Here is a 288358-nt window from a genome sequence, read left to right as displayed (position 1 = left end):
TGATGAAGGAGAAAAACCTGCAATCAAGATTATTCTACCCAACAAGGATCTCATTCAGATTTGATGGAAAAATTAAAACCTTTACAGAGAAGCAAAAGTTGAGAGAGTTCAGCACCACCAAACCAGCTTTACAACAAATGCTAAAGGAACTGCTCTAGGCAAAAAACACAAGAGAAGGAAAAGACCTACAATAAAATACCCAAAACAATTAAGAAAATGGGAATAGGAACATACATATCAATAATTACCTTAAATGTAAATGGACTAAGTACTCTCACCAAAAGACGCAGATTGGCTGAATGGATAAAAAAATCAAGACCCATATACATGCTTTCTACAAGACACCCACTTTAGACCTAGAGAAACATACATTCTGACAGTAAGGGGATGGAAAAATATATCCCATGCAAATGGAAATGAAAAGAAACTTGTAGTAGCAACTCTCATGTCAGACACAATAGTCTTTAAAATAAAGACTATTAGAAGAGAAAAAGAAGGACACTACATAATGATCAAGGGATCAATCCAAGAAGAATATATAACAACTGTAAATTTTTATGCACCCAACATAGGAGCACCTCAATACATATGGAAAATACTAACAGCCGTAAAAGGGGAAATCAACAGTAACACATTCATAGTAGGGGACTTTAACACCCCACTTTCACCAATGGACCGATCATCCAAAATGAAAATAAATAAGGAAACACAAGCTTTAAATGATACATTAAACAAGATGGACTTAATTGATATTTATAGGACATTCCATCCAAAAACAACAGAATACACATTTTTCTCAAGTGCTCATGGAACATTCTCCAGGATAGATCATATCTTGGGTCACAAATCAAGTTTGGTAAATTTAAGAAAATTGAAATTGTATCAAGTAACTTTTCCGACCACAACGCTATGAGCATAGACATCAATTGCAGGAAAAGATCTGTAAAAATTGCAAACACATGGAGGCTAAAAAATACACTACTTAATAACGAAGTAATCACTGAAGAAATCAAAGAGGAAATAAAAAATACCTAGAAACAAATGACAATGGAGGCACGATGACCCAAAACCTATGGGATGCAGTAAAAGCAGTTCTAAGAGGGATGTTTATAGCAGTACAATCCTACCTTAAGAAACAGCATACATCTTGAAAAAACAACCTAACCTTGAACCTAAAGCAATTATAGAAAGAAGAACAAAATACCCCAAAGTTAGCAGAAGGAAAGAAATCATAAAGATCAGATCAGAAATAAATGAAAAAGAAATGAAGGAAACCATAGCAAAGATCAATAAAACTAAAAGCTGGTTCTTTGAGAAGATAAAAAAAATTGATAAACCATTAGCTAGACTCATTAAGAAAAAACGGGAGAAGACTCAAATCAATAGAATTAGAAATGCAAAAGGAGAAGTAACAACTGACACTGCAGAAATACAAAAGATCATGAGAGATTACTACAAGCAACTCTAGGCCAATAAAATGGAAAACATGGAAGAAAAGGACAAATTCTTAGAAATGCACAATGTGCCGAGACTGAATCAGGAAGAAATAGCAATTATGAACAGACCAGTCACAAGCACTGAAATTGAAACTGTGATTAAAAATCTTCAAACAAACAAAAGCCCAGGACTAGACGGCTTCACAGGTGAAGTCTATCAAACATTTAGGGAAGGGCTAACACCTATCCTTCTCAAAATTTTCCAAAATACAGCAGAGGGAGGAACACTCCCAAACTCATTCTACAAGGCCACCATCACCTTGATACCGAACCCAGACAAGAATGTCACAAAGAAAGATAACTACAGGCCAATATCACTGATGAACATAGATGCAAAAATCCTCAACAAAATAATAGCAAACAGAAATCAATAGCACATTAAAAGGATCATACACTATGATCAAGTGGGATTTATTCCAGGAATGCAAGGATTCTTCAATATACACAAATCAATCAATGCAATACTCCATATTAACAAATTGAAGGAGAAAAAACATATGATCATCTCAATAGATGCAGAGAAAGCTTTCGACAAAATTCACCACACATTTCTGATAAAAACCCTGCAAAAAGAGACATAAAGCGAATGTTCCTCAACATAATAAAGACCATATATGACAAACCCACAGCCAACATCGTCCTCAATGGTGAAAAACTGAAAGCATTTCCACTAAGATCAGGAACAAGACAAGGTTGCCCACTCTCACCACTCTTATTCAACACAGTTTTGGAAGTTTGAGCCACAGCAATCAGAGAATAAAAGGAAATAAAAGGAATCCAAATCGGATAAGAAGAAGTAATTCTGTCACTGTTTGCAGATGACATGATACTATACATAGAGAATCCTAAAGATGCTACCAGAAAACTACTAGAGCTCATCAATGAATTTGGTAAAGTAGCAGGATACAAAATTAATGCACAGAACTCTCTGGCATTCCTATACACTAATGATGAAAAGTCTGAAAGTGAAATCAAGAAAACATTCCAATTTACAATTGCAACAAAAAGAATAATATCTAGGAATAAACCTACCTAAGGAGACAAAAGATCTGTATGCAGCAAATATAAGACACTGATGAAAGAAATTAAAGATGATACAAAGAGATGGACAGATATACCATGTTCTTGGATTGGAAGAATCAACATTGTGAAATGACTCTATTATCCAAAGCAATGTACAGATTCAATGTAATCTCTATCAAACTACCACTGGCACTTTTCACAGAAACAGAACAAAATATTTCACATTTTGTATGGAAACACAAAAGACCCCGAATAGCCAAAGCAATCTTTAGAACGAAATACGGAGCTGGAGAAATCAGGCTCCCTGACTTCAGACTATACTACAAAGCTACAGTAATCAAGAGAGTATGGTACTGGTACAGAAACAGAAAGATAGATCAATGGAACAGGATGGAAGGCACAGAGATAAACCCACACACATATGGTCACCATATCTTTGATAAAGGAGGCAGGAATATACAGTGTAGAAAGGATAGCCTCCTCAATAAGTGGTGCTGGGAAAATTGAACAGGTACATGTAAAAGTATGAGATTAGATCACTCCCTAACACCATATACAAAAATAAACTCAAAATGGATTAAAGACCTAAATGTAAGGCCAGAAACTATCAAACTCTTAGAGGAAAACATAGGCAGAACACTCTATGACATAAATCACAGCAAGATCCTTTTTGACCCACCTCCTAGAGAAATGGAAATAAAAAGAAAAATAAACTAATGGGACCTAATGAAACTTCAAAGCTTTTGCACAGCAAAGGAAACCATAAAAAAGACCAAAAGAGAACCCTCAGAATGTGAGAAAATAATTACAAATGAAGCAACTGACAAAGGATTAATCTCCAAAATTTATAAGCAGCTCATGCAGCTCAATAACAAAAAAACAAACAACCTAATCCAAAAATGGGCAGAAGACCTAAATAGACATTTCTCCAAATAAGATATACAGACTGCCAACAAATACATGAAAGAATGTTCATCATCATTTATCATTAGAGAAATGCAAATCAAAACTACATAGAAACAATAAATGCTGGAGAGGTTGTGGAGAAAAGGGAACACTCTTGCACTGCTGGTGGGAATGTGAATTGGTACAGCCACTATGGAGAACAGTATGGAGGTTCCTTAAAAAAACTACAAATAGAGCTATTGTATGACCCAGCAATCCCACTACTGTGTATATACCCTGAGAAAACCATAATTCAAAAAGAGTCATGTACCAAAATGTTCATTGCAGCTCTATTTACAATAGCACAGAAATGGAAACAACCTAAGTGTCCATCATCAGATGAATGGATAAAGAAGATGTGGCACATATATACAATGGAATATTACTCAGCCATTAAAAGAAAGGAAATTGAGCTATTTGTAATGAGGTGGAGGGACTTATATTCTGTCATACAGAGTGAAGTAAGTCAGAAAGATCAAGACAAATACCATATGCTAGCACATATATATGGAATTTAAGAAAAAAAAAAGGTCATGAAGAACCTAGGAGTAAGAGAGGAATAAAGACACAGACCTACTAGAGAATGGACTTGAGGATATGGGGAGGGGGAAGGGTAAGCTGTGACAAAGTGAGAGAGTAGCATGGACATATATACACTACCAAACGTGAAATAGATAGCTAGTGGGAAGCAGCCGCATAGCACAGGGAGATCAGCTCGGTGCTTTGTGACCACTTAGAGGGGTGGGATAGGTAGGGTTGGAGGGAGGGAGATGCAAGAGGGAAGAGATATGGGAACATATGTATATGTATAACTGATTCACTTTGTTATAAAGCAGAAACTATCACACCATTGTAAAGCAATTATACTCCAATAAAGATGTAATTTTAAAAAAAGAAAAAAATCAGTTACATGTTTATACACAATTAATTTTTGAAAAGGAAATTAAGCAACAAAAAATAAAGTAAAATTCATAGGAATAAACTTAACCAATTTTACTTATGCACTGAAAATTTTAAAACATTGATATAGGAAATTAAGAAAAATAAGCAAAAAGACATCCTATGTTCATGGATCAGGAGCTTAATATTGCAAAAAATGTCCATATTACCCAATGTGATCTATAGATTCAATACAATCCTTATCAAAATTCCAATGGCACTCTTTATAGAAATAGAAAACTCAATTTTAAACTTTATCTGGAACCACAAAAGGCTCTGAATAGCCAAAACAGTCTTGAGCAAGAAGCACAAAGCTGGAGGCATCATACTTCCTGATTGCAAAATATATTTCACAGTTACAGTAATCAAAGCTGTATGTTACTGGCATAACAACAGGCATATAGGCTAATAGAACAAAATAAAAACCCAGAAAATAATCCAAATATCTTTGTCTAACTGATTTTCAACAAGGGTGTCAAGAAAACCCAATGGTAAAAACATAATCTCTTCAGTAAATGGTTTTTGAAAAACTAGATATCCACATGCCTCCTTATATGTAAGACTGGAAACTGTAAAACTACTAGAAGAATACAGAGAGAAAAAATTTCTTGACATTGGTTTTGGCAATAATTTCATGGCTATGACACCAAAAGCACAGGCAAAAAATGCAGAAATAAACTTCTGACTGCAACAAACTAAAAAGCTCTGAACAATAAAGGAAACAGTCAACAGAATAGAAAAAGCCACCTATGGAATAAGAAAAATGTTTGTAAACCGTATATCTGATAAGAGGTTACTATCCAAAATATATAAGGAATTCCTACAACTCAATAGAAAAATAACAACCTTATTACAAAAATAAAAATTGGGCAGGTGTTTGGAAGATGGCGGAAGAGTAAGACGCGGAGATCACCTTCCTCCCCACAGATACACCAGAAATACATCTACACGTGGAACAACTCCTACAGAACACCTACTGAAGGCTGGCAGAAGACCTCAGACTTCCCAAAAGGCAAGAAACTCCCCACGTACGTGGGTAGGGCAAAAGAAAAAACAGAGACAAAAGAATAGGGACGGCACCTGCACCAGTGGGAGGGAGCTGTGAAGGAGGAAAAGTTTCCACGCACTAGGAAGCCCCTTCGCGGGCGGAGACTGCGGGAGGCGGAGGGGGGAGCTTCGAAGCTGCGGAGGAGTGCACAGCAACGGGTGCGGAGGGCAAAGCGGGGAGATTTCCGCACAGAGGATCGGTGCCGACCGGCACTCACCAGCCCGAGAGGCTTGTCTGCTCACCCACCGGGGCGGGCGGGGCTGCGAGCTGAGGCTCTGAGGCTCGGGTTTCGGTTTCGGACGGAGCGCAGGGAGAGGACTGGGGTTGGCGGCTAGAACATAGCCTGAAGGGGTTAGTGCACCACAGCTAGCCGGGAGGGAGTCCGGGGAAAAGTCTGCACCTCCCGAAGAGGCAGGAGACTTTTCCTTCCCTCTTTGTTTCCTGGGGCGTGAGGAGAGGGGTTTAAGAACGCTGCTTAAAGGAACTCCAGAGACGGGCGCGAGCCGCGGCTGAAAGCGCGGACCCCAGAGACGGGCGCGAGCCGCGGCTGAAAGCGCGGAATCCAGAGACGGGCGCAAACCGCGGCTAAAAGCGCGGACCCCAGAGGCGGGCGGGAGATGTTAAGGCTGCTGCTGCCGCCACCAAGGGGCCTGTGTGCGAGCACAGGTCACTCTCCACACCCCTCTTCCGCGGAGCCTGTGCAGCCCGCCACTGCCAGGTTCCCGGGATCCAGGGACAACTTCCCCGGGAGAACGCACAGCGCGCCTCAGGCTGGTGCAAAGTCACGCCGGTCTTTGCCACCGCAGGCCCGCCCAGCACTCCGTGCCCCTCCCTCCCCGCCGGCCTGAGTGCGCCAGAGCCCCCGAATCAGCGGCTCTTTTAACCCCATCCTGTCTGAGCAAAAAACAGACGCCCTCCAGCGACCTACACGCAGTGGCAGGGACAAATCCAAAGCTGAGCCCTGGGAGCTGTGAGAACAAAGAAGAGAAAGGGAAATCTCTCCCAGCAGCCTCAGAAGCAGCGGATTAAAGCTCCACAATCAACTTGATATACCCTGCATCTGTGGAATACCTGAATAGACAACCAATCATCCCAAATTAAGGAAGTGGACTTTAGGAGCAAGATCTATGATTTTTTCCCTTTTCCTCTATTTGTGAATGTGTATGTGTATGCTTCTGTGTGAGATCTTGTCTGTATAGTCTTGCTTCCACCATTTGTCCTAGGGTTCTATCCGTCCATGGTTTTTTTTTTTTTTAATTTCTTTTTCTTAATAATTAATTTTAATAACGTTATTATACTTTACCTTCTTTCTTTCTTTCTTTCTTTCTTTCTTTCTTTCTTTCTTTCTTTCTTTCTTTCTTTCTTTCTTTCTTTCTTTCTTTCTTTCTTTCTTTCTTTCCTTCCTTCCTTCCCTCCTTTAGACAACGAATCATCCCAAATTGAGGAGGTGGTCTCTGACAGCAAGATTTATGATTTTTCCCCCTTTACCTCTTTTAGTGAGGGTGTATGTGTATGCTTCTGTGTAAGATTTTGTCAGTATAGCTTTGCTTCCAACATTTGTCCTAAGGTTCTATCCGTCCCTTTTTTTTTTCTAAATAAGAATTTTTTAATTCAATAACTTTATTATACTTTATTTTATTTTTACTGTATCTTCTTTCTTTCTGTCTTTTTTCCTTCTTTCCCTCCTTCCTTCCTCCCTCACGCCCTCCCTCCCTCCTTTCTTTCCTTCTTGCCTTCTTTCCTTCTTTGCTTCTTTCTTTCTTTCTTTCTTCCTTCCTACCCTCCCTTCCTTCTTTCTTTCCTCATACTTCTACTAATTCCCTCTACTTTTTCTCCCTTTTATCCTGAGCCGTGTGGATGAAAAGCTCTTGGTGCTCCAGCCAGGAGGCAAGGCTCTGCCTCTGAGGTAGGAGAGCCAACTTCAGGACACTGGTCAACAAGAGACCTCCCAGCTCCACATAATATCAAACGGCGAAAATCTCCCAGAGACCTCCATCTTAACACCAGCACCCAGCTTCACTCAACGACCAGCAAGCCACAGTGCTGGAAAACCTATGCCAAACAACTAGCAAAACAGGAACACAACCCCACCCATTAGCAGAGAGGCTGCCTAAAATCATAATAAGGCCACAGACACCCCAAAACACACCACCAGACGTGAACCTGCCCACTAGAGAGACAAGATCCAGCCTCATCTACCACAACACAGGCACTAGTCCCCTCCACCAGGAAGCCTACACAACCCACTGAACCAACCTTAGCCACTGGAGACAGACATCAAAAACAGGAGGAACTACGAACCTGCAGCCTGCAAAAAGGAGACCCCAAACACAGTAAGATAAGCAAAATGAGAAGACAGAAAAACACACAGCAGATAAAGGAGCAAGATAAAAATGCACCAGACCTAACAAATGAAGAGGAAATAGGCAGTCTACCTGAAAAAGAATTCAGAATAATGATAGTAAGGTTGATCCGAAATCTTGGAGATAGACTGGACAATAGAATGGACAAAATGCAAGAATCAGTTAACAAGGACCTAGAAGAACTAAAGATGAAACAAGCAACGACGAACAACACAATAAATGAAATTAAAAGTACTCTAGATGGGATCAATAGCAGAATAACTGAGGCAGAAGAACGGATAAGTGACCTGGAAGATAAAATAGTGGAAATAACTACTGCAGAGCAGAATAAAGAAAAAAGAATGAAAAGAACTGAGGACAGTCTCAGAGACCTCTGGGACAACATTAAATGCACCAACATTCGAATTATAGGGGTTCCAGAAGAAGAAGAGAAAAAGAAAGGGACTGAAAAGATATTTGAAGAGATTATAGTTGAAAACTTCCCTAATATGGGAAAGGAAATAGTTAATCAAGTCCAGGAAGCACAGAGAGTCCCATACAGGATAAATACAAGGAGAAACATGCCAAGACACATATTAATCAAACTGTCAAAAATTAAATACAAAGAAAGCATATTAAAAGCAGCAAGGGAAAAACAACAAATAACACATAAGGGAATCCCCATAAGGTTAACAGCTGATCTCTCAGCAGAAACCCTACTAGCCAGAAGGGAGTGGCAGGACATACTGAAAGTGATGAAGGAGAAAAACCTGCAGCCAAGACTACTCTAGCCAGCAAGGATCTCATTCAGATTTGATGGAGAAATTAAAACCTTTACAGACAAGCAAAAGCTCAGAGAGTTCAGCACCACCAAACCAGCTTTACAACAAATGCTAAAGGATCTTCTCTAGGCAAGAAACACAAGAGAAGGGAAAGACCTATAATAATGAACCCAAAACAATTTAGAAAATGGGAATAGGAACATACATATCAATAATTACCTTAAATGTAAATGGACTAAATGCTCCCACCAAAAGACACAGATTAGCTGAATGGATACAAAAACAAGACCCTTATATATGCTGTCTACAAGAGACCCACTTCAGACCTAGAGACACATACAGACTGAAAGTAAGGGGATGGAAAAATTTATTCCATGCAAATGGAAACCAAAAGAAAGCTGGAGTAGCAATTCTCATATCAGACAAAATAGACTTTAAAATAAGGACTATTAAAAGAGACAAAGAAGGACACTACATAATGATCAAGGGATCGATCCAAGAAGAAGATATAACAATTGTAAATATTTATGCACCCAACATAGGAGCACCTCAATACATAAGGCAAATACTAACAGCCATAAAAGGGGAAATCGACAGTAACACATTCATAGTAGGGGACTTAAACACCCCACTTTCACCCATGGACAGATCATCCAAGATGAAAATAAATAAGGAAACACAAGCTTTAAATGATACATTAAACAAGATGGACTTAATTGATATTTATAGGACACTCCATCCAAAACAACAGAATACACATTTTTCTCAAGTGCTCATGGAACATTCTCCAGGATAGATCATATCTTAGGTCACAAATCAAGCCTTGGTAAATTTAAGAAAATTGAAATTGTATCAAGTATCTTTTCTGACCACAATGCCATGAGACTAGATATCAATTACAGGAAAAGATCTGTAAAAAATACAAACACATGGAGGCTAAACAATACACTACTTAATAACGAAGTGATCACTGAAGAAATCAAAGAGGAAATCAAAAAATACCTAGAAACAAATGACAATGGAGACACAACGACCCAAAACCTGTGGGATGCAGCAAAAGCAGTTCTAAGGGGGAAGTTTATAGCAATACAAGCCCACCTTAAGAAGCAGGAAACATCTCGAATAAACAACCTAACCTTGCACCTCAAGCAATTAGAGAAAGAAAAACAAAAAATCCCCAAAGCTAGCAGAAGGAAAGAAATCATAAAAATCAGATCAGAAATAAATGAAAAAGAAATGAAGGAAACAATAGCAAGATCAATAAAACTAAAAGCTGGTTCTTTGAGAAGATAAACAAAATAGATAAACCACTAGCCAGACTCATCAAGAAAAAAAGAGAGAAGACTCAAATCAATAGAATTAGAAATGAAAAAGGAGAGGTAACAACTGACACTGCAGAAATAAAAGAGATCATGAGAGATTACTACAAGCAACTCTATGCCAATAAAATGGACAATCTGGAAGAAATGGACAAATTCTTAGAAATGCACAACCTGCCAAGACTGAATCAGGAAGAAATAGAAAATATGAACAGACCAATCACAAGTACTGAAATTGAAACTGTGATTAAAAATCTTCAAACAAACAAAAGCCCAGGACGAGATGGCTTCACAGACGAATTCTATCAAACATTTAGAGAAGAGCTAACACCTATCCTTCTCAAACTCTTCCAAAATATAGCAGAGGGAGGAACACTCCCAAACTCCTTCTACGAAGCCACCATCACCTTGATACCAAAACCAGACAAGGATGTCACAAAGAAAGAAAACTACAGGCCAATATCACTGATGAACATAGATGCAAAAATTCTCAACAAAATACTAGCAAACAGAATCCAACAGCACATTAAAAGGATCATACACCATGATCAAGTGGGGTTTATTCCAGGAATGCAAGGATTCTTCAATATATGCAAATCTATCAATGTGATAAACCATATTAACAAATTGAAGGAGAAAAACCATATGATCCTCTCAACAGATGCAGAGAAAGCTTTTGACAAAATTCAACACCCATTTATGATAAAAACCCTGCAGAAAGTAGGCATAGAGGGAACTTTCCTCAACATAATAAAGGCCATATATGACAAGCCCACAGCAAACATCATCCTCAATGGTGAAAAACTGAAAGCATTTCCACTAAGATCAGGAACAAGACAAGGTTGCCCACTCTCACCACTCTTATTCAACATAGTTTTGGAAGTTTTAGCCACAGCAATCAGAATAGAAAAGGAAATAAAAGGAATCCAAATCGGAAAAGAAGAAGTAAAGCTGTCACTGTTTGCAGATGACATGATCCTATACATAGAGAACCCTAAAGATGCTACCAGAAAACTACTAGAGCTAATCAATGAATTTGGTAAAGTGGCAGGATACAAAATTAATGCACAGAAATCTCTGGCATTCCTATATACTAATGATGAAAAATCTGAAAGTGAAATCAAGAAAACACTCCCATTTACCATTGCAACAAAAAGAATAAAATATCTAGGAATAAACCTACGTAAGGAGACAAAAGACCTGTATGCAGAAAATTATAAGACACTGATGAAAGAAATTAAAGATGATACAAATAGATGGACAGATATACCATGTTCTTGGATTGGAAGAATCAACATTGTGAAAATGACTCTACTACCCAAAGGAATGTACAGATTCAATGCAATCCCTATCAAACTACCACTGGCATTTTTCACAGAACTAGAACAAAAAATTTTGCAATTTGTATGGAAACACAAAAGACCCCGAATAGCCAAAGCAATCTTGAGAACGAAAGAAGGAACTGGAGAAATCAGGCTCCCTGACTTCAGACTATACTACAAAGCTACAGTAATCAAGATGGTATGGTACTGGCACAAAAACAGAAAGATAGATCAATGGAACAGGATAGAAAGCCCAGAGATAAACCCATGCACATATGGACACCTTATCTTTGATAAAGGTGGCAGTAATGTACAGTGGAGAAAGGACAGCCTCTTCAATAAGTGGTGCTGGGAAAACTGGACAGGTACATGTAAAAGTATGAGATAGATCACTCCCTAACACCATATACAAAAATAAGCTCAAAATGGATTAAAGACCTAAATGTAAGGCCAGAAACTATCAAACTCTTAGAGGAAAACATAGGCAGAACACTCTATGACATAAATCACAGCAAGATCCTTTCAGACCCACCTCCTAGAGTAATGGAAATAAAAAGAAAAATAAACTAATGAGACCTAATGAAACTTCAAAGCTTTTGCACGGCAAAGGAAACCATAAATAAGACCAAAAGACAACCCTCAGAATGGGAGAAAATATTTGCAAATGAAGCAACCGACAAAGGATTAATCTCCAAAATTTACAAGCAGCTCATGCAGCTCAATAACAAGAAAACAAACAACCCAATCCAAAAATGAGCAGAAGACCTAAATAGACATTTCTCCAAATAGATATACAGACTGCCAACAAACACATGAAAGAATGCTCAACATCATTAATCATTAGAGAAATGCAAATCAAAACTACAATGAGATATCATCTCACACCAGTCAGAATGGCCATCATCAAAAAATCTAGAAACAATAAATGCTGGAGAGGGTGTGGAGAAAAGGGAACACTCTTGCACTGCTGGTGGGAATGTGAATTGGTTCAGCCACTATGGAGAACAGTATGGAGGTTCCTTTAAAAACTACAAATAGAACTACCATATGACCCCGCAATCCCACTACTGGGCATATACCCTGAGAAAACCAAAATTCAAAAAGAGTCATGTACCAAAATGTTTATTGCAGCTCTATTTACAATAGCCCGGAGATGGAAACAACCTAAGTGCCCATCATCGGATGAATGGATAAAGAAGATGTGGCACATATATACAATGGAATATTACTCAGCCATAAAAAGAAACAAAATTGAGCTATTTGTAATGAATTGGATAGACCTAGAGTCTGTCATACAGAGTGAAGTAAGTCAGAAAGAAAAAGACAAATACCGTATGCTAACACATATATATGGAATTTAAGAAAAAAAATGTCATGAAGAACCTAGGGGTAAAGCAGGAATAAAGATGCAGACCTCCTAGAGAACGGACTTGAGGTTATGGGGAGGGGGAAGGGTGAGCTGTGACAGGGCGAGAGAGAGTCATGGGCATATACACACTAACAAACGTAGTAAGGTAGATAGCTAGTGGGAAGCAGCCACATGGCACAGGAATATTGGCTCGGTGCTTTGTGACAGCCTGGAGGGGTGGGATAGGGATGGTGGGATGGAGGGAGACGCAAGAGGGAAGACATATGGGAACATATGTTTATGTATGACTGATTCACTTTGTTATAAAGCAGAAACTAACACACCATTTAAAGAAATTATACCCCAATAAAGATGTTAAAAAAAAAAAAATTGGGCAAAGGACCTGTGTAGGTATTTTTCCAAGAGAACAAGCAAGTAGCCAATAGGTATATGAAAAGGTGCATAGTTTCACTTATCATCACCTAAGTACAAATCAAAACCATAAAGATATATCACCTCACACCTGTTAGAATGGCTATTATCAGAGAGACAGAGATAGTAAGTGTTTGTGAGGGTGTGCAGAAAAACCAACTCTTCTACACTATTGGTAGAAATGTCAATTGATATGGTCATTATGGAAAATAAAGTGGTATTTTCTCAAAAACTTTAAAATAGAATTACTTTATTTTCCAGGTATATATCCTGGGTCTATATCCAAAGGAAATGAAATCTGGATCCCAAAGAGATATCTGCAATCTATGTTCATTTCAGCATTATTCACAATAACCAATACATAGAAACAACACAAATGTCCATTGATAGATGACAGGATTAAGAAATGTAGTATATCTGTACAATGGAATATTATTTAACCACGATAAAGAAGGATTCCTATCATTTCTGACAATATGGATGGATCAGGAGGGCATTATGCTAAGTGAAATAAGCTAGACACAAAAGGACAAATACTACATTAATTCACATATGTGGAACCTAAAAGAGTTAAATCCTAAAAGCAGAGAGGAGAAGGGTGGTTTTCAGAGGCTGTGGAGAGAGGGAAATAGGGAGATGCTGATCAAGGCATACAAAGTGTCAGTTATGCAAAATGAATAAATTCTAGAGATCTAATGTGCAATGTGACTTTAATTATATTTAATAATACTTCATTGAATACTTGAAATTTGCTTAGAGAGTAAATAATAAGTGAAAGAAAAAATTAAGGAAAGAAAGGAAGAAGAAGAACAAAAGAAAGAAAGAAAGAAAGAGAGAAAGAAAGAAAGAAAGAAAGAGAAAGAAAGAAAGAAAGAAAGAAAGAAAGAAAGAAAGAAAGAAAGAAAGAAAGAAAGAAAGAGAAAGAAAGAGGGAGGGAGGAAGGAAGGAAGAAAGAAAAGAGAGAGAGGGAGGCAGGGAGAGAGGAAGGAAATCGTATTGATGTGTGGTGATGGATAGACAGATTTCCCCCACTATCCAAATGTACAGAGTTCCTATAAAACCTTTCTCAAGCTGAGATGGTATGAAGAGAAGAAGTGATTACCTTAGGGCACATCTTGCTAATGGCTGCACAAAGTAAATTGAGATCAAGCACAGATGCTCACAGACACAGTTCAAAGTTATGAAGCCTTGAGGCTGAGATGTTGAGTGTAGTTCCAGGGGAAGGAGCTTGGCAGTGCCACTTAACCATCTGGGTGTGTGCTGCCTCTATAGACTCACTGCAAAACAAACACTGAATGCTATTTTTAATTCTTGCCTTTCTTCATGAAAGCAAAAATCTTCTTTGAATTTCTTTGTTAGTGAAAATAGGCACTAATGTAGGTCTTTCATAAGAGCCAATAGGCTCAGAGCAAACTTTCAAAAAACGGGGTGTTCTTTTATTAATTAACTTAATCATCATGGTTATTTCACAATGTGAAGATACCCTCAAGTTTCACACCTTAAATATGTATAATTTTTAGTTGTCAATAATACCTCAAATAAATTATATTTATTATGTATTTAGTTATAAAGTTTTAATATAGTAGATATATGCATGTGTATATAATCTGAATTTAAATAATTTAATTTACTAAAAACTGGAACTTTATATTTAAAAAGCAGAAAAGTTAAACAGGTTTTGAGAACAAGTAAATTGGTGTAAAATTTCTCATGAGATATCATTACATAAAGACATGTACAGTTCAAAGGTAAAAAACAAAAAACTGTGCTTTGAGATTTAAGTTTAAGTGAATAAGAAAGTGTGGACGAGAATAAAGAAGATGTAGAATAGAATAAAATATTAGAAACTTTGTAAGAGTTTACTCAAAGATTTTCAGGAAAATCAAGACTCTAAGAAGAAATAATATCTTAATGAAGAAATAAAGTATCTTAATATCTAAATAAATAAATATTTTATTTTATTAAATAAAATATCTAATGAAGAAATAAAATATCTTAATGTCTTCCTTAAAGACTCTAGGAAGAAATAAAACATCTTAAATTGAAAAAAAAATCACTTTCAAAATATTGAGTTTCCAAATTGGCAGGATTTTTCAAGTTTTAAAGAATTTTGAGGAAAGGAGAAATGGCTAAATAATATCTTGTGTAAGTTAATGTAAATGATACAACCAGATCACAACTTTAAAAAAAAGAAGAAAGATAAACAGGTATCTTTGAGGTAGGATTTGCATTAGGACATGAAGCCATGAAAAAATTAAAGTTGTATAGAAAGACAAAATATGAAGAGCAATACATTTTACAATTCTAGAATATAGAGAATAATTTCATTTTTGCCTATTTTTTATTATCTTCCTATCTGGGGAGTCTTCCCTAATTCAAAAGGTTTATTCACAGAATAACTGAATGTGTTAAACATGTTCTCAACAATGACTAAACCAAATTCCAAGTTCATTTAGAATTACATTCATAGAATTTGTTCAGAATGCAATCATATACACCATTATTTAGAGGATATATTTATAATATATTACAGGAGATAAATACATCAGCAAAAGACTGTCTTTATAATACAGTATCTTGTGTGAATATATTTTATATAGATTATGATTTCCTATTCATAAATATGCACTATGAAAATAAATTACAAATCATAAATATAACAAAATAACCATGGCAAGAAAGAAAACAAATATAAATGCTTGATTTTTTGCGTACTACAGATTTTACACAATTTTATTATCATATAAATAGCTCACATATATAACCTTTCATGTGTTAATTCTGATAAATGCAACAGTAAAAATTAAGATTATTAATAGAGTCTGCTTTGAAAGGTTTGCTACAAGTTATATCTACAGCCCTCTTCAGCATGGTTGCATTGTGCTCAGAAAGTTTGTGCATTTTGTTAGTGATTTACGATATCTGCTAACTTGTGTTTTTATAAACTGTTAAACTATACTTTTTTCTTATTCTAAACTTTTGATGCCCAGATTTTTGCAAGTTACAAATCTTTACAAATATGCTGATCATAAAAGAATAAATTAAAAACTGTAACATTCAAATGTAGTAATTAAAGAAAACAACTATTCATAAGCACTACAATAAAGTCTGTAGTGAGCTAGTCATATTTTCTTTGTTATTATTAACATTACACATATCATTTTTATCTTATTAAATAAGTAATTTATTAATTTGGTGAACATTTATTATGTAAAAGCATCTTCCATGCACAGGTCATTGAACTACACAGGAAAATACAATAAAACAATAATGCATTCACCTAACTCAGGAGATTTACTCCCTGTTTAGAAAAATATGCATAAGGAAAGTATTATAATAAATTATTACAAAAGCTATGGAAAAAGCAAGTTGGTGGTAATATTGGAATACACTAACATAGCCTGGAAGTCAGGGAAGACCTCTAATAAAAGTAACCTTCAACATAACCTTGGATATGAGTTCAGGTCAGGTTGACTTGGGTGTGGATTAGGATTTTAAGAAAAAGGAATCTATATGTACAAATACACATGTTGCAAGAGAACATTTCTGGAACTTGAGATCACTGGGTATACTAATGTATTGAATGCTGGAGTTTGTATAACTAGAAATATAGCTTGGATGACCAATGAAGATAAGATTAGAGAGGTTTATAAATCAGGGTAAAAAAATGATACTACTGAAGGCAAAAGAGAGACGTTGAAATGTTTTAAACAGAGAATAAATATTTACTATACATGCAATTAGAAGATCAACCTGAGGAAATATATTGGCTATTATTTCTTCAAGTATTTTTTCTTCCCCATTCTCTTTCTCTTCCCCTCTGGGATTATATTAGGCCTCTTATATGTCTTATTCTCTCTATATATCTCCTGTCTTTCTTTGGATGTTTTACTTTCGGTAATTTCTATTAACACAACTATCTGACAATTTATAATTACTTCTGGCATCTCCATTTGACTATTTCAGTTTTCACCTCTTTGCTGAAATCTCCTGTGATGGTTAATTTTATGTGTCAAATTGCCTGGATCACAGGATGCCCAGGTATTTGGCTAAATATTTTGGGTGTGTCTGTGAGGATACTTCTGGATGACATTAACATTTTAAATTAACTGGAGAAAACAGAATGTCCTACGCAATGTGTGTGGGCCCAGCCCAATCTTTTAGAGGCCTGACTACAACAAAAAAGTCTGAGTAAGGGAGAATTTATTCTTCTCTGTCTGAATATATTGAAGCTGGGACATCTATCTTCTCTTGCTGTGAGACTGGAATTTACGCCATTGGTTCTCCTGGGTCTCCAGCTTGCCGACTGAAAAACTGGGAACTTCTCAGCCTCCATAATGATATGAGCTAATTCCTTATATTAGATCTCTCTATAACATATATTTTATATAAATATATTAAAATTTATTTTTATATAATACATAAGATATATTATAAGAAATATATCATATTGGTTCTGTTTCTATAGAAAACCTAGGCTAAGACATCCCCCTATATTCATGTATGTTGTACACCTTTCCCACTACATGCTTTAATATTTATATCAAAGGTGTTTAAAATCTCCTGTATGATAGTTTCAATATCTGAGTCATTTATGAACTGGTTATATTTTTTGCTTTGTCTCTTTATATTAGGTTGACTCCTCTTGTTTTTGTGTGTGTGTTCTTAAATTCTTAATAGAATGTTAGTTGTTTTGTGCAGTCAAGCTGTAGAGACAGATATACAACAGTCTCAGCTATTTCTGAATAAAAAGCTAGGTTGCTTGGTGCTCAGCAGTTCTTTATAATTTAGCTGATTACATTTTATTGAGGCCGTGCAGACATTCTTTTCCCCGTCCTCCACCACAGTTGAGATGATGCTCATGTTTAATCATTCTCCAGAAGTGACTTGTCCTTTTCTTGAATTTTAGGTTACATGGTTGTTTTGTGACCTCAGATTTCTGATGGGACTCAAAAGAAATATTTTAGTTTAATCAGTGTTTACTCATTTTTTGTGTGATAAACATATTAATTGCAGCTTTATACAACCTAAGGGAAATTGGAAGTTCTCACTTTTTAAAAAAATCTCCAATATCACAGATTTACTCCACAAGTTTTCTTCCTTTGTGTAAATTAACGTTCCCAATACAACTCTAAAGTTGACTGATCTCTTGGTCTCAATGTTCTACTTTTGCAGCAAATTTTTCTGTTGATAGAGACCTACTTACAAGATGGAATTGCTTTTAATCCAAAGAGATGCTTATCTGATTTTTGATATGATTTTAATTTAAAATGTGTTTTAAAATATTTTTGTCCAGAATGATATGCAGTTCTTGGGAGGGAAGGAAATGTTGCTTGTTTTCTTACACTCTCTTCTTGACATTTGCACAGTTTTTTAATAGCATTGCACTTGACCTTTAAGCAAAATTCACCACATTTTCCCACTCTAACTTCTAGAAAAATCTCCCTTGCTTTAGATTAACCTCTCTCTTTCTTGTTCTCCCTCTCTCTCTCTCTCTCCCTCTCTCTCTTCCCTTTATCCAATACATTCAAATACATATAAACTATGACCACCAACTAACATATCTGGAATTCAAAACTACCCTGAGTTCTAACTTTGTTTCGAGTTAACTACTAGATATTTCCACTCAGATGTTTTAATGGACTTTAGGCAAAATATATCCCAAATGTAATTATTGATATTTCCCATAAAGTTTCTTTTCCTTCAGACTTTCCAGTTTATAAATGATGATGCCATTCAGCTGTTGAAAATGGAAAGTGAGCCCCTGTGGCTCTTCTTTCTCCATCATCCACCTGTCAATTACCAAGTTATGTTGACTTAACTTCAAAATATATTTCAAATCTATCCAATTTTCTCTTTGGCAACTGCTATTTCTCTAAATCAACTTACAATTATTTCTTGACAGTGATTCCTCCTAATTGTCTCTTCACTTTCAACCCACCCTGCTCCTCTATTCCATTCTCCTGAAGTTAAATTTTCTTCTCAAAATGGAAATAAATGTGTATTGTTATCTTTCTTAAAATTCTTTGAGGGCCCCTCAGTAAGCATGGTATAAAATTCAAATTCCTAAATTTTACCAAGTCCCTTCATGATCTGGAAACTCTTTAGTCTCTTTTTGTATCAGTTTTACCCTCCTCACTAATTTCCAGCCATGCTGGCTTACTTTCAGATGATTGAATCCACTAAGCTCTTTTATCATATCTGGACATAGAAGCACATGATGCTTCCTCTAACTGCAGCGCTCTGAACTGACCCTTTGTTGATAGCATTTTGTTTTTCTTTCAGGTCTTCCCTTATATATAAATTCTTCTGACATGCCTTCCATGAGCCCCACTACAAATTTGGTAAACCTCATACTATTGTATATTTTCTATAGATAAATAATTACAGTTCGTAGTTTTGTGTGTATTTGATTATTGCTTCAATGTCTTTTTCTCCTATACTGTAAACTTTAGCAGATCAGGACTTGTGTCTATTTAATTATCACTGTATCCTCTGTACTTATAACAGTAAAGGAATACAATCGATTTATAATACATATTTTGACTGAATGAGTGAATGAATTTTTAAAGGTATAGTATTATGTTTTAGCTTAAATTAACAAACAAAAGCATTAAATTTGCTCCTTTAAAAATTTGATGTTTTATAAAATGCCCCAAAATAGGGAAACAGTTTACTAATTTATGATATATTATATGGCTGGCTTTAAGTGATGAAAATGTCTTTAAGTGTTAAATAATCATTTTTAGAAGAGTCTATAAAAGTAAACATTATATATTTGGCCAAATATTCCAAGCAATAACTTTATATTATTAGTATAATCTTCCATATAATGGGGAACAAGAATCTACCCTAATTATCTTTAGCCGCAAGAAAATCTAATAAATATACAGTGCGGTTTCAGAACAGGAAAAAAAAAAAAAAAAGCATGTCACTGTAACTTTTCCCTATTCTAAATGTTCCCTGTTGTCTTTCTCTTTTCCCAGGGTTTGTTGTTTCACTTAATATTCTCTCTTTATTTTGTTGTTATTGCTGTACCTATATATCAAATTTTATATTATGTTAAACTAGATCACAAATAACCCAGCCATTAATTTCCATTCTCTCTTTGTCTGAACAGTCAATAGGTAAATTCACTTATGCTTCAGTGAGTATAATGACATTAATTCAAATTTTTAAGGGTTAAATAACAAAATTGGATAATAAAAAATGTTTCTTTCCAAATAAAAGCAGCTGTGGTGCAAAAGTAAAGGCTGAGTCTATTTACACAATAGTACTTTAAGGGACATATCTCTGCCTTCCTTAACTTCTCTGTTGTTCTTTAGCATTTTAAAATGCATCTCACATATACATTCCTCTAAAGGGAAATGACAATAAATTTCTAGCCAAATTTCCAGTTGCAGTGACAATATTTTGCAACAAAAGTATCACTGATAAATTATATTCAAAATAAATAAACATAGTATTAAAAGGCTTGCTTCTTTTTCTAGAACATACTGTTTATATTTGAGTTTGTCAGGAATTAAATAGCCATGAATTTTTAATGAAGAATGGATGAATATGCCAATCACTTGAGAGTTATTGATACATCCATATCCATAGTATATTGTCTTATTAAATTATTCGTGTGCTTTCCTTAATAGGTTTTATACATTCAGTATTAATAATAGATGACCATTATAAATTTACTCCTATTGTTAAATCCTATTTATACTCTTGCAGGAACATTATTAAAACTGGTTTTATAAAACTTATTTCTTAAGGTGTAAATGTATGTGTTACTGTTCTTTAAAATAAAATTATATGTGACTAAAATTTCTAAAGCATTATAAATAAATTGTTCATTTGTTAACTGACAGAAATTACTGTTTATCTTGCACAGTTCTCCTTGAATGTGGCCTCAGGAATGATTTACTTATCATTATACAAGGAATACATATAATACTAATCTGTTAAAAAAGAGACATTACTCACCTTGCATGCTCATCTTTAGTGAAATGCTAATCGAATTTAACTTCCAGGTCTGAGGTAATCTTTATTTTGCATAAATGAGCTGGAAAATTTACAGTTTGCCAATAGATGTAAGCAATTTAAAACTTCAATATCTACTTGTGTGTTTTGATTCTCAGACGCAGAGACAGCAAAGGAGTAACCCTGGATCAGTTTGTCCATAAAGTTACAGTAAAAATACCATAAATTGTTGAGTGATAAATGTGTCTGTCGTACTGCAATTTTGAAAATAAGAAATAGACTTTCTCAAACAGTGTTCTGCTAGAGAAACAAAATGCAAATAGGAAAAGTTACTTCTTTGATGTAAATGTCCAATGAAATAGACCCCAAACTCTTTGCATTTATCCTGTCAATATCAAAATGCCTGAACACCCATTTCACGCTGTGCAGCCTTGACTAGGACAGTGGAGAGAAATGAACAAAATCACCCCTTTCCTGCCATTAATAACCTATAGTGAGAGAAACATACACAGCCAAATATTCAAAGGAATAATTATATATTACAAAACATGATCTGCACTTTGTTGGAAAATTACACCACATTTTGAGAGAGTATTACAGAAGGATACATTTTAGGTTCAGGATAGAGAGAAAGACTCTGAAGAAATACCATTTAAGTTGAAGACTTAAGGATAAGAAAGAGTTAGTCAAATATATAAGAAAGAAAGAATATTCCAGAAGAGGGAATATTATGTGCTCAGGGAGAAGATACATGTTATTAAAAATTTACTATTTAAAAATTTTCATTCTATTATTCAAAAACTTTATACTTGGTTTGGAGGTTCCAATGCAAACACAGCATACATAGTCCCTGCCTTTATGAAACTTGTCACCTAGTGAAGTAAAGATAATTAAAACCATTATTAAAGAGCATGGGTCAGTGATAGTCAGATTATGAGGTGCCAAACCCAATCTAATGTGTAGGTTGTGACATGGAAGGATCCTCATAAGAACTGACATATCCAAATGAATAACAGCTTTAGTCAGGATAAAGAGAGGCACATGTAGTACTTGTGATGTGGCTAGAGAAATAAATAGCACTTTTCCTCTTAAAGGGTCTCTCCAGACAAGTTTGTGCTTTAAAACTGTAAGGCCTCAGCAGGAGAATGACGTGAATTGATTTATATTTTTACATAAATAAAATTGGTTTTACATAAGGACTCTATCTATAGGTGGAGACTAAATACCTTGAAAAGAAAACTTAAATATAGGAAAACAGTTAAAATACTGTTGTAATTTTCTGAGTATTCAAGGACACTGGTCTGCTGAAAAGTATAACAGAAAATTTGAAAGAAATTTAGAAGATAGAAAGGAAGTTTAACAGGTAACATTGATAAGAATTAGCATTTATTCAGTAAAGTTAAATTAAATTGCCAATATGTCATTTAAATATTGTTCTGTATAATATATCAAATGTATTTATAACAAAATAACTACAGTGTGTATCTCTGACCTCTAAAATAATTATCCAATTTTTTGAGTTTCTCTGTTTTTAAAGGTATTTAAATGAGTGTGTTAATTCCTATAGTAAGAAAACATGAACTTTTATATAATATAGGAAAATTTGTTGAAAATGTCCGCTATTCAATTGATTGCATTTTCCCACTGAGTAACCCAAAAGAGTAATTTGCAGAACTTCTTTGATAATAACTATAGATAAAAATGTCCATTATTTTTCTTTAAAGGCAAAAATATATAAAATTCCAATTTCATTAATTTGTTCATTATTTGGGTTAAAGTGCCTGTCAAAAAATTTATAATAACATAAATTATATTCTTTTTACTTTATTTCTTCTTCACTTTTGAAGCATAATTTAACAGGCCACAAAATTCTAGACTGTGTTACTGTTTTTGTTTTTCTCTCAACACTTCAAATATTTCTCTCCAATCACTTCTTACTTGATTGGTGTCTGAAGAGATGTTGGATATAATTCTTATCTTTGTTCCTCCATAAGTAATGTGTTTTTGTTTTGTTTTGTTTTTCCTTCTGGCTTCTTTCAGGATTTTTTTCTTATCTTTGTCTGTATTTTTGAAAATGACATGCTGAAGTGTAGTTTTGCTGGCATTTATCCTCCTTGGTAATCTCTTTCTGGATCTGTGGTTTGGTGTCTGACAATTTAAGGAAATTCTCAGCCACTAATGTTTCAAATATTTCCTCCTTTCCTTCCTTCCCTTCCTTCCTTCCTTCCTTCCTTCCTTCCTTCCTTCCTTCCTTCCTTCCTTCTTTCCTTCTTTTCTTCCTCCCTTCCTCCCTCTCTCCTTTCCTCCCTCCCTCTCTCTTTCTTCTTTCTTTCTTTCTTTCTTTCTTTCTTTCTTTCTTTCTTTCTTTCTTTCTTTCTTTCTTTCTTTCTTTCTTCTCTGTTTCCTTTCTTTTTCTCTCTCTCTTTCTTTCTATTTTTCTTTTTCTTTCTTTTCCTTCTGGTATTCTTACTATAGGTATGTTACATATATATATAGGTATGGTTGCCCCACCATTCTTGGGTATTCTTGTCTGTTCTTTTCAGCCTTTGTTCTCTTTGCAGTTTGGTTTTTGAGGATTCTATTGATATATCCTCTAGCTCAGAGGCCCTTTCCTCAGCTGTATCCAGTCTACTAATAAGCTCATCAAAGTCACTTCATTTCTGCTACAGTGTTTTTTATCTTTAACATTTGTCTTTGGCTCTTAAGATTTCTATCTCTTTATTTACACTGCCCATGTGTTCTTGCATAATGTCTACTTTTCCATTAGAGCCCTTAGCATATCAATCAGAGTTCTATGATAATTCCAATATCTGTGTCATGTCTGGCTCTGATGCTTGCTTTCTCTCTTCAAATTGTGTTTTTTTGCCTTTTGGTATACCTTGTAATTTTTCCTGATAGCCAGACTTAATGTTCCAGGTAGAAGGAGGTGCTGTGAGTAGGCGTTAATAATGTGATGGTGAGCTCTGAGGAGAGAGGCAGAATTCTATAGTCCCATGATTAGGTCTCAGTCTTTAAGTGAGCTTATGCCTCTGGACTGTGAAATTCAGAAGTGTTTCTCAGGGTTTTTTGTGTCCCCTATTTAGGTGGGACAGAATGGCTAGAGTGAGCTGAGCTGGATATTTTCACTCTCTGAGTTAATTAGGCTCTGATAATACCCCAATAGGTTAGGTTCTATTTAACTAGAGAGCAGGCCTTGTTTAACAAAAAAAAAAAAAAACGTGCTCCAGTGTAGTTCAAAATGCTACATTTTCCCCTTCCACTGCTGGAAGAACAAAAGTATTTTTCTCTATGTTTACTACTGGGACTTTGACAAGCTCCTAGAGGTTTACCCCACAATATTGTGCCCCCCTACACCCCATGACTAGATCCATTTGGAGTTTTAAACTCTCAGAACTGTCCACACTGAGCCTCTAATAATTTGTCAATTAGAGTTCCTGTTTTCCTACCCTGACACTGGCTCTCAATGTGGTTTTCACTGCACTGGTTCCACTGCTCTGGCAAATTTCAGCTCTCTATTTGCCTGTCTGTGTTTCCAATCACAGTGGTTTGCCCCATGTCCTTCTCTTTGTATTTTTGTTTTGTTTTGTTTTGTTTTGTTTTGCGGTATATGGGCCTCTTACTGTTGTGGCCTCTCCTGTTGCAGAGCACAGGCTCCGTGCAGGCTCAGCGGCCATGGCTCACAGGTCCAGCCGCTCCACGGCACGTGGGTTCCTCCCAGACCAGGGCACGAACCCACGCCCCCTGCATCGGCAGGCAGACTCTCAACCACTGCGCCACCAGGGAAGCCCCTTCCCTTTCTTTTGGACCCAAGAAAAGTTGTTTATTTTTTGTTCTATTCAGCTTTTTACTTGCTATTAGAATGAAGTGGCAACTTCCAAACTTCTTATTTGTGGAATCAGAAACTATTATATCTGGTAAATATAGAAGGTATATTTTTACAGGACTCCTTGTCTTTACCATTATCTTCCCAATTTTGAAGTTAGATCTTTTGAATATTGATGCTATCCATAGTTAATCTTAAGTTCTTCATGTCTCTTGTCCTTTGTGAGAGCTAGTTTTATGAAAGAAATTAAGTTTGATCTAGGTAAAATATATGTCTAATTCCAAACTTTAAGAGCACTTGTTTAAACTCATGCATTATAGGTTTCATTCAGTTTCTGAATGAATATAATTTTATGTCTAACTTTTAGATTACATGCATCTGGAAATCAGAGTACACATAGCTATATCTTAAACTGAATTAGGTCAAGGATGTTTCTTTTGTTTTATTGGTAAATAATACACATAAAATAATTCCAAACTATAGCAACATTTTCTCAAGGATGTATTTTCTCATTTAGCAGGGAGTGGGGAAGAGATCATTATCATGCAGTTTGATATATTTTCTATAAAATATCTACCTAAAAAGAAAAAAAAAAGGTAAGAATGTTTTCTATCATTAGTTTTACTTTTGTGTTTCTGGAATGCCTAAAATAAATTCCTGTTATATTAATGTTTTAAAATATCTACTTGCATCATTTTCTTTTTTCAGTGCTTAAACATTTTCAACTATATTACATGGTACCCATTTTTTCTTTTTCCAGATGAAAGGAAAAGGTCTCATTAGTTCTCAACAAATCCAAGGTCACTATTTATTGTTTTAGGGCAACAGGTGTAGGATTTCTAATTTATGGTGCCCTTTGCAAGTTTTATGCAACATACTTGATTTCTGCAGGCTTCTCCCACATACTCACTTGCAGTTTCCTATCACTTCCTATTCTACACATGTCATTCAGAGAACTCCATTAACACCAGGGTAGTTCTTAATTACCTTTTTGTTATCATGGGTGATTTGCTTTACAGATTCTTTTTTATCTGATAAAATGTTCCCTTTTCCAATTTTTAAAGATTTAGTTTAATCAGATCTCTGAGCTTATGAATATCATGTTTAAAGCTATTTAAAGTCTGTTTAAATATTTGATGATACTATGGAATAAGTTGAAAATTTGCTGAATTTTTGTTTTTATTCAAAAATATTAATAGCTTTTAAAGTAATGAGTCTAAACACATTTACTTTGTAAACAAATTACTTTAGACTATACATTCAGAATCATTTTTTAAATAAAGTACTGCTTTCTTTAAATAAGAGAGTCTAGAGCAGATTGGTACTAAAGGAAGTGTTGCTGGTAATTGAAAATCAAAAGTCTAGAAGAAAAATTCCTTGTCAATGCCAAAATACATCTAAAGTGTATGTCTGGATATTTTCCTTCTTTTGCACTTCACTTTGTCTCAAGGGTAAAAATCCACTTGATTGTAAATGGAAAAAACAAATCTCTCATTGAATTTAAAAATTAAAAGTATTTATCCTTCTTATTATATTGTCTCTATATTTGTAGCAGAAACCTTCTATGTCTTACACTGTCATACTTATTCATGGGAAATAATTAATGTTTAACTTTCTCAAAACTGAATTCTACTAGTGCACTTCCAGGCCATAAGATAATAGGTTTCTGAAGCACTATAAGAAATGTCTCCAGTTAATCCAAAATCACAAATATCCTCGCTATATACATGGAATATAGAATGCGGAATAACCTCATAATAAAAAGAAGAGGAAGAAAAGAGTATAGTAATTGAAGACTGGTCTTTTCATTTTACTTTAGAGGCATTGTATTCAGTAATATATGTCCATTATACTTCTTCTTAACCATATTAAAACTCTATCCCTACATTAAAAGCGTCATCGATTCTATTCTCATGCATCTGCCACGTGTGTGGTGCCACCTGTTCTGTGACAGCATAGCTCCAACACCTGGCCTTCCTCCTTTCTGTATTATTCATCAAACACATGTGTAGAGGTTTTATGTTTGCAATCTGTTCCTCATGTGAATCCTCAATTTTTTGTGAAGTTGTGATGTATAGGGGGTTAAGAATAGAACTAGAGAGATCAGTTGGCTTTATGTATAGCCTGACTAGGTGTCTGCCTATATAGTGTGATCTGAAATCTGCCTGCAAGCTAGCACATCCTGAAATATGCCTCAGTCAATCCAAAATGATGCCTGGAATGTGCCAGTAGAGCAGAAATGCACTTCTTATTTCTATACATTTTACTTTCCCAAACAGTAAGTTGAGGAAAAATAATTATGTAATTCAATTAGAATTAGAAAGAGATATATAAGTCAACTATTATAGTGGGTATAAGGTAAATGGAGTTATTGTAATTTTGAGTATAATGACACAAAAATCTCAGAAAATAATAAATAAGAAGCAGTAGCATTTGTAAAGGAAAAAACTAATATGTAACCACAATTAACCTTTTGGTGTTCTTGATTCTTAACTCTGTGTGTACATATGTTTGAAATAAATATATGTACATATATTTATATATATGTCATATCTATTTAATTTAAAACAGATTTATCTTGAAATAACATGATAAAACATACATAATTATGGATTTATTATTTTCATAAAAAAGTGGTTTCTTATTTGACAAACTTTTGTTTGTCATTTTGTTCTCAGGGCTTGATTTAGTGTTTAGTACATAATGCAGTAAGTATCTATTTAATAAACTAAAAACTTGTTTGTATACATGATATATATTTGTTGAATTATTTTCTTTAAAAGTTGTTTTCTTTACTATATCAGAGAAGTCTAAATCTGTGGTCTTACTCACTGGTTAGCAATAACTTTAAAATTATGACTGTGGGTCTCCACAGGAAATACACTACTTCCTAAACTGTGTTTTTATAAATCAGTAGAGAAAAGCTATTTCCATTTTCAGAAAATGGGATGTGGAGGCATTCTAGGTTTTTAGTGGATTGAACCAGAGGTGCTTGGAATCCTGTTAGACATGGGACTACCCTGTATACCAAATAATTATTTTGCATTTTCTATGATGCTTGTATGTCCCAATGTCTATGAATATAAATGAAAAACTTATTTGTTGGTATCTGAGCATAGGAATCAACCTTGTTTTATACAAAAAATCCTTGTGCACATTTTATTATAAGTTTAATTCTAAAATCCAACTGTCTTGTGAATTGGGGGGAGTTTGTTCTTCATTTTATTCAGAACTTTATCATAGTGATTCATTATTTAAGTAAATCAACCTACTAATGGTTACTTTACTATTGTACTGGATCAACAATATTAAAATATGGTTTGTTTTCACATGGTGATTGCAGCTGCAAATGTGAGTAGTTCATTATTATTTAGTTTAATAGTACCTAAGCATATTAAAATGCATATTTACTATGAGGTATTTATATTTAGTTCTTTTTATTTTTAGAGTATTATATTTATTTGGAAAAGTATGTGCATAAATAGATTATATTATCCTTAAATTAACTTTTAAGAGAGTGTCATGGGTTGAATTTTGTCTCCAAAAATGATAGGTTGGAGTTCTAATCCCAGGTGATTGTCTGTGGGATGTCTGTGAATGATGTCTGTGAATGTCTACCTGGACATAGGTTCTTTGCAGGTGTAGTCAAGTTAAGAATGAGTCATATTGGATTAGGGTGAACTCCAAGGATTGATATTTTAAAAAGAGAAAGGAGAAGGAAATTCACATACAGAAGCAGAGAGATACACAGATATCTAGGGGAGAAGGCCCTGTGATGACAGAGGTAGAAATTGGAATTATGCTCCCACAAACCAAGGAATACTAAGGATTGCCAGATTGTCCCTCTAGAAGACAGGAAGAGGCAAGAAAGAATTGTTCCCTAGAGCTTTCAGAGGGATCATGGCCTGGCTAACATCTTGACTTTAGACTTATAGCCTCCAAAACTATAAGATAATACATATCTCCTGTTCTAAACCACTCATTTTGTGGTACTTTGTTGTGACAGTTCTAGGAAACTAATACAGAGAGTAAAAGGGGTGTTAAAAAGTGTTTTCAAGGAAAAGATGAAGATTGGGTTCACAGCAAGAAAAACCATGGAAATATTCATAAATTTTTATAGACTGTACTGTTGACTTTCATGACCCTTCAGGATGTGCTGGGAACTTACCTTTTCCAACTGATCATTTCACAACTACCATTGTTGCAATTTACCATTATGTGAACACACACAACATCTTTACGTGTGCTCAAAATTCTGCCGGAAATGATAATCCCCTTATCTCTTTATGGTTAAATAATAACTATTTCATACAGCACATCTCAAAGGCAAACAAACTCCCTCCTCTGTATCCTACCAACCAAGTGTGTTGCTAGTATGATACTTTGTGTTTTCTTTTTTTATAACAAGTAAACAAGTATATACTGACTTGTATTATGTTTTCATTATACAAATATATTCTTCCATAATTTTTTGAGAACAGAAACTACATCATATTGATCTTTGAATCCTCAACTTCACTGACCATAGTACTTTGAATACTATTTGTAATCAATTAAATAGTTAGATAGATAGATAGATAGATAACTGTGTGTTACAGAAAAAGTGTTTTTAAAAGAAGAGCTCTAGGAGATTAACTATTTTTCTGGGAGAGTGTCAAAAAATGGAATCATAAAAATTTAAACAATAAAAGAAGTTGAGGATGACCATTAAAGAATAAGACTAAGAAAGCATTTGATTTAAAAATATGACAAACAGTGAATAAAAGATGCATATGACTGGAGCAAAAGCATATTTTGTCCAAGGTAGGCAAGGCAGAAAGCAAAATTTACATTTCCTATCATTGCCTACCATGTTTATGCATAGATGGCCAAGGCCTGGGAATGACCTTCATGATGTCATTAGATGATGGACCTGAGTGACTTAACATTTTTTAACAAGTTATGTAATCCATGCCCCCCCCAAACACGTTTATGCATCTCCCTTCCTCTTCCTCCTCCTCCCTTCCACTTAGGATATGAAGACTAGTGTCATTGCTTCAGAATTAGACTATTTCAACAAATAAGGCAATTTTATTATAGATATCATCTGCAATACATATTTGGTAAATCTTAATAACATCCTCTTACACCTACACAATAAATTACTAGTAAAGACTGCTTTAGCTGTGACATTTTCACTATTTGCATTATCATAAACTCTTACATAGGCATACATTCCAATTTTGAAAAGAAAAACTTTTACAAACAGTATGACATTTGATTGAATTGAGTAACTTAAAAAGAATGCATTACTAAAATATTTTCTAACATCAGATTTCTCTTAAACAAGCAGCATTAGGAACGTTTATAATTGTAACTAGCACTCTTCCCTCAAGATAGCTAATATGTTATTTCTGTATACTGATTTTCTATGTGTCTTCCTCTCTCTTCCTCTCTGTCTTCCACAGTTAGTGACTTAAATTGTCAAGTTAAAACTTTAATTTCCTCACACTCATTGTTCCTCAGTGCACTATTCATAACCTATAAAGAGATGAACATGGCATTTTATAGTCAAATTTGAATATATTTTTATAAAACAATATTTTAAAATCACTCATTTATTCTTATTCACTAAGCTATTTGTATTTTGGAGAAGATTCCCTGATGTCTTTAAACCAAAGATATAAATAACTGGAATCCCTGGAATTTTAAACGGCATAGAAACTAACTGGGTAGATGACCCCATGAAAACTTCTCAATAACGCAGGCTGCCTGGGGCTCCACTCCATATATCTACTTGATCTGACTTCTATCTCAGGTGTTGTTGTTGCATTTTGTTTGTTTGTTCTTTTCATTTTGTCGGAGCTCATATATTTTCTTTCAGTGCTTAAGTGAGCATAAAACAGTTGAAAATCATAAATGATTATAAAAATAGCTAATATTGTATTAGTTGTACAGCAAATTTTAATAATTTCACTGAGCACTGGTTTAACACTTTTAAACCAGTGCTTCAGAACTGGAGGTCATTTTGCCTTCCAGGAGACATTTGGCAGTGTCTGGAGACATTTTTGTTTGTCACTACAGGAGTAGTGCTCCTGGAGTCTAATAGATAGAAGCCAGGGATGCTTCTAAACATCCTACAATGCACAGAAATTCTCCCTGCAACAAAAAATTTTCTGGTCCAAATGTCAATGGGACCAATACTGAGAAACTATTATTTAGTCTTTTCACAATTCATATGAGATAGGTAGAGGTTGCCTCTAGTTTAGTGACTGAAAAACATGAAGTGATTATAAGGCTAACAATTTGACAAGATCACAAAGGAAATAAATTATTGAGCTAGAACATAAACCTAGACAAACTCAAGCAGTTTGACAAAATGTACATGGTTGTAGCAACTACTATGCTGTCTCACTGACACTATGATAGACAACTTAAGGAATGACTTGCAATGACACTTAACTCCTGGTGTTCATACTATTGTATAATACCTTCTGGGTGTAATATGGACCTAATAACTTGTTTTTAGAATGGAATGCAGCAAAAATTTTGTAAGATCACTTCTAGCATTAGGTTATGAAAGACAGTGACTTCTCACTGTGGTTTTGATTTGCATTTCCTGGATGATTAGTGATATTGAACACTTTTCATGCACCTGTTGACCATTTTTATGTCTTCTTTGGAAAACTGTCTATTCAAGTCCATAGCCTACTTTTTAATCAGGTTATTGCATTTTTGCTATTGAATTACAGGAATTCTGTATATATTTTGAAGATTAACTCTTTATATTATACATGGTTTGCAAATATGGTCTCTCTTTCTGTAGGCTCCCTTTCCACTGTCAGTTTTTTCCTTTGGTGTGTGTAAACCTTTTTTTTTATGTAGTCTCACTTATTTATTTTTGTTTCTGTTGCCTGTGATTTGCTGTTGTATCATGGAATCATAACCAAATTAACTCAGAAAGAGAAAGACAACATATCACTTATATGTGGAATTAAAATATGACACAAATACACTTATCTATGAAACAGTAACAGACTCACAGACATAGAGAACAAACTTGTGGATGCCAAATTCGTGGGGGTTGGGGGAGGGATGGATTGGGAGTTTTGGATTAATATATGCAAACTATTATATATAGGATAGATAAACAATAAGGTCCTATTGTCTAGCACAGGGAACTATATTCAATATCCTGTAAAAACATAATGGAAAAGAATATGAATAAGAATATATATATATATATACACACATATATGTATATATATAGATAATTGAATCACTTTGCTGTACACAAGAAACTAACACATTTTAAAACAACAATACTTCAATAAAATAAAATTTTTAAAGTTATAAAACATGAAATCATAGCTGAAACCAATGTTATGAAGCTTCCCTTTATGTTCTCTTTTAGTAGTTTTATAGTTTCAGATCTTACATTAGAGTCTTAATTCTATTTTGAGTTAATTTTTGTATATGGTGGTGTAAGATAAAAGGCTAATTTTCTTCCTTTGATTGTGTATTTCCAGTTTTGCTAGTATCAATTTGTTGAAGAGGCTGTCCTTTCTGTGTAGTGTATTCCTTGCAAGATGTCAAAGATAATTGATCCTATATTAAAGAACTTAACTCTGGGCTCTCTATTCTGTCCCATTGAGCTATATGTTTCTCTTTATGCCAATGCCATACTGTTTTGTTTTGATTACTGTAGCTTTGTAATATAGTCTGAAATCAGGAAGTGTGAGGTCCCCAGATTTGTCTTTCTAAGGATTAAATTGGTTATTCATGGTCTTTTGTGGTCCATATGAATGGTAGATTTTTTTTCTTCTATTTCTGAAAAAAATGTCTTTAGGTTTTTGATAAGGATTTTATTGATCTGTAGATCATTTTGGATAGTATGGAGATTTTAACAACATTAAGTCTTTAAATCCATGAACATGGGAAGCCTTTCCATTTCTTTGTATCGTCTATAATTTATTTCATCAATCTTTCATAGTTTTTAGTACATAAGTCTTTCATCTCCTTAAAAATAGAACTTCCATATAACCCAGCAAACCCAGTTCTGGGTATTGATGCAAAAAAATTGAAAGCAGAATTTCAAAGAGATATTTGCACTCCCAGTTTCATTGCAGCGCTATCCATAATAGCCAAGTTGTAGAAACAACATAAAAATCTATCAACTGATAAATAGATAAAGAAAATGTGATATGTACATACCATGGAACATTATTCAGCCTTAAAAAGAAGGGAATTCTGCAATATGCAACAACAAGGATGAAACTTGAAAACATTAATGTAAGTGAAATAAGTCAATCACAGAAAGGCAAGATTTTTGTTTTAATTTAATTTTTATTTATTTATTTATTTTTGGCTGCATTGGGTCTTCATTGCTGCATGTGGGCTTTCTCTAGTTGTGGGGAGTGGGGGCTACTCTTCATTATGGAGTGCAGTTTCTCATTGCAGTGGCTTTTCTTGTTGTGGAGCATGGGCTCTAGGCACGTGTGCTTCAGTAGCTGTGGCACGTGTGCTTCAGTAGTTGTGGCATGTGGGCTCTAAATCACAGGCTCAGTAGTTGTGGCACATGGACTTAGTTACTCCACGGCATGTGGAGTCTTCCCGGACCAGGGCTCAAACCTGTGTCCCCTGCATTGGCAGGCGGATTCTTAACCACTGTGCCACAAGGGAAGTCAAAGACAAGTATTAATACTTCATGATTCAATGTATATGAGGTATCTAAAATGGTTAAATTCACAGAATCAGGTCATTACCAGGGACTGGTAGGAGGGGGAAGTGTACAGTTACTAATAAACTGGTATAAAGTTTCAGTTAAGCATGATGACAAAGCTTTAGATATCTGTTGTGCAATATGGCACTTACAGTCAATTTTAATGTATCATACACTTAAATTTTTTTTAAAATGTTAGATCTCATCTTAAGTGTCCTTATCACAGAAATATAAAATAATTTTTTAAATAAAACACTTTTTTTAAAATGACTGTCTTTTTTCATTTAAAAGTCATTTAAAAATGAATTTAAAAATGACTTTTTTCTTTTTTAAAAATTAAAACATAGTTTATTTACATCATTATATTAGTTTCAGGTGTACAGCACAGTGATTCAATATTGTTATACATTATACTCCACTTAAAATTATTATAAAATATTGGCTATGTTCCCTGGGTTGTACAATATATCCTTGTACCTTAATTATTTTATACATAATAGTTTGTGCCTCTTAATGCCCTATGCTCATCTTGCCTCACTCCCTTCTCTCCCCATCGGTACCCACTAGTTTGATCTCCATATCTGTGAGTCTTTTTTCTGTTATATTCATTTGTTTATTTATTATTTTTTTAGATAAGTTCACTTAAAATGCATCTTTGAAAAATGTTCACAGCGTTTTATCTTTTTTAGAGAAAGAAAGTACACTGTAAGCTATATATATAAAGTACCTTTAAACTGCTTTCTGCACATTATTGGTGTAAATAAATTAATGAAGTAAAATAATTTAGTGGATATTTAATATTATCACTGGCAATGTAACTGTCATAAGTACTACAGCATTAATCTATATACAAGTCATCTTTTAAATGTAACATGTCAATCACAATGATTAGAGATCAAAAGTTTTATTATTTTGTTATTGTCATAAGTGCTGATGTAAGTTAAATAATAGCTAATAAATATTATAATTGCTCAATCCCCAAAATATGTAACCTGGTTTTAAAGTCTAAAGAAAAGAACATTAATTAACAAAATTGGCAGAAGATAGTGAGTAACTTAACCACTCTTTTTGTAAAATTACATATCTTCTAACTGAATATTCTTGATCAAGATTGTAAATATACATAACCTACCAGTTTGATTTACTTCTCTCATCATATGAAACTTTAGGGACCTGCTCTGTCAATATTCTACAGAAATCAAGCATCAAGACAAGCTCTTCTTGTGTAATTTACAGCTATGATTTATTATTGTAGTTATTATTCTTAAATATTTATTAATTAAATATCAGTAAAATAGGAGCAGGAACATTGCTGTGTCTTGAGCTCTCCAAACAGTGTCTGGTACACAGTAACGCCCAGTCTATATCTGTTGTCATATTAAAACTGTAACTGTTTTAAAACTATATTAAACTGTATTTAAACTTTTTAATCACAATAAAAATACACAATAATATAAAAAATATCAACAATAAAAATGTAAAAAAGAAAAATTATGATTCAGTAATACAGCAATAATGTAAGGCTTTCTAGTTATGTTTCTATGTATATTAGTTAATTCAATTGTGAATTAATCAAAAATCTGTGTTAAATGCCTACTCTGTGTCAAGCACAATATTAGACTCTAAGGACACGCTATTGGAAAAGAAAGAAAACAGACATTTTTATACTAATGGACTCTTACAGAAGAGTTGAAAAGACAGAAATTAAACTAATTAAAATACAGTTATATACTAAATTAAGTGCTTTAAGAAAGCAGGGTTCTATGAGACAGGAAGACCATTTTTTTAGGAGGAAGCTGTCAAGGAAAACCTTGTAGAGGAAGAGACATTTCAAGTTATTACAGAATGGTGAATGGCTGTTACCAAAAAGACAGACAGAGAAGTGTTCCAAGCAGCAAGTACAAAAAGTACAGGCTCCAAAGTTTCAGGGGGAAGCCATAATCTTGCTAGAATCTTGGATCAATATCTACTAATTATTAAAGGGCTGATGGAACCATGTTAAGAACAAATGATCTCCAAGTACATTTGAGCAGTTAACCTACAAAATTGAAAGAATTTAAGGATGTCTTGTCCTAACACCACTTTATGCTCCACTTTTATCCTAATAAGTGATGCATTGCATTATTGTACTCTTTAATTTTTTTTTGTTAATTATGAAAATGTGTTCTTTACTAAGTCTTAAAGTGCTGCCAATTTATATGCTGTGAGGCTGCTCCTTGACTTCCATGTACCAGAACGTTCACAACAATTTGTCTCGAGGCAATGTGGTTATGATAATCAAAAAGCTGCTAGGCACAGAAGTCATTTAAAAAGTGCCACCCAAAGGCCTTCTATATGTCTTCTTTTAGAAAAAAATAAATGTAGTTTTACCATTATCCCTGGTGCCTGAAGACACAATAAAACTTTCCCCATAGCCTTCCCAGTTCCAATATCATATTCTTTTTTTCCTGTTTACAAAATTACTCTAACTGTACCTGAATCTTTCAAATAGCAAATCTGTTAGTACATTTGGGAGACTATTAGATTTTATTCCATGTTTTTAATACATATTACTTTGGTACTTATTTTTTGTAAAATCTTTGGAATTCAGCCACAACTAAAGATAGACACAGCCCTTCTCTAGTAGAATTTGAGGTGATATAAAGACAATTAAAATAGGTAATTATACTAAGGTGCAAAAAGTATTGTGATGGGGTAATATTGGATGAAATAAAAGTGAAAAAACAGGTAGAACTTAGTCTTAGGGCCAGAAAAGTGTTCTAGAGGAATATCTATTTAAAGGAAAGATTTGAAAGGTAAATATGAATTACTCAGAAAAAGTGGAGAAATGCAGAGAAGTATGGGTGGTGGGAGAATGAGTAATAAAAGACTCATTTTTGGACATAATATATGTGCAAAACTTAAAAGGAAGAGACAGCAGGTCACTTTGGTGGGCAAAGATAGTTCAGTATATCTGAGGTACAGAGTTTATGGGTATTGAATGTGTGATAGAGAAAAGGCAAGATATGAGGTTGGAGAGAAAGGAAAAGCTTTATGATATAAGACCCCATAAGGCAGGCAGCCTTATTCTTAAGACAATGGGAATCCAAAGAAGGAAATACAGCTGTGCAGAAATTATTTAAATTACGATCTTACTACAGTGTTCAAATTGCATAAACCCATTTAACAGTCTGTTGTACTAATTCAGGCAAAAGATGATCTGATCATTGTCCTTACTAGACAGATGAGTAGATATGAATTTGCTAGATGCTTAGGAAATGAAAATGTCAGTACTTGGTGTTTGAATAGTGTCAATAAGGACAAAAAAAGAAATAACTGATGATTTCCAGGGTTTTAGCTTTGAAAATAGGTTTAAAAATGGAGTCATTTATTGTGAGGAGAGAACCTCATGTTAGAACTAAATATAATATATTTAATTTTGATTGTATATGGTGATGTGTCAAGCAGAAATGACCAATGAGTAAGAAGCTATAATTTCTACCATTTTTCAGAGTAAAGTGGAATGTGTTAATCTTCTGAAAATATTAATGTACTTCCTTCAGTAATTTTTCTTCAATGTTGATCCATTTCATACAAAGGGATAGATTACTTATGCCTAAAGTTTGTTTCACAACTGCTCTTAAGACAGAAAATGAGATAATATTGAGGAGCCAAGGTAAGACATGAGATGCTAACTTATGAGGTGGGTGAGTTAGACAATGAGTTATCTGGAAGTACCTTGAATTATGGTACCCTATAAATGTTTCAATAGCAATTACATTCATCTGTATTTAGTGTGGCAATACTCAAAGCCACCCATATGTTCTTCTGGAAATCTCTTTACCAAGATTGGCATGATATAACTTTTTGATGTTTTTGATAACTTTCCAGGCACCTCTGTATTCTCTGGACAAGTCAAAGAGAAAGACTGTGGAAGAAAAATTTGGAGAGGGAGAGGGAATAAATAGAAGAACAGGAATGTTCTCTTTTGTGAGGACACATCTTCTTCAACTGCAATTTTCAATCCTGGATGTACAAGGGATAAGCCATGGAAGTTTTAAAACCTCCTTGTTCTAGGTCCACCTAATAAGCACAAAATCAGTAGCTGTGGATTCAGGTGCCAGGCATAGTTCTCTTTTAAAAAGCCCCATTATTTATCTTGAGAACTACCCTTTATTTGGAGCAGCCAGTTTATTATTTCTATTGAAAAGGGGAAAATTCAGGAAAGATTAAAATATTTTTGATACATATTTTTTTCTTTTTAGACATATTATAATTTATTTGGCCAAACCACATGGCTTGCAGGATCTTAGTTCCCCAACCAGGGATTGAACCCTGGACGTTGACAGTGAGAGCACCAAATCCTAACCACCGGAACGTGAGGGAATTCCAGAAATATTATAATATTTAAGTGTGAAATGTCATAAGGACAATTGGACTTAAACATATTGGCTTATTATTTTCCTAACAAATAAGGGTTTTCTTTTGGGAACACAATTCCTGAAAGCACAACAGTAAGGTTATCTACCTTGAATCTAATGCTGATTTCTTGAAAAAATTTTGTTTTTTAATCAAACCTATTAATGGTGATTTGTTTTCTTTCTTGGAGTGATACTATAGGCCATTTAATAATAAGTAATATGTAATAATACATAATATGTAGTTTGTCTCAGACTAAGGTTGGTTAAGTATCCTTAAAAATAATATTTTTTTCATAGAAATAAGACAAAGAACAAAAATAAATCCTAATTATAATATTTTGAGAAACACTATTTTATATCAGCTACTCCTTAGATAACCAACTGGAGTAAGAATTTATACTGTATTTAGAAAAGGGCCTGCCCCAGGCCCCACAATTTCTAGTTTACTTTTTCTTCTACTCAGGGAGAGCCAGGCAGTGATCATAACTCTTTGGTGCTCCAGACCGAAGCAGAACTACACCAAAGCAGAAAGAAGGGGTAAAATTAAAACAAGACTGACTGAGTTTTTCTGTATTTTTTGTGCTTGGGTTTTCTTACCTTAAAAATGATGAATCTCTTCAACCTGATTTTATTAAGCTAAGTTAGCTACAAGTTGCTTATAATAGATTAAATTTTCTCTCTGATTTTCTAATCAAAGATCCCTGACTTAAATAAATCTTATACTTCAGTATCTGAATGAGTACTATAATTTAATTAAAGTTAATAGGATTCCATAGAGTTTTTACCTATTACACTAAGATAAAAGCTGAACCCTGGAACTTCAGGAGGACCAGCTGAGCTCCATCCACCCAGAGCCACCCAAAGAAGTTATTTAAAAATACATTTGTTGGCAGACATAGAAGACATAGCATCTCTCCAGGTAAAAGTTAACAATATTTTGAAACACACATAACATTTTGAAGAATATCTATTATTGTGTTGATAACATAACAAACATTATTATATATTAATGTAAAACCAAATAGACATCTTTGTTAAGTAGGATTTTAATGTGTAGGTCATCTTTTCCAAATATTTATATTGCTTATTCTAACAAAAGTTATATCAGCAAAACATTGTTGCTATAAACTACCAAGTGAGAATGGAAATTGATTTGTTATATAAAAATCAACTCAAAAATATTTGTTTAAATTCTGTTTTTACATTAGAATAAGCTAAAATAAAATTAATTATATTGTATAGTTCTTACTCTAAGTGTGATATTCCAGCAACTTCATTTCTATGTAATTATTTTACCATGTGCTTAAACAAATAAAAATAAAATGTAATGAAAGAGCTTTGAATAGTTATTTTCAAGGTAGGTAACAAAAAACAGTACCATAACCTGAAGTAAAATAAATAGATTCATATGAGGATACACCTTTGAAAATGAAGTATGTAGATGACAGCAGCCTTAACTTGTTACCAACATTACATTTATTTATTATTTATTGTCTACTATAAACCTGGAAACAGAGATAGAATAGTGACAATATCAGGCAAAGCAGAGAGCGTACAGTCTAGTGAGAAAACTGTTAAAACCATATGCTTATTTTATTAGCCAAAAAAAAAAAAATTCTACTTCAACCTTCTTTAAAATGTGTAAAAATTTAACATTATTCATAATTTTATCTTAACTATGAAGCATATGTGGAAATATGCCACATAATTAATAATAAAAGTGTTTTAGATCCAAATATATATTTTCTCCATAGCCCCTTTCGAAAAGTAGTAAAATAAATTATCATTTAAAATGACAAATAATATTTACAGACTCTGGAAAATAAGGAAACTTGTAGTACTGACTTTACCAGAAAGAAATATGACTTAAGACTCTAATACAAACTTGTTTCCTATTTTTAGGCAATTATAACACCTTAAAAAATCAGCATATAGGAAAATGCTTTTATAGTTGCCTACTTACACCACAAGTATTAACACTGTGTTAAGTATCCTACCCATAGGTCCCTGAGCTCCCTCGAAGTCCTGTCATGATTTTGATCTGCTATACCAAAGTCTACTTTTGGTTAACTCACAGTCTGTGCATTTAGTGATTGTGACACAAAAGCATTCTGAATGACTTCATGGAATTTAAAATTCATATAGATTGTTTAAAAACCATGTTACGGGTTTTCATGTGGAGACTTATTAGCAAAGAAAGGAAAGTTTCCCCAGAAACATTCAAATTGATTAAAGAAATGTCAATCATGCCTAGCCACTAGAAAGGGAAGGTAACCCCAGAACCATTCTTAATTTAGACAAGATGGCATATTAGCATGGGGTTGATGATCTTCTGCCCACAACTCCACCAGGAAGAGTATTAAACCACACTTATCATAGAAAATTAAAAAATAGACTTGGGATTAGGCTGTGTGTGTGTGTGTGTGTGTGTGTGTGTGGTGGTTGGAAAGGTGGGATTTGCTGTAAAGAAATCTGGGAAGAAAGCAAGACAGTTGCCATGGGCTGAGTTTTCTAGCAGTGTCCTTCCTATTCCCAGGTTTGTCCCATTCATCATCAGTTCAGAATAAGAAAATACAAATGCTTAGATCAGGAGTGATAATCAAACAGTATGAACCCAGGAGAAGTGTGGAGAAGATAATGAAAGGGGAAATCTAACTAGTTAGGTCCTAAGCTAATGACACTCCCCAAACCAAAGGGTAACAAAATAACAATTGATTCACCTTTTCAGGAAAAAATAAAGTTCTCAAGATACAACTTCTGAAAGTTTTACTTGATTCATGGTCATTTCTTTAAGGAAAGAATATGGCAAATAGGGTGTGGTTGAGTCTGGGCTGAGAATGGAAGAATCCCCCTTCCCACAGGCACTTAATAATATTGCCAACCCACTCTCAGATATCTGGGAAGGCAGTATTAGGTGGGTTCTAGGCTTTCACCCCTCCTTCTACATACTCATTTTGTGTTTTGGTTTAAAATTGTCTCAACCTAAGAGGACCTTACAAAAAAATTAATAAATTGCAAGTGGTGCATGAACTGTAAAAGAAATATCTAAAGCTGATTAGTGTATGGCATAAGTTATTAATTAAATGGGGGCAAACTAATCCAGAATTATAAAAATCATAAGAAAACACCCTAATAACACATCTCTGAATTTCACCTCAGAGATGTTGTAAGCTGGAAAGAGGTTTGCTCTCATCCTTAAAATAAGGAGAAAGATGGAAAAATTACAAACTTATTTTTTTTTCTAACATACCAGGGAGGTTTCAGGCAAACCATATAAACTTAAAATATAAGGAGTGATAGACACCTGCAGGTAAAAACAGGACATAAATATTTGCTCACCTGGGGTACATACTGCTATGTGCCATATAAGCCAGTTAAAAAACACAGCTGAAAAAATTTAATCAATTTCTAAACCTAAGTGTGAATTATGTGAGAACTTGAAATCTGTGGAGTCTGCTCTTGTAGGAGGATTCACACCTATTTGCAGGCTTTTCCTCTTTTAACCCCATAAGGAATTGGCAGATAGAAGTGGAGATAATCCTAAGAATGCCTTTATGGTGATGCTGGCTGGGACAGGGAAATAGCAGGTATTGCTGAAGTTCTACACAGACCATCCCATCCCCTCATTCTTCAAACAAAATGTTTAATCTGTAGAGGGAAGAACAACAAAAATCTTTCCCTTGGAGCACTGGTGCAAATACATTGCACATTGGGGAAAGAGAACAGGGGTAAAAGTAACAAAAAGAGATAATAACTCTGAACAATAATATATGCTGGGTCCAGAACTATCATTTAGAAGAAAACTTGCTCAGGTAATAGTCCCCACACCCCCAAGACCGAGGGACAAAATGCCTGTCTGAAACTGAGGCTTAATCAGAACATTAGAGAATGCCCCACTTTTCTGCCCCCACCACCATATGAACAAACATCGAGTAAAAATGATAGTGTAACAGAGATGAGAGAGCTGCAAAAGGCAGAACTTCTCTGGGTTACAGTATGAAGGAAGGACTAAAAAGCCAAGAGGGTAACAGCCATTAAGGAAGAAAACCTCTGGTCCTGCAGGTATGTTCATCAAATGAATACTATCACAGGTGTGTTGTACCAGAGAATCCACATCTAAAATGACAATGCTGAAAATAATGAGCTAAATGTTTGTCACAGTTTGACATAGCTATCCAAGGATTCTATGGAATTATAGGCTGCTTTAGTGGCAGAAAGTTCCCTTTTATACCAAATGGATACATATTAAATCTATTCAACACTGGTTGTACCACATTTTGATTTCTGTTGCAAACCTGAAGGGCAACCTTTTAGAGAGGCCTACCGCAAGCAAACGTTCAATAGGTTGTAATTTAATGTGACAGTACTCAAAACAATTCAAAATGAATTTGTTTGAAAAATCAAGGCATGTTTAATCATGAGAAAGAAAAGCCTATGGAAGATATCCTATGTGTTCAAAACCACTGAAAGGATTTTCAGATGGAAAATTCCACATTTTGTGTATGATATTGAAGGATAGACATCATTAGAACCAATGTGAATAAATCATTGAGATATATGCTTTCATTCAGAAATAACTTAATTCATCATAGTAGCCTAAAGATAAATATACCACTTTGGAGTTGTACCATTAAAGATACTCAAGTATATGTTAGATAATCAATATTGGGAAATATTATTAAGTAATTTACCATTATTAGATGAAATTATATTTAATACCACTGATTGTATTACTGTATCAGAGGTGACACATATTCCAAGTTTTTCAATTCAAATTTTATATTGATGTCTTTTGAGAAAGAAAACTCATGATGATATTTAGGTTAAAAATTCTATGTAATATTAGATGCTAGAAATTTCCTAAGCTAAATTATTTGGCAGGAGTAGTGCTAACTTTTTAGTTCAATGGAAATACAAAATTCAGAAGAGAGCAATGTAAACAATTCAGAAAAAATCTTTTCAAAATGGACAAGAGATTTATTTTTATTTATTAAATATACTAAAAATAGTGAAGCTACTTTGTATTATGTATCGCTTATGTTTTAAGAATGCACTTTCTTCTAAAGGAAAGCGACCTCAATACATTCCATGAATCATCCTTTAGACAGGAAGCACTCCGATTTGCCAATATCAGTGAATGTGATTCTCTCATTAGTTTTCTTTTTGTCTCTGTCTTCCACAAGATTTAGATACATTTAAAAATACCATTTGACATTCAAAGAATATATCGTAGCTTATATTTAAATATGAAAAACTCTATAATTTAAAGGAAAATTTGACAATGTTTTGTAGCTTGTGTTTATAAGGAAGACTTCATGAAACAAGACGCAGAACTAAAAATGGTTTTTGGTTTTGCTTCTGCAAAAAAGGAATTTGCTGTCAGGAATAACAGAATGTGAAACAAGACTTGCAATTCATCAATACAATTTTTGTTTAAGCTGCAGCAGAGTTTGCTGAACAAATGTAGTGGGATTTGTGTGCAGGAAGGGAAAACTATTCTGGATTCACACAAAAGGGTTATTTGTTCACTGCAGAGTCCTGTGGGTTGTGTATGGTGACAAAGCAACACCTGTAACCCTGGCTTATTCTCCTGAGTTGAAAAAGCACAAGAACATTATCTGTCTATGTTTCCCAGTAAGAGATTGCCTGGAATTAAATTTAAAAATAAATATAAAAAAACATGTAGCAAGCACTATTTTTTAAATAAAATTATCTCAATTAATTATTAAAACTCTAGGTTAAAGTAAAATCCAATGAAAAGACAACTGAGTTTACTTAATAAACACAAATGAACTACTTGTTTTTACTATTTTAATAATTTTTCAATAATAATTATGTTAATTCATATATTATATTTCATTTAATTCACATAAATGTCAACACATCCAAACCTAACAGTTTTAAGCAACTTTGGGGAAAATGAACAGGCAAACTATATAATCAACTTTGTTTTCTGCAATGTTTCTGTTTTCTGTTACTTTTACATTTATCAGTAATTGATGCAAATGAAACCAAGCTATAACATGGAGAAGGTCCTTTCTTGATCAAGCACGTGCATCTTGTGTCCAAGAATGAAACCAAAACAAACAAACAAAGAAGCAAAAATCCCTGATCACTCAACATAATGTACTTGGAAATGACACATACTCCCAATAGCCAATGGCACACACATTCCAATTAACAAAGCAGGTTGCATTGTTAAGCCTTATATCAGTATAATTCTGCTGCAGGAAAGGGCCCAGGAGAAAAAGGAAAGAAATATTTTTAATCAATAATAGAATCCAGAACATATGTAGATAAAGATATAGTTGTATCTTAACACTCATGTAGAGATCTCAGTTCACATCCTCATCCTCAATTTCAGATAAGTGTGCTAGAACTTAGTATGGAATTTTAACAGACTCTGGTTGGATAAGCCAGGTATTTCTCCACAATTATTAACAGTTAGTATACACGAATGGCACACACTTAATTGAAAATGAAAAGCAAAGGAAACACTGTCCTAAAAATCATAATTAAAAATTGCACTGAATTGTAAGCAAATGTTTATTAACCTTCAACGTGGCTATGAGAAAATATAATTATGAGCACTGGAGGGGATGGACAAAAAATACTGAGGGTGATCTCAGTGAGATTTTTAAAATTCATCAGTATCTTGAGAAATTGATTACATTGGTGTATACCATCAATAATGTGACAGTACCTATGACCCAAATCTCATAATCAGTGCATCATTAATTTATCTTAAGCTTCTCTTAAATTAACAATGAGGATTGTGGTATATTTGTCTCTTAATTTAAACATTTGTTTAAAAAAAATGAAATAGAGAAAAAGGTCCAGAGAAAAGAAAGTAGGAAAAATATTACATGCAGAACACCCAAAGAACTAGAAAAAAAATTTAAAAACAAAAGAAGAAAGATGTATATATGAAAAATTATTTGGTAAATAGAACAATCTGATTTAAGAGCTGTCAATGATAGAACAAAAGGGGAGTAATAAGATAGGCAATTGATATCTTTGAGACAAATAAATACCATAGAAAACCTAGTGAGTATAGTTTATATATCTGCCAACACTTCCATCTTGGGTCAAGAAAAGCTGATTTGTTACATAAATTGTGAGTGATGAGGATTAGGAAAATGCAGGGCCTTTGTAGACTATAACAAAGAAAGGAAATTAAAAAATAAATAAATAAACTCTGTATTCTTATATACAACCTACATACAATTCCTTTGTACCTAAAAGGGGATGATATGTTTTAATTGAGCAGTAAAATAGAATTAAAAAAAATTATATTCACATTGCGACTTCCTGAAGAAGAATAAAAAGGCAAGGAGTTCTAAGTTACAGACAGTGAACTATCAAAGTATATGCAAGCAGGAAGTCTTCCAAGAAGTATCAAAAAAAAAAAAAGAAAGTATGATTTGAACAAATGGATTAGTGAATAATAAGAAAACCTATCGTTCTTATGATTTTTTTTTGTTTTAGTATTGAAAGACTTTAACATTGACTACCTATGTGAGCTACAAGCGTTCTATATTCCCAAATCAGAACATTTATTTTGACACTTATGTTCAAAATAAGTGAATGTATATGTGAACTTCAAAGAAATAATAAGTGGGTGAATTTAACATTTGTAAGTTTAAAGAAAATAACTTTTGAGATGGAAGGTATTTTTCACAGATTATGATGAGATCTAGTTAGATTTTTATATAGTTATTCTATTTTTTGTTTGTTTGTTTTACCTTTGTTTTGCCCCTTTCCTGAGTGTATGGACACTGTTTTTTAAGTATCATGCTAGAAGTTTAGCAGGGGAGCTGTGGGGGGGTGGTTTATAAGAAGATCACATGGTAAGTAGACCTAATTACAAAAGAATATTTAAAACTCTTCTTCCACCTTGTAACACACAGAAAATTTGAAGTTTGTGATGCACCTCTCAAGCAACCAGAGTAATGTTGTTGAAAACAGGATTTAACTGGAAATGGGAAGTAGTATTAAAAGATTTATATAGAGTTGAAGCTAGGCTTAATGTCAGTCCTTTCCCTCCCAAAAAATGTAAACACAACATTGAATTATAAGAAAGTAAAAAGTATTTATGTACTCAGCCATAAAAAGAAAAGAAATTGAGTTATTTGTAGTGAGGTGGATGGACATAGATTCTGTCATACAGAGTGAAGTAAGTCAGAAAGAGAAAAACAAATACCATATGCTAACACATATATATGGAATCTAAGGGGAAAACATTTTTAAAAAGGTCATGAAGAACCTAGGAGTAAGACGGGAATAAAGACACAGACCTACTAGAGAATGGACTTGAGGATATGGGGAGGGGGAAGGGTAAGCTGTGACAAAGCGAGAGAGTGGTATGGATATATATACACTACCAAATGTAAAATAGATAGCTAGTGGGAAGCAGCCACATAGTAGAGGGAGGTCAGCTCGGTGCTTTGTGACCACCTAGAGGGATGGGATAGGGAGGGTGGGAGGGAGGGAGACGCAAGAGGGAAGAGATATGGGAACATATGTATATGTATAACTGATTCACTTTGTTATAAAGCAGAAATTAACACACCATTGTAAAGCAATTACACTCCAATAAAGATGTTAAAAAAAGTATTTATGTTTATAAAGTGAGGATAATAATATCTTTGTCATATTGTTACATTTCTTCACAGCTTACTTCATTTTTATGCTAGTCTTATTCAATATTTGAAAAAATACAGAAACTTTTAGAATCGAAAGAATCCCTAGGTAGCATATATCCATATCTCTCACTTTGAAGAGAGTAGAAGAAAGTTTATAATATCTGGATGAGGTGTCTAATGTCATGTAAGGAATTAGTAGCAGATCTGGAATTTTACTATAGTTTTAAAACCATGGTAAATTGTGTTGTAACGCATAATCTAATTTATGTTTACTTATACACACTTGGAAGTGGTTTACAATTTATCTAGGTTGCACTGAATGAAAACCACATACTATGTCTGTTCAGCAAATTATTTATCCTTAGTTCTACATTTTCATGAAGTGCCAAGAGGCAAAGAATAAACTCCAATAATAGTGCTCTCTTTAGGTATATTGTACTCTATCCTTGCTGCACATTACCAACCTTATGAGTAGGTGTTAGGATAGATAATCCTCTGCTGTAAAGGTACACAGATGGACCCTTAAAGTAAAAGCATATTAACCTTACCTGCTTTTTATGGGCTGAATTGTGTTCCCTCCCAAATACATATGTTCATTGATATATTCTAAACCCCAGTGCCTCATAGTGTGGCCATATTTGGAGATGGGTGGTTGTCTTTGAAGAGATGATTAGGTTAAAATGAGGTCTTTGAGGTGGACCCTAGTCCAATAGGACTTGTGTCCTTGTAAAAACAGAAGATTTGGACACATAGATAGAAACATGAGTTACATGTGCATGCAAAGGGATGACCATGTGAAGACACATCTGCAAGCCAAGGAGGGAGGCCTCAGAAGAAACCAATCTTTCTGATACCTTCATCTCAGGCATCCAGCATGAACAACTGTGAGAAAAGAAATCTCTGTTGTTTAAGCAAGCCAGTCAGTGGTAATATTTTTTTTTTTGGCAGCCTTACCAAACTAATACGCTGCCTGTTTTAATTTGTGAATATGCATCATATGTAATTCACTGTTTTGGGCCTTTTGGTTTCTATTATTTATTTATTGCTACAAATACACTTGTCATTGTTTCACCTTCACTGGAATAACCAGTTCAGAAGCAGGAAAAAATAAGAAGTTATCTTTTGTGTACAAGCACCATGTGCAGCTTGAAGCTTCTATACATAGTATGCTGCTATAGCTAAGAAGATGTGTTCAGGAACATAGCAATAGGTCTCATTATCCTGTCTCATCTCAGACTATTAGAATCCATCTCGCCTCAGAGTTCTGCTGACCACAATTCCTGACAGAAGGTCGGTCCATCATTCCAATTCAACCTAAAATATCATTTATATATATTTCCTAACCTAATCCAATCCTCCTTCCCTTCCTGCTCTCTACATACCTCTTACTACTTAAAAACAACAACCTTGCCTATATTTGCACAATTTACTATTGTTCTGAAAAACCACCTATCAATTGCACAATAACTTCCCCTATAGCCTCATTGATCTGAAACTATTTTTGTTGTTTTGAATACCAGTACTTGGAGGGTAAACTGATACATCTTTGCTTGCAATTGTTGCTGCTGCTGGACCTTTTCTGTCCTAAAATATAGCAACAAAAACAACAACAAAAAAGTAACAACAAAATTTCTCTTTCATGTATATTACACAAGGTTCAAACATTCTCACCTCTCTTAAATACATTCACCTATTTACCTCTTAGTCAGTCTCTTTGCAATCACTGAAGAATTTAAATACTTTGTAATCTTTCTTCTCATCTCAAACTCTTATTTTCGACAATATCAAAATCCACATGTATAACATTTCATCAGTTAGAATGCTCATTTCTCTATTAGTCTTCTTTTAGTTTCCTGAAGTAGACAAGCTCTTTTCTACATCTGAGCCTTTATATCTATTTCCCAAAATTATCTTTTCATGCACAAAATTTTAACGCTAACTACAGCTTAGAAAATATAGATTCTATATCATGCCTTTTCTAGGTCAAAAAAGGTCATAAAGGAAGAAAAAGAAAGAAAGAAAATAGAGAGAGAGAAAAAGGAGAAAGAAAAGAGAAAGAAAGAACAAAGGAAAGAAAGAAAGATCAGAAGGAGGAAGGATAGGATGGGATTTGGGCATTAAGAGCAAAGGATGATTAATATAAAAGTGAAGCCCCTAAAACTTTTTGAAGTATAGAGCAGGAAGGAAAATATAATCTAAACCATATTTCCCATCCTACTTTTAATATACACAACTAGGCATGTTATTTTTAATCCACATGTCTTTAACTCTCTACGTTAAAAAAGTAAACCCCTTTGGCCATGCTCTAGATAAAATTCATTTTTAAAAGACTTTACCCAACTATGGCCTCAGGAAAAAAAAATATTAGCTACTGAAATACATAAATTTCAGAACTTGTGAAATGTGCATAATGGAATACAGAATGAAAGTGATGTCATCAAAATTTGGTGTCTGGCACTTTTTAGTCAGAAGACAAAGTTTAAGGGGAAGAGTATATCTAAAATTCATTGAAGTAACAGGACAAGGATAACATCATGAACCATTTCCAAAGAATTAAAAGACCAATTTTTATTTTTTGTTATGAAAATATTGGCATGTTATGCTTCATAATTACATCACATGTGAAGCCATACCAGGAGTCAAAGATAATTCAGGAAGTTGATTAAAAAATATACCTTTCAGCCATCTTGCTTTCAGCTTATCTGAACCTGACACTTGCAGCCGTTTGCCATTAATATTGAGGCAGTGAAATGATTTTTATTAAAACACAGTTAGTGTAGTCAATTTGTTTCTAAAACTTGGTCTTGGCTAAAAGGGACATTTCTTCCTGCATATTCGCCACCCAATTCCACAGTGTTTGTATTTGCTTGGTTTGAATATTCAATTTCCGGTTTTCAATTGAAAAATTCTTATGGAAGAGATTTTTTTTTTTTTTTTTTTACTACAGAAGGTAACAAAAACACCACACAAAGTAGATGAATAAAATCTGCAGAAATCCCATTTAAACAACAAGATTATTTTTCCTGAATAAAACAAAATATATTATTTAATACTCTTAGATAGATTTTTCAATCATAAATGCTCCTGTTTAGGATGGCACTTCCAAATCATGATTTTACTCCACATCTTTATTTTTCTGCAATTTCCCTTTTTATTTTCACTCTTTTTGCTCACTTGTATATAAATATGATATTTCCTGGTTTGCAAAACTTTTGAAGAATACTTTTTGCCCAAGTGTGTAACAATAACATATACTTAATAGAAAAGGAAATCTGGTTTCTGATATAATAATTTGCCAGTTTTCTTCTCACTATATTTTCACTGCCATCACCATTCATCTAACTTTAACTTCTAAGCCCCATCTGTTTAAAAATAAACTTTATAATTGTGTTACAGTGTTTGGGGAAAAACAAAAAGGAAAAGGGAGAAAGTATCTTCCTGAGTGGATACCTTTTATAAGATAATTTTAGAGGAATGTTTACTAATGGAATTTGTATTAAATTTCACACAGGAAATACAATAATCTTTAATATAGAAAGGACACACAAAGAAGACATAAAGATGTAAAAGGTCAAAAAACTTTAATTGCTTGGTACAAAATAAAAGTGAAAAGATGCCACGGATATACACATATACATTCACACACATTTATTGGTAAAAGCTTGATAGCAAGTGAAAATAAGTGAGAGCATAAAATAAAAGATACAAGCAAAAAATGTAGCAGAAAGGAATGAGACAGGAGGGATAATAGCTTGCTATAAATTAGGACTGAAATAAAATTAATGATGTTTTTAGTAGCCAAGCTACTGAATTAATATTTTAGACTTGTCTTGAAGGGAAAAAATGGGAGAAAGAAGTCTAGACATTTGGAGAGTAATGGAGATGAGACTAATTGCAGTTTTAAAAGTCTGATAAGAAAATAGAGTACACCTAGAATTAAATATGTAAAATGGTAGAGTTCAGGTATAATTTGTAATAAAGTAATAAAATAATTATAAGCTCCTAAGAATGTCTTAGAAAATCATATAGCACAGAGAGAAATATAGCCTTAGCTTCAGAGAAGCTAAAAAGCTAATACCCAGGAAATTATTTCTCATCTAAATCTAATCCCAATAAATACCTCAATAATATAAACATTTACTTAAAGGAAAGAATACAAACATTTTGCCTAGCTGGCAATAATACATTGGGAGATTTCTTTGTAGGAAAATACATAATTATTTTGTCTTTTGAAGTAAATATGCTGATAATGAAACCAAACAAGCAAATACACAAATATACAATGAAACATTTTCAACATAAAGCCATAGATATTGAAAATCTAAAAAGGAAAATGTTTTTCCATGTGAACATCAAACATAAAAAAAGCTGAAGTGACTCTACTAATGTCAGAAAAAGTAGATTTCAAACAAACACAATAGTACCGAACATGCATAAGGCCCATTCATGTTGACAAAACAGTTTAATATTATCAAAAATACTTACAGTGTGAAATATATATGTATGCAATCATATAGATCCCAGATAAAGGAAAAAAGACATAATTAAAGGAAGAACAAACACATCCACAGACAGTTGCAGACTTTAACAATGCCTTGTCAATAACTGAAAGAAAAAGTAGACAAACAAATCTGAAATGGTGTAGGTAATTTGAACAACACAAATGACCATGGTGATGTAATATATATGTATAGAAAACCCCATTCCACAAAAACAGAGTGGATTCCTCTCAAATGCATATGAAATATTCACTAAGAATGAAAAAAAACAATGTCTCTATAAATTTCATGATATTATGTGAAGCATGTTTCCTGAAACACAAAGGTGTACTAGTAGAAATAATTAACATCAAGATATTTACCAAATCTTCAAATACTTGAAAATGAGACACAACACATCTCTATAACAGTGTCAAAGAAAAAATTAAAAGAAAACTTAAAAAAATGCATTTTAATTGAATAATATTAAAAACACATCATTCTGATATTTGTAGGATATTGCCCTAGCAATCCTCAGAGGCAACTGTATGACTTTTAACATCTAAAATAGGAAAGAAAAGAGACTTAATTAAAAAAAGAATCTGACAATAACAAATGTTGATGAAGGTGTGGAACTACGTAAACTTTCTTACTGATTGGAGTAAACAGGTCCAAACATTTTTTTTTAAACACTTGGGCAATTCTCATAAACTTAAAGATTCACTTACCCTTTAATTCAGCAATTCCAATCTAGACATTATTATTTTTTATTATTTTTAAATTATTATTTTTTATTATTTAAAAAAATTATTTTATGGTAGCATATAGTTAATTAACAATGCTATGTTATTTTCAGGTATACAGCAAAGTGATTCAGTTATACATATACATATATCTATTTTATTACATATTCTTTTCCCATATAGGTTATTACAGAATATTGAGTAGAGTTCCCTGTGCTATACAGTAGGTCCTTGTTGATTATCTATTTTATCTATTTTATCTATTATATTTATATTTTTATATATATATACATTAATCCCAAACTCCTATGGATATTATTTTTTTAATGAAAATATGTTCACAGTAAGCCTTATCCAAGAATGTTCAAGGTAACTTTACTCATACTAGCAAAAATCGGATACATGCCACAATTCCATCAACAGGAAAACAAATACACAATCTATTCTATTTATACAATGGAATACTATGCAGAATTATGTGGATAATATCAAGAATATTAAACTGAGTAAAAGAAGTTAGATACATAATTATACATAACTACATAATTCCCTTTGTAAAGATCAAGAACAGACAAACACATGGAGACAGAAATCAGAAATGCTTATGTCAGCAAACGTGGGCATTAACTGATAATGAGCAAAAGGAAGACTTCTGGGATCAAGAAAATATATATTGATAGGGATGTGGGTGATACAGGGTTTTCCTTTGTCAAAACTAATCCTAGTGTAAACAGGGTCAGTGGGTTTCACTGATTTTCAATTATGTCAATAAAATAAACAAAATTAATGTCTTACAAAAATAAAAATCCATTTATAGGAGCAAAACACACAGGAAAAATAAATGGAATCCAAACGTGACACTAAATATCACAAGGGAATAAAACAAAAGAAGAACGGGGGTGGGGGGAAGCACTAGAAAAACAACACCAAAACAATTAACAAAGTGGCAATAAGTACATATTTGTCAATAATTACTTTAAATGCAAATGGACTAAATACTCCAATCTAAAAACTTAGAGTGACTGAATGGATAAAAAAAAAAAAAGATCCATATATACACTGGCTAAAAGAGACTCACTTCAGATCTAAAGACACACAGACTGAAAGTGAGGGGATGGAAAGATGTATTCCATGCAAATGGAAATAAAAAAATGTCTAGAAGAAAATGTAGGCAGTACTCTCTTCAATATCAGTCTTAGTCATATATTTTGGATATGTCTCCTCAGGCAAGGGAAACAAAAGTAAATTTTTTTAAAAAAATGGGACAACATCAAACTAAAAATCTTTTCACAATGAAGGAAACTATCAATAAAATTAAAAGGCCACCGACTGAGTGAGAAAGATATTTGCCAATGATATATCTGACAATGGGTTAATATAAAACATATACAAAGAACTCATACAAATCAACATAAATAAAGTGACCCAGTTAAAAATGAGTATAGGATATGAATGTATATTTTTCTAAGGAAACATATAAGTGGCCAACAGGCACATGAAAAGATTCTCAACATCACTAGCCAACAGAATAATGCAAGTCAAAACCACAATGAGATATAACTACATACTCGTCAGAATACCTATTATCAAAGATAACAAATAATAAGTTTTGGCAAGGATGTAGAGAAAAGAAACCTTCATACACTATTGTTGGGAATGTAAACTGGTGCAGCTACTATGAAAAACAAAATGGAGATTTCTTAAAAAATGAAAAATACAACTACCACATGATCCAGCAATTCCATTCCTGGGTATTTATCCAAGGAAAACAACACACTCAGATATATGCTCCTTTATGCTCATTAAAGCATTGTTTACAATAGGCAAGATATGGAAGCAACCTAAACGCCCATCAACAGAACAATGGATAAAGAAGGGTATCCAATGGAATACTACTTAGTCATCAAAAAGAATGAAATTTTTGGCATTTGCAGCAACATGCATGGAACTAGAGTGTATTATGCTAAGTGAAATAAGTCAGACAGAGGAAGACAAATCCTGTATGATTCCACTTATATGTGGAATCTAAAAAACAAAACAATGAACATACATATAAAAACAGAAATAGTTATAAATACAGAGAACAAATAAGTTGTTGCCAGAGGGGAGGATGGTAGAGGGAAGAAAGAAATAAGTGAGGGAGATTATGATGTACAAACTTCATTTGCAAAATAAATGTTATGGGTACAAAATGTACAGGGAAATATAATCAATATCTATGAAATATCTTTGTATGGTGATATAACTACACTTATTGTGATGATCATTTTGAAATGCACAGAAGCACCAAATCACTATGTAGTGGTAACAGGAACTAACATAAAGTTGCAGGTCAAGTATACTTCAAAAACAAACAAACAAACTCATAGAGAAATCAGATATGTGGTTACAACCAGAGGTTATGGGTGGGGGAGTATGATTTGGATGAAGGCAGTCAAAAGGTACACACTTCCAGTTATGAGACAAATAAGTACTAGGAGTGTAATATACAACATAATAAATTAACATTGCTGTATGTTATATATTAAAGTTGCTGTATGTTTACATGAAAGTTGTTAAGAGAGTAAATCCTGAGTTCACATCACACACAAAAAAAAATATTTCTTTTTTGTATTTTGTATCTATATGAGATGAGGGATGTTCACTATACTTTTTGTGATAATCATTTCATTTTGTATGTAAATCAGATCATTATTCTGTTCATCTTGAACTCATACAGGGCTATTTGTCAATTATATCTCAATAAAACTGGAATAAAAAAATAAAAACATGTTTGAAGTTACCATCACTCCATTAGGAAAACCTAGAATATGCCAAATTTATATCAGTTGTGTGAACTGAAGAATGGTGAACCACTGTAGTTGAGAATATAAAGGAACTTAAGCCATTCTATTTATAAATAGTTGTACTCAAAGTAGGTGTAGGTAAAAATCCTGCTTCTTAAATACGTCAACTTCAGCAATTCTCACATACATAGATGTTTGAGGAAATTCGTCACAGAGTTGTTTATGGTAGAGGGAAGTTGGAGGCTACTCAGAAATCCAGCACTGGGGGAATAAAACTGTGATGGATATACACCACTGTACACAATGCAGCAGTTAGATGCAACCAATATGAGACATGCATACTCACCCAGACATGGACATCCTCCAACATGGATATTCCCTAAAGATATTATTGAGAGAAAATTAGGGTCTATTGAAAAATACTACTTGCAAATATTACAAATAAATGTGCGGATACAAGTAGAATTGAAGACTTGGTGGCAGGAATTTGGAGTGGTTGCTTCTGACAGACTTTATTTTTTCTATGAAGTAGAAACAACATGTTATGAAGTTACCATCACTCAATTAGGAAAACTTGGAATATGCCAAATTTTGCATCAGTTGTGTGAATTGAAGAATGGTGAAGCAGTGCAGTTGAGTGAAATAGGAGGCAAAGTCATCTGCTGAGAGTCGTGCAGGTAGAAGAGTGGAGAACAGAAAATTTGCCCATAAAAACTAGACAAAACAAATGTAATAATAAAAATTTCAACAAGTATTGAGGTCCAGCTGAGGTCAGTGACTATGAATTTATATTGCTAACAATCTTCTCGGCGTGTGATTTTTCTCCGACTGTTTTGACCTGTGCAGTAGGAGGCTGGGACAAGGCTGATAGTGTATCAGTAATAAAAGGAAAGAAAGAAATGCATTCATTTATTCAGGTAAATAGACCGATTCTTCTTATTTTTTGTTAAAGTTATTTAGGTGATACTTATTTTAGATTTAGTTGATGCTCCGAGTGGAAAGCATAAAATGAGACAAGATTAAAAATGGCAGAGCTTGAAACAGATAAATTTAAAGAAGGCTAAGTTATGTTTGGAAAGCTAATCAAAAGTATGATTTCAGGTAGTTACCTTAAAAAAAAGCTTGCTTTGAAATGGAACAGATACTATGTAACTTATGAGGGATGTATACTAATCTTGCCACTATCTAGTGAGCTTTGTGAGTTGAGATCCCTTCCTAACCCTTTTGAACATTCTAACATCAACAAAATTAAATGATCAGATTATTGGTCTTTACATCGCTCCCAGATGCAGTCCAAGTAAGGCAAAAGATTCTAGCTGAAACCTCCCAAATTGCCACCCACCAAATTCTTTCTTTTTTTTTTTTTTACATCTTTATCGGAATATAATTGCTTTAAAATGATGTGTTAGTTTGTGCTTTATAACAAAGTGAATCAGTTATACATATGCATATGTTCCCATATCTCTTCCCTCTTGCGTCTCCCTCTCTTTCACCCTCCCTATCTCACCCTTCTAGGTGGTCACAAAGCACCGAGCTGATCTCCCATTTTACGTTTGGTAGTGTATATATGTCCATGCCACTCTCTCATTTTGTCACAGTTTACCCTTCCCCCCCTCATATCCTCAAGTCCCTTTTCTAGTAGGTTTGAGTCTTTATTCCTGTCTTACCACTAGGTTCTTCATGACATTTTTTTTTTGCTTAAATTCCATATATATGTATTAGCATACAGTATTTGTCTTTCTGTTTCTGACTTATTTTACTCTGCATGACAGACTCTAGGTCTATCCACCTCATTACAAATAGCTCAATTTTGTTTCTTTTTATGGCTGAGTAATATCCCATTGTATATATGTGCCACATCTTCTTTATCCATTCATCTGATGATGGACACTTAGGTTGTTTCCATCTCCTGACTATTGTAAATAGAGCTGCAATGAATATTTTGGTACATTACACTTTTTGAATTATGGTTTTCTCAGGGTATATGCACAGTAGTGTGATTCCTGGGTCATATGGTAGTTCTATGTGTAGTTTTGTAAGGAACCTCCATACTGTTCTCCATAGTGTCTGTACCAATTCACATTCCCACCAGCAGTGCAAGAGTGTTCCCTTTTCTCCACACCCTCTCCAGCATTTATTGTTTCTAGATTTTTTTTTGTTTGTTTTTTGTGATACACGGGCCTCTCACTGTTGTGGCCTCTCCCGTTGCGGAGCACAGGTTCCGGACGCTCAGGCCCAGCGGCCATGGTTCACGGGCCCAGTCGCTCCGCGGCAGGTGGGATCTTCCCAGACTGGAGCACGAACCCGTGTCCCCTGCATCGGCAGGCAGACTCTCAACCACTGCGCCACCAGGGAAGCCCATTTCTAGATTTTTTGATTATGGCCATTCTGACTGGTGTGAGATGATATCTCATTGTAATTTTGATTTGCATTCCTCTAATGATTAATGATGTTGAGTATTCTTTCATGTGTTTGTTGGCAGTCTGTATATCTTCTTTGGAGAAATGTCTATTTAGGTCTTCTGCCCATTTTTGGATTGGGCTGTTTGTTGTTTTGTTATTGAGCTGCATGAGGTGCTTGTAAATTTGGAGATGAATCCTTTGTCAGTTGCTTCATTTGAAAATAATTTCTCCCATTCTAAGGCTTATCCTTTGGTGTTCTTTATGGCTCCCTTTGCTGTGCAAAACTTTGAAGTTTCATTAGGTCCCATTTGTTTATTTTTGTTTTTATTTCCATTTCTCTAGGAGATGGGTCAAAAAGGATCTTGCTGTGATTTATGTCACAGAGTGTTCTGCCTATGTTTTCCTCTAAGAGTTTGGTAGTTTCTGGCCTTACATGTAGGTCTTTAATCCATTTTGAGCTTATTTTTGTGTATGGTGTTAGGGAGTGATCTAATCTCATACTTTTACATGTACCTGTCCAGTTTTCCCAGCACCAATTATTGAAGAGGTTTTCCTTTCTCTACTGTATATTCCTGCCTCCTTTATCAAAGGTAAGGTGACCATATGTGCGTAGGTTTATCTCTGGGCTTTCTACCCTATTCCACTGATATATATTTCTGGTTTTGTGCCAGTACCATACTGTCTTTTTTATTTTTCTTTTTGGGGGGAGGTACACGGACCTCTCACTGTTGTGGCCTCTCCAGTTGCTGAGCACAGTCTCCAGATGCACAGGTTCAGTGGCCATGGCTCACAGGCCCAGCCGCTCTGCAGCATGTGGGATCTTCCCGGGCCAGGGCATGAACCCGTATCCCCTGCATTGGCAGGCAGACTCTCAACCACTGTGCCACCAGGGAAGACCTACAATACTGTCTTGATTACTGTAGCTTTGTAGTATAGTCTGAAGTAAGGGAGCCTGATTCCTACAGCTCCATTTTTCATTCTCAAGATGGCTTTGGCTATTCAGGGTCTTTTGTGTTTCCATACAAATTGTGAAATTTTTTGTTTTATTTCTATGAAAAATGCCAGTGGTAGTTTGATAGGGGTTGCATTGAATCTGTAGATTGCTTTGGGTAGTAGTCATTTTTACAATGTTGATTCTTCCAATCCAAGAACATGGTATATCTCTCCATCTATTTGTAACATCTTTAATTTCTTTCATTAGTGTCTTATAATTTTCTGCATACAGGTCTTTTGTCTCCTTTGGTAGGCTTATTCCTAGATATTTTATTCTTTTTGTTGCAATGGTAAATGGGAGTGTTCTTGATGTCACTTTCAGATTTTTCATCATTAGTGTATAGGAATGCCAGAGATTTCTGTGCATTAATTTTGTATCCTGCTACTTTACCAAATTCATTGATTAGCTCTAGTAGTTTTCTGGTAGCATCTTTAGGATGCTCTATGTATCGTAACATGTCATCTTCAAACAGTGACAGCTTTACTCCTTCTTTTCCGATTTGGAATCCTTTTATTTCCTTTTCGTCTCTGATTGCCGTGCCTAAAACTTCCAAAACTATGCTGCATAAGAGACGTGAGAGTGGGCAACCTTGTCTTGTTCCTGATCTTAGTGGAAATGCTTTCTGTTTTTCACCATTGAGGATGATGTTGGCTGTGGGTTTGTCATATATGGCCTTTATTATATTGAGGAAAGTTCACTCTATGACTGGTTTCTGCAGGGTTTTTATCATAAATGGGTGTTGAATATTGTCAAAGCTTTCTCTGCATCTATTCAGATGACCATATGGTTTTTCTCCTTCAATTTGTTAATATGGTGTATCACATTGATTTATTTGCATATATTGAAGAATCCTTGCATTCCTGGAATAAACCCCACTTGATCATGGTGTATGATCCTTTTAATGTGCTGTTGGATTCTGTTTGCTAATATTTTGTTGAGGATTTTTGCATCTATGTTCATCAGTGATATTGGCCTGTAGTTTATTTTCTTTGTGATATCCTTGTCTGATTTTGGTACCAGGGTGATGGTGGCCTCGTAGAATGAGTTTGGAAGTTTTCCTCACTCTGCTATATTTTGGAAGATTTTGTGAAGGATAGGTGTTAGCTCTTCTCTAAATGTTTGATAGAATTAGCCTGTGAAGCAATCTGGTCCTGGGCTTTTGTTTGTTGGAAGATTTTTAATCACAGTTTCAATTTCAGTGCTTGTGATTGGTGTGATCATATTTTCTATTTCTTCCTGGTTCAGTCTTGGTAGGTTGTACATTTCTAAGGATTTGTCCATTTCTTCCAGGTTGTCCATTTTATTGGCATAGAGTTGTTTGTAGTAATCTCTCATGATCTTTTGTATTTCTGCAATGTCAGTTGTTACTTCTCCTTTTTCATTTCTAATTCTATTGTATTGAGTCTTCTACCTTCTTTTCTTGATGTGTCTGGCTAATGGTTTATCAATTTTGTTTACCTTCTCAAAGAACCACCTTTTAGTTTTATTGATCTTTTCTACCAATTCCTTCATTTCTGATCAGATTTTTATGATTTCTTTCCTTCTGCTAATTTTGGAGTTTTTTTGTTCTTCATTCTCTAATTGCTTTAGGTGCAAGGTTAGGTTGTTTATTCAAGATGTTTCTTGTTTCTTAAGGTAGGATGGTATTGCTATAAACTTCCCTCTTACAACCGCTTTTCCTGCATCCCATAGGTTTTTGGTTGTCGTGTCTCTATTGTCATTTGTTTCTAGGTATTTTTTGATTTCCTCTTTGATTTCTTCAGTGATAACTTCGTTATTAAGTAGTGTATTGTTTAGCCTCCATGTGTTTGTATTTTTTACAGATCTTTTCCTGTAATTGATATCTAATCTCATAGCATTGTGGTCGGAAAAGATACTTGATACAATTTCAATTTTCTTAAATTTATCAAGGCTTGATTTGTGACCCAAGATATGATCTATGCTGGAGAATGTTCCATGAGCACTTGAGAAAAAGGTGTATTCTGTTGTTTTTGGATGGAATGTCCTATAAATATCTATTAAGTCCATCTTGTTTAATATATCATTTAAAGCTTGTGTTTCCTTATTTATTTTCATTTTGGATGATCTGTCCATTGGTGAAAGTGGGGTGTTAAAGTCCCCTACTATGAATGTGTTACTGTCGATTTCCCCTTTTATGGATGTATTTGTCTTATGTATTGAGGTGCCCCTATGTTGGGTGCATAATTATTTACAATTGTTATATATTCTTCTTCGGTCGTTCCCTTGATCATTATGTAATGTCCTTCTTTGTCACTTCTAATAGTCTTTATTTTAAAGTCTATTTTTTCTGGTATGAGAATTGCTACTCCAGCTTTCTTTTGGTTTCCATTTGCTTGGAATATCTTTTTCCATCCCCTCACTTTCAGTCTGTATGTGTCTCTAGGTCTGAAGTGGGTTTCTTGTAGACAGCATATATATGGGTCTTGTTTTTGGATCCATTCAGCCAGTCTGTGTCTTTTGGTGGGAGCATTTAATCCATTTACATTTAAGGTAATTATCATTATGTAAGTTCCTATTCCCATTTTCTAAATTGTTTTGGGTTCGTTATTATAGGTCTTTTCTTTCCCTTGTGTTTCTTACCTAGAGAAGTTCCTTTAGCATTTGTTGTAAAGCTGGTTTGGTGGTGCTGAACTCTCTCAGTTTTTGCTTGTCTGTAAAGATTTTAATTTCTCCATCAAATCTAAATGAGATCCTTGTTGGGAAGAGTAATCTTGGTTGCAGGTTTTTCTCCTTCATCACTTTAAATATGTCCTGCCAGTCCCTTCTGGCTTGCAGAGTTTCTGCTGAAATATCAGCTGTTAACCTTATGGGGATTCCCTTGTGTGTTATTTGTTGTTTTTCCCTTGCTGCTTTTAGTATGTTTTCTTTGTATTCAATTTTTGACAGTTTGATTAATATGTGTCTTGGTGTATTTCTCCTTGTATTCATCATGTATGGGACTCTCTGTGCTTCCTGGACTTGATTAACTATTTCCTTTCCCATATTAGGGAAGTTTTCAACTATAATCTCTTCAAATATTTTCTCAGTCCCGTTCTTTTTCTCTTCTTCTTCTGGAACTCCTATAATTAGAATGTTAGTGTGTTTAATGTTGTCCCAGTGGTCTCTGAGACTGTTCTCAGTTCCTTTCATTCTTTATTCTGCTCTGCCATAGTTATTTCCACTACTTTATTTTCCAGGTCACTTATACTTTATTCTGCCTCAGTTATTCTGCTATCGATCCCTTCTAGAGTATTAATTTCATTTATTGTGTTGTTCATCATTGCTTGTTTCATGTTTAGTTCTTCTAGGTCCTTGTTAAATGTTTCTCGCACTTTGTCTACTCTATTTTCAAGATTTTGGATCATCTTTACTATTATTACTCTGAATTCTTTTTCAAGTAGACTGCCTATTTCCTCTTCGTTTGTTAGGTCTGGTGGGTTTTTATCTTCCTCTTCATCTGCTGTGTGTTTTTCTGTCTTCTCATTTTGTTTATCTTACTGTGTTTGGGGTCTCCTTTTTGCAGGCTGCTGGTTCGTAGTTCCCATTGTTTTTCATGTCTGTCCCCAGTGGCGAAAGTTTGTTCAGTGGGTTTTGTAGGTTTCCTGGTGGAAGGGACTAGTGCCTGTGTTCTGATGGATGAGGCTGGATCTTGTCTTTCTGATGGGCAGGTCCACATCTGGTGGTGTGTTTTGGGATGTCTGTGGCCTTATTATGATTTTACGCAGCCTCTCTACTAATGGATGGGGTTGTGTTCCTGTCTTGCTAGTTGTTTGGCATAGGCTGTCCAGCACTGTAGCTTGCTGGTCGTTGAGTGAAGCTGGGTGCTGGTGTTGAGATGGAGATCTCTGGGAGATTTTCACCATTTGATATTATGTGGAGCTGGGAGGTCTCTTGTGGACCAGTGTCCTGAAGTTGGCTCTCCCACCTCAGAGGCACAGCACTGACTCTTGTCTGCAGCACCAAGAGCCTTTCATCCACAAGGCTCAGAATAAAATGGAGAAAAAGTAGAAAGAAAGAGGATAAAAGAAAATAACATAAACTAAGGTAAAATAAAATAGTTATTAAAATAAAAAATAATTATTAAGAAAAACAATATATTTTAAAAATTAAAAAAACACAAGAAAACAAATAAAAGACAGATGGATAGAACCCTAGGACATATGGTGAAAGCAAAGCTCTACAGACAAAATGTCACACAGAAGCATACACATACACTCTCATAAAAAGAGGATAAGGGGAAAAAATAATAAATCTTACTCTCAAGAAGTCCACCTCCCCAATTTGGGATGATTCGTTGTCTATTCAGGTATTCCACAGATGCAGGGTACATCAAGTTGATTGTGCAGCTTTAATCCGCTGCTCCGGAGGCTACTGGGAGAGAATTCCCTTTCTCTTCTTTGTTCGCACAGCTCCCAGGTTTCATCTTTGAATTTAACCCTGCCTCTGCGTGTAGGTCGCCAGAGAGCGTCTCTTCTTTGCTTAGACAGGACGGGGTTAAAGGAGCCACTGATTTGGGGACTCTGGCTCACTCAGGTCAGGGGTAGGTAGTGGTACAGAGTGCGGGACAAGCCTGCGGCGGCAGAGGCAGGCATGAGGTTGCACCAGCCTGAGGCGCACCATGCATTTTCCCGGGGAATTTGTCCCTGATCCGGGACCCCAACAGTGACAGGCTGCACAGGCTCTCAGGAAGGGAAGTGTGGATAGTGATCTGTGCTTGCACACAGGCTTCTTGGTGGTGCCAGCAGCAGCCTTAGTGTCTCATGTCTGTCTCTAAGGTCCGCTGTTAGCCGCAGCTCATGCCTGTCTCTGGAGCTCCTTTAAGCAGCGCTCTTAATCCCCTCTACTTGTGCCCCAGGAAACACAGAGGGAAGAAAATGTCTCTTGCCTCTTTGGCAGGTCCAGACTTTTTCCTGGACTTCCTCCCGGCTAGCTGTGGTGCACTAAACCCCTGCAGGCTCTGTTCACGCCGCCAACCCCAGTCCTCTCCCTGAGCTCCACCGAAGCCTGAGCCTCAGCTCCCAGCCCCGCCTGCCCCAGCGGGTGAGCAGACAAGCCTCTAGGGCTGGTGAGTGCTTGTTGACACTGATCCTCTGTGTGGAAATCTCTCCATTTTGCCCTCTGCTCCCTTGTTGCTGTGCTTTCCTCCACGGCTCTGAAGCTTCCCCCCTCTGCCACCCACAGTCTCCGTTCACAAAGGGGCTTCTAGTGTGTGGAAACCTTTCCTCCTTCACAGTTCCCTCCCACTGGTGCAGGTCCTGTCCCTATTGTTTTGTCTCTGTTTATTCTTTTTTCTTTTGCCCTACTCAGGTACGTGGGGAGTTTCTTGCATTTTGGGAGGTCTGAGGTCTTCTGCCAGCGTTCAGTAGGTGTTCTGTAGGAGTTGTTCCATGTATAGATGTATTTCTGATGTATCTGTGGGGAGGAAGGTGATCTCCGCATCTTACTCTTCTGCCATCTTCCCCCTCTCCTCCACCAAATTCTTAAACAAAGATACACTCTGCTGAAGTTAGTTAGGTAAACATTTGTATGTGGGAACATAATAATTAGACAATGTTTACTTTTGAATAAGAATCTCAAGCCTGTTAAGCTAGAGAATTTAGACTGCATTCTCTTTATCTTCATTTCCTGCACTAAGAAGACTTTGAAATTAGATGCTGGTGGTCACCAAAACCTAGCTGGACCTATTCTTGTCCATAAAATCAAGGCTGTAGGGCTTCCCTGGTGGCACAGTGGTTGAGAGTCCACCTGCCGATGCAGGGGACACAGGTTCATGTCCCGGTTCAGGAAGATCCTACATGCCATGGAGCTGCGGTCCTGTGAGGCATGGCCGCTGAGCCTGTGCATCCAGAGCCTGTGCTCCCTAACGGGAGAGGCCACAACAGTGAGAGGCCCACGTACCACAAAAAAAAAAAAAAAAAAAAAAAAAAAAAAAATCAAGGGTGTAGAGGCAGTTAACATTTGCTTTCTGATTTATCTGAAATAGAACTACTATGGAAGTTATGCATTTATGAGTATACCTATTCATTATGTACTCTCTGAATCTTTTGGTTGCTTCTAGTCTTTTCTATGGATCCATTTTATCTCAAATACCTTGCCCAGAGTAATCTGAAAAACAAACAAACATATTATTTTGGGAGTTCATTTTTCTGAAAATAAAAGTAAAAGGTATATAAACCATGATTCTTCTTTGTGAAAAAAATGCAGAAGTAGATACAATGAAATAAATTAAAGTTTCAAGCCCAGAACTAAACCTCATGTATAAGACATGCACCAAGGAAGCCATAAATCTGATATCTCAACCAATAAAATTTAAAGTAATCCCATTTGTTTTTTGCAGACACCACAATTAAATTACCATAAGAGAAAAGAAATATGGGCAAAAATATTCTAATTATTTTTAAAAATGTGTACCCTAAACTATATTTTCCTGAAAGGTGAAAATAATAGTGTGAGGGAAAATGGTTTGATAAAAGTGAAATTAGGATTTGCTATTGTTTGATTTCTTTTTAAATTTTGACTCAAGAAAAATAGTAACAAAAGATGCAAGATGGCAAAATTAAAACATTTCTCAAGCTCATCTAACATCATCACACATGTTAATGTTTAATCTTCAAAATAAAGAATACTATATACATACATACATATTATATGCGTATATACATATATATTTATGTGCGTAGACAATCTACATCCACACATATACAAATGTATGTTTGCTCACATATATCTAGTTTTTTTTGTGTTTTTTTTTTTTCTTTCAGGTCCCAGGATTATATTTCCTACCCTTATCCTTTAGCTAGACAGTGCCATGCAACTAATTTTGGCCAATGGTTTGGCGCAGAGATGGCATGTGTCCTTCATGGCCAAAGCTTTCAATTGCTAGTGCAAGATTATTCTCTCTTGTGGTGATCATGGAAGCATGTGTTGAGATGTTTAAGCCACAAAATGGAAGTCAACTCCCTTGGCAATAACCCAGAAAAACCTGCAGCAGATTTTGTATGAGCAAGGGAAAAAGTACAAAAAATAAATAAATAAATGAACACAAACAAAACCTTAAAGTCCCTCAATTAAAAACAGAGAGATACTGGGCTCCCCTGGTGGCACAGCGGTTGAGAGTCCGCCTGCCATTGCAGGGGACACGGATTCGTGCCCCGGTCCAGGAAGAACCCACATGTTGTGGAGCAGCTGGACCCGTGAGCCATGACTGCTGAGCCTGCATGTCAGGAACCTGTGCTCCACAATGGGAGAGGCCACAACAGTGAGAGGCCCAAGTATTGCAAAATAAATAAATAAATAAATAAAATTTAAAAAAATAATAAAAATAAAAAAAGAGAGATACTTTGGCTGCATTAGCTACTAAGATTTTATGCTTATACAGAACACATAGCTTATATTGACTGAGATAATAATCATCATAAGGGTTTCCATTTTTTAAGTATATTGAGAGCCTCAATGATAATACACCTGAAATAGCTCAACAGCAGGCTACGGTGGTTTCAAGTAGCTCAAGAATGCCACATTTTATGATATAATATGTGCTCTTGTTTTTATAAATATGATTACCGTTGTTCTACTATTCTATGAAAAATTTAAAATATTCATGATTCTTATCACCTTGTAGGCAATTTTTAATCATCTAATTTATTATCATGTTGACAAACTGGTAGGTGTTATTTTCCTTTTGTTTCTCAATCAAAGCAAAATCAATTTTTTTCAAAGTTTTAGATTTATTTTTCTTGAAATTGTTTTCCCCATTCTCTTTAATGTAAAATAAATGACAGTACCAGTTTATAATCAGAAGTTGCTTTTTTTTTGTTTCTAATAGGTTATTACTTATAACTTTTGTTATAGATTTTTCAGAGATATTTGTTAAAACTCTGAATGTCAGATTAAACAGGTCCACTTATTTTGGTCTTCATTTATACTGAAGTTCAACTTTCTATGGAAGAATTTGGACTGTTTCAACTAGTGTGTCACTGACTGATTGATACACCTTAGAACATGGAGATTCTTCCGCTTTATTGTTATTCAGTGTAACATGGTATGAAAGTACAACAATATTGAAAAAAATATCTGTGCTCTTAATGTCTCATCAAAGGTTCTGATCAATTCTGAAGAGGTTATCCTTCCATAAACAGATGGTTGTATGTGAACTCAGCCAAGGCAGCCAAACAGATATTTGTACTGAGGTCATCCCACCACAGATTAGAAGATGCGTAAATGCTAATCCAGATCTGAGTTAGATAACATTTTTTTTCAGTAAAATTGGATCAATTAAATAACCTGATTTTTGAAAAGCAGTTTTCAGAAAATCACAGCTGTTTGAAAATCACAGGCTAGGCTCTTCACTACAACATCTCAGTGCTTCTAATGTTGATATTTTATAAAAGTAAAAAATAAGTTACAACTATTTTTTGCCACATTCTGAAATTCCTAACTTTGTAGAAAAGATGATTGTAAATGATCTTTTATTCAAATCTAAAAGACATAATTATCTTGTTAGGAAGGGCCACTTTAGAGTTATTAGTGGCTAACTGGAGTGATAGAAGATCTGTTAATTTATTGGTCACATTTGTAAAAAAAAATTTTTTTCTACAGAATATCAAGTAATTTCAATGTTTCAGTGATTAATTCTCTAAATTACATTTGGTTGTTGTCCATTAGGAAACAAATATCAGCCTTATGGTGTAAATCCAGTCATAATTAAATAATATATTTATTTATTTCATTCCACAAACATTTATGAATACTTAAATGTGCCAGTTACCCTTCTTTGTCACCCTTAACTACTATAGCTTAATTGAGGAAAATAATAAGGTTGTTGCTATATATTTCAAGGTCAGGTCATCAGATTGGTGATTTTCATAGTGAAGACAGCAAATACTGATGCATCTAGAAGACTGTTTTAGAAAGAGACTTTGACTTTTTCTGTCATATATAAAGTGCCCCAAATTTTATAAAGCAAATGCACATTTCATTATAATTCAGTCTCTAAACTTCCTTAATGTGGGAGATGAAAAGATGCCAGAGACTCCCTCTTTACTTCTATTGACTGTTTGTCACTTTCATAAGAAGTTTCCCTTGTTTAAATCCTCCTGATTGTCTTATTTTCACTTAAGATTATACTCCCCCAAACCAACTTACAAGTATATTCAAGTATGGCTTGTGGTTACTTCTATTTTTATTATGACTGACTGACCATTCCAGTTAACAAAATTGATACATATGTTCTCCTCCAATCCCATTTTACTTAATGTTTAATTTGACTCTTGTTAATTACATTTAGACAGAAAAAATCGTACTTTATTTTCAAAACAAACAGCTTTTTATTAAAGTACAGTTGATTAACAATGTCTTGTTTGTTTCAGATATAGAGCAAAGTGATTCAGTTACACATATGTATCTATTCTTTTTCAGATTCTTTCCCATTATATGTTATCACATATATTGGATAGAGTTTCCTGTGCCCTGCAGTAGGTTTTTATTGTTTACCTATTTATGTTGAGTAGTGTGTGTCTGTTAATCCTAAACTCCTAATTTATTCCTACCCACCCCTTTCCTCTTTGGTGACCATAAGTTTTTGTTTTTTTGATCTGTGAGTCTAAGAAATAATAATAACAGTAAGTAAAACTTTCTTTTATCTCAGTTTATTTCAGATGGATCCATTCACCTGGTAAATAAATGTTATGGGAAACATTCAAGATACATAATTTAGAACAAAGGCAAAATAAAGTTATATTCAAACAGCCACTGTATGTTATGCAGAACTATATGCAATTGTGACTAAGAAATAAGGGATTATAAAACCCTCATTTCCAATGAACTTGATATGGGTTAGTATATAAGAAATATAACTAAAATTTTACAAAAACACTAAGAGGAATTTTTATGTCCATAGCCACTAAATGTGTAGCTGTGTCAATGAATGCTATAGAAATTCTGATAAAGGCCACTTTCCCTGGTGGACTGTTGGCAATGGACACCCAAAATTTGGGCAGGAAGGTGGGATTTTAGTTAGCACAAGAATATCAAGGGCGTAGATATGCAATTTTTAAAAGTCATGTGATTCTTTGTGATGTGTGCATATAATTTTCTTGTCGGGAAAAGGCATGAAGATATATTAGGAAAAGTAAACCTGAGCAGGTTAAAAAGCATTCTGAATATCAGTCAGAAGATTTATATTTCTTACTTTAATACATGGAGAACCACTGAAGACATTTGAAGAAATACATGTAAATAATATCTTGCATTTGTGTAAAAATAATTTGTGTAAAAATAATTCAGTAAGAAGTGTAGATTAGAGAAACTGTCACGGTTTATGATTTGAGAAGAAAACTGCAAATTGTCTAGGCACAATTTTGTTGCTTTTGGGAGGTAGTTTTACAGACACTTGAAATTAAAGGAGACTCTTACTACATGGAATATATTAGTAGGAAAGAATGAGTAATGAGAACAAAAAACTATTCATAAATATTCTAATCACATTATTTATAATGATTAAGCATGTAAAAATTACTTTCTCAGGCACAAACTTGAATTATACATGTATGTATATTAATGAGTAAAATTAATATTTATACTCCTCTACTAAAGAAATGAGAATTAACTTCTGAAATTGAGTATGCCAAAATTATATTGTATCTTATAATGTGTTATTATAAAGTATTTAAATTATGATTTTGAAAAACATAAACTTGGAAAATACTTATGATATAATGCTAAATAAAGAACTAAAAACAATATGTAAAGTGCATAGATAAAAGATGTTATAAATGTACCAAAACACTAGCAGTGCAGTGAGACTATGATTTTCTTGACTTTTTTCTGTTTTTTTAAACTTCTATTAAGTGAGTATATGATATATGCATTATTAAGTAAGTATATATGTGTTATTGAAGCAAAATACAATAGTAAAACCAAAAACAGGAAATAAGAGAGAGTTCAATCTTCACTTAAGAACTAGGTACAATTTAATCAGTTACTTAGCATCTTTTTGACTCAGATTACTCATTTTTATTACAATAAATATTGCCTTAGTGATATTTAAGACCTTTTCACAAAATATTATTTTAATAATTTAATTTGATACTCCATGTTGATAAATTTGGTTTGGTGTAATTTTGTTTCCTGCTTATCATAGACAATGACACATGATAGTTGTTCAATAAATCTTAATTAAATAAAGACACCAAATAAAAGCAACAAAAGCAAATATAAACAAGTGGGACTACATCAAACTAAAAAGTTTCTGCACAGCAAATGAAACCATCAAAAGGTGAAAAAGCAACCTATTGATGGAAGAAAATATTTGTAGATCACATATCTCATAAGGGTTTAATATACAAAAAATATATAAAGAACTCATACAACTCAATAACAGAAAAGCAATCTGATTAGAAAATGGGCAGAATATCTGAATAGACTTCTTTTTTCAAAGAAGGCCTACAGATGGCAAACAAGTACAAGAAAAGATGTTCAGCATCATTAATCATCAGGGGAATGCAAATAAAACCACAATAAGACATCACCTCACACCTGTTGGAATAGCTATTATCAAAAAGACAAGAAATAACATGTTGACAAGGATGTGGAGAAAACGGAACCTTCATACACTATTGGTGTGAATGTAAATTAGTACGTCACTATGGAAAAGTGTGGAAATTCCTCAAAAATTGAAAATAGAATTATTTTATAATCCAGTAATTTTACTTCTAAGGGTTAATCCAAAGAAAAAGAAAACTAACTCAAAAAGACATATGCACCCCCACATTCATTGCAGTATTATTTACAGCAGTTAGGATATGGAAACAACCTAAGTGTCCATCAAGGGATGAATGGATGAAGACATTTTGATTGAAAATATATATATACATATATATATATATTTCAATTGAATATTTCTAGCCATTAAAAAGAACAAAATCTTGTCATTTACAACAACATAAATGGGCCTTGAGGGCATTATGCTAAGTGAAATGTCAGAGAAAGACAAATACCATATGATCTCTCTTATATATGGAATCTAAAAACAACAACAAAACCAAACAAAGAAACCAAGTTCACAGATAGGAAAACAGATGTGTGGTTGCCATAGGCAGGGGGTGGGGAGTAGGATAAATGGGTGAGGGGGGAAAAAAAGAAAGAATTTTAAACAAGGAATATCAAAGTGTCAAAATCGATACATGTGTTGTGCTTAGATAGTTAATCAAATCATAGAATTAGAGACTATATTAAGAGGCAATCAGAGAAGGCAAATATTTCAACAAGGCAATTTTAGACATGAGGGAAATCGTAGTCAAAAAAGTGAAATTACTTCCCAAAGATCACACAAAGATCGAGAAATTCCCTTCTAAATTTGAATGCTCAGAAAAAAATGCAGAAAGTTTTGTTAAACCTGTATTTTTAAAACTATGATTGTATTTGCTATTAAACAATGTTAAAGCTGCCATGTATTTCATGTGCTTAAAAGTACCTCAATTACCTTATTTTATAAATTTTGTAATATCCTAAGTATATTTTATATAAAATATATTTTATATTTAAATACATGTATTTAAATATAAAATATATTTTATATAAAATATACTTAGGATATTTTATATACTTAGGCTATCTATTCAGTCAAGTATAATTGTAAATAAACATAGAGTAACATCATGTATTTGTAAATTATGCCCATAAATTCTTTATTTCATTTAATATACCTGAGAATAAATACAAACATATATACACATATACATGTATCTATCTATATATATGCACACACTATATATAAACACACAAACTTACAATTGAAAATATACATATTTCATAGATATTCTATTTATTTAAAAAATTATTTTATAGTAACGATGCCTTGAATGGAAGTTTATGGATCAGAAGAAGGTAACATTCTCTCCTGCAGTATCTATCAGAGCTCTCCAGGAGTGACTTAGGCACTGGGATGAAGCTGGCTTATTATTTCTCTATGTCAGTGACAGGGAGAGAAACAACAAACCCCTGGCAAATACACCTGTTCTCAAGCAGAAAATGAACTGATTTTGTTCTCTCACCAGGGCTATTTGTGCTAGATGTGGCTAATGGTCACAGGTGGTCTGATCCAATCTTTTCCTATTTTAGTTGAGAAATAGCTTTTCACACTTAGGACAGTTCACTTCTATTTAGCTCTGAAAATAAGATGTCCTTGCATTCGTGACAAAACTGAATTCACCTTCCTTTTATCTTGATCATATTGCCTCAAAAATTGACCTTGGAAAAACTTTTCATATTCAGAGGGTAAAAAAATTGTCTATAATATACACAGCAAAAAGTAAGGTATAGATGTGGTAATTTGATCAAATTTTACTATTAATTTCACATTCAATATTTATTTTCACAACTTAATACTCAAAATGTTCTATACCAAGTATTCATTGAAATAGTTATTTTGATATGAGCTATGTGTCAAAAATGATTTTATTTTCATAATTCTCAATTAAACTATTAGTTCAAACATTATTGATATAAATTAAAATTGTGCATGGAAAACAATTAAGGATATTCCTAGCAAAGGTAATATACAGAGAATAAGGTCATGGATCTGGAAGTGGAGTAACTAGATGTATGGTCAGACATTTTCTATTTATTTGACAATATTTCTGAATTTTAAAAGTAAAGACTAAAGTAAAGTAATATTGAATTCATACTAACTTCTTTGTGTCTGAGTGGGGGGGAAAAAACAGTTATTCCCTAATATTCTAACAAAAATCACAGCCACATCAGGATTAGCTGTTTCTTTGAGTCAGTGACTCTGCTCTACTATGCTTGCAACCACAGATGTCCCTGAGTATCAGCAGGAGATTGGTTCCAGGACCCCCTCCCAAGGCCCCCTCCCCCCCGACATGAAGACACCAATATCCTCAAACACTCAAGTTCCTTCTGTGAAATGGCTAGTGCAGTACGCTCTCCATATCCGCAGATTTAGAATCCGCGATACGGAGGGCCGACTGTACTAATAAACCAAGTGTGGGAGAGATAATCTAAATGTCAGATTAAGAGATCAGCTATCTCTGAATCAGTAAGTTTTGAGGAATGGATCACACTGGGACAAAAGCTATGTATTTATTCTTTCTAATAAGAACACAATACAATGAATAAAATAGAAGAATTTAAGAAAGCCACATCTTTCAGGATTCTTAGCTCATTTGCATTTTCTCACTTTCAGGATTCTTTCAGTCTACCTTAATTGTTTTCAAGTCAATCAGTAAAAAAATGAATGTTTTAGGTACTTCAAAATTATGTTTAGTATTCAAGTAAGTTATAAATGAAAGACAATCTGCACGTATTTTATGATATTCTGGTAAAAATATTTAAATCAAATATTAAAATGTATACTATTTAAACACAATAATGTTACTGTGAAGATTTTGCTCAGGCAAAATTATTAATACTTTAAGATTTTATTGATATATCATTTTCCTCCAAGGTTCTGTGCTATGCTATTCTCTTAAAGCTGTTTAATGCTCTTTATATTTTATGTTCCTAAGGCTCGTATTTTTACAAATATGTGATTTAATTTTCAACGGGGGCACTTGAAAAGAAATAGAAATACATTCTATAATGACAAACTCTGAAAATTGTTGCACACATATCCTTACATTTTCTGATGCCACAGAACAATGTTCACTCATTTCTTTTGCCATTCAGCACCACCCTTCATAGACATTAATAAATTGTTTTTTTTTCTAAATAACCCATCCCACTGATAGCATGCCTGATTATTTTTCCTCATAAGCTTTAGTTTGTATATGTCCCACTTCAACTAATTATCCCTTTATCACTATAAAATGTAGCTCTTTGACTTCTTCACTTTGTAATATATTATGCAAACTTCCATTAAGTATCCCCATTTTATAAATTTTATGAAAATCTTATAAAAAATGTTTGCTCTTTCAGATCATTAATAACAAAGTTATCTGAGTCTTCCATCAGGAAGTTGGTGTTTATGTTGATGTTTACCATAAACATTCTCCTACGGTCTGTTATTTGACAATCCATTACTATAGTTCTGATATGGGTTTATATTGTATTCATGAATTCAAGCATATGAATTTATATTGTACAAAAGTTATATGACACATTATAAAACTCTTTGCTAAAATCAAAACTGTTATTCTTCTTAATACTTACAACTAGTTTAATTTACAAATAAGTTTTTTTCTTAAATATACTTCATTTATTATACATGATTTATTTGCCCTGTCAGGGATTAAATTAAATACATATTTATAAGCTACAACATATGTTGTTTCCTTTATCCAAGGCACTACATTTATTTAGTTCCTAAATGTGCACATGTTGTAGAGTACACTTAGTGTCACAGATAATTTGGTGTGGAATTTTGATATTATTCCAATAATTATTCTAATAGAGGAATATAGATCATGGGTACTAACCATTTTATTGAGTTTATATACCACTTCTTCCAAAAAGGATTTAAGATGTTGGTTAAATTATGATTTAGGATGAATGTGAGTAAATCTGGAAGAATATGTATTTTCATATGTTTGATTGAATAAGGCTACTAACTCTTGATTTTTTGCGTTTTTCTGAAAATTTTCCAGAGTCATTTTTGTGTCAAGAAATTTTAAGAGAAAAATGCATTGGTGGGACCTCATTTAAACAGTCAAAAGAAAGATAACATGGCACAGTATAATAACTATAAGACACAGTCTAGATAAACCTTGATTTCTGTGATGGATTATCATATCTGAACCATGATAATTCATCATTTAGGTATGACTTTGTGGTACAAACTATAACTCAGAATAAATGTTCGGTAATTGACAGTTATTTTTACTTTTCATGATTATGACAAAGCAATTTCCCAGAATAACTAATAATTTCCTATATTTTTCTATCTATATTTTTTGTTTTATTTGATTGTTTTGTTTTACATCTTTCTACTTAAGATTTCTATAATTCATAACAGAAGGGAAAGTAATAGAAAATAAATTAAATAAAAAACAATGAAATGAATTGCAATACTCTCAAAGCCAGATAACAAAATGTATTGATGTGAATCATGTTAAGTTTAGTGATGCTTGGTCTATGGTCTATGTTGGTGAATGTTCCATGTGAAGTTAATAAAAACATGCACTCTCCTGATGCTGGATGCTGTACGTTATGGCAATTTGGTCAAGTTGATTGATTTTTTGAGATCTATATCCTTACTAAATTTTTGTAGGTGTGTTCTCTATTTTATTAAAAGGAGAGTTAAAGTCTAGAGTTATAATTGTGGACTTATCTATTTCTTTAAATTTTAAAAACACTTTTACTAACTGTATATTTAAACTCTCTTTAAGTGCACATGTATTTAGAATTGTTACATCTTCTTGGAGAATTAACTCCTTTATTATGTAATGCCGGTTTTTATCCTAGTGATATTCATTTTCTGATAACTACTGTGACATCTACTCTGTCTTTTAGTTAGTGGTCCACCCTTTTACTCTTAACCTATGTTATTGTATTTAAAGTGACATTTCTGTAGTTAGAGCAGAATTAGGTCCTCTTTTTTTCCTCAATCTGACAATCTCTTTTAATTGGCTTGTTCAGAACATTTATATTTTATGATTGTTGCTATGTTTGGATTAAAATGTAACATCATGCCAGCTGTCTTCTATTTGTTGCATCTGTTCTTTTTTTTGTTTTGTTTTTCCCCCTCTTTATCTGCCTTCTTTTGGATTAATTGATCATATAGTATAATCCTGTTTACCTCCATGTTGACTTATTTACACATACCTCTTTTTAAAATATTGTTTTCTTTATTTTTTGCAGTTGCTTTAGGATTTACAATATAGTTTTAATTAACCAGAGTCTACCTTCAAACAGCAATACACTTCTTCATGTATAGGAAAAGGACTTTACAACAGTATGTTCCCAATTTCTCTCTCCCATAGCTTGGTTTAATGCTGTCATACATTTTTTTTCACATATGCTATTAAAATATATTGCTATTAATTTCCCGGGCTTATTGGACCAACTGTTTTGTGTTATTGCTTTTCTCAACACATATGATATTCTTTTTTACCCAGTGTATAGCTACCCAAACAATGGCTGTGCATCTCTTTAGAAAAGAATTAGGAGATTCATTACCAATAGAAATTTACATTGTTGTTTCAGAGCTTCTTTTTCCCTCAGTCAAAGTTTACTGGTCTGAGAACTGGCTCAATATGGAAACAGAGCAAGGGATCATGATATTTTATTGGTACCACCTCCCTTATCCTCTAGATCACCCATGTTAACCAGAGAATCAGACTCTTTAGGTAGAAGGATGTAGATCACCCCACTAGGTAAGCAGCCTAGACCTGCAAAGCTCTAGCTAAAAATAAGGGGAATTTAGAATGGTTGGTAGAAATGAGGAGAAAATAAGTGATGAACAACAGTTGCAGCCTCAAGACCAATGGTACATTTTTCTCACCAACTTTCCTACTGTATGATTCCCCAGGTGAAAAACAGATAAATAAACAACAAACAAACAAAAACAACCAGAATCTTAAGGAGCTGTTCCCAGATGGGATAAAATTACTGTACAAAGCAAGAGGACTTGAGCAATGCAAAGGATGGAAAATAGTGTATGCTGTGGTCTGACAGCCTACTCTGTTTAGGAATTTGACACATTTCCAGTCAGACTGTTAGTTGCTGATAGCTCTTAGTTGAGCACTTACGTGGGGAAGGTTACAACCCCTAACCAGCTAACCTTAAAACATTGACTGCTAGTGCAGGGTACAGTAGCCTAGCCCTCCAATTTCAATACTCACAAATTCTAAGGTACCATCAGCTCCAGAGCTCCTGCTAGGATTAGCCAGTGTGTCTGATGTTGAGTCACAGTTCAATGTCTCACCTTCTCCAAATTTGCCCCACTTACCCTCTTATATGTACTGTAGTAAGAGCACTCTGCATATCTGACCTGCTTGCAAATATCTTCCTTACAGTTTATTTCCCAGTGAAGTTGGCCTAAGATGCCGTACTAGTAGTAAAGTACATTTTTTCTTGACTATGTATGATTTCAGCGTTTTGAATAGATTTTCTGCTTCATTCACTTTTTAGACCTAATGACCTTGAACTGTCAGCCAGAAACTTCGTGTGATAAGACTTCAAGCATATGGCATTTGTGATTCCCTTTCTTCCAAGTTATCCAGCCTCTCTCATTTATTAATTCATGTATTTTGCATTTCTTCATCATTTATTCCCTGGTTTTATTGTTTTCATTGTTGTTTTGGAAGAGTTAATACTTAAGGCATTTACTAAACTTTACCTCAAATTCTCCAAGTATTGGATAAGCATAGTAGTACTTGAAGAAGTGTTGTGAGAAATAAATGAAATAATGTATATAAACCATTTTTAACAGAATCATTCATAATAGCTATAATTGTTATTTTATATCCTCTCTTTTCTGTACTTTAACATAAGGATGTCGAGGTCCTTGGCATATGGATCTTTTATAGGATATTCCCAGTCTATTCAGCCAAACACTCTTATTATACATTTGTTAGTCCTAGTCCATGACACTAGTTTCCATAAGGAATTAAGAAAGAAATAGGAAAAGAAATTCCCCTCATATGAAACAGGAAAATTTTCAGTTCCTAGTTACAATTAACAAAGCTGTTTATAGAGGGTAGACAATTTGAGTGAGAGAAGATGTGTCTTTTTTGCTTCCCAAAGCATAGAAATATATATGAATTTATGTGTATGTATGTATATGTATATAAATAAACACACAGAGATATATATATGACATATATATCCACAGGCACATACACACACACACTCACACACATAGTGGGTTTGGGTCTGCCTTTCTTATGGGAACTTGAAGATAGATAGGATAGGATCAGGAAAAATAAACTGGAAAAACATAAAAATAGGGGGTTCGGGGGAAGATGGAGGAAGAGTAAGACACGGAGATCACCTTCCTCTCCACAGATACACCAGAAATACATCTACACGTGGAGCAACTCCTACAGAACACCTACTGAACGCTGGCAGAAGACCTCAGACCTCCCAAAAGGCAAGAAACTCCCCACGTACCTGGGTAGGGTAAAATACAAAAAGAAAGAAACAGAGACAAAAGAATAGGGACGCGACCTGCACCAGTGGGAGGGAGCTGTGAAGGAGGAAAGGTTTCCACACACTAGGAAGCCCCTTCGTGGGTGGAGACTGTGGGAGGCAGAGCGGGGAGCTTCAGAGCCACAGAGGAGAGCACAGCAACAGGGGTGCGGAGGGCAAAGCGGAGAGATTTCCACACAGAAGATTGCTGCCCACCGGCACTCACCAGCCCAAGAGGCTTGTCTGCTCACGCGCTGGGGTGGGCGGGGCTGTGAGCTGAGGCTCGGGCTTTGGTCGGAGCACAGGGAGAGGACTGGGGTTGTCTGCGTGAACACAGCCTAAAGGGGTTAGTGCACCACGGCTAGCCAGGAGGGAGTCCGGGAAAAGGTATGGACCTGCCGAAGAGGCAAGAGACTTTTTCTTCCCTCTTTGTTTCCTGGTGCGCGAGAAGAGGGGTTTAAGAGCACTGCTTAAAAGAACTCCAGAGACGTGCGTGAGCCACGGCTAAAAACGCGGACCGCAGAGACGCGTGTGAGCCGCGGCTAAAAGCGCGATCCCAGAGACAGGCGCGAGCCGCGGCTAAAAGCGTGAACCCCAGGGACAAGCAGGAGACGCTAAGGCTGCTGCTGCCACCACCAAGGTGCCTGTGTGTGAGCACAGGTCACTATCCACATCCCTCTTCCGGGGAGCCTGTGCAGCCTGCCACTGCCAGGATCCTGGGATCCAGGGACAACTTCCCTGTGAGAACGCACGGCGGGCCTCAGGCTGGTGCAACGTCACGCTGGCCTCTGCCGCCGCAGGCTCGCCCTGCACTCTGCACCCCTCCCTTCCCCCGGCCTGAGTGAGCCAGAGCCCCTCAATCAGCGGCACCTTTAACCCTGTCCTGTCTGAGCAAAAAACAGACGCCCTCCAGCGACCTACATGCAGAGGTGGGGCCAAATCCAAAGCTGAGCCCCTGTGAGCTGTGAGAACAAAGAAGAGAAAGGGAAATCTCTCCCAGCAGCCTCAGAAACAGCGGATCAAAGCTCCACAATCAACTTGATGTACCCTGCATCTGTGGAATACATGAATAGACAACGAATCATCCCAAATTGAGGAGGTGGACTTTGAGAGCAAGATTTATGATTTCTTTTCCCCTTTTCCTCTTTTTGTGAATGTGTATGTGTATGCTTCTCTGTGAGATTTTGTCTGTATAGCTTTGCTTCCACCATTTGTCTTAGGGTTCTATCCATCCTTTTTTTATTTTTTTAATTTTTTCCTTAATAATTAATTTTAATAACTTTATTATACTTTACCTTCTTTCTTTCTTTCTTTCTTTTCTTCTTTCTTTCTTTCTTTCTTTCTTTCTTTCTTCCTTCCTCTTTCTTTCTTTCTTTCTTTCTTTCTTTCTTTCTTTCTTTCTTTCTTTCTTTCTTTCTTTCTTTCTTTCTTTCTTTCTTTCTTTCTTTCTTTCTTTCTTTCTTTCCTCCCTTCCCTCCTTTAGAAAACGAATCATCCCAAATTGAGGAGGTGGACTTTGAGAGAAAGATTTATGATTTTTTCCCCTTTACCTCTTTTTCTGAGGCTGTATGTGTATGCTTCTGTGTAAGAGTTTGTCTGTATAGCTTTGCTTCCACCATTTGTCCTCAGGTTCTATCAATGCCTTATTTTTTTTTCTAAATAATTATTTTTTAATTCAATAACTTTATTATACTTTATTTTATTTTACTGTATCTTCTTTCTTTTTTCCTTCCTTCCCTCCTTCCTACCTTCCTTCATCCCTCCCTCCCTCCCTCCTTTCTTTCCTTCTTTTCTTCTTTCTTTCTTCCTTCCTTCCTTCCTTCCTTCCCTCTTTTCTTTCTTTCTTTCTTTCTTCCTACTTCTACTAATTCATTCTCTCTACTTTTAATACTTTTTATTCTGAGCTATGTGGATGAAAGGCTCTTGGTGCTGCAGCCAGGAGTCAGTGCTGTGCCTCTGAGGTGGGAGAGCCAACTTCAGGACACTGGTCAAGAAGAGTCCTCCCAGCTCCACATAATATCAAATGGTGAAAATTTCCCGAGACCTCCATCTTAACACCAGCACCCAGCTTCACTCAACGATGAGCAAGCTACAGTGCTGGACAACCTATGCCAAACAACTAGCAAAACAGGAACACAACCCCACCCATTAGCAGAGAGACTGCCTAAAATCATAATAAGTCCACAGACACCCCAAAACACACCACCAGACGTGAACCTTCCCACTAGACAGACAAGATCCAGCCTCATCCACCAGAACACAGGAACTAGTCTCCTCCACCAGGAAGCCTACACAACCCACTGAACCAACCTTAGCCACTGGGAACACACATCAAAAACAACGGGAACTACGAACCTGCAACCTGCAAGAAGGAGACCCCAAACACAGTAGATAAGCAAAATGAGAAGACAGAAAAACACACAGCAGTTGAAGGAGCAAGATAAAAATGCACCAGACCTAACAAATGAAGAGGAAATAGGCAGTCTACCTGAAAAAGAATTCAGAATAATGAGAGTAAACATGATCCAAAATCTTGGAAATAGAATGGACAAAATGCAAGAAACATTTAACAAGGACCTAGAAGATCTAAAGATGAAACAAGCAATGATGAACAACACAATAAATGAAATGAAAAAGACTCTAGATGGAATCAATAGCAGAATAACTGGGGCAGAAGAACGGATAAGTGACCTGGAAGATAAAATAGTGGAAATAACTATGGCAGAGCAGAAAAAATAATGAAAAGAACTGAGGACAGCCTCAGAGACCTCGGGGACAACATTAAACACACTAACATTCTAATTATAGCAGTTCCAGAAGAAGAAGAGAAAAAGAAAGGGACTGAGAAAATATTTGAAGAGATTATAGTTGAAAACTTCCCTAATATGGGAAAGGAAATAGTTAATCAAGTCCAGGAAGCACAGAGAGTCCCATACAGGATGAATCCAAGGAGAAATACACGAAGACACATGTTAATCAAACTGTCAAAAATTAAATACAAAGAAAGCATATTAAAAGCAGCAAGGGAAAAACAACAAATAACACACAAGGGAACCCACATAAGGTTAGCAGCTGATCTCTAGGCAGAAACTGTGCAAGCCAGAAGGTAGTGGCAGGACATACTGAAAGTGATGAAGGAGAAAAACCTGCAACCAAGATTACTCTACCCAACAAGGATCTCACTTAGATTTGATGGAGAAATTAAAACCTTTATAGACAAGCAAAAGCTGAGAGAGTTCAGCACCACCAAACCAGCTTTACAACAAATGCTAAAGGAACTTCTCTAGGCAAGAAACACAAGGGAAGGAAAAGACCTATAATAACGAACCCAAAACAATTTGGAAAATGGGAATAGGAACTTACATATCAATAATTACCTTAAATGTAAATGGACTAAATGCTCTCACCAAAAGACACAGATTGGCTGAATGGATCCAAAAAAAATACCTGTATATATGCTGTCTACAAGAGACCCACTTCAGACCTAGAGACACATACAGACTGAAAGTAAGGGGATGAAAAAAGATATTCCAAGCAAATGGAAACCAAAAGAAAGCTGGAGTAACAATTCTCATACCAGAAAAAATAGAGTTTAAAATAAAGACTATTAGAAGAGACAAAGCAGGACACTACATAATGATCAAGGGATCAATCCAAGAAGAAGATATAACAATTGTAAATATTTATGCACCAAACACAGGAGCACCTTAATACATAAGGCAAATACTAACAGCCATAAAAGGGGAAATTGACAGTAACACATTCATATTAGAGGACTTTAACACCCCACTTTCACCAATGGACAGATCATCCAAAATGAAAATAAATAAGGAAACACAAGCTTTAAAGGATACATTAAAGAAGATGGGCTTAAGAGATATTTATAGGACACTCCATCCAAAAACAACATAATACACATTTTTCTCAAGTGCCCATAGAATATTCTCCAGTATTGGTCATATCTTAGATCACAAATCAAGCCTTGGTAAATTTAAGAAAATTGAAATTGTATCAAGTATCTTTTCCGACCACAACGCCATGAGTCTAGATATCAATTACAGGTAAAGATCTGTAAAAAAATACAAACACATGGAGGCTAAACATTACACTACTTAATAGCGAAGTGATCACTGAAGAAATCAAAGAGGAAATGAAAAAATACCTAGAAACAAATGACAACGGAGACAAAATGACCCAAAACCTATGGGATGCAGCAAAAGGAGTTCTAAGAGGGAAGTTTATAGCAATACAAGCCCATCTTAAGAAGCAGGAAACATTTCGAATAAACAACCTAACCTTGCACCTAAAGCAATTAGAGAAAGAAGAACAAAAAAACCCCAAAGTTAGCAGAAGAAAAGAAATCATAAAAATCAGATCAGAAATAAATGAAAAATAGAGGAAAGAAACAATAACAAAGATCAATAAAACTAACAGCTGGTTCTTTGAGAAGATAAACAAAATTGATAAACCATTAGCCAGACTCATCAAGACAAAAAGGGAGAAGACTCAAGTCAATAGAATTAGAAATGAAAAAGGAGAAGTGACAATTGGCACTGCCGAAATACAAAAGATCATGAGAGATTACTACAAGTAACTCTATGCCAATAAAATGGACAACCTGGAAGAAATGGACAAATTCTTAAAAATGCAGAAACTGCCAAGACTGAATCATGAAGAAATAGCAAATATGAACAGACCAGTCACAAGCACTGAAATTGAAACTGTGATTAAAAATCTTCCAACAAACAAAAGCCCAGGACCAGATGGCTTCACAGGAGAATTCTATCAAACATTTAGAGAAGAGGTAACACCTATCCTTCTCAAACTCTTCCAAAGTGTAGCAGAGGGAGGAACACTCCAAAATTCCTTCTACGAGGCCATCATCACCTTGGTACCAAAACCAGACAAGGATGTCACAAAGAAAGAAAACTACAGGTCAATATCACTGATGAACATAGATGCAAAAATCCTCAACAAAATACTAGCAAACAGAATCCAACAACACATTAAAAGGATCATACATCATGATCAAATGGGGTTTATTCCAGGAATGCAAGGATTCTTCAATATATGCAAATAAATCAATGTGATACACAATATTAACAAATTGAAGGAGAAAAACCATATGATCATCTCAATAGAGGCAGAAAAAGCTTTTGACAAAATTCAACACCTATTTATGATAAAAACCCTGCAGAAAGTAGGCATAGAGGGAACTTTCCTCAACATAATAAAGGCCGTATATGACAAACCCACAGCCAACATCATCCTCAATGGTGAAAAACAGAAAGCAGTTCCACTAAGATCAGGAACAAGACAAGGTTGCCCACTCTCACCACTCTTATTCAACATAGTTTTAGAAGTTTTAGCCACAACAATCAGAGAGGAAAAGGAAATAAAATGAATCCAAATCAGAAAAGAAAAAGTAACGCTGTCACTGTTTGCAGATGACATGAGAGTATACATAGAGCATCCTAAAGATGCTACCAGAAAACTACTAGAGCTAATCAATGAATTTGGTAAAGTAGCAGGATACAAAATTAATGCACAGAAATCTCTGGCGTTCCTATACATTAACGATGAAAGATCTGAAAGTGACATCAAGAACACACTCCCATTTACCATTGCAACAAAAAGAATAAAATAGTTAGGAATAAACCTACCTAAGGAGACAAAAGACCTGTATGCAGAAAATTATAAGACACTGATGAAATAAATTAAAGATGATACAAATAGATGGAGATATATACCATGTTCTTGGATTGGAAGAATCAACATTGTGAAAATGACTACTACCCAAAGCAATCTATAGATTCAAGGCAATCCCTATCAAACTACCACTGGCATTTTTCACAGAACTAAAATAAAAAATTTCACAATTAGTATGGAAACACAAAAGACCCTGAATAGCCAAAGCAATCTTGAGAACAAAGAGCGGAGCTGGAGGAATCAGGTTCCCTGACTTCAGACTATACTACAAAGCTACAGTAATCAAGAGAGTATGGTACTGGTACAAAAACAGAAAGATTGATCAATGGAACAGGATAGAAAACCCAGAGATAAACCCACGAACATATGGTCACCTTATCTTTGATAAAGGAGGCAGGGATGTATACTGGAGAAAGGACAGCCTCTTCAATAAGTGCTGCTGGGAAAACTGGACAAGTACATATAAAAATATGAGATTAGATCACTCCCTAAAACCATACACAAAAATAAGCTCAAAATGGATTAAAGACCTAAATGTAAGGCCAGAAACTATCAAACTCTTAGAGGAAAACATAGGCAGAATACTCTATGACAGCAAGATCCTTTTTGATCCAACACCTAGAGAAATGGAAATAAAAAGAAAAATAAACAAATGGGACCTAATGAAACTTCAAAGCTTTTGCACAGCAAAGGAAACCATAAACAAGACCAAAAGACAACCCTTAGCATGGGAGCAAATATTTGCAAATGAAGTAACTGACAAAGGATTAATTTCCAAAATTTACAAGCAGCTCATGCAGCTCAATAACAAAAAAACAAACAACCCAATCCAAAAATGAGCAGAAGACCTAAATAGACATTTCTCCAAAGAAGATATACAGACTGCCAACAAACACATGAAGGAATGCTCAACATCATTAATCATTAGAGAAATGCAAATCAAAACTACAATGAGATATCATCTCACACCAGTCAGAATGGCCATCATCAAAAAATCTAGAAACAATAAATGCTGCAGAGGGTGTGGAGAAAAGGGAACACTCTTGCACTGCTGGTGGGAATGTGAATTGGTACAGCCACTATGGAGAACAGTATGGAGGTTCCTTAAAAATCTACAAATAGAACTACCATATGACCCAGCAATCCCACTACTGGGCATATACCCTGAGAAAACCAAAATTCATAAAGAGTCATGTACCAAAATGTTCATTGCATCTCTATTTACAATAGCCCAGAGATGGAAACAACCTAAGTGTCCATCATCAGATGAATGGATAAAGAAGATATGGCACATATATACAATGGAATATTACTCAGCCATGAAAAGAAACGAAATTGAGCTATTTGTAATGAGGTGGATAAACCTAGATTCTGTCATACGGAGTGAAGTAAGTCAGAAAGAGAATGACAAATACCATATGCTAACACATATATATGGAATTTAAGAAAAAATATATGTCATGAAGAACCTAGGGGCAAGATAGGAATAAAGACACAGACCTACTGGAGAACAGACTTGAGGATATGGGGAGGGGGAAAGGTGAGCTGTGACAAAGCGAGAGAGAGGCATGGACATATATACACTAACAAACTTAAGGTAGATAGCTTGTGGGAAGCACCCGCATAGCACAGAGATATCAGCTCGGTGCTTTGTGACGACCTGGAGGTGTGCGATAGGGAGAGTGGGAGGGAGGGAGACACAAGAGAGAAGAGATATGAGAACATATGTGTATGTATAACTGGTTCACTTTGTTATAAAGCAGAAACTAACACACCATTGTAAAGAAATTATACCCCAATAAAGATGTTTAAAAAAAGAAAAAAAACACATAAAAATAAATATGCCTGCAGATTTTCCTCAGTCCTTTTTCAAGGAAAGAGATAGAAATGATTTTTGGCTTCATTCTTTATTTCCAAACCGATTAACAACAGTAGAAAAAATCGGGAGTAATTCAAAGTAAAATAGATTTGTAAGTGAATAATACACTATTATGGAAGCCAGCAAAGTTTTTCTCTACAGGGCTAGACTGTAAATATTTTAGGTTTCCAGGCTGGCCACCTAAGTTCTCTTGTGCATATTGTTCTTTGTGTTTGTTTTGTTTTCATTTATTTTTGCAGCTCTTTTAAAATGTAAAAAATATTTTTAGCTCATGAGCGATGCAAAACAGACCATGAGCTAGATTGTGCAGGGGTGGGGCGGGGTTGTGCTTAGTTTGCCAAGTTCTAATTTACAGCATTCTCTATACTGTATAGGTTATGAATGTAGTAAGTGCAGCCAGTGATGTCTGGATGGGATATGGATTCAGCAAAGGAAAGAACACTCTATGATAATAAACTTGACCTCTGTTAATTCAGTCGAGCACAGTATATAGGCTAGGAGTAGTAAACACATTTCTTGCTTGAACTTTCAACTATTGAGTCAGGATGGTTATAATTAGAACCAATATGCTCACCATTATTTAGCACCCTGATTTTACATACAGAGTGACACCTTGAGCAAAGAAAACCTATCAATATTTTTACCATTTCCCCTTAATAATGCAGTTTGGAGTTTCTTAGTAATTATTTTTTTTCTATGACATTCTTAAAATGTGACCTGTTGATGGAGAGTAATCATGGATGATGATGATACCTTAGATATTGATGCTGCCCCCCATGTTTCCAAAACTTAATTGAAATAAGGCTGACTCATTGTCAGAAATAATAAAATCTTGGCATTCTGTGCTGTGACTAATAAATGGCTATGGAGTAAAAAAAAAATCTATGAGATGGAACTGAGAGAATTAAAACTTTTCTAAAAACAGGAAGACCACAAGCAAGAATTTCCCCCAAATTATAATGAAAATAAATATAAATTTTACTTTTAGTCATTGGAAGCTTCAACAAGAAATGTATGTCCCTTCAACAGTTTATGATACAAGTCCAATACTTGCTGCCTTCTTTTAACTATTTCAAAAATGTTATTCAAGATAATGATATGATGATGATTAGAATAATAGTCTGAATCTCTATAAAATGTATCAATTTGATTGAATTGCAAGTAACTTGAATTCCATATCCCTTAGCACTTCCAAACACACTTTTAGACTTGAAGCACAAGTCAATCTAGAATTTGATGCATTTATTCTTTTATTGAACTGCATGAAAAGATAAATTAAGAATTTATTAATACCAAAGTTAAATTTGTAATGGTAGAGAGCTCAGGGCATTTGACTTAAAAATCGCTATTACAGCAATGAAAATAAGTGTCGAAGGTTTAGCCAGTAGCTTCAGGTATAAAAATGTGCATTATCCTGGCATAAGGGAAGTTTTAACTAACTGACCCTTAGATTTGCAAAAACATCCTGGAAAAATGTATGTAAGAAACAAAGTCCATCAATCTATTGTAAAGATTTTTCATTAAGTATGCTGTTTGGATGTCTTACCAAGTGTTAACTCAACATTCCCAAGAGTGTGTTGAAGGTAATTTTCATAGTTGGGAAAACTATTCTGGGTTGCTTAATTATTCTTTTTGATGGTTTGTTTGGGTTTTATATTTCTAAAATTTGGTATAACATTTTTTAAAACATCCTTACTTTAGAATTTTGTCTATAAACTACTAAGGAAGAACCAGAGACATGGAGATGTTAAGAGGCTTGCCCTTCGGGCGAGTCAGTTAAGAAGAAATGAAATTCTAAAGCACAGATCTCTTTTCTTTAAGTCGTCAGGGTTATTTATTGGAGGATATTGTATAATTTCTAACATTGTATTGAAATTCTATACATATAATATGAAAAAACATTTGTTACACTAAAATTAACATAAAAAACATTCTTTTTATTTAAATAATGTGTTAAGTGATGGGAAAGTTAAGTTGTTCTAGCATGAGACCATTTGCTTTTTGATCTGAAAAGTAATAAATTGAGTAATATAGGTACTGAGTAATATAGGTAGTGATTATTACTACTTAGTTTAAAAGATGATATGCATGTTATTTTTTTCTTCTGAGGGACAGATTTTGAGACTTAAAGTTGTAGTTGTTTGCATTAATAAGTTTTTAAATTTAGTTTACTATTGCAATTGAATTATTTTAAATGTATTTTGAGTACCAAAAAAAATTTAGGAGTCTTGACTATTGTATGATTTTATCACATTGCATATCCTTTGTTGTATACCCCAAACAAGCTCTTGCATATGCAACTCTTTTCATCAGCTGCTTCTTAAAATCATAAAGCCAATTGTTCATTTAAGCTAGAGAATGAACACCGGGCATGTTCATCCATCTAAACAAAGCACATTTCCAACAGAGTTATAAGGACAGATTATTCTTTAAACTGAGGTGATGGATGTGAATGTTTCAGAAATTATTAATTATTGAAAAGCACACAGTTTAATGTATTGCTCTCCATTCCTCTAATCTTATTTTTGAGATATATTATTGACTTTGGAGTATTTTTACTATTATTTTCAAAACAACATTAACATTAAAGTGTTCCCAGATTAACAGAAGGTAACTACAACCATGAAAAAATGCATTAAAAAGACAATTGAACATTAAAGAAATAAAAACTCCATATACAGGATCGTTTTAAAGATATCTATTTACCCATAGTGAATTAAAACAAACTTAAGGTACATTAATTAATTTTGTTTTAACTAAAATTTATGTGTCAAAAATAGAACAAGAAATTCTCAATAAAGTTTAGCCATGATATTAAAAAAAATAGAATAGCAAGATCACTGTTGTGCCTAACTCAATTAAATTTATTTAATCTTACAGTGATATTCTTACCTCTTGTATGAGCCCATGCTACTATGAAAAACCTACAGGATATGCATAGTAAATTTTAAAAGACAGTTTGTATTTACAAAAGTGCAAAATAACAGAAATGATCTTCTCTACAAGTAAGTTAGTCAGTTAAAGTGTTGTCCTTAATGGAAAGGAGCATCTCTTTTATATGTATGAGGTGAAAATTTAGCGCAAGTTGAGTTCATGCGAACTAAGAAAGAAAAATGTTCAAAGTGTAAGTTAAATAATTTGTCCTCAGCTTTGTGTGTGTGTGTATGTACGTGTGTGCTTTGAGGGGCGGGGGAGCTTTCCTCACTACTAATTTTCTTTTGAAATAAAAGGTCAGAATTTGAATGAAAAGGAAAAGGGAATTAGTAAAACTGTTTACAAGGTACAAATAAGAGTAGAAATTGGAGATAATAAGTATGCTAATGAGAAGACAGAAATTAGTCCAAGAAAAATTGTGGCACACAAAGTACTTTTCTTTTTTAATCTTTAGAAAGGTAGTTCATGCAATTAGAGGTAATCATTATGTTCATAGAGTAGTACACAAAGACTTGGAATGATCTCCAGTTGCAGCAAGCAATTTATCCACATTGCTGAACATTATCCTATATCTTTGCCTGTTCAATTTTGTGCACCCAAAGTCTTAATTTTGACCTAAAACCCTGTCTCTGAAAAAAAAAAACTTTCTATGTTTGAAAAATCACATCCTCTAAATATTATTTTTAAATATTCGTTCTTAATTGTTTTTCAAATTTATTTTGGGATATTAAAATTTAGAAATTCTATCAGAATAAAGATTTTCATGTTGGTAGGCCTGCTTTATAATTTTATAGAGGTTCAAATAATACAGTTTGTACCCTTGTGTTGGCTTCTCCTGTTCAATAGTTTAATTATGGGATTTATCTATATTGTTGACAATTATTTAAAGTATTAATTCTATACTTCATACATATTAAGTGTTGAAGAAATTTTAGCTACTGTTAGGAGTATTTTACTTCTTTTTTCTCTCTCTCTCTCTCTTTTCCTATCCTTTTCCGCCTCCTTCCCATTACTTTCTCATTCATGGAGCAGTAATCTTCCCCTATTTCTCAGTTTATACTTTTTTTGGTGAAAAATAAATCCAGTTGATTTGTAAAATGGACCCATGGAAAATATCTTTTTAAAGTTCTTGTTCATCATTAAGTTATTTAATCTATACCCTCACTTGATTAGAATAGAAATCTCCACTATAAATAGTTTTCACTAAGAAGTTTGAAATTATGGCTCCTTTTTTTAATTCTCTTTTCATACTGATATTAAGTTATTGTTTATTTCCAATCCTTGTGTACTTTTTTTTTCACTCCGGAAGGAGTTAGGATCTCTATTTTACTTCTGTTGTTCTGAAAATTCACACTGACTTATGCCTTGGGCTGCATCTTTCTTTTATTTCTTTCTTAGGGTCCTGTCTGGACCTTTTCACTCTTGAGATGATTACTTACTGTTGAAAAAATGTTTTCCTGGTTCATTATTTGAATATTTTCCCCTTCATTTTGTGTATTCTTTCTTTCAGAAAATGCTGTTAGTTGGAAGTCAAACTTCCCGAATTCATCTGTTTTCCTTTCTATGCCTCAAATTTCCTCCTACACTCAATGATTTTATCTATTTAATTTTCAAACTATCAAATTACTTATTTTGACTCTGGTATTCAATTTTTTGTGATCTTTTATAGGGGCAATAACTTTTCTGTTTGAGGCCATAAATTAGAGTTTACATTCCTGACAACTTATTTTATTGAATTTACTGTCTTCCTTTCCTCTCTCTACTATTATTTTTGATTTGTTTTGTTTGGCTTCTTTCCTGATGAATGTTTTCAACAAATTCTACTGATTCTTTTTTGGCTTTTCATATTTAAAAGTTAAATACTAAAAATGTGAATGAAAGTTCTGTTAAGAACAGGTTTGCTTATCTGGTGGAATTGATGGTGAGAGAGTGAGATTATTTAGTGGAGGCACACTAAAAGTCAGTATCCATATGTTTTCTCTCTAAAACTCTAATTTTTCCAGGAAAGAAGATCCTTGAAATCACTGAATAGGGGAAATCAATCTTGCAGAGTTCTCACCTTTCATTTAGCTACTTTTTATTTAATATCCTACCTTCTCTCTACTAGTTTAATTCTGCCGTACACTGTGCCTATGCCTACCAGTCCAGAGATTTTTACTTCAATTTCTCCAATTTATATTCTTCCTGATTCTTAGGATGAATAGATAGAGAAGACATTTGTGTTTCTGATTGGTTGTAACTTTCTGAGGATATGATTTTTCTTTCTCTATGTTCTTTAGATCAACCTCCCACCTTTTACTGCCTGTTCTCATGCCTATCTTCCACAGTACCTCATGTAACCACTTTCTGTACATTTCAGGAGTTCTTCAGGGAAAGCTGTCTTATTTCTAATTGAGACCACCCTCTGCAAGCAGCAAGGATTTCACTCAATCTGCTAAGGTGCTGACCACTCTGCCCACTTCCAAATTTATCTCTTCATCTATCTGACATTTCATGAGAAATTTATAATGAAACTCTTTACCAAAAAGTCAAAATTACCAGTAAGCATAGTGATAATGGATTATCTCGTAAGTTGCATACCATGTCCCATTGGCCTACAGAGTTATAAACATCTACTAGCTATTACAAATCAAAAGCACTTGGCTCAAACACCCATAAAGTGGACATAAGAATATTGGCTGATTGCATTCATGCAAATTTTTTATACCTGAATTGATCGCATTGAATTATATATTTAAAATCTTGGTTTGAAAAAAAGACCCAGAGGTAGAAATTTTAGGTAATTTTTGGAAATCTTTTATAAATCATATATATTGTATCCATCCATGTATTTTGTCCAGTTCTTTCTATTATGAGTATGATTGCATATTTCCTAAGTTCAGATGGTAGAAGCACCTCTTAAACTGACCTGTGTTTATGTAGATTATTCTGGTAAATATTACACAACTTTTTTATGTTGTTTTGTTGTTCTGTGTTTCATTAGTCTTCTCAATGAGCACAATCAATATACTTTATGTTTTCATGCATATCTGATCACAACTGGTGGCCTTACACAGGAGAGGGAAACCATACACACATTCTAAAAGGTACTGAATAATTCTACTCTCCTCTTGTGTTTCACCTTTTTCTAAAATTAACCACTCTTGAAGAAAAATGTAGCACTTTGGTTCAGCTGTTTCAAGAGTAGCAAGAATTTTATGTTAAACTAGCTTGTCATTTAAATGTATTCTTTGCTTTCTAACTGACTTAGTTAACTATTCTTCTAAAAGTTCCATCATTTTACTAAAATGCTCATACTGACAAACTAGATAAAAATATATCTTAATAAAAATTTAAATTATATAGTTAATTTTTATATATTTTGAATCATTTTATATCATTGTATAGGAAAACCAGGACACCAGAAACAATTTTTTTTGTATTTAACAATTTGGAACACTCAGTAACTTTCAGGTAAATATTTCACAGAACATTTCAGAAAACTCAAGTTTCTGAACTCTTGTTCAGGATGTAATGTAATAATTAAGTAACAAACTTAATTATTGTATTTTATATTTTTATTTGAAAACATTGCTATTACAATATTTTCCTATGTAATATATTTTAAGAAGAACCATGTAATCATAAGGGTATATATGCATTTTCCTCACTGAGATATAATTAAATTATAATCCTACATTTATGCAGTATTTGAAAGTCTAGTCTTCTTTAGGATCATATTCTCATTGGAGATGTAACCATTCAGGCAAAATAATTAAGAAAATCTGTCAATGTGAGCAATATCAATGTATAGTCAGAAAGACTATATATTTTTTGGTTAAGTAAACAATACTCCTGGGGAGGGGGCAAGAAAATAATTTAGCTAACCATCTTTTATATTTAGGGCTATACTAAAATTACTTTTATATCTGAAGGACAGCTTGGCAATTCACAGCATTTCAAAATTTGTACCCAAAGCAAATTTTTATAGAAAAATTATTGAGAAGGTAAAAAGGAGTTAGTAACAAAAAATGCTAACACATCCATAACTAGACTCATGCAACCAGGCTTTGCTATAATAAAGCACAGTTTTATTAAGCACTTAGTTAATTGCCACATTAAAATGATAGAGACCCAACTTATAAAAATGACATGAGAATGCAGGCTTCTTTTGCTGTGTTAACTGAAAATGCAAGCTGTACACACCATTTAATTAAGAAAAATGTAATCAAGCAATAGATAGTGTGGGTATTCAGTTTGGAACAAAACCTGCAGGTGTGTGGGGATAAGGAAATGTGATCATGACTTTGTTAGCTGACAGTACCATTTACTGGAAGTGGTTCAAGCTAAAGATTCATATATTTATCAAACCGAAATCAATAGAGGTGCTCGGAGGTTTTATGCTGTAGATATTACTTACTTTTAATTTTTAGTTTAGAGTTGCGTTTAAGACATGTATACAGGAATCCTACCTGAAGACCATATACCCAGTGTAATTTGAGGCTATTTGTTGAAAGCCAGCTTAATAATAATAAATATTTAAGTTACTCTATTGCAAATATTGAACTAAGGACTTTATATGGATTGTTATTTCTCTCAACAATACTTTCAAGTTCTTTCCAGTTTTACAAATGGAGGCTTGGGGACATTACATTACTTTTCTAAAGCCACACAACATGTAGTGGAGGAGACAGATTCCTAACAAAGCAAATATGCATGACTGTGTAGCTTGTGCATTTAAATTTTATGGCCTCTATCACTGTTTTAATTCAAATATCACCTGTGAAATAGTGGTCATTTTCAAGCTCTATGATATGAGATCTGGGGCAATAGATTCTTGTGTATAAGTTTACCCTAATTTCTTTAACTTTCTTTCCAGGAATAAAAAAGACAAGGGAGAAATGATAGTATATGTTCAGAGACTGTAAGGGTGACTGAAGACGATGGGAAATGTGGTTTTCCCTGGTGGTTAATCTGGAATACAAATACAATTATCCTTCACCAGAGCTGATTCAAAATTCAAAAACTTACTCTTGTCTCCTTTTAAAAATGGGAGATACTGCTTATTACAGACATTACATTAATGAAATGAAAGCTGTACTTTTTTAAAGAAATAAAAGTCTTTAGCTGGCCCTCCCAGAGAGTTATTCATCTCCATCACAGAATTATAGAGTAATGCCTCACCTAATCCTCATAAAATGTTACAAAAGAGTGAGCAGTAGACAGTCATTAGGATTAAACTCACAGCTAATTCACTGGGTTCTTAAAATCTTTTCTTAATAGAGACCACAAATTTTTAGAATATTTTACTCTCCTTCAGATTCTTTGTCAACTTTCCACCACCCTCCCCCATTTTTTAGAAAATTATACCTGAATTTTAGCTCTCACTTGGATCCAAACTATGATCAAGATAGTTTAGACACCATGGTAAGAAAATTTAAATATGCCTTACAGAATATACTATTTCTTAAACTCAACAATATTTTATACTAAAAAAGCAAGTAAAATAAAATTTAATATTATATTGAAATTTTGCTGATCAAGACATTTGCTCATAAAAAATTCTCCTTTAGTGATGACACAGCAAAATTTTAAAATTAAAATGACAATTGTCATTTTTCTTCAAATATTCAAATCCTTGACCACCAAAAAGTTATGATTTGTGTTCTTAAGGTATAGCTGGAAAACTGAAGCAGCACAATATTTAGATAATTTTTGCTACATTAAATAGCACTATGCTAGATAACTGAATGATAATATAGTTTACAGCAAAATTATTTTAAAACTTCTAATGTAACATTCTATAAATGTAGTAAGAAGAAAGTTAAGAAACATAAAGTGAGAATTTTAATGAACAACAAAAACTACAAAACAAAAATTAATATATTTCTCAAAAATAAGTTTTAATAAGTGCATTTGGAATTTATAAAATAACACTGCCAGAAAAAAATCAATTAGTTTACCTGATTCTCAATGAAGTGTTTGTCTGTTTTCAAGATGACATAAATGAGACACTGTGAAACAGTCATTTGGTTTTAAGTTCCTTATGAGTGTCCAAAAGAGCAGACAATAACTATATTATTTTTATTCACTATTTTTCTCTTTCCAAATAGTGGATCCATTTGCAAAGCTTCTACATTCAAAATTCTGCCAAGTTCCTAAGGGTTCTTTCTTTCTTCATGGCTCATTTTCACTGAAACTAAACTTTAATGCCTCAGGAAAGAATTTGGTTTAATGGATTGCAGATACATATTTTCCAAGTGGTATACACTTAACACACAAAAGACCAATGAATTGTATGTATATATGTTTTTGGTATGGGGGTATATTTATACTATTTTATTGGCATTATTCCAAAAAGTAGTCTTTTCATTCTATCTATTCTACTTATCTTGGTCACCTTCTTTCCTTACTTTGTCAATTAAGAATAAATAAGAAATGTCAAGAGATAGTCCCATAGGGAGAAATTCTATTTTAGTGGAAAGAGCTAAAGATATTTGATCAAATGACAAAGTTTGCCTCCTAACTTTGTGTCTCAGACATTATATAATATTGAACAAGTCACTTAACTCTTCAATATTCATTCTTCAACTAAAAAATGGAGATAGTTTGATGTGTCTCAGTGAGGCTTGTCCCTCTCACCTCCACTCATTCTCTAGTCATCTTTTATGACTCAGATATCTAAATTTACCCTAAATGTCATTCCATATCTTTCTTTTCAGAATAGATCATTGAGGTCTCTGTAGTCAGCAATTTTTTTTCTGTAAAGGGCCAGATAGTAAATCATTAAGGCTTTGAGGGCCATGTAATTTCTCTGTCACATTTCTTTTTTAAATTTCTTCCTTCCTTACTCTCTTCTTTCCTTCTCTCTGTCCTTCTTTCCATTCCTTATTTCATTACTGTCTTCCAGGGTTTTTCTTTTTATCTTTTACAATATTTAAAAATGTAAAAATTATTCTTAGCTCACGAGCCATGTAAAAAGGAAAAAAAACTACAAAAACTAGAACTAACAACATACTTAATGGAACAAAACAGGCAACATTTTTCCAAAAATTGGGAAGAAGACAAGAATGTCCTCTCTCACCACTCCTATTCAACATCATTGTGCAAGTTCTAAATAGTGCAATAAGACAAGAAAAGGGAATAAAACTATACTAAATGGAAAGAAATAAATATGTCTTTATTTGAAGATGAAATTATTGTCTGTATAGAAAACAACATAGAATAGAGCAACAACAAAACCCCTCCTTAACACAGAAGTGAGTTATACAAGATTGTAGCATAAAATGATAATATACAGATATAAATTGTTTTCTTATATAGAAACAAATAAACCCTTAAATTTGTAATAAAAATACCATACAGAACTTTATCAAAAATAAAATACTTAGTCATTAATCTAACAAAATATACTTAAAAATATGCATGTGGAAAATTACAAAACACCAAAAATGATTTTTTTAGTAATTAAATATATGGATATAGATTCCTCAATCATTGGTTGAAAGACTTAGAAGTGTTAAGATGTCAATTTTTTCCAACTTGATCTAAACAATCATTATCACCCTATTCAAAATCCCAGAAAACTACTAGTAGGTACCAACAAACTGATTTGAAATTTATATGGAAGGTCAATAGACTTGAAAAAATCAGCACATCATTGAAAGTAAAGAATAAAGTTACAAGACTCACACTAGCTGATTTCAAACTTTCTAAAGGCTATATTAACCAAGAAAATGTGATATTGGTGGAAGAATAACACAGAGATTAATGGAAAAGAATATAGATAACAGAAATAAACAACCCAAGTACCCATCGACAGACAAATGGATAAAGAAGATATGGTATGTATATATTCAATGGAACACTACTCAGCCACAAGAAAGAATGAAATTCTGTCATTTGTAACAATGTGGATGGACCTAGAGAATATTACGCTTAGTAAAATAAGTCAGACAGAGAAATACAAATACTGCATGACATCACTTATATGTGGAATCTAAAAAATAAAATAAACAAATGTATATAGCAAAATAGAAACAGACTCATAGATATAGAAAACAAACTAGTAGAGAGAAGGGGGAGAAACAAATTAGGGGTATGGAATTGAGATACAAACTATTACGTATAAAATAAATAAGCAACAATTGTATATTGGATAGCACATGGAATTTTATCCATTATCCTATAGTAAATTTTAATGGAGATAATCTGTAAAAATACTGAATCACTGTGCTGTACACATGAAATTAATATAATATTGTAAATCAACTATACTTGGTTAAAAAATAAAGAATATAGATCCCAGAAATAGATCCAAACAAATATAGTCAACTGTTTTTTTGACAAAGAATCAAATACAAATCAATAAACGTAATCTTTCCAATCCATGGCATGGGAACAATTGGTCATCCATATGCAAATAAAAATTAACCTAGACCTTACACATTATACAAAAAAAAAGACTTAAAATGGATTCTAGACCAAAATGAAAAACACAAAGCTATTAAACTTCTAGAAGATAACTTAGGAGAAAATCTACATGATCTTGGATTTGGAGATAAGTTTTTAATATGTAACACCAAAAGCAATATCCATGAAAGAAAAATATAGTTAGACTTTATTACAATTAAAAACTTGTTTATGAAAGACACTGTTAATAAACTAAGAAGACAAATCATAGACTGGGAGAAATACTTGCAAAATACATGTCTGATAAAGGACTTGTATCTAAAATATACCAAAAAAATCTTAAAATACAGCAATAAGAAAACAAAAAATGCAATTAAAATGGACAAATATCTGAACAGACATCTCACTAAAGGAGACATACAGATGGGAAATAAGCATATCTCAAGATGCTCACATCATTTATCTTTAGGAAATTAAAAATTTAAACAGCAATGATTTTTCCAAACTCACATTTTACAATGGCTAAAATTCAAACAAAACAAAGACTCTGACAATATATAATGATGTGGAGCATCAAGACTCTCATCAGTTTCTGGTGGGAATAAAAATTGATACATTTACTTTGACAGTCTGGCAGTCTCATAAAATTAAACATCATCTTAGCATATGATTCAGCAATTGCCTTCCTGGGAATTTACACACTAACTTGAAAACTTATGCCCACAAAAATATATGCACATGTTTGTAGCAGCTTTATTCATAACCACCAAAAATGGAAACAATGAAGATATTCTTTAATAGGGAATAAACAACTTCATTTTATCCATATGAATATGGATATTATCCAGTGATAGAATGAAATGAACTATCAGGCCATGAAAATACATAGATAAATCTTAAATACTTACTGATAAATGAAAGAAGCTAGGCTCAGAAAGCAGCATAATGTATGATTCCAATTATATTTTAATCTGTTAAAGACAAAACTATAGAGAAGGTAAATGGATCAGTGATTGACAGGGACCTGTGTGGAGAAAGTTCATAGGTGAAACATAAAAATATTTTAGGGCAATGAAACTATTCTGTGTAATATCACAATTATGAATATAAAATTTTAAGCATTTTTCAAAACTTATGGAACTTTACAGCACAAAAAGTAAATTTATTATATATACATATATTTTTTGAAAAAAGAAAGCATTCATGAGATCATGAATTTCCTATGCAGAGTGCAGAATGTGACAAAAATATAAATGTAGTACAAATGTATGAAACAACCTCACCAAAAGGAGTGGGGAATAAGGGGCTAACCTAAGTCACTTTGGGAATAAGCAGATTCTGTAAGACTAAAGGCAAAAGAATCTGTACACTCTTGCTGATAAAGTATCACATGGTATTATGGAGAGTATATTTGAATGTTGCTAAGGGAGTAGACTTTTAAAGTTCTCACCACACACACACACACACACACACACACACACACATTGTAACTATGTAAGGTGATAAATATCTTAACTAACTGTATTGTGGTAATCATTTTGTAATATATACATATAAAAATTACTCTATTAAGTATACCTTAAAGTTACATAATATTATATGCTGATTATATCTTAATATGGCTGGAAATACATATAAAATATATATTTTTAAAATTCTGAAACCATTTTACAAATAATTTGACTCTTCAACAGCAGGGGTTTGAACTGCAAGTCCACTTATATGTGGATTCTTTTCAATACTGCAGTTCTACACGATCTGCTGTTGTTTGAATCTGTGGATGTGGAGCCCCAGATACAGAGGCTCGAATATGAAGTTACACACAGATTATCAACTGAACAGAGGGTTGCACTTCTAACTCCTGGATTATTCTAGGGTCAACTGTATACTGTAATTAAATGACTGAGTAAATGAAAGGCAGAATCTTGGATCCAGATTTCTCATTGCTCGCATGGGAATTTATAGGGGAGGAAGATAAGATGATGTATGTTGTAATGGATTAGAGTTTGAGACATCAGTATGAACTCAGGTTTCATTTAATATAGATGCAGATGGTTATACATGGAAATATTTATAAATATGTGTACACATATCTATCTCCTTGCTCTGTCAGCTAAAAGAGCCTAGATGTGAAAACTTCCCCAAAGCAAAAAGCATATCTCATATCCAGCCCTCGGTTTCTTATATGATTTTCCAATTTAAACAAACAAAAGCAAGGGTCATGGATGAAATCACTAATTCTAGGACTGAGGCAGGGAATATAGAAAATGAGCACAGAGCATCACATATTGCCAGAGAGTATGAAAATGCTGAGGGAATAAAACAGAAAAAGAAAGAAAATCCACAGTGTGTGTGTGTGTGTGTGTAAAAGTGACATAGGTATAAAATGAAAGAGCCCTCATTTGACAAATTCGCAATTATTTAGCAACAAAGTTAATAAGGTAGTATGGAATCATAATATAAACTATAAAATAAATATCTATGAGTCTATATTGATATAGATTGAAAAATAAATGAATAAGTAAATAAATGAATAAATCTCTCATGCAAATGATCTCTAAATAACGTATGTAGATACTTTGCCTTTAATGAGGTGGCTCATAACTCCTATCCCTTGAGTGAGAGGTATACACAGTGATTTACTTTCTAAAGCAAAGGAGAAAGGGTAAACAAAACAGTAAGTTTATAGTGGAGGAACATGATAAACAATATTTCAAGCCAGGTGATTAGTATTAATAATTAGTCATACTGTTAGTATGTACTCCTGACTGATGTGATGAGAATCTTACTTCCTTTTGTAGTCTTCCTCCAAAAACACACTTCTTCACTGTAATAGTGAGAAAAACAACAAACAAATTCCAATGATTGACAATCTATAAAATATTCTACCAGAATTCAGTCATCAAAGTACAAACATACTTTGAAGATATTGCCGGTTTGGTTCCAGATTGCCACAGTAAAGTTAATATCATAATAAGGCAAATCACACAATATTTTTGTTTTCCTAGTGCATATAGAAGTTATGTTTACACTTTACTGTAGTCTATTATGTGTGCAATAGCATTAGACTAAAGAAACAATGTACATACCTTAATTTTTTAAATACTGTATAGCTAAAAAATGCAAACCATCATCTGAGACTTTAGTGAATCATAATTTTTTGCTGCTGGGATCATAATTTTTTGGTGCAGGAGGATCTTGTTTCGATGTTGATGGTTGATGACTGATCGGAGTGGTGGTTGCTGAAATTTGAGATGGTCATGGCAATTTCTTAAAATAAGACACAATGATGTTTTTTACATCAATTGACTCTTCCTTTCATGAATGATTTATCTATAGCATGCTGCGCTGTTTGACAGCATTTAACCCACAGTAGAACTTCTTTCAAAATTGGAGGCAAGCATCTCAAACCCTGCTGCTGCTCTATCAGATAATGTAATATTCTAAATAATTTGTTGCCATTTAAACAATCTTCACAGCATTTTCACCAGGAGTAGTTTCTATTTAGAAAAGTCACTTTCCTTGCTCATGCATAAGAAGCAACTCCTCATATGTTCAGTTTTATGAGACTGTAGCACTTGTGTCACATCTTCAGGCTTCACTTCTAATCCTAGTTCTCATTATTTCCACCACCTCTACAGTTACTTCCTCCACTTGTCTTAAACTTTTAAAGTCATTCATGAGGGTTGGAATCAACTTCTTCCAAACTCCTGTTCATGATGATATTTTGACCTTTACCCATGAATCACGAATGTTCTTAATGACATCTATAATGGTGAATCCTTTCCAGAAGGTTTCAATTTACTTTGCCCAGAATCTGTCAGAAGAACCCCTATCTATGGCAGCTATAACTGTACAAAATGGATTTCTTAAATAATAAGACTTGAAAGTCAAAATTACTCCTCCACCCATGGGCTGCAGAATGGATGTTGTGTTAACAGGCATGAAAACATTAATCTCATCCATCTCTATCAGAGCTCTTGGATAACCAAGTACATTGTCAATGAGAAGTAATATTTTGAAAGGAAACTTCTCTTCTGAGAAGTAGGCCTCAACAGTGTGCTAAAAATATTCAGTAAACCAGGTTGTAAACAGATGTGCTGTCATCCAGACTTTGTTGTTCCCATTTATAGAGCACAGTCAGAGTAGATTTAGCATAATTCTTAAGGGTGCTAGGATTTTCAGAATGGTAAATGAGCATTGGCTTCAACTTCAAGTCACCAGCTGCATTAGCCCCTAAAAAGAGAGTCAGCCTGTTCTTTGAAGCTTTGAAACCAGGCATTGACTTCTCTTTAGCTTTGAAAGCCTCAGATGGCATCTTCTTCTAATAGAAGGCTGTTTCTTCTACATTGATAGTGTAGAACATTTATTAATTATTCTAGCTCTATCTTCTGAAAAATTTGTTGCAGTTTCTACATTAGCTCTTGCTGCTTCACCTAGCACTTTTATGTTTGGAGATGGCTTTTTCCTTAAACCTCATGAACTGACCTCTGCTAACTTTCAGCTTTTCTTCTCCAGCTTCCTAACCTCTCTCAGCCTTCACAGAATTGAAGAGAGAACCTTGCTCTAGATTAGGCTATGGCTTAAGGGAATGTTGTATCTGGTTTGACCTTCTGTCTAGTTCACTAAAACTTTCTCCATATCAGCAATTAGGCCGTTTTGCTTTCTTATCATTCTTGAGTTCACTGGAATATAATTTTTAATTTATTTTAAGAACTTTTTCTTTGCATTCACAGCTTGGCTGTTTGTCCCAAGAGGTCTAGCTTTGGGCTTATCTCAGTATTTGACACGCCTTTCTCACTAACCTTAATCACTCTTTCACTTGAACACTTAGAGGCCATTGTAGTGTTATTAATTGGCTTAATTTCAATCTTATTGTGTCTCAGAGAATAGGGAGGCCCAAGGAGAGAGAGAGCAATGAGGGAACGACTGGTAGGGGAGCAGTCAGAACACATAACATTTATTAAATTTGCCATCTTATACATGCACAGTTTATGGCACCCCAGAACAATTACAATAGTAACATCAAAGGTCACTGATCACAGATCACCATAACAAGTACAATAATAATGAAAATGTTTGAAATATCTAGAGACATAATGTGACATAAGGTTAGTAAATACTGTTAGGAAAATGGTGTCAATAGATTTGCTTGATGCAGGGTTGCACAAACCTTCAATTTGTAAAAAAAAACACAATATCTGTGAAGTACAATAAAGTGAAGTGCAATAAAATGAGATATGCCTATAAAAGTCTAAAAAACTGTCACAATCAAGAGGAGCCTGAGAAGACATGGTTATTAAATGTATAATGGATGGGGTCTTGGGACAGAAAAGGGATATTCATTTAAAAAATTAAGTAAATTTGAATAAATATGCATACTCATTAATTATAATGTATGAATATGTGTTCACTAATTTTGACAAATGTATGATACAAGTGTAAGATGTTAATAAATGGTGAATATAACTGTAGTTTCCATACTATTTTACTTTTTAACAGCTTTATTGAGATATAATTCATATTCCATACAATTCACCAATTGAAAGCATAAAATTAATACTTATTAGTATTCCACAGACACATGTAACCATAGTTACAATTAATTTTAGAAAACTTACACCACCTCAAAAAGAAATCCTGTACTCTTAATCTCTCACCCACTATTCTTCCAGTTCACCTCCCCAACTATAAGCAAACACTAGTTTACTTTCTGTAAATATAGATTTATTATTCTAGATAATTTATTTGAATGAAATTATGCAATCTGTGATCTTTTGTGATGGGCTCCTTTCACTTATAATAATGGTCTCAAGGTTCTTCCTTGTTGTAGCTTGTATCAGTATTTCACTCCTTTCTGTAGTTGAAAAATATTCTATTGTATGTATATAGACATTTTTACCCATTCATCAGTTAATGGACATTTGGGTTGTTTCCAACTTTCCCCTATTATGAAAGCTGTTACTATAAACATTTGCATTTTTGTGTAGAAATAATTTTCAACAATTTTTTCTAATTTTTTTTCTCTCAGTCTTCTTATTGTTCCTCTTTTGATAACTAATTATTGCATAGCAATATATTTTTATTATGTAAACAAGATATATATTAATAGACCACTATGTCTTAGTCTTAAACATTTTTATACCTTGGTCAATATTTGGAAATATTAATTTGCATTATGGCATATGTAAATTTTGTGTTGTAACGAATGTATGAAATGTGACATGTAATCGCCTTACCTCTTTGTTAGCAAGAGCTGAGAAGCCCCAGAGATGTATGATTGACTAGATATCTGTATCCAAATGAGTTTCATAAATTTTAAAGCAGAGCTTTTAGATGTATCTGTCATATCTACTTCCTTCTACTTGTATTCTAAGTATTTAAAATGAAGATATTGTGTAGTATGATTCATAACCCTATCAGAAATGTTAATTTCCTTCTTTATGACTCTGTGACATATGTTCTATACAGCTTAGAACAATTCTGATAAAAATGTTAAAAATGTATAAGTTGCTCTCCTCCTCTTCTTCTTTTTTTTTTAAATAACATTACTGAAACATAATGCGTAGTAGCCAAAAGGATTCCATATAAGCCCATGGCAGTTCTCAGAGTCTTATAAGCAACAACATTCATTATAACTTCAACAAATATTCCAATTAACCTTGATGCCTAAACTCCAGCTAAAATGATGTCTAAACATCTATAACAAGTAGATGGTTTACTACCCTATAGACTACAATATTTCCAAATTCTTGGACATAAACTGAAAGGCATAATTTCTTATATTTCCTTACCTTTATTAGTCATTTCCTGTAATTTTCTTATAGTCAGAGAAATTAGTGCTCTTTATTATTGAATTCACATATTGTCCCAATCAGTGTAGTTGAATGATTGTATAATTACAAACATAACAACAAATTAAAAAAATTAGTTTTTCTTTTTCATTTTGTTAATTAAAAATCCACTTTTGTATAAATATCCATGTCAATACCTAAATAAACTTGAATTAAAGATGGCTATAATATAATTTAGACCAAAGAGGTTTGATTTAAAATGAGCTAAAATGTTTTTTAAGTTATAGCCACAATTGCTTATAGCTTACTGCTTCTTAACGGGCAACATACACCTGAGATAAGAATATTTTCTATTACTTTTTAACTGGATAAAAGTCTTATTAAATTCGTGTGGAAGGAAAAACAATGCTATAATGCTAGATGCCTTCCCCTTCTCAGTCTTGAGCTCTTCTTTCCCTTTTCTTACACTGGACATGAATTAGCAGCTAGCTACTTTAATTCACTAATCTATCCATTTAATTATTCACAGCACACATGAAACATCTGTTATATAGCAAATACTGAGTTTTATTAGCTAAACCACTTTTTTTTAATTATGGAAAATGAAGGCTCATAATACGGACTGATGTCCTTGATGCTCCCTATGAGTTTCTATTGATAACCCTTTATTTTACCATTTTAACAGGAAATAAAAGGAGGAAAATAGAGTACAAAATATTTTATGAAACATGTAAGAGATAGAGATAGCTATAAGATAAAATATGCAAATGAAGAAATACATATATAAATTTTTCACAAATAAAAATAGTAATGTTCACTTGCTATCAGACTCTCATCTAAATGACAGTTTTTTGAGGGTAAAGTTTAGCTCAGATGTAGTGCTAGCTCCTCTCCATCTCTTTCATTGTTTTAAATTATTTCTTTCACCATTGTCACTCATCTTCCTCAAACATTCTATTGCCTTTTTAACAGAATGCTTAATTAATCAAATGCCTATTTAATAAACACCTATTTTGTGATAGATACTGTAGAATTAGAAAAAAAAATTTCTCACAAATGATTGGAAGACAGGGACACATATACAGTTATGGTACGTTAATATAGTATTTATATACTTATGTTATAGTGGGTTGTATGGTGGCCACCAAGAATATATGTCCACATACCAATTCACAGAACTTGTGAGTACTATTTTATATGGTAAAGAGTGATTATTACTGTATTCAACAAAATATGTGATTCATCAAGAATTTTGAAAGGGTATGCTTATTTTGGATCATCAAAGTGAGCCCTAAATCTAATAACAAGCATCCTCGTAAGTGTAAGGAAGAAAGAGACCGATAGATAGGAGTAGGCGATAATGTGACCACAGAGGCAGAAGTTGGAGTGATGCAGCTATAAGTCAAGGAACACCTGGAATTATCAGAAGCTGAGACAAGAAATGAATTCTCCCACAGAATCCCCAGAGACAACAGGGCCCTGACAAATTTTGGGCTCCAGAACTGTAAGAGAATAACTTTCTGTTGTTCTCAGCCTCTAATTTTGTAGTAATTTGTAACAGCAGTTTCTGGGGTATGTATGTATGTGTATATACATATATACATATGTATATGTATATATACATATATATGTAAGAAAAAATAAAAACAGGTATTAGAGGTATGCACAAGACGACTGGCTCCCATTAAACTACTTAGATTTCAACCCAAACATCACCTCTCCTATCTGCTTTCATTCACTATGTTTTATATCTCCTGTTTAATATCTTTCATATCAGTTATCCTCTTTGAAAATCATTTTTTCACTAATTTATTTGTCTATCTTTTGTTTGTTTGTATATTTTCCATGTCTTGTCAATAGAACACAAGGCCCTTGAGGTCAAAGAACTTATCTTTCAAATAATAAGTGATAAATACATGTAATAAATGAAATAAATGAAGAGTCTTGCTGGGAAAGAGGGTAGACTAGAATCCACTTGTACTGTTTTTTCTGAAGAAACAAATATCAAGACACTAATCTTACTTATTAGATTAACTGAATACTCTATTTCAGTATAAAATACTGAAATGATAATTCAGGTGTTTGCCCCTTCCTAACAAAAAGTACTTCTTTCTCCTACTTCTTGTAAAGATCTATTATTTAGTTAACTATGGTGGAAGTTTCTGTTAACCTTTATTTCTTTACCTCTCTTAAATCATCATTAATCAAGTTAATTGCCAATTTCAAAAGAAGTCATCTAAAGCATCAATGCATATAGTATGATTCTCTTTTGTAAAAAATATACCTCAATATATGGAAACACATGCTTGTACATTTTTACTCAAGTAGAGATAACAAAGCATAAGGATACACATCAAGAGGTTAAAAATCGGTTACCTAAAGGACGTGAGAGAAAGTGTTTTTTGTGTGTATGTGTGTGTGTTTTGAAGGAGTAACAGAAGAGATTAACTTTGCATTTCTATATTTTGTATTGCATTTCAATTGTTACAATGTACATTATTTCTATAATTTGAAGATCAAAAAATTTTTGAAAGAATAATTCTTCTTTGTGTTCTTTTTTAAATTTTATTCTCATTCAAATTCCAACTATCTTAACTCAGCTTGAAGTTACCTTAGCTTTGAAATAGAGTTTTTTCTCATCCTTCTGCATCTTCTCATTTCAGTCCATCCTACACATTTCTTAGATGTAGCTTCATATAACTCAAAAACCTATTATCTCTCTTTAAAGGCTATAAAATTATTAACAAAAGCCTATATCACATTCATAATGTTCAAAATGAGGCTCTTTTAAACTTACTATTCTACTACTTTCCTATCCTTTATAGAAAAACCTCATGTTATTTCCAATGATAGAGACATCATGGATTTAGCCATTTGTAATTATCTAAGCAGACATAAGCCATCTGATATTGAAACAAAACTACATATTCATCTTAAAACCTCATGCTTTTTTTTTAATGCATTAAAGATTCTTGTGAACTTGGATTTTTAAAAGCAATAGTAAATTTTTCTAGTACTTTACAAGCTGTTTTTCCCTATATGAGCTCATTTGATACTGACTGTGCTGTGTTAGTCAGATATTAGTATATTTATTTTATAACTGAGGAACCTAAGGCTCACAAACATTAATTTGACCAAAATCATACAAAGCTGTCAATTGAACTTCAGTTTTCTGCCTCTAAAATGTGTATTCTTCCATTAAACAATAATTCATCTCATCATTCTCAGTTCTTTCAACTTGATTGAAAATTCTTTGATAAATAAAGGTCCTGGTTTTATTTATCTTTATATCTCCAAAAGTAAATGAGAAAATACTTTGAAAGACAATTTCAATAAATGTTTTTAATTAAATAATGTATTTGTCCTTCAGACAAACTGACTAAATTCTTTTTTTTTTTAGTGGCATACCCAACCTTCATTTTTTTTTTACTTACTTAATTAATTTATTTATTTTTTGGCTGTGTTGGGCTTTCTTTAGTTGAGGTGAGCGGGGACTACTACTCTTATTTGCAGTGCGCAGGCTTTTCATTGTGGTGGCTTCTTTTGTTATGGAGCATGGCTCTAGGCACACAGGCTTCAGCAGTTGTGGCACGTGGGCTCAGTAGTGTGGCTCACAGACTCTAGAGCGCAGGCTCAGTAGATGTGGCGCACGGGACTAGCTGCACCGTGGCTTGTGGGATCTTCTGAGACCAGGGCGCAAACCCATGTCCCCTGCATTGGCAGGCGGATTCTTAACCATTGCACCACCAGGAAAGTTGCCCTGACCATATTCTTAATGATATCACTTTAGACAGTACCAGAAAATATGGTTATATGCTTAGATAGTTTTAATCAGTTGAATAAAACAAAGATTCTGTACTAAAAATTTTCTGATAGACTGGAAGAATGGGCTAAAATTTAATGGGATAATGCAAAGGTTTTATACTTTGTTCCAAAACAGAGCTCTCTGAATAAAATAGAGAAAATGGCATGTGATAAATCTTTAAGATTATTTAACATATATATGCTTATACAGTCAATTCTTGTTATTTATGTTTGTCAATAGTCATGTTCTATAAAGATGCTAGAAACACTAATTTAGTGAATACTGAACTATGGTTCCTTGATAAAATACAGGTGAGTTAGGTTCCTGTGAGCTTCTGGTTACATTTCCATCCACTGATCAATATATTACCTTGTTTTATATGTGTTTCTGTTTAAAGACAGCTTATGTTATTATTGATTCTTTATTATTATACAATAGTGACTCTGTCATTAAAATCACATTAAAATCATTAAAATATTATTGACTCTTTAACATTAAAATAACAGTAGCATGGCTTCCCTTGTGGCACAGTTATTGAGAATCCACCTGCCAATGCAGGGGACACGGGTTCAAGCCCTTGTCCGGGAATATCTCACATGCTGCAGAGCAACAAATCCTGTGTGCCACAACTACTGAGCCTGCACTCTAGAGCCTGTGAGCCACAACTACTGAGCCCACACACCACAACTACTGAAGCCTGCACACCTAGAGCCCGTGCTGCACAACAAGAGAAGCCACTGTGATGAGAAGCCCACACACCACAGTGAAGAGTAGTCCACACTCTCTGCAACTAGACAAAGCCAATGCACAGCAACAAAGACCCAATACAACCAAAAATATAATTTAAAAAAATTTCTAAAAGAAATAAAAAATAACAGCAGCACTATTACTCATGACAATAAAGCTAATCTAACAAATATTTTATTCATAAGATCATCATAGCCTTCTTTTGATTAAGAACACTAGACAATACTTCAGCACTATGTTTGGGGGTTATTTTTAAAACAGAAATTGCCAACAACAACAACGCAAAAACTTGACAAGCCTGGTATTAAATAGATCATGAAAAGAACACTTGTTTACAGTATGAGAGCTTAAATAAGAAAGAAGAATGTCCCTTCTTCAGCCTCAGCTGGGAACTTGCGTACTGGGTGATGCCAATTTTCACTGCCGTGCTCAAGTGCATGAATGGCATGCAGTGAAAGTGCCACGAGTATTGATCTGAGGTTACAAATAAAGTTTAGCAAGCAGGTAAATGTGCAAATACAGAATCTGCCAAAAATGAGGATTGGCTATATTTATGCATATCATTTTAGACAGTTTAATTTTCTTAAAAAATGCATGTTTTGTGTTAATGTGAGATCCAAGAAAGTAAATAGGTTCACCCTGTCTGTTTTTATTTTTTGCTAATATATCTAAAAGGTTGTGATTACTATCTTATAAATTAGTAAAATTGAGGGGCTTCTGATGTTTTTGGAGTCAGGTGAAAATTATACACTTCATCTGTAGAAGAAATGTACATGGAAAAAGTAGTTTGCACATAGTTTCAGGTAGTTCATGAAGTTTAGGGACACATAGTCACACTATTGTAAGTTCCCTTGACTTAGAAAATTACATTCAGTTTTTTTTTGTGTGTTTTTTTTTAAAGTATGTCCTTGTTGGTTATCTATTTTAAGTATAGCAGTGTGTACATGTCAATGCCAAACTCCCAATCTATCCCTCCCCACTTAAATGTTCTATTAAGCACATTTCTAAAAGATTATAAAAATAAAAATGAAAATAAATATAAGACAAAATGAAAACTAGAAGCTATATAGCATGGCTCAAAAAAGCAAGACAGTTAAACCAGAGAGTTTTTTAATAGTCATCTGCATGTATATTAAAGGCTACCATATGGAAATTGCTTTATTCACATCTATGTAAGAATTCATAGCACAGAAGAATAATTAATGAGGGGAAGCTACAAAGGACTATAAAAAGTAATCTCTGGCCAACAAAATTATCCAAACATCAGTGAACTTCCCCAGAATGTAAGTAGGTACCTGTCCCTAAAGTCTTTAATAAAATTATAAATGATTATTTGTTGGATATATTGAAGGTATTCAAACATCATATGGGATTTACAAGGATACTTAATGTTGAATATTTAGAATCAGAGATTTCATAATTTATGAAGGTTAAATTTTATTTTTTCTTTAAGTAAAATATTAATAAGCAAGAAGAAATAGTTCACAAATAAAATAATGTCTTTCCCTTTCCCTGAAAATGAAACTTCAAAATAATGTATTAAAGTTTTAAACTTTTGATTTTTTTTAAAACTGTTATATCATATAACAATGTTTTGTTTGAGGAGAAATTTATTGGAGCTACAACACTCTTACATCCAATTCAAACAAAAACTCCCTTTTAGTATAAAGAGTATCATCCAAATGAGCTGCTCTTATTTATTTTTAATATAAATGATATTAAGCAACTTACATTTACTAATATAGAGACCCCAGCTTAACTTGGAGATATTCTCTATTGTATAAATGGGTAAGAATAATATCTTTATTTATGCTGGGTTTTATAAAAATTAATAAACAGAAAGCTCAAATAGAATTGGAAGACCAGAATTGGGAGCTCTCATGGCCTGCAATGATAGTTGAGCCCAACAGGAAAAAGAAAGACTCTTCTTTTCTGGCGAGGACTCAGCCAATGAAAAGCCATGGACTTTTTGTTTACTATAGCCCTCCCATCTTCCTATTTCCCTTCTATAAAACAGTACTTCTCTTGCTATGTGGGGACTTGCACATGACTCACCATGTTTGCAGACACTGAATTTCAATCTTCTGTTGATTCTGAATAAACCCATCTTTGCTGGAGAAATATCTAGCAGTCTATTTGTTTTAGGTCAACAAGTCATAACAATTATTTCATTTCTGAATTTCTCAACATCATTTTTTACATTAAAAAATTATTTTGTAGCTCATTTTCCAAAGTAAATTTCACTTTTATTTTTGTATTTCTTTTCAAGTTTTTCCATAAATCACAATATGAGAACAATCATAAAATACTAGTTTCATAATTCAATGGGCATTCAATAAATGTAAAGTGTCTTATTTTTATTGAAAACAACTCTGAAAAATCAGTCCAACTATTTGTGTTGATTTCTTCACTGATTAACATTGTTGAATTGAGACTGAGAAAAATTCTCTGAGAAATTATAACTTGGATTGTCAATCAATGGGTAAATAAATATGTCCCTTTGATAACTTTATCCTCAAAATTTTCTCAGCAAATAAAATCAGCTATCCTTAGAGGTATTCAAGAAGTGAAAAAAAATATCAGTGGATCTGAGACAGAAATAAAAATAGAATATACAATCATATGATTAAAATATATTTCAAAGTTATTTCCTGTTAATGTTAGGTTATTACAATCTGAAAGGAGAGTAAATCAAGATTATTATAAATGTGTTGATAACAATAGGGAAGTATTTTATATATTTTAAAATATTACTATCCCTCTTGTATATACATATACAAAAACCCTTCAACATCAGGGACAGTTGTAAGAGGATGTTTTATAATTTATACACTGTTTTTGTGAAATGTATCCTTTTTCACACAATAAAATCATATGAAACTTTGTGGATTTCTTTTCTATTTCACTGGGATGGAGGAGAGAGAGCGTGGAAGTTTTGCAGAAGTAATTCTAACAAGTAACTGAGCTCTGTTTTACAGTATGGTAGAATTTGTGTCTCTTGGGTAAAATTATCCAGAGAAAATATAATAAAAGGAATCCTTAAAGTTATTGGAAAATAACATATTTCATTCATTGAATTTTTCTTTCACTATGTTTTTTGAGGATTTGCTTCCAAGATTACTTACATGGTTTTTGCAGATGCAATTCCTTCTTGGGTTTCTGACCTGAAGCCTTAACTTGCCAGCTGTCTATTGGCTGGAGCCTACTCTAAGTTCTTTGCTGTATTGACGTTGAAGATCAGAATATACCACCCCCAAAATATGCCTCTTGGCATAAATGTTATTTTGAACTGGTTAATTCTAAGAAATGGCAAATATAGGGAGAACTCTGAAAACTGAGTGGAAGTTACCCTTTCATAAGGAAAGGGAAATCTTCATTTGTAAGGGTATCTCCCTCTCTGTACCAGGAAGAGGAGGATGACCAAATCTTTAGAAACTCTTATCAATGGAGAAGGTACAGACTTAAATCTGCATAACAAGCATAACATTGCTTACTGTGCTTTTCCTGGTAACATTCCATAACCTCTCCCTCCCCCATCCCCAAAATTTTCTTTTGTCTTTATAGCTGGAGATGGTATTTAAGGGGATGACTTGGGCAATTTCAGGGAGTTACACAGTTGCTTCATTGTCTACCATGTATACAGGAGGTGTACAAGTTATTAAACATCTGTTTTTCCCTTGTTAATCTCTCATTTTATTATGGGGATGGTGTCTCAGCCAAGAACCTAGAAAAGTAGAGAAAAAAATTACTTTTCTTCTGCAGAGACTCCTACAATATTGTGATTTATAAGAAATATACCTGGCCATTCAGATGACCAAACTATATTCCATATATATTTGGTCTTAATCCATGGTCCCTGGCTTACAGCTCCATAAGCCCTTGGGATTTTCTAAAGAATATGGACAATGGAGGCAACATTTGTCTTTTGTTATTATATTTGGTTTCTTATGCTCAGTTCCTAAAAAGCTTCAGAGCCATAAATGTGAAATACGTGTTTTGTTATTTATAACAAGCCCCTTTCAACTTCATCTGAGTTTATGTTAATAAGTGACTTAGGGGGAACCAACATTGAGTACAGGATTGGAATCTTCAGTCCCACCCCCTGATTTCCAGGGAGGACAGAGGGCCTGGAGTTTGAATCAATACCAACGGCCAATAATTTAATCAATGGTTTAATGTCTATGTAATAAAGTCTCCATAAAAACCCAAAAGAAGGGGGTTCAGAGAGTTTTCAGGTTGGTGAACGAGAACACTTCCACATGCCTCCATGCCAGGCCCCAAACTCCAAAACCGCAGAAACTTCTTTCTTCAGAACCTCACCCTATGTATCTCTTAAACTGGCTATTGAGTCATGTCCTTTGATATCCTTTATAATAAACCAGTAACCTAGTGAGTAAACTGGTTTCTTGAGTCCTGTGAACTCAGTCCTGTGAATTAATAGTCAAGGAGGAGTTCATGGGAACCTCTGATTTATAGCCAGTCAGTCAGAATACAGTTAACAACCTGGACTTGCCATTGGCATCTGAAGTGGGGGAAAGCAGTCCTATGGGACTGAGACTTTAACCTGTGGAATCTGGTAATATCTCCTGGTAGATAGTGTCAGAATTGAATTGAATTGTAGGATACCCAGCTGGTGTCCCAGAATTGCTTGACATTGTGAACCCCCCAACCCCCACCACTGACATGTTGGAACTGGTAACCAGAACACTTATCTCTTTAACATGGTAACTTGCTTCATCAAAGCCAGAAAGGAAGAGACTAGTAGCAAGATGGAAGTCAGTATTTCTCGTAATCTAATAAAGAAAAGACATCTACTCAAAGTTGAGATATTCTAAGAAGCAAGTTACTCAAAGGGATGTGATTATACAAGGCTGAGAATAACAGGAGTTGGGATTATGGGTTGAGGTAGAGCATTTCAGAAGCTACCCAGCAAACTATGCATCCAATAAATATGAATTTACTCTTTTGCCTTGGGCACTGTTTTAGCTACTGAGGATACACTGGTGAGCAAGACAGATCAAACATCTTGCTTCATAGTACTTAGTCTCCTTTAAGAATAATAGTCATACTGCTGTTAAAGTCAGCCATGTGGGCAGGACAAAAGAATGATTAAAGGAAGGTCTTGGAGAACAGTTGGATGGCTATAATAATCCAGAAGAGGAAAGATGAGTGTGACATACAGAATTTAGATTAGGGCAATATATAGCCTTGGGCAACTTGTGACACTACCAAAATAGGGTATGTCTAAAGTGATGGAAGGTATAGGGTAAAATGGATGAATCATTTGAATTTGTTGAATTTGAGAAGTGTGGATGCCAACATAGAAAGTGCCACTAGGCTACTAATTACAGAATTTCTGGAGTTCTAACCTAAATACACTCTGAAAATCACATCACATAATATCTACTTTCTAATACCTTCAAATAAATTTTATCAACCTACATCCATTCAGAACTCATCTTGTGTTCTTTCTTATTTTTTTTATTCTTTTTTGTTTTGTTTTGCTTCCATGACTGTCCTTCTCCATTTTCTTCATTCATCACTGTGCTCAAGACACTAGATTTAATATATCTTCCTAATATCCTTTCCACAGTTGATTTATATACTAAAAATCTACACAGGCATTAAAAAAAGACTTTCCAAACTACCTTCCATGCATGGATTTTCCATCTATCCTTAAAAATATGATTTTGGTTTCAGAGTACATATATTAAAATTTATGTTAATAGTATCATAATTTTCTCATTCTATTTTTTAACTTTTTTATTGAATAATATGCTATAGCATTTCTCCATATATGTACATCTGGTTTATTACTTCTGGCAGCTGCATAAATTTTCATCAAGTATACACAATTTATGTTTACATTCCTCTAATAATGAATGAACTAATATCTCTATCTGAGGCTTTCTCAACATAACACTTTAGTAAATACTTTAAATGTGGCTCCTTGATGATGTGTCCCAGAGGTTTACTGTGCTAAATACTTTGGAAAACTATTGCTAGTATGTAGTATGTACAAAAATTCATTTTCATAAGTAATTTCAAAGAGCTCTCCTGCAACTCTTTATGTTCTTATCAGCATTTAAAATTATTTGACTTTTTTTAATGTTCACAATCTGATAGATATACAGTTATCTATCTCATTGTATTTAAATTTGCATTTTTCAGATATAAAAAACTCATGTATCTGTTTATAAAATTATTAGCTATGTAAAAGGGTTTTCCTCTTTTATGCTACCAATTGAAGACTACCATATGTTGTATAAATATATATCTTCAATTTTAGTAAGTAGTGTCTGTTTTCTAAAGCAGTACCATCTATTTTCACTCTCATAACAATGTATGAGTAGTCCAGCTATTCCACATCTTACTAACATTTTCCCCCAGCCTATGCTTAATTAAATACACACACACATCCACACATCCACATGCAAATCAGATACAACCATTTCTAGAATTCCTGCAGATTTCTCACAGTGTGTGTGTGTGTGCATGTGTGTTTGTGTTTATGCATGTGCACACGCATATGTCTCTATATATGAGAGAGAGTGGAAAACATCAAATAGGCCATCTTCACTGTTCAGTGTTGGATTCAGAGAAAGGAACCAGAAACTCATCTATTTGAAAAATATTCCCAAAATTTAGAAAGTAATACTTTTTATCTTTTAATATTTTAATTCTATGAATATGAAAGACTTTCACTCCCTCATCAAGATGCTCCTAGTATATATGCTACAATTTAAAACTTTCTTCCTCCAGATACATTCTTTCTAAAAGCAAGTAGAATTGCTAACATAAGTTCAATGTACTTTTTTCTTTAGTACTAACTGATGCATATATATATACATGTGTAACAAACTTGATGTTTTGTTTCAATTTTTTGGTTTATATTTTCTGACATCCACAAAATATTTTTTAGAAATATACTTGGAAATTTTGTGGGTTAATGAGGTTTGCCTTCTGAAAAAAATAGTTCTTAGAGCTAAGTTGTAGATTAAAATATGTCAGAGAGGAATATCTTGGAGCGACTTGAGTCTTATAGTTTTGAACTGACACTTTCTTCTCCTGACCTAGGATGTGTATTTTGTTCTTCTTCATAGCTTCTCTGCATACATTTGCATCCACAGCCTTTATTCCAACAGTTGTTATCATCGTTACTTGTGATTCCTAAGAGTTTAGCCCCTCAATGGTTATTTACCAACAGGTCTAGATGCTTCTTTTGGTGGCACAAGGTAACACTCCAGGGTTGACAGTTCACAGAAAATGACCCTGCTGTCCTAACTCTAAATAAAGTAGCAAGACTAGTGGTTGTCATACTCTATTCCTTGATAGGAATCAGGTTTAAAAAAAAAAAGGATTTGCTTAAAATGACCTTACAATAATTTATTTAAATTATGTGTTATTGCAAAAGAAGCTAGTAAGCCATTTTTTGTCATATGTGCTTACTATGGAGATTTTTTTGGTGTGATTTAGAAAACATTTTTAGTACACCCTTCTATATAATATTTTGTAAGGTTGGCTGTCAGTAAGGAAATCACCTTAAACATATTTCTTCAAAAAAATATTGTTGCTACAAAAATTAAACATGCAATATACTATAAAATGTTATAATTAATTCAATTTTAAGAAATTAATTTAAAATATTTTGTTTTCACATATGCTAAAAATGTGTATGTTCTATGCATATGGTGTAAACAATTCCCTTTCATATTTTTCTCATAAAATTTAAGATAAGCAAAGTAATTTTTTTTTTTGCAAAGTAATTTTAGGAATACAAAAATATGAGTTTTGAATACTTTCTAATATTGAAAACATATATATAATGGGCTGGGAAAATTTTGAAAGTATTCATTTGTTTTATTTTTGCATATCTATTTGAATTAATATAATGAGAACTATCAGAGGTTGGCAATTTTAGTTAGAGTATGTGAAAATGCACAGAAATAGAAGGTAAAATTCACTAGGAAAGGGACTTTTAATTATGTGGAGTAAAAAAAAAAAATAGTGAAAATAATACGAGACCAAAAAAGTGCTATCTTTATTTGTTTTCATTTATTTAATATATTTTATTTCTTTCTTGTTTGGAATTTTAAAAAACTTTATCACAAATATATGCACAGGTCCAAATTCATCAAAATATAGACATTAAATATGTGAACCTTTTTGTATATTAATTATATTGATATTTTTGTATATAATTAATATACTTTTGTATATTAATTCCTCATTAAAGTTGGAAAAAAAATAACCTCTCTCTATCCTGAGAGAGGTTAAATGGATCATCATGTAAAAATTCAGATTATGAAAAAAAAAATCAGATTATGGTTCAGTTGGTCTTTTTTGGATCTTGGCAGTAGAATGACTGTATTAATTTCCCATGGATGCTGTAATATATTACCATATACTTTGTGGCTTAAAAGAACTAAAATTTATTCTGTCACAGTTCTGGATGCCCGAAGTCCAAAATCAGGGTGTCAGCATGGCCACATTTCCTCTGGGGTTCTAAGGGAGAAGACATTCTTTGCCACCTCCAGCTTTTGGTAATTGTTAGCATTCCTTGCCTTGTAGAAGCCTCGCTCTGTTCTCTGCCTCTGTGGTCACAATGCTGCCTCCTTTTATATCTATCAAATATTCCTTTTCCTCAGTCTTAGAAAGACACTCATCATTGGATTTAGAACCCACTCAGACAATCCAGGATAATCTTATCTCAAGTTCCTTAACTTAATTACATCTACAAAGACCCTTTTCCCAAATAAGGTAACATTAACAGGTTCTGAGAATTAGGATGTGAATACATCTTATTGAGGAACCACCATTCAACCCACTTCAATGACCTAAAGAGAAAGGCACTAAAATAAATAAATAAATAAATAATGTTTCATATGTAGTTTGGAAAAGAAAACAACTCTTTAGTAACATTTATACTATTTTATAATCATGTTCCTTCTAAAATTATCTTTGTTCCTATCTTTCATTCCTATCTGTGGTTTTCCTCCCAGTACCTTCTCCCAGTAATTTTTCTCTATTCCCCATATTTTCTTCTATGTTTTTTTAACTGATTAAGCTGAGGTTTGTGTAATGGAGGCACTTCAATGTATAGGAAAAATAGTACAAGAATTTCTGGAAAACATGCAGAATCAGGTAAAGCTACATGGAAATAAGCAGCAGACTTCTATTTTAGGAAAAATCACAGAGGAATTCTCACATGGACCTTCAACTCTGAGGGCAATCCTCATGGAAAAGAACACAGAAGATTTAAAGAACATTAGTCCATGTTTGAAAGGAGTTGAAATATGTGTTCAATCCAGCCAGTGATTGGTGGAGGGTTTCAAAATACATTGATGTAATCAATGAGTAATATATACATGAGAATTAAGGACAAGTAATGAGAAGACAGAGACCAGGAAGACAGAGAATACAGCTTTGAGGTACAACTCATGAAGCCACCTCTGTCAATGAGAATAAAAATTAGTCAAATAGGGCTTCCCTGGTGGCGCAGTGGTTGAGAGTCCACCTGCCAATGCAGGGGACATGGGTTCGTGCCCCGGTCTTGGAAGATCCCACATGCCGTGGAGCGGCTAGGCCCGTGAGCCATGGCTGCTGAGCCTGCGCATCCGGAGCCTGTGCTCCGCAACAGGAGAGGCCACAACAGTGAGAGGCCCACGTACCGCAAAGAAAAAAAAAATTAGTCAAATACATAGTGGACTGAAGTAACAGGAAGGACACAATAACTAGAGGCATAAGAAATAAATTGAATTACTAAAGAGCAGGAAAGAGATAAGACTCTAAACTGATTCTCATTAACTATGAAATAGGGAATAAGACAGAAGGTCCATACATAAGTGATCAAGAATAAAAAGCAACATCCATGAAATTTGACATGTGGCAATTTATTTTCCCACTTACAATGGCCAGACTTACTGGGTCTAGAAAGGACAGAGCTGAGAGTGTAGCCTTCATGTTAGAGAAAGCAATAAATGAAATTATTTTATAGTTCTGTATGCTTTCTTTTCAAGTTAAAGAAAAATAGTAAAATTCATCCAGTAAAGATAAAATAAAGCATATAAAACTTAAATTGTCTTCGCATATGGCTATCAATGAGGTTAGAACATAAAAAGAAAAAAATGAGTTCTTGAAATTTTAATCTAAGTTACTCTGAGAGAAAATAACTATTATAGGTATGAAAATGGATATATTTATCTCTCATGTAATTAAATATACACACACATTAACCAAATGTTATTTTTAATAAGCTGGGCATTTTACAAGTTTGAAAAAATTTGGTAAATAATGAAAATAGTGAAATTATTGAAATTATAATATGAAAGGGGGCTATAATAATGATATGTAGGCAGAAGCTTGAAGACTATGTTAGATTTCTTACTTCAGGAATAAATGAGTTAGTTATGTGGGTTGTTGCACCTATGAAGCTAAAAGCTCTTTGAGGTCATGGTGAATAATCTTGTATCACCCTTATCAATGGGCACAATATTTTGTGAATAATATTTAGTCAAAATATTGATTCAATGAATAAGTGGATAATTAATAGGATAATAATTAATAGGAACCTCTCCAAGACTATTTATGTTTCCCAAGCAATAGAAGCAAGAAATATGGGACAAAAATAGAGGAAAGAGAGAAATTAAGAGATGAAGGAAAATGGAAGTGAGTAAAAATGCATTTGAATCACAAAATGACTAAAATCTGAGAAATCTACAGCAATAACGTCTTGTTAGGTGAAACAAAGTTTTGAATTGGGTCCTTTCTTTCCAGATTTTGACAAAGTGAAACTAACTCGAAGAAGGTTAAATGTAGACATTGAAAAAGGGGTAAAAAGTCCATAAAACCACCCTTTCATGGCAAAGATATAAAAATATGGGAGTTAGACTATGTGTGAAGACCGTTCTTGAGAAGGATTTCTTTGGAGAGAGCTATTAGCGTCAACTGTGAATCCCAAACCGCAGTAGAGGCAGAAAGGAAATGCTTCCTCTTTTACCTTAAGACAAGGAAGAGAAGAATTGTGAAACCCGTATTGTGAGAGCTTAGCAAGTGTTTTCATACTAAACAAGGTATGAAAAGACACAGAAAAATAGTGTCTAAGTAAATGTCTGAGAAATCTAAAGAACAAGATTAACTATAGTTTGAGAGTTACCTGTACTCAGAGTGGATGAAGGATGCACAAGTTCTCTATATCTAACAGGGCCACCCAGTGAGTGAGAGCTAAATATAGACTTTCATATACTGGGGCTACAAAAGGAATGGCAAATAACTAGCCATAAAACTTAGTAATTCTTGTGGGAATTTAAGATACTTAGAGCAATAGACACTGCAGGAGTGAAGGTGGGGTGTTGGTGTCTTCAACAATGCATAGAAGTGCCCAGAAAAAAGAAAACTGAACATACCTTAAGTACAAGGAACAGAGATTATAGATAACCACAGTGTTATAAGTCTAGCACACATTCACTCCCAAATCTCTTATTTTGCCTCTCAATATTCCAACTTTGGAAGCTTCAGAAACTTAAGGTAACTAGCTGGATGACAAGGATTAGAAACAGGAAAGATGACAAGGTCAAAAAGTAGAAGCCAGGGGCTTCCCTGGTGGTACAGTGGTTGAGAGTCCGCCTGCCGATGAAGAGGACACGGGTTCGTGCCCCGGTCCGGGAAGATCCCACATGCCGTGAATCAGCTGGGCACGTGAGCCATGGCCGTTGAGCCTGCGCGTCCGGAGCCAGTAAATAAGTAAGTAGAAGCCATCTACACACTATTTATCCTGGAAAAGGCTAAAGAGGAGGAATAGGAGAAGGCTTCAACTACAAATCAATCTTAGAGTTTTGACTATTATAAAGAAATTGACATTCTACTTATTAAATTGAACCTGATTTTATCATCTGTATTAGTTTTCCCATTGTTATTGTAAACTTACCACAAATTTTGTGGCTTAAAACAGCATAAACTTTTTTTTTTATTTTACAATTCTGTAGGTCAAAAGTTCAATGTAGGTCTCACCGGGTTAAAATCAAGGTGTTGGCAGGGTTGTTTCCTTCTAGGCTCTAGGGGGAGTCCTTTTCCTTATGTTTTTCCAGTTTCTAGATGCCATACACACTCCTTGACTCATTGCCCACTTCTTTCATCTTCAGAGTCAGCAATATTGCATCTCTCTGACCATTTTTCCATAGTCATATCTCCCTCTAACCGTAGTCAGGAAAGGTTCCCCGGTTTTAAGAATCCATGTGATTACATCCTAGATACTCCAGGATAATCTCCCTGATTCATGGTCCTTAAATTAATGACATTTGCACAGTCTTATTTGCCATACAGGTAACTTAGGTTGATCTGACTAATGCATTTACTCAAGTACAGCAGAGAATTGCAATTTGTGGTCTGCAAATATGATGAGCAACTTGCAAGTCCCCAGAAAAAAAAAAAAAAAAAGGACAGAACTCTTTTATACAGGGGAAAAGAAAGTTAGGAGGGATACAGTAAACAAAGAGCCCATGGCTTTTCATTGGCTGAATTGTGACAGTTTCTCATTAGCTGAACTCTTGCCAGGAAAGAAGTCTTTCTACTTCCTTTTGGGCTCCACTACCTTCTCAGTGTATGAGAGCTCCCCATTCTGGTCTTCTGATTTTATTTAACTGAGTTTTCTGCTTATTAATTTTTTACATTTTCCATTTTTTATCAAAAATTTTATCTAGAAGTTCACTGATCAAGAATTAAGTTTTCTAGTTTCAGCTGCTTTTACTCCTTCATTGCCAGAACGGAGCTTTCCTGGATAAAGTGTTGTATGTTGGAAAGTGCACAGATTGCAAACATATTGAAGACAAACTTGAGTAACTCTCAGGCAGTTTTGAAATCTAAAATCTATATGTTATCAACATCATAAACACTGGATATCACTGAAGCTTTATGTCATCATTAAAGGTCTGGCACATAAACTTTCAACAAGGCCTGCTACAGATATCTCAGAAGAACTGTCTCATCAGATGTTGTCTGTTTCAATCCCAGAAAATCTTTACTGTTGGGTCTCTTAATTGATGTTTAGTGGCACAGGCTTAGTTAGCAGTACCTCATAGGGGTCTTTCCAATGAGGTTGAAATGTACCCTTCTGGAGATATCTTTTTAACAGAGGAAATTTTCAGGTCACAATGTGTGATCCTTAAGTTATTCATCTCCTAAGTACACATGTGAAGATTCCTCTGGCAAAACATGGTTACTTTTAATAGAAACAATTAGGCCTTTGCAATATTAGAGTATCTCTCCTTTTATCAGCAGTGAGTCAAAAGGGGAAGGAGTGAAGTGCATTGGGAATTCTGAGACCATCTTAGAGAGTGAGGGTTTATGAGTTCCAGTTGGGGTGGATCGAAGATTTAGAAGGACCAATGGAGATACTTTAGGTCAAAGTATTTGAAGGACCTCTACAAATTTTGCCAACTAGGTCTTAATAATGTCATTACTATGTTTGACTAAACCATAGAAGTGAGGGTGATAAGTGCAGTGAACATGTTGTAAAACTGGTTAAAGAGCAAAGACTTGTCAAAGTGCCTGGTTAGTAAAATGGTTTCCTTGATTTTGATGAAGTTCTAAGGGAGTTCCACAGGTAGGGATAATATTTCCAAATGAACATTAGCCTCAGAAGAGGCAGGAGCCTGTCTGCAAAGGAAGGCTTCAGTCCAGCATGAAGACATGCAGACAATGACTAAAACATATTTTTATATCCATTAGATGGAGGGAGTTATAAGAAACCCATTTTCCAGAACTTGAATGGTCCATTAGGCAGTTAAAAATATTGGAAAGAAGTATGAACAGGCTTCCCTGAGCTGTACTTTGAACAAGTAGGTCAAGTAGGGTAAGCACCTTTTTCAGCCTTATTAATTTTTCCACACATATATTGATTCATGAATGGTATCATTTTGTCAGTAGACTAAAGGTTTAATGTATGTACATAAAGAGGCATGGGGATTTTAGAGTCTGGGTTGTTATTTGGTCCAAACCAGAGCTTTCTCTCTTTATCAATCCAGAGCTTTCTCTCTTTAGCAACCAGAGTTTTCTCTCTTTGCTTTTCCTTTCCTGAGGCCAATTATTAGACTTCTCTAGTCAGTTCTTCTAAGTCATCATTTAGGGAAACATCCTTTTGGACCATGACAGAGGTTTGATTGCTGCTAGTCCCTAAAAAGCAGCATTCCTTTTAGAAATGTCAATAAGTTGATTTACCTTAGCTTCCAGAGAGTCAGTTTTAGCATGTCTCCAAATCTTAAGGCAGGTAAAACTATTTCATCCAATAATTCCTAAACATAACATCTATTTTAAATTTCATTTCTGCTGAAAGTCAGGAAGCCATATTGCTTCCACAACATTACAAGGTCTTGAGCTACTCTGAAACCATATCTACCATCAGTATAAATATTGGCAGTTTTGTCCTTGGCTACAGTACAGGCACATGTAAGAGTGTATAATTTGGCCTGTTGGGCTGACATAACCATAGGTAAAGATGCTGCTTCAACAACATCAAAAAGAGTTTCAATAGCATACCCAGAACAATATTTGCCATTGTCACCTTTTAAATAAGAACTGTCTGTGAACTATGAGAAGCCAGTATTACCCAAAGGAATTTCCTGCAGATTATCACAAGGAGTCAGGTGGTGATCTGTCAGTTAAGCAGTCAAGAGGGACTTCTTCAGGGATGGAGGGGAGAAAAGTGGGAGAGTCAAGGTTTTTGCAACATAAAAGAGGGAACAGGTAACAAAAGTATTTCATAGGAGGTAGGCAACTGACTGAGAAATGTTGAGTGTGATGAGAATTCAGGAGGACTTCTACTACATTAGGTACAAAAATGGATAAAGTAGATCTCAAAACAATTTCTTGGTGACCTTCACCAAAAGCGTAGTGGCAGTAATAGCTCTAAGGCAAGGGGTGTATTCCCACGCCACAAGGTCTAAATGCTGGCTATTATACCCTGTGGGTTGATGGTGGTTCCTCTGTTTTGGGGTGAGTATGCCAAGGGCATCCCCTTCTTTACTTATATGAAAAATAAAAAGGGAATCTGATAATTGGGATGCCCATGGACTGGTAAGCTAATTAAACTCTCCTGTAAAACCTTAAATGTTATGTTGTCAAGTTCTTCCCATAAAACTGGGTCAAGGTTTTTTTGTTTAGAAAAACATACAGAGGTTTGGCCATTAGAGAGAACTTTGAAATTCAACTTCAGCAATAACCAACTAGTCCAAGAAAACCTCACAGTTGGTACTTAATTTTGGATTTGGGGAAACTAAAGTCACTTCTATAAGTGACTTCTACCTGGATCTAGGTATAGCCCTTGTTCAGATGCCCTAAATATCAAACCTGGCTAGGAAAGATGTGACTTTTTGGTGACCTTATTTAAGGCTAAAGGCTATAGCTCCTGGATGCTATCTTACTGTGAAAAGGATTGAGAAGGAGAATGAAGAAGCAAGTCCTTCATATAGTGCAGCAAAGTCAAAACTCTGGCCTTCAGAATTTGTGAGAAATAAGGTCTCTGAGTAAAGCCACAAGGCATTAATGTCCAGGTGAATTGTTTTTCTTCCTAAGTGGAGACAAAAATGTATTGGCTAGCTTCATCAAATGGAATATGGAAAAATGCACTGAATAAACAATTACAGTAAAAATTTGCTTTCAAGGGAGTAGATGTTAGAAATGTATGAGTGTTAGTTACAATAGAGTGTCAAAAGGTAATTTTTTTGTTTTTGTTGCTCTGACGTCCTGGACAAATCTCCACCCTCAACCCTTAGGTTTTCTCACAGGTAAAATAGGAGTATTACAGAGTCTAGTACAATAGATAATTTGAGTCCTGTAATCTTCTACTATATGCTTTATATCTTGAAAGCCTACTTTACTTATAGAATATCAATTAATTCTGGGGAAAGGTTTTGAGGATTCTATTTGATTCTTGATGGGAGGTATGCTGTGAATTTTGCCAATATCATTTGGAGACTTTGCCCATAAGGATGGTAGTATCTGATTCAGTAAGGACAAATAATCAATATTTTTTGAATTTGCTCTAGTACTGTCAGAGATGAAGCAAATAAGAGATGTTAAAGGCTCATTTGATTCACCTGGTTGTCTGCTTTGATGACTACTGCCAAGTTCTATAATTATTTTCCTCTTTTGGAGGAAAGAAATGTTGGCATGATTCTTCTCTAAGAAGTCTCAGCCTAATAAATGGGTAGGGGTGGAAAAATTATGGATATAAGGATGTATATCCCTCAAAGGTCCTAAACAAAAGGAGGTTGGTTCAGAGATAGGAACCTCTTGGGGTACGTTAGAGATCCCCACAATTGAACTGCTTTAGTCCTCTAGAAAAAGGCTCCTCTTAATCAGAAGGAGGATAGGGAAGAGCCTCTGTAGTTTCTTGAGCCCTGTCATTAAGAATTGGGAGAACTTGTGAATGATGGTTAGAGGGCTGAAGATGCCTAAAACAATTTGTCACAATCTCCTTTCCAATATTCTGTTTCTTTGTAATAATAACAGAATCTAGGTGGGTTTTGGTTTTGCCTAGAGGTATTTATTTGCTGAAGTTGATGATGAAGAATTTTAGTGATCTTCATTTTAGGTGACTCATCTATAACGCAAGAGAGGTGGTTTGCCAGATTGACTAAGTCTGGAGTGGACATTATTTCCCATTCCATCTTGGTCCTTTTAGTAGAGGAGAAAGGTCCTGTTGCATCTTACTAATAAATATAAAGTTAAAGGCTACCTGGGTGGAATCAACATTAAAGGAGACTAGATTTTTTTTAATCCTTTGGAATTGCTCAATGAAGTTACCTAACAATTGCCAGAGCCTGATTATATAATAAGTTAGCAGGCTGACCTCCCTGTTGTAAATCTAGGACCTTTCAGTATTTTCCCAAATAGCAGTTTCCACCCAATGCTAGACCTAGCCTTCTCCAATAAGCATATGAGCTAGCTGATATAAGTCAGAGAAACCAGGTTGATCAGTTTTAATGACTATATGAAATTCCTCAACAAATCTGTGAGGATCTTTGGTTACTTTGGGGAAATTGTCAGTATGACTTTCAGTTCAGCTTTAGTCCAGGGAATATGTTAAGAAGGCTTAATTTTAAAAGAACAGTTATGACAAGTTCAGAGGAAAAGGAAGTGGAGACAGTTTCAGGGAAAAGGGGAAGTTTGGTGAGAGAATTAATATGGGGGTATTGAGGGTATAGTTGAGGTGCAGGTGGTGTAGGAGGGAAGGAGAAGGATGGAGCTGCCAACAGTCTGACCATGAGGAGTCAAGGGAGTAACAAGATAACGTCAGAAGTTGAACCTGAGACAGAGAAATCAAGGAAGAAAAACACTGGTCTTTGGAACTCATTTTTAACTTTCTTTAATTTTTTGTATGCCTGGGTTAATCTTAAAATCTTATTTTGCAGATAGGCAATTATAGGTTCTTGATAATTGTTTGGAAGCCTGCCAAAACCAATCAAAGTTGTTTTACCACTTAGTTTTGAAATTTCAGAGCCATGGTGGTCCAATTTGTTTTTACAGTAAGTAAATTTGGGGGTTTCTAAAGCTCCCCAAAATGGCCATTAATATTCTAAAATGCCTTTGGTTAGGTTGATCCAATTAGTTAGAAATGTGCATGAGAAAGGATAGTGGTTTGTAAACATGAAATTGGCCAGGGGCCATGTTGGGAGGTGAGGGGTTCCCTCTAAATATTTAGATAACTGGGATCCCATTTCTCAGGGACTTTTCTCTAGAGTAAAGAATAATTTTCAAACCACCTAAATACCTCCAACAGCTCAAACAGCCTACAGTCCTAATACCAGTCAGTTCTAAGGGATGAGATTGGTCCCAGAGGCCCAGGACAAAGGCTGCTCAGTACAGCTGTGATAGAACAGAACTTATTCCAAAGTAACAGACTGATAGCTAGTTGGCAGAGTTTCAGTGAAACAGCCCTTGTTCCTGAAGGAATGGGCTGAAGGCCAGCCAGTACCAGTTGGCACAGTCAGATTTCAAAATCTGACCAAAGTGCCAAAAAATACTCATATATAGAACAAAGCCTTAATCAGAAATGATGAAGTCTTAAAATAGATCCCAGATACAACTCTGAAGAGCTTCAAAACACTAAGAGGGCAGAAGCTTGGATCCAGAAGAAAGACTCACCCTCAAGCTGCAGGGTTAGAGAGAAAAGCAATGAGAAACAATGGGCTCAATATGTTACCACATCTGTTTGCTCACTAGATTTGGAGTCACTGGAAGTACACTAAGGAATAGAGCCTGAACCAAAGACAAAGAGAAAAATAAATCAAGGGCTGGAAGAAGGTATTTGAAGGAGGCAATGGATCAAGTTCCTGGGAGATGACATTTCAGGAAGAAACAAACCAGTCAGAGAAATAAACTGCACAAATTACCTAGGAAGAATTTGGGAACAAGACATTTTATTCCCAAATGACTTCTAAGGCTCTCTAAATGTCTCTGTAAATTCAATATGTAGCCACCCTAATGTTTGCCTTTGTACACACACGTGCTCAACCAACAGTAAATGAGGAAGGCTCAATGGAACTCCCATTTATTCTATGACATGGAGAATGTCTACTCTCATTGGGTGTCATCCAACCAACAAGCCAAATAGGTTACTAAGAATAATTAATTTTTTTAAAATATCTTAGATATCTATAGGCTAAGTACTTTAAATTTATCAAGTTCATATTATATGAGAAATTTGATAGTTTATTATGACATTTGTTTAGTATAATGTCAATCTTTGCTTTTAGAATAAAGAGGAGCTCTGAAACTGAATCAACATCTGAATGTATACAGGTTCCCTAACTTTTCACCTTATAATGTAATATCTCACTTACTTTCCTCAATTCCTAAAATAAGACCAGCAATAGTATCAAAAACTACTTACCTCCGTATTCACAGCTCCCTATTTTAGCACCATCGTATATGCCAGTATTCACTGACCCCTGACAGGAAGAATATCTTCCCCTTTTCTTTCAAAAGATGGGATCTCACTATTGTCTCTGACACTGGCTAATTATTAGCTCTATGGGAAAAATTAAATTTTAATGTCATTGTAAAACACCAGGGTCTTTCTCAGTATGATAAGGTATCATAAAAGTTTAAGTTGTTTTGGTAAGTTGGCCACCTGTTCAGATGTTTAAAAATTAACACAGTCTTTCCAACTTCACATGTGTTCATCTTTTATATTGATATATGTAGTCACTATATTAATATGGTTTGAAACAGTCCCTCTTTAAGACACCCGCTGAACACGTATTTTAAACTGCAAATGTTATTCAAATTTTTCAAAAATAATTTATATATTTCAAAATCTTCCACGTGATACCTTGTGAGAAGTGCCACTAAGAAATTAAAATTTCTCAGAAGGAAGTAACCTAAAATTGGAATAACCTAAATATAAAATCATATAGTAACCTCTGGGCTGTAATTAACATTCAACATTTAAAATAAAAGCAGACAGTGCACACTGTCAGTTAACCACATGCCTAATAATAAACTTTTGAAGATATTCTATGAATTTCCTTTACCTAAAGTTCACCATAAAGAAAAGATGACTAATTAAATAGTTTGGCTGGAGCTTTAACTAACTATTTTGATAAAAACAATCATATTCTATCATAAGTCAAATGTGTTGCCTTATCATTAAAGATTTCCTACGTTTAATTGAACCAGGAGAAAAAGGTTATAGCCACAAACCTCATTTCTATTAATGCATTTATTTAAATATAAGATGGAATTGCAAGTAAGTTTCTATTTCAAACACTAGTTATAGACACTTTTCTTGTGAGACACTACTGTAATATTTAACATGCCTAAAAACTTACTGTATGTAAACTATTCCAAGAGAACCATGGAACCACATAAAGAAAATAAGAGACAAATCCTTTGTTCTCAAGTAGCTTACAATTTATATGAGGTTTATCTTCATGGATATAAAAAATTATACAGCAACATTGTTTTGAAAATAGACCCACTTCAAAAAAAGTGTTACTTTACAGAAATTGAACCATGTTAAGAAAAGCTGAGTAGAGTTTGATGATGAGACTGAGGAGAATCTCCTAGGATTAAGAGAAAGATAATAGAAAGATAAAAGTTTTGTATTAGATTCAAACATTAATTAATTAATATTCAGCAAATATTATTGAAAGTCTCTCATGTATCCAACAACTTTCTTCACACTGGAGATGTAACCATGAACAAGTCAGACATGGAATATGCCCTTATTGAATTTAAGGTAATAAGCTGACATAAATGCAGTGATAGGAGGAATACAAGCTGCTATGAGATCACCTACCCAGGGTGAATTTCCAAAGCCAGACAAGGATGAAAACTTTTAAGGAATAATAATAATAATAATATAAAATTGTAATAATAGTAATAAAGATATAAAGAGCTAAAATTGCCCAAGAACATACACTATGAAGTGCATTTGTATGTACTTTTTAGGTATAATAGGAAAAAATATTCTGACACTTGTTAAGATGGAAAGGCAGGCTTTATTCTGAGGGACTACTACAGTGGAGATTTGTAGTAAGGGAGAGAGATTAAACTCAACTCTGAAAACAATAAGTTCAAATGGAGATTTATAGCCAAAAGCCAGGGTGGGGTCAGTGGATGAAAAATTACTAAAACATAATATTAAGGGTAAGAGGATTATGACTAAATCAATTTTACAAAATTTTTGCTAAAGGCAGGCCGAAGTGATAAGATATTGAAGATGGAGGATAAGACATTTGATCATATTTTCAAGGATGGGGGATTTTCACTAAATTGATGCAGTAAGATCTTACTAAAATTGGACTAAATTGGCTTAGGGCAGAGTCCAAGGGCAAGACCTAGACAAAAAGAGGTCTCAGAAGAGCTTTGTCAAAGTTTGGTCAAAAGAGAGAGGCTTTGTCATAAGTATTAGGCCACTTATCCTCATAACATGTAAGACAGGCATTAGTAATGGCATGGTTTTTTTTTTTTTTTTTTTTTTACTGATAAGATAACTGGGGAACATCTAGGTAAAGTCAATTGCTGATGATCACAAGACAAGTAAATGACATAGCTAGGTCTCAAGTCCAAGCTATCTCTCTGGAGCCTGGGCTCTTAGTCTTCTAACTCAATAGATATTTTCCCAATCAGAGAGATGTCATGCACAACTTATTGGAATTGCAGAGGAACATGTCAGTAACCACATTTTATAATTTAGGGTATATGTAAGATTCATTTCCACATTGTTTTTGTTCATTTTAGTTTGTGTGTGTTTGTGTGTGTGTGTGTGTATCTAAACCATTTTATTTATTTATATAGCATTTAAAAATTACCCATTATCTTTATGAAACTGAACTACAAAAAATTATTACAAAGTCTTCATTCTATAAATATACCTAGGTTTTCACAGTCTTTTTACTCTAACTTTTTACTATAATTTGGCCCTGAAAGTATTTCCAATTCTCCATTTCATATTATTTCAAATTTAATATTCACTTTTTAAAATGCTATTCCTGAATTTTATTTCCTATGACCAAGTTTAAATGGAAATTACCATGTCTTATCTGCCCTATTATTTTTTAAAGGAAATTTTATAACAATTTATGTTCTTTTTCATATTTATATGACAGGGCCCATTTATTTGAATATTTTATTTTTAACCATTATAATTTCCTTTAGATATTAAATTAAATAGGTGAAATATATATTTATTGCTGACTTTTATTGATTTTATTTTTGTGTGTTGGAATGTTTCTATGTTTCTATTTCCTATTTTATCAATCTGTATTCCATTTTGTGAACTGTCAGTATTCTTGCCCCATATTTTAAATCGAGATCTTGTTTTTTGTTCACATTTACTGAGTACATATTGTGTGCTAGGCACTGTGGATACAATAACATTGTCTATAACTGTGAAGGGGAAGTCAACAGGGAATTAAAAGGAATCACAGTAGAGTGGGATGAGTATTGGGTATGGTGAGAGCAAAGAGAGGCCTCTGTCTTGCCTCTCAGAGATCTCTGGATAGAATGATTTTTTAAACTGCCTGTGGAAAGAATGGGACTTAGTTATGAGTTGGGAATGTTTTTGCATTTAATTTAGATAGTAGCATGTTTAAAGTCTCAGAAGGGTAGGAATATGGTGATTCCAACTAATATGTGGCTGAATCGAAGTGTAAGTCTAGGAGTAGGGTGTGATGAAAGATGAGGATCCAGAGGTAAGCTGAGAGTACATGATGAAAAGCAGTGCAGTCTACCCCAAACTGCTTATACGCATGCTTATCTTATCAGCTTGCATTCTATTTCTATTTTAAATGTCATAAGTATTTAACATACTTTCCCAATGTGTTTGCTTCTGTTTATAATGTGTTGGGCATGCATATATTTTCTTCCTTGTAATCAAATCTGTCCCACTTTTCCTCTACCATTTCTTCCATTTTTCTACAGTAATTCAACATTGTTTTTAAAAATAAATGGATGAGGCCACCCTGTACTGCTTATATTTATTTATTTCTGAATTAACTCATCATATTTAATACACTTACAAAGGAAACTACATATTTGATGGAATAGAACAGCAACAATTGTATTTATTTTAGTAATTAAATGTGACCATATCTAGAATAATAATTTCAAGATCTCTCCAGCGTTCCCAGTAGTACCTCATGAATATTCCATAAGCTGTTGAAAATGGAATGTTCCAAGACTTCACAGGTGGTTTGGAAACCCCATATAAATGGAAAATTTTGAGTATTAGAATTATAGCTCAGTTGGTGTTACAAACAGCTTCTTCCCAAGTTAAACCAGCTGCATTCTGGAGAGTTTCCACAGCACAGGGCCATTTAAAGCTGTTTATGCTGCTAGCAATTCTCATTATAATAAATGTACCTGATGATACAGTAGTTTCATCTAGATCCAAGTTGTCTTTGATACAAAGCATGGAAAATAATTGGTAGGTCATTTCAGACACTTATTGCCTGATAATAGTATTTACTGTTGTTAAAAAAGGCCCCAAATGGATTCACTTGTGCTAAGCCTTATGTCAGCAAACCAAAACTTAATATCTAACTTATTTCAGCCTCTCCTAAGAATATAACCTTTAACCAGTTAATCTGGTATTACTTGGTCAGCACTAGTGAGGTAATCTGCACAAGAGACAGACTCCTTCCCTCCCACAAAGGAAGGTGACCTTGCCTGAAACAATATACTTTTTTTTTTGTCTTGCCCCCTTTCTAACTATAAAAGCCTTCCATTTTGTACAGCTATTCAAAGCTCCTTTCTAATTGCTAGATGGATGCTGCCTGATCCATGATTGTTGAATAAAGCCAATTAGATCTTTAAATTTACTCAGATTGAATTTTGATTTTTTAACACTGTTAAAGGTTATTATAATACTTACCAGGGAATTTCAGAAACATGTTGATATTCCTAAAACCAAATATTGAGAAACACAAAAATACAGATATTATATTTCAAGTGAAATTGTTTATTCTTAAAAAAAAACAAAAAATAAAAAAACAACTATACTTTCAATCATCTTGTTCAGGAGCATAGATTTATTTTAACACTTATTAGTGATATCTTGTGGCCCTAAAATAGAAAGGATGGAGGATGTACTGATTTCTGACCACCTGTGTCTTTAAAACTCTTATTTTCTAATACAAGGAGGAAGTAAAGAGAAACAGTTATTGATACCACCACTGATAAAATAATGCTTAATGTGTCCTTATTGATATCATGTTTTGGACTCTATTTTAAGCATTTTACTTATATATTAACTTATTTAATATGATAAAAACTTCAAGAAGCATATATTATTGTCCTCACTTTTATACATAAGAAAATTCAGACACAGCAATATTATATAACTGTTCCAATATTATGAAGATTCTGAGTCATAGCTATGGCTCAAACCCAGGCACCTGGCTCTTAACTATCCTAATACATGACAGAAACCACGTGTTAGGTATGTGTCATATATAAAGTTATTTAGTTCTTACAACATTTTGAAATAACTTGTTATCCATGTGTGACAAATGAAGCAACTAATATTTAGAACAATTTAATAACATGGTAAGTTGAACACAGATAGTTGATGGCAGAACAGGACCCAATCTAGCTTGAATATAATGGCCTATGCAACGCTGTGCCTAATTTTCCTAAAGCAAATTTCTCACTCCAAGAACTATAGTAACCATGATGCATGTAAATAATAAATTGAAAGGATCATTGAAGCCATTAAGTCCTAATTTTATCTAATTCTTTATTATTGACCTCATAAAACTTTACTAGAACAATACTCAAGTTTACCTTTGTGCCTTAATTCACTGTCATCTTTTTCTTTTTCTCTTTTTCTTTTTTTTTTTTATTTTTTTAACATCAGACAGATGTGATCATTATTAGCATATAGTCACAAAAGAGAAGCAGGAACAAAGGGTTTGAATAATTAGGAAATGAAAATTATATACAAAATGGTAAGAATTTGCCCTTGCATAAACTATGACCTGTTTGAAATCGGTATGCATTTCATACTGTTAAATATATAGTGAGAGAAAAGCACAAATTATTATATAAATACTCAAGTTCTATGGGCATTTTAATCTCTTTATAGTGTATTTATTATATGATTTTTGATTTCAGATACACATCCAAATCATGGGTAATTATTATTCCTCTTTTTTTGTTAACCTATCACCGACACATAATATTAAATTGATAACATGTTAATTTGTCCTTAACAGTTGTAGCTGCACTATATCACTGTCTGGAGTTTATTGGCTGGTAAAAGATGGTTACATTTTAACCAATACACCTCTAAAGATTTTACTGAGTGTTCAGAGCTAAAAGCCTTCACAGAGTTTGCTTCCCACTCTCCCCTCATTTAAGAAAAATACTGTCTAATTATTTCTTCAATTGAGAAAGAAATGGAGATTAGAATGTTCTATAAATTTTTGGTTTATCCAGAAATTTCATATCTAAATAGCTGTAACACACAAAATAAATTTAAAACTTTGGAATCAGAGATCTATAGAGACTTGATACTGTGGTTAATTTCTTGATGATATTAAGATTACCTACTAACCCTACTGAATATTTTGATTTGAAAAGATGTGCAACAATAAAAAAAAACCCTAAAACAAGTGAAATATTGAATATATGTAATTTTAAAAATGAGTAGTCTAGAAAATTATAACTCTAAATATTCGAGTTTGTATCCTCAAGAAAATATTCTTATTTTAAAACATAAAATCAAAATTAATTTATCAATCTTTAGAAATATAATGATAATTTCTTTTTTAATTATTTTGAAATTTTGAATTTTATTTATTTTTTTATACAGCAGGTTCTTATTAGTTATCCATTTTATATAAATTAGTGTATATATGTCAATCCCAATCTCCCAATTCATCACACCACCACCACCCCCTGCCATTTCCCCCCTTGGTGTCCATATGTTTGTTCTCTATATCTGTGTCTCTATTTCTGCCCTGCAAACCGGTTCATCTCTACCATTTTTCTAGTTTCCACATATATGCATTAATATACGATATTTGTTTTTCTCTTTCTGACTTACCTCACTCTATGACAGTCTCTAGATCCATACACGTCTCTACAAATGACCCAGTTTCATTCATTTTTATGGCTGAGTAATATTCCATTGTGTATATGTACCACAACTTCTTTATCCATTCATTTGTTGATGGGCATTTAGATTGCTTCCATGACCTGGCCATTGTAAATAGTGCTGCAATGAACATTGGGGTGCACGTGTCTTTTTGAATTATGGTTTTCTTTGGGTATATGCCCAGTAGTGGGATTGCTGGGTCATATGGTAATTCTACTTTTACTTTTTTAAGGAACCTCCATACTGTTCTCCATAGTGGCTTTATCAATTTACATTCCCACCAACAGTGCAAGAGGGTTCATTTTTAATATCAATAAATATGATTAGAATTCCAAGTTCATCATTTATTTCATAAATTCATCTTGACTCTTCATTTGTTGGAAATTATATCAAACAATGCCCATATATGTTAGTCTTTTAACTCTCCTTTTTCATTTATAAGTGCCCCAACTCTTTTTTGTTCTGGAACTATTTGTGATAAAGAATGCAGGATATCTGTTGTAAAGAATTCTCCACCTGCTGGATTCTGATAATTGATTCCCTGTGTTGTGGCTTAACTTGGCCCTCTGTCTGTTTTGTTTCTTTTAAAATTTTAAGGCAGAAGCCTTGCTCAGATCCATGTTGGAGTTGTGGCATGATTAACTAATAGAAAATGCTCTATACTTCCTATTACACATCAGAGTTGCACAGTATCTGGTGGTTTCTCTCTTGGTACTTTTAAGGTTGATCAGGGGTTTCAGGTGTTATCATCCCAATTTTTCCAATAGATATAGCCTTCACCTCACTTGGTCAGGTTGACAATAGACAGGTGCTGACAGACTCCAGATGTTTCTTGAATTGGTTGGTGCTGTACCAGGAGACTGCAACACTCACACATTGTACACTGGATGATGACAAATGAAGACAATGCTGTCTCAAGTCCCTTACAATCTCAGGAATCTGTAATTTTTTAATTCTATATATGTTTTCATCCTAAAAGTTATACATTCCATAGTTAATTTATTTCAGTCTGGGATAATTTTATTGTTGCTCCTCTTCTTTTTATATCAAAATATTCATTAGGTTTGGTAGACTATATATACATACAGATATATTAGACTTGGTAGACTTTATATATTATATTTATATAACATATCTAATATATATAACATATATAATATGATATATAATATATTTTATATTACACATACTATATATTATAATTATACATATATGTTATGTTATATATACAAATAAAATATATTATATATAGTACAAAAAGATAATTTTCATATTATATATCATATGTAACATAATATATTATAGTTTTTATATTATATATGCTATATATATATATAATATATAAATATATATAATATTCAGGGCTATCCAAGAACTAATCACATAGATACAAAAGATAGATACATCCAAAGAAATTTATTGTCAGATTGGCTCACTCAAACATGGAGGCTGAGAAGTTCCAAGATCTGCTCTCTGCAAGCTGGAGGCCCAGGAAAGCTGGTAGTGTAGTTCCAGTCCAAGTCTGAAGACTTGCGAACCAGGAACACAAATCCAAGTTCAGAAGTTGGATGTCCCAAGTCAAGTAGAAAACAAATATACCCTTTCTCCACCTTTTTGTTCTATTTGGGCCCTCAACAGACTGGATAATACTCACCCATTGGTGAAAATATCTTCTTTTCTCAGTCTATTGATTTAAATGCTAATCTCTGGAACGTCTACTCTCACAAACACCCTTAGAAATAATGTTTTCCCAGCTATCGAGGAATCTGTTAGTCCAGTCAAGCTGACACATAAAATTAACGGTCACAAGTATACACACATATATGGATTTTACTTAGTATTTCTTGTAGAGGGTATGCTCTTTGAAGTGAATTTAGTGTTCTTGTATATGATTTAATTATATTTTGAAATAATTATTTTTCTATTTGAGAATCTCACTGAAACTTTCATAGAAAATACCATTCAACATATAATTTGCATATTACCCATAAATTTTCAGTGTTACACCTTATGCTTAAAATTAGTGAAAAAGTGTTTATTAGTGCAAAATATTTATTGAATGCCTTCTAAATTCCAAGAATTATCAGCATGAAGATGTATAGTAAAAAGCAGTGAAAAACTCCTACCCTATATATTTTCATTAATTTGTGTGTTTTTCTATTTTGTAAAAATCTCATTTATTTTATTGGCATTTATATATTTTATATTTTCAAGTGACTAATATGTAAGAATATTGATATTGGAGAGTTCAAATTACCTTGGCAACCTCATTTGCTGAGGACTTTAAAGACAATGAAGACCAAGGAGAGTTTTCTCATTTTAATACCAAAGAATGCAGCATGTTAGCATATTTTCAGTTAAAAAGCATGGGAAATCTTTGTCCAACCACATCTAGAAAACACAGTAACTTTCTCCTTAAGAGATATATATTTGCCAAACTGTAATGTATAAAATAAGTGTTTGTTTTAAAATATTGAAATTCATTCTGAAACTAAAAGAAATTATTAATTTTTGGCTATGTTTTATTTTCTAATAAGGTAAGGATATATTTTATTTTTCTCTGAGAGTGCCAAAATAATTTGAATATAAGGGGAGTGGTAATTGCCTTTATTTTTATTATTTTCTTTGGAAAGAGACTAAAAACTTAAAATAACATATGTATGTTTCATTCCAAAATTAATAGGATAAACTCAACTAAGGAAAAAATAAAGTATAACTGTACAGCCTGCCCCAAACTGAACTGTGTGTAAAGACTGACACCACTCTGAGTATTATCATAATCATGCATTAAGATGAGAATCAGAATAAATTAAAACCATTGAATAATTGGCCTAAAAAAGAATATGTTGAGATTAGCTATGCCTGTTCATAGCTATAGGGACTGGTTAGTAAATAATATCAAACTGCTTCACAATATACTATTAAAATGTAAGATCTAATGCCCTTCTCTCAGGACAATGTAAAAAAAAAAAAAGAAAGCATTATTCTAACAAATATTGTACCTTCTGACCTTGACAGTACTCATGCTTTTTCCAAAACTGTATATGTAATTAACATTTATTTGAAGGATACATAAAATTGTACATGTATCATATCAAATATAACTAATGATTATAAAAGGCATTAAAAATTATTTTTGCTACTGCTGAGACACTCTTGGACTAAGGACCATGATGTGTCATTGTATTATTGACGTATTAATGCACCCAGACTTCAGTTTCAACTGCAGTACTTACTTCCATAGACTTGTCAGTAAGAAAAAGACATGAGTGGCTAAGACTGTGTGACTCATGTACCCCACATGATAATGATTATGACAGAATTAAACAGCCAAACCTTGAGCTGAGCCAGTGTAGAAGGCAGTGCCATGATATATACATACACACACAAAAAAAATATCTGTTTTCAGGTTAAGAAATTGAGACAAGAAACAAACAGAAGATCAACAAATTTTAACTTTACCTCCCATTATTTCAAAGCATAGGAAAGGACAATAAATCTGTGGGTCAGAGAACACAGAAGGCTCAGATTAAAGAGAGACAGTAGAACAAGCAAAACCAAAGAAAGAAACAGAAAAAGGAATAGGGTGGATGAAAGAAAAGGAGACAGAGAAGGGATGGAAGGAGAGAGAACGTTCTTTGGGAAAAAAATAGGATTGATTTCTAGCTGTACAAACTGTTAAAATATTACAGATCTTCCTTGACTTACTGTGGGGTTACATCCTGATAAATCCATTATAAATTGAAAATATTGTTAGGTTAAAAATGCATTAATACACTTAACCTACCAAACATCATAGCTTAGCCTGGCCTATCTTAAACACACTCCAAACATTTACATTAGTCTACAATTGGGTAAAATCATCTAACACAAAGTCTAATTTATAATAAAGTGTTGATTATGTCATGTAATTTATTAAATACTGTACTGAAAGTGAAAACCAGAATGGTTGTCTGTGTCCAGAAGGGTTGTACATCTATGGGTTGTTTACTCTCATAATTGCATAAGCTAACTGGGTGCTGCAGCTTACTGCCCAGCACCACGAGAGAGTAAGGAGTCCCTAACGCTAGCCTAAGAAAAGATTTGAAGTTAGGTTTCTATTGAACGGGCATCACTTTTACACCATCTTGAAAAATCTTAGGTTGAACCATCATAAATCAAAGACAATCTGAATATAAATGTTTCAATATTTCGTATCAGTTATTAAGTAGGTGCTACCATAATTCACTTAGTGAGACCACATTGACTCAGATAGCTTTGGCTCCTCTTCCTGGACTCCCTAGACTACACATGATCTAACAATCTTAAAGGGTAAGATTGTAAATGGTACCCATATTTTATCAATTGTCAAATAATTTTATATTCTGATAATAAAAAAATTATCAGCATGGATTTTGTAAAATATTCAGGAAGAATAAAATAGCTAAGTAGTTAATTAAATAGTTAAGTAGTTAATTAATGTATGAATAAGGAACTATGTAAGAAAATTAGTGGGTTTAGAAAATTAGTGAGTTTTTTCCAAAGACAGAAAAAGCATGACATCTACCTAAACTTGAGTTCAACTTGTTGGGAAAGTCAATCCTACCATGTGCTCAGGAGAGAGAACCACTTATTTATGAATAGTCTTAGTAGCTACCATAGGATTGCTTCTGATTCTTTAGTGATAAGTATCAAGGGAAGGAGCATTCTGTCTATCTATCTATCATCTATCTAACTATCTATCTATCTATCTATCTATCTATCTATCTATCTATCATCTATCATCTATCTATCCATCTGTCATATTTTCTAAATGCTGTAATAAAGTATACATAGCTTTCAGTGTTTTTTCAATCATTCTAAACAAATCTTACTTCAGTTATGCTTTGATAAGTTGGACACACATAGAAGGCAAAATAAGATAAAGAGCATCTTATTGAGTGTGGACCATATTATACTTGTGCATTACCTTTTTTGTTTATCTATGCTCAGCATTTCGAAAGAAGGAATGGTCTTAATAAAACATCAGATTCAATTAAACAGACCTATGTACCAGGCACCATACTAGTTGATAAAGACAGTGAAATAATTATGGCAGAGTCCCTATCCTCAAGGAATTCAAACATAAGAGGAGAATGGTATCAGCCTTGATGCTATCAGCCTTGATGATGATGAAGATAAATCATTGTTATGAAAGGTCACTTAACTAAAACTAGGAGGAGGGAAAAGGAAGAAAAATCAAGGATTTTCCAACAGCACATGAAACTTCAACTAAACAGACTTGTAGAGTGAGGCAGGTAGACCTAAGTCCCCCACCTTTAATTATACATTCTCTATCACATGACATTGCCCTTAGAGAAAACAGCCACCACAGCTCCTCAGATTTCTCTGTGGAGGGATTTCAGTTAGACTAATACTCCTGTCCCAACCCCTTCCCCTAGAGTCCTCATTTATTCCTCTCCAAGGAAGAAGTGAGTTATCCAGCTAATGAGTTTGAAAGAGCACTCCACTTTGGAGCAAGCCTGCATATGGACAGATGTGTCTGACCTGCTTTCTCAGCTTTGTGGTGAGCTTGGGGTGCTGGTGATGCTCTGTGGGAACAGCTTGAAATTCTCCTAGTAACTGGGTAAATAAGTTGGTTCAGTTCTAGAAGGTGTTCTCAAATCTGTTTGGCTATGTATCTAAGCCATGTCCTTAAGCCTTTGATCTATTTTTTATTACCAATAAAGCTGACTATTTGGTCTCCATGTGTAAAACTCCTGTGTCTGTTCCTCAATTTATTCTAAGCATAGGCAGTAAAGAGGGCTAGTATTTAGGGACTTATTCACATTTCAATCATCACTTCCAATTTATTCTCTGAGGTTGTTTCAGTACATACAGTTTCATTTTGGTGATTAGTTCAGGAGCCTAAGCCCTGGTTCAAATTCAGTTTGGGACCTAATAGTATCTCCTTTCCAAGTCATAGCCAAGAACTATGCATCTAACAGGGACTGTAATTTTTTAATTGAATTAGTTGCTTTGATAGTATTAAGTCCAAATATTTCACTAAAATATGTACTATTTGACTTATTTTTTCTTTGTTTTCTCCTTTTTTTCAAGCAAAAATGTTGCCCATGATAGAGGCGAGAAAGAACCCAGGGTTACAAAACTCTGCCAGGAAAAAGAAGCTAATGTTAGTGTACATAGATTATAAACAGTAAGTAGTCAACAAGTATCTGCAAAATGTTCAAGGATGATGATCTCACAGCACTGGGTATTTGGGTAAACAATAGTCTAAATAAATAATATTCACATAAGTCATAGCATATTAATAAATTTTATCTATGCAATATAGATGCTAGGATCTTAGAAAAAAATGTTTACTTTTTCAAGCTCTGGGGCATTAAAACATACTAAATCTGTGTGCTTGTTTGAACAAATTAATAAATTATTTTGTGTGCATTTTTTTTTTTTCTTGGTACACGGGCCTCTCACTGTTGTGGTCTCCCCCGTTGCAGAGCACAGGCTCCGGACACGCAGGCTCAACGGCCATGGCTCACGGGCCCAGCCGCTCCTCAGTATATGGGATCTTCCCGGACCGGGGCACGAACCCGTGTCCCCTGCAACGGCAGGCGGACTCTCAACCACTGCACCACAAGGGAAACCCTTGTTTGCATTTTTACTTACTTATTTTCGTTCTTATAACTGATACTTCAGGCACTGTAAGAGTAAATAAATCTTAAAAATTCCTAATTTATGTCCAGGGATTAAGTTATTCACTAAATATGTCCAATATGTCCTTGCTTTGAGGCTGTAACACATACAGATAAAGACAAAGCTGAATACTTCTGTTGTTTCTTATTAGCTTATCTTCATTTCCTTGTAATATTCCTATATTTGACTGATTATTTTTACATTCATTTACAAATCAATTAATTTTTATTAAGTAAAAGAAGATAATTCCTAGGTTGTTTTCTTTAAGGTTTTTAACAAACATCTATCTTACTAATGGAGATCTTTGCATGACGCAGTAAAAATAATATGCTACCAATTAGAATTAATATTATTCAAATAGATAGAGGCCACAGCAAAACAAAAAAAAATAGAGACTGGTAAATAATTTAAGCCAGTACTGATAAGAGGTAAGAAAAAAATAAAACAGATGTGCTTCATTGATTTTAGCTTTCTTGCCAATGTGAAGTAAATAACCACATAGAATATGCTATTTTGACAATACTCATAGATATATCTTTTTAAAAGATGGTTTCTGAGAAGGTAAGCTGGGAGATATTAAAATAAATTATTTTATTATTTTCTTCTTGGAAAAACAATATTATGGTCAAAATTGATATACTCTTTCCTTGAGTCTCTTCCTAGAATGCTTTCCCAAGTTGCCTTCAGTTTATCATCCAGCAATATGCTCCCTGCCCCACTCCCCTCTGTTTCTCTTTTAGGAAAGCACCACTTCTGTTCATAGATCTTCAACCAGAACAAAAGGTTAGCCTAAAATGGCTTGGATATAATTCAGACAGTAGAGGCAGAAAGTACTGTGAACTTTTAAAACATTTTCACAACACAAATGCACATTTCAAATTGGAAATTTCTGTAAGATAAGATAAGGCCCATAGTGTTCTTTTATTGATGCACTATGCAATGCAATTTTTATACTCTCATATCTCCTGTAATAGAAATATGACCTGGAGGTACACATAACATTGATATTTGGAACCATTACAGGCCTTTGTAAAGTGTATTATGCCTTGGTGATACATTCAGAAGAAATCCAAAAGCATATAAATCTAACTATTGCCCTTAAGCTACACCCTTGGGTGAGATTCAAGTTTTCAGAATCTGAATGTTTCTTAGCACGTTAGAATTTTAGAACCATTGGCTGTTCCTCAAATGAATATTTGACCTCTGCCCAGATGGGAACTGGAAAGGATAAGAGAAGAGCATAAAGATGGAAAAGCTACTTTTATAATAGAGTCACCACAGTAATATTAAGGAATAGATCATCTATACATATAAGCATGTGTGTGCCCCCCATACACATGCTCGTGAAAACACATATGTATAAAAATTCTTTATCAACATTTTTCACTTTGACCTGATTTACTTTTCTAAATATCAACTTTCACCATTTGATATATTGAATGTGTAATAATTTGTCTTTTGTCTTATTCACCTATGTATCTACAGTGACACATAGTAGTTGTTAAATAAATAACTATGATAATCAATAAGTGCATACAAAAGGAGACTATGTTATTTTCCCTTATTCCATTATACTCTCTCTCAAAACACAAGCTCAGTATGAATTTATTTGATTTTTAAGCATCTTGGCATTTGTGTACCTACTAGATGCCCAATACTTCCTTGGTACCTGTGAGGCTACAAATAAGAGTATGACAAGAAACTGTCAAACATATCAGTTTTGTGAAATCTCTCTTCTGTTTGAATGTCTCATTTTATCAGTTTTCAATGGAGAAATAATCACCATTACCACAATGTTATGTAACAGATAGAATTTTATTGCTTAGTAGGGAAAAAAAATATATATATAAACAAAACCAACAAAATTGGTTACTTTTATTTTAAGTACATAAATACATGTGGGTAAATTTATATAAATGTATAACTAATACAAATTTTGCTGGTAAAAAAAAATATATGTGGGGAATCAGAGAATTATTTGGACAGGAGATATGATGATAACTATAAAACACCATTTTAATGTTTTCATTCAGTGGAATTTCTAGATTAAGGGAACATTTTTAAAACCTTTACATTATGGATAGATGTTCACTTGTGACATGGATATTACAGGTATAAGTATAATTTGATTTGATCCATGTAAAATTTGAAAGATGATTATCTACCTTAGATGAAATATAGTTATGACTAGAGGCAGAATCTTCTTTTTTAAGAAAGACATTTTAAGGATTCTTCATACTATCATTCAATTATTTTTAGATTAAGAATTTCCTTTTAATTATCTACATATCATGTTATTCATCACCCAAATACATTTGTATCTTTCCTAATATAATGCCAGCACATAGCAGATTCATAATTTTAACACCAGAGTTTGACATACTTCTATGGTTTACATTGTAATTATGCTTAAATTGAAATGCATGCTGACATAATATACCATATGAATTGTAAATATTTAACTCCTTTTACAGAATTTTTTGAAAAACAGATATTATTTGATAAAATTGATTAATATACTAATAGAGCATATGATTGTAAAATAACCTAAACTTATTCAATTAAAATAAATGTTATATATTTGTATAATTCAGGATTAAACACATTGTAGAAAATATTTCCCTGATTTTTCTTTCACTTTGCTCTCAGATGTCATGCTTGTTTTGAGGCAAATATCTTAGCACTAAAATATTTTAATGCAGCCCTTACATTTGTTTTACAAATAAGGAAATATTCAAAAAACATTATTCTAAAATATTTTAAGTGATTAATAATAAAAACAGTCAATTTTCAAAAATATGAACTGATTTTAAAATTGATAAAGTAAAAAAAATGTTTCTTAAATTATATAATGACTCTGAGTCTAAAGATTGCATTTTAAAATAAACAAATCACACAAAAGTACATTTTTTAAGACATATTTATACTTGCCCCACCAGGGTTAATTATCTTGTAAGCATGTTACTAAAAAACATTGGGTTAGTAATTAATTTTTGTCATCAACTAAAAGAACACAGAGATCACAATGTGTGTGAATAAGAATTGCAAACATGCTATTATGAGTGTCAACATTTTACATTGCAGGTATAAACACCTATGAAGTGCTCCAAGTATACTATTCTTTTTTGTGTGATTTCTTTACTTTTCAGACTGGGTCAAGATAAAAATGGAGAAGTCAAAAAAAAAGTGCAAAATAAAAGATGTTCATAATACATTATGCTGCTGTCACACATATGCTAACAAAGTTTTCCACACACCACTTTGAATTCGTAGAGAAAATTTGTGTACAAGAAACTGTGGAAGATACAATTCAATTTGTATATTATTACAGCCAACTTCAAAATTGAGGTTGTTCAGTGTTTCTAACTCCACTTTTTCTTTGAAACTATAATTTGTTGGTGGAGTGTTACCTTCCATAAACATTTTGGAGATAATAAACTATTACTTTTCTGAGCCCAGTTATACTTCTTAAAATAAGTCAATTGTCAACCTAATTTCTCTTCCTCCTTCCCCTCTCCTCCTCCTCCCCTTCTTTCACTTTCTCTCTCTTTTTCTCTCTCCCCATCTTTCCTCTGAACCAATGTTTACATTCCCTTTGTTGTTTTCAATATCCTAATAGATTTTGTTTTTTAGTAGTGTCAAAAGGATGGAGCATGGGCCTAATCAGTATTTCCTTTGTGGGAAGTGAAGGAAATGAGAAACGATTTCTCATAATATGATATCTACTGAAAGAAAAAAAAATAGGCAAAATTGTATGCAAAATTAGTTTAATGTTCTAGAAAAGTAAAAATGTGAAGCAGTATAGGTAAAGCACTGCAGGAAAAATATGTAACAGACTATTTCAAGTGGAGAGATCATTGTGGATAATAAATACCTTCTAGATTTCTTGCTATTGTTTGAAAAAACTCAATGAGAAAGGATTTGTCTTTAATTTACAAAAATATTATTTTTTATAAAAAATAGTAACATAATACCCCACTGTGTTACTTGTTCAATGTATTGCAGAGTTAGAAAATTGTCTTTCTACCTTGTTCAAAAATCTTTCATTAAAAGAATATAATTATCCTCAATTATAAGAAGTTGAAAAGTGAAAATACAGACTTACAGATAAAGAGTTTTGTATCTGCATTACCAAATGATTTAAAAAATAATTAATGAAAGAGAAATTTAAGTGGAAAATGTATTTAAGGCATTTAAAACACCTTTACACTTTTTAAGAAATGATTTACCCATATCCTTAAAGGTACAGTTAGTTTTCAAGAGTGATACATGGTCTGCTTTCTGTCACAAGAATTGTGTGGATGAAAAAGAACTAGAGATGTTCAACAATAGCCCAAATAATGTGACACATAGGGCAGAAAAAAAAAAAAAAAAAGATTCCAAGCAAAAATAAATGTCTTATTTGTGTTTGTAAGGGAAGAAGAAAGTATATTAGGAAATTAACCAGAGAAAATTCACATATTGTTAAAAGAAAGTATGATTAAAAGTAAGAGGAAAAATCTAGCTAAAAAGTATACTAATATAGAAAGAAAATCCTACAATCTTCCTTTGTTAAATTAAAATAGATAAATAAATAAATAAAACTTTGTCTTATATAACTTAGATGTTAGCACTGTGAGTGATATTTCCTTGATTATTTAGTTGAAAATATTTTTAATGTGAAAGAAATACATAAGATAGTAATTCAAAGACTATAGGAAAAAATGAGAAAGAAAGTAACTATCATGCTAAATCTCACTACTCGCAGATTATCGTTAACATTTTAATGAGTGACACACATACACCAAATTAATTACACATCAAGATGGTAAACTGGGGCAAAGACCGCTGTTTAGAAAGACACAAAATATCTCTCCATTTTTTAAAACGAATTGTCACCATAGCTGTAAATTTTATTCATATAGTCAGTACTCTTTTCTTCATAATATTCTTATATCTTATATATATATTTTTTGCTTTTATGAATGGTTTTGTTCATTATATTACCTATTTTTTTAATGTAGAAGATATTTATTAATATATATTAAAATTCATTGAGGCAATTTTTGTAATTTAAATAGTCATATATAATGTTTTATTCAGTCAAGTACTAATTTAGTCAAGTGTTAATGTTAATTTTATCAAAAAAAATATTGGTACTCTATAACTGTTTTACATAGTATATATATTTATTTGTTTAGTTATTTTTTTTTTTGCTTAGGTATGTTGGTCAACTTTTTCTTCGTGCTTATTTACTATTTCTAATACATTAAGGTTTCTGTTCAAATGTTACCTGTGTTCATAATGTGGTTCAATTAACACTCAGATTTTTCTTTCCAACAAAATTTATTGGAGATTGGTGCTTCCCAAACTTTGCACCTAAGTACTGGTGAATTTCACCAGTGTTAATGCATTATCTCAACTTAAATGGTACTCTAGAAACTAATCCACTGGCGAAGAGAGTACAATAGTTAAATGATACCAGTTTTGTGCAGCTCTAAGATTGTCAGTGAACTAACGGCAAAGAATCTCTGAATGGCATTCTCTAGGCAGTTATGTTCATACAACAGTATTTCAATTTCCACTGCAGGTTTTTAGTCATTTATGAAAATAAAAATCTCAAGATAAAACTGAAATCATAGAGATTATATTTTGGTCTTTCTCTCTCTAGATACAAAGTCATTCTATTACAGATGCATATCAAATTGGGCTTATAATAAGTACTCTCTAAAATAATATAGTGCTTGCAAATTTTCTTATTCTAGGGAACTGTAAATTGATAATGTGATGGCTTGTCTCAGTATCCCTTCATGTATTAAATTTAAGCTGTCAAGTCTAGAATCATTAAGTTATTCCTATTTATCTTCTAATATTTAAAATATGCAAACATATTTATGGATATTAAAAAATTAAATGTAGAGATAGAAGATAAAAACAGTTAAGACTATAGATTTTTTTCACATACCAGATACTTTTTTAAGTCACATATTTAATGCACATATTATCTTATTTCTGGAAGAGGAAACTAAGGCACAGAGAGTTCACAGAGTATGACTGAATTCACAATGCTAGGAAATGTTGAAGCCAGAATTCTAGCCCAGCAATCTGGTTCCAGAGAAAGTACTCTTAGGCACCATATTATACTCCTCCCAATGCAGTCACACTTTGTAGTCATCAGTCTATTGTCACTCAAAAGCATACATTATTCATTTTATTGCTGATTTTAATAAATTAGAAAAATCAAGGAGTAGAAAAATCCACCAGAGCAAAAAACTCAAGAAACTGTTTGTAAAATGATGGTAATATTTGCCAAAGTATTTAATTATAAATATTAATTTATTATTGTTACTACAAAAAATACTGGATATCCCAGTTGGGCATACTTGGGACATGTTTACACTGAAACAATTTTGCTGTTTATCTGAAATTCAAATTTAATTGCACAACCTATATTTTTATTGGCTAATTATGGCAACCCTAATTTCATAAATTAACAAATATTACAAATCATAAAAAACCTTAATTTACATTAAAAAGTTAATGGATTATATTGCATAGCTTCAACTTTTATAAACTCAAATATTTTTCAATTATACATTTCAAAGGTTTTAATGATTATAAATCTAAAGACAAAAAAAATTCTAAATTAGTGTTCCACTCTCATTCATAGCAAAAGACACAGAAGGTAGTTTTGTCATGGTTTATACCCCTCAGAAAGAGATACAATTAAAAAACCCAGAAACATATACACATATGTATATATGAACATGAGTGTGTATAAATATGTGTATATGTACATTCAAAACACATAATTGAGCTAAAGAAACAAAACGAATGTCTCCACAGACCAGAAATGGAAAAGAAATTCTAAATTTCAATGGAAGAGAGATCAATATCATCTATGCCTCACATCTGGAATCTGGGTTTGGCCCTTGATATGTAAGCACTGAAAGTGCTGTATGTAAGAAAGGAAGAAGCATGAAACATAAGAAAACATGATGTTCTAACTCACTGGAAATCAGAAAAATGCAAATTAAAACATCAAGGACAACATAAATGTCCATCGACAGAGGAATGGATAGGAAGATGTGGTATATATATATACAATGGAATATTATTCAGCAATAAAAAACAATGAAATAATGCTATTTGTAACAACATGGATGGACCTAGAGATTATCATACTGAATGAAGTAAACAAGACAAAGACAAATATTATATTGATATTGCTTATTTGTGTAATCTAAAAAACAAAATAGTACAAATGAATGTATATATAAAACAGAAATAGACCCACAGACATAGAAAACAAATTTATGATTACCAAAGGGGAAAGGGTGGGGGGAGGAATAAATTAGAAGATTGGGATTAACACATACACACTACTGTATGTAAAATAGATATACAATGAGGACCTACTGTATAGTACAGGGAACTATCCTCAATATTTTCTAATAACCTATAGGGAAAAAGAATCTGAAAAATAATTGTTATATATATATGTGTGTGTGTGTGTGTGTGTGTGTGTGTGTGTGTGTGTATAACTGAATTAATTTGCTGAACTCTCGAAACTGACACAACATTGTAAATCAACTATACTTCAATTAAAGAAAAAAAGAAAGAAATTTCAGACCAGAGCTTATCTAAAGAAAGGAAGTGCCTTTAGCAGATTGTTTCATAATTTAAAAAAAAAATGCCATCCAGTTATAACTATATGCATTTTTTTAATCCACCCTTTCCTTATCGTTTTCTTTCACTGAATAAAAAGCTGCTTTCTGAAACAAACAAAACATAATGAAATGGTATTTCTTCCCCTTGTTATGGGCAAAATTTTTAAATGACAATATTAAGTGTTGGGAAGGATGTAGAACAAAAGCAACTCCCATCTGCTGCTGATCTATCTGAATTAGGAAGATGACTGAGAAGACAATTTAGCAATATCTAATGTTATTTGAAGCTATGCATAATCTTTGATCAATTTCCTTATGGTAAGATACCTGTAATAGTTTTGCTCAACAACTTTTGCTGGGAGGTAGGTAAATGGGTTTATGCTATAATATTTTTAAACTTTTTTTTTTTTTTTTTTTTTTTTGCGGTATGCGGGCCTCTCACTGTTGTGGCCTCTCCCATTGCGCAGAACAGGCTTCTCCGGATGTGCAGGCTCAGTGGCCATGGCTTATGGGCCCAGCCGCTCTGTGGCATGTGGGATCTTCCCGGACTGGGGCATGAATCTATGTCCCCTGCATCGGCAGGCAAACTCTCAACCACTGTGGCACCAGGGAAGCCCTAAAACTTTTTTGAATCCTTGAATTGTTTGATAATAATTATTGAAAGTAAGGTAAATTAAAAGAGGATATTTTTGAACAGCTATTGGAGGAAAATTCCTCTAAATCTAACTAAATTTATTTCCAGAACCAAGGGAAGTTAGAGACAATTGAGCAATTTTGCAGGAAAAGTATTTTCAATCTAGAATTCTAAGCAATGAAGGATACTTATGTAGGATGAGTACAAATACACATTATCATTTGTATGATATTATTTATAATATCATATATTAACAATTTTACCCAGAAAGACAATGAATGCTGTGCACTAGTAAAACAAGGATGTAAAAGTTGGGAAGAGTAGGACCTTCAAGATGGCAGAGGAGTAGGATGTGGAGATCACCTTCCTCCCCATAGATACATCAAAAATATATCTACATGTGGAATAACTCCTACAGAAAATCTACTGAACCCTGGCAGAAGACCTCAGACTTCCCCAAAGGCAAGAAAATCTCCAGGTACCTGGACATCCTCAGGTGACCTATACATAGAGGTGGAGCCATATACAAAGTTGAACCCCAGGAGCTGTGTGAACAAAGAAGAGAAAGGGAAATTTCTCCATGCACCCTCAGGAGCAGCAGATTAAATCTCCACAATAAACTTATGTACTCTGCATCTGTGGAATACCTGACTAGACAATGAATCATCCCAAAATTGAGGCCATGGACTTTGGGAGCAAGTATAGACTTGGGGTTTCCTGTATGCTACAGACTAGTTTCTGATTTTTATGCTTATCTTACTATAGTTTTTAGTGCATTTTATCATTGGTGGATTTGTATATTGGTTTGATTGCTCTAATCTTTTTTAAATTAATTTTTATTTTTTTATTTTAATAATTCTTTTATTTTAATAAATTTATTTTATTATTATTTTTTCTTTCATTTTTCTACCTTTTCTTCTGAGTTGTGTGGCTGACAGTATCTTGGCACTCTGGCCAGGTGTCAGGCCAGAGCAGCTGAGGTGGGTGAGCCGAATACAGGACATTAGACTACCAGACACCTCCCAGCCCCATGTAATATCAATTGGTGAGAGCTCTCCCAGAGATCTCTGTCTCAACACTTAGTCCCAGATACACTCAATGACAAGCAATGACAACCAATGGCATGGGGTGCTGCCCCCCCTCCTGCCAGAAAACTAGAAAGACAGGAACACAACCCCATCCATTAGCAGAGGCTGCTTAAAATCAAACCAAGGTCACAGACACCACAAAGCACACCACTGGACACAGTCCTGTCCACAAGAAAGACAAGATGCAACTTCATGCATCAGAACACAGGCACATGTTCCCTCCAACAGCAAACCTATGTAACACACTGAACCAACCTTACACACAGGGGACAGACACCAAAAACAACGGTAACTACAAACTTGCAGCCTGTGAAAAGGAGAACCCAAACACAGTAAGTTAAGCAAAATGAGAAGACAGAGAAATACGAAGCAGATGAAGGAGCAAAGTAACAACCCACCAGACCAAACAAATGAAGAGGAAATAGGCAGTCAACCTGATAAAGAACTCAGAGTAATGATAGTAAAGATGATCCAAAATCTTGTAAATAGAATGGAGAAAATACAAGAAACGTTTAACAAGAACCTAGAAGAACCAAAGAGCAAACAAACAATGATGACAAACAAATAAATGAAATTAAAAATTCTCTGGAAGGAATCAATAGCTAATAACTGAGGCAGAAGAAAGTGTAAGTGACCTGGAAGGTAAAAGAGTGGAAATAACTACCATGGAGCAGAATAAAGAAAAAAGATTGAAAAGAATTGAGGACAGTCTCAGAAACGTCTGGAAAAACATTAAATACAACATTTGAATCATAGGGATCCCAGAGGAAGAAAAAAAAAGAAAAGGTCTGAGAAAATATTTAAAGAGATTATAGTTGAAAACTTCCCTAATATGGGAAACAAAATAATCAGTCAAGTCCAGGAAGCACAGAGAGTCCCATATAGGAAAAATCCAAGAAGAAACACACCAAGACACATATTAATGAAACTATCAAAAATTAAATACGAAGAAAAAAATATTAAAAGCAGCAAGGGAAAAGCAAGAAATAATATCAAGGTAATCTCTATAAGGTTAACAGCTGATCTTTCAGCAGAAGCTCTGCAAGCCAGAAGAGAGTGGCAAGGCATATTTAAAATGATGAAAGGGAAAAACCTACAATCAAGATTACTCTACCCAGCAAGGATCTCATTCAGATTTGACAGAGAAATTAAAACATTTACAGACAAGAAAAAGCTAAGAGGATTCAGCACCACCAAACCAGCTTTACAACAAATACTAAAGAAACTTATCTAGGCAGGGAACACAGGAGAAGGAAAAGAACTACAATAACAAACACAAAACAATTAAGAAATGGTAATAGAAACATACATATCAATAATTACCTTAAATGTAAATGGATTAAATGCTCCAATCAAAAGACATAGACTGGCTGAATGGATACAGAAACAAGACCCATATATACACTGTCTGCGAGAGACCCACTTCAGACCTAGGAACACATACTGACTGAAAGTGAGGGGATGAAAAATGTTATTGCATGCAAATGGAAATCAAAAGAAAGCTGCAGTAGCACTTCTCATATCAGAAAAACTAGACTTTAAAAAAAAGACTATTACAAGAGACAAAGAAGGGCACTACATAATGATCAAGAGATCAATCCAAGAAGAAGATATAACAATTGTAAATATTTATGCATGCAAAATAAGAGCACCATATTACATAAGGCAAATGCTAGCAGTCATAAAAGGGGAACATGACAGTAACAGAACAATAGGAGGGGAGTTTAACACCTCATTTTCACCAATGGACAGATCATCCAAAATGAAAATCAATAAGGATACACAAGCTATAAATGATGCATTAACCAAGATGGACTTAATTGATATTTAAAGGGCATTCCACCCCAACAAATCACAATACACTTTCTTTTCAATTGCTCATGGAACATTCTCCAGGATAGATCATATGTTGGGTCACAAATCAAGCCTTGGTAAATTTAAGAACATTAAAATCATATCAAGTTTCTTTTCTGACCACAACGCTATGAGACTAGATATGAATTACAGGGAAAAAACTGAAAAAAATGCAAACACATGGAGGCTAAACAATACACTACTAAATAACCAAGAGATCACTGAAGAAATCAAAGAGGAAACTAAAAAATACCTAGAAACAATGACAGTGAAAACAAGGTGACCCAAAACCTATGGGATGCAGCAAAAGCAGTTCTAAGAGGGAAGTTTATAACAATACAAACCTACCTCAAGAAACAAGAAACACCTCAAACAAACAACCTAACCTTACACCTAAAGCAATTAGAGAAAGAAGAAGAAGAACAACAACAACAACAAAAAAAAAGTCAGCAGAACGAAAGAAATCATTAAGATGGGATCAGAAATAAATGAAAAAGAAATGACAGCAAATCAACAAAAATAAAAGCTGGTTCTTAGAGAAGATAAACAAAATTGATAAACCATTAGCCAAATTCATCAAGAAAAAAAAAGGGAGAAGACTCAAATAAACAGAATTAGAAATGAAAAAGGAGAAGTAACAACTTACACTGCAGGAATACAAAGGATCATAAGAGATTACTACAAGCAACACTATGCCAATAAAATGGAGAACCTGGAAGAAATAGACAAATTCGTAGAAAAGCACAACCTTCTGAGACTGAATCAGGAAAAAATAGAAAATATAAACATATTATTCACAAGCACTGAAATTGAAACTGTGATGAAATATCTTCCAAAAAATAAAAACCCAGGATCATATGGCTTCACAGGAGTATTCTATCAAACATTTAGAGAAGAGCTAACACGTATCCTTCTCAAACTCTTCCAAAATATAGCAAAGGGAGGAAAACTTCTAACCTCATTCTGTGAGGCCACCACCACCCAATACCAAAACCAGACAAAGATGTCATGAAGAAAGAAAACTACAGGCCAATATCACTGATAAACATAGATGCAAAAATCTCAACAAAATACTAACAAACAGAATCCAACAGCACATTAAAAGGAAGATACACCACAATCAAGTGGGGTTTAATCCCCAGAATCCAAGGGTTCTTCAATATACACAAATCAAACAATGTGATACACCATTTTAAAAAACTGAAGGATGAAAACCATATGATTATCTCAATAGATTCAGAGAAAGCTTTCAACAAAATTCAACACACAATATGATAAAAACCCTCCAGAAAGTAGGCATAGAGGAAACTTTCATCTACCTAATATAGGCCATATATGACAAACCCAAGCACCTTGTTCTCAATGGTGAAAAAGTGAAAACTTTTCCTCTAAGATCAGGAACAAGACAAGGTAGCCTACTCTCACCGCTATTATTCAACATAGTTTTGGAAATTTTAGCCACAGCAATCAGAGAAGAAAAAGAAATAAAAGGAATCCAAATCAGAAAAGAAGAAGTAAAACTATCACTGTTTTTGGATGGCATGATACTATACATAGAGAATGCTAAAGACATTACCAGAGCACTACTAGAGATAGTGAATGAATTTGGTGAAGTAGCAGGATACAAAATTAATGCACAGAAATCTCTTGCATTCCTATACACTAATGATGAAAAATCTGAAAGAGAAACTAAGGAAACTCTCCCATTTACTATTGCAACAAAACGAATAAAATACCTAGGAATAAACCTACCTAAGGAGACAAAAGACCTTTATGTAGAATACTATAAGACACTGATGAAAGAAATTAAAGATGATACAAAAAGACAAAGAGATATACCATGTTCTTCGATTAGAAGAATCAACATTGTGAAAATTACTATACTACTAAAAGCAATATACAGATTCAGTGCAATCCTTATCAAACTACCAATGACATTTTTCTCAGAACTAGAACAAAAATTTTCACAATTTGTATGGAAAAATAAAAGAGACCTCAAACAGCCGAAGCAATCTTGAGAATGAAAAATGGAGCTGGAGGAATCAGGCTAGCAGACAATACTACAAAGCTACAGTAATCAAGACAGTATGGTACTGGCAGAAAAACAGAAATATAGATCAATGGAACAGGTTAGAAAGCCCAGAGATAAACCCATGCATATATTGTCATCTTATGTTTGATAAAGGAGGCAAGAATATTCAGTGGAGAAAAACTTCCTCTTCAATAAATGGTGCTGAGAATACTGGACAGCCACAGGTAAAAGAATGAAATTAGAACACTCTCTAACACCATACACAAAAATAAACTCAAAATGGATTAAAGACCTAAATGTAAGGCCAGATACTATCAAACTCTTAGAGGAAAACATAGGCAGAACACTCTATGACATAAATCACAGCAAGATCCTTTTTGACACACCTCCTAGAGAAATTGAAAGAAAAACAAAAACTAAACATATGGAACCTAATGAAACTTAAAATATTTGCACAGCAAAGGAAACCATAAACAAGATGAAAAGACAACCCTCAAAATGGGAGAAAATATTTGCAAATGAAGCAACAGACAATGGATTAATCTCCAAAATATAAAAGCAACTCATGCAACTCAATATCAAAAAACAAACAACCCAATCCAAAAATGGGCAGAAAACCTAAATAGACATTTCTCCAAAGAAGATATACAGATTGTCAAGAGACATATGAAAGGTTGTTCAACATCATTAATCATTAAAGAAATGCAAATCAAAACTACAATGAGGTATAACCTCACATTGGTCAGAAAGGCCTTCATCAAAAAAATCTATGAACAATAAACACTGGAGAGGGTGTGGAGAAAAGGGAATCCTCCTGCACTGCTGGTGGGAATGTAAATTGATACAGCCACTGTGGAGAACAGTATGGAGGTTTCTTAAAAAAATAAAAATAGAACTACCATACAACTCAGCAACCCCACTACTGGGCATATACCCTTAGAAAACCATAATTCTAGAAGTGTAATGTACCACAGTGTTTATTGCAGTTTTATTTACAGGAGCCAGGACATGGAAGCTACCTAAGTGTCCATCAACAGATGACTGGATAAAAAGATGTGGCACATATATACAATGGGATATTACTCAGCCATAAAAAAGAAACAAAATTGAGTTATTTGTAGTGAGGTGGATAGACCTAGAGTCTGTCATACAGAGTGAAGTAAGTCAGAAAGATAAAAATAAAACAAAAACAAAAAAACACAAATACCATATGCTAACCCATATTTATGTAATCTAAAAAGAAGAAAAAGATTCTGAAGAACCTAGGGTCAGGAGAAGATAAAGACGCAGACATAGAGAATGGACTTGTGGGCACAGGGAGGGGTAAGGGTAAGTTGAGATGAAGTGAGAGAGTAACATTGACATATATACACTACCAAATGTAAGATAGATAGCTACTGTGAAGAAGCCACATAGCACAGGGAGATCAGCTTGGTGTTTTGTGACCACCTAGAGGGGTGGGATAGGGAGGGTGGGAAGGAGACGCAAGAGAGAGGGGATATGGTGATATATGTATACGTATAGCTGGATCACTTTAGTTATACAGTAGATACTTTAGTTATACAGCAGAAACTAACACAACATTGTTAAGAAATTATACTCCAATTAAGATGTTAAGAAATATAAATAAATAAAAGTCAGGAAGTAGCAAGACTTGGAAGTGCAGAAAGCAGGATATCCAACATAGGTGATAAGTGAAGTAAAATCTTAGGATGACAGTATCAGAAAAGTCCTAACATAAGATTTGTGTAGTGAGCATAGTGAACAGAGTCTAAAGTAGAAAAAGGAAGTCAGAGAGCTCTATCAGTGATGGTTCTAGAAAGAAGAAAATGTAATTAATAGATAACAAAATGCAGTTAATTGTTTTAAAATTTTGTAAGGACTTTAGAGCCAAATGATTAAGAGAGCAGAGAAACCCAAGGCCACATAATTTTAAAGAATTTAAAATTAATTATGAAAATTATACAATGAAGGTTTAGCTATATGCAATATTTATATATAATGATATTGACACTGAACATTGTTGTATCCAAAAAAATGTGATAAAATCTTAAGAGAATTTGGGAATGTGCTTCCATACTAGAAAAAACTGAAATGCAATAATTTATAATAGAAGAGGAAAGCACAATTTTTTAGAGTAAAAAAAAAAACCTCTTTCCTTAAGAAATATTGAGTGAATATTAGAAGAATGAATTTGAAATTTGAAAAGTAATTTCCTCAGGGGCACAGAATCATGCTTAGGAAAGGATAGGCAGGAAACTATCATAATTTGTCATATAGTTGTAATATTTAAACATAATGATGTGCTTGTATTACTTTGAGGAAAAGAGAACTAATTGAATCTAACAAACTGCACAACCTTCACAGAGAGTATTATAAAACAATTTTTAATATATATAAGGGAGACAAGAATTAATAGAGAAATAAGATTTTGATTAAATAGTGGTTTCTGCTAAGCAGTATATTCACAAAATGAATACAGTAAATCAAAATAAATGAACCAAAGTTACTATACCAATAGGAATAAGCTTAAAAGCATAAGGGTAGGTGTAAAATGCAAGGTGCAAACTTAATCTATGATATCTTTATTACAATTTGAAGAACTGTGAAAAGTACTAAATGTTTTTGAATACTGACATATATAATAGTAGACTCAAAATATGTTTGAGAATTGTAAAAACCTTGTACAACATACTGATTGGCTCGTGGTAAAATAGAAAGAAAATAAATTGAACAGAGAATCCATGGGGTTATATGGATAATAATAATAATAATAATAAATAAAAATTAATAATAAAGAACAAAATATTAGTATTTGACAGAATTGAGACCTATGGTTCAGGTTTTTTTAGTATATGATTATTATATTTTTTCTATAAGGTTAAAATATTTTAAAAAATTAAAAACAGTATTATATATGTATATACATTAAATGAAATATATTTAAATTTATATAAATGTATAAATATATATTGACTAGGTGCAAACAACACCCTAGGCAAGGTGTTACATGCTTACCATATACATCTCTTTTAAACCTCTTGGTAAGTTAATTTGAAGACAATGAAATCAAAAATTAAAAATAATAAAATTCTCCTGCCAATTAAATGGTAAATATGAAATTCAATTAGATTTCCTATGACATCAACACTTACATATTTCTACTCTGTTCTATTGCCTTATAGTCCAAAATAAGGCAAATTTACAGTATCCCCAATTCCTGGTCCAAGATTTCTCAATTTCTAAATAAAGAAAGAAGAGGACCAGTACACAACTATTAGAATGACCAAAGTCCAAAACACACACAAGATAAAATGCTAGAAGGGATGTGGAACAACAGGAACTCTCATTCATCTCTGATTGGAATGCCAAAAGTGCAGTTACTTTGGAAGACAGTTCGGTGGTTTACAAAACTAAATGTACTCTTAACATATGTTCCAGCAAAGGTAAGAAGAGGAAAATTGGACACACACATACAGATTTGTAAAGAAAGGGGACAATGTGAAGACATACAGGGAGAAGATGGCCATGTGGTAATTATGGCAGGGTGATACACTTACAAGGAACACCAAGAATTACCAGCCAACACCAGAAGCTCTAGAGACAAGGAAGGATTCTCCTCTGCACATTTCTGAGGGAGCATGGTCCTGCCAACACCTTGATATCAAATTTTGTAGCTTTCAGATCAGTGAGGCAATAAATTTCTATTGTTCTAAACCACCCAGTTGGTGGTACTTTGTAACAGGCGGACCTAGAAGTGTAAATTACACACAAAAAGATAAAAGACAGGATATGATGTGAATGGGGCAGTAATGTATAGTGGAGAATGGGACAGGGTAAATGGGCACAAATTAATGCAGCCTAAAATTTGTTCAGATGGGCATAGTTGCCTATGGGAGTTGGTGGATAGAAGGTGGTATTCATAGTGTATGACACACAAATTAAGAATTTTGGAGCAGGGACCATGATTAATCATGACAAAACTCAGGGCACTGAGAGTGAGTACTAGTTGGGAAGAAAGGAATATGTTAATGTTAATGAAATAGGTTATAATGATAAGAAGAGGAGAATAGAGCAAATGTCAGTGGTCCTTATGTTAAAGATTTTACTGATACATGTGGATGACTAGAAATTCTAAAGATTATTCATTTCAAAAGAATAAGGTTCAGTATATTTTGATACTACGTGCTTCACAAGAACCATAGTTTATGAAGTCAGAAATAAGATAAATTATATGGGGCCAACAGTAATGAGTATCTGAAGGCATTGCCTGACAGGGTATTGCAAAAAGGCAGTCATGAGTAAACTACAGGAGAACCTGTGTCTTCTGAAGATGGCAAGTCTTCAGTTAACTCAAGCAATTTAAGGGAATATTAGAGGACTTACTTGAGGAGAGGAATTTGGTAACTCTAGACCTTGGGTTTCAGGGGCCACAGTGGAATGATTTGGAAAATTCTGAAGAATTGGAGACTGGATATGAGCAAAACAGAATGTGGATATGACAATAGCTGGTAACATGGTGACATGGGAAGATTTCCCTTTTGTGTATGATTGAGTCTTCTATGTCTTGACAGTTTTACTTCAAGTCATTTCATACAAGAGATTGAATCAAAAGAATAATCATTAATCCAGAATATTTAGTTGAATGTAATGTCATGTAGGTGATTGTATCTTCTTCAATCAGAGATAATATTGATAATGAGAATGTATGCCTCAGGATACAATTTAGTCACTAGAATCATGAGTTACTTATACTAACCTCTCCTTCAGAGCATGGTTCGGAAGCCTGAGGGAGTAAGGAGTTATAAACCCTGCGGGTTTATTTATTGAAAGAGTCAGATTCCAAAGAGAAACAAGAGATGTTCATATAGAACCTCATGCTTAATGTGTGTTGACCATAAATCTCTTTGAGATGCCTTCCCAATACCTACTTAATATAAACACTCAAAATTTCATATACTCTTGTTCAAAGCAGATGATTACAAATGTTTGTAAGATCATTTATCAATATCTCAAGACAGCTTCCCTGCCCCCAACACACACACACACATACACACACACACACACACACACACACACACACACATGATTTAATTTCCAGGTCCTAAAGCAGCATCTAGTTTTTGCTGGGTAGATTTCTCTTAATAAATGAATAAAACATATCACGAAGAGATCATTCATGTACTTGAAAATATACTATATAGATTTGGAGGATTCAGATTCTTCATTTATTTTGGTAGATAGTTGGCATGAAGGTCATTATAAATGAAGATAAATAGAAAGGTGATATGATTTGGGGCAGAGGCTGTTTGTTAAATGTAAGAAAGTGGAGCTTAGAAGCTGAATATTTAAATATGTAATAGTAGAAAGAAAGGGAGAACAGATAGATATAGAGAACAATGGAAATACTGATAGATTTCATATTAGATAACTGAAAACTCTGACACTATAGGGCTAGAACTTTGACTTTTTGAGCTTTAGTTTTGGGAACACTGAAGTGCACATAATATTGATTTATTGGCTGGTTGCAATGAGAATTAGAGATTGCAGGAATCCTGAGACCTAGCTTATTATTGAGTGGTTTCCAAAAATATCACAAAGCATGCTAACTAAATCAAATAGACACAATTAGTAGAGATTAATCAATGGCTTATTTGACTCAAAGGTCATAATCAATAAGTATAACAAAATTTTTCTCAAGAATATTAGAAACTTTTTATCTAATAATATAGAAATATATAGTTGGTCTTAATTGATGAATATGAGAATAGATTAAAGAAGACAAACTAAAAGAGATAGACAAATATACATAATTGAAAGATACATACATACATAGAAATTTTTACTCATATATATTATCTATATATATATAAGTATATAAATATATTACCTTTATACATACTATGTATATTTACTCAACCACTTTTGACTTCAAACAATTTTTTTTCTCTGCTATGCCTCCCCTGGTTCATGTAAAATTCATAATTAAACTGTATGACTAAAGAAGTAAGATTTTTAAACTTTTTTAAAACAATGAGTATGCTATCCTTCTAGATTTCTGTGATTCTCTCCAATACATAAACATGATTCTTTCACATCAACTTAAATAGAAATTATTTTATGGAATATCTTTACTGAGTCTTTCCAAATAATTTGACCTATTTTTAATAGAAGTAACAACTCTGCTTTATTATCATATTCTGCTTTTTATACAAGATTTAACTAAATTATAACATTTCAATTACACATTAAAATGGCATAAACTAATTTGGAAACAAATAACTGACATCTGATGATCATGTAGATTAATTACAAGAAACAAAAGTGTATGGACAGAGAACCAGAGAGGAGCTTCAAATGGTGGAAGAGTAAGATGTGAAGATCACATTCCTCCCCACAAATACCTCAGAAATACAACTACATGTGGAACAACTCTTACTGAACACTGGAAGAAGGCCTCAGACCTCCCAAAAGGTAAGAAACTCCCCACCTGGGTAGGGCAAAAGAAAACAGAGACAAAAGAATAGGGATGGGACCTGCACCAGTGGAAGGGAGCTGTGAAGGAGGAAAGGTTTCCACACACTAGGAAGGCCCTTCATGGGCGGAGACTGTGGGTGACAGAGGGGAGAAGCTTCGGAGCCACAGAGGAGAGCACAGCAAGAGGGGTGCGGAGGGCAAAGCAGAGAGATTCCCGTAGAGATGACCGGTGCCGACCAGCACTCACCAGCCCGAGAGGCTTGTATGTTCACCCACCAGGACGGGTGGGGGCTGGGAGCTGAGGCTAGGGGCTTTGGAGGTCAGATCCCAGCAAGAAGACTGGGGTTGGCTGTGTGAACACAGCCTGAAGGGAATAGTGTGCCACAGCTAGCTGGGAGTGAGTCTGGAAAAGTCTGGAGCTGCCGAAGAGGCAAGAGACTTTTTCTTGCCTCTTTGTTTCCTGGTGCGTGAGGAGAGGGGATTAAAAGTGATGCTTAAAGGAGCTCCAGAGATGGGCGCGAGCTGTGGCTATCAGCACGGACCCCAGAGATGGGCATGAGATGCTAAGGCTGCTGCTGCAGCCACCAAGAAGCCTGTGTGCAAGCACAGGTCACTATCCACACCACCCCTCCAGGGAGCCTGTGCAGCCCACTACTGCCAGGGTCCTGTGATCCAGGGACAAGTTCTCCAGGAGAACACACTTCATGCCTCAGGCTGGTGCAATGTCATGCTGGCCTCTGCCACTGCAGGCTGGTCCCATATCCATACCCCTCCCTCCTCCCGGCCTGAGTGAGCCAGAGTGCCAGAATAAGTTGCTCTTTAACCACATCCTCTCTGAGCGAAGAACAGATGATCTCAGGCGATCTACATCTGAGGTTGGTCCAAATCCAAAGCTGAACACCTGGAGCTGTGCGAACAAAGAAGAGAAAGGGAAATTTCTCCCAGCAGTCTCAGGAGCAGTGGATTAAATCTCCACAATCAACTTGATATACCCTGCATTTGTGGAATACATGAATAGACAATGAATCATCCTAAATTGAGGAGGTGGACTTTGGGAGCAGCGATATATATATATATTTCCCTTTTTTTCCTTTTTAGGAGTGTGTATGTTTCTGTGTGTGATTTTGTCTGTATAGTTTTGCTTTTACCATTTGTCCTAGGGTTCTGTCTGTTATTTTTTGTTTGTCTGTTTGTTTTTGTACTTAAAAAAATGTTTTTTTCTTAATATTTTTTTATTTTAATAACTTTATTTTTTTTTACTTTATTTTACTAATTTTTATTTTATCTTCTTTCTTTCTTTCCTTTTTTTCCCACTTTTATTCTGAGCCGTATGGAGGACAGGCTCTTGGTGCTCCAACCCGGAATCAGGGCTGTGCCACTGAGGTGGGAGAGCCAAGCTCAGGACACTGGTCCACAAGAGACCTCCAACCTCCACGTAATATCAAATAGAGAAAATCTCCCAGAGAACTCCATCTCAACACCAAGACCCAGCTCCACTCAACGACCAGCAAGCTACAGTGTAGGACACCCTATGTCAAAAAACTAGCAAGACAGGAACACAACCCCATCCATTACCACAGAGGCTGCCAAAAATCATAAGCCCACAGACACCCCAAAACACACCACCAGACGTGGACCTGCCCAGAAGGCAGACAAGATAGAGCCTCATCCAGAAGAACACAGACACTAGTCCTCTACACCAGGAAGCCTACACAACCAATTGAACCAAACTTAGCCACTGGAGAGAGACAACAAAAACAACGGAAACTACAAACCTGCAGCCTGCAAAAAGGAGACCCCAAATACAGTAAGTTAAGCAAAGTGAGAAGATAGAGAAAACACAGCAGATGAAGGAGGAAGGCAAAAACCCATCACCTAACAAATGAAGAGGAAACAGGCTGTCTACCTGAAAAAGAATTTAAAATAATGATAGTAAAGATGATCCAAAATCTTGGAAATAGAATGGAGAAAATACAAGAAATGTTTAACTAGGACCGAGAATGAAAGAGCAAACAAGCAGTGATGAACAACACAATAAATGAAATTAAAAATTCTCTAGAAGGGATCAATAGCAGAATAATGGAGGCAGAAGAATGGACAAGTGACCTGGAAGATAAAATAGTGAAAATAACTACTGCAGAGCAGAATAAAGAAAAGAGAATGAAAAGAATTGAGGACAGTCTCGGAGACTTCTGGGACAATGTTAAATGCAACAACATTCGAATTAAAGATGTCCCAGAAGAAGAAGAGAAAAAGAAAGGGATTGAGAAAATATTTGAAGAGATTATAATTGAAAACTTCACTAATATAGGAAAGAAAATAGTTAGTCAAGTCCAGGAAGCACAGAGAGTGCCATACAGGATAAATCCAAGGAGAAACATGTCAAGACACATATTAATCAAACTATCAAAAATTAAATACAAAGAACAAATATTAAAAGCAACAAGGGAAAAATAACACATAAGGGATTCCCCATAAGTTTAACAGCTTATCGTTCAGCAGAAACTCTGCAAGCCAGAAGGTAGTGGCAGGACATATTTAAAGTGATGAAGGAGAAAAATCTACAACCAAGATTACTCTACCCAGCAAGGATCTCATTCAGATTTGACAGAGAAATTAAAATCTCTACAGGCAAGCAAAAGCTAAGACAATTCAGCACCACCAATCCAGCTTTACAACAAATGCTAAAGGAACTTCTCTAGGCAGGAAAAACACGAGAGGGAAAAGACATACAATAATAAACCAAAAACAATTAAAAAATGGTAATAGGAACATACATATCGGTAATTACCTTAAATGTAAATGGCTTAAATGCTCCAACCAAAAGACATAGACAGGCTGAATGGATACAAAAACAAGACCCATATATATGCTGTCTACAAAGGACCCACTTCAGCCCTAGGGACACATACAACTGAAAGGCAGGGGATGGAAAAAGATATTCCATGCAAATGGAAACCAAAAGAAAGCTGGACTAGCAATTCTCATATCAGACAAAATACACTTTAAAACAAGGACTATTACAAGAGACAAAGAAGGACACCACATAATGATCAAGGGATCAGTCTAAGAAGCAGATATAACAGTTGTAAATATTTATGCACCCAAAATAAGATCTCCTCAGTACATAAGGCAAATACTAACAGACATAAAAGGGGAAATCAACAGTAACACAATCATATTAGGGGACTTTAACACCCCACTTTCACCAGTGGACAGATCATCCAAAATGAAAATCAATAATGAAACACAAGTTTTAAATGATACATTAAAAAAGATGGACTTAATTGATATTTAGGAACATTCCATCCAAAAACAATGGAATGTACATTCTTCTCAAGTGCTCATTGAATATTCTCCAGAAGAGATCTTATCTTGGGTCACACAACAAGCCTTGGTAAACATAAAACAAATTGAAATCATATCAAGTATCTTTTCTGAGCAAAACGCTATGAGACCAGATATCCAATACAGGAAAAATTCTGTAGGAAATGCAAACACAGGGAGCCTATACAACACACTACTTAAGAGATCACTGAAGAAATCAAAGAGGAAATCAAAAAATACCTAAAATCAAATAAAAATGAAAACACGATGACCCAAAACCTATGGGATGCAACAAAAGCAGTTCTAAGAGGGAAGTTTATAGCTATACAAGCCTACCTTAAGAAATAAGAAACATCTCAAATAAACAATCTAAACTTACACCTAAGCAATTGAAGAGAGAAGAACAAAAAAATCCCACATTTATCAGAAGGAAAGAAATCATAAAGATCAGATCAGAAGTAAATGAAAAAGAAATGAAGGAAATGATAGCAAAGATCAATAAAACTAAGAGCTGGTACTTTGAGAAGATAAACAAAATTGATAAACCATTAGCCAGATTTATCAAGAAAAAAAGGGAGAACACTCAAATCAATAGAATTAGAAATGAAAAAGAAGTAACAACTGATAGTGCAGAAATACAGAGGATCATGAGAGATACTACAAGCAACCTTATGCCAATAAAATGGACAACCTGGAAGAAATTGACAAATTCTTAGAAATTCACAACCTTCCGAGACTGAACCAGGAAGAAATAGAAAATATGAACAGACCAATCACAAGCACTGAAATTGAAACTGTGATTAAAAATCTTCGAACAAACAAAAGCTCAGGACCAGATGGCTTAACAGGCGAATTCTATCAAATATTTAGAGAAGAGATAACACCTCTCCTTCTCAAACTCTTCCAAAATATAGCAGAGGAACACTCCCAAACTCATTTTATGAGGCCACTATCACTCTGATAACAAAATGAGACAAAGATGTCACAAAGAAAGAACACTACAGACCAATATCACTGATGAACATAGATGCAAAAATCCTCAACAAAATATTAGCAAACAGAATCCAACAGCACATTAAAAGGATCATACCCTATGATCAAATGAGGTTTATCCCAGTAATGGAAGGATGCTTCAATATACATAAATCAAACAACGTTATACACCATATTAACAAACAGAAGGAGAAAAACAATATGATCTTCTCAATAGATGCAGAGAAAGCTTTTGACAAAATTCAACAACATTTTTAATAAAATCCCTCCAGAAAGTAGGCATAGAGGGAACTTTCCTCAAATAATAAAGGCCATATATGACAAACTGACAGACAACATCGTCCTCAATAGTGAAAAACTGAAAGCATTTCCACTAAGATCAGGAACAAGACAAGGTTGCCCACTCTCACCACTCTTATTCAACAGAGTTTTGAAAGTTTTTGCCACAGCAATCAGAGAAGAAAAAGAAATAAAAGGAATCCAAATTGGAAAGGAAGAAGTAAAGCTATCAATGTTTGCAGATGAATGATACTATACACAGAGAATCCTAAAGATGCTACCAGAAAACTACTAGAGCTAATCAATGGATTTGGTAAAGTAACAGGATACAAAATTAATGCACAGAAATCTCTGGCATTCCTATACACTAATGATGAAAAATCTGAAAGTGAAGTCATGAAAACACTCCCATTTACCACTGCAACAGAAAGAATAAAATATTTAGGAATAAACCTACCTAAGGAGACAAAAGACCTGCATGCAGAAAATTATAAGACACTGATGAAAGAAATTATAACTGAAACAAATAAATGGAGAGATATACAATGCTCTTGGATTGGAAGTATCAACATTGTGAAAATGTCTCTACAAAAGCAATCTAAAGCAATCTACAGATTCAATGCAATCCCTATCAAAGTACTACTGGCATTTTTCACAGAGCTAGAACAAAAAATTTCACAATATGTATGGAAACAAAGAAGACCCCGAATAGCCAAAGCAATCTTGAGAACGATAAATGGAGCTGGAGGAATCAGGCTCCCTGACTTCAGACTATACTACAAAGCTACAGTAATCAAGACAGTATGGTACTGGCACAAAAACAGAAAGATAGATCAATGGAACAGGATAGAAAACCCAGAGATAAACCCACACACGTATGGTCACCTTACCTTTGATAAAGGAGGCAAGAATATACAGTGGAGAAAAGACAGACTCTTCAATAAGTGGTGCTGGGAAAACTGGACAGGTACATGTAAAAGTATGAAATTAGAATGCTCCTTAACACCATATACAAAATAAACTCAAAATGGATTAAAGACCTAAATGTAAGGCCAGGCACCATGAAACTCTTAGAGGAAAACATAGGCAGAATGCTCTACGACATAAATCACAGCATTAGAGAAATGCAAATCAAAACTACAATGAGATATCATTTCACACCGGTCAGAATGGCCATCGTCAAAAAATCTAGAAACAATAAATGCTGGAGAGGGTGTGGAGAAAATGGAATCCTCATGCACTGTTGGTGGGAATGTAAATTGATACAGCCACTATGGAGAACAGTATGGAGGATCCTTAAAAAACTACAAAAAAACTACCATATGACCCAGCAATCCCACTACTGGGCATATACCCTGAGAAAAACATAATTAAAAAAGAGTCATGTACCAAAATGTTCTTTGCACCTCTATTTACAATATCCAGGACATGGAAGCAACCTAAGTGTCCCTCAACAGAAATTTCAAAAGAAATTTGCCAAATTTGTAGCATTATTCTTTCACCTTGTGAAATTCTCCTTTAGAAGAATGAATTTTAAAGAACAGAGTTCAGTTAATAGAGCAAGCCATAGCCGTTATTTAAGGGCACAACTATTTTTTATCATTGACCACATGCTCATATGTCTCTTTTAAATTCTTTCCCTTTCTTTCTTTTTTTTAGCTTACTTACTTAATTTAAGAACCTGTTAATCATCCATCATAGAGACTTAAGACTCTAAGCTGTTTACAGGTAGAGGAATCTGGAAGGGTGAGAATTACAGTCCTTTTTTTTTTTTTTGCTGTATGCGGGCCTCTCACTGTGTGGCCTCTCCCGTTGCGGAGCACTGGTTCCGGACGTGCAGGCTCAGCGGCCATGACATGGCTTACAGGCCTAGGTGCTCAGCGGCATGTGGGATCTTCCCGGACCAGGGCACAAACCTGTGTCCCCTGCATCAACAAGCAGACTCTCAGCCACTGTGCCACCAGGGAAGCCCTACAGTTCATGTTATAGCAAGCAATTCCGCAGAAATGATAGAGACTTCTGAACTATTTTGTGTAACAGGCCATTTGAGAATCTGATAAAGACTATTAAATTTCTCTTTAAATAGTCACATTCGTATGCACTAAGTTTTTATTCAATTTAAGAAGTTTTGCAGATTCCTGAAATGCATATACAGTCTTCTCTGGAACTTATTACTCACTAATAAAAATAATTTAGGGAAGCTATTATAACACTGATATTCCTCCCAAGCAATGGCATTATTCAGAGTATCATGTGGCAAGTGGCAAACGTATTCAAAAACTTTTACTGAGCACTCAGACTAAACCAGGAACTATAGTTTATTCCTGAAAAAAGCCATAAATAAAGCATAAGTTACCCTCAAGGTGATATAAAGTATCAATTACAGGACAGGGTAGCAATTTCTTAAATTGATACTAATGAAATTATAACACAGAGAAAGGGAGGTAGATGCAAGTACAGTTTTCCCGTATACTCCAGCAGAGTGCTTGCCAGTTAAACACACAGTCTGACCCCAAACAGGGGCAGAGACTAAAGTTCCCATAAAGGTAAGGTCATGAGAGTTCTTTTGGCAGACCAGGAAATATGGACTTTATCCATCAGAGAATGAATTGCCTAAGGCAATACATCCTACTGTATAAAAAGCATTTGCCTGAAAAAAATATATTTAAAATTAAGATTGTAAAAATAAGACATATATCTAACATGTTATCAATTTATTTTAAATACTGACAATAATGTAATTAAATTAATAATTTAACTTATATTTTAATTTTTTATTTGAAAATTATCTTCTGTACTTTTTCACAGGTAGTTCCTCCCTCTTTTCTAAGAATAATTTTTATTCTTTTTAAAAATTAACTGCAAGGATCATTATTTCAGTTCTAAGTGGGATTAATTTCTATTATTAACATTTCCTTTAAAATTATGCATATAGATGCATAACTGATCTCAACTATAAAAGGGTATCTCCAATGAGATATCATGTGACACTATTCAGAATGGTCACCATCAAAAATCTACAAACAAGGGCTTCCCTGGTGGTGCAGTGGTTAAGAATCTGCTTGCCAATGCAGGGGACACGGGTTCGAGCTCTGTTCTGGGAATATCCCACATGCCGCAGAGCAACTAAGCCCTTGAGCCACAAGTACTGAGCCTGAATCTGGAGTCTGTGCTCCGCAATGGGAAAGGCCACAGCAGTGAGAGGCCCACACACTGTGATGAAGAGTGGCCCCCACTTGCCACAACTGGAGAAAGCCCTCGCACAGAAACTAAGACCGAGTACAGCCAAAATTAATTTAATTAATTAAAAAAATCTACAAACAATGAATGCTGCAGTGGGTGTAGAGAAAAGAGAATCCTCCTACACTGTTGGTGGGAGTGTAAACTGGTACATCCACTATGGAAAATAGTATGGAGGTTCCTTAAAAAACTAAAAATAGAGCTACCATACAATCCAGTAATTCCACTCCTGGACATATATCAGGAAAAAAACATGGTTCAAAAGGAAACATCCACCTGAATATTCATTGCAGTGTTGTTTACAGTAGCCAATAAATGGAAGAAACCTAAATGTCCATTGACACATAAAAGAATAAAGTAGATGTGGTACATATATACAATGGAATATTACTCAGACATCAAAAAGAATGAAATAGTGGCATTTGCAGCAACATGGATGGACATGGAGATTATCATATTAAGTGAAGTAAGTCAGATAGAGAAAGACAAATATAATATGATATCACTTATATGTGGAATCTAAAAATATGATATAAGTGGACCAATTTACAAAACAGAAACTGGTTCACAGACTTAGAGAACAAATTTATGGTTACCAGGGGTGAAAGGTAGGAGGAGGGATAGATTGGGAGTTTGAGATTGACATGAACACAGTGCCATATTTAAAATAGATAACCAAAATAGACCTACTGTATAACACAGGGAACTCTGTTCAATATTCTGTAATAACCTAAATGGGAAAAGAATTTGAAAAAGAATAAATACATGTATATGTATAATTGAATCACTTTGCCATACACTTGAAACTAACACAGCATTGTTAATCAACTACACTCCAATATAAAATAAAAAAAATTAAAAATGACAGCTCCTTTGATGTATTTTGTTTGATCTGGTTAACCACATTAAAATTAATTACTGTACCTCTGAGGTGTTTTTTAACAACTTTGAATCACTTTCCACTACTGTGCTATCTTTTGGTCTAGCTATTGTCTTTAGACATTTTAAGTTAGTTTATTACATTATCCAAAGATTATTTTACCTAAAATCGCACCTTTATACTGCTTTTAATCATATTATTCAAATTATAAACTTATTTTAGGTTTTATGTGTAGGGATTATAGTGTTCAGGTGTCTGGAAAAAATTAAGCCTTGACGGTCTTGCTACCACATATTGAAGATTGTTCCTAAAATGATGACTGCACTTCAAATAACTTTTTGGATTTTTCACATTAAGTACTTTCTTTATTTCAATATCATTTTGTCCTTTCTCACTGATACTGTGTAATCTTGTCACTAACAATCAGCTATAGCCTTTAGCTTTATCTAGAACATCACCTCACACATTGCAGTGAATTTTCTTTCAAGTTTTAATTCTACTTGCACAAAACAATCTTGAATATCTTCTACTTAGTGAAATAGATGTTTCATGAGCTCTAAATTCCTCAGAATCCTTTCATGTCACCTTGGGTGAATGACCTAACTTCAGTGTGTTTAAGCTTCCACCTTGTGTGATAACATGTAGATAATAAAGTTCACACAGAAGCTGTGAAGACAATTGTATAGCACTGTACAAATGTAAAGTGTTGTATAAACAAGACAAAAATGAATGATTAAGTTATTTAATTTCATTCTGGCTTTCTCATAAATGTATCTTGCCAATGTGTTGCTATAACCTCAAGTGGACACAATAATTTTGCTTTGCCAACAGACACTTTAAGCAACTCCCATGCACATGCAGACATGCTGTACTTGGCACAAGATTTTGTTGATGCACCTATTCAGTGTATCTTCTAATCATGCTCTTTTTTTTTCTTCTACCTTAAAAATAAATGGGTTTCTTACAGCCGAGTTCTAAAGCCTGAAAAACAAAAATGCAAGGCACTCTTTACCCTTGGAAAAATGAAAAGAGCTTAAGCAGATGTGCCTGCGATAAAAGCATATCTTCAAAATTCTAAATGTTCTTTACAACAGTTCTTATGGAGTAATACACTGCATTACAATGAGAAGTGAAATTCAGAAGAGTAGTTGCAGGCCATTTCTCTAGAGGGTGACTTCTCGTTCCTGAGAAGATTACCTGTGAGATATTAGAATGTAAGAGAGAAGAATGGCTTTCAAATACTGTCCTTCTTTCCAAAATAATTATATAGAATAAAAAGAAAAATGCTTAGCAGCTGTTTTAATTTAGGGTTCAGGGACATCCAACGTAGCATTCATGATTTTTTAGATATTTAATTTCTACAATGAGTGACATGTGCTTCCTTACTAATGCTATAAAAAGTTATAATACCTAACTTTGCCACCAAGGAGTTTATAATCCAGTTCAGTGTATTTCAAGATAAAATACAAGCTGTTAACAAGAAACTAGTAATATTATAGTCATAATATTTTAATGAAGAAATTTATAAGCACATATATATCACTTTTTACCTGGAATTGATCTAGGATTGGTTGGACATCAACATCAACTCCTTCCACAGGATCCCCTATACCAAAATGCAGTGATTCTTAGAAAAATCCAGGACTATTATCCATCCTTCTAATGCTTCTTCTGCATAGGTTTTAGTTCTTCCAATCCCTCATTTCCACCTGTTAACGTTATTGAATTTACTAATGTACAAATCATTTTTTTCAAGGCTATGTAGAGGATTTAGAACAAGGACTAATTAAACAGACAAAAGGACCCTTATAACAGCTTTCATCTCTCTTGAATGAGAGGAGTAATTTCAACAAATTACAACTGCTTTAAGAATAATAAACATAGGAATGCCCTACAAAAGTCTTTAATGATAAAAAAATTTCCTTAGAAAATTTGTACTGCTTGTTATTTAGATGTTTTTAAAAATCATTAAAATGATTTCCCATGATTTATTATACATATTTCCAAGTTCACTAGAGTAATTCAGAAGAAATGCTAATGTGTGTTATAGGCTACAGGTCAAGAACTGGTACCCATAAAATAAAAATATCTAACTATACGTTCTATTGTTTTTTCCACTGGAACATTATATATATATATTTATTTATTTATTTATTTATTTATTTATTTATTTATTTATTTTATTTTATTTTATTTTTTGCGGTACGCAGGCCTCTCACTGTTATGGCCTCTCCTGTTGTGGAGCACAGGCTCCGGGCGCACAGGCTCAGTGGCCATGGCTCACGGGCCTAGGTGCTCAGTGGCATGTGGGATCTTCCCGGACCGGGGCACAAACCCGTGTCCCCTGCATGGGCAGACGGACCCTCAACCACTGCACCCCTAGGGAAGCCCAGGAACATAATAATTTTGAGCAATGTTAGTTCTTCATTATGGATGTGAATGTCCAGTTAATTCATCCGAGCTCTGCCTCTTTGAAGCATTTTATTTATGTCATTTGCTGAAATGGCATGCTTCCTTCAATGCTGAGTTGAAGTCTCTCCTTGTTAAGTTTTTCTTAATTTCCTCAGCCTTCTATTCATGACACATTTTGGAACATATGTGTTACTAACTCTAAACTAGCACTAAATATACTACAGATTGTGTTGCAGTTTTTGCTTTTTCTTGCAAATACATATCCTATAAAGTAATGCATTTTGGATTTTAAGAAAATGTTCTATCATCAATAAATCAAAGTGACTATTGAAAGCCTATATATTCTGAACATTTTCTTTTACTCTCACCACCAAAACTACTCAAAAAAGTGGGAGTAAAGAGAACAACATGATTTAGGCTTTAAAAGTATAATCTATCTTTAAAATCTTAAGAGATTAAATATAAGTGAAGAATAAGATACAAGCCACTCTAAATATTTGAGCAATATGTATGATAAAGAAGTAATGAATATCTAGTCTATTATGAATTTGGAAAAAAGTAAAATATTAATGAAAAAAAAAATTTTGTTCTTTAGTAAAATAATATTTATTGAGCATGTACCAGACTTTATGTTGAATAAATCATTAATCCTACAGAATAGATTTACATTGTAAAGATCTTGCAGAAATTGATAAATAAGTAGTCTTCTCCTTGAATTAGTTACCTTAAACCTAGCTTTAAAAATGGGATAATGTGAATACTACCACTAAGGAGTTTATAATCTCTTCAACTAGGGGGAAAAAGAAGAAAAACTCTATACAGGTAAATAATTTTTAAAAAGTTTAAAACACGAAACAGGATCAGGTAATAATATAGAACAAGGAAAATAAAATAATATGATATTTAAGGTCAATTTATTTAGTCAATAAAGATTTATTAACCACATATTTTGTGCAGGGCACTGTTGTGCTGAGGAAATAGTAAGTGCAAAAAAGACCCAGCAACAAGGTCCTACTGTATAGCACAGGGAACTATATTCAATATCCTGTGATAAACTGTAATCAAAAATAATATGAAGAAGAATATATACACACACACATATATAAATAACTGAATCACTTTGATGTACAGCAGAAATTAACACAATATTTTAAATCGATGATACTTCAATAAAATAAATTATTTTTAAAAAAGACCCAAAGAAGAGGGACCTGCTTGTCTGTTTTAGGAATAGTGAGAAGGTCAGTGTGGCTTGAAATTAGAGTGAGGGGAGCATAATGTGAGTACAAAGAGTAATACGAGAAAATATTCAAAGAAACAAAAATTACCAAAGTTTTTAATCTAAGCACCTAAAGCAGTGAGATTACATACACTGAGATGTGGATTACTGTGAGGGAACAGGTTTGATGACAAGATTAGGAAATAATGAAAAGAATGACAGGATTCTGTTCCAAGATGGTGAAATAGGAGGCTTCTGAACTCACCTCCTACCATTGACTCAGCAAATCTACAGCTACACATGGAGCAATTCCCATAGAAGAAAACCCAGAAATTATTTGAGTAACTCCTATGCGACGATGAAAATATCCACATTGAACTGGGTAGAAAAGGCTGAAACACACTCCCACCTAAACCACATCCCCAGTGCAGAGTCATAAAATCATGAGGGAACTCACAACTCTCAGCTTCTCCCTGAGGAGCAAAGGCATTGGACCCAATATATAGCACCTCATCTTGTAAAGCTTCCACCAGGCCACTGAAACATCAAGATCTGAAAGCCAATGGGGCTTGCATCCATGAGACCTACAAGACAATAGCAAACAAAGAAATTTCTTAATTGGCTCCTGAGGACTCACTGTGCCTATTCAACAAAGATTCAGGCTCAGAAAAGAGGGAGCAGACAGAAACACACTGTTCCCAGTCTTTCCCTGAAGGAGGTCTATTTGCATACTTCAGAAGGTGCTGCGGTATGGTCAGGCTTCTAATTTAGCACACATCAAGGAGCTGACTGTGATTCTCCAGAGAAACCAAGGAGTTCCAGCAGGTGCCATCTCCAAGTTCTCCCTCTGGCCCACTCCAGGTTGCCAGTGTCTACTTAGAAGGAGTTGTGCACTTATCAGGTGCCCAGCGATCTCTGGTTCAACAAGCCTTTCATATTTTTCTTATGTATGATATATTTCAGAATCACTGTTCTAAATAATTGTTTCAAAAAGAAGCAACTTTAACACAGAAAAACTGAAATGAAAGAAAGTGTTTAATATGTAATGAATTTTACAAAACATGGACTATATAAAATAATGATAAATTAATAGGTAATTTGTAGGGCTATAAAACAAAGAAGGAAATAAAATGCCATAGAATTCTGTGTATGTTAAAAATTTAAAACTAACTAATCATTAAAATAATCTAAATAGAATGAATTTACTCCAAATCAATAGAGAAGAAATAAGGTAATTAAAACCCAATTTATTGACAACCCCAAGAAAGGAATAGGATATTCACAATACACATATTTGACAACTTTAAAACATATAAAGTGTTGCGGGAAATCCATAAGCAAAAAAGTCAGATAATGAAAAAAAGAGGATAAAAATATTTTAAAAAGACACTTCACCAAAAAATGATATTATCAAAATGCCTAATTAATATATGTAAAAATTTTGTTCAACTTCATTAGCCATCAATAAAATGACAATTAAAATCACAATGCCTTAAAGCTAAACCGCAGAATGTCTCAAATGAAAAAGGTGAAAAATATTAATTGTCAGTGTCAGTAAGCATGGGGAGCAACCAGAATTCTGTGTACCATTTGTCAGAGTATACATTTGTGCAACCAATTTGGAAAATTATTTGATGATTTCACTTGAAGGTATATCTTCAGATGAAATGTGGAATGGGTTTACCAAAAGATATGTACTAGTGTATATAACAGTACTATTCATAATGGTCCCAAACTGTTAATTATTCAAATGCCTTTCAGCCATAGAATGAACAAGTTAACTGTGGTGTATTCACAAATAAAATAGAGCCACGAGAGTACAGAATCTACAACTACATGGAAAATAAGGATGGTTCTTATAATCATAATATTGAATGAAAAATCATACAAAAAGGACACATACTTCATAAATCTATTCATCTAAAGTACAAAAAGAAAAACTCATCTATGTTGCTAAAATTTTGAATAGTGGTTCCTCATGACTAGCTAGAGACTGGTAGGGAACATGAACATCATGGAATAATGGTGATACCCTGTTTCTTAATCTGAGTGCTGGACATAGAGGTATGTTCAACTTGTGATATTCAATGATTTTTACATTTATGTGCATTTTGATTTGCATATTATATTTTGATGAAAAGTTTTAAAAAACTCTAAAAACATTTCCCTATCAATACTAAAGAATTCAGGAAAGAAGAAAATGAAAAAGATAAATAATCAGCATATATAAAAACTATTCCAAATATATCAAGCCTCATGGTGAATTCAAATAGATTAACCATTCAGTTAGAATATAAACATAGGCAATCTTTTAATGAAATATGTATTTAACTCATAAACTCACCAACGGGTTGAGAGTAAAATAAGGTAAAATGATACAAGAACATTCTAATCAAAATGAAGATGGAGGGGTTACATCAGGGTTTCCCAACAGTGACACTATTGATATTTGGGGCTGGATAATTATTTGTCAGGAAGGATTGTCCTTGTAGGTTCTTTAGCAACATCCCAGGCCTCTACACACTCAATGCCAGTAGCACTACCACACCCCTGTTGTGACGACCAAAAATGTCTCCAGATATTATAAAATTACCCCTAGATTACAAAATCTCCCTCAGTTGAGGACAGCTGAGCTACATTAATATGATAAAAAGTAGACTTTAAGGCAAAGCTATTAATAGACTTAAAGAAAGTTATTGTGTAGTTTTAAAATATTTAGTTCCTATTTTAATTCAATAAATATTTACTAACCTCCTACAATATGATAGACACCAGGGAAACAATAAAGAAGCAGATAAAATTCTAGTTGTCACAGAGCTCATACTCTAGTGGGGATCAACAAACAATAAAAAATAAATAACTCATTGATAAGAGCTAGAAATAAAAATACAACATAGTAAATGAATGGATTTTGATATAGTGAAGTGTTATTTTATATAAAGTTCCCAGAGAAGATTTATTTAATGAATTGGCATTTCAAAAGATACTTCAAGAAAATCATGTTTACTGAAGATTGTTTAGGAAGAAGGCAAAGCAAGTATTATACTTGCATACGGTCTGAAAAAGGAGCTAGACATATTTCAAGTAACAAGAGAGAGGAGAGTGTGGATTGTTTAGGAAGAAGGCAAAGCAAGTATTATACTTGCATATGGTCTGAGAAAGGAGCTAAGCATATTCCAAGTAACAAGGAAGGGAAGAGTGTGGTTCAAGCAGAGTAATAGAGAGTAACTGAAGTAGAAGATAAAAGTAGTGTGGTTGGCTGGTCAAAGAATTTTGAATTAATTGGATACAGTGATTCTAACTTCATATTAGCTAAAAACAAAGAATGAAAATACACAGAACTACTATTGTTAGAATTTCAAACAAATTTATGAAAATCTATAACCACCTTTGGAGACTTTAAAACACCTCTCTCAGCAGCTAAAAGGTCAATCTGACAGAATATTAGCAAAAATCCAGAAAGGTTGAACAACATAAATAAATGGCTAGCTTCATCTAATAAACATATCCATAAAATTGAGAGTAAACACTTTATCCTTTATTACCCTGTATTCCTAATCTTAGTGAATAGCATTATCTAAGTCACATCATCACCAAACTCAAAAACTGGGTTGTTACACGTTAACCTTTTATCCTGTCCCCTCCCATCTCCCATATTTACACAATTATTGTCTCAAGGCTATCTTCAGAACTGCACTCATAGGTTTTTCTTCCTCTCCAACTGTTTTGCAAAAGTCCATGAACCTCTCACTATAATTTGCCTACAACACAGTTTCTGGAAAGCACAAGCTGTTTTTAAAAATCTATTCTTCATGCTAACAATATAACCTTCTTAAAACAAAAATAATACCATGCAACTTCCATACTTAAATCTTTCAACCAAGTCAAGGATAAAGCCCAAATTTACAGCAAACTCCCTTTCTTATTAATTCTGTCCAAATTATTTTTCTTATGTGGGTCTTAGCTTAAATGTCACTTAATCAGAAAAGGCTTCCTTACCACATCTTAATTTAAATGAGTTTTCTTATTAATTCTTAATTCTAGCTTTCTGAATTTCCATTTCTTTTTATTTGGGGAATTTTTAATTATATATTTATTTGTAAAATTAATACTTTACTATCAATCTTTCAATCAGACTGAAAATGTCATCCCTTTAAAGGCATATTTTATTTTGTTTACTCCATAAACTTAGCACAGTGATTAAATGAATGACTGATACCCTAGGATATCCAATGTTGTATCATGCTAGTCCTATTGAAGTCACACTAATCACTCCTATCTACCTACTAAAACATTATCATATTCTCTAAATTTACTATTTCACAGTTCTGTGTTTTTTGCTCAGAAACCTCATTACCTTTTCCCTCAAATGCCCTTCATGTTTACATGGTTAATCTGCTAAACACCTATAAATTTTTCAGGAACCAATTAAGAATCATCTCTTTAATTAAGTCATTTGGCCTTTCTATCTCCATTGTACTGTCCGTGGAACAGTGAGCATAGAAATCACAGCAGTCACTTTAGAAAAGATAAGTTAATATAAATATTTGTTAACTAAGTATTGAAGAATTTAAAAGACAAATAAAGGTAAATGAACGTGTTTTCTTAGGTAGGCTGCTACAGGGAACAGCTACATCTCTAATGCTGGAGGAACAAAAGGGGTTGGAATTTTTAAATCTTAAGAAATTTAGAGGAAGAGTCTTTCAAACTTTAACTCTGATGTCTGAGGAGAAGGTTCCTCTGCATTGGGTTATATGGTTCTGGTTTCATAAGTGTTGTGGAGATTGCTACTAATGGAATGAAGTGCCATGTTTAGGATAACCATCACTGAGCTCTGCTAAGGTGATGGTGACAGAAACAGGAAACAGACCACAACAAAATGATACATTCCTTTCTTTCTCTTTCAGATTTCTAGCTTCTGTCACCATCTATTGCAGAGACTTAGAAGGGAGCTATCTTACCTAAGAAAATATGCTTTGCAGAGTCTGAGAGTATAGAAAGTGTGTTTAAAGAAAATAAGATAGTAACTTAATAATTGGCAAATAGCTCTATATTTTTATTGTACTTATTTTTGTAAACTTTTCTTCATTTACTTTTTTGACAAATGTTTATTCATAACACACTCTGTCAGGTTCTACAGCTAGAGTGATAAATAGTAATTACTGAGATCCTGCCCTTAAGGTGCTTATTGTCTGAGTTTTCTGTTCCACTAAACTCCATACACTTTTAACCAGAGAACACACCTTTAAAGCATATATTATTTTAAAATATAGAATATTTTAAATATAAAAAATATAATACTACAGGAGACCATGACTGCAGTGACCCAGGTCTCTTTAGAACTGTGGTTCTCAACTGAGGATGATTTTGTCCCCACACCAGTGTACATTTAATAATGTATGCCAATAGTCAGCAAACTATAAGCTGATGGCCAAATCCTGTGAACTACTTGTTATTATAAATAAAATCTTATCTGAACATGGTCATACCTGATCTTTAGGAAATGTTTACATCTGCTTTCATGTTCCACAAGCAGAGGTGTGATTGTGACAGAGACTGAATGATCCACAAAGTCTGAAATAGTTAGTATTTGAAGCATTAGAGAAAATATTTGCCATTCTCTAGAACACATAATTAAAGTTTAGTACCAACACTTAAAAGGATATTATATAGGTAGATTTTTTAATGTATGTATGTAAATATATGTCAACAAAATTAACCAGAGGAAAGTTATTAATTTACACTTCAAATTGGAATAAATTTTGTGTAAATAACCAACTTCCCCAGAGCACTAAAATATTCAATTTTCAATTTTCACTCTAATTTAAAACATTTTCTGAAAAGAAATGAGGGAAGTCTCAGAGACCTCTGGGACAACATTAAACACACCAACGTTCCAATTATAGGGGTCCCAGAAGAAGAAGAAAAAGAGAAAGTATCTGAAAAAATATTTGAAGAGATTATAGTTGAAAACTTCCCTAACATGAGAAAGGAAACAGCCATCCAATCCAGGAAGCACAGAGAGTCCCATACAGGATAACCCCAAGGAGAAACATGCTGAGACACATATTAATCAAACTAACAAATATTAAATAAACAAACAAAAAAATAAAAATCAGGAAGAGAAAAGCAACAAATAACATAAAAACGGAATCCCCATAAGGTTATCAGATTATTTTTCAGCAAACACTCTGCAGGCCAGAAGGAAGTGGCAGGATTTATTTAAAGTGATGAAATGAAAAAGCCTACAACCAAGATTATTCTAGCCAACAAGGAACACATTCAGATTTGATGGAGAAATCAAAAGACATACAGACAAGCAAAAGCTAAGAGAATTCAGCACCACTACCCAGATTTATAACAAATGTTAAAGGAGCTTCTCTAGGCAGGAAAAACAAGAGAAGAAAATGACCTACAAAACAAACCCAAAACAATTAAGAAAATGGTAATATGAACATACATATCAATAATTACCTTAAATGTAAATGGATTAAATACTCCAAACAAAAGACACAGACTTGCTAAATGGATAAAAAGGAAAACCTGTATATATGCTGTCTACAAGGGACCCACTTCAGACCTAGGGACACATACAGACTGAAAGTGAAGGGATGGAAGAAGATATTCCATGCAAATGGAAATCAAAATAAGACTGGAGTAGCACTACCAAAGTTAAACAAAATAAACTTTAAAGTACAGACTGTTTCAAGAGATAAAGGACACTACACAATGATCAAGGGATCAATCCAAAAGAAGATATGACAATTATAAATACCTATGAACCTAACATAAAAACACTTCAACATAAGGCAGATACTAACAGCCATAAAAGGGGAAATTGACTGTAACACAATAATAATGGGGAACTTTAACATTCCATTGACATCAATGGAAAAACCATCCAGAAAAATTCATAAGGAAACAAAAGCATTAAATAACACATTACACCAGATAGAGTTAATTGATATTTATAGGACATTCCATCCAAAAACAGCAGAGTACACTTTTTTCTCAAGTGCACATAGAACATTCTCCAGGATAGATCACATCTTGGGTCACAAATCAAGCTTCAGGAAATTTAAGAAAATTGAAATCGTAACAAGCATCTTTTCCAACCACAATGCTATGAGATTAGAAATCAATTACAGAAGAAAAAAAACTGTAAAAAACAAAAATACATGGAGGTTAAACAATATGATACAAAATAACCAAAACATCACTGAAGAAATCAAATAGGAAATCACAAAATACTTTGAAAAAAAATGACAACAGAAACACGACGACCCAAAACCTATGGGATGCAGCAAAAGCAGTTCTAAGAGGGAAGTTTATAACACTACAATCCTACCTCAAGAAACGAGAAAAATCTCAAAAAAACAACCTAACCTTACACCTAAATCAACTAGAGAAAGAATAATAATAATAAAGAAAGTTAATAGAAGGAAAGAAATTATAAAGATCAGAGCAGAAATAAATGAAATAGAAACAAAGAAAACAATAACAATGATAAATAAAATTAAAGGTGATTCTTTGAGAAGATAAATGAAATTGATAAGCCATTAGCCAGATTCATCAAAAAGAAAAAGGGAGAGAACTCAAATCAATGAAATTAGAAATGAAAAAAGGAGAAGTTACAACTGACACCACAGAAGTACAAAGGATCATAAGAGACTACTACAAGCAACTATATCCTAATAAATAGACAATCTAGAAAAAGTGGAAAAAATCTTAGAAAAGTACAACCTTCCAAGACTGAACTAGGAAGAAGTAGAAAATATGAACAGAACAGTCACAAGCAATGAAATTCAAACTGTGATTAAAAATCTTTCAACAAACAAAAGTCCAGGACCAGATGACTTCACAGGCAAATTCTATCAAACATTTCGAGAAGAGCTAACACTTATCCTTCTCAAACTCTTCCAAAACATTGCAGAAGGAACACTCCCAAACTCATTTTATGAGTCCACCCTCACCCAGATACCAAAACCAGAAAAATATATCACACACACACAAAAAAAACACAGGCCAATATCACTGATGAACATAGATGCAAAAATCCTCAATAAAATACAAGCAAACAAATCCAACAACACATTAAAAGCATCATACAACATGATGAAGTGTGATTTATCCTGGTGATTCAAGGATCCTTCATAGTAAATTAATCAATATGATAAACCATATTAACAAACTGAAGAATAAAACCTACATGCTTATCTCAATAGATGCAGAAAAAGCTTTCAACAAAATTCAATACCCATTTATGATAAAATCTCTCCAGAAAGTAGGCATAGAGGAACCTACCTCAACCTAATAAAGGCCATATATGACAAACCCACAGAAAACATTATTCTCTGTGGTGAAAAACTGAAAACATTTCCTCTCAGATCAGGAACAAGACAAGGATGTCCACTCTCACCAGTGTTATTCAACATAGTCTTGGAACTCCTAACCACAGCAATCAGAGAAGAAAAAGAAATAAAAGGAATCCAAATTGGAAAAGAAGTAAAACTATCACTGTTTGCTGATGGCATGATACTATACATAGAACATCCTAAAGATGTCACCAGAAAACTACTAGAACAAATCAATTAATTTAGTAAAGTGGCAGGATACAAAATTAATACACATAAAACTCTTGCATTCATTCCTATACACCCACAATGAAAGATCAGCAGATAATTTAGGGAAACAATCCCATTTACCATTGCAACAAAAAGAATAAAATACCTAGGAATAAAACTACCTAGGGAGGCAAAAGACCAGTACACAGAAAACTATAAGATACTGATGAAAGAAATCAAAGAGGACAAAAACAGATGGAGATATATACCATGTTCTTGGATTGAGAGAATCAATATTGTGCAAATGGCTATACTACTCAAAGTAATCTACAGATTCAGTGTAATCCCTAAAATGTTACCAATGGCATTTTTCACAAAACTAGAACAACAAATTTTACAGTTTTTATGAAAACAAAAAAGATCCTGAATATCCAAAGCAATACTGAGAAAGAAAAACAGAGCTGGAGGAACCAGGCTCCCAATTTCAAAACTACAATAATCTTCAAAGCTACTACAAAGCTACAATAATCAAAACAGTATGGTACTGGCACAAAAACAGAATATTGACAAATGGGACAGGATAGAAAGCCCAGAGATAAACACATGCACCTATGGTCAATAATCTATGAAAAAGGAGGACAGAATACACATTGGAGAAAAGACCGCCTCTTCAGTAAGTGGTTCTGGGAAAACTGGACAATTACATGTAAAAGAATGAAATTAGAACACTCTAACACTACAGAAAAGTAAGCTCAAAATGGATTAAAGACCTGAATGTAAGGCCAGACACTCTAAAACTCTTATAGGAAAACATAGGCAAAACACTCTTTTACATAAATTACAAATTCACATAAATTGAATCTTTTTTGACCCATCTCCTGACGTAAGGAAAATAAAAACCAAACTCAACAAATAGGACCTAATTAAACTTAAAAGCTTTTGCACAGAAAAGGAAACCATAAACAAGATAAAAAGACAGTCCTCAGAATGGGAGAAAATATTTGCCAACAAAGCAACTGACAAAGGATTAGTCTTCGAAATATATAAACAGCACATGGAGCTCAATATCAAAAAAACAAACAAACCAATAAAAAAATGGGCCGAAGACCTAAATAGACTTTTCTCCGAAGAAGACATACCAATGGTCAAGAGGCACATGAAAGATATTCAAAGTCACTAATTATTAGATAAATGCAAATGAAAACTACAATGAGGTATTACCTCACACTCATCAGAATGGCCATCATTGAAAAATCTACAAACAATAAATGCTGGAGAAGGTGTGGAGAAAAGGGAACCCTCTTGGAATGTAAATTAATATAGCCAGTATGAAGAACAGTATGGGGGTTCCTTAAAAACCTAAAAATAGAACTACCAATTGAAACTACCAACTTTCAATCTCACTACTGTTTCATATACCTTAAGAAAACCATAATTCTAAAAGACACATGCACCCCACTGTTCATTGCAGCACTATTTATAGTAGCCAGGACAGGGAAGCAACCTCAATGTCCATCAATAGAAGAATGGATAAAGATGTGGTACATATATACACTGGAATATTACTCAGCCATAAAAAGAAATGAAATTGGGTTATTTTTAGAGACATGGATGGACCTAGAGAATGTCATACAGAGTGAAGTAAGTCAGAAAGAGAAAAACAAATATCATATATTAATGTATGTATGTGGAATCTGGAAAAATGGTATAAATTATCTTATTTGCAAAGCAGAAATAGAAACATAGACAGAGAGAACAAAAGTATGGACACCAAGGGTGGGGTGGGGTGAATTGGGAGATTGGGATTGACATGTATACTTTATTGATACTATGTATAAAATAGATAATTAATGAGAACTTACTGTATAGCCCAGGGAACTATACTCAGTGCTCTGTGGTGACCTAAATGAGAAGGACATCCAAAGAAAGAGGGGATACATGTATATGCATAGCTGATTCACTTTGCTGTACAGTAGAAACTAACACAACATTGTAAAGCAACTATACTCTAAAAAAAATTTTTAAAAATATTTTCAAGCATTTTTTTCAAGGACATTTAATGGAGGTTTAACTGATACAAGTTTTGTTTGTTCATTTGTTTTTCAGTTCCCTATACTATTTGAACAAGTGTGTCTTCTTAAGCTCACTAGATAAGAGACATTTTCCCTAGGGGTAGTTGAATTTGGTAGTATTTGGCAGATCATTTTTCACTGGAGACTTAACATATAAGATTGTACTTTATTTCTCCTTATGTGCCTGGTACTTCTGGTACTTCTATCTTTTTTGTTTATTAACACATTGATAATTAATTCATCAAAACATACTGCTGTAAAGGATACATTTAGCAAACATTAAATAGAATCTCAATCCATATATGAGCAAAATTTCTGTGTGAACCTACTAATTTAAAATGTTTTTCATTTGACTTAATATGCTACTAGCCTATGTAAAAAAAAAAAAATAAATTGCAAAGTTAGTGCAAAAACATAAGTAAACTCAACTAAAAAGAAAAAACATCACACTCTACATTGCCTTTTAATGTTTATTATTTTCATATGTTCAGAGATAAAGTATTACTCACTGAAATATATCTCTCATTTGAACTATCATTGAAATTATAAAATTGTTTGGGGACATTGCATTAAATATTTAATTATTTTGACAAATTTTTTTCTCTTAGACTTCTTTTTACTCATGTCATTTCACAAAGTGACAATATATAGATTTATTTATTTTACTTCTTTTTAAATTTTTTTAGAAACCAGTCCCATGTTTCTCTGAAAGAAATATTTTCTCTTTCACAAGTTGTATGAAGTGTAAGTACATATCATCTCTGCCCTTTCACACAAGAAAAGGGCAAAATCCTTCAAAGTATTCTTTTCTAATTGTATTCATTTTTCTTTATTTTTCTTTACAAGATGAGAATATAATAAGCTGACCTTCCCTAAAGCTGAATTTCCTTTGTGACATTAAAAATTCGACTAGTTCAAACCCTTCAGTCATTATATAGTATATTGTCATTCATACAACAAATATTTAGTCAGCCTTTACTACCTGTTAGGTTTAGGTTGTTTGGGATCTACATAATTGAAAAGGGGAGATCTTTGTCTTCAAGGTGTTTTCAGCATGACAAAGAGTCGGGAAAACTGACAATACATGGTTAACTCTAGCACAATAGTACATGATTAGAAAAATTATAATGTAAAGGCTAATGAACTATTTTAATAGCCAGAGTAGATTTTATTGAAGAAACAATGTTTGTATAAATTTTTATAGAAATAAAGACTTTTTTCAATAAATATAGGTAAAGAGGAGGACAAGTCATACCTGGCTGTGAGAAGATTATGTGGAAATCTTTATCTTGAGAGTCCATTTAAAGAGTTTAATGTTTATCTGTGTATCTGGAATAACAGATGTCATGCTAGGAAATGAGTATTATGAAAAATGTCAAATATGACTGCATAAAATATGCTGAAGTGTGATTTTACTTTGAAGACAATGAGGAACTATAAAGTAATTCTGAGCAAAATATAAACACTTAAAATATTATTGGGATAAAAAAATGATGGAGAAAATCATACACATAAGATAGATAATTAAGAGCTTGTATCTATACATCTTATTTAGTGATCAGATAAGGTAGATGAGGAAGAAGGAGGAATAAAAATTATTGCCAGGTAACAGGTGTGCTTCTGGATTGTTTCTGACACAAGGATAGCAGTGCCATTATCAAGGGGTAAGTTTGGTAGAAAATCTAATACAATATATTTGATAATTACATGCAGAGTTTTAAGTGTCAGGTAAGTCTACTAACTAGAGATTGTTTATGAGCCTCTTAGCATTAGGTGAAGTCATTTATATATATGCAGTTACCCAGGAACAGTGTATGAAGAACATGTATATTTATAAGATGTTGGAGGAAAATCATTCCATAAAAGAGGAGACAGTTTGGGAGTTTCTTACAAAACTAAGGTGTAATACCCAGCAATCCCACTCATAAGTATTCACATAACTAACTTGAAAACTTATATCCACAGAAAAACCTGCACACAAATATTTATAGCAATTTTATTCATAATTTTTAAAACTTGAAGGCAACCAAGATGTCTTTTAATAGGTGAATGGGTAAATAAGGTGTGATGTATTCATACAATGCAGTATTATTCATCAACAAAAAGAAAAAATCTATAGAAATACAAAACAAAACAAAACAAAACAAAATGAAACATCGAGGACCTTAAAAACACATTAAGTGAAAGAAACCAATCTGAAAATGTTAAATAATGTATGAATTCAATAATGCAACAATTTGGAAAAGGCAAAACTATGGAGACTGTAAGAAGATCAGTGGTTGCCAGAGGTTTAGAGGGAGTGAGGGATGAACAGGTGGAACAAAGGGGATTTTTAGGGAAGTGAAGTTATACTATATGATACAGAAATAATGGACATGTGTAATTACACATTTGTGAAAACCCATAGAAGGTACAATACAAAAAGTGAACCCTAATGTAAAGTATTGACTTTAGTTAATATTTGTATCAATATTACTTCACTGATCATAACAAAAGTACAATGCTAATACAAAATTTAAATAATAGGAGAAACGGGGTCAGAGACAGAGCATGTGGGAATTCTCAGTAATTTCATATCAATATTTTGTCCTATAAAATATTTATTAATATAAAAATAAATAAATAAATATTATCATAAAAGTACTGAAAAGCATAAAGAAGGAAATAAAAGTGACCTGAAATTTCTTAAAAGAAGTGAAAAATCGTCTATTGGCCTTTATATTTGAAAAAGCAAAAATGACTAAGTATAATATCAAAAAAACTAATGATGGTTGCTCATTGTCAGATAATGAAATAATGTATACAGGTAGATTTCACCATCTGGTAGCTTGCCTTAAAATTTGTGATATAAATAAACAAGATTATAAAAGCTGAATATTGAGAGGAGCCATGACCCGTTCTTTATTTTGCTAGAGTATTTAAAACAATTTTTAAAAGACATTTACCAAGACATTCAAATATTTTCTTTCCTCCATGAACACCTGTTTAATACTTTGAACAACTAATAGTATTGTGTAATTATATATTACCTGCCAATGTTTATTTCTTGAAGTTTAGCTTTTTTGAACAGTGATTCTGTGAAAACTGAGGGCTTTCATTATCTATCAGATTCCTTTTCCTTCTCTTACTCTTTTTCCAGATTCATAATATATGCTAATAATGACACAATAGCAGCAGGATAATAACATACTCTCATTCATTCATTTAAAAACTTGTAATAGGGCCTTCCCTGGTGGCACAGTGGTTGAGAGTCTGCCTGCCGATGCAGTGGACATGGGTTCGTGCTCTGGTCCGGGAAGATCCCACATGCCGTGGAGTGGCTGGGCCCGTGAGCCATGGCCACTGAGCCTGTTTGTCTGGAGCCTGTGCTCCGCAATGGGAGAAGCCACATCAGTAAGAGGCCCGCGTACTGCAAAAAGAAAAAAAAAAACTTGTAATAAATTTCTACCATGTGCCAGAATTTACTATGATGAGTGAAAATAAAAGAAAATATTGTTTATAAATTTAGATATCACAAAGTCCTGTAAAATACTCTGTCTCAGTGAAATCTTCCAAAAACTATGGAAGTTATTGTTATTAATTTAAGAGAGGGAAAATAGGAGTACATAGTTAGCAGGTAGTAGCTGACATTTGAACAAATAACATTGTATTTTAAATATCACATAAGTTTCATAATGGTGCAGAGATTTTTAAATTAAATATTGAGAGTTAAATGCTTTTCTACTTGTCACTACACTTTATTACATTCTGTTCCTTTTCTACAAACTCAAAATTTGCACAAGCTATAGCATAGTTTATAACTTTTAACTGAAATATTTTAAGAACATTTATTTGTCCATTTGACTTTGGTTGGTATCAAAGATATCATTAAATATATGTACTCACTCTTTATACATGCTATCATTCTTTTTTTCCTTTTTTTTTAGTGCTTTTAAGTTTTTTTTCAGTTTTATTGAGATATAATAGACACATAACGTTGTGTTACTTTTTTAATTAATTAATTAATTTATTTATTTATTTATGGCTGCGTTGGGTCTTTGTTGCTGCGCGCGGGCTTTCTCTGGCTGTGGTGAGTGGGGTATACTCTTCTTTGTGGTGCACAATCTTCTCATTGTGGTGGCTTCTCTTGTTGCTGAGCACAGGCTCTAGACACGTGGGCTCCAGTAGTTGTGACTCATAGGATTAGTTGCTCCACAGCATGTGGGATCTTCCCGGACCAGGGCTTGAACTCTTGTCCCCTGAATTGGCAGGTGGATTCTTAACCACAGTGCCACCTGGGAAGTCCCCATGCTACCATTCTTAAAGAATAAAATATATATATATATATTAAAATTTCTGTTTAGGAACAGCATGGCTAAGTGATGAAAATGTAGTTATGACTGATGAAAAATAGAGTATGATAATATGATTATGCTCTGGTGGCTTTCACTTCTCCCCAAGATCTGAATTTGTTCCTTGTTTACAATAACTTTTCCTCTAATAAAATAAAAAATAAGTTTTCCTCTAAGTTAGTCCAAGTAAATAATTTCTTGATAAGTCACCAAACATAGGCAACAAGAACTAGAATAAGTAGGACTATCTTACATAAGAAGATCATTCACAGCAAAGGAAATAGTCAATAAGTTGAAAAGGAAACCTGCAGAATGAGAAAAATAATATTCACAAAATATACATCTGATAGGAATTAATTCCAAAATGTATAAATAATCCATACAACTCCAGAGCAAAAAAGCAAATAATCCAAATGAAAAGTGAGCAAAGGATCTGAATAGATATCTTTCCAAAGAAGACAAAAAACTGGCCAACATTGTATATGGAAAAAGTTGAACATCACTTATCATCAGGGAAATGCAAATTAAGACCACAATGAGATATCATCTCACACACATTAAGATGGCTTTTTATCAAAGAGACAAGAGATAACGAATCTTAGGAAGATTGTAGTGAAAACAGAACCCTTATACCCACTGTTGGTGGGAATGCAAATTAGTACTACCATTATGGAAAAAAGTATGGTGGTTCCTAAAAAAAATTAAAAGTTGATCATATGATCAAGCAATACCACTCCTGAGTATATATTCAAAGAAATCAAAATCAGTATCTGAAAGAGATAACTTCACACCCAAGTTTATTACAGCATTATTCACAATAGCCAAGATATGGAAATAAATTTGTCCAGCAACAGATGAAAGAAAAAAGATGTGGTATATATGTACAATGAAATATTAATCAGCCATGAGAAAGAAGGAACTCCTGCCTTTTGCAACAACACGGATTGACCTTGAGGACATTATGCTAAGTGAGATAAGCCAAACAGAGAGTGACAAAACTGTATGATAACACTTATATGTGAATATGAAAAATCTGAACTTGTGAAAACAGAGAGTAGAGAAGTGATTACCAAAATATGGGGGGTGGGGAAATTGAGGAGATATTGTTGAAGGGTATAAATTTACACCTGGCAGACAAATAACTTCTAAAGATCTAAGGCACAACATATTTATTATAGTCAACAATACTGTATTATAACTTCAAGATTGCTAAGTTGCTAAGAGACTAGATGTCAGTTATCCTCAACACAAAAAGAGATAATTATGTGACATGATAAAGGGGTTAGTTAATGCGTCTGCATCAGTCATGCTGCACTATACAAATGTATCAAACCAAGAAATGGTATGCCTCAAACTTACACAATGTTATATTGCAATTATATCTCAATTTTTTAAAAATAAAAAATCTAGTTATATACAAAATAATTTGTAAGAAACTGAGCACATGCATATCTAGATGCCCTTAACTAATGATTGATGTCTTCCAGTAAAATGTCCAGATTCTTTCAATATTAAAGGTTCAGTACTCCCTCTTGAATATTATAGGCACTATATTAACTATTTTAGACCAAGTAGATATACACACAAATGTACACAGACAGATTTCCTAAAGTAAATACTATTTTTTTTCAAATGATAAAACATCTATACTCTGACTTCTGATAACTACTTCTCCAGAAGTTCTGCCTGATTACCAACTACCTGCAGTCCCCAGAACAACTTATTCTCTTTCATATTTTTAAACAAATTTCCCCTCTTTTCTGGAAAGTATTAGCCATTTTGTCTACCTGGCACATATTCATTCATCCTATAAAATCCAGACTAATCATTATGTCCTCTATGAAGAGTTCCCTGACTTGCCTTAAAACTTAACTCAATCCTTTGTTAGTTCAGTGCTTTTCTGTATCATTTCTATTGGATAGTATGCTTGTGTGTGCATGTCTGTCTCTGTGAGTGAGTGTGTGTATAGAAATGAATTACTAGAGAACATGATTATGCCTTTATTTTTTTTCATTTCTAATATTGCTCTATTTTTTTAAATAGATCTTTATTGGAGTGTAATTGCTTCACAATACGGTGTAAGTTTCTGTTGTACACTAAAGTGAATCAGCCAAATGCATACATACATCCCCATATCCCCTCCTCTTGAGACTCCCTCACATCCTCCCTATCCCACCCTTCTAGGTCATCGCAATGCACAGAGCTGATTTCCCTGTGCTATGCTGCTGCTTCCCACTAGCTAACTATTTTACATTCCGTAGTGTATATATGTCGATGCTACTTTCACTCTACCACAGCTTCCCCCTCCCACCATGTGTCCTCAAGTCCATTCTGTATGTCTATGTCTTCATTCCTGCCCTGCAACTAGGTTCATCAGTACCATTTTTTTGTTTGATTTTAGATTCCATATATATGTATTAGCATACAGTATTTGTTTTTCTCTTTCTGACTTATTTCACTCTGTATGACAGACTCTAGGTCCATCCACCTCAGTACAAATAACTCAATTTCTTTCCTTTTTATGGCTGAGTAATATTCCATTGTATATATGTGCTACATCTTCTTTATCCATTCATCTATTGATGGACATTTAGGTTGCTTCCGTGTCTTGGCTATTGTAAATAGTGCTGCAATTAATATTTTGGTACATGTCTCTTTTTGAATTATGGTTTTCTCAGGGTATATGCCCAGTAGTGGGATTCTTCGGTCACATGGTAGTTCTATTTTTAGTTTTTTAATGAACCTATATACTGTTTTCCATAGTGGTTCTATCAATCTACATTCCCACCAACAGTGCAAGAGGGTTCCCTTTTCACCTCACACTTTCCACCATTAATTGTTTCTAGATTTTTTGATAATGGCCATTCTGACCAGCATGAGGTGATACCCCATTGTAGTTTTGATTGGCATTTCTCTAATAATTAGTGATGTTGAGCATCTTTCATTTGACTCTTGGCCATCTGTATGTCTTCCTTGGTGAAATATTTCTTTAGGTCTTCTGCCCATTTTTTAATTGGATTGTTTGTTTTTTTGATATTGAGCTCTATGAACTGTTTGCATATTTTGGAGATTAATCCTTTGTCCATTGTTTCATTTGCAAATAATTTCTCTCATTCTGAGTGTTGTCTTTTTGTCTTGTTTATGGCTTCCTTTGCTTTGCAAAAGCTTTTAAGTTTAATTAAATCCCATTTGTTTATTTTTGCTTTTATTTCCATTACTCTAGGAGGTGGGTCAAAAATGATCTTGCTGTGGTCTATGTCAAAGAATGTTTTTCCTGTTTTCTTCTTAGAGTTTTATAGTGTCTAGTTTTACATTTAGGTCTTTACTTCATTTTGAGTTTATTTTTGTGTATGGTGTTATGTAGTGTTCTAATTGAATTCTTTTACATGTAGCTGTCCAGTTCTGTCAGCACCACTTACTGAAGAGGCTGTCTTTTTTCCATTGTATGTTCTTGCCTCCTTTGTCATAAATTCGATGACAATATGTGCATGGGTTTGTCTCTGAGCATTCTATCCTGTAGCATTGATCTATATTTCTGTTTTTGTGCTAGTACCGTACTATCTTGATTACTGTAGCTTTGTGGTATAGTTTGACATTGGGGAGACTGATTCCTCCAGCTCAGTTTTTCTTTCTCAAGATTGCTTTGGCTATTTGGGATCTTTTGTGTTTCCATACGAATTGTAAAATTTTTGTTCTAATTCTGTGAAGAATGCCATTGGTAATTTGATAGGGATTGCATTCATCTATGTTTGAACTGAAGTATAATTGATTTGTAGTATTATAGTAGTTTCAGTTTACAACATAATGATTCAATATTTTTATAAATTATACTCCATTTAAAGTTACTATAAAATAATGGCTGTATTTTACTGTGCTGTACAATATATTTTTGTTGCTTATTTATTTTATATGTAGTAGTTTGTATCTCTTAATCCTTTACCCCTACTATGCCCCTCTCCCCTATTTTCTTCACAATGGTAACCACTAGTTGGCTCTCTGTGAGACTATTTCAATTTTCTTATATATATTCATTTGTTTTATTTTTTTAGACTCTAGGTATAAATGACACCATAAAGTTTTGTCTTTTCCTATCTGACTTATTTCACTATGCATAATATACTCCAAGTCCATCCATGTTGTTGGAAATGACACAATTTCATTCTTTTTATAGCAGAGTAATATTCCACTCTGTGTGTGTGTGTGTGTGTGTGTGTGTGTGTGTGTGTGTGACATCTTCTTTATCCATTCATATGTTGACGGACACTTAGGTTGCTTCCATATCTTGGTTTTTGGAAACAATGCTGCTATGAACATAGGAGTGCATGCATCTTTTCAAATTAGTAATTTAGTTTTCTTCAGTTATTTGTTTTAATAGCTTTTTGGTAGACTCTAGGATTTCCTATATATAGTATCATGACACCTACAAGTAAGGACAATTTTACTTCTCCCTTCCAATTTGGATGTCTTTATTTCTTCCTGTCTGATTGCTATGGCTAGGACTTACTTACAGTACAAAAACATTAAATAGGAGTGATGAAAATGAACATCTTTGTCTTGTTTCGGGTTTTAAAGGAAAGGCTTTCAACTTTTCACCATTCAGTATGATGTTAGCTGTGGGTTTGTTATAAATGGTCCTTATTATGTTGAGATATATGCTCACTCTGTACCAATTTTAATGAGTTTTTGTCATGAATGGATGTTGAATTTTGTCAAATGTTTTTTTTTCCATCTATTGAGATGATCCTGTGATTTTTGTCCTTTCTTTTGTTAATGTAGTATATCACATTGATTGACTTGCAAATATAAAACCATCCTTGGTTCTCTGCATAAATCCAATATGATCAGGGTATATGATGCTGATTATATACTGTTGAAATTGGTTTGCTTGTGTTGTGTTGAGAATTTTTGTATCTGTATTCGTCAGAGATATTGGTCTGTAATTTTAATTTTGGAGTTTCTTTGGTTTGGGTAACAGGGAAATGGTGGATTCATAGAATGAATTTGGGAGTGCACATTTCTCTTTAATGTCTTGGAAGAGTTTGAGAAATACAGTTATTAGATCTTTATATGTGTGGTAGAATTCCCCTGTGAAGCCATCCAGTACAGGGCTTTCATTTGCTGAGAGGTGTTTTTTGTTTGTTTGTTTGTTTGTTTGTTTTTATTACAAATGGGAATTCACAATTAGTGATTAGTCTTTTGGGATTGTCTATTTTTCCTGATTCAGTCTTGACAGGTTATATGCTTCTAGAGATGTGTTCACTTTGTAGATTGTCCAATTTGTTGGCACATAACTGTTTATAATGTTGTCTTATGAGTTTTTGTATCTCTGTGTTATTGGTTGTTATTTCTCCTCTGTCATCTCTTATTTTGTTTATTTGGGTCCCCTCACTTTACTTCTTGAGAAGCCTGGTTAAATGTATATATAGTTTGTCATTTAGGACTACTGTTTCCTTATTGATTCCATTTGGATAATCTGCCCATTGGTGTAAATGGGGTGTTAAAATCCCCTACTATTATTGTATTATTGTCACTGTCTCCCTTTATGTCTGTTAATATTGGCATTGTGTTTATGTGCTCCTGTATTAGGTGCACATATGATAATGAGTGCAATATCCTCTTCTTCTATTAATCCCTTTATCATTATATAATATCCTTCTTTTATTTATTACAGATTAAAAAAAAAGTCTATGATGTCTGATATGAGAATCCCTACCCCAGCTTTTTGTCATTTCCATTTGTATCACTTATTTCCATCTCTCAATTTTTCTTGAATTTTATTTCATTTCTTTATACAGCAGTTCTTATTATTTATCCATTTTATACATATTAGTATATATATGTCAACCCCAATCTCTCAGTTCATCACAACACCAGCAACCAGCCCCCCCACCCCCCGCTTTCCTACCTTGGTGTCCATATGTTTGTTCTCTACATCTGTGTATCAACTTCTGCCCTGCAAACCTGTTCATCTGTACAATATTTCTATGTTTCACATATATGCATTAATATATGATATTTGTTTGTCTCTTCCTGACTTACTTCACTCTGTAGGACAGTCTCTAGATTCATCCACATCTCTACAAATGACCCAATTTCATTCTTTTCTATGGCTGAGTAATATTCCACTGTATATATGGACAACATCTTCTTTATCAATTCGTCTGTTGATGGTTATTTAGGTTGCTTCCATGACCTGGCTATTGTAAATAGGGCTGCAATGAACATTGGGGTGCATGTGTCTTTTTGAACTATGGTTTTCTCATATACTGGTATATGCCCAGTAGTGGGATTGCTGGGTCATATAGTAATTCTATTTTTAGCTTTTTAAGGAACCTCTACACTGTTTTCCATAGTGGATGTATCAATTTACATTCCACCAACAGTGCAAGAGGGTTTCCATTTCTCCACACCATCTCCAGCATTTGTTTTTTATAGATTTTCTGATGATGCCTATTCTAACCAGTGTGAGGTGACACCTTACTGTAGTTTTGATTTGCATTTCTCTAATAATTAGTGATGTTGAACAGATTTTCGTGTGTTTCTTGGCCATCAGTATGTCTTCTTTGGAGAAAAGTCTATTTAGATCTTCTGCCCATTTTTGGATTGGGTTGATGGTTTTTATAATATTGAACTGCATGAGCTATTTATATATTTTGGAGATTAATCCTTTCCATGGATTGTGCTTTTGTTGTTTATCTAAACATCTATTTTAAAAACCCATGGTTACATAGATTTTCTCCTATATTATCTTCTAGATATGGGATTGCAAGGACGAAATTGGATGTTTTAGTTAGGAGAAATATGATAATGGTTTGCAATAAGTTTGTGATATTGAAAAAGAGAAAGGGGACACATTTGACATATACTAATTTGCTGACAAACTGTTACTGTATATCTGTTCATCACCCAAGATAATTAAGTGCTGATATAAGCAGGCATTTAATGACTTATGAACATAGAAGAGTGACTGAATATGAATATATGAAATTTATCAGAGCTTCCCAAATTACACTGTTAATGTTGCCTTTAATTGAATAAAATGCAGGCTCTTGATGGGGCAAAAGCAAAACAACCATTTCTTGGAAAGCAGGGAATTCATGCTCTCAGAACAGACAGAAGAATCCAGCTGATCATTCTTAATTACCTGTAGAGAACTTTTTATTTTAGTAGAAGAATTACTAGAACTGTAGTTATTTTATTTTTCCCATACTAAATCACTTTCTTGTTAATGCCCTTACTGCTAATAAGTATGCTAAGGTTGTGACTTTCATATTGTAAAATGTAATAAGGAAGGAAAAGAAACATAGCAGAAGAAAAATGAACAATAGGAAGAGTGTAAAAATTTAATATTACTGGTCTCTGGTTCATATTACAGTTTAATATTTTACAATCAAAGCATTTGAGGCAGTCAAATTTGACATTTTTATTCCTATTGGACAAATATTTATCATTTCTTCAATAAATTTTCCTTAGATATATGGTGCCCATTATTTTAACAAATGCATACTCAGAAATAACATTAAGCAGTCAATTATAAACACCGATATGAAAATAAGTACAAATATAATGATATCAAAATTACTCAGGAGGAAAATTAATAAGGCTAACTACTGAAGGAGATAAGTTATGGATAGGGAGATGGTTAAGCGTCAACTTGGATATTATAGATGATAATCCTCGAATTTTCTACAGCAAGAGGCCATCAAGAAATTTGCCTAAGTGAGGAACTTGTTTATTATTTATTGCTTGAGTTAATTCCCTCTCTGTCAATCAGTCTCAATCTTGCGTGCTCTCTCTCTCTCTCTCCACAGCCCCCCACACTGGCCTTCAACATACATGAGCATGTGTGAGCTCGCATACACACACACGCACATATTCTACTGCATATAGAACAGAGAAAATTGGTAATCTGGAAGTTGCCCTGAAAATGTCACTAGTAACCACATACTAGGTGTTTGAATCTCACCCCTCTCCAATACATATATGGCATTTGACAATGAAAATTGACTAAATGGGCTTTTTGAACATTTATTTTCTTCCTAAATGCTAATTTTATCCATTCCCTTTATGTCTCTGATTTCATAATAAATATAAAGTATTAATATTCATTATGTAGTTACAATATGCAGAAAAAATTACAAATAGGGAAAAATTACACCAATTTATTCACATAAAAGCAGAGAATTGGAGTATTTTTTCACCCCATACACATTGAGTGTGTCTATTTTCGACATTTTTCAATTAGACAGGAAAAAAAGTTGTCTCCTTGAGGTTTCATTCAAATATGTTCATTATCAAAGATTCGCTTTCAAATCTTGCTAGCCAAATATCTGTTTCTGTTTTTGTTTCAACAAAGTAGTAGTTAACAAGAAAATGAATATAAAAAGTTTAGGGCAATGCAACTTTAATTAAGCGTACAATACCTTTCATTATGGCAACTGGGAAAATTATTTTTTCTTGTAACACATCTTTATATATTCTTTGACTCTTTCCAGGGTCCTGAGCATAAAAGTAGGAATGGGTAAAGAGAAAATTATATTTTAAATATATTATATCTTGTTGTATCTTAAATCTTGTATATTTTAATTTTTATTTTGTAAAATTTATCATCACTCTCTTATTGGCTTTTCCATTGGTTCCATGTTTAAAAATTCCTTGCTTAACTATAAGTAAATGTTTACAGCTAGTTTCTTCTATTAGATTGCTGTTAATGTTAACACTTTATGTTTTATGTTGTGTAAGACTGAATTATTTTATATTATAATTAATTCTCTTAACATTAGCATATAATCCCTTCACCCTTCATTTGTAATCCTGCCTCCATTATTTATTAAATTATTAAATATTTCTTAGAATCAAGTTTTTAAGGGATTATTTTGTACTATTCAGTCTATCCCTGGCTTAGCACTATTGCCATTTATTTTTATATAATTTTTCCGCTAACTGAATAAGTTTTATCTTCCCTGGATTTTTGTTCTTTGCTTTGTCAGTTGATGATTCTCATTGATTCATTGATGTCCCTATCCATTTTTAAGCACCTACTCTATATCATAGCCTGTGTTGTGTACTAGGGAATAGAGGAAGGCTTCAGGCACTAGGGCCATGATGTGCAGAACTAGAGGAACAGTTCTCATAGCTAGCCTCCCGTAAGTTCATCTGTATAACTGATGCTTGAGTCAGTTTTTATAGTAATCTTTGCTTTCCCAAGCATATTTCTTAGTTATTAAAATCTCATTATATGTTTATTAACTGTTATTTTTTATAAGTACCATAATGTTAACATATTTTTAAAAACATGTAAAATGCATGGCATTATTGTCTCAAACTTAACTAAATACTTATTTCGCTGACCAGCTCCATCTTGAATAATAACATCATTACTCACTTGGTCAATCAAATGTGATATCTGAAGCATTAGTGAGCACTGTCTTTTGGCTCAATCCCTTCATTTAATCAATTCCAAGTCTCTTTTTATTAACTCCAAAGTTAATCATATTCCTTTCTTTTTCCCATTGACATCATGATTCATTTCAGTCTCTTGTTGCTGGACAATTGAATAATGTTCTACTGAAAACTCTGGAATTTGCCTCTCTCCAATAGAACCCAAATATAATAAAGTCATCATATTCAGTAAAACTTTAGAAACCCTGCATATACTATACCTCACAGATATTTGGAATTTTAAAATATCAACTTTGAATTTTTCTATACTCCTCATTACCTATGACAACAGTTCTCAAAGTGTTCTACAGATGCTGGACATCTCCAAGGCATTTTTCAGGGGATCTTCAGGGTCAAAAATATCTTCATAATAATATTAAAAGTGAATATACCTTTCCATTGTATTGATATTTTGCACTATTGTTGTAAAAGTAATGTTGGGTAAAACTGCAAGCACATTGGCATGAAATCAAGCCAATGGAGCCAGAGTACTCTAAGAACCATGTTCTTCACTGTTACACAGTCTGTCTTATTTTTTAAAGTAACTGTTGCATAGGTTCATTTAAGAATGTCCTTGGTAAATCAGTACAAAATGTTAATTGCATTAAATCTTTACCCTGGGTACATTTGATTTCATCACACTGTGTGGAAAATGGGAAGTAAACATAAATAATTTCAGTCTTATCATGTAACAGTTGTCTTGAGGGAAACACATGAGTGCTTGTTTGCAGTATGAGCTGAACTACCTGCATTTTCATTGAACTCCATTTTTATTTTTAAAAAATGAACAGGGAAACTATGTAGACTTGGGTATTTGGTAGACATTTTCTAAAAAAGGAGCAAAGATAGTCACTTCAATGAAAATAAATAGCAGTATCTGATATCAATATTAACATGCATGCTAATTTTTCTTTTTTTTTTTTTGCAGTACACGGGCATCTCACTGTTGTGGCCTCTCCCATTGTGGAGCACAGGCTCTGGACGCGCAGGCTCAGCGGCCATGGCTCATGGGCCCAGCTGCTCGGTGGCATGTGGGATCTTCCCGGACTGGGGCATGAACCCGTGTCCCCTGCATCGGCAGGCAGACTCTCAACCACTGCGTCTCCAGGGAAGCCCAACATGCATGCTTTTAAATGAAAATTAGAGCTTTGAAAAACTTGTTAACTGTCATAACATCTAAATACTTACAAATTTTACAGAAAAGATTAGTAATGATATTAATTTTTTGATCTAAATTGAAATGTTAGTATATTTAAGATCTGCATGATGCAGTTAAATAATATTAAACTATTATTTTAACGTTTTCTCAGTGTTAATTTCCACTACAGAGATGATGCACCTTAAATATCCAACTAGAGAGACTAAAGCTCCTTGGATTCAACAATTTTTTTTAAGAGTGTAAAGAATTCTTGAGGCCAAAATGTTGAGCATTGCTTGTCTACAGGATAAAATCTAAACTCTTTAGATAGTTATATATTAATGTCAGCACCAGCTTCCTTTCCCAGAAATTTCACGAGTGACTCCTTCACACACCATAGACACTAAATAATCTATTGAAATGCCATATCTCTGCATACTTCCATGAAATCTTTCAAATGATTCCTCCATCATGTAATGCTCCCCTTCCTCACCTGGCATATTTCCATTTATATTACAAAATATTTAAACATTATTTATTCATATTGTTTCCTCTACCCATCCAAATATGGAATCACTTACTGTCTTACATATGTTCCCTCAATACTGCATAATATACCAATTATTATATATTTTAAATTGCATCATAGTTTTCAGTGTCCTTTTTGTTGATAAATATTAATGGACTGTGAGACAATTGAAAACCAACTTTACTATATTTTACTCAGGTTTACTCTTTAAACTTATGCTAGGATAGCTAGCATGTAAAAACTAAACTACTGAGTTTTACTGGTAAACCCTGGAGTCTCAGATTCAGTATCAACATTTATTTGAAAAATAAAAAGTACATTATTTTAAAATTAGGATATATAGATATCATTGAAATTTGAGTAATAATAGTATATTTTAGGTTATAACATGGCTTAACATTAAAGAATGTCAGCACCTTTCTTCCAGCTTTTATCAGGTTCTAGTACCCATAACTTGGTTTTTTGATAGGTAATGTGTTGACTTCTTAAAAATATATACCTCTGTGTGTTCATGTGTAATATGCTGACTTTCTCATTGTTGCAATAGTAATTCTAAAATGGCTGCTAGTTAATCCATATTCCCATTTATTATAGAAATCAGAGTATTAAACAAATCTTCAAAATGTGCAGCCTCTATTGTACATGCATAATTGAGAGAATTCAAACTGCTGATTCCAGTTACACAAAATTCTTCTAAGATGGAAATATAGCTCATATTGAACATGGCATGCGTTTCTGTAGAAAGCATGTTGCTTATAAAACTTATTTTTCAATGTGTATGTGTACAAGTTAACTTATAATGTCATCAGTGTCTAGTGGCTAATGTACATGAACAGTTTTTCAGTTGCATAAAAATTATAACATTTATTATTAAATTATGTGTATGTGTACGTTTTTAGCCTAACATTTATCCACCCTTCTTCTGGTGAAGTTTCTATAATATTTCTCTGGTAAATGTTCCTTCCTCGCTCTCAGTATATGGCTACTCTTAGGGTTGGCTCACATCCAAATTCTTGGAGCACATAACACAGACCTGTTCCATCAGAGTACCAAGTCATTGGCTACAGTGATCAATTCAGAGATACGTACAAATCAACCAAGTCAAGGAGAACCTTATAGGAGCTATTTCTTGACATATTTGGAAAGAAGTTCACTTTTTCCACTGAAGTTGTCAAAATGTAGAGGTGGAATCCCTGTCTGGGAATCGTGCCAAAGGGAGGTAAGCAGAGTCATGAGAAGAAGAAAGATTGATTTCTAATAAAATTATCTCAATCCCTGGATCCAATTGTTACTGAAGCCAAAACCACCTCTGAAATTTCTGGTTGTACAATATAATAAATTATTTTATTTCTTAAAGGCAGGTTGATTTCGGTTTCTATTTAATTGAACAGTGATAACTTACACAGTAAAATTAACTCTGCTTTTAGGCCAGTCTTGCCAGAAATATGTCACAAAACAGAGAGATGAGTTCATAGTATGCATGATGACTCTGTTAAGGATATCACTGATTATGTCATAGAAAAATATGGTAACAGGAAATAGTATTTTTTCCTGAAACACAGAACATGCTAAATTTCTTAACATATTTTCCCCAATAACTTCATGTACAATTTAGGGAAAAAATTGTGTCAGTTAAGTTGAAACAGACATTACAGCTAAATTACAATGTAATCCTTAATTATTTTTAGTATGTCTTTTTATGATGAAAAGAGAAAAGCAATTTTAATGCAGTGTCATTAGTTATCATTAGTTTTTAAATCTTCTGAATAGTGAATTAAGAAAGACTCTTGTAAAAATGATACAATAGCCATATGTATATCTCTGCTACCTCTAGTTTGCTTAACTCTAAAGCACAACAACAGTAATATTTTCTAGAGGTTACTGTAATTTATATTAAACTATTCAGTAGGTAAACCCAACTCAAGTGGTTTTTTTTTTCTATTCTACATTCATTTTATTATGTATAAAAACTTCTGTCATTATTTTAATCACTATCTCTGCTAAGCCTGAGTAAGATGCATGTCATACAAAATATATTGAACCACTGTCTGAAATTTAGCAAGATGAAGCATAGTGCTTTACTTATAAGTAACACTATTTTAATATTTTACTTATGTTCTATAACCAGTTTAATGAAGTTTGCCCCCCTCTTTTTAGGTTAATAAAATAATATTTCCACAACTGAAAAGCTTAGCTAGGTACTTCAATTCTTTAAAAATATTATATTAATGGAAAATGGAAAATGGAAAAATATAAATATTACACTCTGGTTTGGAACACATATAATAAACTTAAAACTTATATTTCTTACTGACAAAGAAAGACTATGATAGTTGTGCATGATTCCTTAAACTAGATGTGAAATTCATTAATCATTTTAAAGTATACAATCCACTGGTATTTAGTGTACAGTTCATTGGTATTTAGTGTCTTCACAACGTTGTGCAATCACCAACTCTCTTGTTTCAAATTTTTTTAATCACCTCACAAAAACACCACATACTCTTTACATAATCATCCATATACCTACATACTATTCTCTGTTAACCCCTGACCTGCTTTCTATCTCTATGGGTTTGCCTATTTTAGACATATAATATAAAAAGAATAATCCAATATGCCAGATTTTGTGTTTGTCTCCTCTCACTCACATAACATGTTTTCAAGGTTCATCCAAGTTGTATCATGTATCAATATTTCGTTCCTTTTTAAGTTCCTTTTTGATGTTATACATAACAGTATATACAACAATTTGTTTATCCATTCATCTGTTGAAGGATATTTAGGTTGTTTCTACCTTTTGGATATTACAAATAATTCTGAAATAAGCATTTGTGTACAAGTTTCTGTGTGGACATAATGTTTTCATTTCTCTTGGATATATGCATAGGAGTAGAATTGCTGGGTTATATGGTAATTCCATGTTTAACTTTTTGATGAACAATCAAACTGTTTACTATAGTGGCTGCACCATTTTACACTCCTCCTAGCAGTGTACAAGGATGCCTATTTCTACACATATTTGCCAGAACTTGTTATTTTCCATTTTCTTGATTAAAGCCATTCTAATGGACATGAAGAGTTGGCTCACTGTGGTTTTTGACTTGAATTTTTCATGATCAATAATGTTGATCTTTTCCTGTGCTTATTGACCATCTGTATACCTTCTTTGAAGAAATGTCTGTTTAAGGCCTTTGCCCAATTTTAAATGTTTTTTTTGTCTTTTTTATTGTCAACTTGTAACAGTTCTTTGTTAGAACACTTACAAGTTCTGGGTGCTAAACACTTAACAGATATATGATTTGGAAATACTGTCTCCCATTCTGGAGTTTGTGTTTTCATATTCTTGATATATCCTTTGATGAAAAAAAATAATTTTATAGAGTCCAATTTTGTATTCATGCTTTTCATGTCAAATCATAAAATTCATTGCCAGATCTGATGTTATGAGCATTTATACCATGTTTTCTTCTGAATTTAATAGTTTTAGCATTTATATTTAGGTCATTAATCCATTTTGAGCTTTTTTGTTTGTTTGTTTTTGTTTTGTTTTGCATATGGATATAGGTAGGTGCCCCACATTTTTTCTTTTGCATACTGTTATCAAATTGTCTTAGAATATTTGTTGAAAGACTATTTTTTCCCTATTGGCTAGTTTGGAAACCATTGTTGAAAATCTTTTGGTCACAAATATTTGGGTTAATCTGGACCCTTTCTTCTATTCTATTTGTTCATATGTCTATGCCTTATGCCAGTACTTTATGTTAGTACCACACCATGTTGATTACTTAACCTTGTACCAAGTTTTGAAATCAGGAAGTATGGATGCTCTCACTTGGTTTTCCTTTTTAAATATAATTGTAGTTATCTGAGATCCCTTGGAGGTTCATATAAGTTTTAGGATCCTGTTTTGCCTTTCTAAAAAAAATAAAATTTTGATAGTGATTTCATTGCATCTGTAGACTGCTTCTCCGGGAGAACACACGGTGCACCTCAGGCTGGTGCAACGTCACACCGGCCTCTGCAATCTCAGTCTTGCCCTGCATTCAGTACCCCTCCATCCTCCCGGCCTGAGTGAGCCAGAGCCCCTGAATCAGTGGCTCCTTTAACCCCGTCCTTTCTGAGAGAAGAACAGAAGCCCTCTGGCAACCTACATGCAGAGGCGGGGTCAAATCCAAAGCTGAACGCTGGAGGCTGTGCAAACATAGAAGAAAAAGGGAAATCTCTCCCAGCAGCCTCAGGAGCAGCAGATTAAATCTCCACAATCAACTTGATGTATCCTGCATCTGTGGAATACCTGAATAGACAATGAATCATCCCAAATTGAGGAGATGGACTTTGAGAGAAGATTTATTATTTTTTTCCACTTTTCCTCTTTTTTTGTGTGAGTACGTGTATGCTTCTGTGTAAGATTTTCTCTGTATAGCTTTGCTTTCACCATTTGTCCTAGGGTTCTATCCGTCCATTTTTTTTTCTTTTTCTTTTTTTATACTTTAAAGAACATTATTTTTCTTAATAATTATTTTTTAATAACTTTATTTTATTTTCTTTTTTCCTCTTTCCTTCTTTCTTTCTACTTTTTCTCCTTTTTATTCTGAGCTGTGTGGAGGACAGGCTCTTGGTGCTCCAGCCAGGAGTCAGTGCTGTGCCTCTGAGGTGGCAGAGCCAACTTCAGGACACAGGTCCACAAAAGACCTTCCAGCTCCACATAATATCAAATGGCAAAAATCTCCCAGAGATCTCTATCTCAACAGCAACACCCAGCTTCACTCAACGACCAGCAAGCTACAGTGCTGGACACCTCATGCCAAACAACTAGCAAGACAGGAACAAAACCCCACCCATTAGCAGAGAGGTTGCCTAAAATCATAATAAGTCCATAGATACCCGAAAACACACCATCAGACGTGAACCTGCCCACCAGAAAGACAAGATCCAGCCTCATGAACCAGAACACAGACACTAGTTCCCTTCACCAGGAAACCTACACAAACCACTGAACCAACTTTATCTACTGGGGACAGACACCAAAAACAATGGGGACTACGAACTTGCAGCCTGCAAAAAGGAGACCCCAAACACAGTAAGATAAGCAAAAGTAGAAGCCAGAAAAACACACAGCAGATGAAGGAGCAAGATAAAAACCAACCAGACCTAACAAATTAAGAGGAAATAGGTAGTCTACCTGAAAAAGAATTCAGAATAATGATAGTAAAGATGATCCAAAATTTTGGAAATAGAATAGACAATATGCAAGAAACATTTAACAAGGACCTAGAAGAACTAAACATGAAACAAGCAATGATGAACAACACAATAAATGCAATTAAAAATACTCTAGAAGAGATTAATAGCAGAATAACTAAGGCAGAAGAAAAGATAAGTGACCTGGAAGATAAAGTAGTGGAAATAACTACTGCAGAGCAGAATAAAGAAAAAAGAATGGAAAGAACTGATGACAGTCTCAGAGACTACTGGGAAAACATAAAATGCACCAACATTCGAATTACAGGGGTTCCAGAAGAAGAAGAGAAAAAGAAAGGGACTGAGAAAATATTTGAAGAGATTATACTTGAAAATGTCCCTAATATGGGAAAGGAAATAGTTAATCAAGCCCAGGAAGCACAGAGAGTCCCATACAGGATAAATCCAAGGAGAAACACGCCAAGACACATATTAATCAAACTGTCAAATATGAAATACAAATAAAACATATTAAAAGCAGCAAGGGAAAAACAACAAATAACACACAAGGGAATCCCCATAAGGTTAACAGCTGATATTTCAGCAGAAACTCTGCAAGTCAGAAGGGACTGGCAGGACAAATTTAAAATGATGAATGAGAAAAAACTGCCACTATCCTCTACCCAGCAAGGATCTCATTCAGATTTGATGGAGAAATTAAAACCTTTACAGACAAGCAAAAGCTGAGAGAGTACAGCACCACCAAACCAGCTTTACAACAAATGCTAAAGGATCTTCTCTAAGCAAGAAACACAAGAGATGGAAAAGACCTACAATAACAAACCCAAAACAATTAAGAAAATGGGAATAGGAACATACATAATGATAATTACCTTAAATATAAATGGATTAAATGCTCCCACCAAAAGACACAGAGTGGTTGAATGGATACAAAAATAAGACCCATATATATGCTGTCTACAGGAGACCCACTTCAGACCTAGAGACACATACAGACTGAAAGTGAGGGGATGGAAAAAGATATTCCATGCAAATGGAAGCCAAAAGAAAGCTGGAGTAGCAATTTTCATATCAGACTAAATAGACTTTAAAATAAAGACTATTGGAAGATACAAAGAAGGACACTACCTAATGATCAAGGAATCAATCCAAGAAGAAGATAAAACAATTGTAAATATTTATGCACCCAACATAGGAGCACCACAATACATAAGGCTCATACTAAAACAACATAAGGGGAAATCGACAGTAACATATTCATAGTAGGAGACTTTAACACCCCACTTACACAAATGGACAGATCATCCAAAATGAAAATAAATAAGGAAACAGAAGCTTTAAATGATACATTAAAGAAGATGGACTTAATTGATATGTATAGGACATTCCATCTAAAAACAACAGAATACACATTTTTCTCAAGTGTTTATGGAACATTCTCAAGGATAGATCATAACTTGGCTCACAAATCAAGCCTTGGTAAATTTAAGAAAATTGAAATTGTATCAAGTATCATTTCTGACCACAATGCTATGAGACTAGATATCAATTCCAGGAAAAGATCTGTAAAAAAATACAAACACATGGAAGCTAAACAACACACTACTTAATAACGAAGTGATCACTGAAGAAATCAAACAGGAAATCAACAAATACCTAGAAACAAATGACAATGGAGACACGACAATGCAAAACCTATGGGATGCAGCAAAAGCGGTTCTACGAAGGAAGTTTATAGCAATACAATCCTACCTTAAGAAATAGGAAATATTTCAAATAAACAACCTAAACTTGCACCTCAAGCAATTAGAGAAAGAAGAATAAAAATGTCCCAAAGTTAGCAGAAGGAAAGAAATAATAAAGATCAGATTATTAATAAATGAAAAAGAAATGAAGGAAATGATAGCAAAGATCAATAAAACTAAAAGCTGGTTCTTTGAGAAGATAAACAAAATTGATAAACCATTAGCCAGACTCATCAAAAAAAAAAAAAAAAAAAGAAGGCTCAAATAAATAGAATTAGAAATGAAAAAGGAGAAGTAACAACTGACACTGCAGAAATACAAAAGATCATTAGAGATTACTACAAGCAACTCTATGCCAATAAAATGGAAAACCTGGACGAAATGGACAAATTCTTAGAAATGCACAACGTGGCAAGTATGAACGAGGAAGAAATAGAAAATATGAACAGACAAATCACAAGCACTGAAATTGAAACTACGATTAAATATCTTCCAACACACAAAAGCTCAGAACCAGATGGCTTCACAGGCGACTTCTTTCAAACATTTAGAGAAGAGGTAACACCTATCCTTCTCAAACTCTTCCAAAATATAGCAGAGGGAGGAGCACTCCCAAACTCATCCTACAAGGCCACAGTCACCATGATACCAAAACCAGACAAAGATGTCACAAAGAAAGAAAACTACGGGCCAATATCACTGATGAACATAGATGCAAAAATCCTCAACAAAATATTAACAAACAGAATCCAACAGCACACTAAAAGGATCATACACCATGAGCAAGTGGGGTTTATTCCAGGAATGCAAGGATTCTTCAATATATGCAAATCAATCAATGTGATACACAATATTAACAAATTGAAGGAGAAAAAACCATATGGTCATCTCAATAGATGCAGAGAAAGCTTTCGACAAAATTCAACACCCATTTACGATAAAAACCCTGCAGAAAGTAGGCATAGAGGGAACTTTCCTCAACATAATAAAGGCCATATATGACAAACCCACAGCAGACATCGTCCTCAATGGTGAAAAACTGAAAGCATTTCCACTAAGATCAGGAACAAGACAAGGTTGCCCAGTCTCACCATTCTTATTCAACATAGTTTTGGAAGTTTTACCAAAGCAATCAGAGAAGAAAATGAAATAAAAGGAATCCAAATCAGATAAGAAGTAAAGCTCTCACTGTTTACAGATGACATGACACTATATATAGAGAATCCTAAAGATGCCACCAGAAAACTACTAGAGCTAATCAATGAATTTGGTAAAGTAGCAGGATACAAATTTAATGCACAGAAATCTCTGGCATTCCTATACACTAATGATGAAAAATTTGAAATTGAAATCAAGAAAACACTCCCATTTATGATTGCAAGAAAAAGAATAAAATATCTAGGAATAAACCTACCTAAGGAGACAAAAGACCGGTATGCAGAAAATTATAAGACACTGATGAAAGAAATTAAAGATGATACAAATAGATGGAGATATATACCATGTTCTTGGATTGGAAGAATCAACATTGTGAAAATGACTCTCTTACCCAGAACAATCTACAGATTCAATGCAATCCCTATAAAACTACCACTGGCATTTTTCACAGAACTAGAAAAAAAATTTCACAATTTGTATGGAAACACAAAAACCCCGAATAGCAAATGCAATCTTGTGAACGATAAATGGAGCTGGAGGAATCAGGCTCCCTGACTTCAGACTGTACTACAAAGCTAGAGTAGTCAAGACAGTATGGTACTGGCACAAAAGCAGAATGATAGATCAATGGAACAGGATAGAAAGCTCAGAGGTAAATCCATGCACATATGGTCACCTTATCTTTGATAAAGGAGACAAGAATATAAAATGGAGAAAAGGCAGACTCTTCAATAAGTGGTGCTTGGAAAAGTGGACAGGTACATGTAAAGTATGAGATTAGATCACTCTGTAACACCATACACAAAAATAAGCTCAAAATGGATTAAAGAGCTAAATGTAAGGCCAGAAACTCTCAAACTCTTAGAGGAAAACATAGGCAGAACAGTCTATGACATAAATCACAGCAAGATCCTTTTTGACCCACCTCCTAGAGAAATGGAAATAAAAACAAAAATAAACAAATGTGATGTAATGAAACTTCAAACCTTTTGCACAGCCAAGGAAACCATAAATAAGATCAAAGGCAACCCTTAGAATGGGAGAAAATATTTGCAAATTAAGCAACTGACAAAGGATCAATCTCCAAAATTTATAAGCAGCTCATGCAGCTCAATAACAAAGAAACAAACAATCCAATCCAAAAATGGGCAGAAGACTTAAATAGATATTTCTCCAAAGAAGATATACAGACTTCCAACAAACATATGAATGAATGCTCAACATCATTAATCATTAGAGAAATGCAAATCAAAACTAAATGAGATATCATCTCACACCTGTCAGAATGGCCATCATCAAAATATCTAGAAACAATAAATTCTGGAGAGGGTGTGGAGAAAAGGGAAGACTCTTGCACTGCTGGTGGGAATGTGAATTGGTACAGCCACCATGGAGAACAGTATGGAGGTTCCTTAAAATATTACAAATAGAACTAAAAATATGACCCAGGAATCGCATTACTGGGCATATACCCTGAGAAAACCATAATTCTAAAAGAGTCATGTACAAAAATGTTCATTGCCGCTCTATTTACAATAGTCAGGAGATGGAAACAACCTACGTGTCCATCGTCAGATGAATGGATAAAGAAGATGTGGCACATATATACAATGCAATATTACTCAGCCATAAAAAGAAACAAAATTGAGCTATTTGTAGTGAGGTGGATGGACCTAGAATCTGTCATACAGAGTGAGGTAAGTCAGAAAGAGAAAGACAAATACCATATGCTAACACATATATATGGAATTTAAGAAAAAATAATTGTCATGAAGAACCTAGGGGTAAGATGGGAATAAAGGCACAGACCTACTAGAGAATGGACTTGAGGATATGGGGAGGGGGAACCGTAAGCTGTCACAAAGTGAGAGAGTTGCATGGACATATATATACTACCTAATGTAAAATAGATAGCTAGTGGGAAGCAGCCACATAGAACAAGGAGATCAGCTCGGTGCTTTGTGACCACCTAGAGGGGTGGGATAGGGAGGGTGGGAGGGAGAGAGATGCAAGAGGGAAGAGATATGGGAACATATGTATATGTATAACTGATTTAGTTTGTTATAAAGCAGAAACTAACACACCATTGTAAAGCAATTATACTCCAATAAAGATGTAAAAAAAAAATGACATTTCAGGTTTTAAAAAGACAACTATATGTAGAATATGAGTGTGAATGGGTTCTATATCTAAACTTACCTCGGCAAAAGACAATTGGAATGCAATAAAAGTCCTAAGGATTAGTGTTATAGCTTAATACCTAATGCATAGACATTTTATTTCTAATATCTGATATACTTTATATTTGCCTAGATGCAAGTTATTAACAAAACACTCATAACATCCATATTTTTCTTGTTTGAACAAGATAAACTATTTTTCTTTTATACTTACAGGCAGGAAGAAATTTAGAAATGGTGAATTTGTTTTACCCAAATTAAAAGCAGCTGAACTCATCTCAAAGAGCATTTCCAATTCAGCTTTCTTGGTTATTTATATCTATAATTATTAACTGATGTTCCAAAACAGATGATTTCATAAGATCAAATTATGCACACACACACACAGAAAATGCACATGTACTTTTACTGGAACACTTCTGAGTATTTAAAAAGTTAATATACATTGTACATCTCCAAGTGAGGTTAAGCATGCAATATTCCCCAAACTTATTTCATAAAAGTGTTTTTTTAGCTGAACCTGTATGAAATTAAATGTGAACATTTTATCTGAACAAATATTTGGGAAAACTGGCAGAATACATTATCTTTACTCCTTTAAGGAATTGAGAATACTTCATTTTAATTCTTCTCATGGTTCAGTATGGATATACAAAGAAAAGTATATATATATATATGAAATATAAATATAATATATATGTGTTATAAAATTAAGATAATTTTAAATTTCCATAAATTTTGCACTATCTTAATTGTATTCATTTTGGTGGTTTAGGCCAAATGTGCCAAACAAAATACATTGGCAAATTATTTGCACTATTTGCAAAATATACTAAAGTAAATAAAAATATTGAGCAGAAAATGAGCTAGCCATATTTAAACTAAAATTTTCAACATTTATATTATTTTTATAAAAAGGCCACTCAACAAATATCCTCTTAGTATTTCCACCTAATGATCTTTTCTTTCTCCTGTTTATGTTGTATTTAGACTTTTTTTCCATCTGGGCGTTTCAAAGGCCATTTTTATCAAGCTTTCAAGGAATAATCAGTATGATTTTTAACAACGACTCAATATAATTAAATTGGATTTTATGTTTTTACAGTTCAGGTGATACATTATTTAAGTTCAAAAGAAGAAATGTTGGGACATAAAAAATTAATTGCTTAAAAATATGAGTACACAGGTATTTTCAGTTATGTCTTAGTGTTTTAATAACTAACTAAACAAAACTAGAACAAGATTTTTTGACGTAATTTGGAAATTTTTTTCTTTGTAGAACTAACCAAAATAGCACATGTAATTATAGTGATCCTTTAGGAACAGAGAAAAACATTCACAAGTTCAGAAAATGGTTTTAGACACATGGGGTTCCATCTGCTACCTGCTCTACTTTTAAAGTGCGAAACCCATATCATGGTAGAGTCAGTAAACTGTATTCAGAATCTGAAAATCCATCATTACCAGCTCTGCAAAAGTAAATATATTCCTCTATAGAATGGGAATTTTCTTTCCTGACCATCATTTTCCCCCACTTTCACAATAAAATCTGTTTTAATAGCTTGCCCCAACTTACAAAAAAATCATACTTAAGTGTGTTACTTTGGGTTAAAGCATCAGTATTCCAGGAGGCTCTTGTAAAATACAAATTTACTATCAGAAATATTCAGCTAACATCCCACCTGTTTCAGACTGTCTAGCACATATGATTCTGAAAGTTTTTTCCTCAGGACCACTTTACATTCTTAAAACTTGTTAACGACCCCAGGGAAATTTTGCCTCTGTTTGGTTATAGCTACCTATATTTTGGATTCAAAAATTTTAAATAACACGTTTTATAAATATTCACTGATTAACTTGAAAATAGCAATAATAAACCAACCACTTATTAACATCAATCCCATATATATATATATATTTTGTGTGTGTGGTACACTTGCCTCTCACTGCTATGGCCTCTCCCATTGCGGAGCACAGGCGCTGGAAATGCAGGCTCAGCAGCCATGGCTCACGGGCCCAGCCACTCTGCGGCATGCGGGATCTTCCCGGACCAGGGCACGAACCCATGTCCCCTGCATCGGCAGGCGGACTCTCAACCACTGAGCCACCAGGGAAGCCCAATCCCATACTTTTAATGAAAAAAAAACACATCTTTTTATGCTGGTCTCAGCATTTTGATAGTGAAGCTATGGAGTAGGAATGCCTAGAGCACTTGTCTGAACTTGTACTACTTATGGGGGCCCCAACGGACAGTTCCTTAGCCAGAACTTATGTTGTGGTTGAACCAACATTTTACTCCTTATGATTGCAAGATGCAGCTCAGCAACAATCATTATAGAACTTTGAAAAAACAAGGTGTATAACTCATAAGTCCTGAAGCATGCACGGTACACCTGGGGCCACATATCAAGATTATGGGGAGAGTGAGAGAGAGTGAACCCGCAGTTCTGCTTTTATGCGTGTAAAGGGTGAGGTGCCAAGGGTTTTGCAGATTCATCCTTTACTGGCAAATTTAAAACATGAGAGTGAGAATTAAAGCACGGGTGGGGAAAAGTAGGGTCATTCAAGCAGTCACTTACCTAGGTTAACCAGGGTTTTATAAAAGGAGAACTTTACGGTTGGGGCAACCAGACTCTTTATCTAGTTGTGTAGTTGGTAATATATTTAGTTCAGATGGATATCTTTAGAATGGATTCCTTGGCAATAAAAAGCTTAATGCCAGCTTCAGTTTACAATCAAAAAACCAATTATCAGGTACTTACACTATAAGATGAAAGTGATTCTTGAACAACACGGGTTTGAACAGTGAGGGTGTGCTTTTTGGTGTTTTTTATGAATGCTAAATGTTACATTACTATACAATTAGTAGTTGGTTGAATCCTCAGATGAGGAACTGCAGATATAGAAAACCAACTGTAAAGTTACACAGAGATTTTTGACTGCTCAGATGGTGGGCACCCCAACCACTGTGTTGTTCAAGGGTCAACTATATCTTCCCAAACAAAAAGAATGGTGTGAAGAGTGTCATTGCTTTACAGTTTTGTAAATTTCTTTAATGCTGGATTAATAAAAGACAACTGGATTGTCATATTAGCTCTGCATTCAAATTATTCTAATAATAGGACATGTATTTTTTGGAAAACTTCACCAAAAAATCCTAGTCTTGTAAAAATAGTTTTGACTTGATATACACCCTGGAAGTATTTTCTGGTGACTCCTAACCTCCCCTAGACTCTTCCAGAGTCTTTATCAAGTCAAAACTATGGTCTAGCAGATAGCACTATCTCTAAAAATGCCTCTGGGGTAAATAGAATGCAGATGTAAATCCTGGGAGAATAAAACCTGGACAGAAGGGTCTCAAGATGTCAATGAACATCTGGGAAAATGTATTAGAATGGAGATTATGTGAAGTTTCCAAACCAACTTCACTCATTTTACAGATATTCTCTGAGGTAGCTCTATCAAATATATTGTTAATTATTGAGATAAGATGCTTTCCTTGGCTTTTTATATTTAGCTTCATTTCTTATGTTGAAGTTGAATTAACACACTGAAATTATTGGGATACACTTTTATTAGTCTTTCCTACATTATAATAATATTGTCATTAAAAAAAAAAAGAAAAGCAAAACACTGAGTGCAAAAGATTACCATGTCCTATGACATGTAATTATTTCCCTTTCAGTCAGTTATGTTCCCTTCTTGAACACTACAACTTAAAGGGTACTGCAAAGGTACTGAGCCCAATCATGTATAATTGTTTTCTTCTTAGTTGAAAATTATCCACTTTTAACTTCAAAATGTATAAAAGCTGAGATAAAATAACCCAGTCACCGAGATCCAGAAACCATATACTTCAATATTTTTATCAGTTTCCTTTATACTTACTTTACTTTCCAGTTCTCTATATGAAAATAAAACATAAATTTATTACATATTTTATCATGATATATGAAGAATATAATATGGACAAAATCTGAATCCTATACTTAAATAGAATATATCTATATATTCTACTGTCTCTGGTTCTACTGAAAGTAATTAGTACATACATTACTCCATATCTTTGAAAGACAAAATCTAAAAACTAGAATAATACTTTAATCATATGTAAAAATATAAAATAGTCACATAAGTTCACAAATGTAAACAAAATTATATAACATATTGTGGCTTTAACAAAGGGGTTAAAGGGGACTTCCTTGGTGGTCCAGTGGTTAACACTCTGTGTTTCCACTGCAGGGTGCATGGGTTTGATCCCTGGTCAGAGAACTAAAAAAAATTTAAAAAACAAAACAAAACAAAAAGGAGTTAAATATAATTTTGTGAAATAACTTTGAATCTTATGTTATACACAAGCCATAGAATTTTTCTTAGGAAAGAAAGATGTTCCTAAATGTGATATTACAGAGTGAAAGAACAAAGAAATAATACAAAGAAGCATATTTGAGTAGTTTTAGGGTAGGAATTTATATACAATTTAGATTGTCCTATTAGCATATAAAATGAAATTTCTGCGAAAAATATAAGATGACTTTCATTTAAAAATGCTAAAACATATATTAAAATGTATAAAATCAGGACAGGTTAGTCTGTCGAGATGATTAACTATTGAATTTAGAATTTCTTGAATGAAAATAATGACAGAAATTGAAGGAATTGTTAAAGTCATATATACCTTCGGGTATTCACATTATACAATGGAAACAGGATGTAGGAGAGCATGTAGAGGTTGTTCCTGTGTTTCCAAGAGATGATAGAGTCGAACACATTGTGTGTGGGCATTGATTGCCCTTTTGTGATAAACGCAACAGGTGTGCTGCTGAGAAAGTTCTAGCGTCTACTCAAATGTGGTCGAGCTATAAAGTCTCTGTAGTTATTAAGGACTGAAAGAGAGACATTTTTCCAATCTATCATATGTCATTTGTAAAGAAATAAGACTCCGGAGAAAGATGTGTACCTTTGGAAAAGAAAATACAGTTTTACAGGTCTCTCCATTGCCACGTGAAGGTATTTAGTGAAGGTTGGGTGGGCTATTACAAATTTCTGCAGAATCTGAGGCTGTCACTGGATGACTAACAATCAGCCCTTCTGCTCTGCAGCCTTACTGAACCCTGAGTAGTAGACCAGGTACATGTCACTTAAACTTTACAATGTCAGAGAACATTTAATAAAGACATAAAATTTTGGATTTTGATTCAGAATATGAGGAACTCCTTTACTTTTTGATAAACACCCACTTCAAACTTATTAGAAGTTACTAAACTAAAGGTAAAGCAATGTTTTTAAAAAAAATTTGTATGAAAATAGAAAATATTTAAGAAATTGATTTTATTGGTGTCTGACTTTAAATACCAATTTTCACTGGTGTAAGTATAATTCAGAAGTGTAATCATTCCCATTGCCCCTACATTTAAGACTACAATTTGGAGATACACCATGTTTTGGTATGTGTTAGCAAAATTAAATGTCCTTCTTTTCCCTCCTAAGCTGGGAAACTTAGAAGAAATGCAGAAATAATACCATCCTTCTAGCGTTCCCATTTGTTCTCCAGTCTTTTATACTTTCCCGTATATTTCACATACGGTGTTCTATATATTTAGCAGCAACAGTGCAGGTAACATATATTTACAACAGGTATTGATGAATAAAAACAAATTAAAATGTATCAGCTCCTACATTTTGTGGTAGAATGGTTCCACTGTTGAGTTTTCCAAGCAGCTATGACAGTTTGCTTTCTACAGTTATTCAACAGCACCAACACTAGGAATCCAAACAACTGTGGGAAGTGTTGCTGCCCCTCAGGCTCTGAAGATGAGGACCATCTCTTCATGTTCTCAGCAATGTATTTATAAACATACATTTAATAACAATGCATATTATTTAATTCTCATATTTACACTACTGAGTTATTATCCCCATTTCCATACAAAATGAAACTGCCAAAAGTTAAAAAGCTGATAAAAATAGAACTGACATATATACTGAGGTCTTTTCACCTGGTTTAAATAAAAAGTTTATTAACCTAATTTTCTTTTTCTTTTTTTTATTGGATTTATCCCTTGATCATTATGTAATGTCTTTCTTTGTCTCTTGTTACAGTTTTTTTTGAATTTTATCTTATTTATTTTTTTATACAGCAGGGTCTGATTAGTCATCAATTTTATACACATCAGTGTATACATGTCAATCCCAACCTCCCAATTCATCACACCACCACCACCACCCCCACACCACATTTCCCCCTTGGTGTCCATACGTTTGTTCTCTACATCTGTATCTCAATTTCTTCTCTGCAAAACCAGTTCACCTGTACCATTTTTCGAGTTCCACATATATGCATTAATATACTATATTTGTTTTTCTCTTTCTGACTTACTTCACTCTGTATGACAGTCTCTAGATCCATCCATGTCTCAAAAATGACCCACTTTCGTTCCTTTTTAAGGCTGAGTAATATTGCATTGTATATATGTACCACATCTTCTTTATCCATTCATCTGTCGATGGGCATTTAGGTTGCTTCCATGACCTGGCTATTGTGAATAATGCTGCAATGAATATTGGGGTACGTGTGTCTTTTTGAATTATGGTTTTCTCTGGATATATGCCCAGAAGTGGGATTGCTTGGTCATATGGTAATTTTATTTTTAGTTTTTTTAAGGAACCTCCATACTGTTCTCCATAGTGGCTGTATCAATTTACATTCCCACCAACAGTGCAAGAGGGTTCCCTTTTCTCCACATCCTCTCCAGCATTTGTTGTTTGTAGATTTTCTGATGACACCCAATCTAAATGGTGTGAGATGGTACTTCATTGTAGTTTTGATTTGCATTTCTCTAATAATTAGTGATGCTGAGCAGCTTACCATGTGCTTCTTGGCTATCTGTATGTCTTCTTTGGAGAAATGTCTATTTACGTCTTCTGCCCATTTTTGGATTGGGTTGTTTGTTTTTTTAATATTGAGCTGCATGAGCTGTTTATATATTTTAGAGACTAATCCTTTGTCCGTTGATTATTTGGCAAATATTTTCTGCCATTCTGAGGGTTGTCTTTTCATCTTGTTTATGGTTTCATTTGCTGTGCAAAAGCTTTAAAGTTTCATTAGGTCCCATTGGTTCATTTTTATTTTTATTTCCATTACTCTAGGAGGTGGAACAAAAAAGATCTTGCTGTGATTTATGTCAAAGAGTGCTCTTCCTGGGCTTCACTGGAGGTGCAGTGGTTGAGAGTCTGCCTGCTGCTGCAGGAGACACGGGTTCGTGCCCCAGTCCAGGAAGATCCCACATGCTGCGGAATGGTTGGGCCCATGAGCCATGGCCACTGAGCCTGCATGTCCGGAGTCTGTGCTCTGCAATGGAAGAGGCCACAACAGTGAGAGGCCCGTGTACTGCAAAAAAAAAAAGAAAAAAAAAAGAGTGTTCTTCCTATGTTTTCCTCTAAGAGTTTTATAGTGTCTGATCTTACATTTAGGTTTCTAATCCATTTTGAGTTTATTTTTGTGTATAGTGTTAGGGAGTGTTCTAATTTCATGCTTTTACATGTAGCGGTACAGTTTTCCTAGCACCACTTATTGAAAAGACAGTCTGTCTTTTCTCCATTGTATATCCTTGCCTCCTTTGTCATAGATTAGTTAACTGTAGGTGCATGGGTTTATCACTGGGGTTTTTCTCTTGTTCCATTGATCTATGTTTCTGTTTTTGTGCCAGTACAATATTGTCTTGATTACTGTAGCTTTGTAGTATAGTCTGAAGCGAGGGAATCTGATTCTTCCAGTTCTATTTTTTTCCCTCAAGACTGCTTTGGCTATTCGGGTCTTTTGTGTCACCATACAAATTTTAAGAGTTTTTGTTCTAGTTCTGTAAAAAAATTCAATTGGTAGTTTGATAGGGATTGCATTGAATCTGTAGATTGCTTTGGGTAGTATAGTCATTTTCAAAATATTGATTCTCCAACCCAAGAACATGGTATATCTCTCCATCTGTTTGCATCATCTTTAATTTCTTTCATCAGTGTCTTATAGTTTTCTGCATACAGATCTTTTGTCTCCGTAGGTAGGTTTATTCCTAGGTATTATATTCTTTTTGTTGCAATGGTAAATGGGAGTGTTTCCTTAATTTCCCTTTCAGACTTTTCATCATTAGTGTATAGGAATGCAAGAGATTTCTGTGCATTAATTTTGTACACTGCAATTTTACCAAATTCATTGATTAGCTCTACTAGTTTTCTGGTGGCATCTTTAGGATTCTCTATGTATAGTATCATGTCATCTGCAAACAGTGACAGTTTTACTTCTTTTCCAATTTGTATTCTTTTTATTTCTTTTTCTTCTCTGATTGCCACGGCTAGGACTTTCAAAACTAGGTTGAAAAATAGTGGTGACACTGGACAACCTTCTCTTGTTCCTAATTTTAGAGGAAATGCTTTCAGTTTTACACCATTGAGTATGATGTTTCCTGTGGGTTTGTCTTATATTGCCTTTATTATGTTGAGGTAGGTTCCCTCTATGCCCACTTTCTGGAGATTTTTTAATCATAAATCGGTGTTGAATTTTGTCAAAAGCTTTTTCTATTGAGATGATCATATGGTTTTTATTCTTCATTTTGTTAATATGGTGTATCACATTGATTGATTTGCATATATTGAGGAATCCTTGCATCCCTGAGATAAATCCCACTTGATCATGGAGTATGATCCTTTTAATGTGTTGTTGGAGCCTGTTTGCTAGAATTTTGTTGAGGATTTTTGCATCTATATTCATCAGTGATATTGTTCTGTATTTTTCTTTTTTTGTAGTATTTTTGTCTGGTTTTGGTATCAGGTTGATGGTGACCTCTTAGAATGATTTTGGGAGTGTTCCTTCCTCTGCAAGTTTTTGTAAGAGTTTGAGAAGCATGGTTGTTAGTTCTTCTCTAAATGTTTGACAGAATTCACCTGTGAAGCCATCTGGTCCTGGACTTCTGTTTTTTGGAAGATTTTGAATCACAGTTTCAATTTCATTACTTGTGATTCATCTGTTCATATTTTCTATTTCTTCCTGGTTCAGTCTTGGAAGGTTATACCTTTCTAAGAATCTTCCGTTTCCTCCAGGTTGTCCATTTTGTTGGCATAGAGTTGCTTGTAGTAGTCTCAGGATGTTTTGTATTTCTGTGGTGTCTGTTGTAACTTCTCCTTTTTCATTTCTAATTTTATTTATTTGAGTCCTCTCCCTGTTTTTCTTGATGAGTCTGGCTAATGTTTTATCAATTTTATTTATCTTCTCAAAGAACCAGCTTTTAGTTTTATTGATCTTTGCTATTGTTTTCTTTGTTTCTATTTCATTTATTTCTGCTCTGATCTTTATGATTTCTTTCCTTCTGCTAACTTTAGTTTTGTTTGTTTGTTTGTTTGTTTGTTTTATATTCTTTCTGTAGTTCCTTCAGGCATAAGGTTAGATTGTTTATTTGAGATTTTTCTTGTTTCTTGAGGTAGGCTTGTATAGCTATAAACTTCCCTCTTAGAACTGATTTTGCTGCATCCCATAGGTTTTGGATCATCATGTTTTCATTGGTATTTGTCTCTAGGTATTTTTTTGATTTCCTCTTTGATTTATTCAATGATCTATTGGTTATTTAGTAACATATGGTTTAGCATCCATATGTTTGTATTTTTTACATTTTTTCCCTGTAATTCATTTCTAATCTCATAGTGTTGTGTTCAGAAAAGATGCTTGATATGATTTCAATTTTCTTAAATTTATTGAGGCTTGATTTGTGACCCAAGATGTGATCCATCCTGCAGAATATTCCATGTGCACTTGAGAAAAACTGTAATCTGCTGTTTTTGGATGGAATGTAGTATAAATATCAATTAAGCCTATCTGGTCTATTGTGTCATTTAAAGCTTCTGTTTCCTTTTCTATTTTTATTTTGGATGATCTGTCCATTGGTGTAAGCGAGGTATTAAAGTCCCCCACTATTATTGGGTTACTGTCGATTTCCTCTTTTACAGCTGTTAGCAGTTGCCTTATGTATTAAGGTGCTCCTATGTTGGTTGTATATATATTTATAATTGTTATATCTTCTTCTTGGATTGATCCCTTGATCATTATGTGGTGTCCTTCCTTGTCTTTTGTAACATTCTTTATTTTAAAGTCTATTTTATCTGATATGAGCATTGCTACTCCAGCTTTCTTTTGATTTCCATTTGCATGGAATATCTTTTTCCATCTCCTCACTTTCAGTTTGTATGTATCCCTAGGTCAGAAGTGGGTCTCTTGTAGACAGTATATATATGTGTCTTGTTTTTGTATCCATTCAGCAAGCCTGTGTCTTTTATTTGGAGCATTTAATCTATTCACGTTTAAGGTAATTATCGATATGTATGTTCCTATGACCATTTTCTTAATTGTTTTGGGTTTGTTTTTGTAGGTCTTTTTCTGCTCTTGTGTTTCCCACTTAGAGAAGTTCCTTTAGCATTTGTTGTAGAGCTGGTTTTGTGGTGCTGAATTATCTTATCTTTTGCTTGTCTGTAAAACTTTTGATTTCTCCATCGAATCTGAATGAGATTCTTGCTGAGTAGAGTAATCTTGATTGTAGGTTCTCCCCTTTCATCACTTTAAGTATATCAGGCCACTCCCTTCTGGCTTGTAGAGTTTCTGCTGATAAATTAGCTGCTAACCTTATGGGAGTTCCCTTGTATGTTATTTGTCATTTTTCCCTTGCCACTTTCAATATTTTGTCTTTAATTTTTGCTAATTTGATTACTGTGTGTTGGCATGTTTCTCCTTTGGTGTATCCTGTATGGGACTCTGTTCATGAACTTGAGTGGTTATTTCCTTTCCCATGTTAGGGAAGTTTTCGACTATATTCTCTTCAAATATTTTCACGGGTCCCTTATCTCTCTCTTCTCCTTCTGGCACCCCTATAATGTGGATGTTTTTGCTTCTAATGTAGTCCCAGATGTCTCTTAGGCTGTCTTCATTTCTTTTCATTCTTTTTTTCTTTATTCTGTTCCACAGCAGTGAATTCCACCATTCTGTCTTCGAGGTCACTTATCTGTTCTTCTGCCTCAGTTTTTCTATTTATTCCTTCAAGTGTATTTTTCCTTTCAGTTATTGTGTTATTCATCTCTGTTCTTTAATTCTTCCAGGTCTTTGTTAAACATTTATTGCATCTTCTTTTTTTTTTTTTGCGGTATGCGGACCTCTCACTGCTGTGGCCTCTCCCGTTGCGGAGCACAGGCTCCGGATGCGCAGGCTCAGGGGTCATGGCTCACGGGCCCAGCCGCTCCACGGCATGTGGGATCTTCCCGGACAGGGGCACAAACCCGTGTCCCCTGCATCAGCAGGCGGACTCTCAACCACTGCGTCACCAGGGAAGCCCTATTGTATCTTCTTGCTCTTTGCATTCATTCTTTTTCAAAAGTCCTGGATCATCTTCACTATCATTATTCTGAAATATTTTTCTGGAAGGTTGCCTATCTCCACTTCATTTAGTTGTTTTTCTGGGGTTTTATCTTGTTTCTTCATCTGGTACATAGCTCTCTGCCTTTTCACCTTGTCTATCTTTCTGTGAATGTGGTTTTTGTTCCACACACTGCAGGATTGTCATCCTTTCTTCTGCTGTCTGTCCTCTGGTGGATGTGGCTATCTAAGAGGCTTGTGCAAGTTTCCTGATGGGAGGGACTGGTGGTGGGTAGAGCTGACTGTTCTCACCTAATTTTCTTACTAAGTTTGTGCTGATAGCTAAAAAAGGCTATTGAAACTCAGTGTGAACACAAAAGACATTCTCCATGAAGAATGAACCATGAAGAAATGGTTCTTTTTTCATAAGAGCTGTAAATAACATTTGAAAAATCATTCACAAATTTTCTTTCCCAAAATATCTACTTTGATTATATTACTGTTATTTCACTGTTTTTTGAAAGTGGCATATAATCTGTAGCACATACTAACTCTTCATATTTCAATATCTTGTTTTTAAACTGATTCATGTGTATGGGCCATGCATAGCCAATGAAGCTTTAAGCCCCTAAAGGGTATTTGTTTTTCATTATTACTCAAAGCCCTTCACTTGTTGTTGCATATGTAGCAGTGCCTCAGTAAAGACTTGTTTACTAACAAAATAAGTAAAAATTTTAAAAAATGAACTGAAAATTAGTGTGCTCAATATAATATATAAAAATGGTAAGCTGTTTCATACTAGAGCAAGATTAAAAAATGAGAGCACTTGGCAAAAGATTTTCACAGATTTATAAGAAAAGAAGCATTGATCTTGCTATCCTTTTCCCCTCCCCCCTCAAAATTTATGATCTATTTAGTTTAGATCTAACCTTCAACAGATGTTATAAGAAGGTATTGCTGTGGAGCATCTTTTAATGTACTTATTAGCCCTTCATATATTTTCTCTAGTGAAAAGTCTATTCAAGTATTGTGCTCATGTATTAATTGGGTTGTTTTTCTTATTTCTGAGACACAAGAGTTTTGTTTTTTTAATGTTCTAGACATAAATCCCTTGTGAGACATATGACTTGCAAATTTTTCTGAATCTAATCTGTGGTTGTCCTTACATTTGATTAATGATATATTTTTATCATGTTTATTGGAATATAATTGCTTTACAATGTAGTTTTAGTTTCTGCTGTATAACAAATTGCATCGGCTATATGTATACATGTATTCCCATAATCCCTCCCTCTTGAGCCTCTCTCCCACCCTCCTTATGCCACCCCTCTTGGTGGTCACAAAGCAGTGAGTGCTGATCTGCCTGTGCTATGCAGCTGCTTCCCACTAGCTATCTATTTTACATTTGGTAGTGTATATATGTCCATGCCACTCTCTCACTTTGTCCCAGCTGACCCTTCCCCCTCCTGATATCCTCAAGTCCATTCTCTAGTAGGTCTGCATCTTTTTTTTTAACATCTTTATTGGGGTATAATTGCTTTACAATGTTAGTGTGTTAGTTTCTGCTTTATAACAAAGTGAATCAGTTATACATATACATATGTAGGTCTGCATCTTTATTCCTATCTTGCTCCTATGTTCTTCATGACTTTTTTTTTTTTAGATTTCATATATTTGTGTTAGCATACGGTATTTGTTTTTCTCTTTCTGACTTACTTCACTCTGTGTGACAGATTCTATGTCCATCCACCTCACTAAAAATAACTCAATTTGCTCCACATCATTAGTCATTAGGGACATGAAAATTAAAACCACAATGGATACCACTTCCTATGCAGTCAAATGACTATAATAAAATGGAAACAAAAGCAAGTGTTGAGGAGAATGTGGAGAAACTGGAACTCTCACACATTGGTGGTAGAGATGTAAACTGGTGTAACTGCTTTAGAACACAAGTTTTCAGTTTCTTACAAAACTACCATATATCCCAGCAATTCCACACCTATGTATCTACCCAAGAAAAATGAATCTATGTACACAAAAGGACTTTTAAATGAATGTTCATAGCATTTTTATAACACAAAAGCCCCGACCTACATTCAAATATGCATCAATTTGTGAGTACATAAACAAAATATGGTCTATCTATATACTGGAATACTCTTCAGTAATAAAAAATAATTGAAGTACTTATATATGCTACAACACGGATGAACCTAAAAAATATTATGCTAAGTGGAAGAATCCAGAAACAAAAGATTACATATTGTATAATTCTCTATATATGAAACATCCAGAAGAGGCAACACTACAGAGATATAAAGCAGATCAAAGGTTACCTGGAACTCAGATTTGGAGCAGGAATTGACCATAAACAGGCAATGGAGGTGGTGAGGAGGGGGTCTATGGGGATTTGTTGGGGTGATGAAAATGTTTTAAAACAAGATTGTGGTAATTTTTGAACATCTATATAAATTTACTAAAAATCATCAACTTGTACTGTTACAATGGGTGAATTCTATGAATTGTATACCTCAGTAAAGCTGTTAAATAAAAATAACAAGCACAGAATGGAAAGTGGGAGGTATAGATGAATCAAGTTTGGCAACATATTGATAATTTTTGCTGGTGGATGATGGTAATGAGGGATCATTATACTTTTCTTTTTCGCTCTTTGTGTACATTCAAAATTTTCAAATAAAAAATGATTTAAAAAAGAAGGTATTGTCATCTTTTCAGATAAAAATAACAAATGGGTTTTCATTAAATATAATAGATTCACAAAATATGCATAAAATCTTCTTGAGTTATGCTGCATATATGACCAAAGAAGAAATCCTAATAAGAAAATTTCAGGATCATAAACAATATTAATTGAAAGTCTGCATATTACATATCTCAGAACTAAATGTTAAAGTGATTTAGCTAGAAATAATTCACAAGCTTGTGAGAGCAAAATATACACTATATTTCCCTATTTTCCTTTTAAACCATTCAATATGTAAATTCCTTTGATAATTTGCTTTTACTTCAAGTTATTTCTATATTGTGTTGATACAAATTCATTCAAAATCCAGTTTTTGAGGTCTTTCTTTCCTTCCCAGATTTCCTATTATGCTCTTTAAGACCTCATGTATATGGTTAACAGTGTCCCCTACACATTTTTGTGTATGGTTTTATGACTTTACTCACAATCAGTGGTGAGTTCTCATCCACATTGACTGTCTGTAGTGTTTTTCAAATGGTGACAGGTACATAGGTAAGGAATGTATAGAAATTGTTTGCTGAATCTTCAACTTCATTTCTGAACAGCTACACAGAGACACCTAGGAGATATTCCTTATTCCCTTGGCCCAGACAGTTATGTTGACCCTGGTGTCAATGTGCGCAACTGACATTCCCATCTCCTTCATGGCAAATTCCCAAATCTCTTTGAGTGTACAAGGGACACACTTCTAGAAACCCACTCCATGGATGTGCTTCGGGATATTGATGCAATATTCTCTGGTCACCACCTCATTGATGGTAGAAAGACCCTTCTTGCCACCATTCTTTGCAGGAGCCATTCTGTCGGGCCCAGGTGGAAACCACATGCCCCCACACATTTTTTTTTTTTTTTTTTGGCGGTATGCGGGCCTCTCACTGCTGTGGCCTCTTCCATTGCAGAGCACAGGCTCTGGACACACAGGCTCAGTGGCCATGGCTCACGGGCCCAGCTGCTCCGCGGCATGTAGGATCCTCCCGGACCGGGGCACGAACCCGTGTCCCCTGCATTAGCAGGTAGACTCTCAACCACTGCACCACCAGGGAAGCCCCCACACTTTTAAATATTTCATTAAACCTTACTTTCACAATTTGAACCTAGTTGAAACCTGTCATTTTATAGAAACACTAGTCTTTCTCAGTCACTCATCGTAATTATGTGTGAAGAGTTAAAACAGATCTCCTTAATCTTCAATGACATTACTATTCCATATTTTTATAAAAAAATATATACATATAGCTAGGGCTTCTTCAGAGGGGAAGGGGCAGAATTCTCATCAGGCAGGCACAGCTGTGCTGCTCAGCTTCCAGAGTACAGTGCCAGGTGCAGTGGCTCTGCACATGATCTGCTGCTTCCATCATGAGTTGAGTGTCCTGGACAGCACTTCTGCACACCATCCAGAGCTGAGGTGTTGCCATAGCCATTTCACACTGGAAACTCTGGTCTGAGGTGCCGGGTCCAAGGTCTCTGCACATGACACTCTGTGAGCACATGAGACAAACTAAGCACAAAGGAAAAGAAAAAGGGAGAAGGAAAATTATATAGATCAGAAACTCAGATCTATGAGGAGAACGGAAAAGCATTCGAGAAGGAATAAATGAAGACTGGACATAGTTGCAACTCAGAAGCAAATTACTGAGGTGGAGAATTATAAAACTTTTCTTATCTCAGGAAATACATCTTGTCTATTTCTGAAGGGAATATATGAATTGAACAACTGAAATGTTTCTCAGGGCAGTTTTATTTGATTTAAATAGAAAATGATTCAATGGAACAATTTCACTTTTTTATTATAAAAATAAGAGTGGAGGAAACCTTCAAGAAAGTGGAGGAGTAATGTGGAGATCACCTTCTTCTCCACAAATATAAGAGAAATACATCTACATGTGGAACAACTCCTACAGAACACCTACTGAATGCTGGCAGAAGACCTCAGACTTCCCAAAAGGCAAGAAACTCCCATACCTGGCTAGGGAAACAGAAAAAAAAAAACAAAAAAAAACAGAGACAAAACAATGGGGACGGGACCTACAACTCTGGGAGGGAACTGTGAAGGAGGAAAAGTTTCCACACACTAGGAAGCCCCTTCACTGGAGGGGGTGGCTGGGAAGAAGTTTTGGAGCCATGGAGGAGAGTGGAACAATAGGTGTACAAAGGGCAAAACAGAGAGATTCCTGCACAGAGGATCAGTACTGACCAGCACTCACCAACCTGAGAGGCATGTCTGCTCATCCACTGGGGCGGGCATGGGCTGGGAGCTGAGGCTCTGGCTTTGGAGGTCAGATCCCATGGAGAGGACCGGGGTTGGCTGCCTGAATACAGCCTGAAGGGGGGTGAACCACAGTTAGCCAGGAGGGAGTCTGGGAAAAAGTCTGGAATTGCCTAAGAAGCAAGAGATCATTGTTTTGGGGTGCACAAGGACAGGAGATTCAGAACACCACCTAAACAAGCTCTAGAGATGGGCGCGAGCCATGGCTATCAGCATGGACACCAGAGACGGGCATGAAGCACTAACGCAGCTGCTGCAGCCACCAAGAAGCCTGTGTGCAAGCACAGGTTACTATCCACACCACCCCTCCTGGAAGCCTGTGCAGCCCCCCACTGCCAGGGTCCCGAGATCCAGAGACAGCTTCACTGGTAGAACACATTGCAGACCTCATGTTGTTGCAACATCACGCTGGCATCTGCCACTGCAGACTCGCTCCTCAGTCCATACCCCTCCCTCCCCTCAGCTAGAATGTGCCAGAGCGCCCTAATCAGCTGCTACTTTAACACTGTCACCTATGAGCAAAAACAGACGCCCTCAGACGACCTAGAGGCAGATGCAGGGCCAAACCCAAAGCTGAACCCCAGGAGCTGTGCAAACGAAGAAGAGAAAGGGAAATTTCTCCCAGCAGCCTCAGGAGCAGAGGATTAAATCTCGACAGTCAACGAGATGTATCCTGCATCTATGGAATACCTGAATAGACAACGAATCATCCCAAAATTGAGGGGGTGGACTTTGGGAGCAACTGTACACTTTGGGTTTGATTACTGCATCTAAGCTGTTTCTGGTTTTATGTTTATCTTAATTTCGTATTTAGAGTTTATTATCACTGGTAGATTTGTTTATTAATTTGGTTGCTCTCTTCCTTTTTATATATATAGAGAAACATATACATTTTTTTTCCTTTTTCTCTTTCTGTGGCTGTGCATGTGTGTGCTTTTTTGTGTGATTTTTGTCTGTATAGCTTTGCTTTAACCATTTGTCCTAGGGTTCTGACTGTCCTTTTTTTTTTGGTAAAATTTTTAACACTTGCTATCATTGGGGGATTTGTTTTTTGGTTTGGTTACTCTCTTCTTCCTTTCTCTTTTTTTTATTACTTTAATTTTTTTTTAATTTTTAATATTTTTTATTTTAATTATTTTATTTTATTCTGCCTTTATTCCTTTTTTTTCTCCATTGCTTCTGATCCATGTGGCTAACAGAGTCTTTGTGCTCCAGCTGCATGTCAGGTCTGTGCCTCTGAGGAGGGAGAGCTGAGTTCAGGACATATGTCCACCAGAGACCTCCAGGATCCATGTAATTTCAAATGGTGAAAGCTCTCTCAGGGATCCCCATCTCAAGGCTAAGACCCAACTCTACTTAAAAAAATGAGCAAGCTAAAGTGCTGGACACCTTATGCCAAACAACTACCAAGACAGTAACACAGCCACACATATTAACAGAGAGGATGCCTAAAATCATAATGTCACAGACACCCCAAAACACACCACAGGACGTGGTCCTGACCACCAGAAAGACAAGATCCAGCCTTATCCACCACAACACAGGCACAAGTCCCCTCCACCATGAAGCCTACACAACCCACTGAACAAACCTTAGCCACTGGGGGCAGACACAAAAACAAGGGGAACTACAAACCTGCAGCCTGCAAAAGGAGATCACAAACACAGTAAGTTAAGCAAAATGAGAAGACAGAGAAACACATAGTAGATGAAGGAACAAGATAAAAACTCACCAGGCAAAACAAATGAAGAAGAAATAGGCAATTACCTGAAAAATAATTCAGAGAAATGATAGTAAAGATGACCCCAAATCTTGGAAATAGAATGGAGGAATATGCAAGACACGTTTAACAAGGACCTAGAAAAACTAAAGAGCAAGCAAACAATGATGAACAACACAATAAATGAAATAAAAAATTCTCTAGAAGGAATCAACAGCAGAATAAATGAGGTAGAAGAACGGATAAGTGACAGCGAAGATAAAACAGTGGAAATAACTACCATGGAGCAGAATAAAGAAAAAAGAATGAAAAGAATTGAGGAAAGTCTCAGAGACCCCTGCAACAACACTAAACACACCAACATTTGAATTATAGGGGTCCCAGAAGAAGAGGAGAAAAAGAAAGATACTGAAAAAAATATTTTAAGAGCTTATAGTTGAAAACTTTCCTAATATGTGAAAGGAAATAGTCAATCAAATCCAGGAGGCACAGAAGGTCCCATACAGGATAAATACAAGGACAACAGGCAAAGACACATATTAAACAAACTATCAAAATTAAATACAAAGAACAAATATTAAAAGCAACAAGGGAAAAACAACAAATGGCATACAGGAAAATCCCCATAAGCTTAACAGCTGATCTTTCAGCAGAAACTCTGCAAGCCAGAAGGGAGTGGCAAGACATATTTAAAGTGAGGAAAGGGAAAAATCTACAACCAAGATTACTCTACCTGGCAAGAATCTCATTCAGATTCAATGGAGAAATTAAAAGCTTTACAGACAAACAAAAGCCAAGAGAATTCGGCATCACAAAACCAGCTTTACAACAAATGCTAAAGGAACTTTTTTAGGCAGGAAACATAAGAGAAGGAAAAGACCTACAATAACAAACCCAAAACAATTAAGAACATAGTAATAGGAACATACATAACGTTACTTAAGTTAAATGTAAATAGATTAAATGTTTCAATCAAAACACATAGACTGCCTGATGATACAAAACAAGACTCATATGTATGTTGCCTACAAGAGACCAACTTCAGATCTAGGAACACATAAAGACTGAAAGTGAGAGGATGAAAAAAGATATTCCATGCAAATGGAAACCAAAAGAAATCTGGAGTAGCAATTCTCATATCAGACAAAATAGACTTCAAAATAAAGACTACTACAAGAGACAAAGAAGGATACTACAGAATGATCAAGTGATGAATCCAAGAAGAAGATATAACAATTATAAATATTTATGCATCCAAAATAGGAGCACCTCAATACATAAGGCAAATACTAACAGTCATAAAAGGAGAAATTGACAGTCACACAATCATAGTATGGGACACTAACACCCCACTTTCACCAATGGACAGATCATCCAAAATGAAAGTAAAGTAGGAAAATGAAGCTTTAAATGACACATTAAACAAGACATATTTAGTTGACATTTATAGGACATTACATCCAAAAACAACAGAATACACATTCTTATCTTGGGTCACAAATCAAGCCTAGGTAAATTTAAGAAAATTGAAATCATAGCAAGTATCTTTTCTGACCACAACACTATTAGACTAGATATAAATTACAGGAAAAAAATCTGTAAAAAATACAAATACATGGAGGCTAAACAATAGAGCACTTAATAACCAAGAGATAACTGAAGAAATCAAAGAAGAAATAAAAATAACACCTATAAACAAATGACAATGAAAACACGATGACCTGAAACCTATGGGATGCAGCAAAAGCAGTTCTAAGAGGGAAGTTTATAGCAATAGAATCCTACCTCAAGAAACAAAAAACATCTCAAATAAACAAGCTAAGCTTACACCTGAAGCAACTGGAGAAAGAAGAACAAAAAAAAAAACAAAGTTAGCAGAAGGAAAGAAATCACAAAGATCAGATCAGAAATAAATGAAAAAGAAATGAAGGAAATGATAGCAAAGATCAATAAAACTAAAAGGTGGTTCTTTGAGAAGATAAACAAAATTGATAAACCATTAGCCAGACACATCAAGAAAAGAAGGGAGAAGACTCAATACAATAGAATTAGAATGGAAAAAGGAGAAGTAACAACTGACACTGCAGAAATACAAAGGAGCATGAGAGATTACTACAAGCAACTGTATGCCAATAAAATGGACAACCTGGAAGAAATGGACAAATTCTTAGAAAAGCACAAACTTCTGAGACTGAACCAGGAAGAAATAGAAAATAGAAACAGACCAACCACAAGCAGTGAAACTGAGACTGTGATTAAAAATCTACCAACAAACAAAAGCCCAGGACAAGACGGCTCCACAGGTGAATTCTATTAAACATTTAGATAAGAGGTAACACCTGTCCTTCTCAAACTCTTCCAAAATATAGCAGAGAGAGGAACACTCCCAAACCCATTCTATGTAGCCACCATCACCCATACACCAAAACCAGACAAAGATGTCATAAAGAAAGAAAACTACAGACCAATATCACTAACGAATATAGATGTAAAAATCCTCAATAAAATACTAGCAAACAGAATCCAACAGAACATTAAAAGGATCACACACCATGATGAAGTGGGGTTTATCCCAGCAATGCAAGGATTCTTCCATATATACAAAGCAATCAGTGTGATGCACCATGTTAAGAAATTGAAGAGTAAAAACCATATGATTATCTCAATAGATGTAGAAAAAGCTTTTGAAAAAAATCAACACCTATTTATGACAAAAAAAAACTTCCAGAAAGTAGGCATAGAGGGAAATTACCTCAACAAAATAAAGGTCATATATGACAAACCCATAGCCAACATCAATTCTCAATTCTCATCATTCTCAACATAGTTTTGGAATTTTTAGCCACAGCAATCAGAGAAGAAAAAGAAATAAAAGCAATCCAAATTGGAAAAGAAGAAGTAAAGCTCTCACTTTGCAGATGACATGATATTACACATAGAGAATCCTAAAGATGCTACCAGAAAACTACTAGAGCTAATCAATGAATTTGGTAAAGCAGCAGGATACAAAATTAATGCACAGAAATTTCTTGCATTCCTATACACTATTGATTAAAAATCTGAAAGAGAAATTAAGGAAACACTCCCATTTACCATTGCAATAAAAAGAATAAAATACCTAGGAATAAGGAGACAAAAGACCTGAATGCAGAAAACTATAAGACACTGATGAAAGAAATGAAAGATGACACAAAAAGATAGAGAGATATACCATGTTCTTGGATTGGTAGAATCAACATTTTGAAAATGACTATACTACCCAGAGCAATCTACAGATTCAATGCAATCCCTATCAAACTACCAATGGCTTTTTTTCACAGAACTAGAACAAAAAAGCTCACGATTTGTTTGGAAACACAAAAGACCCTGAATAGCCAAAGCAACCTTGAGAAAGAAAAACAGAGCTGGAGGAATCAGGATCCCAGACTTCAGACTATACTACAGAGCTATAGTAATCAAGGCAGTATGGTACTGGCACAAAAACAGAAATATAGATCAATGGAACAGGACAGAAAACCCAGAGATAAAGCCATGCACATATGGTCACCTTATTTTTGATAAAGGAGACAAGAATATAAAATGGAGAAAAGACAGCCTCTTCAATAAGTTATGCTGGGAAACTGGACAGTTTCATGTAAAAGAATGAAATTAGAACTCTCCCTAACACCATACACAAAAATAAACTCAAAGTGGATTAAAGACCTAAATATAAAGCCAGACACTATCAAACTCTTAGAGGAAAACAGAGGCAGAACCCTCTATTACATAAATCACAGCAAGATCCTTTTTTACTCACCTCCTAGAGAAATGGAAGTAAAAACAGAAATAAACAAATGGGACCTAATGAAACTTCAAAGCTTTTGCACAGCAAACAAAAACATAAACAAAATGAAAAGACAACCCTCAGAATGGGAGAAACTATTTTCAAATGAAGCAACTGACAATGTATTAATCTCCCAAATTTACAAGTAGCTCATTCAGTTCAATATCAAAAAAACAAAAACTCAATCCAAAAATGGGCAGAAGACTTAAATAGACATTTCTCCAAAGAGGATATACAGATAGCCAACACACACATGAAAGAATGCTCAAATCACTAATCATTAGAGAAATGCAAATCAAAACTGCCCCAGTTTTGCACTGGTATCACCTCACACCAGTCAGAATGGCAGTCATCAAAAAAGCTACGAACGATAAACGTTGGAGAGGGTGTGGAGAAAAGGGTACCCTCTAGCACTATTGTTAGGAAAGTAAATTGATACAGCCACTATGGAGAACTGTATGGAAGTTCCCAGAACTAAAAATAGACCTTTCATATGACCCAGCAATCCCACTACTGGGCATATTCCCTGAGAAAACCATTATTCAAAAAGGGACATGCACGCCAATGTCCATTGCAGCTCTATTTACAATAGCCAGGACATGGAAGCAACCTAAGCGTCCATCGACAGACGAATGGATAAAGAAGATGTGGCACATATATACGTTGGAATATTACTCAGCCATAAAAGGAAACGAAATTCAGTTATTTGTAGTGAGGTGGATGGGCCTAGAGTCTGTCATACAGAGTGGACTAAGTCAGAAAGAGAAAAACAAATACCTTATGCTAACACATACATATGGAATCTAAAAAAAAAAAAAAAGGTTCTGAAGAACCTATGGGCAGGACAGGAAAAAAGACGCAGATGTAAGAGAATGGGCTTGAGGATATGGGGAGTGGGAAGGGTAAGCTGGGATGAAGTGAGAGAGTGTCATGGACATATATACACTACCAAATGTAAAATAGATAGCTAGTGGGAAGCTACCTAGCACAGGGATATCAGCTCGGTGCTTTGTGACCACCTACAGTGGTGGGATAGGGAGGGTGGGAAGGAGATCCAAGAGGGAGGGGATATGGGGATATATGCAGACATATAGCTGATTCACTTTGTTATAAATTAGAAGTTAACACACCACTTTAAAGCAACTATACTCCAATAAAGATGTTAACTATCTAACTAACTAACTAAATAAAATGTACATATAAAATGTCTTTGCATTTTGTGCTATTTAGTGAGGTCCAGCTTCAATCTTCCATCTCTATCTCTGTTTCTGTTTATTTTCAAATACCTAGATATTCTACTTCATTCCTTGAAGACTTACCCCTTGTTCAAAATCTTCCTTTGCACATCAGAAAGGTTTTATGATCTGTTCAATATCCTGTCCTCCCTGCTTTATAATCCATACATCTCCAGTGTTTTGGGTTTTTTTTTTCCCTCTGCATTCTGTTCAGCTTCCTTCTCCATCTACCTTGCTATCACCTGAAAATCTTCAATCTCTGAAATCACTAAAGCAGATAATGTGGACTTTTCCGCTTTAAACACTCAGTACTTTTATCATATCTATGCTTTCATATCATTAAAATCTCCACCATATGGACCATTCCACACTTTCCTATTTCTCAGTCACTTCCTTACCTGTGGTCTATAATTTCAATATTTTGTCATAGGCCACAAGTCTCTTGCTCACTATATATCCATCCTATTTACCTGGATACCCTCTACTTGATTGAATTTAAGTACCTGTCAACAGTCTCCTAAGCATGTCTTGCCTTCAACCTTCTCTTTTTCTAATTCTACTCTTCTCTTCTATTCTAATAAAATTAGAATAACAATATTAATTATTATGAAATACAAATCTGATCACATTTTTTCCTACTTAGAACTCACTTTTAGCATAAAGTTCAGAATTTTTTATGGCCTAAAAATACGTTTGTGACCTGAACTCCATCAGCCTTGCAGATTCACCTTTTGTGATTGACTTTGCTCATTCCTTTCTTTCTCCCCAAGGCCTTTTTATTTGCACCTCCCCATACCTACTACTCTGATTTGACATATTTGCTTCCCTAGTTCAGATTCATCCTTTAGATCTCAGCTTAAACATCAACTTTTCTAGGGAGGGGAGCTGTAGTTATTTACCCTATATATGTCACTTCATTGATATCTTTGGTATGTTCACTACCACTGGGTATACCCCCTCTCAAAGCACTACAAATGATCTTTTCCAAGGTATCTTCTTGCTACTGGAGGGTATGTTCCTTGAACATACAGACCTGTTCATCTTGATCACCACTGTATCTTAACCACATAGAATAACACCTCACATATTATAGGTGTTTAGCATATAGTGTTAATGAAGGTTAATTTTCTACTAATATGACAGAATAGTGATCTAAGAACAACAATAAAATAAATGACTCAGTCTTTGAAAATGTTGAAATTAGATATGAGAGTTAATGTATATAAGGTATGTACATGTAATTTTTTTTTGTAATTACAGAACCATTTGGGAAAAACTATTACTATTGATAGATTTTAACACATTTACCTGTTGCTTATTAATTCTTGTTTTTAGTTTATACATATGCTTCTTAATTATTGATCAATATGAGTTACATGTTTCTCAGTATTCTCATGTAATTATCTAATGTTAAGCCGTTCAAGGGAAAGTACTACAGCTTTATTCAATCTTATTTCTCTCCAATAACATGATAGATCTTAAGGATGATTCCATGTGAACCCTCCTAAAGCCTGTTATCCCTGAAGTAGCAGAAATGTAGATGCCTTCCAAATATCATCTATCCCTTCTATCTTAGAAACAGAATCTAAATTTTATTTAATAAAGCAATGTTCCCAGCCAGAAAGGTACATTTCCTAGCCTCCATTGTAGCTAAATATGGTCATTTAACTAAATTGGGGTCAGTGAGATTAAAAAGAGAAATATTTGATGGAAGGATGCTTAGTCAGTTAGGAAGTGTAAATTAGGCTATTTCCTGCTTTTCCCTTTCCCTTTTTCATAAAATGAGCAATTGTAGCCCTACCAACTAGAAATGGTAGCCCTACCAACTATCTAAGAATATGAATTGAGTTTGAAGATAGAAATAATATTTCACAAATGTGAAAGAGATGATAGAAAGAGCTTAAGTCCCTTTAAATTCAACAAGCTTGCAAGACTCAAAAGAAATACCCTAAGTTGGTTAAATATAATTTGTTGTCACAATTACCATCTCCTCAGAAATTTTTCTGTGTGGCAAAACTTAGCTGAAAATTACATATCTTGTATATCATCACAGGTAGGATTATGTATGAAATGTTGTTTCAAAATTAAAGGAATTTGTGAGAGATTTGGAAAATACTAACCCCAAAATCCATCAATTTTCTTGTCTTTACATAAAATTGGCTATATTCTTCCATCACTGCTTCCTTGGTATCTGGTTTTTTCAGTACAAATTGTTATCACTGGGCTTTGTTTAACTGGACTTCTCATTGTTGCTTCAAGATATTCTCCCTTACTCTCATCTAAATCTCTAGCTTTTATACTCATTTACTTATAGGTTTTATGACGTTTCTTGTTCTGGTAATTTAACACACCCTGTTTATTCCCCAGCTCCTACCAATCCATTCCATTTCTGTCATGTTTACGCTAATGTAAATATTAAAAAAACAACTTTTCTAACTCTTAGGCCTTTCCATTCTATCCACAGCCCTCCAATGATGATGTCAACCCTATCTCAAACACTCTCCTAGTCATGCATGAAAGCATACCTTGGCATTACTAGTAAGAGCAATATTTTCATAAATCCAGTGTCATTCTATTCTCTGACTACTTCTTCCCAATTTTCAAGCTCATTCATTCTAGTATTACCAAATCCAACATTCTCTCAAGTCCATTAAGAGCTCCAATCCATTTATCCTATAACCTTTTAATTTTTACTAATTCACGATTCCTTCTTTCCATTTCTAACCTTTCAATAGAGATCACTTTAAAACATAAGCCACATGACTTGTTCCTCTCCTGCCATTCTCTTCTTTGTCCACATTTTTCCAGTCACATTGACGGCTACACTATTTTCAAATATGCCAGGAACAACCCTGCTTCAAAGCCTTTATAGCTACTTTTCTTTTTGCCTATTCCCCAGATATTTATTTAACCGGGTCACTCACCTCTTCAGGTCTTCAAGTCTTTGTTCATCTCATCTTCTCAATTAGGCTTACCTAACCAAACTATTTCATAAATCTTTCTGCCCTTCATTCCAATTCCTGCTTACTGTACTCTTGTTTTTCTTTCTACTCTTCCTTTTTTCTATTGATGTTATAACAAATTATAACAAACTTAATGGCTGAAAATAAAACAAATTGATCATCTTATAATTCTGTAGGTAGGATTTCAACATGGAAGTTCAGGGCAAATCAAAATGTCAGCAGGACAGTGCTCCTTTCTGGAGGGTCCAGAGAAGAATCTGTTTCCTTGCCTTTACCAGTTTCTAGATGCCAACAACATTCCTTGGCTCATGACCACTCTCCTCCATCTTCAAAGACAGGAACTGTGGGGAATCACTCTGATTTTCCTCTATAGTCACATTTTCCTATGTTTCCTTCCTCAATTTTTAGGAACTCTATGATTACTTTGGACCCACCCAGAGATAATCCAGGATAATCTCCCTATTCTAAGATCAATTGATTAACAATCTTAATTCTAACTTCAACATACATTCTCTTTGTCACATACCATAACATTTTCAAAGGTTTGTAAGAGTAGAATGTGGACACTTTTGGGAGAACACTATTTACATTCCGTACCACATATACATAAGTCTGTTTCATGACTATTCTGTTCCATTTATCTATTTACCTATTTTTACACCAAAACCGCAGTCTCAGTTACTGAAGTTTATCATAAAAATATTGATATCAAGTAGTTGAATCCTTAACACAGTCCTTTATTATTATTATTTTATCTATTCTAGGTCCTGTGGTTTTTGATAAAAAGTATAGAATAGACTTCAATTTATGTACAAAAGCACTTTGGGAATTTTATTGGGTTGCCTTGAATGACTATGAAGATAATTTAAAATGAGTAAGAATAAAACATTTTTTAAAGGAAACAAAAATGAGTTTCCCAATTTATTTACATAATATATTTCTTCATTTATATAGGTCCTGTTCAATTTCTCTTGGTAATATTTTATATTTTCATGTAGAAATATTAAATACCATGTATTACATTTGTTACTATTTTATTTTTTATACTATTGCAATGGTACAATTCTTAAATCTTTGTTTTCAAGTCTTTGCTACTAGTATATAAGGACAATTGATTTTTCTGTATTGACCCTATATCCTATGAGAAAGGTAAATTCACTTGTTTTAATAGACTTAAGTTAAATTTCTTAGGCTTTTCTATACAAACATGTATGTTGTCTTCCAATAGCAACATTATTACTTATCTCTTTCTGGATCTTATGCTTTTTATTTTCTTGTCTTGCCCTACTACAGTCTAGGACCTCCAGTATAATGTCAGATAGAAGGTGCGAGAATGAGGAAAGTTACCATTTACCCAATCTAACAGCAAAGGCACTTGATATTTCACAATTAGGATAAGAATAGCTGTAGGATTTTATTGCCAGCATTTAGCAGATTGAAAAAGTGCCTGTCTATGCCTAGTTGTCTGAATGGTATTTGTATTAAATAGCCATTTCTCTTACAATTAATTTGAGAAGAAAGAAAAATGTTATATTTTATATTTACTCTAATATTTACTATTTTAGGTGACATTAATTTCTTATTATAGATCCGATGTTCTATTTTATGCCATTCCCTTTCATACTGAAAACATTTTTTTATGCATTTCTTGTAGTGTAAGTGTACTAACTAAGAATTCATTAAGCTTTCATTTATGTTAAAAGGTCTTTGTTTTGCCCTCTGATTTAAGATATATTGCTACATGTAGAATTCTGAACTTACAGGTTTTTGTAAAGAATCTGAAAGTTTTTATTCCATTTTCTTCTCTCCATTGTTTTGCTGAGAATTCAGTCATCTTTCATATTATTTTTCCCCTTTGTGTAATGTATCTATTTTCCCCTCCACCTGCATTCAATTTTTTTTTTTCTATTTTGGTTTTCAGCAATTTGACTATAGTATGTCCAGATATGGTTTTCCTTCTTTTCATCCTGCTGGGTTTTGAAAAATTCTTGGGTCTATATGGTATGCTTTCAAAATTTTGAGAATATTTTAACCATTTTTTCTTCAAAAGCTTTTAGTCCCCCTTCTCAACTCACTGCAATTTTATCATTTAACTGAAATTAGACTGAGAGAAATCACCAATAAGTGTCTGTATGCTATATCCATCTAATGCTCTTTTCTTTAGTATTATTTTTTGAATCTTTTGGTTATAACTGTCACTGTTGACTATTTCTTTCTGACATCACTTTCTACCTCTATGACTTGTGAAAGATGACTTTTTCCAGGTTCTCCTCCAATATTTCAAACCTGTATTCTCTGTCTCTAATATTAGATATTCTTTATTATTATTAGCCTTAAATGATTGTGTCACCTAGACATCATGCCTTTAGCCTATTCATTTATTGTTATATATATTTTCTGGTGATTTCTGACAAATTTTATCTTTGACCTTGAATTCTTATTAAGACTTACCATTATATCCAACTTGCATTGAAACACTGCAAGCAAGTAAAAGCAGAACTCATTCGCAATTCTCTTTTTATGTCTTTTTCGACGGCATCTCCATTTATGCAATCACCCAAGCCAATGATTTTGGTGACCTTTCTAAATATATTCTCTTCCTCATTACTAGCCACTCTGATCAGTCATCAAGCCCTGCTAATTCTAACCCCCACTCTTATTTTTGTAATTTAATTCAGGCCCTTATCACTGTGACCTTAACCATTATAAAAGATCTGGACTTCTTTTTTCTATTCTCAGTTCTATTAAACAGCCTTCAAGGAAATGTACACATTACAAAATACAAATTGAATCTTCTCCTTTCACGGTTGTAAACCATTACACATTTCTCCATAATCAAAAAATACTAAACTATCTCTTCAGTCTGGAATAAATGTCATTCCTAACATGCCCCTGTATACCTCTCCAATTCTGACTCTTAGTTCCTTTAATTAATAATTCTTCTTATTATTTTCTCCAAAGCAAGATGATATGTCACCCACCCTATGAGGTGTTTTTTAACAAAGCTATTCATTCTCTTTCTTATTTTGCTTCACTTTTGAACAGAATAGTAATTTGCATTTGCCAACTTAATAATATTAGTCCATATCTGTGTACTTTCCTGTATTTTCTTCCTTTCATATTGTGTCAGCAGTGTTTAATAGAGCTCTTGGCTTATGATAGAAACTTATATTGCTTTTTCTTTTTTAAGCTTTCAGTCACTTTCAGTTTTTTTCTTTTCTCTGCTCTCCTTTTCCTTTTCAATTTTTTTTACTTTTGCTTTCTCTCCCATAATAATATTCTAATAGTAGAAAATTAATAAAAGATGTATTTACCTGTATATGAAAAATGTACATTCCAACTGAGTGATTTTTTTTTCTTAAAATCATGATTATGTAAAGTTAAAATGGCTATGATCAATGGCCTAAATACTTCCGAACCAAGCACAGTCTGGAGTATATATCACTTAATGCTCTTTTATTCAAGTGCTTAATTTAATCATGAGAATTTAATAACAATTTGATGTTTTTATTTTTTTCTCATTTTCAAAAGTATTTCCAAAAAATTATGTTGAAGATATAATGAACTTTTGTGAGCGTATTTTAAGTTATTCAACTTGGGAAAATCAGTATTTTTTGCAGTTTATTGCCACCATTCCATATGAAGATGTTTATGAAGACATTTAAGATATATGAAGATATTTATTTAGATGATGTGGAGATTAAAAAGATAGAGTAAAGATTAACACAAACAACTATATCTTTACAGTTTAGTTAAGGATCAAGTTCTTACAAAGATTATGATTTATCTTTCCTTTAAAATAGAAATATTCATTTTTCTCTATACTTTAGTTACTAAATATATTTAAGCTTTGAAATTATGACATGGAATAAAATAATGTTGAACTTTTGGGTTTTCCTGGTGGCGCAGTGGTTGAGAGTCCGCCTGCCGATGCAGGGGACACGGGTTCGTGTCCTGGTCCTGAAAGACCCACATGCCGCAGGGCAGCTGAGCCCGTGCGCCATGGCCACTGAGCCTGCGCGTCTGGAGCCTGTGCTCCGCAACAGGAGAGGCCACAACAGTGAGAGGCCCGTGTACCGCAAAAAAAGAAAAAAATGTTGAACTTTTTCTTATCCACGTCTATAAAAAATTAAGATATAAATATACTAAATAAAATTTCATAAATACCATGTACATTTTTTCTGATTAATCATTTTCCCTTCTGAATATAACATTTGCATTAAGAAATATAGATTTTTCTTCATATTTTGTTCAAGTCATAAAAATCTTAAAGATGATAATTTTTTTTTTTCCTTGTTTCAGAGTGTTCTCATGGAAAATTTTCTCCTCTGGACATATAACTGAGTTAGTTGACAAAATATTTGGTTAGTGGAATATAACAAATATTTTTTTCAGAAGGAAGAGAGGAAAATGTAACAAAACCTATTATTTCCATGAAAAAAAATATACATAAATTACTAAATATAACAATCTTATAGACATATACAGAGAGAGTGAAAGGGAGAGAGAGAGAGAGTTCTGTTTCCTCTGACTAATAAACATGATATAGTTAGACTTGACAAACTGCAACTGATTTCAAAATTAGTGTTATATGAATATTTCAAGGTTTTTTTTTTTTTTCATTGATACTTAACTTCAGTACTAATCATTAAGAATAAATGGGGGAAATGTGTGACTTTAAAATATTAGGCTCATTTTCAGCAAGTGTTAATTACCTAAATTTTATCACAGTCACAAAATCAGGGATATTTCAGTCTTTGAAAGTATTTTTGGCAGTACTATTGTTTGGAGATAATATGAATAATAACTCACCCCCCCCACCACCATAAAGCTATCACCTAATTTGATTTTGGTTAAATCCTAATTGGAAGAGAGGTGCAATAATTTATTTGCATTATTCCCAATATAAATTAGTTTTATCTATTACACAGTGAAAATAATAATAATGTTTATTTAACCCATTTCTAATTCTGTTTATTTAAAAGTTAAAGTGAAATCAATAGATAATTACATCTCCAACACTTTTTCTCTCTGAACAGGAAAGTATATGTTTAATTTTGTCATTTTTGTTTGTTTTTTTCACCTACTAGATCCTATGTTTTGTAGAATATCCCATCATTTTCCCAGCTAAAGTGCTTAGAAAACTTGCTGCAAAAAAACACAAAAAATACCCAGACATCTTTTCATTAAATGCATATTAAGCCATTCTAAGTACTTTTTACAAATAACAATAATCCCAGAAATTGTCTTTAAAATGAGAGGGCATAGTTGAAAAGAACAAAATCCACAATAAGAAATGATATAATCAACTATATAGAGTATATTAAAACTTAAATTATGTATTCACAGGATAAAATAATCGCCACTTGTTTTATATGTTAATTGTTAATTTCTACTTTATGGGAAATTACTGAAATTATTGTAACACCAAAATTGATATCAGCTTTTGTCTTGTTTTCTGAGACAGCCATCTACATCCCTCTATGCCGAACTTGCTCACTGCCTTGTAAAAAAATAAATAAACAGAAAACTGAAATAAATAGTTAGGAGACCAGAAAGGGGGAGTTCTCAAGCACTGCAGTGACAGAAAAGCCCAGCATGAAGAAGAAAGACTCCTCTTCTTTCCTGGAAAAATACTCAGCCAGTGAAAATCCATGGCATATTTTTTCATTATAGCCCTCCCAACTTCCCTTCCCCCTCTATAAAAGTGTTCTTCCTTTGCCCTGTGGAAACTCACAGATAGTTTGCCATTGTTGCACACTCCAAATTGCAATTCTTTGCTGATCCTGTATAAACTTATCTTTATTGAAGGAGTATCTGGGTATCTATCTGTTTAGGTAAATATTTGGTGGCCCATGTGAGGACCAGAGATTATCCCATTAGGCTCCCGGACTGGTAAGCAAACAGCTGCAATACTACAATTGAGCCCATTGTGTTCAGTGCTTTTCTTGCCAACCCTGGAGTTTGAAGATACTTCTTCCTTCTGGATCCAAACTCATGCTATCTTTGTCTTTTAAGTTCCTCAGGCCTTATTTGGGATCTATCTTAAGGTTTTATTCTTTATAGGTAAGGTCTTGTTCTGTATGGGAGTACTCATTTGCCACTTTTGTCTGAATTAGAGATCAGCCTGTTTCAACCAGACCTGGCTGAGGCACCATTGGCCAATTCCTTTGGAACAGAGGCTGTTGCATTGAAACTGTATCAGTTCAGTCTAGGAGCTGTTCTCTGGAAAGTGGGTGAAAAGTCTTTTACCTGGCTGCTCCAGGACTAAGCCATTTCCTTAGAATTGGCAGGTATTAGCTTGCAGACTGTTTGAGTTGCAAGGTGTGGAGCAGCTGTTTGAATTGCATGCAAATTATTCTTTTGCTCTAGAGAAAAATTCATGAAAAATGGGATCCCAGTTATATAAATATTTCTTAGATGACTACAGGGACTCTGGCTGATTTTATGTTTAAAAACTGTGGTCCTTCCTCATGAGCATTTCTCACTAAAAGGACCCATTGGACCAAAGATAATTTGGAATATCAATAGCCTTTTTGGAGAAATTTTAATATCCACAAACTTAATTTTCTCAAAATGAAACTGAACTACAATAACGCAAAATTTTCCAAAACTGGGGATAATGCTTATTTCAATTGGTACTTTGAAGCTTCCCAACCTTTATCAAGAGCCTAAAATTGCTGTTCTGCAGAAAAAGATTTTAAAAATAACATATCCAAACAAATAATTTAAAAAAGAGAAAATTGCTTCCAAAGATTCAAGCTCTTCTTCCTTGGCATCTCTATCTCAGGCTTTACCTATGATACCATCTTGTCTCTCTGTTGGCTCGTCATGGCCAGACTGTACCTCCAGCTCCATCTTCCTCCTTTCCTTCTACACCACCTGAATCTCAAATACACTCTCAATTTCTCTCACTAATTCTTTTGCCAAAGTTCCACTTTTCTACGAAACTCACCCCCCTTCCTTTTCCTCTGAACTTGTCATAACAAGTCCTTTTAAAATTAAGCTTCCTGAGGATCCAGAGTATAAATATATTTTGTTTTAATATTCTCTGGACTAAACCTGTGACTAAAGCTAAACTGTGAGTCATAGTGAAAGGTTTTTCCAAAGTAACCAAATTTTCTCACAGATTTGTTGAAGAATTAATAGTCATTCAAACTTTTCACCTTGTTTCTCTGACTAATATCAGCTAGTTCATATGCTTGTTGGTGAAGGCAGGGACAAGCATTGGATGAATACTACTAATTGAGAAAATCTTGAAAAATGTCTAGAATCACAACAGGGAGTCCAGCCAGCCTGCTAACTTATTATATGATCAGGCTTGGGAAATCGCTAGGGACTTCACTGAGCAATTCCTAGGGCTTTAACAAAGGCTGTTGACTGGAACAAAATTCACGATTGCACACAAAAATCTGACTCATCTATCCATGACTATTACAATTGACTTCAGAAATTTTTTAAAAAAAAATTGGTTGCATCTCGAGCCTTGCAGGATCTCAGTTCCCTGACCAGGGATTGAACCCTCGCCACAGCAGTGAAAACCAGGAATCCTAACCACTAGGCAACCAGGGAACTCCCAAATTTGAATATTTTTAAAGAAAATTCTGGTCTTCCTTCAGATGTTGATTCCACTCAAGTAGTTTTTAACTCTGTGCTTTTTAGTTGGCTGAACCAGGACCTTTCCCTTCTAGTAAAAATAAACAGGATTAAATGGAACGCTATGATCACTCTAGATCATAGCAAACCTGCTCTCTAACACACTTAAGAGCCACCTAAAAGGAAGGTCACCAAAATTTGTAATCTTCAAATCCACCAATTGAATGTCCCCAAATGAAACTAAAACCATGCTAATGTATGCTGTTATTGCAAAGAGCCAGGGCATTGAAAAAGACAATTACAAATTTAAGTGTTCTAGGTAATTTCAGTTCTCTGACCAGTCTTTCCAAAGTCCTCTGAGTTCTCAATGACATGACTCCAAGGAACTACAGAAACCCTTCACAATTCTTCCTTTTAATCAGCTTGTAGAAACATTTCTCCAGATAGGGGGCAAATCTCTTCTAGATTTAACTGTCATCAGATCACACTCTCAGTGCTTAACCCCACTGATATAAAGCAGCCCCTGCCTCAGAACACTAAAACAGTTCAAATATTTGAGATTGCTAATGAACTTCAAGGGGTTCCTGTCTCTGAACCCATTTCCTTTTGTTCAGGCTTTTCAAGAGACTCCTACTTTTTTCTTCTTAGTTTCACCACCTCTATTCACTTATTATGCTGTGACATCTTACAGAAGGCCCATGCTAGAATTTCTTTGTCCCCAAAGAGGGAAATAATTCTGGAAATTGTGAGTAGTCATCAAAGAAAACCAGCAAGTGAATTAAATAACCTCTGATATCTTTTATTTGTTCTGTCTCCTAAAGTACCAAAGCTGATCCTGAGACACTGATCATTTGTCCCAACTGAATCAGCTACCATGCTTATTATAGGAAAAATCTCCAACTGATATTGGCAAAATTCACAGTGTACCTCCTATAAAGATTTAAAGAGATTCCTCAAAATATTTTCCCAAAATTAATCAGTGCTCTATAAGTAAAGAAGTTCTTCAAGGCATAAAGCTATAATAGAAGATTATAAGGATCAAGGCTTCATTATTCATTTTCTAGCCCATGTAACACCCCCATTTTACCAGGAAGCAAACCTATGGACCAAAGGTGGAAGTTAAACCAGGACCTCCTATCAAACAACATTGTTTTCCCTTGACCCCCTGTCATTCCTAACCCTCATACATTACTAACATCCACTTCAACAGGAAGCAAGCTCTTTACTATAATTGATTTATGCAGTTCATTCTTTAGCATTCCATGTATAAAGCTAGCCAATACATTTATCCTTCACTTGGAAAGAAAAAATAGTTTACCTGGATAGTAATGCCTCTGGATTTACTGAGAGCCCTTATTTCTCACAAATGCTGAAGGCTGATAAGGATATAAAGTTCCCAAGAGTGTCTACTTTGTTTCAATATATGGATGACTTGCTTCTTTGATTTTCTCAAGCCTCCTTACTAAGGAAGACAATATCCACTTGCTAATGATTTTAGCCTTAAAAGGACAAAATTTGGCCAAAGAAAAATTGCAGTTTGCTCAAACCCAGGATTGATATTTAGCGCATGATATCAGAAAAAGTGCTATACCTAGATCCAGATAGACTTCATGGTATACTAAGCTTCCTAAAACACAAACTAAGTGACAACTGGGAGGTTTTCTTGTGTTAGTTGGTTATTGTCAAAATTGGATTCCAAATATCTGTCTTATGTCCAAATCTCTGGATACTTTATTCAATAATGATAATGCTAACACAATTTTATGGGAAAAACTGGAAAACATATTCCTCAAGGCCTTAAAGGAGAGTTTGATGAACCTAGCTACCCTTGGGCATCCAAATTATCAGATTCCCTTTCTTCTTTTTGTGCATGAAGAAGAAGGGAATGCCCTTTAGGTACTCACCCAAAATCATGGGGACCATTATCAACCCATAAAGTATTAAAGGCAGTAACTGGACCTTGTGGAATGGGGATAACCTCACTACATTAGAGCTGTTACTGTTATTGCCCTTTTGGTTAAGGCCATTGAAAAAATTATTGTGGGATCCCCTTTAATCATTTTTTCTTTTACCTCATGCAGTAGAAGCTCTTCTGAATTCTCATCACACTCCACATTTCTCAGCCAGCTGCCCCACCTCCTGTGAAGTCTTTTTGTTAACTGCCCCTCACATAACTCTCTTACTGTTGTAGTAACCTTAACCTGACTACTCTTTTCTCTCTGTCAACTAATTCCTCATGTCTGATTAATGCTGACAGCCCACACTTGAGGCCTCCTAATAATCTACATGAAATTCCATTGGGTAATGTTTACTTCTCATAGTTCACTGATGGTTCTTATTTAAAAGGTGACAGTGGCATATATTGCATTCAGTATGCTATAGCAACTCCTTTTGATACTGTTGAAGCAACATTTTTAGCTTTGGCTACTTCAGCCCAATAGGCTGAATTATAAGCTCTTACACAGGTTTGTACTTTAGCCATGGGCAAAACCGGCAATATTTATACTGATGGTAGATACATGCTTTTGAGTAGTTTATGATTCTGGAATGTTGTGGATGCAATGTGACTTCCTTACTTCCAGTGGAAATAAAATTAAAATGTCTCCTATATTCAGGAATTATTGGATGCAATACTCATACCTGCTGCTTTAGCTATTGTTAAGATTTTAGGCCATTATAAACTTGACTCTCTGGAAGGTAAGGGAAATCATATTGCTAATATTTCTGTGAGGAATGGTGACTTTAAGGAAACCAACAGCAGCTAAACCTCAGTCATGGTCCAAAAGTGTATTTCCCTAAATGATACTTAGTAAAACTGACCAGTGAAGCCCAACAATTGACCTCAGAAAAGAAAAAAAAAATAAAAGTTTGGAAATTTAACAATTGTTGGTTTGGTAAAAAGAGAAAGCTCTGGTTTGGACCAAATAAAAACCCAGTCCTACCAGAGAATCCAAAATTTCCACTTCTCACCGCCCTACATGCATTAAATCATTGATTTACTGACAAAAGGATAGCAGTCAAAAATCAATATTGGTGGGAAAACATTAGCAAAGCTGCAAACTTTCCTATCACACTTGTTCCACTTGTCTAAATTAAAACCCAGGGAGGCTTGTTCATACTGCTCCCTGCCAGTTCATACTACCTAATGGACAATTTCAAGTCTGACAAATGGATTTGATATAACTTCCTCTGTCTAATCGATAATAAATATGTTTCAGTCATGGCTTGTATATTTTCACACTGGACTGAAGCCTTCCTTTGCAGATAGGCTACTGCCTCTTGTGTGGTTAAAGTTCTTTTGGAAAAGATTATCCTTATCTGGGGAACTCCTCTCGAACTTCATAGTGATTGGTGCCTCAGCAAGTCTGTGCTGTTTGATTTGTTTTACTACACTTTCACTGTGCTTGCTACCCTCAATTCTCTAGTTTAGTCAAACAAACTACTGGCAATATTAAAACTCTACTGGCAAAATTTGTAGAGACTTTCCAAATAGCTCAGCCAAAATTTTTGCTGTTGGTTCTTCTAAATCTCAGATCTACCATTTTTCGAACTCGTAAACTTTTACCCTTTGAGATAGTCACAGGATGTCCAATGCACTTGGCTTCTGCTTCTTGAAGAGATAAAAGGAGAAATATTCCAATATTGTAAAGACCTAATTACTTCTATTAAAACTATCCTTAATCTTTTCATTTTTGCACTCTGGAGACTAAGACTTTCAGCATCACACCCTGCAACCTGGAGGTTTTGTTTATTAGAAAAGACATCTCCCGGAGAATTCTCTTTAACCTCTAATGGAAAGGTCCTTATCATGTACTGCTAAACAATCCTTGCTCAGCCAAACTCCAGGGAATAGACTCTTGGATTTATGTGACATTCCTAAAGAAAGCACCAAACCTGAAAGTAAAGATTTACCCAAATTGAAGCACATGACATATGATGAGACAGATTTCCCAAGATATCCAGACCACGTCTGTCAGAAATTTGTCACCAATTTTTTATGATGACAGAATTCTTCAGATGATCTCCAATGTCTATGATTTTGATAACATATGGACTTCAAATAAAATGGGGCAGAGAGTTTTCCCTCTTACCCCTCCTTATGACTCCAGTGTGGTTCCAATCTGTGCACTTTCCCTCTGACATGAGACACTACACTTGTGAAAGGTCTTTTTTGGCATCGAAGGACAAAAAAAACATGAAAACTAGAAAACCTGACTCTTGATCAGCAATGATTTCAGAGAAATATCTTTATCAAAAGGGGACATATAAAAAATTAATAAACAGAAACCTCAATTAAATAGAGTTGGAAGAAAAGAACAGAGGCCTCCCATACCCTGTAATGGTAGACCAGTAGGAGGAAGAAAGACTCCTGTTCTTTCCTAGCAAAAACTCAGCCAATGAAAAGTCACTGACTCTTTGTTTATTATAGCCCTACCAACTTTTTTCCCCCTCCATAAAAGTGTGCTCCTTCCCTTGCTCTGTGGTTACTTGCATGCGGCTGCTCTGGTAGCACAATCTGAATTACAATTCTCTGTTAATCTCAGATAAACCCAGCTTGGTTGGAAAAATATCTGGCAGTCTATTTTCTAGGTCATCAATGGTTATAACAGAAGTTATTTCTCTAAGTGGCTTTTTATTTCCATTATCTCTGAGAACTCTAACTTCTTCTATTTTGCTCATGTATTACAGTAACTGTGATTTTCTTTGGATCCAAGTTAAAAGTAATTTCTGCATCAAAATAAGCCAATAATACCACTGTAGTTCATAAAGAATACTAGTAAACTATTTGTTTTACTGCTTATCACTTTTTAGTTGATATCTTATAGGCTGTGTATTGAGTCATTTTGACTCTACCCAGGTGAGAGAGTTCTTTCCACCTTCTAATTAGATTCCTTTGGTCACTTATTACACTTCTTCACATGAATATCTTTTAAATTGCTCTCTGGTGTTTCCCTTGTGCAACTTACCATTTCTCAAAAACTTAACGAAAATTTTCCCTTTCTTTTCATTTCCTATCTCCTAGGAAACTATGTGAAAACTTCATCCAGGCTGGAAAGAGTTCTAATGTTTATATTGGCACATGTTAATTCTCGTAGCAGAAGGCTCTGTTTGTTTGTTTATTTTTGTTAATTGAATTATATTTTGAACTATTTTTTTATGATTTGTAGTATGTTAATATTTTCTGAGAAGTGTACAATATACTTAAAGAGTCATGGCAGATAGTTTTCATATTTTCTTCTTTGGCTTATCTTTTCAATTGGGAAATCCTCACTTCATAAAGAAACATTTGCCTTTCAATGACAATTTGAGACACCCCATTTTCTGGCTAGCATAAAGTAGTTACCACTAACATTATTGATATTTTTTACTTTACTGATACATTATTTAAGATGCAGTTTCTGTCTAAACTATGGAAAATGAATGCTACCTTTTTCTGGCTTCTCTTTGGTTTAGTTTTTCCTTTCCTCAACTTTTCTTTGATGTATTTCTTAGTTTTCTTAATCTTAAGCATCCAGTCTGCTGAATGGTAGCCAAATAACTGAGAAACTAAATATTCCTCGTTATTTGTTTTCTTCAATCCTTACACTCCAGGACAGAAACCCACCCAAAGGGAGCTCCAGAGTAGGCTTTGACCTAAAGTAGGAAAGGGTAAATCACCCCTCTGGGTTAGTATATGCCTCCCAACAACGTATCTTCTTGGCATCTGTAGGTTTTACTGATGAGATAAGGAAGAGGTTCTCCCAAGAGGCAAGAGGCAGAAAAAACACTCTGAAAGGATCAGCTTCCATCATTCTGATTGACAGAGTGGGGAGGTTTATCCCTGCAGTCTGCAAGGCTATGATTTAAATCTTAGCAAACAATGAACAGAGACAATTTTTTTTGTTCTTTTAGTATTTTTTCCCATCCTCATTTCTGGTGCAATTGTAACAGAATGTGCTAACTCCACATTGAACTTCTGAGATTTTGAATTTTAATCTTTCTGTCACCAACTTGCAGTGGAACCTCAAGCAGGTGACAATCTCAGTTCACTGTTTTTGTTTCCTTGGCAACTCGCTGAAATGACAAATTAAGGAAAGTAAATACACTAAATTGAAAACATGCCTATTTAACACAGTCATTTCTATAAAAAGAGTAAAAATAATGTTAAAGAATTTGTGTATATAACACAAAGAATTACCTTTTAGCAAAATTCAGTAATTTCCTAATTCAACTGAAATAATCTAAAGAGAATAGTAAATGTATGAAGAAAAATGTAAAATAGAAATATCAGTAAGAAAACTCCCTTTGCCAATAAGAAGTGAGTATTGATAACATGAAGATGAAAAAGTGGGATATAAATGAAGAGATCCAAATTTCACGACTATAACTTATTCTTGGTCATGTGCTAAATATTTTCACATGTGACATTTTATTCAATTTTCAAATATACACTATGCAATTGACATGCATTTTACGATGGACAGACAGACCTCAACCCAAGCTAATGCATCCTAAGAAAGGAGAAAGGCACAGCAGTTTTTAGGAAATGATTCTGCTGATGTACATACGTTATTTATTTATTTATTTTTCGTCCTACATATGGCAAAGAGAAAAAAAAAATCTGGTGACGAATGGCTAATTATTGAGTAACTGAGTCAGTCAGTTTAGTTTAGGAGCTATTAAGGTAGATACAGTCTCCATTTGCTTAGATAAAAAGTGTTCTAATTATTGTAACCATGAGAAAAGGGGACAACTTACAAGTTTTGGAGAAAATTTGTTGAGTTTCTTATAGTTAGACACCAAGTAGTAATAAATATCTTAATGTGAGACCACTAGGAAATTGGAATTATTTAATTTATTTAACGTATTAAAATTTCTGCAGTGGGAAAAGATTGCATATATTTGTGTGATTTGGTCTAGATTTCAGACAAATTTTTGTCATTTTTTTTTCTTTTACTATATGGAAGAAAGTAGCTAATTTGGAACATCTGAAAGAGTCAAAGTTTTAGCCTTTGTAAAATAGGCTTATCTTCAATGAGACCTTTAAATTTTGTGCATTAAATTCCGAGAGTTTCATCTTGGGGGTCCTCAATTTTTTTAATTAATTTTTATTGGCATATAGTTACTTTACAATGTTGTGTTAGTTTCTACTCTACAGCAAAATGAATCAGCTATACGTCTACATATGTTCCCTCTTTTTTGGATTTCCTTCCCATTTAGATCATCACAGAGCATTGAGTAGAGTTCCCTGTGCTATACAGTAAATTCTCATTAGTTATCTATTTTATACATAGTATCAATAGTGTATATATGTCAATCCCAATCTCCTAATTCATCTCGCACCCCCTTCCCCCTCAGTATCCATACATTTGTTCTCTATGTCTGTGTCTCTATTTCTGCTTTGCAAATAAGATCATCTATACCATTTTTCTAGATTCCACATATATGTGTTAATATATGATATTTGCTTTTTCTGTTTCTGACTTACTTCACTCTGTATGACCGTCTCTAGGTCCATCCACATCTCTACAAATGACCCAGTTTTGTTCCTTTTCATGGTTGAGTAACATTCCATTGTGTATATGTACCACATCTTCTTTATCCACTCATCTGTCGATGGACATTTAGGTTGCTTCCATGTCCTGGCTATTGTAAATAGTTCTGCAGTGAAAATTGGGGTGCATGTCCCTTTTTGAATTATGGTTTTCTCAGGGTATATGGCCAGTAGTGGGATTGCCGGGTCATATGGCAGTTCTATTTTTAGTTTTTTAAGGTCAATTTTTGAGTGCATCCCTGACAAACTTGGCATTATAAGAGTTATTTACATGGCCACATATTTTAAAAATAGTTTGAATTTACTGGACAGTAGGTTTACATTAAGGTTTAGGTAGAATGCCAACTACACAATTTAAATCACCAAAAACACATTATATATATATATATATATATATATATATATATATATATATATATATATATATATATACTTTTTTTTTTTTTTTGTCTAAAGTAATACACACTTGGGATCTGAAGAGCGACATCAACAAGATGGCTAAGTGGGAGACCCCAGACTGTGTCCCTGCAATAAGATCAAAAATTAGACAACAATAAAATTAGATCAACAGCTAAATCCACAAGCAAAAATAGCTCTGGGAGAGACCTGGAATCCATATAAGAAAATTCAACAACACTGAACAAAAAACCCTTGACAATAAATAAACTGGAGAAGGAAAAACTTTTATTTTGCTCACATAATCCCATCCTCTAAGGCATAATCGCTTAGCACCAAGGGAGAACTCCCCTGTTAAAAACAAATTCCCCTCACAAAAAAAAAAAAAAAGAGTGGGGTGATCAACAATTTTCCCAGACTTTGGGGGCACTGCACAAATGCCCTGCTTCAGTTTCACCTCACCCAGAGACCAGTAAAACTGAGACTATATAGACAGCTAGGGTAAGGAGGAAAAGCAGAAGCTATCATTGTCAACCATAAAGCAAAAGCCACTGCAGTACTCAGTTCTGAAGTGACAGTTGCATTGGACCCCCTGCTGATTTCAACAGCTTTCCCCTCACAAGGGACTTCTTATGACCTGAGTTTCAAAATATTCACATGTTATAGACGTATTTAGAAGTCCATAAATATTACCAACAAGAATAGATTCTTTACTTTGTCTTTTTCTCTACAATCTTTATTACTTATCTGAAAATGTCTAACAATTAGCACAAAAAAAGAATCATTGGAGATCTGGAAAAATATGTTTAGCTTTTAAAATATGCATGAAATACATAGAAGCTAAATAACTTATTTCCTTACTACTATAACCATATAGAAGAAAATATGTTTTGTAAAAGTCCATTTCACAATTCCACACAAAAAAAAATTCTCAGCAGTTTCTAAAAAGCTATATATACATGTACCTTAGGTAATTTGTATAGCCAGTACAAAATAGGAAGATGAAAAGTCCAAATGAAATACAACTTTGTTGCAAATAGATAAGATTTAGAACCAGCTGCTGAAGAGTAGGGATATTTAAGAGGAAAAATAAAAGAAATGGAAAAAATTCATCTCAAAGAAACACTATACCCAGAAAAACACTTTTTTTTTAAATAGTGAACATATTGATAGGGCCTTTATTAACAAAGAGTCTTTTGAACATTTTACATTTATTCTTACCTCTCCATGAGTTCTATATATCTAACCTCATGTTAGAGAAGAATGTATTGAACTAGAGAGGTTATAAAAGTGTGCAAGTGTGTATAACTAGTAAATAGTGAAGCTTTCAACCAGTGTTCTTAATACACTATTATACAGGGAATCTAAAAAGTGTTGTTCAATCTCATTTGCTATGGTCTTCATGTTTGTGTCCCCACTACCATTCATATGTTGAAATCCTAACATACAAGGGTGGTGGTGTTAGAAACTGGAGCGTTTAGATGGGGATTACATCATGAGGGTAGCGCCCTCATGTGTGGGATTAGTGTTATAATGAAAGAGATTCCTCCCTAGCCCTTCCACCATGGAAGAATACAACGAGCATTCTGAGAGGTGGGAGAGGACCTGGCCCTGCTGGCACCCTGACCTTGAACTTCCCACCTCCAGAATTGTGAGTAAAAAGTTTCTGTTGCTTATAAGCAACCTAGTCTATGCTACTTTGATATAGCAGCCTAAACAAAGAATGGACTGAAAATAGAATTAACAAGCAATTAGAACTTGGAAAGAAAAGCACCTATGAATTTTGAAAATTATGGAAGAAAGATTGAGCACTTACAAGTACCCAGGTTGATTACTTAAAAGAAATAGACAGCCAGATATTTCTCCAGCAAGGATGAGTTTATTTGAAATCAGCAGAGACTACCAATTCAATATGTGCAGCCATGGAGAGGCACATGTAAGTTCCCAAACAGCAAGGGAAGGAAAACACTTTCACAGAGAGTGAAAAAGAAGTTGGGAGGGCTACAGTAAGCAAAAAGTCCATGGCTTTTTATTGGCTGAGTCTCTGAGGGAAGAAGAGGAGTCTTTCTTATTCCTGTTGGGCTCTGCTGTCATCAGAGACATGAGAGCTCCCTCTTTTAGTATTCCCAACTTTACTTAATTGAGGTTTATGTTATTATTTTTTCACTCTTACACCTTTTGGTGTAAAATATTATTTTATAATTTATAAATAATTTTAATATATAATTTATAATAATATAATTTTCAATAATATTAGAAAATATTATTGAAAGCTTGGCTAATCAAGAGTCAGGTTTTCTAGTTTTCTAGAATTCAGAAGAGACTCTACTGCATGAGGTAAAAGAAAAAATGGTTAAAGGGGATCCCAGAATAATTTTTTCAGTGGCATTAACCAAAAGGGAAATAGCAGTAACAGCTCTAACGTAGTGAGGTTATCCCCATTCCACAGTGTCCAGTTACTGCCTTTAATACTTTATGGGTTGATAATGGTCCCCATGATTTTGGGTGAGTACCCAAAGGGCATTTCCTTCTTCTTCATGTACAAGAAGAAAAAAGGGAATCTGATAACTGGGATGCCCAAGGGTAGCTGGGTTCATCAAACTCTCCTTTAAGGCCTTGAGGAATATGTTTTCCAGTTTTTCCCATAAAATTGTGTTAGCATTGTCATTATTGAATAAAGTATCCAGAGATTTGGACATAAGACAGATATTTGGAATCCAATTTTGACAATAACCAACTAACCCACGAAAGCTTCCTATTTGGAGCTTAGTTGGGGTTTTGGGAAACTTAGGATGTCACGAAGTCTATCTGGGTCTAGTTATAGCCTTTGTTCTGATATAAGATGTCCTCAACATCATACCTGGGTTTGGGCAAACTGCAAATATTCATTGGCAAATTTATGTCCCTTTAAGGCTAAAAGCATTAGCAAGTGGTTGCTGTCTTCCTGTGAGGAGGCTTGAGGAGAGCAAAAATGTAAATTATCCATATATTGAAACAAATTGGAACCTCTCTTGGAACTTTATATCATTCAGATCAGCCTTCAGGATTTGTGAGAAATAAGAGGGTCTTGCAGTAAACACTGAGGCATTACTGTCCAGGTAAACTGTTTTTCTTCCCAAGTGAAGGCAAAAAGTTATTGGCTAGCTTCATGGACAGGAATACTAAAGAATGAACTGCATAAATCAATTACAGTAAAGAACTTGCTTCCTGTGGAAGTAGATGTTAGTAATGTATGAGTTTTAGGAAAAACAGGGTGTGAAGGGATGTCAATGTTGCTTATTGATTGGAGGTTCTGGACTATGGTCCTACACCCTTAGGTTTTCTCACTGGTAAAATGGTTCATCCCATTAAGAAGCATAGAGTTAATAGCTACTTGAGTGGAATGAACACCTGAAGGAAGACCAGAATTTTCTTTAAAAATATTCTGAAATCAATTGTAGTAATCATGGACAGGTGGGTCAGATTTTTGTGTTCAAGCTCGAATTTTGTTCCAAACAACAGGCTTTGTTAAAGCCCTAGGAATTGCTCAGTGAAGTCCCTAGCTATTTTTCTAGCCTGATCATATAGTAAGCTAGCAGGCTCGTCTCTCTGTTGTGATTCTAGAATTTTTCAAGATTTTCCCAATTAGCAGTGTTCATCCAATGCTGGGATTTCACCGACAAGCATATGAACTATCAGATATGTCAGAGAAACAAGGTGGAAAGTTTGAATGACTATATTAAATTCCTTAACAAATTTGTGAAGAAATTTTATTATTTTGGGAAAACTTTCCACTATAATGAAAGTGAGTATACAGTGAGTATATAGTAAGTACCATAGCTCACAGTTCAGCTTTAGTCCAGAGAATATAAGAAATTAAATATTTAGCCTCTGGATCCTCAGAAGGTTAATTTTAAAGGGACTGGTTATGGCAAATTCAGAAGAAAAGGAAGGGGGGAGAGGTTCAGGGAAAAGTGGAACTTTGGAAAAAGAATTAGTAAGGGAAATTGAGAGTGTATTTGAGGTGCAGGTGGTGTAGAAGGAAAGGAGGAAGATGGAACTGGAAGTATAGTCTGACCATGATGAGCCAACGAAGAGACAAGATGGCATCACAGGTGAAGCCTGAGACAGAGATGCCTAGGAAAAAGAGCTTGAGTCTTTGTGAGCAATTTTGTCTTTTTTTAATTATTTGTTTGCCTCTGTTATTCTTAAAATCTTATTCTGCAGAACAGCAATTTTAGGCTCTTGATAAAGTTGGGAAGCTTCAAAGTACCAAGTGAAATAAGCATTATGCCTTGTTTTGGAAAATTTTGTGCTATTGTAGTTCAGTTTAGTTTTGAGAAAATTAAGTTTGTGGATATCAAAATTCCTCCATAATGGTCACTGATACTCCAAACTGTCTTTAGTCAGGTAGGTTCATTTAGTTATAAATGCACATAAGGAAGGACCACAGTTTTAAACATAAAATTTGCTGCAGTCCCAATAAAAACCCATTAAATAGGCTGGGGGAGAAGTTAGGTGGGCTTAAAATACTTAGATAACTGGGATGACATTTTTCCTCTAGAGTAAAGAATAAATTTCAAATGCTTAAAAAACTTACAGCACAAAGAGCTCAATTTATATAGTTTACAAGCCAATCCCAGCCAATCCTAAGAAGACAGTTTGGTTCCAGAGGAGACAGGCAGAAGGCTTTTTTTTTTTAAGCCACCCTCCAGAGGATAGCCCTTCCAAAAGTATAAGCCAAAGGCTAAAAAACCAGCACAGTTTCATTTGAATCAGCCTCCTTCCAAAGGAAGAGGTGAAGACATTTTTGGCCAGCTTCATTTGAAACCATTTGATCTCCAGATCAGACCAACATGCCAAACAAGTACTCACATACAGAACAATACCTAACCATAAAGAATGAAACCTTGAAATTGATCTCAAATAAAGCCTGGAGAGCTTGAAAGGCAAAAAGAGCATGAGTTAGATCCAGAAGGGAGGCAAACCTTTAAACTTCAAGGTGGGTGAGAAAAGCAGAGAACACAGTGGGCTCAGTTGTGGTATTACACCTTGTTTGCTCACCAGCCCAGGAGGCTAATGAGGTCTTCTCTACCAAAATAGTGACCTAAAACAAATAAACTGCCAGATATTTCTCCAGGAAATATGGGTTTATTCTGGATCATCGGAGAATTACAATCTGTGGTCTGCAACCAGGATAAGTCATGTGCAGGTCCCCGAATGGCAAGGGAAAACAAACACTTTTATAGAGCAGAAAAGGAGGGTGGGAGGGCTGTAGTAAATAGAGTCCATGGGTTTTCACTGAGTCTGTTTTTGCCAGGAAAGAAGAGAACTCTTGCTTCTTCCTGTTGGGTTCTGCTATTGTTGCAGGGCATGAGATGTCCTCCTTCTGGTCTCTCAACTATAATTGATTGAGTTTTCTGTTCATCAATTTTTTACAGTATAAACAGACATTTAAAATATCACATTGGTGGAAAACAAACTGTCATAGAAATTGGTACATATAGCATCAAGACAATCTTTTCTAGAAATAAGTTTCCCAATAAAAGGAATTGACAACTCCTGTATAGACTCTGTAACAAATAGTATGGAAACCAGAGTGTAAACTGATAAGAAAGCAAAATCTAAATGTGATCTGGATCAAAACAGCAACAATTTCCTTAGATATAGTTGGCTGAAAGTGTTCTCAATCCCTTATGATGAGCTATTACTAGTGACTAAGAGAAATGCACCTGGAAGTTTCACTGTTAGTTTGATATATCCTTCCATAACTGTGGAACTCTTATTTTATTTAATTATCTTTTAGATATTCCTCTCATTATCTTATCAAATTATCCAATTAATTACTCAGTAAATAATAAATGAGTGATTGAATGAAAAACAGGTTCTCAGCCAGTGTAATCTTTACATTTTCTATTCCTATTAACTCAATAAAACCCAACGATGCAGCACGTATACAGAGGATAACAAAATATAAATTGGACACTGGGAAATGTTCAATTTTGTGCCTTCCTTCTTTTAAAACTAGAATCTTTTCATGGAGGAAAACTTTTTCTTAAATAATACAGAACAAGAGGGTAACTGATCACTTCCTCTCCATCATACCATATATCTAATCAATCACAATATCCAAAAGTTTCTTCTTCATTCTCCAATGTTTCATTTTCCTATATTTTAGTATTTCCACTAGTCTCAAGTTAACCAAAGTATTTGCCATTTTACTTCTAAACTCTTCTGAGTGTCACCAAAGTGATATCTTTAACTAAAATTTACCTGTACATGGCAAACTGTTTAGCCTTCCTAAGCTCTGCTTTCCCACCTCTTCCCTGTTCCAACACTTTATTTAAGCAGCCATTTTTCATAAAGTAAAAACTCATTAAAGAATCATTTAGTGTTTCATTGCCTTATCTCTAAGCTTGTTTTCCAAGTTGCTCTCTTTATTTAATCTAAGCATTCACACTGGATAACTAACATATTATATGGAACGTTTCCTCTCTGAGTAATTTAACCAATTTTTAAATTTTATTTTCAAAGATCTTTCTAATTGAAATCTGGAGAATAGATTAGAGAGTAGAAATTTTGAAACTGGGAAAACTATTTACAAGACAAACACAATTGTAGAGAAGAGAGATGAACTAAGGTAGTACTGGTAAGTGAAGGTAAGAACTAAAACAGTAAAGTAGCTAAGTCTCAAAGGTAACATTACCTTCATTGTTTCTTTTACTTCTGGACACTTTTTTTTTTTTTTAATTTTCTTGACTTTCTATGTACTGACTACTCTTTTCCTTCAAAGTTCTTCAAAGAAATTGTAAAACCCTTGTTGGGCACGTGAGGTATATACATGAGGTAATGGATTTTGTCTTCCTGAGTTCCAATCTGTACTAATCGCTGTCCAGTACATTGTACTGAAGACATCCTATCATTTCCAGAATATACAGGATGTGCTGTTTTTTCTTGTTTTATTTGGTTTTTGTTTGTTTGTTTTTGTGTTGTTTTAGTGCAACATAATTCCAGAGACTTTTTGAGAAAGATAGTATATAACACAATATTTTTGAGAGTTTGCATTTATGGAAATGCTTTACTCTACCCTCATACTTGAAGGATAATATAGGAAAGTTTGTAAACGATTATGTTAGAAATAAATGTTATTTGGATTTTAAATGATTCTTCACCTTACAAAACTTTCAGGTTTGCTTTGTTAAATTAACACCGTTATTTAATATAATTCTTTCAGAATAAAACTAACTCTCTCTCTCTTTCTTTCCCTATCTCTATTTATATTTTATGGAAGTTTTTATGGTCACTAATTTTTCTCAGGTATTTCAAAATTTTGTGGCCATTATACCTTAATATGGGTATTTTTCAGATTATTTGCCCAAGTACTTAGTGCAAACTGGCCATTCCCTGCCCCTCCATTCTGGGAAATTTTCTTGAATCATTTATTTTATAATTTCCTCCTGACCAGGCTTTCAATTTTCATAGAAGTCTTCTTAGTAAAATTTTTAAATTCCCAGGACTGATCCTCATGTTTTCTTATCATTTCTTTCTTATTATTTTTATATCACCATTTATTTCATTCTACTTTCTCAGTGATTCCCCAAAATGCCTCTGTCACTACTTACATTTATGTAATTTATGTTTCAGCTAACAATTTTCTAATTTCAAAAAAATGCTTTCTCATTGTTTCTTTATCATTGCTCTAGCTTTAAAAATTAGAGAAAGTCTCGCTGTTCTCTTTATTGATTCTGTTCCTTTTATGTTTATTTTTATTTGATGTAGATTTTCTCAGGTGTGTGACAATTATTGGATGCATTTCATAATATACTATGAAGCATGAATAAGCACTCTGGAAAATCTGTGAGCCTGGATAGGCATTGTGACCAAATGAGATTCAGTGTAAAAAGACTGGGTGGGGACTTGCAACTATCAATGCTTATAAATCTTTCTCTCAGCCTGTCATTGTCACCAGAAAGGAAAACAGCTTTCTTCCATCTTGAGAATATAAACCTATATATATTAGTTCACTGGGAGCTGATATGGCTACAGGCTGCACTTGTGGTAGCCTGTTTTTAATATAGAATTTGACTTAATCTCTCCACCTCTAATGAGCCCCTCATGATTCCTTCAATGCTTTCTGAAAACCCGAGTTCACAGTCTTTCAGATTTGATGTTTCAAAAACATAAAACTCTCCTTTCTTCAAGGCAGATTGAAGTGGGTTTGATTTTCAACAGATCCTTTCTCTTTTGGCTCCTCCCCTCACTCCCACACTCTGAAGTTCTTACTGCCTCCATTCTTTGCACATGTGCAGGTCCTCACTGAGAGACTGAGACTTGATCCTCATGAGCTTCCTCTGGCAAACACTTGGGCCTCTGTTTCATTTTATTGATTATGTCAGTTGCAAATTATTTCTCAGTTTTCCTTTTTTCATAATTTATTGACTTTCTTGTTTTGATATTTCTTATCTTCAGTTGTTTCTTCTTCATCCTTGGGGGTTTATATCATTTTAAAATATGATTCAATCATTTTAATGTTTTCATTTATTTTGCATTTTTCTGTAGGAAGTCGAGATAATCTATGTTTAGCCAAAAGTCCAGGTAACATATTTTAAATGGAATAAAGCATCAAGAAAATAAAATATAAATGGTTATGAAAAAGGTCAGCAATGAAAGACATGCCCTTTAGTGGGAAAAGGCAACACAAAGCAGTATGATGATGATGGTATGGGTAAGGACATTTAAGGGGCTCTCAATTTGACTGATGCCCTAGGTAAGGGACATGATTGAACTAACTGGCCTCATGGGTACAGGTCATCTCAAGGCATTCTCAATATCAAAAACCTGATAAAGATTGTAGATTTCAGTCTTTGATAGGTACTCAAGTACTACATTACTGAGAACATTTTTAAATGCTTTTTGATGATAACTCTCTCCAGACAGATCAAGATTAACTAGAATGCTCAAACTGGATGAATGTAACAGCCTCTGAATTTGTCTCTGAATTCAATCTTGTACATTTTAAATGATTCTAGACATCATAGCTAGAGTATCTCTGTAAGGCTGTAGTCTTTGAAAATTTAGAAAAAAAATATGTGTAAGCATCCTCTATAAAACTATACTTTATTTCCTAAACTGAAGAATGGAGAACAATTACAGTTCCTATGGTTTCATGTGCATGTTGTAAAAGCAATAACACAGAGTCCTATATTAGAAGGGTATTGGATTAATGTTCAGATTTTGCCATCCTAAAATTATTGACAGTTTTTGGACAAAGAGTCCCATGTTTTTGTTTTGAACTGGGTCTTCTTGCAAATTATATAACTGGTCCTGTTCTTACTTCACAGGGCTGTTGTAAGAACTAAAGGAAGCAAGCAGTACAGTGCACCATAGATATTAATCCTTCAGTAACACCAGAAGTCAGCCTTATTAGTATAATTGTTATTAGTAGCTATAGTAGTAGTAAGAATAGCACTTTATTCAGTAGTACTTGATTACAACATGCTTATTATTCACTCATTCTTCTACATAGAAGCATTCATTATTTCTTATGTGTTAGACACTGTGCTGGGAAATATCTTTAAATCACCTGTTTAACTGTATTCTCAATTAGACCCTAACATTCTTGAAAAAAGATAATTTATCTTGAAAAAAGAGAATTTATTAAGTGCCTTGCTATTTAATTTTTAATTTAGTTCTGCCCACCCACTCATTCCCCTTGGCAAATATTGCTAAAATTACGATTCCTTTAAATATATAGGAATGTATAAAAAATGTATAAAATGTATATAGGAATGTATAAAAAATGTATAAAATGTATAAAAAAATGTATAAGGCATCATACATGCTATATCCATTAGGGACCAGGTAAAATTCTCAAATTTGACATACTTAATATTGACAGGTTAAAATGGGACACTCATGCAATTGCATTATCTCACAAAATTGAAATCCCTTAATGACCATACTAGGAATAATCACTTTTACCAAATATCATGATGGTATAATGTCCAGTGATAGACATAATTTAAATAATTATAAAACTCTAAAATTCTTTTGCCACAATGTACAAAATATCAAATCACAATTGTATTAAATCTTTTAGGAAGATGGTTTCTGTCACAGCAAGGAAAGAATAGAATGTTATTTTGTTTTAAAGGCATTTCCTATTCAGAAGCTCAAAAGTTAACTCCAAATACCTCCACTTACAAAAAGGTCCAATTAAGCTGAGAGATCTTTGAAAATCACCCTTTTTAGAGATATTGGGAGATTATTGCCAAGAAACCAGATTTTTTACCTTCAGTTTGTATAGATTCTATATGCTCAGTGGGTTATACAATGTCCATAAGGTACTTCAATTCTCCAAATTGTGTAAAAATTGTAATTTGACTCTGAGGACCTTGCCATTTAAGAGATTCTAATTTTCTTGAAAATATTAATTATGTGTTGCTATACATGAAATGATCTACCCACGTGCCCTTGTGGTACTTTGAATCACTTATATGGGACATTTCTTCCAGGTTTCCTTTGGCCAATCATCTTGCTTTGTCTGGTTCTGATTTAACATTTGGTTCATCTCAGGGTCTTCCCATGTGTGCATGTGCATCTCTTAGCCAAGAAGGATTTTAGTGAAGAGGTCTTTGGGTAGATTGACATCACTTACTGTGGGGTGACACCCCTTCCCCTCCTTTTTGACCTTCAAGGAGCCTTTCTGTGCATGTGTAGTTAGAAAGGTCTCCTTGACATCAAAAATGAGAAATATGTGGTCTCTTTAACTCTTTTCTGGGCAGGGCTCAGCTCCTCTCTCGCTCCTGCTATTATCTTCACCTTGGAGTATCTGTCCACAGGTGACAAACTCCAGCTGCTCAACCTGGGGCCCATCTATCTCCTGCCTCAGTTATATGTTTAAAAAATAGTGGTAGCTAGCTATATTTTAGTTTTCAGTGTGTCAGAGCCTAAATGTAGTGGTAGATAATTTACTTAGAGTTTGAGTAACAGTCAAAAGTCAAAAGTTTTTGTAACTGTAACAGTCAATGCTTACTGCTTGATAATGCAAGTTTCCTTATTTCCTCTTCATATTCAAAAGCCAGCAACCCAATTTTAACTTCATGCAAAGAACATGAGATGCTGAATTTCCAAAGAAAAATAGCAGTTCTAGACTGTTCACAACTTTCATTTGTATGAAGTTCTTATTCAGTCTTTCAATAACAATTAAGTTCATTTCCTTGCAAAGAAAAATGGATGTGAGTATGAGTTCATGATGGAACACCATGGATACCTCTACACAGGCAAAGCCATGTGGTGCATTTGTAGGGAAGTCTGTGAATACACAAACCTTTTAATAGCCCTGGTTAATAATTTATAAATGCTGTATTTTTAAAGTTTGTTTTGCTTTCAGTTACTATTTCAAAGAGAATCACAAAATTATTTCTTTTTCTTTTTATTTTTTGCGGTACGCGGGCCTCTCACTGTTGTGGCCTCTCCCGTTGCGGAGCACAGGCTCCGGACGCGCAGGACCAGCGGCCATGGCTCACGGGCCCAGCCGCTCTGAGGCATGTGGGATCTTCCCGGACCGGGGCACAAACCCGTGTCCTCTGCTTCGGCAGGCGGACTCTCAACCACTGCGCCACCAGGAAAACCCCAAAAGTATTTCTTTACCACACAATTTGAACAATGCTAAATATACCTGAACTGAAATATTCTGTGATATTTTGTCTGACTATGTGGATAATAAAGAAATAGCTGTTACAGCTAGTCTCAGGGACAGATAAAAATTGTATTTCATTTCCTCCTAAAGCAAAAGTCTGCCGTGCAAAAAGTACTAGTGGCAGCTTTCCACCTACAAAGAAGAGAGAAATAATGACTTTCCACAATGACACATTTTCAAACTTTCCAAATTACCACAGCAGTATAAAACATCAATGATGTAATTTAGTAAGCTATATGTCAACTCTAAATTTATTGCTAGAAAGATTTTTATTAGAAAACAATTATACTTGTCCTAAAACAATTATTAATTTCTTAAGTAGTTAGCCCAGTTTTAAAAGTACTTATTTTGATTTATGTATAATGCCTTATTTCACAGGTCACTAATTTTTGCTTGAACTATCAAGCAAATATTATTTGAAAGACTCCTTACAGTGTATTAAATGTACAATGGTGAATAAGCCATTGTTGCTTCCCTCTATGAGCTTACATTTGAGGGGAGGAATGCAGACAGGAAATAAAGCTCAAGTAGAGTATGATAAACCTTAACAAAGAGTATACAGGTTTTGTTTCAATGGTACTATGCAGTCAAGAGTTGGTTGTGGCTATTTTGCCTTTTTAGTTAAACCCATGCAGGTACCAGAAGAAAACATTAAGTAAATGTCAAATGAAGAGACATTTGGGGTTGCATAGGCAGCCCTTCTTTGCAAGTAATTGAACTCTGATATGACCCAGAGGGCTATTGCCAGCAAATAAATAATTCAATAGGCATTTTAGAGGGGGAAAATATACCATATCTGTGCTAAAAATCTGTCAATGTAATTTTAATTAAACTTATATTTTACTCAACTTATTTTGAGTGGAATCCATAGTTACCTTTGCTACTTCTAAGACCCATACAGTATTGGTATGAAACTGTACTTAACCACATAGTTCTCTAAACAAACGTTTGTTTTAAAAACTACCATGGATACAATATAATACATCACTTTGAGAAAATATTCTCCAAAATGTTTCTTTAGAGGGTTACATATTAAGGTTAATTAATAACTATATGTTCCAATATATTTTTGACAAATTAGTATGGATACTCTTCAGAAAAAAGTGTATTCATTTATTTCATCAAATAAATAAAGGAGTATAAAGTATTAATTAAAAAATCATTTTTTAAAGAGCAAATATTTAAGGGAAGCCAAGTACTCATGGAAAATTTATCTATTTTACCTCAAATGATCTTTGATAAAGTCCAATTCTAAGCCCAAAGTCTCCTAAAAAAATATTCTGAAGAAACTGTTGAATAGATCCCATTTCTTTTAGACCTTCTGTCTGAGTCTTATTAATTTTGACTCTGCTCTTCTAAGAGCACCTTAGTCATCCATTGAAAAGATCTGGCTGATGCTTCAATAAAATGCATAAAAGTTCACTGCTACTTTGATCTGCAGGCAAAGAATCATGACATCCTGGGACACATGGGTGATAGCCTTCCTTATGTAATTCTGATGAACTGCATCAAAGTGCCCTTCAGTTTTGGTTGCCTCAGTAGCAGAGAAATACAGACAGATTGGAAGGACTTCAGAGAAAAAGCTCAAAATGACTAAGGGAATCAAGTGGCATTATAAGTAGAGATTGAAAAAAAAAAAAAAAAAAAGGATGAAGAACTTGGTCCAGTGATAACTAAAAAGTTACATGAAAGTATCCAGAAACTTGGTTTAAATACTATGGAAGAAAAGAACCAGCTAATTTGGTATTAAGAGAAATAGTATAAATAGAGGAATATCCAAAACGTTACCAGGTGATTTTAGATGGTAATAGACAGTTTTTAGGAGGTCAGTTACTCAACTTTATAAATATATTCAAAAGTATATGCACACATTTTACTTGACAATAATATATTGATCCAAGAAACTCTTATTATGTTCAAATGCATTCTACAATCAATAATTATTCCAAACTTATTTTTAAACATAGAAAGTAAATGATAGGGGTTAAATGATTTACATAAAGATAATAAATTGAATAAAACAGGAATACTTAGAAAATTATCCTAATATATCAGGAACTGTCCTAATTACATACACTAAATAACTAGTCTGTGAGATTATTATTATTATTCCCACCTTACTATTAAGGAAACTGAGCAAATAGGAGGAAAGATAACATGCCAAGGTCACACAGCTTGTTAATAGGAGACTCAGTATAAGTTGCTGTAGGCATCAATATTTATGATTGCATCCAGTAAACCTGTTGCTTCTCTGGATGTCAGTACCTATCTAATTCATCACATTCATAGCCTTCCTGATCAACTCACTCAAAATAAGTATTCGCACATCTGAAGATCAAGGTAGTGGGTTGCCATAGATATATGCCACCCAACGAGGCAGGCACTAGCAACATAGCACTACTGAGTGCTTGAAATGTTTACTCCAAATTATATGTCTGCTATAAATATAAAAAAACACAATGATTTTCAAAGACTTAGGAAAAAAAGAATACAAAATATCTCATTAGTATTTGATATTCATTATACATTAAAATGAAAATATTTTGGTTATATTGGGATCAATGAAGTATATTATTAAAATTAATTACACATGTTCTCTTTACATTTTTAATGTAGCTATAGAAAATTTTAAATGATATATGTGACTCACCTTTGTGTCTCGTATTACATTTCTACTGGAAAACATTCTTTAGATGAGCTCCGTGGTCTTTTCTATTTCACGTCTATAATTCTGTGGAAATGTTGTAAAATGAGGTTCCAGAAAACCTTTCAAAAAAGAATTTTAATTCTTATGACTGATTCTGTTGATAAATCTGAAGAAAGTATGTTATTAAATGAATGTTCTTTTCTAATTATTATTGAATTTCCTCTGTTAGTGTTCAGTACATTCCTATCCAAAGTAAGTGAATATTCTTTTAAAATTGACATGGTTTGAAATTTTCTGTTCTAATATGTAACAACAAAAGGGTTTTTTTCTATACTAATTTTTGACCTAGCAATTAAAAGAAAATGCAAAATGAGTGTAATACAAGATAATAGCTTAGAAATAAAGTTAAAAAGCATAGCAAAAGCCTAGTTAGAGTCTTCATGTGGCCTTGGATTTTTTTCCAGCTATTTTTATACTCATATTAGCAATCGGAAGAAGCCTCAAACTTTAAATGTGCAGTATTTTAATACAATAATTTTAATTTGCAATGGTCAGTTTGTGAAAACCAAAGAATAAAAGAAGATAACAATTGTCATCCTAAAAACCATATCTAAACTTCAATTAATTCTGGAAAATTGAGGATTAGGTTGACTCTGCCTATAATTGTCAGTGAATTTGAAAGATTTCAGGTGCCGAATTTCAAATGTGTTATTCTATGTTTCTATTCAATATATTATTTTAGTTACCTTTAAAAATGTATCCTAATGTACCTTCAAAACACCCCCAAAATGCATATTAAGTATTATGTTCATGTTTATAAGTAAATCCCAATTTAAATTGGGATTTATGAGCCTTGAACAATGCAGCAATTGTTACTATTTAATTTTTTAAGTCATAATTTTCTATTATTTTTTTTCATACAGGGCTGTTTTAATCATGAAAACTAAAACAATTAGTTTTTATTACAATGTTAAAGGAAAATAGGAACCCAAGTTTAAACATAATGAGAATGAATACCATTAAAAATTGTGTAGTGTGCTCTCTTTTTACTCATTTTACATATTAACTCAAAGTTTATTCACATCTAGCTGTTCAGCTTACAGAAAAAAAATAAATCAAACATCATCAAAGTGACAAAATGTTTTGATGAATATGACAGAAGACATCCGATTCATTGTACTTTATATCTAACAAGGGCACCCTACCTGTCATTTATCTTTCATTCATGAGATATAATAATTTTCCATGGTTGCAATATGAAGAAAAAGGATAGTTATTTGTTAGTGAAAATTATGTTAAAGGTTTTATTTAAAGTCAGCTAGATTTAAATTCAGCTAACACTTAAAATATGTATGCTATTAGTAAGCCTAGATAAGTAAAGTGAAATATTAGAAGGATTTTGAATTTATTCTTGAGACAATATTACCCATGTCTTTTTTAAACCTAAACCCAAACTAGAAATATCCTAGAGATCCATTTTGCCATATATATTAGCATACCTTGATGCCAGTATATTTGAAGGTTTTAAGAGTAAAAACATAAATATTTCAAATCAGTAATGCATTTCTAAGATGATAAATTCCAAACTATATTTAGTTTTAGACTCTAGTGTTCAGTCTTTGAGAGGTTTTAGTAAACAGGAGATATACATGGGCAATATTAACACATTAAATTTTGTCTAAAATCCCATTGGGTTTAGTTGATAAGCCTTTTCATGTATAGGTTCTCCTTCTACCTCTCTTTTTTCTCTTCATTACAATTTTTTTCTTGATGAACTTGGGTCATTTTCCCAAGCATAGTCTAAAGTCTGAATTTTGTTTAAGTTATGCCCATGGTGTTCTTACTCTTTTGTTTCGGATTTCCTAAAAAAATGCTAATTGGATCTAGATATTTGATTAGATTCAGGTTTGAAATCTGGGACAAAAATTCTTCATATGCCTTGTTTTATTTCAAAAGTTCATCTTAAGCTTTCTTTAGCTCCTGTGACATGCTTAATAACTAACTCAGATATCCAAAAGAGGTCAATGTCTTTGTGATACTGGAAAGTCCTTTTAAAAGTATAGGCATTATAAATACCATTTTTATCCATTTATTGAAATATGTACCACCAAGAGTCCCAAGGATAGATATATTTTACCTGGGTGAGATATGAAAAGTGTTAGTTACTTCAAGCCAAGGTATTGTGATGTGGTTTATGATGTTGTTTCTGATAGTAGTTTGGATAGTAGTTTCTGGTAAATAAAGGTCAGAGAAAGAAATAAACATGTGGGAATAGACCACAAGTAGTATTTGAATTAAAATACTTAGAAGCTTAAAATATCTATGTATTTGTTATATTATTGGAATAGTCTTTCTTATTTACCATATATTTATTAAATATCTACAGTGTTACAGAGACAGTTCTGTGTATTCACACCAGTGAACAGAAAATATAAAAAAACTCTAACCCCATTGAGTTAATATATATATATATATATATATATATATACCCTTCATTTTAATTAACATGTTCTTCTATTTAGAGTATTTATTCTTCATTTATGACTCACCTTTAGAGGTTTGGGTTTAATTTGGCTCTGATCTCAAACTGAATGAATTTAATGGTTTCAATTTAACCCATTTGTCCACATCACTGGGCTACAAATTTCTGGTAATAATACAAACTTGGAAGCTTTTGCTCAGGAGAAGCCTGGGATTTGCACAGCATTGCCAAACAGCTGGCAAATACTTGGCCTAGTCACTTGGCTCCTAACAGTACTATTAATTTCTTATTTTCATAAACTTAATATTCCACAAAATTGTGAAAAAAAGAGAAAATGTTTCAGTTAAAGTGCTGTTCATGAAATTGGATGGAAGGAAGACTAGGTTTATACAGAGTAAGACAACTGCAATTTACAAATAATTAAGACACCAAATGAGTCTAGGAAAAATTTACATGTAACTGAGATACCTGTCTTTTTCTTACATTATCTGGATAATTCTATCAGTTCTCCACTTGAAAGAATTATCTTCATGGCCAACTAATTTTGAGAATGCTTTCATACCTGATCATAATCACAGAGGTACTACTCAAAATGGTATTATACCCTTATTTCCCTTGTAACAGCTTGCTACAAATGAGGACAAAGAAGAATATACATCTCATATGTAAAATATTCCTCATATAAAGAGGCAAAATATGGCCTTTATGTTTGCAAAAACATGTTTTGCATGTGTTTGCAAAATTTGGCCAATTGCAAAATTTGGCCTTTTTAAGAAAAAGTTCTTATTTATTACTAAAGTTTTATCTGGATTCACAAGGAAAAAGGAAAATTCTCCAGAAGGTAACCAAAAAAAAAAAAAAAAAAAAAAAGGAGAGTTCTATGTGGCCTTGTTACAGTGCAGGTGCAAAAAGAATCACATTGAATAACAATTTAGTATATTTTACCTGACTGACTAATAATTAATTTGCTTTTTAAAAACAATTATGTATGGGGCTTCCCTGGTGGCGCAGTGGTTGGGAGTCCGCCTGCTGATGCTGGGGACATGGGTTCGTGCCCCGGTCTGGGAGGATCCCGCAGGCTGCGGAGCGGCTGGTCTCGTGAGCCATGGCTGTTGGGCCTAAGCGTGTTTCACAACAATGAAAGGCCCCCATACCACAAAAAAAAAAAAAAAAAAAAATTATGTATGCATTTAAGATTTTTTTTGATGCCTAGACTGTGGGTCCTACAGACATTTTATAAATAACGTGTTGGCATACCTAAATAACCATGTTATAATAAACAGCTTGTTCCAGGACTTTAAAAAATATTAAACCTGAATGTTATTAACAAATCTTGGAGAAAATTTTATGTGATGGTTAAATAATACTTAAGTAAAATTTAAGATGAGATAACACATAATATTTTTTTTTCATCTTTCTTATTGATTCTCCAGTTTGGAGAGAATGAACAGGATATTTCACAGCATCTTTGTGTTTTGTTCTATAATATTACATGGAAATGGCCCCATTCACAAAGTGAGTTTTTTTTTTTTTTTGGACTGTCATTCTATAGGATCGGTATAAACTGTAGGAGATTTGTGTGTGTGTGTGTGTGTGTGTGTGTGTGTGTGCGTGTGCGTGCACATGTGTATACACATCTAGTTACTGTAAAAGATTCAAATAAGAAGGCGCTTAATCAATTATAATTGCTTTGTCTGTCCTCTTCAGGAAAGATTGGAGTGCTGATAAACAACAAAATCAGATTAACAATATGTATTTAATTATATTATTTCTATTATAGATCATTATCTTCTAAAAATATCTTGATTTTAAAATAATTGAATCAACTATTTCACTTCTTAAAATATTTAAAATTATTAGTCTTTAACAAATAGTCTATTCACCCAATAATCTTAAGGAAGTGCTAGAAGTATACAATATTGATAAAATATTTTCTTTGTCATCTTTGAGAAACAAGTTAGTTAACATAATCACCACCAAAAGTTTTATTATGATAAATTATTAGTCAAAGGATTTTCTTATGAACATTAAGCTCATTAACAACTTTAAAAGTTTTCATGTGTTTTTCTGAGCACTACCTAAAAAATGTCCCACAGCAGATACTGTGCCCTACAGGTAGCAAACATTGCCTGATTAATGATGCTGAACTAACACCAAGTACAATAGCTAGTCATTACCCCAGAAGACATTCTGGTTCAGTGCAATATTTGCATAAATAGCAGCTGAGTGATAGTTGATGAACACAAACCAAAGAGAAATCTCAAACATATCTGAAGCCTTTTACCAAAAGAATGGAACAAATACATTGAAATTGATAAAATTTAGCCTTTTAGAAAGCAAACTAATTTATCAAAAATCCATAAATACATACTTGCTATATTAAAACAATACTTGTGTTTGTGAGTTAAACTATAGCTGTGCATGCCTAAGTATTCTCTATACGTGTGAGTATATACATGTGAGTTTTATAAGGTTTTCCATTTGAATTATTATAATAGATTCCCTGTGTCAAACAGTTCTTCAGAAGAAGGAAAAGATGAAAGGCAAATATATATATATATATATATATATATATATATATATGTATATATATGGTAGTTAAGTGGTGAGTTTAAAAGTAGACATATAAACATTTCTTACACAATCCTTGAATGTGCCAGCAAACATCAATCCATATTTAATGGATAATATAATTGATCTAAATAATTTAAATAAGCTACGTGAGCAGTTTTTATTTTCTCATACAAAAGAAAGCAAATACGTGAAATGAATAGCTTCCCTTTCCTATAGTAAGAAAGCTGCACATCCTAATGTTTTCTTATAATCAAATTGTTATGTCCTAGATATATGAGATAGAAACTCATGTGCCTCCTAGAATGAATTAATCTCTAATATATCTGATTATAGAGATTTTAATGAAGGATTTTTTTTCCTTTCTCACAAAGATGAAACACAGTATTTAAGAATCAGTTTCCAGTTGCAAATACTAACTGTGCTTAATTCACAAACAAAAGCAATAGTTTCAAGAAATTCATTCAATGAATAAAAGATAGGAAGCACAAACATCTATGAGGGAAAAAGCAAAAGAAGTTCAAACTTCAATCTCATTATTCTGAATGCACACTTTCAATGGTGATTTCAAACAACATAATGGAGAAGAGGTAGAAATAAAGAAAGCAAGAAAAGAGCGATTTTTTTTAGAAGAATGGTGTTTATTTTTTATGTGCAAATGAGGTGACATTTAAGAATATACAATTTTCTGTTATATGTTTCCTAAGTTCTAAGTTTGTGTAAATCTTGTAAAAATACTCCTGAATACTAAAAATTCTAAGGAAAGACAGTATTTTACTATGGTTAATATCTATGTTGGGTTCAAAATCTCTAATAATATTTAGAGGTCAAGAAATTACTTTTTCAATTCAAAAGTACCCTTAGGTATAAACAAACCAATATTTCACGATGAATATTGTAATTTTCACCCACTTGTGATTAATATATATTTGTTGCATAAATGTTTTCAGATTAAATAAGATTTATCTACAACGTATATTGAATGATCCAACATTGGACTCACATGAAAGGACAACTTAATTAGCTTTAATTATCAAGGACAGCCTAATCTGCCTGGCATTTGGACATTTGCCCAGTGGTCTGTTGAACTCAGGTGTACAACCTTAGTTGAGGGATCATGTCACAGCACCATCTGTTACTGATTCTGCCCAGATTTTTCTGCCCTTTGTGCTTGACTTCCTTAAACATTTCTACTTGGTTTATAAATTTATGGTCATCTTAGACAAAACTGTGAAGCAGATGATGTCTGTCCTTGGTACCCACACATTTCACCTTTAACCTCCCCTCAACTTTGTAGACATCCTATGACCTATTCCCCAGGTACTCATATGCTGTCCAAAGTCTTAAGCCATAGCAAACCATCTAAAGCTGGCCACATTTAGCAGTTCTCCAACCTCAAAATTATTGCTTCAGCAGCCAACTATTTCAGTCAGTATTCTTAGTTGTTAGCAACGGACACCAAATATGACTATTCTAAGCAAAAATATAATTCACTGGGAGAATACTGAGAATCAAAAAATTTTTAGGAACAGGGAGAAATTAAGTTCTGAGATTGAAGTAAAGGCTTCAGGATAGCTTGAGAGTCTAGGCAGCAAGCTCAGTAGCTGTTTTAAACAAGCTGAAGTTCATTTCAACACAAACACCTTACATAGTTTATTCAAGACTTGAATATCAAGAAGTCCTAACAAAAAGAGCTGGAAAAGGCAAACACCAAAATTCTTTCCTTCTGCTACTTTTCTTGATAAATCTACTTGTTTATAGTAAGACATAGGTGATGATAGAAGAATAAACTCCTATAATAAGAGAATTATCTATAAATAATTATGTGAATGAGTGTTTCTCTGAATCTGATTTGAGACAAATCAAGTCCGCTTCCATGGTAAAGTCAGGCATCATGTGGTCAGTATAATCTCCAAGAGTCTTTAAGTCATCTTGAACACATAACCCACATGATTCAAGGTTTCTTGACCAATAACTGAGAAGTAAGAAAGACTTCAGGTATCAGTATGAAATGTTTTGGTTTTTTTTTTAGGACAAAGGGAAAAAAAAACTGACAACAATAGAGAATTTACAGTAAAAAAGAATGCATGACAAAAACATCAAGGAAAAAACATGGTCAGCTTCCCTAATAACCAAATAACTTTATATTAAAGCACAATCAGTTTCCATTTTTAAATACTCAAATTTGTATGGACTTAAAAAATAAAACTGGCGGCTAAAAGCGCGGACCCCAGAGACGGGCGCGAGCCGTGGCTAAAAGCACGGGCCCAAGAGGTGGGCAGGAGACGTTAAGGCTGCTACTGCCGCCACCAAGGGCCCTGTGTGCGAGCACAGGTCACTATTCACACCCCTTTTCCAGGGAGCCTGTGCAGCCCGCCACTGCCAGGGTCCCGGGATCCAGGGACAACTTCCCCGGTAAAACGCACAGTGGGCCTCAGACTGGTGCAACGTCATACCGGCCTCTGCCGCCGCAGGCTCGCCCCACAATCTGCGCCTCTCCCTCCCCCCGGCCTGAGTGAGCCAGAGTCCCCGAATCAGCGGCTCCTTTAACCCCGTCCTGTCTGAGCAAAGCACAGACGCCCTCCAGGGACCTACATGCAGAGGCGGGGCCAAATCCAAAGCTGAGCCCCTGGGAGCTGTGAGAACAAAGAAGAGAAAGGGAAATCTCTCCCAGCAGCCTCAGAAGCAGCAGATTAAAGCTCCACAATCAACTTGATGTACCCTGCTTCTGTGGAATACATGAATAGACAACGAATCATCCCAAATTGAGGAGGTGGACTTCAAGAGCAAGATTTATGATTTTTTTCCCGTTTTCCTCTTTTTGTGAGTGTGTATGTGTATGCTTCTGTGTGAGATTTTGTCTGTATAGTTTTAATTCCACCATTTGTCCTAGGGTTCTATCCGTCCCTTTTTTTTTTTTAATTTTTTCATCATAATTAATTTTAATAACTTTATTATACTTTCTTCCTTCCTTCCTTCCTTCCTTCCTTTCTTTTTCTTTCTTTCTTTCTTTCTTTCTTTCTTTCTTTCTTTCTTTCTTTCTTTCTTTCTTTCTTTCTTTCTTTCTTTCTTTCCTTCCTTCCTTCCTTCCTTCCTTCCTTCCTTCCTTCCTTCCTTCCTTCCTTCCTTCTCTCCTTTAGACAACGAATCATCCCAAATTGAGGAGGTGGACTTTGAGAGCAAGATTTATGATTTTTTCCCCTTTATTTCTCTTTGTGAGGGTGTATGTGTATGCTTCTGTGTAAGATTTTGTCTGTATAGCTTTGCTTCCACAATTTGTCCTAAGGTTCTATCCATCCCTTTTTTTTTCTAAATAATTATTTTTTAATTTAATAACTTTATTATACTTTATTTTATTTTACTGTATCTTCTTTCTTTCTTTCTTTTTTCCTTCTTTCCCTCCTTCCTTCCTTCCTTCCTCCCTCCTTCCCTCCTCTCTTTCCTTCTTTTCTTCTTTCTTTCTTTCTTCCTTCATTAATTCCTTCCTTCCTTCCCTACTTTCTTAATTTCTTTCTTCTTTCTTTCTTTCTTTTTTCTTCCTACTTCTACTAATTCTTTCTCTCTACTTTTTCTCCCTTTTATTCTGAGCCATGTGGATGAAAGGCTCTTGGTGCTCCAGCCAGGAGTCAGTGCTGTGCCTCTGAGGTGGGAGAGCCAACTTCAGGACACTGGTCAACAAGAGAACTCCCAGCTTCACATAATATCAAACGGTGAAAATCTTCCAGAGATCTCCATCTCAGCACCCGCACCCAGCTTCACTCAACGACCAGCAAGCTACAGTGCTGGACAACCTATGCCAAACAACTAGTAAAACAGGAAAACAACCCCACCCATTAGCAGTGAGACTGCCTAAAATCATAATAAGTCCACAGACACCCCAAAACACACCACCAGACATAGACCTGCCCACTAGAGAGACAAGATCCAGCCTCATCCACCAGAATACAGGCACTATTCTTCTCCACCAGGAAGCTTACACAACCCACTAAACCAACCTTAGCCACTGGGGACAGACACCAAAAACAACAGGAACTACGAACTTGCAGCCTGCAAAAAGGAGACCGCAAACACAGTAAGATAAGCAAAAGTAGAAGCCAGAAAAACACACAGCAGATGAAGGAGCAAGATAAAAATGCACCAGACCTAACAAATGAAGAGGAAATAGGCAGTCTACCTGAAAAAGACTTCAGAATAATGATAGTAAACATGATCCAAAATCTTGGAAATAGAATGGACAAAATTCAAGAAACATTTAACAAGGACCTAGAAGAACTAAACATGAAATAAACAATGATGAACAACACAATAAATGAAATGCAAAAGACTCTAGATGGGATCAATAGCAGAATAACTGAGGCAGAAGAACGGATAAGTGACCTGGAAGATAAAATAGTGGAAATAACTACTACAGAGCAGAATAAAGACAAAAGAATGAAAAGAACTGAGGACAGTCTCAGAGACCTCTGGGAAAACATTAAAGGCACCAACATTCGAATTATAGGGGTTCCAGAAGAAGAAGAGAAAAAGAAAGGGACTGAGAAAATATTTGAAGGATTATAATTGAAAACTTCCCTAATATTGGAAAGGAAATAGTTAATCAAGTCCAAGAAGCACAGAGAGGCCCATACAGGATAAATCCAAGGAGAAATACGCCAAGACATATATTAATCAAACTGTCAAAAATTAAATACAAAGAAAGCATATTAAAAGCATCAAGGGAAAAACAGCAAATAACACACAAGGGAATCCCCATAAGGTTAACAGCTGATCTTTCAGCAGAAACTGCAAGCCAGAAGGGAGTGGCAGGACATACTGAAAGTGATGAAGGAGCAAAATCTGCAACCAAGACTACTGTACCCAGCACTGATCTCATTCAGATTTGATGGAGAAATTAAAACTTTTACAGACAAGCAAAAACTGAGAGAGTTCAGCACAACCAAACCAGCTTTACAACAAATGATAAAGGAATTTCTCTAGGCTAGAAACACAAGAGAAGGAAAAGACCTACAATAACGAACCCAAAACAATTTAGAAAATGGGAATAGGAACATACATATTGATAATTACCTTAAATGTAATTGGACTAAATGCTCCCACCAAAAGACACAGATTGGCTGAATGGATACAAAAACAAGACCCATATATATGCTGTCTACAAGTAACCCACTTTAGAGCTAGAGACACATACAGACTGAAAGTAAAGGGATGGAAAAAGATATCCCATGCAAATGGAAACCAAAAGAAAGCTGGAGTAGCAATTTTCATATCAGAAAAAATAAACTTTAAAATAAAGACTATTAGAAGAGAAAAAGAAGGACACTACATAATGATCAAGGGATCGATCCATGATGAAGGTATAACAATTGTAAATATTAATGCACCCAACATAGGAGCACCTCAATACATAAGGCAAATACTAACAGCCATAAAAGGGGAAATCGACAGTAACACATTCATACTAGGGGACTTTAACACCCCACTTTCACCAATGGACAAATCATCCAAAATGAAAATAAATACGGGAATACAAGCTTTAAATGATACATTAAACAAGATGTACTTAATTGATATTTATAGGACACTCCATCCAAAAACAACAGAATACACATTTTTCTCAAGTGCTCATGGAACATTCTCTAGGATAGATCATATCTTGGGTCACAGATTAAGTTTGGTAAATTTAAGAAAATTGAAATTGTATCAAGTGTCTTTTCCGACCACAACGCCATGAGACTAGATATCAGTTACAGGAAAAATCTGTAAAAAATACAAACACATGGAGGCTAAACAATACACTACTTAATAACGAAGTGATCACTGAAGAAATCAAAGAGGAAATTAAAAAATACCTAAAACAAATGACAATGGAGACAAAACGACCCAAAACCTATGGGATGCAGGAAAAGTAGCTCTAAGAGGGAAGTTTATAGCAATACAAGCCCACCTTAAGAAGCAAGAAACATCTCGAATAAACAACCTAACCTTGCACCTAAAGCAATTAGAGAAATAAGAACAAAAAAACCCCAAAGTTAGCAGAAGGAAAGAAATCATAAATATCAGCTCATAAATAAATGAAAAAGAAATGAAGGAAACAATAGCAAAGATCAATAAAACTAAAAGCTGGTTCTTTGAGAAGATAAACAAAATTGATAAACCATTAGCCAGACTCATGAAGAAAAAATGGGAGAAGACTCAAATCAATAGAATTAGAAATGAAAATGGAGAAGTAACAACTGACACTGCAGAAATAAAAAAGATCATGAGGGATTACTACAAGCAAATCTATGCCAATAAAATGGAAAACCTGGAAAAAATGGACAAATTCTTAGAAATGCACAACCTGCCAAGACTGAATCAGGAAGAAGTAGAAAATATGAACAGACCAATCACAAGCACTGAAATTGAAACTGTGATTAAAAATCTTCCAACAAACAAAAGCCCAGGACCGGATGGCTTCACAGGCGAATTCTATCAAACATTTAAAGAAGAGCTAACACCCACCCTTCTCAAACTCCTCCAAAATATAGCAGAGGGAAGAACACTCCCAAATTCCTTCTACGAGGCCACCATCCCCTTTATACCAAAACCAGACAAGGATGCCACAAAGAAAGAAAACTACAGGCCAATATTACAGATGAACATAGATGCAAAAATCCGCAACAAAATACTAGCAAACAGAATCTAACAACACATTAAAAGGATAATACACCATGATCAAGTGGGGTTTATTCCAGGAATGCAAGGATTCTTCAATATACGCAAATCTATCAATGTCATAAACCATATTAGCAAATTGAAGGAGAAAAACCATATGATCATCTCAATAGATGCAGAGAAAGCTCTTGACAAAATTCAACACCCATTTATGATAAAAACCCTGCAGAAAGTAGGCATAGAGGGAACTATCCTCAACATAATGAAGGCCATATATGACAAGCCCACAGCCAATATCATCCTCAATGGTGAAAAACTGAAAGCATTTCCACTAAGATCAGGAACAAGACAAGGTTGCCCACACTCACCACTCTTATTCAACGTAGTTTTGGAAGTTTTAGGCACAGCAATCATAGAAGAAAAGGAAATAAAAGGAATCCAAATTGGAAAAGAAGAAGTAAAGCTGTCACTCTTTGCAGATGACATGATACTATACATAGAGAATCCTAAAGATGCTACCAGAAAACTACTAGAGCTAATCAATGAATTTGGTAAAGTAGCAGAATAGAAAATTAATGCACAGAAATCTGGCATTCCTATACACTAATGATGAAAAATCTGAAAGTGAAATCAAGAAAACACTCCCATTTACCATTGCAACAAAAAGAATAAAATATCTAGGAATAAACCTACCTAAGGAGACAAAAGACCTGTATGCAGAAAATTATAAGACACTGATGAAAGAAATTAAAGATGATACAAATAGATGGAGAGATATACCATGTTCTTGGATTGGAAGAATCAACATTGTGAAAATGAGTCTACTACCCAAAGCAATCTACAGATTCAATGCAATCCCTATCAAACCACCACTGGCATTTTTCACAGAACTAAAACAAAAAATTTCACAATTTGTATGGAAGCACAAAAGACCCCGAATAGCCAAAGCAATGCTGAGAACGAAAAACGGAGCTGGAGGATTCAGGCTCCCTGACTTCAGACTATGCTTCAAATCTACAGTAATCAAGACAGTATGGTACTGGCACAAAAACAGAAATATAGATCAATGGAACAGGATAGAAAGCCCAGAGATAAACTCACACACATATGGTCACCTTATCTTTGATAAAGGAGGCAGGAATATACAGTAGAGAAAGGACAGCCTCTTCAAATAAGTGGTGCTGGGAAAACTGGACAGGTACATGTAAAAATATGAGATTAGATCACTCCCTAACACCATACACAAAAATAAGCTCAAAATGGATTAAAGACCTAAATGTAAGGCCAGAAACTATCAAACTCTTATAGGAAAACAGAGGCAGAACACTCTATGATGTAAATCACAGCAAGATCCTTTTTGACCCACCTCCTAGAGAAATGGAAATAAAAACAAAAATAAACAAATGGGACCTAATGAAACTTCAAAGCTTTTGCACAGCAAAGGAAACCATAAACAAGACCAAAAGACAACCCTCAGCATGGGAGAAAATATTTGCAAATGAAGCAACTGACAAAGGATTAATTTTCAAAATTTACAAGCAGCTCATGCAGCTCAATAATAAAAAAAGCAAACAACTCAATCCAAAAATGGGCAGAAGACCTAAATAGACATTTCTCCAAAGAAGATATACAGACTGCCAACAAACACATGAAAGAATGCTCAACATCATTAATCATTAGAGAAATGCAAATCAAAACTACAATGAGATATCATCTCACACCAGTCAGAATGGCCATCATCAAAAAATCTAGAAACAATAAATGCTGGAGAGGGTGTGGAGAAAAGGGAACACTCTTGCACTGCTCGTGGGAATGTGAATTGATACAGCCACTATGGAGAACAGTATGAAGGTTCCTTAAAAATCTACAAATAGAACTACCATATGACCCAGCAATCCCACTACTGGGCATATACCCTGAGAAAACCAAAATTCAAAAAGAGTCATGTACCAAAATGTTCATTGCAGCTCTATTTACAATAGCCCAGAGATGGAAACAACCTAAGTGCCCATCATCAGATGAATGGATAAAGAAGATGTGGCACATATATACAATGGAATATTGCTAAGCCATAAAAAGAAATGAAATTGCACTATTTGTAAAGAGGTAGATAGACCTAGAGTCTGTCATACAGAGTGAAGTAAGTCAGAAAGAGAAAGAAAAATACTGTATGCTAACACATATATATAGAATTTAAGAAAAAAAAATGTCATGAAGAACCTAGGGTTAAGACAGGAATAAAGACACATACCTACTGGAGAACGGACTTGAGGATATGGGAACTGGGAAGGGTGAGCTGTGACAGGGCTAGAGAGAGGCATGGACATATATACACTAACAAATGTAAGGTAGATAGCTAGTGGGAAGCAGCCACATGGCATAGGGATATCGGCTCGTTTCTTTGTGACCACCTTGAGGGGTGGGATAGGGAGGGTGGGAGGGAGGGAGATGCAAGAGGGAAGAGATATGGGAACATATGTATATGTATAACTGATTCACTTTGTTATAAAGCAGAATCTAACACACCATTGTAAAGCAATAAAGATGTTAAAAAATAAAAAAAAGTTAAAAATAAAACTATTTAGAGCTCAAGAAAATAGAGAATTAGGCTGTTTCATGCAGGAATAGTTTGATGTATTAATTGGCCCAGCCTTACTGATAGCTATTAAACACCTTCTATCAGCATTTTAAAATGTAAAAATAATGAAACCCAACAACAGCCCTGTAGAGATGTATCAGATAATAACTACTGATGAGAGCAAAGATGTATTCACAAGTTTATTATTGCAGTATACAAATAAAAAATTTGAAACACTTTATCCAACAAATGGAATACTATGCAGTCATTAAAAGAGCTATGATCAATATGGGGGAATGTTCAGAATATATTAAAGAAAAAAGGCCAGTTACAAAAGCAACATTCTAGAATTTATAAATTATCTACATTATGTGAGTTACATGTGAGTTGCATCTAGTAGATTGCTAAGGCTGCTGTAACAAAGTACCACAGAATGGGAACCTTAAACAACAGACATTTATTTTCTCAAAGTTCTAGAGTTTAGAAGCCCCAAATCCAGGTCTAGGCAGGATTGGTTCCTTCTGATGGTTATGTAGGAAGTACCTGTTCCAGGTCTCTCTCCTTGGCTTGTAGACAGACATCTTCTCCCTATGTATCCACATTGTCTTCCCTCTGTATGTATCTGTGTCCAAATTTCCTCTTCTTACAAAGACAACAGTCATATTGAAATAGTGCCTATCCTAATTATCTCATTTTAATATAATTCTGTAAAAACCCATCTCCAAAAACATTCAGATGCACTTGAGGTTAGGACTTCAACATATGAATTGAGGAGAGGGGCAGAATTCAGCTCATAACATGAGCATCCATATTTAAAAGTGTTTTTAAAGATAGCAGTGTTTGTACATGTATAAATGTGTATGTGTGGTATGCACATGTGTGTATGTGTGTGTGTACATGTATAAAAAGGGAGTATAGCAGGAATGCATATTCAAGCATTTCTACTGAAATACCACATATATGTCCCTGAAAAACCTCCATTCTACAAAACTACACATTAAAAAGTAATGGAGATGAATGGATAAAGAAGATGTGGCACATATATACAATGGAATATTACTCAGTCATAAAAAGAAATGAAATTGAGTTATATGTAGTGAGGTGGCTGGACCTAAAGACTGTCATACAGAGTGAAGTAAGTCAGAAAGAGAGAAATAAATACCGTATGCTAGCACATATATATGGAATCTAAAAAAAAAAAAAAAAAAGAAAAGAAAAGAAATGGTTCTGAAGAACCTAGGGGCAGGATAAGAATAAAGACACAGATGTAGAGAATGGACTTGAGGACACAGGGAGGGGGAAGGGTAAGCTGGGACGAAGTGAGAGAGTGGCATGGACATATATACACTACCAAATGTAAAATAGATAGCTAGTGGGAAGAAGCTGCATAGCACAGGGTGATCAGCTCGGTGCTTTGTGACCACGTAGAGGGGTGGGTTAGGGAGGGTGGGAAGGGAGACTCAAGAGGGAGGAGATGTGGGGATATATGTATGGCTGATTCACTTTGTTATAAAGCAGAAACTAACATACCATTGTAAAGCAATTATACTCCAATAAAGATGTTAAAAAGAAAGTGATAGAAAAAAATAAGTAATGGGATTTATGGGAAAATTAGGGATAGGAACAATCAGCTAAATCCTATGAAACTGTATAATCAAAGCACCAACAAAAACAATAACCTTTATAAAAATACTTGAATAGTTAAATTTCTTTGGGCATTTTACCTGTCATCAGCAGTGAGGAGTCCCTTTGCAGTCTTAAAACTGGGGGTCATACTTTCTCCTTTTAAATGAAAATTCTGAAAGATATTTTTAAAAAACAAACAAACAAACACAGGAATGCATCTTTATCATTTCCTTATATCAGCACTTTTGAATTCTCCAGACATCTTAACATTTTAATTGAAAGTGTAGTATTTTTTAATCCTCTAAACCAGTCACTACTTTTACAAATTATTTTCAGCTCTTTTGGAGGTTCTCTCTGTATTTGATTGTAAAATGTTTGCCCTGATCCCTTTAAAATATTAATGTGTTGAGAAATAACATGTAAGTTCAGTAATACAGAAGTGTGGCATCTGTAACAATTAAGATGTACAAACTAGAAATTACAACAGTTTTACTCAAGACGAACAATTAGTTTGTGCTAAAGATTGACATTTATAAGACTGAAAGTAAGACCATGTTAACTTAGTTGGTTACATACAGAAGGATGGAGTTGACTGCATTCATCTTAAAGGAGGTTGACAAACTGATGAAAGTGTAATGAACACTGTGGAACTTAAAGCTTTAGGAAGTTAGAATATGTGGTAAGAATCTTCTCTTTCATTTGATATGTTCCTTGTATACAAAACAACAATCTTGATCCTCTTTTAACTGTTATGATCTTAGTTGAATGTTCAGGTATCTTCCTTTTCCATTCAAGTTTTCCTAAGCCTTCCAAAATCCTTAACAGCTTTCCTGACAAAAAGATCTGCACACGACAAGTGAGAAGTTATAAACTGCAATTATTTCCTAATTAAGAGGAAGGCATACTTAATGCCTCTATATGAAGATAAATGTGGTCCTGAATATAGTATTTTTTTCCTGAAACTTTCTCCTCTGAATTTTTTACAAGTTGTAAAATGACTGTTATTTCAGGAGCACCAGGACAATTATTTAAAACCTCACCACCACCCAGAGTACTTCTGCATTTTCTGCTATGGCCTTCATAGTTAATGTAAAATAACAAAAAACGTATCATGCTGTCAAACAACATAATATTGGTGCAAAAATCACAAATATGTGTAAATGATTAACTTCAAATAATTGATTTAGAACCAGCCAATTATAGCAGGAAGAGAAAAATAAAAAGCCCAACACCTAGATGAAGAAATGTACAAAAACAAAAAATAATCAAATAAACAGGAATACTTTACTCCCTTTATCATTTAGTCTAGAGACTAGCCTTACACCAATATGTTGTTTTAAAAGAAATAGCAACCTAATATTATTAGGGAACTTTTAAGTATATGATTTAGAAAAATTCTTTTCTGTGAAGTTCTGAAGATTGGAGTTTACTGCATCTATCTATATCTATATATCTTTGGAGAGATAGTTTTACTATAGAAAATGTGTGCCAAATCCAATGTAAGGGCAGAAAATGATATTTTTTAATGTTTTGCCCAATTTTACTAAAGTTAGGGGACAGAAACATGAGTATTATCTGTTGTATTATTTTATCAAAAAAAGGGACTAGAACTTTTTTTCAAGAAATCCTCAACTTGTAGCAGCATCATACTCAATTTCAATGCAATCCCGTTGATCCGATTAAAAGAAGTTAAACAGGTGCATTATGTACTTCGCTTTGAAAGGAAAAGCAACAGACTTGATCAAAGCATGTCTCCCCATGGCTGCATTGTCAGACACGCCCACTTTTAGGATACTAACAGAAAATGTGAATGAGAATTGCTGTTTCCCAGAATTGTTAAATGAGTACCTAATAATGGGTATCAGATGTTCTTTCCATTTTCCTCCTAGTCTAACTCTGTTTACAAGATTCAATAAAAGGATCAGTAGGGCTTCCCTGGTGGTGCAGTGGTTGAGAGTCCGCCTGCCGATGCAGGGGACACAGGTTCGTGCCCCGGTTCGGGAAGATCCCACGTGCCGCGGAGTGGCTGGGCCCGTGAGCTATGGTCGCTGAGCCTGTGCATCTGGAGCCAGTGCTCCGCGGCGGGAGAGGTCACAACAGTGAGAGGCCCGTGTACCGAAAAAAAAAAAAAGAAAAAAAAAAGGATCAGTAATTTTGACTACAAATGTATCTGGCTTCCCGTTACCACCTACCTATGTTAATCCTGTGTGTATTTTATATATGTGTGTAGAAACACCGAGTGTTCTTTTCTCAATTGTGCATTATGAAGAAGTCTTAATAGCATAATATAAATAATATCTTCATTATACCATGAAATAACTCCAATACTCTTTGAATTGTTATTGAATAAATATATCATTCTAACAAAGAAAACATCAGATCATATTATTAAATTTGTGAACTAAACTTTAACCATATACATAATTATTTATTCAACTCTTATTTATTGAGTACCTGTCCATGTCCTGGGTGATTGCAATATAGCAGTAAACAAAGGAGGACAAAAAATTGCCTGTCCTCATCACAGTTCTATTCTAGTAGTAGTAGAAAAACAATAATCAAATACAAAATTGAAATGTGTGTGTGTGTGTATGTGTGTGTGTGTGTGTGTGTGTGTGTGGTGGTATTGCTTTTGTTTGTGGAAAAAATATAGAGAACAAAAGAGTGATAGAGTACATGATGGGGAGAGTGTCATTTTCAAATATGATTATAAGAAAGGTCTCATTTATGTGGTATTTTGATTAAGGAAATGAGAGATGTGTCCATGCTGATGCTTGCAGGAAGAGTATCCCAGGCACTGGCAGCAGCAAGTACAAAACCACACCAGCAGGGATAAGACATTTGGGGTATAGCCAGTAGGTAGGGCTGAAGCAAATGCGAGAGTATATGAATGCCAGTGAATGAGAGGTGCAGAGAAATAGATTATTTCAGGCCTGCTAGATCATTGTAAGGATTTAGCTTTTCTTTCAGTGAGATGGGAAGTTATCACAGGGTTTAAAGCAGTGCTGTGGACAATTTCTCCTGCTGGGTCACATGATGAGACTAGGCTGCTTGAGAACAAGTTTGTAACACGGCAGAACAGTTGCAGCTAAAACAAGCCTCTAGGTGAAAGATGATTATGACTTGAACAGGGTGAGTGAAATGATGTGACCATATTTTTAACATATGTTGAAGACAAACCCAATAGGGTTTGCTGTTGGAATGGAGATCTGGTATAAGAAAAAGAAATGTGAGAAACGTTACTACAAGGTTTTTGGTCTTACCACCAAAAAGAGGGAATTGCACTTTCTAAAATAAAGATTGTGGGAAAAACAAGTTATGAATGGGAATCAGAAGTCTGGTTAGGGATGCTTTAAGTTGCTTTGCCTGTAGGTATCTAAGTGGTAAATTTGAGTATACAGTTTCATATGTCAGCCTGGAGTTCACAGAGAGGTAAATTCCACTTTCACTGTTATCAGTTCATAGATGGTATTTAATGCTGTGAGAATGGATGATATCACAAAAAGAATGAGTGCAGGGAAATTGTGGGTAGGTTAGAGGACTAAGAGTTAGGGACATTCCAACATTTAGTGGTTGAGAAGATAAGGAAGAAACAGGGGAAAAATCTTTGAAGAGTTGGTCAGTGAAAAAGGAAGAAAATCACATATTTATGATTCTTTGAATTATATATATGTTATATTATATATAAATTATTGATCATATATAATGTTATAAATATGTAATAGTTCAATTATTTGATTAATATAAATAATCATTTAGCTATGTACTATATCAAATATAATATTTTCTAATATGTAAATTACAGATATTATAGACACTATATATTAAAATAATTTTTTTTTCTGGACATTGATTATAAAAGAAATATAAATACTAAAACTAAAATTGATGCCCTTGAGAAGGTTTTCCTTTTTCTCAGTTAGGCAGACAGGGAAGGGCTGTCACCTTAATTCAATCAGACTGATCCAGATCGGAGCTGGATTGAAGTTTCAGTTAAATTCAGCCTACCTCTCTTTTCTAATATCCCCAGGACAAGGTGTATTGTGTGTTTATTGCAGGTCATCCCTGTATTGGGACTTTGCCTCCTAAGCACCACTGAGGTGAGAGGACTCAGTTTGGCTGTCCAGCCCCCTCCACAACCCAGCATTCCACATCATCATCTGAGCATTTAGAAATGTCCTTTGGGGAAAACAGCCATGAGCTTGGAGCTCCTCTACTTGCCAACCCAGCATGTCAGTCCACATGTTCATCACAAGATTTGATGTCTTCTCTTCCCCCAGCTGATTAATCTACCTAGATTAATTTTGTGTTAGTTTTCCTAGATTATTTCCCCCTCTCTCTGCATTCAAATTACCCTAGGGACAGAAAAGGTCTGACAATCTCAGGCTTACCTAACAAGGGTTCTTTCCTGTCTTTCATTTTGGTTCATCTTGTTTTCTTAATCTCCAATATTTTAGAAAACACAAATTTTTAAATCATCTTGTATTTTTCCTAGTTGTTGCTGTGGAAGAATTTTGTCTTGCTAGAGATTCAACCTTACATCTAAGGGGAAGCCTAATTTTCTTTGTCCTTATCCACCATTTATAGTATTTGAGCATTTGAGAAAAGCTAATGAAGGATGAGAACTTCAACACGAGTGACGGGGCAGTACTGCATTGTATAACACTGTGTAGGTAGTATTGTATTAAAAAGCAAGGAGATCGGATAGGGGAGACGATTCTAGCAATGGCAAGTGGTGTGACTTTAAGCAAATTTTCTAAGTTCTCAAAGCATCGCATCCTTATTAGAGACTCAATAAAGGGAGCTATAATGAACATTTTTATTACTTGCCTTTGTTTAATTCCTTCACATTCTGATGAAAGCAGTTTTTTCTTGAGGAAACAACCATTTCTAACTCATTCTGAAACAATTTTTGTACATTTGATTCCACCTCTAGCTTCAGGGAGGGACCTATGACCCCAAAAACTAATCAGAGCATTTTATTCCCCTAGCCAGTAACACACTTAACTAGGGCAAGAGGCTCCTTGCTAAGGGTCCCATGCAACCCATTTTGATAGTCTTCTGAGAATTGTAGTAAAAGACATATCTTTTAGCTTATTTTAGTTTATTTTTGAAAAGAACAGAGTAGAAGCCTGAAACTATGGGTCTCCACATTACGACCTCATGGCAACATTCCCTCATCTGAGTGATGCAGCCCTTGGGAAAAGAGCCGAGAGTCTGAGACAGTGAGTCCTGATGGTTTCACAGGAGCCACCAGATCCAGATGAACCTGATCTCTTATGAAATTTCCAGTGAGCTATTCTCTTAAGCCTGTACAGCTGAATCCTTCACTCATAAAACAAAAAGTGCCCTGGCTAATATTTACAAGATCTCAACAGCAGCAAAAAAGTAAGCAGTTTCTTTCAGTAATAAAAAACAAACAAACTTGTGGAAAAAGAAGAATTCCAATTTCTACAAAAAATTCTGCATTTTCTCTAAGAAGATAAGAGAACTTTTTTTTCTTTTAACTGAAAAGACTGACTCTGTTAGCAAGTTCATGCTTTCTTGTATAAGCTACAATCTCGCTATCATGTACTGAAAGAAATGAGAAAATTCCATCAGTCAAATAAACTGGATTCCTCTCCAACAGTCAGTTTTCTTACCTATGTATTAGTGAGGTACTTCATCTAAAAACTAGTATCAATGGTACTCATTTGCAGTGAGCATCAATAAGAATATTGTAATCTGCATTTATAGAGCAAAATGCATAAATCATAGATTTTTATTATTTTTGCATATTATGAAAAATTATTACCATTAATATAAAATTTAGATACTGAGCTCTTAAAATTTATATTTGACATATTAACAGTGAAGCCAAGTTAGACATCATATGGAAAAATTTGATTTGTTTTCCTTCGCCTCAGGCATCAGAAATTAGATCTATAGATGAAAATCAGAGAGAAGATTTTGACTTAATACCACTTTCAACAATTACCACTGCTTAAAGTGGAAGTAAGCCAGGATAAATAATTATTAGTTTTATTTTTGCCTTTGGCTATGAAATTTTTTAAGTTTGTGATTCTTGATTGATAAATGGTGAAAGTTTAAATAATTGTTCTTAGAAATATAAATTGTATAGGAGAGAATTGATATTTTAATTGGTTAAACTGTGATAGGTTTTAAATATCTTCCCTTATTGTGAAAAAAAATTGAAAATAATTGTTAATCCCATTTTTATTGGTGAAAAACTGAGGCTTAAGAGGGTGAGATAACTTGCCTAAGGCCATAAACTGGAAAATTATAGAAGAGGATTACATCCTACAATTCATGTGTCTTTCTGCTACACAATCATGTTTATTCCATATCACACACATGACACTTCTTCCCAAAGATGGAAATATTGCCTTGACATAAGTAAATTATTCAGACAGATGCTTGGAGAGTATAGTCTTGAAAAATAAGACAAAAGGATAAAATTTATAAATATGTAAAATAATTACAAAGGAAGAAAATAAATAAATTATTTTTTTTGGTAAATTTTATTTATTTTTAAAACAATAAATACAAATAATAGCAACATATACTCATAATTCACCAAAAAATCTAATGGAAACAGCCACATTTGGCTTGACAGGGCCAAGGGCTCAGGAAACAGGAACTTACAAAGTGCTATCTCAGAACTAATTGGCACCAGTCAGAATCATATTTAACATCTATGCTAACCTGTAAGATTTTCATCATTATTTTCAGATTCTTCAATGTCAATAATATAGTCTTCCTCCATATCAAAAAATTTAGGCCCAGAGTTGATCATCCTGAAAATTTTTTAAGATCTTTTTTGTGAATAATATAACCATTTCTAGAATAGAGGACAATATTTCTGCTAAGGGCAGTTGCTAATAATAATATCACTTGTATGTTCTGAACATAGATATATCCTAGTTCAAGCTTGAAAATTGTATAAAAGAGTAGAATGTACTATCTATGTATTTTTTCCATAAAAGTAGATCTAATAGTTGATAATATTTTACTATACACTTAAAAATTTAAGAGGGTAGATCCTGTATTATGTTTTTCATAACAATAAAAAAGAGAGAACATTTAAATGAAAATAACTAAAGCCTTGAGGACATTTCATAACTGCAAATTTCCACATTTTGAAGGTGAAATAGTTCAGCACCTTACAAATCATGTCAGTTACTCAGGTTCTTAGAGTTTTGTTTTGTTTTGTACTGTAATCCTGAACATATTGGTTTAGAATTTAGGTGTGTTCTTTTAAGATTGCCTGGTACAGTTTTAGGCATTATACCCACTTGTGAAATCCGGTTGAGAAGATCTCCCACAGGTCTTTTAATTTGAAAAGAAATCATTTCCCAGAATGTCATGACCAGACTTCCAAGTCTTATTTGCCAATCTAGGACAATATGCCATATGCCTTTGCCCCAGCTCAGGGTTGGCTTGGAAAGCATCTGACAATTTCAGACTCTCTACAGGTAAACACTGTCTACAAGTAAATTAAAAAATCAAATTATTAAAATAAAATAATTAATTTCAAAAAGAAAAAGGATAGGGAGGGTGGGAGGGAGACACAAGAGGGAGTAGATATGGGTATATATGTATAGCTGATTCAGTTTGTTATAAAGCAGAAATTAACACACCACTGTAAAGCAATTATACTCCAATAAAGATGCTAAAAAAAAAAAAAAAGAAAAGAGAGGATAAAGGGGGGGTTGGGAATAGTTATTGGGTAGAGTTGGCAAACAATTCTGCTCCATACTTCTTACACTGTGCCATCTTCCACAAAGCGTGATCAAATATTTATGATTTGCTAATTAATCTATAGGTTAAATTTCTAAACTTATGCATCTTAAAATTATAAAAATAAAATTTGGTTTGTGTATTTCTTATTCAAACATCTGATCTTTAAAGCTATTACTGCATAATGTAGCAAGGAAAATGAAACAAAATGTAAGAGTATGTCAAGATTTTTAAAGTTAGCCTGAAGAAATAAACTCTCTTTTGAGTAATGTCTGCCTGCTAAATTCAAGTTTTTTCTCAGTATTTCAAATTTCCACCAATACCTCATAATGTCCAAGCATTCTTTAGTATATATTGCAGAAATAATTGCAAAGGTGGCTTTAGAGTGGAAAGGAAAAGAATCTTATGGTCCTGGGACCCTTAACTGCCAGGGCTTTTGACAAGGATTTACAATCTTGAATCTTTTTTCTTAAAACATACCTCCAAGATTATATAAGCATTGGGCCTCAAAACATTTCTATCCTCCACTGAGGACATGTATTATGCAATCTTATTGAGAAAGAATCAGAGTTCTTAGACTCAAGGAAAATTGCATCTAGAAACACACTAATCTCCACGAAGTTGTGGGTCATATGTCCTGAAACCTACACTGGTCAATTTTTTTTTAACATCTTTATTGGAGTATAACTGC

At 34.1% G+C, this 288358-nt stretch overlaps 1 long non-coding RNA gene and 1 pseudogene across 1 annotated transcript; both read right to left on the bottom strand.

Moving 5' to 3' along the window:
- Positions 1 to 78360: 78360 nt before the first annotated feature.
- LOC137211492 (uncharacterized) lies at positions 78361 to 272441 on the bottom strand. The gene is made up of 2 exons (XR_010937103.1): positions 272030 to 272441; positions 78361 to 78494 (listed from the first exon to the last, which is right to left on the bottom strand). It is a non-coding gene; the product is annotated as an uncharacterized lncRNA (long non-coding RNA).
- Positions 222531 to 231055, bottom strand: LOC137211447 (large ribosomal subunit protein eL31-like; annotated as a pseudogene).
- Positions 272442 to 288358: the final 15917 nt, after the last annotated feature.

The sequence above is a fragment of the Pseudorca crassidens genome, chromosome 18 (assembly GCF_039906515.1).
Source record: "Pseudorca crassidens isolate mPseCra1 chromosome 18, mPseCra1.hap1, whole genome shotgun sequence".
NCBI classification, from domain to species: domain Eukaryota; kingdom Metazoa; phylum Chordata; class Mammalia; order Artiodactyla; family Delphinidae; genus Pseudorca; species Pseudorca crassidens.
The sequence above is the reverse complement of the archived record's forward strand: the minus strand, read 5'-3'. Positions and strand labels throughout refer to the sequence as shown.